The 236,606-nt window shown below is 49.9% G+C and overlaps 6 protein-coding genes across 12 annotated transcripts; 4 read left to right on the top strand and 2 right to left on the bottom strand.

Annotated features, from left to right (window-relative positions):
* The first annotated feature begins 15,089 nt into the window (after positions 1–15,089).
* On the top strand, positions 15,090–28,715 carry PRDM12 (PR/SET domain 12). Its single transcript, XM_045771019.1, has 5 exons — positions 15,090–15,312; positions 17,238–17,428; positions 18,891–19,046; positions 26,868–26,979; positions 28,306–28,715. Exons 1-5 carry the CDS (start codon positions 15,090–15,092, stop codon positions 28,713–28,715), a joined length of 1,092 nt encoding a protein of 363 aa, XP_045626975.1.
* Positions 28,716–32,838: 4,123 nt separating this feature from the next.
* Positions 32,839–46,922, top strand: EXOSC2 (exosome component 2). 6 transcript variants are annotated; one of them, XM_045771189.2, is made up of 9 exons: positions 32,839–32,960; positions 38,454–38,555; positions 40,219–40,264; positions 40,681–40,770; positions 41,796–41,861; positions 42,348–42,416; positions 43,761–43,937; positions 44,563–44,691; positions 45,639–46,922. In XM_045771189.2, the coding sequence occupies exons 1-9, from the start codon at positions 32,902–32,904 to the stop codon at positions 45,717–45,719; spliced, it is 819 nt and encodes a 272-aa protein (XP_045627145.1). In that variant the 5' UTR covers positions 32,839–32,901; the 3' UTR covers positions 45,720–46,922. The 6 variants fall into 6 exon arrangements, 4 of the variants coding, with proteins under 4 accessions (XP_045627145.1, XP_045627144.1, XP_045627146.1 ...); XR_015727275.1 differs by lacking the exon at positions 32,839–32,960 and adding an exon at positions 36,831–36,967 and having other exon boundaries at positions 44,055–44,691; positions 45,639–45,659; XR_015727276.1 differs by lacking the exons at positions 32,839–32,960; positions 45,639–46,922 and adding exons at positions 36,831–36,967; positions 44,055–44,383.
* Positions 46,923–50,716: 3,794 nt separating this feature from the next.
* LOC148108545 (uncharacterized) lies at positions 50,717–50,815 on the top strand. The gene has a single exon (XM_087869263.1). It carries the CDS (start codon positions 50,717–50,719, stop codon positions 50,813–50,815), a length of 99 nt encoding a protein of 32 aa, XP_087725389.1.
* A 604-nt stretch (positions 50,816–51,419) lies between these two features.
* ABL1 (ABL proto-oncogene 1, non-receptor tyrosine kinase) lies at positions 51,420–184,300 on the top strand. 2 transcript variants are annotated; one of them, XM_045771278.2, is made up of 11 exons: positions 51,420–51,555; positions 152,913–153,086; positions 153,671–153,966; positions 161,819–162,091; positions 169,739–169,823; positions 170,726–170,903; positions 172,673–172,857; positions 176,231–176,383; positions 177,925–178,014; positions 178,371–178,535; positions 180,566–184,300. In XM_045771278.2, exons 1-11 carry the CDS (start codon positions 51,420–51,422, stop codon positions 182,281–182,283), a joined length of 3,453 nt encoding a protein of 1,150 aa, XP_045627234.1. In that variant the 3' UTR covers positions 182,284–184,300. The 2 variants fall into 2 exon arrangements, with proteins under 2 accessions (XP_045627234.1, XP_045627235.1); XM_045771279.2 differs by lacking the exon at positions 51,420–51,555 and adding an exon at positions 137,208–137,367.
* Positions 184,301–190,022: 5,722 nt separating this feature from the next.
* QRFP (pyroglutamylated RFamide peptide) lies at positions 190,023–190,433 on the bottom strand. The gene has a single exon (XM_045771060.2). It carries the CDS (start codon positions 190,431–190,433, stop codon positions 190,023–190,025), a length of 411 nt encoding a protein of 136 aa, XP_045627016.2.
* Positions 190,434–200,299: 9,866 nt separating this feature from the next.
* Positions 200,300–231,637, bottom strand: FIBCD1 (fibrinogen C domain containing 1). Its single transcript, XM_045771283.2, has 7 exons — positions 231,566–231,637; positions 222,019–222,498; positions 217,872–218,031; positions 217,359–217,495; positions 205,655–205,751; positions 201,066–201,245; positions 200,300–200,559 (listed from the first exon to the last, which is right to left on the bottom strand). The coding sequence occupies exons 1-7, from the start codon at positions 231,635–231,637 to the stop codon at positions 200,300–200,302; spliced, it is 1,386 nt and encodes a 461-aa protein (XP_045627239.1).
* Between the last annotated feature and the right edge of the window lie 4,969 nt (positions 231,638–236,606).

The raw sequence follows: 236,606 nt of genomic DNA, 5'->3' as shown, positions 1-236,606 counted from the left end.
TCAGCAGTCTGGTGTCCTGAAGGCTAAAGTGCTCGAAATGTACCAGGTTCAGCGATTGTGTTCCATTAAGAAAGCTGCACGGTCATCACGGAAAGGCCGAGTCCGCGTGTGCGGAGGCGGGGGCGGGGCGGGCGCCCGGTCTGTCTGCGGAACTGGGCCCCCCGCGCCCACCCTCCAGCACGCATGCGCACTGCGGCGCTGCCCGCTGCCCGGGTCCGAGCTCTGGATTCGAGGACTGGGCTGGGCTGGTCCCATCCGACCCAAGAGTTTGGGCGGGGCGTGGGGGTGGGAGTGGGGGTGGGGGCTAGGACTCCAGCAGGCGTGCTCCATCCACATCCCTGTCCTCTCGTCGCGTGGGAGGTGCTGTCTTTTCCGTGTCCCCTCTAAGGGGTGGCCACCTGTGATGTCCTTCAGCCCCCACCCCACCCCCCGCAGGAAGGCTTGGCTGGGGCCCAGATGGCATGAGACAGGAGCTGGTCCACCAGGGCGTTTGGGCACCTCGGAGCCTCAGCTCCTAGCTGGCCGCAGTGGCTCGGGTTCCCAAGCCCCATTTCTGGTCCACCGGGGCCCAGCTGGGGTTTTTCAGACAGGCTAATGCAAATGGTCCTGATAGACTCTTAGAGATTAATGGCCAGAAAGTGGCTTGACACTCAGTTCCGAAGGGGGTGCTGGCCCGGGGTCCGTGCCTCGAGTGGGGTGGAAGGGGAAGTAAAGACGGCCCTCAGCAACCGACCGCTGAAACAACGGCGGGCCCTGCTGGCCTCTGTCCTGGGGGCCTTCTAGTAGCACCTAGCAGGGGACTTCTGGTCCTCGGCGGGCATCCCCTTTGCTGAGGGTCTGCACACGCTGGAGGGCAGACGGGACTGTTCCCCTTCCGCGGACGAGGGCTCAGAGTCAGAAGCTAAGCGACCTGCTCTCGTCCCGCGAGCGTGAGGGCTGGCTCTGGGCCAGCTTCCACGCAGGCTTCGTCTACAGCTTCATTCGAGGGCATGACGGCTGCCCACAGGGAGCTCCAGGTCGCGTTGGGGGACACTGCAGTCACCACCAAGCGAGGCAGTCCCTATGGGGGGGGAAATGGCCCTAAAACCTAGGGTTCAGCGCCAACCCTGGGCCGGCCCCGTAAATGCCTTACCGTCAATCATGGTCTTTGATTCCGTATTTACAAATTCACCCACTCGCTAAAATTTGTTTACAATCTTAAAACACATACCCCTGCTCTCCTGCAGTCATTCTCAGCAGAAAGTCTGAGCTGCCCGATGCGCCTTTTCTAGCCGAGGAAAACAAAGACAACCCCCCACCCCCACCGCCCGGCGTGTCACGGCTCTCGGGCCCGTAAGCAGGTGTCCGTCTTGCCGTCTATCTAGTGCCACGGTTTTGCAACGTCTGTGCTTGCTGTTGGTGACTTTGCTGCTTAAAATGACCCCAAGCCTCGTGCTGGGAGGCTGGCATTCCCACGTGCAAGTGCCTCACAGAGGAAACACGCGTGTCGCGTAGGCTGTGTTCAGCCACGAGTTACAGTGCGGCTGGCCGTGAGTTCGGTCTTCACGCATCAACAATGTGTATTAAGTAAGGTGTCTTTAAACAGAAACACACATAAAACACAGTTACATACTGATTGATGAAATGTTGTGGCCAGAGGCTGGAAGGACCCTAACCCTGCACCCCCCCCCATGCAAGGGTGCCATATTTGCCGATCCAGGTTCTTGAAGATGTCATAGAACATGACTACCGCAGACGAGGAGAAGCAGCTATCTCTGACTTTCCGTGGAGGGCCCCACTACTCTTGGGGTTCATGTTAGAGATGAGGAAACAGGTTTGAAGGGGTTCTTGCCAGAGTCAGACCATGGACCCGAGGTGGCAGAGCCCGGGCTCAGACCACAGTCCGACTGCAAAACCTGTCGGCGTGGCCCCTTTCGTGGACAGAAATGGCATGTGTGCCAAGGCCACCTAACTTGGTTCTAGAGGGACCTAGCAGGTTCAGCCCACCTGGGGCAGCAGAGTGTAGGGGACAAATGTGTGGACACTCAAGCTTGGGGGTTTTGTTTGTTTTGTTTTGTTTTTAAAGATTTTATTTATTTGAGAGAGAGAGAGAATGAGCATGTGAGCAGGGGGAGGGGCAGAGGGAGAGGAAGAGAGAGAATCTCAAGCAGACTCCATGCTAGCGTGGAGCCTGATGTGGGGCTCACCTCACGACCCCGAGGTCATGACCTGAGCCAAAACCAAGAGTCGGACACCTAATCAGCTGAGCACCCCGGGCGCCCTTCAAGCTTTGGGTTTGAGCACTGTCCCCACCAATCAAAAGCTATGACCCAAGGCAAATTATTTAACTTTCTATGCCTCAGTTTTTTCATCTGCAGTATGGGAATAAGAACTATCTACCTGGTCATGGGCTGAGTTAAGATTCAATGACAGATACGTAAAGCATTTGATACCCACCTCATAACGAGTGCTCAAAACATGGCCGCTCCTAGTAATAATTGAGCCCAGGCCTTCTGACTGCTCCCGTGGCTTTTTCTACTCCACGAGGAATGCCAGGGGCTGACTGTGTGGCTGAAAAAAGTATCAACCTCACCACTGACCCTCAAACTTCTTCTGGGCTCTCCTGGTCTCCCCAGGATTTTGTGACCCCAGGTCTAGTTCCTTGGTCCCCTGAAGCCACGGCAGCTAGGCCATTAGGAAAGAACAGCCTCCAAGGGCAGGTGGGGCGACTCTGGGAGAAGCCAGGACCCCCCCCACACACACACACATCGCTATGTGCTACAGCTGTGCGGGAGACTTTGTGTCTCCTCCTCTCGCAGCAGACTCTCTAATCTGGACTTCCCAGGAAGCCCTGACCCCTGCGAGGGGAACTGGGCCCCCAGCTGTCCCAGCTGCACTCGCTCTGAGGTCACACGACACTCCCGAAATCCATGTACCTTCAGTTTCCTGGGGCTTAGTCGGGTGCTCTCAGCTGTGTTTAAGAGAAGGATGACAATTGGGGCGCCTGGGTAGCGCAGTCGTTAAGCGTCTGCCTTCGGCTCAGGGCGTGATCCCGGCGTTACGGGATCGAGCCCCACATCGGGCTCCTCTGCTAGGAGCCTGCTTCTTCCTCTCCCACTCCCCCTGCTGTGTTCCGTCTCTCGCTGGCTGTCTGTCACATAAATAAATAAAATCTTAAAAAAAAAAAGAGAAGGATGACAATAAAGACCTGGTGGTGACAGGCCTGGGATTAACGGTTTCATTCTCGGGATTGATAACATCCCACTAGGCCAACCCGTCTGAGTGTATGCGTCAACAAGGTCTTCCCCAAACCTGTCTTTTCTTCAGTCAAAGGGAGCAAACAGCCACATGGAGAGTCCAAAGGCCTGGCTTTTGTTCCCTACTTGGACAGCTGACTTCCTCTGTGACTGGAACAGGTCACATCCCTCAGGGTCCCTTCCACTGGAATCAGACCACACCAGTGGTTTCCAAATTGTATTAGGGTGGGGTCAAATGTTCCACTGTTGTCGGATTCAAGTTCCTATAAAATATATTAAACGTATTTAACATTTTTGATCATAATTTTTTAAGCACACCGTGCATCCGAATGTTACAACTGCTTTCCCATTTGTTTTGACCTACGTGTCTATCGTTGAGCCAATGCAACGCCATCTCAGTTACTGTGCCTTTACAGTGAGTCCTTCAGCCCTGTTGCTCTTCAAGCTTGCCTTAGCTGTCCTCAGCCCTTTGCGTTTCCATGTAAATTTAGAATGTAGAATCCATTTATCGATCCCCTCTGCCCCACGAAAAATGTGTTCAAAGCTGCCAGGATTGTGATTGGCAGTACCTTGAACCCATGCATCAATCTGGGAAGAACCAACAACCCAACAATATTTGATCTTCCACTTCATGAACATGGTATAGCCCTTCTTTTGTTTAATTTTTTGATTTTTCTCTAGAATTCCAGGAGCTTTCAGTGGAGAGGTCTTGCACACTTTTCCTTCCATTTATTCCTGGGTTTTTGACGTTTTGCTGTTATTGAAAATGGTATTTTTTTAATTTCATTTTTCATTCCTTTGTCACTGGTTTTAGAAATATAATTTTTAAATATATGAACCAGGATTCCAATGACTTTAGTTGAATTCCTTAACAATTCTAACAGCTTGGGGGCGCCTGGTGGCTCAGTCGTTAAGCGTCTGCCTTCGGCGCAGGGCATGATCCTGGCGTTCTGGGATCAAGCCCCACATCAGGCTCCTCCGCTATGAGCCTGCTTCTTCCTCTTCCACTTCCCCTGCTTGTGTTCCCTCTCTCGCTGGCTGTCTCTGTCTCTGTCAAATCAATCAATCAATCAATCTTTAAAACAATTCCAACAGCTTGTAGATTCATTTGTATTTCTATGTTCTAAATCATCTCATTTATGAATAACAGTGGTGTTATTTTTTTTCCTTTCCAATCCTTATGCCATTTGTTTTTGTTTTTGTTGGTTGCCTTGTTGCCCTGTCCAAGGCCTCCAGTGCATTGTTCTCCAGAAGTAGTGACAGTGAGCATCCTGGCTGGTCTCCTCCATAGTCTCAGAAGGAACACTTTTAATAATTCACCATTAATTATGTTCGCAGCGCATTTGTTCTATGTACATGAGATCAGGTAATGAGGTTCTCTTCTGTTTCTCGTCAGCCAAAAGTTTTAGCCTGACTAGGTGCTAAATTTTTCAAGTGCTTTTTCTGCATCTCTAGAAATCATCACATGATTTGTCTCCTTTTTCATTTTAACATAATGAATTACTTTGATTGTCAAATTTTAAACCAGCCTTGCATTCCTAGAATAAACCTCACTTGGTCATAATATATTATCAATACTTCTTATATATCATTGGATTGAATTGCTCAGAGTTCTGTTTAGAATTTTTGCTTTCGTATTCATGAGGACAATCAGTCATAATTAAAATCATAATTTAACCCATTGAAGATCTGAAATATGTAGACTTGTGCTATTAGCTTCCTACTCATTTCCATCTGCAGATGCCACTATTGGTCACATTCCTGATGAGGAATGTTCTATCTCTGGACTGGTCTTTGGATTCAGGTCTCCAGCACAATTGTACCAAAAGGTTCATTACTGAGTTCCAAGCTCATTCAGATGCCAGGCAAGGCTCCAGCAAGCAGATCATCTCACTGTGGCCAGTGGTCACTGTGCAGGAATATTGCTGGAGTGATATTCCTGGAACAGATTAAATATCTGTAGTCATTAACAGTGGCTTGTTAGTGTGAAGCAGAGTCACACCCACACCATGCAACCAATTCACAAATAACACAGACGTTGAGGCTCAGCTGAAACCATCATCCCCTAACTTCTTTTGAATCATCAGCCTCACTGTGGCCGTTGACTGACCACCTGGCAAGCACAGACTGTCAGCGTGAACTTATCAATCTATTGCTACCTGATGCCACCTGTACCCGTTTCCTTTGCGTTTCTGCAGTTTGCGTATGTTACGCTGGAGTGTGGTATTTTCTGGGTATTGGGTTTTTGTTATTGGTTTTGTTTCTTTTTGTTTGTGTTATTTGGGGTGCCTTTTAATTTTTTTAGATTTTTTAAAGGTTTTATTTATTTGAGAGAGAGAGAATGAGAGAGAGAGCATGAGAGGTGGGAGGGTCGGAGGAAGAAGCAGACTCCCTGCTGAGAAGGGAGCCTGATGTGGGGCTCAGTCCTGGGACTTTAGGATCATGACCTGAGCCGAAGGCAGTCGCTTAACCAACTGCGCCACCCAGGCACCCTGGGGTGCTTTTTAAAAAGATTTTATTATTTATTTATTTGACAGAGAGAGAGAGGGAGAGAGAGAGAGAGAGCATAAGCAGGGGAAGCAGCAGGCAGAGGGAGAGGGAGAAGCGGGCTCCCCACTGAGCAGGGAGCCCAATACAGAGCTGGGTCCCAGGACCCTGAGATCATGACCCAAGCCGAAGCCAGACGCTCAACCGATGGAGCCACCCAGACACCCCTATTTTGGGTGCTTTTAAAAAATATATTATTATTTGTCTTGCTTAATGTTCTCTGAGCTTCCTGGATCTGTAGGTTGCTGCCTGTCAGTAATTCTTGAAAGTTCTCAGCCATTACCACTTCAAACATTTCTTCTGCCCCACCTCTCCTTGGGGGGGGGGCTGCAATTCTGAAATTGCAATTATGCATATGTTGTACCTTTTGGAATTATCCCACAGTTCTTGGCTATCCTGTCATTTCTTTCATTTCTTTTTTCTCTTTGCAGTTCAGTTTGGTACAGTTCCATCAACACGTGTTCAAGCTCACTGGTTCTTTCCCCAGCCCTGCCCAGCTTCCTGAGGAGCCCATCAAAGGCACTTTTCATTTCTGTTACAGTGTTTTTAATTTCCAGCACTCTCTTTCGATTCTTTCTTAGAGTTTCCATCTTTCTGCTTACATTGCCCATCTGTTCTTGCATGTTGCCCACTTTTACTTTTTCTTTTAGAAAGAGAGAGAGCGCACACGTGTGTGTCGGGAGAGGGCAGAGGGAGAGAGGGAGAATCTTAAGCAGGCTTCATGCCCAGCGTGGAGCCCAACGCAGCGCTCCATCTCACGACCCTGCGATCATGACCTGAGCTGAAATCAACAGTCGGATGCTTAACCAACTAAGCCACCCAGACGCCCCAGTTGCCCACTTTTTCTATTAGAGCCCTCAACATATTAACCATAGTTATTTTAAATTCCTTGTCTGACCATTCCAGTGTTGGTGTCATATTTGAGTCTGGTTCTGATCATTGTTTTTTTCTCCAGATTCTGTTTTTTCTCGCCTTTTGGCATGCCTTGTAATTTTTTGTTGAAAGCCGAACATGTTGTATCAGAGAATAGGCCCTGGGGCAAATAAATAGGCTTTTAGTATGAAAGCGTACGGGAGTCCCTAGGAGTGAGGCTGGTAATGTTTGCTGTAGTTGTGGGAGCCTGTGGCTTCAAATTCTCTCATGTCTTTTCTCACCTCTTCTCTTGACTTGTGGCTTCCCTGCATTCGCCTCCTCGGGTAGAATCTTGCAACTCTTTCAGCTGGGATCCACTCCCCCATATTCCAGGGCTCTGCTGGTGTGGCGGGAAGGGGCGGGACATGGGGAGCATGCTGTAGCCTCTCAATTATAAGTCAGCCTCTTAGTGGCTCTCAGGGCTGTTTCTCCAGTGGAAGAGCTTTTCCCCACCTGCCTCTTCCTCCCTTCTCTGGCTGCAGCCATCCCAAGCAAATTCCTGCAAGCCCTGTGTCCTGCTGACTTTGTTTGTTCATTTGCTTTTCCCTTAGGTGAGACAGGAAGTCCCAAATGGGCTGGAGGGAGAGGAGAGTTCCCTTCCCCAATTTGGGATAAGGCTCTGGGTGAATTTTACCAGGCTGTCTCTCCCTTCCCCATGCATGCCAGGGACACTAGCAAGTCTTCTCAGATCTTCTCCTGGAGAACCTGGTGGGGTTCCTGGAGGTAAAAAAAAAAAACCAAGAAAGTGTGCCTCCCCCCAAGACTGGAGACTCCAGGAGTTTCTCACTGTGATACTGTTCCACACATAGCCTCCAGCAATTTGTCAAAATTGCCATGAAGTGTTCCTACAAGTCTGTGGCCTCAGCAATCCTGCTCCGGGAACACAGGTCCTCCCTGGGGTCCTCCAGATCCCCCTGTCTCCCCAGATTGCAAGGTGACAGTTGGCCTTGCAAACTCAGTTCTCTGATGGGTCCTAGAAAAATTGCTGATTTTCAGAGCATCTAGCTTTTTCTTGTTGTAAGGACCAGAGTGATGACTTCCAAGTCCTCAACATGTTGGGGCTGGAGCTGGAAGTCCTCTCTTCATAAGAGTTCATCCGGAGAAAACCTTTCACTACTTGACACACATTTGAACATCTGAAGCCCCTCTCTGGGTGTAAGAGTGAGTCTCCCACTTCATGGTGGGAGGCATGGAGCTGGCACAGAAATGGGCACGGTGGGCCAGTGGCTCCTAGCACCCCCTTCACGAAAGCCCTAAGGAGCAAGAGGACATTCTGACCAGCTGGAGAGCCAGGATTTGCGGCTTGAATTCCATGACCCTGGCCAACATCTTGCAGTGTGGCCTGGGGTCTGTGGAGGGGCCCGCTTGCTTGGGAAAACATCAGCATCTCGAGGACAGATGCCAGATGGGTCCTCTTTGGCCTCTCAGTGCTCAGACGGGGCCAGCTCAGTGCAAGTTCTCAGTAGAGAACTGGTTGAACGAATTCACCTTTAACTAAAGTCTCCAGGGACCAGCTGCTGCCAGGGCTGGGCTGATATTACAACGTACAACCCGCTTTGTTCAATGCCCCAAACTCCAGGCCCAGCCTGGCCCATTGTGAGTGTGCATTATTTGCATAATTATTTGCATAATTAAAATAAATACATGATGATCGGAGAGTCTGGAGTGTCCAGAAGCCTCCAGAATAAATACGATTTGTGACTTACTGGACATTGGAAGCAGTACATTTCCCCTTCATTGTAACTACAACTTATTTAACCGGTCTTCAAATAAGTTTATCCTCCCTAACTGGCCCGAAGTCAGACTCTGGACAGAGAGGAAGGGAGAGGTGGGAGTGGGGGAAGGTGGGAGTAGTAGAGGTGGGAGTAGATAAATGCATCTCGTTTCATTTTTCAGGGTCCCATTGGCCATATTTGGTACCCACCGAGTATTTTCATATTTCCCCAATTTTCAAGCATGGCCCTATGTTAATTTTTCAACGTAATGAAGTTGCTAATATTTTCCATATATGAAGCACACTTTCTATCCTATGAGCTTTTCATGCATTATGTCTTTTATTCCACAGGACAGCCCTCCCACTCTATTATTATCCCCATTTTGCAGATGAAGAAACTGAGGTTCACGGAGGGGAAATTGGTGCCTTGGCTCCTGGTCAGTACCTGCCGGAGCCAGGATTGGACTCGCATCCTCAGGTCTCCAAGGCCTGGAGCATCTCCTGATGGCCCCAGAGTGTCCTAGTCAGGTTGGGTGGTGTTTGGAGCGGAGGCAGTAGTAGGAATGACAACCACAGACATCTCTTAAGTGGGAGCTCGCTCACGGGGCACGTCAGGCTTTGTGAGACAGACAGGGTTATTGTTCCCATTTTACAGATGAAATCTACTTGGACAAAGGTGTCAGAGCTACCAGAAGGGCTACCAGAACAGGCTGTCACCACCTCTAGCCCCACCAGGATGCACCCCACCACCACCACCCCTAGAAGCTGGTCTGAGAAAGCAAGGGCAGCGTCTGTCCTGGTCACCTGGGTGCCCCAGGGCCTCAGTAAATGTTTGTTGGACAAAGGAATGACCAGAGCCTTTGGGATCTCTGTGAGGCCGGATATGGTGTGGATGGCAGCCGGTAGGGCATGCAGGGCAGTAACATTAGGGCATAACTCTCTGCCCCAGCCCCCTCTGCTCTGGGGGCTTCCTAGGAGCAGGGTTAGAAAGTGCAAGGACTGGGAGGCAGGCAGCAGAGAAGTGGAGGCCAGGCGGGCTGGGTGCGTGTGGGCAGAGCCGCTGGAGAAGGACGGGGATGTGAGGGGTCTGGGCTTTCCTTCCGGGGCAGGGAAACGGGAGAGTTGAGGGGCCAGGCAAAGGGCCTGGAGACAGCCGGGCAGGGAGGGGCATGCCCTTCTCCTACCTTCCCCAGCCGGCCTCCTGCTCTCTTCATCCTGCCTGCCTGCTTCTCCCCCCCCACCCCCCACACCACCACCCCAAGTCTCTATCCCAAGCGCCCCCTCCTCCCTCTGCCTGCTTCCGGGCCACCTCTCTAGCTCTCAAAAGTCTCCGAAAGCCTCACGCACTTTTAGAATTTCTGCTCTGCCTCCTCTCATCTCTACCTATCTCTCTGTCTCCGCGCACCAGACTTTAATTTTCATCTGGGTCCTTCCATCTCGGCCTGTCTTTGCCTCAGTCTCCCTCCATCTCGGCCCCTCACTGCCCCCGTAAGCCTGTGCCCATCTCCCTCGCGGCCGCGCCTCTCCCGGATTTGCAGCTTCCCCTCACCCCGACTGTCCCTCCCCTCGGTCCCACTACACCCATCACTCATCGCTCGGACTTGGGCGCTGGCACCCGCGGGGCTGGGGGCCCGGGCGTGGGCGTTGGGTGGCGCCCCGGAGGCGCCGGGAAGGGGGGTCGCCGCCCTCAGCGCCCAGCGAGACTCGCGTGCCGGTCACCTGCGCCCCGGGGCGCGCCTTTGTCTCTCCGCGACCGGGGAGGCTAATTAGATTGAGGGGGGCGGGGGCGCCGTCCCTCTTCAAGGCGCTGCGGCCGCCACTCCGCGTGGCAGCCCCGGCCAGGCCCAGCCCGAGTCACGTCTAATGAAACCGTAGTCTCTGCGGCCCGCGCCGCCACCCCACCTCGGCAGCGCCTCGGGCCTAGGTAGGCGCCGGAAGGGGGGGGCGCCCAGGAGCCCTGAACCGTCCCGCGGGAACGGGGCCCGGGGCCACGCGGGCCCCACGAGAGGAAGCAATTTCCCTGGGCCACGGCGGGACTGGGACCCGAAAGACTGAGGCTGTGCACGGGAGAGAAATGGGAGGAGGAAGCCAAGGGGGTGTGAGATCGCCGGCGAGGGGGCCGGAGCGCGGGCGAAAGAGGAGAGCGCGCGGGGGAAGGCGAGAGACGCGGGCGGGGGAGCGCGGGGCGGCGGCTGCGAGCGGAGGAGGGGAGCCGCGGGAGTAGCCGGGCGCGCGGGGGAAGGGGGAACCCGGGGGGAGGGGGCGAGCCGCCGCGGGAGGGCGCCGGCCGCTGCGGACCGCGCGGGGGCCCCACTGCCGCCGCGGGGCTGGGGCGCGGGGGGCCAGGGGGAGCCGGGTGGGGGGTCGGGCGCGGCGCGACCGCATTCTTCGCCTTTTCTTCCTCGGGCTCATTCCGGCCGATCGATACCTGCGCGGGACCTGCCCCCGCCGCTAATATCTTTTTAATGAGTTCGCGGGGCTTAGAGCGAGCGCGATCTGCCCTCCAGGGTGGATTTTCCCCCGGCAGATGTTTCAGGAGGAGGAGGCGCGCGGGGCCCCCGGGAGGGGAGACAAATCTCTCCCTCCGAGGGGCGAGGGCAGAAGACTTTCTTCTAAAGTTCAAAAGAAAGACGGGCTTTCACTCGGCCCCCAAAAATGTATTTCCCGGCGGACAATGGGCTTCTTTCTGCGCCTCCGAGGGCCCGCGGGGCGGGAGGGGCGGGGACCCAGGCGCTCGGCCCCGCCTGACCGGCCCGCGCCCCCCTCCACCCGAGTCGGGGCAGCTGAGCGAGGGCGCGGGAGCCGGGAGCCCGGCTTCCCCTCGGAACGCCCCGCTGAAGCGCGCTGGCTGGACCCGGGCTGTCCGCGAGCTGAGCCCGGGCGTAGAGGCGAGAACGAAAGTGTCCTGCCGGCCGGGCTGCGGCGCCTGGGGAGCCCCGGGCCGCCCCACACCCGGAGTCCCGGGGTTCGAGGGTGCTGCCGCCGGCCCGGAGGGGCGCGCGCCGGTGCCTCGACAGGAGCTTGCGCGGTGGCCCCCGTTCTCTCCGCGCTCCGCTCTGTGCGGGGCAACAGGTAGAAATCAGCCAGTGTCGAGCGGCCGCGGGACTCTGAGTCCCTCTTCACCTGCTCTGCGCCTGTCACCCCTCCCGGGGCTCCCCGGCTCTTGCCCTCCCCCCAAGTGGCCCTCAGTCCGTGGGTCCGTCGGCCCGCCGCCGACTCGCTCTCTCCACTCCCGTGGGCTCCGGGAGAAGGGGGAGCCCGGGCCACGCGGATGACCTCCGAAGAGCCGCGGCCGATTGATTCGTTCCGCCCGGAGCCCGGGCAGCGTGAATGGGGGCCGGGGCGGCAGCGGCGGCGGCGGCGGCGACGGGGATAAAGATGTTCTCCCCGCAAGGGGGAGGGGACGCGGGGCGGGAAGCGGGGCCATTCACTCCTGGCCCGGCCCCTCGGGAAGCTGCGCCGAAGAAAGAGGGCCGGGGCCTATTCAAGCCCTACGAGCCGCCCACAATGGACCGATATACTGGGGGCCTCTCTATTAACGCCCATGAATATTAAAGAGATCTCGGAGCGGCGGCCCGCAGGCGCGAGGAGGGCGGCGCCTGCGAGCTCGGGCCGGGCCAGGGTAGGGTAGGGGGCTGCGGCGCGGCGCGGACACACTCCTCGCCTGGGCCCCGCGGAAAACGACACGGTTCAGCCGCGGAGAAACTCCGGAACGTGCAATATCTTCCTTCCCATCCTCAGCGCACGGGCCTTGCTCCCCAATTCCAATGCGCCCTGAGACTGGGGCGCTCCCAATAGGTTCCCTTTCCTTGGGGCGCGGTCCAGATGGGTCTGCCGCTAGACCAGAAGCACAAAACTTGAGCGCACAGTGGAGACGCCTGGGGTCGGCGGGCGCAGGAGCTGGAAGGCTCTCCCGAACTCTGCTTCCCTCTCGCCCCCAGCACCGCTGCCTGGGAGTTCGGGTCCGGGGAAAAGGAATAGGGCTCCCTAGCCGCGGTCCGAACCCTCGGTCCTTTCCCCTTCTGACCCCGAGCAGGGGTCCTGGTCCCAAATGCTGTGCCGGTGGTTGGAGGTTCTCACAGACCTGAGGGCTTTTCTCTGGGGTGTGGCCCGGGAATTGGCAAAATCCTCCCGGCTCTCAGAGGAAAGTGACCTGATCCAAAATGGGACAAGGTGGGAAGAAACCTCAGTTCACAAAGTCCAACTTTAAACCGTTGCGCAGACAGGGACACTGAGGCGCAGAGAGGAGGGCGGCCCCAAGGACGCACAGCAGTCCTCCTCCTCCTCTGATCTCCCGGAGGCCCTGAGGTTGGCTGCCGAGCTTGAGAACGGAGCTCGAAGCTCTGGGCGGGTGGTGCTGCCCGACGTAGTCTCCTCCACCTCGGTGCATTTTCCCCTCCACCAAGTCTTTGTAGAAGCCAAGGTCCAGGCGTGGGTGAGGCACCCAGGCTCGGACTCCGTGGGCCCCGTCCGACGGAACCCTCGGCTCAAGCCTGAGCTAGCGGTGATTTGCCCGTGGCATCTGGAAGGGACCTGAGGTTCCAGGACCCTAACCCGGGAGCTGCGCTGGCTCCTTTGCAGCGCTGCCCTCTGCTGGCGCCAGGCCCGACGGTCGTGCCTTATGCCCAGGGCAACCTCCTCTGGGCATCAGCCTCTGAACTCACTGGGGCCAGCGATTGCCGCCTTCCTTACTCTATGCCCCGATGCGGACAGCGGGATGGCAGAGACACTGGCCGGCGTTGGGCCTGGGAAGCTGGGGGTCCATGGCGGCCAGGTGTGAGGATGGCTTAGCAAAAGCCAAGACCCCCCATGGAAGGAGTTCTTTGCCAAGGGGCATGAGGACAGTGACTCCTTACTGGGAAGGCCAGGCCCCTGACCATCTGCCCAAGGCCCCGTGCTGTGCAGAAAGCCTGGAGAGTCTGACTCCTCCAGCTAACCCGTGAGCCCAACCCCTGCCCCGGGGGTCCAGAAAACTGGACTCCGCTAGCAGAATCTGAAGTTGCGGGCAGGGAGGGAGGGAGGTATCCCCATGAAGCCCCTCCAGTGTCTAGGGCTGGAATCGGGGGCTTAAGGCTAACCCAAGAAGTCGGCAACGGCTGCAGAAAGCAGTGGCCTTCCCTTCTAAGCTCCGGGATCAGCAGCTCCTTGTCACGGGAAAGCGACCCAGAGACACCGAGCTGGCGCCCCGGGGTCCCTTAGAACTTCTGCGTGGAAGGCATCCTGGTGGAATGGGGGTGGGGGGCAGTTGGGAGGAAGGGAGACAAGGGGGAGGCTAGAAGAGAAAAAACAAGAACTAGTAGGCAAGAAAGAAGGAGTGCAGAACGCAGAGGGCCCTCTTAGGTCGCAGCTGAGAGAAGGAGCTGGGAGGCCCGGCGCCTCAAGCCCCACACACACCGCAGGCCTGGGGCCGCCTGCAGTTTCCGAGATCGTTCGCTTTGGAGCACGGCTGCTCCCACTCAGGACTGTCCGGGGATCCCTTTCCATCCCCCCGTATCCATCAGAAAAGCCTATTCTGGGCAACCCACGGCCAATGCGGATTTCTGTCCCTAGCCCCCCGAGAGTCGGGAGTCGGTCACCCACGACGCCGTCTTGGGCAGCGCCCAGCCCTAACGTTCGCCGCAGCCCCTCCCCGCAGCCCTGCCGCCGGGAAGAGTTTCACACTCGGCGGTGAGCAGCGAACAGGATGGCTGAGCCGCGGCCCGTTTGAAGCGAAGCGCCCGGCTCTAGCAAGCGCCGTCTGCAGCAGGAGAGCCGCACGGCCTGCGTTCTGGGGCTTGGAGCTCCGGAGAGCCTGGGCCGGGCCCGGAGGACCAGGGAGCCGAGGGGAGGTGAACGCCGGCCGGGCCTGCCGGGATGTGGAGCGTAGATCCGGCCTAGGGCAGTGGGTGAGCGCCGGGCCGGCGGGGCCCGAGGCCAGGCGTCCCCTCCTGCTCAGTCTGGTCCCTGGAGTCCGAGCAAGCCTCGCCGCGCCCCCTCCCCTGCTCCGTCCCCTCCTCTCCTCGCCGCGGGCTGAGCCTCCCTCCCAGCCCGGCGCTTCCCACGGGGAGAGGAGGAGGAAGAGGAGGGGGGAGAGAGGAAGGGCCAGGGAGGGGCGGGAGGAGCGAAGAGGGACAATTCGGAGCGGCCCGCGCGCCCCCGCCCCTTGAGCTCTCGCGACGAGGGCTCTTCGAGCCCGGCCGGGTACAACAAGTCTGTCCGACGTCAGGGGGTCATTAATAACCAATTAGGAGGGTCACTGCGGCTCCTATAAAGGCGCTGAGATTTTGCCAAGGGGAAGACCGTCCGGGCCGGGTGTGCGAGAGGCGAGCGCGCGTCCGAGAGCCCCTCGCCGCCGTTTCTCTGCAGCCACCCGCCTCCCACCCGCCCCGCACCCCCCGCACCCGCCTCCGCCTCCACCCCCGTCTCTCCAGCCCTCCTCGCCGCCTCTGCCACCTCTGCTGATTTCTCCATCTCTCTCCCTCTCCGCCTCGCTCCCCCTCGTTCACTTTCCTCCCAGCCCGCCTCGCCTCCCGCTCCCTCCTACATCCTCCCCCTCCTCCTCGTCCTCGTCCTCCCCCTGCTCCTCTTCCTTCTCCTCCAGCACAGCCCTCTTCTCTCGCTACTCCGCTCCCTTCTAGCCCGCCACATCCCCGCGTCGGCCCGGCCGTCCTTCCCCGGCGCCGGCGAGCCCCGGACCGCCCATGATGGGCTCCGTGCTCCCGGCTGAGGCCCTGGTGCTCAAGACCGGGCTGAAGGCGCCGGGGCTGGCGCTGGCCGAGGTCATCACCTCCGACATCCTGCACAGCTTCCTGTACGGCCGCTGGCGCAACGTGCTGGGCGAGCAGCTCTTCGAGGACAAGAGCCACCACGCCAGCCCCAAGACAGCCTTCACCGCCGAGGTCCTGGCGCAGTCCTTCTCCGGCGGTGAGTCGCGCCGTCGAGGCCGGTCTCGCCCCCTCTTGCCGGCGGCGCCGGGTTCCCCGACCGGCGACGCCCGGGGCGCGGCAGGGACACGGCGCGTCGCGGCAGCTCGCCCCAACCAGGGCGTTGCAGCTGCTCGGTGGGCCTCAGTTTCCCGGGAGCCGAACCGGGGCGTGAGCAGCTAAAGCCCGGGCGGGGCGGGAAGCAGCTCCGAGCCCCGCGCGGCTCGGAGAAGGAATCGCCGCGTCCAGGCTGCCCCGGCCCTGCGGCCCCCGGCGCCCCCCTGCCCGCCCCTCACCCCTTTGAGTCGGCGGGTTCCCGGCATTTAAAGCCTTACTAGGCGTGTAATAGCAGTTGACTCAAAAAGAAGGGGTTTAAAATTCATTTAGTTAACTTGGGCTTGACCCGCGAAAGTTCCCACTTCAACCGAGAACTTTAAAAGGCAGGGGGCTGGGGAGGGGGTGGAGGGCGGGCAGGCCTGCAGAGAAAGCCGCGGAGGGAGCGAGGGAGAGAAAGAGAGAGCGAGAAAAGTTTCTTTTCTTTAAGATGTCTCAAGTTCTTATTCCTCATTCATCAACCTGCAAACAATATCTTTCCCCGGCGCTGGCATCTCTGCGCGTCGCCCTCTCTTCCCCCGGGACGATTTCTGTTCCTCTCTTAATTTACCGTGCAGACTAATTCCACTTCCATTCACGCTATGTCAACCATCTAATCCCCCCTTTTTGTAAGGGGAATTCCTCGGCCCCTTTTAAACAAGTCCCCTCCGCATTGAGCTACAATTTACTGCTACAGCATTCTTCCAGGGCTAATGAATTTAGAATTAGCAATTTCTTTCGAATGGAGCCGAATGAATGCTATCACTTTAACAGCGTGACAAATTGCCGGCCGCGCCGCAATGGACACCGTTTAACCCCCCCCTCCCCCTTTCTGCCGAGCCGCTCGCCGGCTATTTTCCCAGGTAGCTTAGAGGGGAACCTTGTAAGACACGGAGGCCGCCCCTGTGCGCCTCGCCGCCCCCGCTCCCGCTCCGGCTCCCGCTGCCAGGCCTGGCAGGGGGACCCCCCGGGGGGCTGGGGGCCGCCCGGCTCTTCCCGCCCTGAGAGGCGACTTCAGGGCTCACCCGGGTTCCCGGCGCCGCCCTTGCTGGCACCCCGGATCCTTGGCGCGGAGGGGGACCGAGGCCAGCCGGGGTCAGACGGAGAGCGCTGGAGGCGGCCCGCCGCAGCCCGCGTTCCTTTTGAGCTTCCACGGCTTCCCCCCACCCCCGCAGCCTGAGGTCTCTTCCCAGAGCTGTCGCCAGCTGGCCCCGAGGCGCAGGGCTTCCCGCACCCGCGAAAAGAGAGCTCTTGGCCGCATCCGGGGTCCTTCGACAGCGCCCTGTGTTCCGTGCAGGGAGGCGCAGAGAGCGCCGAGCGTCGCGCCGAAGGGAGGTCTCGGCTTGGCTATCACCTCCTTCTGGGAGCTGGCCTCAGTTTACCCATTTGTAAAACCACGCGCTGCGGTGGGCACAGTCGTTCTTCAACTCTTCCAGGGTGGAGGGCAAGAAGGTTGCGGATGCTTGGAGAATTAGTGGAGAGACAAAAAAAAAAAAAAAAAGAAAGAAAGAAAGAAAAAAAGAAAAAAAGAAAAGAAAGAAAGACCCAAACCCTAGAAATGAACTCCAAAGCACCTCTTGCTTCGGAGGGCACAGAGGGTCCCTGGGTTGCAAACCGAGAAGACTCCTGCGCTGAGCACCCCCAGCCCATCTCCCCCACACCGCGGCGGCGCGCCCTCACATACACACACCCCAGTGACTTCTCTGGAGTCGCTCCAGGGCGGGTTTGAGGTTGGTCTGGTGGGCAGGACCGGCCTGGGTGTCTGGCGGGAGGGGCCGGCCATCCTCTGCCTCAGGCTCTGACCCAGTCCCCCTGCCGCGGTGGCGATCACAGAGGTGCAGAAGCTGTCCAGCCTGGTGCTGCCCGCGGAGGTGATCATCGCGCAGAGTTCCATCCCTGGTGAGGGCCTCGGCATCTTCTCCAAGACGTGGATCAAGGCGGGCACCGAGATGGGCCCCTTCACTGGCCGGGTCATCGCCCCGGAGCACGTGGACATCTGCAAGAACAACAACCTCATGTGGGAGGTAGGTGAGGGCCGGGGAGAGGGATGCGGCGGACTTGCCCCAGGCAGCCGCCACTCCGTCCCTGTCGCTCCTGCGGGGAGCTTGGGGTGCTTGGGCCCCGTGCTCCCTGCGGTGGACCCTACCGCGGGATGCCTGGAGGTGCCTCCCCAAACCGTGCTGCTAAGGCCACTGTTCGGAAAATCCGACCCTCTTTCCTACCACCAACCCTAGGGACTGTTGTTGGTCCTACTTCACCAGGAGGCCCTGAGGCCCGGGGCAGCCATGTCACTTGCCCAGGGTTATGCGACAGCACAGAGGCCAACCCTGGTGGCGACCTCCCAGCCACCGGCATTCTTTTCTTCCAGAGGAGGCTACAAGGAAAGCCCCTTTGAGCCACCCTGGCCTGCGGGGGGGAGGGTGGCCAGCGGGGAGAATGGAAAGGGCTAGTGCTTCCAAGGAATGGGCTTCTCAGCCCAGGCAGCATAATGACAACTGGAAATGATGGGGGACAAATTGGCATTGAGTCAACTTTCTGAGTCAGTGGCCCGCATTCCACCAAATGATCTCAGCAGCCTGTGAATTATTATTCCCATTCTACAGAAGGAAACTGAAGCTCCGAGAGGCCTTCTGACCCTCCTCTCCTCTGACAGTGCCAGATGCCAGGGACGGCCACCCTTAGGACACCCTTAGGAGAAAGCCACTCCCAAAGCACTTCCTCCCCCTGGGGCTCTCGCCTTGCAGAGGCCAGGCTGTGCACCCTCTCCCTAATCTCATTTCCCTTCCCTCCTCTGTGTGGATCCCCACCACAGCCCCCACCTGACAGTCCCTGGAGGAGCCCAATGTGACAAATCTTGCCTCTGGTCACAGGCGCAGGAGGAATAGAACAGGGGGATGGTCCAGATGCCTCTCTGGACCTCACCTCCTCCCTCCCTCGAGGCGTGGGCCAGTAATTATCTTCTTCATTTGTTGCTAGGTTAGGAAGTTGGGGTCCAGTCTGATCTCTGAGTACTCTTGGTAGCTCCCACAAGGGGGCTTGGGCCAGACTAGGGTGCCACGGTGGGCCAGCCTACCATCTCCAAGCTCCTGTGTCCCCTTCTGAAGTCCTGGTCCATGCTCTCCGCTGCTTTGGGGAGCACCTCCCCAAAGGGAGTTAGCTGGATGCCACTTTGTCGACTCAGTGATCCCTTGGAGACCCTTTTCTTCTGGAGATGGCGAGTATGTGGCCACGGGAGCCTGTGGGGCCCTGGAGACTGACTCCCTGTCGGTCACGTCCAGCTGGCTGGCCTCAGGCAAGTCACTGCACTGCTCTGAGCCCCCTTTTCTCAGCTGGAAAACTGAGGTGATTACAGCTGCTCCCCCTCCCTGGGGCTGCCGTGAGGATAGAGAGAGCATATGTGGATATGCCTGCATGGGCCTGGCCTGGACACAGGTGACAGCTGTGACACAGCCTGCCTCACTCCGTCCCTCCTGTACCTGCATGCAGGTGTTCAACGAGGACGGCACGGTGCGTTACTTCATCGACGCCAGCCAGGAGGACCACCGAAGCTGGATGACCTACATCAAGTGTGCCCGCAACGAGCAGGAGCAGAACCTGGAGGTGGTCCAGATCGGCACCAGCATCTTCTACAAGGCCATCGAGGTCAGTGTGTGCTGTTGTGCTGTTGTGCACGACGCCGGGGGGCAGCCGGGAGAAGGGGTGCAGGCAGCCGTGTCCGGGGACGGCCTTGCGGGCCCTGCCCAGGCCGGCGGACTGGGGCCCAGGCATCCTGGTCTCTGGGAGCACGAGCTTCGTGGTTTTCTGGCTGTAGATCAGAAGGGACAGAACTGTTGACTTTACGTCATTGTGAATGTCATAAGCACCTCGACAGTGAGGTCCCCGGACAGCTGCTTAGGGTGTCCGGGGGTTCAGAAGCCAGGAGACGCAGAGAGCAAGACGTGGGGAAAGCATTTGGATGAGAGAGAGGGCATTGTGCCCGCAGCATTTTCCCTGTGTGTCGTTCCTTGTTCTGCATGCGGGGGATGCTGATATGTGGCTCATGATTCTTCAGTCTTGGCTGTGACACATCGATCACTCGCTGTCTAAGGCTTCTCCTAGACTTTGTGGATGCATTCTCCTTTAAAGTCCTTGTGTATTTGATCCACGAGGGAGGATTCCGCGATCATCCACCGTTTGCAGACAAGGAAGCTGGGGCTCTCTTGGTGGCAGAGGGACTCGGGGGCTCTCACCAGGCATTGGGGCGAAAGTTAGACTAATGCCTATGCCGGATGGAACTGCTTAGAGGCAAGGGAAAGGGAAAGAGAGCAGCAGCTAAATACCACATCCCATGGTTGCGAGTAGCTAAGCCATGCCCAGGTCATGGAAGGTTCAGGAAGATGGAAAAAGGAGGTGTTCCCGATAGGGAAACCTTGGGCAGAGGCAGAAAATCTCCCGAGGGCACAAAGCAGGCCAAGTGGTGGTAGCCATGGTGGGCCAGGCTGTCGAGACCCTCTGGACAGTGTCTCTTGGCAGGAAATATGCTTAGCATCTGGCCCAGGAGCGGGACAAGCTGCCCTCCTTCCCCGTGGCAGTTTGGTGGCGAGTGCTGTGTGGGGGTGGTGGGGATGTTCCCCCCACACACTTGTCTGGGCCTCCTGCTTCCACCCCCCTAGTGGAGAGAGGCACAGTGTCCTCGGGGTGGGGCTGGGTTCGGTTGAGTTTTGGAGAGGTCCAAAGGAGGTCTCCCAGGGCCAGAGAATGACTTCCCTATAGTCCCTGGAACTCAGAACCTCAAATCTTTCTAAGGCCCGAGGGGCACTGGGGCCTAGCATCTTCTGGAACTGGGGTCCAGTTGACCCTTAATAACCAGGCTCAAGGAAATCTCCCAGGGATGACAGCAGAATGGTCTTTGCCTGGATACTGGTGTGGCCAGGGAGTGGGTCCCAGCTGAGGGGCGAACTCTGGGAGGACAAGGAAGTGGAGGGTAAAGAAGGGTACCCAGTTTCTGGACTGGTGTTCAAGTGAGGTGGAACAGCATGGGGCTGTGTGAAGGTAGGACCGAAGGTGGCCCAGGCACCTAGGACAAAGGTCTAGGACAAAGGTGGCTCCGGTGACCATCTGGCTGGGTCACCACCCTGTAGGAACAAGGGCTCCCCACCAGACATCCCAGAATCAGCCTCAGGTGTGGCTGACCCTCACTTCTAGCAGAGAGCACGCTCCAGGATCTTCCCCCCTTCTCCCCTCCCCCCTCCCAGCCTCACACACAGATCCTCACATTCGTGCATGGCTTCCTGGCCATCCTGATACGGATGAGATGGGGGACACACCATCGTTCCATTCCTCCCCTCTAACACACGTGCACGCACACACGTCCACAAGCACAGATGCGCACGCGTGCACACGAGAGACCGTGGGAATGCTTGTATGATTCAGGCCGAAGGACTCCCAGCTGGGGCTGACTCGGGGGGCCTCAGGTCATCTCCCTGTGCAGATCACACTGGCTGAAGCCTCAACGGAGTCAGGAAACATTAATAGAAATTTCTACAGAAATACGGAGTCAGAGGACAGAGTGGCTGAAGAATATCTCTAGGGAGGAATCTGAATTTATAAGATTAAAAAAAAGTCATCTACATTTTATCAGGTTTGAAGTTAATAAAAGAGAATCAGGAAAAAGAAATTGTATCACATAGGGTACCGTGAGCGAGATACCGTGGCTTTGCAGTTAACGCTTGCCCGGAGGAGCAAGCCTATGAAGAAGGGACCGTTTGAGTGAGGGACAGGCAAACACAAAATATCACTTTATGGTCATTTTGCTTTTCATCAGCAAAGCTGGACACTTTTCTCGTGGTGGCAGTTTTTCTCAAATCATTGTGTGGCCGTGCCAGATTCCACTTACTGGAGCAGCGGCGTGTCTGGGCCGGTGTGACCACCCACCGTGCCACCGGGCAGAGGCCAGGGCGCACTGGCCCTTCTAGGCTCCACCGGAACAAACTGCTTCTCCCCCAGGCCATTCCCTGAAGTCTCTGGAGTACACGGGCTGTTTGTTCTGTGCCCGCGTGCGAGTTAGCCAAGGAGATGGGCCTTGGCGGTGATCTGTTTCCTTAGTCTTTCTGTTACTTAGAAGTGCCATTTATAGTCCATACGAAGAACCCGTTACTCACCCCAAAATGGGAAGGCCCATCTTTATTCAATAAGCAGAATGCACCGTTGCTCCTCTCCAATTTTCCACAAATACAAAATAATAGCCCTCCAAATGGAGATGGGGTTTCAAGGCCGGCCAGTCGGTGGAGAGCCCCCAGGCAGATTGGCCTCTGGCTGAATCTATGTCGTGCTGTTCCTGGGGCATTCTCCTTGACGATTCAACCGCAGAAGAATTCACTATAACGCGAGGTGCCTAAAATGACATTTCTAGAAAGCTCCCAGCACATAGCAAGTGACCATTCGGTGTTGAATGAATAAGTCTTTCTGCAGGTGATGGGGACTGGGTCGAAAGGGAACACACGGACCCCCGTTCTCCCAGGAAAACAAAACCAGCGACCCTGGGAGGCAAGACTTTTGATGCCAAAACTCAGCTCAAGGAAAGGATTTAGTAAGAAGTTATGAAAGCTTTGGACTCTGGAACTGGGAAGAAAATTCCCAGTCTTTCCCCTCCCTATGTCTTGGCAGATTACTGTGCCCTGAAGTGTGGGCTTTTCCTTCCTGCTACTTACCTTTTCATTTTAAGTGCTCGAGCCTTTTATCCGGCAGCCCCCGAGTCCCATGGCTGCTTTTCTTGGCACCATTTTCCTTTTGATGTTGCTCAGGGGTGGATGCAGTTAGGGCACCCTCATTATTAATAATAAGCATCATTAATAATGCCACCATTCATGGAGCATTTATCACCTGCTGATACCGCTCGGAGGGTCTCAGCAAATTTTTAAGAATCTAGTCCTCTCTCTCTGTGAGCTACTATCATTATCCCCATTTTAATGATGGTAAAACTGAGGTTCAAGGAGATCACAGGAGGTTGGTGAGCTGTGATATGAATCCAGGCCTGTCTGACCCCAGAGCAGAGCCCTTGGTCGCCATGCCGTGGGGCCTCCCCGGCCAATGTGTATTGCTGGAATTCTATTAATTGGTGTGTCAGGACATCTGTGGTACAATGGAAATTGATAGTGGTCCAGATGACACAGAGATCCTTCTGGACTAGGGTTTCTGCACCGCCCGGGGGGAAAAGGGAGGGTGTCAGTGCCTCCTGGGAGCCTGTTCAATAGTGTGACATACATTCATATTAAGAAAACAAACCAAAACCAGATCGGTTTCCATTTATAATACAAATTCAGGAAGGGGCAGGACAGAATGTCTGGGCTGGTAGGGAAGGTTAAGAAGCACAAGCTGAGAGGTTATGTGATTCGTCAAGGGAAGACTCAGGCCCCGATATTCTCCCAGGATCTCGGGGATGTGGATTATATGGTACAGGACTCGGTTTCTTGGGGGGAATTATTTGGTTTACTGTGTGTTCTGAATCAGTCCCTGCTGCCTGGAAAAGTGAACGAAGGACGTGATTCTGGTTCTCCCGGCCCCAAAGGAGAGTCCTGGCAGGGCCATGCCAGTGTTGGCTGTAAAGAAACGGCAGTAATTGAGGGACCGGGAAGCCCGGGAGGGAGACGGTGGCTGTTCTTTGCTCTTCGACAGTCAGCTGCCAGGACCCTGGGAGCCTGTGGACAATAGTGCCAGGATCTCCGGGAAGAGGCTCCTGGTCCTGAGGGTCTCCTGGTCTGGATCTCTGGGGTTATCGCATGAAGGGTACCCGCGAGCAAGCAGGGACCGGGCGTCCAGGTCAGGGGCTGCCGCTGCCTTCCCAGAGCTCCGAAGAGCCAAGAGACTCCACTTCCGGCCTTCCCCAGTGCTGGTAGCTTCTCGATATCTGTGCCGTTCTCAATTCCAGTAGATTCTTCCTAATAGATTTTTTTTTTAAAGTGGAGCCAACGTGGGGCTTGAACTCACCACCCTAAGATCAAGACCTGAGCCGAAATTTAGAGACGGACATTTAACCGACTGAGCCACCCAGGCGCCCCTCGATTTTCTTTCTTTAATATAGAGATAGTATAAAAGTAATATGTGCTCATTATTTTTTAAAAAATCAGATATCTCATGTAGAAAAATAGGAGCCACTCTGCCCGTCACGCTGTTCCCCATGAACCTTAAATCAGCACTTTTTAATAGTCTTGAAACGACAGACCCTTCTGGGGAAAGAAGCACAGAACACTGGTCACGGTGGCAGGGTGTCCAGAGTGCGAGAGAGATTCACTTTTCAGGTTACACCCCCTTTATGTGTTTATACCTGTTTGTCAATGAGTCTGCATCGTTGTTTTAATTTCTGAAATTAACTAGTAAGATTAATTTTAGTACATGTAAAAATTATGTTAGTAAATAATGATGCACTCTATGTTAAAAGTCACTACCGAAGCTCTTATTTAGAAAATCATATTCCAAATAACCATTTTGAACAATATTCAGGATTTGTGCATGCCCCTTGGCTTCTTCTCATTCAGCACCACTGTTCTTGTTGTATTTATTTTATATATATTTTTAATTTTTAAAAAAGATTTTATTGATTTATTTGAGAGAGAGAGAGAGAGCATGAGTGGGGGTGGGGAGGGGCAGAGGGAGAGGGAGCAGCAGACTCCCCGCTGGGCACAGAGCCCAACACAGGCCTCCATCCCAGGACCCCGAGATCATGACCCGAGCCAAAGTCAGTCCGTTAAGCGTCTGATTTGGGGTGCCAAAGTGGGTTGGGGAGCATTTAATAACAATTATTATTGTCAATTACAACGAGAAGGCTGGTGTTGATTTGGATATTTGATTCCTCCCGCCCAGAGATTGGAGGTGGAGGTGCGGCTCAGGGCTCCATCCGCTGGGAGCTTGCTCTTCCCGGGCTGTCCCCCGCCCCAGCCAAGCCAGAGGCAGTGGCCCAGCGGTGTGGGGCTCGGGTCCTTGGGACACCGGGGCCCAGCCTGTGTTGTTGTCCATCACCGAAAGCAAAGCCGCCAGTCACCCTGGGTTTTAACTGTGCTGGCGGCCCCGTGCCACACTGCAGGCTCCGTGGGGACCCCTGTGGGACTCGATGCCCCAGAGAGCGCTGCCAGCTTCCTGAGACGTTGGTGAGCTCAGGGAAAATTATAACACGCGCTCCTGCGTCCATCCACCCTGGAAAGTTTTCTGCATACGGCTCAGCTGAGCCCTGAGCGCGGGAGGCCTGAGCAGTGGCGCTGTCCCTGTTTTACAGTCCCAGACAGACACGGAGGCCGGCGCCAGAAGGCAACTTGCCCAAGGTCACACGCTCAGCAGGTGGGGAGCCCAGGTGGACCCTGACCTGTGTGACCTCTGCCAGCACTCTCTCGTGTTCAGACAAGTCTGATGGGGGGCTGGCTGCTTTGGAAAAACCCTGATTGTGAAAGCGGAAGCCAGGGGTCGGGACAGTGTCTGAGGTGACTTACAATCAGAGTCTCAAAGTTGGGGGAGCTCAGGGATCATGTTCCCCTACTCCCTCACCTGAGGATTCAAGCTTAGAGAGGATAAGTGCTTGCCTAGGGTCACCCAAGGGCCCGGTGGCCGAGGGTCCATCTGCAGCGTCACACAGAGGGCAGCGTCCTGCGCAACTAATTGATCTTAAATATTTTCCTTCCATCCTCCTCGGTCTTCTCCGTCCCCTTTCCAGCAGGGCCTCCAGCTCTGTCCCGCTGACCCCCGGGACGATGGCCATGACCATGAATGGCCTCAAGGACTTCTGCTGTGCTGCCAGATTCTAATCTGTCTGCTTTCTTTGAGGCACCACCTAATTTTCCTTGGGTTCCGGGACTGTACTTGTTTCTTCCATATTCGAGCCCTATGCCTCCAAGCTGGGCTGGCACTCCCTGCCTGGCTTCCGGTCACTCCCTGCCCCTGAGAGCATGACATGCCGCCCCACGGGCCGTGGGGGCGGGGACACGGTGGCCCCAGGCTGAGTTTCAGGAGGATGGCAGTGACTGGGCCCCCTCACGCTTCCCTTCCTCCGCCCCTCCTCTCCCACCCCTCTCCTATCAGGGTTGAGCAGAGCTGGCAGTGGTGGTCCGAGGGTCTTCCTGGCTCTGACCGGAAGAGGGGGCCTGTGTGTGGCAAGGTTCTGCAGGCCGGAGGTGGGGCCTTCTCTGTAACCAGGGAGCCCAAAAGAGGGGGGCTCTTCTTGCGTGATTGCAGATACTCTGAGATGGTATCTTTGGCGCTTCAACTCCTTCGAGGCGGGTGAGGACCCATTAGGAAGGCAAACCGGTTGCTGCCTGGGTGCGTCCAGCTTTCTCTGGGAAGCTCAGAGAGTGACCCCCAGGGTAGGTGTCAAAGCCAGCCATATGGGGGGCAGGCTTGGGAGGGTGGGGGCTGTCCCCTTTCAACCGTCTTTTTTTTTTTTTTAAAGATTTTATTTTTAAGTCATTCATACACACAACGTGGGGCTTGAACTCAGAACCCCGAGATCAAAAGTCACATGTTCCACCCACAGAGCCAGCCAGGCGCCCCATCTCTTTCATTTGTCTTAGCTGGCTGGGGCCCGAGGGTTCCCCACTTGGGAGGGCTAACTGGCTTTCACCAAAGGCCTGCAGGCCCCTTGGGACATCCTGGAGTGTGGGGTTTATGGTCAATGCCCCCTCAGGATCAGGCCTTCCACAGCCTCCCTGGACTGTCTTGGCAAACCCCTTCCTCCTGGTGGCCTTCACCATTTCCCTGGTGCAGGCCCTCCCCTGGGATTAGCAGAGAACTGTCGCCATCTGTGGAGTTCTCTCCTGTAGAAAAGGACTGTGTTTCGGGCTGTGTGCCCCAGGATTTCCTGCGGCGGAGGTGTTCCTCAGTCCGAATGTTGCTTTTTTAGTATTTGCCGTGTGCCGGGAGTCACACAGAGCCTGTGATCGGGAGAGAGGAAATGTGGGGTGGCGCTGCCTTGTGGGCGTTTCGCACGAGAGATGTTTCCAGAACATTATCAGACAGGATGTAACCAAGTACCATAGGGTGCCCTGCAACCCATGCTCCTTGGGAACATCTGGCTCAGCCCTGCAGACCGGAAGGCTGGCTGACTCAGGTTCCCCTCAGTAAGAAATGAAAAGTTTTCTAGCTTTCCTTCTTCTGTTACATCAGCTTACTGCAAGCCTTGCATTCTGCTGCTGTCAGTTTGGGGACTCTTACACGGCTGGGCGGCCACTCTGTTCCCAGCAGCAGGGATAGGACAGAAATGGCGAGAAGGTCTGGGCTGGGAGGGGGCAGTAGGGGGTGGGGGCAGAGTATCCCAGGGCCTTCTGTGTTTATGCAGCTTGCTAGGGATGGCTAGTGTGGCTTTCTCAGGGCTGAGACTGGATCCACGTCTCCATGGCAGGTGCAGGACACCTGCCTCCTGGAGGCAGGGGGATGTGCGGAGTCCCCGACTCTCACCCCTGGGACTGCTGCCTCCCTGATCTCATCTTGCTTTCTTCCTTGCAGATGATCCCTCCTGACCAGGAGCTGCTGGTGTGGTATGGAAACTCACACAACACCTTCCTGGGGATCCCTGGTGTGCCCGGGCTAGAGGAGGAGCAGAAAAAGAACAAACATGGTAGGTAGTCTCCTTGAGGCCACAATGACAAGGGTCGCCTGGAACTCAGAATGAGAGAGTGAGCATGTGCACGCATGTGTTTGTGGCAGGGAGGTTGCCGGTCTCCAGGGACCCTGCTTCAATCCCCAGCAGTATCGAGCCCATGAGGCTACTGGTTCAAGCAGGCTGATGCCCCCAGAGCTCCCACCACAGTCCGGACACGAACGGCACTGTTTTCTGGACAAAATAAATTGTCCGGGGGCAGGTTGGCTGGGGGTGAGGGGATAGCAGAGAGGCAGAGGGTGGGGCAGAAGGAGCAAGGGGCTGAGCAGTGGGAGCCTGGATTGAGTCCCGGTTTTGCTGCATGATCTTGGGAATGGCTCTGTGTCTCAGTTTCTCGATCTTTAAAGGCAAGATGTTGGGCGAGATGATCTTTAAAACCCCTTCCAGCTCTGACAATGTACATTTCCCTCTGTCCCTGGTGTAGGGCCTGGTGGAGGTGCTTGGTATAAACCTGTTGAATGAAGGTGGGGTGGAGTGTGCCTGTGTGTGTGTGTGTTGTGGGGGACACTGTCACCACGATAGACACCATCTGCTCAAGACCTAATTCATGCCAAGTATTGAGCTAAACCTTTTACAGCTATCACCCCACTTGGGTCCTCAAAAAACCCTTGTGAAATTTGGTTAGAGGAAGAACCGAGGCTCATGAACTATTTATCCAGCCTTTGATGTTTCACAAACAGTAATTTCTTGGATGCTTACAGCAGGCTTATGGGGGTAATGCTATTATTACCTCATCTCCAATGAGAAAGGTGAGGCGCAGTTCCCTGGTACATAGTAGTCACTCAGTAAGTATTTGTGGGATGAATAAATGAAAGGGTTTTTTTGGGGGGGGGCTTCTTATGGAAGTCTACCATTTACAGAAGGCTGCTTTGAGTACAGGCTAAGGGAGGTAAAGGGCAGCTTTTTATGATCATCTCCAGAAGGTGTGCATAGCCCCGTGAGGTCACAGTAGGTCCCCATTTTACAGATGAGGACGTTGAGGTTTGGAGGCGAAGTCACTAAGTCCCTGAGGTCTCACAGCACGGTCTGGAGTCCAACTCCTATTTGACCTCAAGCCAGTCTCCTGGATGCCCCTCTCATCTCTCAGGCGGCGCCGCTAACCAGGCGGCTCAGACCCCCACCCCCATCGATGCGGTCGATCCGAGGCGGGCCGGGCCCCGGGAGGAGCTCACGCGGTGGGGGGCTCGCGGGTGCTGGGCCCCGGCGGCGCGGGGTCATAACGAGGCTGCTCTCTCTCCCCCCCCCCCTCCCCGCTTGTCTCCCGGGCCCCGCCCGCGCGGCCAGAGGACTTCCACCCGGCGGACTCGGCGGCGGGCACAGCGGGCCGCATGCGCTGCGTCATCTGCCACCGGGGCTTCAACTCGCGCAGCAACCTGCGCTCGCACATGCGCATCCACACGCTGGACAAGCCCTTCGTGTGCCGCTTCTGCAACCGCCGCTTCAGCCAGTCGTCCACGCTGCGCAACCACGTGCGCCTGCACACGGGCGAGCGCCCCTACAAGTGCCAGGTGTGCCAGAGCGCCTACTCGCAGCTGGCCGGCCTGCGCGCCCACCAGAAGAGCGCGCGCCACCGGCCGCCCAGCGCCGCGCTACAGGCGCACTCGCCCGCGCTGCCCGCGCCGCACGCGCACGCGCCCGCGCTCGCCGCCGCCGCTGCCGCCGCCGCGCACCACCTACCGGCCATGGTGCTGTGAGCGCCGCGCACGCGCTCACCGCGCCCGCGCGCCCCGCCTCCTCGCGCCCGCGCGCCCCGCCTCCCGCCTCCAGCCCGCGGGGCGCGGGGCGCGGGCCTGAGCTGCTCTCTCCTGACTCGATCCCCCCCACCCCCGGCCGCAGATGGCCCGGCGCTGTAGGTGCGCTCCACGAGTGACCCCCTAGGCATACAGTCTTCGCTCCGTCTTGCAGGTGAGGACACCGAGGGACAGCGTCCCTTTGCAGGCCACCCAGCTGGTGCGGCTGCACGGCCGCCTCCTCCTCGGGGGTCCTCGCGCCCGGGGTCGGGGGCGCTCTGGCACACCTGTCGAGCCGGCCGCCGGGGCTGGCGTCCCTCGGGGGTAGCAGGGCCTCAGCTGGGGGGGGGGGGCGGGCCGGCGCGCGCACGGCCCCTCGGGCTGCCTCTTGGGACTGGTGCCCGGCAGTGACACGATCTTGAGAGTTGGGGGCTGGCGGGGCTCTGGGGCAGCCAGAAGAGACCCGAGACCTGCTCTTCCCTGGCAGGCGGGCCCTTCTCTGCTTCTGGCCACCTTGCTCCCAAAGCCGGCTCCCGGGGAGGGACGAGGCACGAACACTGTGCAGTGTGCCGAGCAGGCAGAGCGCGACGGCAAACGGAAGTCCACTGGGGTACCCGGGCAAGGCCCTGGCCCTCTTAGGGCCTCAGTTTACCCCTTCCCAATCCGTAAAATGAGAGTTGGAGCCACGCCTCCTCCCTTATCATCTCTGACTTCTTGCTTAGGGAAGAGAAGCTTCCCTTCCCCTCCTGGCCATACTCCTGCGGGAGGAGGGCAAGACTGGCTTCTCCGCGGGGAAAGCACTTCCTAGCAGTGCGGGATCCTGGGGGATTCCGCCCCGCCCACCCACACCCTTGTCGCCTCCCAAGTCTCCCCGAACTCTGGCCGTGGGCGCCCTCTGGTGTCGCCTGTCCCACCTTGCAGTCCTGTACCAGAATTCCGGTAGGCGTTTTGTAAAATAAAGAAACTATAATAATAATGAAAAGTATAAAATGTATAGAGTTTTCAAGAAACTGTGTTCTACTTCCAGAAAATGGTCACTTTAACTTTGTAAATATTTATCTAAAATGATATTTACGAAACTGTGATATATATTATTTGATTGTATATGTACAACTGTAAATACATTTGTACCTCTCTTGTATTCTAAAATAAAAATTACTTGGAACATTTATCACTTAGCCTCTGAAGGGATCGACACATTTATCTGCATGACAAGGAAATATGGAAAGTGCCTAGAAACTGGAGAGGGCATGGGAAGAGTTGTTTCACTGCTTTTGAAAGTCACCATTGTGCCCTCCCCAAGGAAACTTCTCTGTCACAGCTGGGATGTCAGCTCCTAAAGAGATGGCCACGATTCAAAGCAAGCGGAAATCTCTACAGGGGCTGGGTATATTCTTCATGCTTCCAGCTGATTCTCAAATATTGGTGTCACATTTTGTTACTTCCCCAAAATCTTTACTTACTTTTTTATTTTTCATTTTCATGAACAACTTAAGAAAATTCAAGCAGCCTTGGGGGTGGATGGAGATGGCCACCAAGTGCCCTCCCAATGCCTAGAATTTCCAGATGCTCTGGGTACCCATTTCCAGACCCTCCCTGAGGAAGAGGAAAAAACAGGATGGCCATCAATGCAGGGCCAGGCCCTGGCTCTCCTATCCAGCACCTCCTGGCCAGGGGGAGGTGAGCACACTAGGGAGTGTGAGTTCACACCTGTACTCCAGCCCATGCTGGTTGTGAGGGTCACCCTTCCAACCCACTGGCATCCCGCAGGCACACCTCTGTGCATCCTCATTTAGCCACGTGTGTGTGCACACAAGCACGCACACACACACACACACACGAAGACACTGGAACTCACACTTTTATATGCAGGCCATCCCCATTTGGAGCTTCGGGTACTTCCAAAGACCCCCATACTTTGGGGACTGGTCTTGTACCCCGGGCAGATGGGGGCACGGGTAGAGATGTACAACTTGATGGTTCATTTGCAAGTCCCGTCTGAGGTTTCCTCCTAGGGTAAGTGGGGAAAGTCACCCTTGGTACCCTTCCTCTCCCTGTCACCAACCTGGCCTCGCCTTTGAAACCTCACCACTAGGCTTCCGATGCCCAGTGGCGCCTGGTGTTACCTTCCCCCCACTGCGGGCCCCGCAGAGGCCTCTTCTTTCCCTAAACAAAGCTGAGTCTCCTTTCCTCTGGATGCTGACCAGTAGAGTTAAACACCTTCCTGACCCACATGCCGTGCGTCCCAGAGAGTAACGCCAGCGTTCTTCGGGAGTCAGACTTCAGAGAAGTCAGTAGGGCTCTTGATCAAAAATTTTCATGGCTTTCCGTAGGTAATTCCATTTTGGGAAGACCCTGTATAGAGCACAGGGTCCACAGCCCGGGCTCCAGAACCCACCTGGTGGCAGCAGGCTGTAATTGCAGGCTAAAGTGCGTCTGCGGCACCCGCGGCTGACCTACTCCAGCGTCCGCGCTGGAGATCCAAGGATGAGCAGAGAGGAATGCGGGTCCTGAAGAGCTGCACACTGGTGGGAGGCCTGATACCAAAGGCCTAAGCCTTTACCGTGCTTGCATTCCCAGCAGACGCCTCAGGCCCATTTCCACGGAGTGCACCCCCCCCCCACCAAAGGCATTTGAACACCACAGCAATTTCTGGCCTTAGGGATTTCAGTGCATTTATTCTGGGAATCCTCCCCACAAACCCATGAAGCTGATGCTCTTTTCTCCTCCCTGATGCACTATTAATATCCATTTGAAGTAGAAGAAAACCGAGTTAGAGGGTAAATCATTTGCCCATGTCACCCAGCCATGAGTCGCAGAGCAGTCTTCGCCATGGCTGCTGACCCTAGAAGCCACGCTCAGGACCAGTAGGCCAACCACATCCCAGTCAACCCACAGAGCCAGGGGTTTCTGCATATCCCACAGGGATGCAGTGTAGACCAGCCCCGTATTCTGACCTTGTATTCTTCAGCCTTGCAAAACTCGCTTACTCAATCTAGAAGCTTTTTTGTGGATTCCTTAGGACTTCAAGGTACAGGATCATGTTGCCTATGGATAGAGACAGTTTTACTTTTTTCTTTCCAATCAAGATGACTTTTCTTTCTTTTTCTCATTGCATGGTTCGGGAACTCCAGGAGTAGAGGATTCCAGATAGAGGCCACCCAGTCTGGGTTTGAAACCCTGCTCTGCCCTTCACTGGCTGTGTGACCTGAGGCAAGTCAATTAGCATCTCTGTGCCTCAGTTTCCTCAAATGGAAAAGAATGTTGTGAGGATTAAGTGGGATAATGTGTATAAACGGATAAAGCATATGACTTGGTGCCTGGCACAAAGTTAAGTGTTCAATAAATGGAAGCTATTGTTAATACAGGGATGCCTTTGGTGGTTGAGAAGGGTTGTAGCTTTTTCTACCCCCCCCCCCCCCACCCCGGCAGTCCCCCAGAGGGCATCTGAGGCAGCTGTCGACCTCCTCTTCTCCCACCCTTTGCTGTATCCATTATCCTTAGATCTCTTGAAATGGAGGAACAGATATCCCAAACTTTCAGCTTCCTTCCCACCTCAGAGCTGGCCTGCTGGGATATATGTCTGTGGCTGGTGGGGAAAGTTCTGGATGGTGGCTGATTAGCACCCATGCTGACTGCTTCCTGCAATGTGGCTGCCTCCGTGAAATCAGAAATCTTGCATATCGGCTCAGGGCTTCAAAGACAAGTGCTCCAAGAGAACCAGGTAGCAGCTGCGTGGTCTAGTCCCACCTAATCCCTGATGTCACATATTTCTTTTTTTCTTTTTAAGATTTTATTTATTTATTTGACAGATTTTATTTATTTATTTGACAGAGAGAGAGACAGCCAGCGAGAGAAGAAGCACAAGCAGGGGGAGTGGGAGAAGAAGCAGGCTCCCAGCAGAGGAACCTGATGTGGGGCTCGATCCCTTAACGCCAGGATCACGCCCTGAGCCGAAGGCAGACGCTTAACGACTGAGCCACCCAGGCTCCCCCTGATGTCACATATTTCAAAATGTCCTTGTTGGTTGCTTTAAGTGCCCCTGTCCCTCCAGCCTCCCCACTCCCCAGTGTCAACAGTTCCTTCTTTTCCAGGCTCCTGTGTCTATCCTCTGGGTCCCCCCACCCTGAACTCCTGCCTGAGCACCTCGATGGCTGGGGCAGCAAAGGAGACAGCTCTGTGGCCCCTGCGGTGCTGGTGGTTCGCTGAGTAAGTTTATTCGCTTCCTCACCAAGTATCTGTTGCGTGCTATTCTAAGGGTGTGCAGGACTTGTTTTCATCGGGTATGATAAGACAGGCAAATGTGGAAGTGACCGTCATGAAGGAAGAAGGTTGTTAGTCTCACAATTCCCCGGAAACAGGAGGCAGGGCAGGCCACGCAGGTGCCCACGGGGAAGCCCACAGCTTCCATCAGGAGACAGAGGGCGCAAGGAGAAAATGTGTGAAGGAGGCTTTACTATGGTTTCCAGGGGAAAGAACGGGTGAGGCCGGGTAAGCAGGTTTAGGGTTGGCTGATGGGGATAATTTCTGCGGGCTCTGAGGCATAGAGCCTGTCCCTGCTTGTCTGGTACCTGGCCGCGCAGTGGGATTAGGGCAGGTGGAGAGTGGCCCAGAGTGAGCTGGGTCTAGGAGGTGGTTGAGAGTGTGGGCTCTTGATTGGTTGGTTTGCATCTGAAAGGCACACCCCGGGGCCGGTTGTTAACTACCTCTAGGGAATGGTTAACCCTGGAAGGAGCCTCAGTTCCCAGCACGGATACACAATGAACAAAACAGAAAGTCCCTGGTTCTTGGAGTGCTGGCATTCTAGTGGAGGAAGTCCGCCCAAAATAAGCAAACACACACCAACATTCAGTGACAAGAAATGAGACAGGATCGAGTGATTAAAAAAAAAAAAAAAGGAACCGAGAATTATTCCAGCGAAGGTGGTCAGGGAAGGAAGGTGGTCAGGGAAGGCTTCTCTGAGGAGGTGGTAGTTGACCTGAGCTCTAAGTGAGGAGAACCAGCCAGCCCCACAAAGACCTAAGGGAAGAGAATTCCATGCTGAGAGCACCCCAAGTGCACCGATCTCTTGGGGTGGTGACCGGAGTGGTGTGTACGGAATGCAGGTGAGACCAGTGCATCTGGCTGCAGTGGAGGGAGTAAGGGGTCGGGTTAGGAGGAGAGCCAGCTCAGAGACAGTCAGGGCCCAGCGAAGATGAGTTTGGATTTTATTCTTGGTGTAAAGGGAAGCTGCCAGAAGTGTTCTAAGCAGTGATGTGGTTTAACCTGATGTGTTTCTAAAAGTTCACTCTGGCTGTGCATGGAGATTGGGTGGTAGGAGGGGCAAATGTAGAATCCCGGAGACCAGCCTGGAGGTGGTGCCCAGGTGAGAGATGACCGAGTGGCCTGAGGAAAGTGCACAGATAGGAGGTAGATGGATGTAGGGGGAGTTGATGAATGTTAGACCTGATAGGCCATTAAAATCACTGAGGGAGTTAAACACATGTTCATAGGCTTCCAAGACCCCACCTTGGTAGCACCTCAGTGCCCAAGTTTGGGCTCAGGAATACATATTCTTTTTTTTTTTTTTTTTTTTTTAAGATTTTACTTATTTATTTGACAGAGAGAGAGCACAAGCAGGGGGAGTGGCAGGCAGAGGAAGAAGCAGGCAGTCCACAGAGCGGGAAGCCTGATGCGGGGCTCGATCCCAGGACTCTGGTTCACGACCTGAGTCAAAGGCAGACGCTTAACCAACTGAGCCACCCAGGTGCCCCAAGGAATCCATATTCCTAATGAGTCCCTCTAGGATGTGCACTCTGTTTCCGGGTGGCCAGTTGTCCGTGCAGTATGAAGAGGCAAGTGTGATGCAGAGAGAGGAGCACTGGTGGGGAGTCTGGAGTCTTGGGTGTCAGTCCCAATTGCAGGTCTGTTGTGGGACTCAGAGACCCCCAAGGGACCGGCAGGAGTAGCAATTCCTACCTCCGGGCTGGGCCAACTTCGAGGAATAAGTAGCATGTGTTTGGGAAGCATCCGGCAAAGGACAAGGCCCTCGAGAAAGGTTTGCTAAATGATGCAGGCCTTGGGGTAAAGCAGGTGCAGTGGGAGGGAACACTGGCCCTGCCACCAACCACCCTGTGAATTTTAGTCCTTTTTGGCCCTTAGTTTCTTCCTCTATAAAAAAGTATCTGCAGTGGACTGAATGTGTCCCTCCTAAATTCATGTGTTGAAATCCTAATCCCTAAGTTAATGGTATAGGGGGTGGGACTTTTGGGAGGTGATTAGGTAGCAGGGTGGAGCCCTTGTAAACGGGATTAATGCCTTGTAAAAGAGACCCCAAAGACTCCCCTCACCCTTTCTGGGCCATACGAGGAAACAGTGAGAAGTCAGCTGTCTGTGAACCAGGAAGCCGGCTCTCAACAGAGACTGAATCCACCACTATACTAAGACAGTATTCATAACCTCACTGCTGTGACAGGCCCCGTAAATGTGGGTGCTCTGAGAATGGGAGGGGATGAGCTTATGTCTGTTCCTCCCGGGATGAAAGCGGATGATATTAAGAGTAGCCTACTCTTGGTCTAGGGGCACTCCCAGGCCTAGCTCCCTAACATACTGCGCTACCCTGGCTCAAAGGACACCACTGCCCTCTTATGGCAGAGGCCAGACTCAACAGATGGGCCCTTCTCAACACTTGGTAGCTCTAGCCCTTCCTCCAGGTAGGAGGGCCAGTGTCTGGCCTGCGGATACCCGGATACCCGTGGAGCCCTGGAATTTATATTGTTGACTGCCTTGCAGGATTGGCTTTCTTGACAAATGTAGTTGTGAGCTTTGCTTAGAAAGAAATGTTGTCCTTTTGGAGGTTTAGTAAACAATTGGTCTGATGGATCTTCAGGAGGCAGTGGACCTGATTTACTGAGCATAGTGTGTGAGGCTGATGCAAATTCTTTAATTCTCTTTAGGTTCCCTGTGCATAATCATCAGCTCCAATTCCCTGAGGCTGAAACGCAATTTGTCGTGGATGCTATAAACCATGTTGGGCTAGCGGGAGGGAGAGGGTAGGGGGAGGCAGGGAGAAGGGAGGAGGGAAATGCTCCTATTAAATAGGATGTGGAGGGCGTGCCTGGGTGGCTCAGTCTGTTAAGCATCTGCCTTCAGCTCAGGTCATGATCTTGGGGTCGTGGATTGAGCCCCACATCAGGCTCTCCGCTCAGCAGCGTGTCTTCTTCTCCCTCTCCCTCTGTGATCTCTCTCGCTTTTGCTCTCACTCAGATAAATAAATAAAATCTTAAAAAAAATAAACTGGACACGGAGATAAAACCATATATACATCTGTCTGTCCACCGTTGAATCCTTAGAATAGCTCCTGGCACCTGGAGACTCTCAATTTGTTGTATGAGTAAATATAAGCCAATATCTTTGTGTTATGTGTGCACCTGCCCTCCTTACAAAATAGGCCAGCTTTGCAAGGTCTGCATATTTTCTCAGGGAGTTTTCTTTTTAAGTTAGAGTAACTCAGCTTATTCAAAAGAAGTTATTAAGAAAGAACAGAATCAGCATCTGGAACACTGTTTGGGGGTAGAGGTGGCTGTTTGGTGCTGCACCAGCACCCACGAGGACGCAATAAAGTAGAATACTGGGGCTACGAGGAACAGTATGAAAAGGGCCTCTTTTTTCTTTCCAACTAGTATTTTCTGTAGATCCCACCTCCCCAACCTCCTGAGCTCTCTCACGCCAAAGAATCACATTTTAGCAACTTAGAGTTGGAAGGAAACTCACAGGCCCATTTCTCAATTATCCCTAACTCTGGTAACCCATAAATGGGATGATGATTACGAGAGATTTTTGGTAAAAAAACAAACAAACGCCATGCAACCTGAGATTTCAGTATTCCACAGGTGCAGCCTTGCCAATAGTAAAAATGGCAACTTGGCTCCCTCATTCCCTTCATGTTAGCCAAATGGTTGCCAATAGTCAACATGGCCGCCAGACTGTGCGTTCCCATTGGCGGCTGCTCTGAGGCCCGCCCTGCCCCGCCCCTCCGTGCGACGGCCGGGAATTGCGTAGACGGAAGTCGCGGTTCCTGGCCGGACTGCGCCTGCGCCATTGTTTGGCGCCAAGATGGCGGTGGAGATGAGGCTTCCCGTGGCTCGCAAGCTTCTTAGCGAGAGCGTGGGCCGCGATACTAAAAAACATCTGGTGGTTCCGGGGGACACAATCACCACGGACACGGGATTCATGCGGTACGTGGGGACTTGGGGACTCGGGGCCCCAAAGGGCGGTGGCTGGGCTGTCTGCACGTGGCCTCTGTTCCCTTGCATCTAAGTACCCGCGGGACGCAGGGCACAGCTGAGCATCCCAGCTCCCTTGTTTCCGAGTCCTCGGGCTTCTTACTCTATGCACCTTGTGTGTCCCCGTCTGCGTTTGCCTCAGTCCTTGGAAATCCTTCTCTCCTAACCTCTGGTGTCAAAGACTCCTGGGTTCTCTGCCTGAGGCCGTGATCTCTGAGCCTTCCTCGCCTTCTCCCTTGGAGACCTGCGAAACTGGGAAGGGTTAGGAGCAGGGGCCTCTTCCCAGTTTTCAGATGAGGGAACAGTGGGCATTCCTGACTTGACCTCTTCTCTCCGGGACATCTCTTAGCCAGGTGCTCGGTTTTGAAATGAGTAACTGTTTGGACTTAGGGCATACACAATATATTGTGCTACATGCACTCAAATCGACATTTTGAATCCGAAGGCAGTACAATACATGTAGTTAAGAGAGCAGGCTCTTGATCCAGGCAGTTGGGGTTTCAGCCCTGCGCCATCACAGTTTATAAGTTGTATTTCCTCTCCGAGGTCAGTTTCCTTATCTGTAAGATAGTGATAATAACAGTAACTATTTGGTAGGGAAGTGAGAATTAAATAAGGAAATAATTAAGAAAAAGAGGCGGGGCGCCTGGCTCAGTCAGTTAAGCGTCTGACTCTTGATTTTAGCTCAAGTGTGATCTCAGGGTCCTGACATCGAGCCCCCGCCCCCACCTCAGGCTCCACGGTGGGCGTGGAGACTGCTTGGGATTTTCTTCCTCTCTCTCTGCCTCCCCCCCCTCCGTTTTCTTTCTCTTAAAAAAAAAAAAAAGAAGAAGAAAAGCAAAACACCATTGTATCACTATCAGATAAACATTAGTGGTATTTCAGCCTTTTGGTGGTAGGAGGGTACAGCATTTACGACATTGCTCTTTAGCCTTTTAGTTTGAGGTTATTGGATCCTAAGGAATCTTAAGTGCCAGTCCTTCATTCATGAATTCAGCATATATTTGTATTATGTGCGGTTGGAGTGCAACTGTGATCAAAGTAGAAATCTCTGTCAGGGTGGAGTTTATATGTCAACAGAGAGAGACATAAACAATAAGCACAACAAACAAGTTAGTATGTTTGGTGATAAATTCAGTGGGGAAAATGCATAGTTGAGCAGGGTAAGTGGAATGTGGTTGGGAATATGGTGGGGTGGTGGCAGCAGGGTGGGTGACTGCTTTAAATGGGGTAGTCAAGGTAGGCCTGATGGAGAAAGTGACATTTGAGTAGACTTTGAGTAGGACAAGTGGAGATGTCTATGCAGCTCTCTCTCAGGGAGTGTTCGGGGCACAGAGAGAAGCCAGGCTATAAAGCAGGAGGAGCCTGTTAGGAATACATTGTTCTTGAAGGGAGAGGTCATCTCAAGAATTACCCTTGTATCCTACTCTCGAAACAGGGGCCATGGAACTTATATGGGGGAAGAGAAGCTCATTGCATCTGTGGCTGGCTCAGTGGAGAGGGTAAACAAGTTGATCTGTGTGAAAGCTTTGAAAACCAGGTGAGAACAAAAGGTGTGTATTCTCTTTCTTGTGTCATTTATGTTATACAGCCAGGTCTTTTCTGCTACAAAAGTCCCCCACCCTGCTTTATCATTCAGTAGGTCTGTGATTTTTAACATGAATATAGAAAGGGTATAGGTGCTTATAGGCAAGTGTGGGCTTTAGAAGTTTCCCCGCATTACCCAACCTTTCCAAACCTTGGTTACCTCCTCTGCAAAATGAGAATAATAGCATGATCCATCTTGTAGGATTCTCATTAGAATTCATTGAAATGGGACCTGTAAAGTACTTAGCACAGGACCTGCTACCTAGAAGGGCTCAATAAAGGTTAGCCCCAGAAAGGAAGCCGGTGGGACTGGAACAGAGTGAGCAAGGGGGAATGCAGGGGCAGATGCAGGTAGAGAGCCGAGGTGGGCAGCCTGCCTTGATAAGCATTTTGTCTTCCACTTTAAGTAGTCTAGGACGCCACTGGAAGGGGTGGAGCAGAGGAGGGACATGATCTGACTGCTGTCTTAATAAAATCACTCTGGCTGCTGAGAGAGATTGAGGGGGAGCAGGGGCAGGCTTAGGGAGCCGATTAATGGACTGTTTCCATCATCTGAAGTAATGGTGGCTTAGACTATGAGAGCAGAAGTGGGGAGTAATGGCTGATTTTGCATATATTTTGTGTTCTGAATTTTTTGTTTTGTTCTGTTTTTCACGTGAGGGTGTCGGATTTTGTATTCTTTGGGATTTCCATATATAGCACCATGTCTGTGAATAGACTTCTTCCTTTCCCAATTGGATGCCTTTTATTTCTGTGTGTATTTCAAAGGTAGGGCCAGTAGGATCAGGTGCTGGACTTGTCCCGGAGTGAGACAGAGAGAGAGAAATCAAGCGTTCCTCCAGAGCCTCCAGAGATTTTTGGCTTGAGCATCTAGAGGAATGGTGTTGCCATTTACTGAGATCCTGCCAGCTGGGAAAGGACCAGTTTGTGATGGGGGCTTGGGAGGGGGCTGCTGGAAAGCTTTGCTTTAGGTTGGTGACATTTGGAAATGCCTATCAGTCATGTAAATAGAGATGATAGGTAGCCAGCAATTGACTAGAGTCTGGAATTCCAGATGGCATCGTCATTAGTGGTGTTTAAAGCCTTTAGGTTGGGTGAGCTCAGCAAGAGGTGAGTGTGGGCCAACAGAGAAGAGGTCCATGGCTAGAGCCTTCAGCATGGAACACGTCATCATTAGGATTGGGATAAGAAATGAGCACAGGGGCTGGAGTCGAGCACCCTGTGGGTGGGGGAGACCATGAGTGGACTGGTTTGGGTGGGGTCCTGTCTCAGTCTCCTCCTCTGCTGATAGAGAAGCCATCTGTGTTCCAGAGCCCACCAGGAAATGGTCCATGCTTATCAGTGTCACGTAATTAACAAAACAGGGGCTTCAGGCTTAAGGAGCTACTTGGAATAAATGGTTTGTCCAGGGATAGTTAATGGGGACCTTATACATGGAGGAATGTTTAAAGTTACCGGTTCCTGGAGATCCGTCAGAAAGGCATCGTTATGTGAATTTACCATACTTCAGCATGGTGCCTAATCCAGGCCCTCGTCCTGTTGAACTTAAATCTCCAGTGATGCTTAGTCTTGTAATAAGGTCTGTTCACTGATGGATGACCTGTTTTATCTTTCAGATATAATGGTGAAGTAGGAGACATTGTGGTGGGGAGAATCACAGAGGTAAAGTCATAACACCTTGGTTTTTACAAAGTAAAAGCAAGCTGGTGATTGAATGAATGGGGTAGTCATTCTATCTGTAGTTATGCAAATGGAGCATACATTGCATTTGACTCTTATGTGCCCCTCCCTTGAAAGGTTTTATTTGAGAGGGAGAGAACACAAGTGGGGTCGGGGGAGGGGCAGAAGGAGGGGGAGAAGCAGACACCCCGCTGAGCATGAAGCCCCATGGGTCTCCATCCCAGGACCCTGGGATCATGATCTGAGCCGAAGGCAGATGAGCCACCCAGGTGCCCTTATGTGCTCTTTGATGTGCCCTTTGATGTAAACAGTTGGCTTGTTGTATCGGGGCTTATTGGTCACTGACGATGTGAGCTCTTGCCCCTGGAGTTTGTGTCCAACTGTGAAATTCTCTGTAGGTTCAACAGAAGAGATGGAAGGTGGAGACCAACTCTAGGCTGGATTCAGTCTTGCTTCTGTCATCCATGAACCTTCCTGGAGGAGAGCTGGTAAGGGTCTCCAGGCCAGTACTGTAGAGTTTGCTAGCAAAAGCTCTGGGGTCCGTTGCTCCACTGGAGAACTCTGTTTTATGCTGAGGTTGCGTCTTTTATTCTTGTTTGTCTGCTGTGAGATTTGCTTCTTGGATGTACACATAGGCTTTTCACTTGGCCCAGGCCTCCCAGCATAAGCAGCAGTTGCTATGTGGTAGGACCTGGAACGACCGTGGGGAGTGATCCCGAAAGAGAGTTGGAAGAGAAGCTCCCAGATGCTTGGTGCTGGTTTTCCTTTTCTGGGTGTATCAGCTTTGCACAGTGAAGGTGTCCTTTGAAAAGTTGTGTTTAGGTTAGCTTTTCGTCAGTTGAATGGCATTTGTTTATTCCAGAGAACTGCAGTACCTAAGGGGCGGCCTTTTGTAAAAAGCCGTGGTTTATCTTCAACCCAGCATGTCTGTACAGAGAGGCTCACTGCTAGGTTCTCTGGAGAATGCAAGATAATGGAGGCTTGGCTGAGTTCTGAAAGAGCACACAGATTAGCGGGGAAGCGAGATAACGGATCTAAATACCAGGCAGTCGAAGAATAAACAAGCATGTGATTGTACAGAAGGAGTGAGTGGTTTCACTGGGAGATGCTTGTAGGAAAGAGGGGCGTTAAAGTGGATCCCTGAAGAATGGATGGAATTTCACAGGGAATCGGAGATAATGGGAAATGTGTGAGTAAAGATAGAGTCAAGCCGTAGGTCGTCTGGTCCTGCTGCACCATGGAGGGCTGCCATGGACGGGGTGTGTGGAAAAGGAGGCTGGGCGTGATTGGGAGGGGTTTCAGTAGCACTAAGGAGTTGGAATACTACCCAGAGGAGGGAGGGAGAGGAGGAGCTGTGGGAAGGCCTGTAGGGGGGAAAGTGGCGGTGATCGCTCTGGTGTTCCTTGAGTGACACCGCTTACCTACTCTAGTGTCCTACTGAATACTGTGGCTGGTTCCAGAGATCTTTCTGCAGGATCTGACTTAAGTCACGTCATTGCTTTGTGTATTTCAGAGGAGAAGATCTGCAGAAGACGAGCTGGCTATGAGAGGTTTCTTGCAGGAAGGGGATCTTATCAGTGTATCCTGCACCTTGGATTACAGCATTTCTGTGCTTTATATGGAGCTGGGAAACGGGGCTTCGATCATATGTCTCCGCCTGGAGACATGGTCCTGGCAGGGATCTGGATCCTAGATCGAGTGTCACGGGCTCTGTAGCAGCCTTCCTCCATCTCCTTAGCCCAACCGAACTCTCCAGCCCTTGTTCAGACCTGCTGCCTCAGTCATTTCTTCAGGTTTTATCACTTACAGTGGCCCATGCTTTAAGCTAGACTCAAATTTTCTTAACCATGCTAACTTTTATGCAGGGAGTAGAAAAGGTGTTGTTCACGTCGAGATATTTGTGAGAACCAAGGGGGAGAAGTTAGGTTGCAGTGATGTCCTCTGGGTCTGTCTCAGGCTGCGAGTGGGACCGTTGGGGATGGGAGGAAAGGATGGAGAGGTGGGGCCAGGGCCCCAGGGAAGGCAGGTGCCGTGAGAGTGTGTGTTCCTTTATCACCCTGGCCAGGCGGAGGTGCAGGCAGTGTTCTCTGACGGAGCTGTGTCTCTGCACACGAGGAGTCTGAAATACGGCAAAGTAAGTTGGGCTCTCGCTATTCCTGGATTCTGACTGAGACTTCATATCCATTTCTGACATCCCCAGTGGTCTCTGGAATTCGGCCCTAAAGAACCCCAGAAGTTAAGCACGACGGGCTGGCGACCCACAAAGCTGGTTCACGTGGTCATGGGTCAGTAGCATTGTCACCAACGACACCTCTGTTCTCTTCTTACTGAGGAGGTGTTGTGGCAGAAGAGCTCCTGTGACCAGGGCCCCGCGGCCCTGCTGGCTCGGGTCACTCCCCAGAGGCGCTGCAGCTTGGAACTGGGGCCAATCCTGAGAGGCTGTACTAGGAGCCAAGAGAGGTCATATTGAAACCTGATGGCCTTGGCTCTAGACAAATGTCCAGTCAATAAAATGGACGTCATTACTAGGAAAGATTGGTTTGCCACTTGAGCCTTGAAATGAAATGTCACTGCTTTTCTTGTATGAAGTTACATTATTGAGGCTTCTACTGTTTAATGATAGCACATTTTTTTAAAGATTCACTTATCAAGAGAGTGCATGTGAGCAGGGGGAGGGGCCGAGGGAGAGAAGCAGACTCTCCGCTGAGCAGGGAGCTCATGTGGGGCTCTATCCCACAAACCCAATATTGTGACCCCAGCCTAAACCAAAAGCCGGGGGCCCAACCAACTGAGCCACCCTGGCACCCCATGCCAGCATACTTTCTAAAACAGATTATGATTGATTAGTCTCTTGGCTTTATCTGGGGGAACGTTTTCATTTTCAGAGGGGCACAGAAGCCTGTTCCCTTGGGGAGTGGCTCTAGTCAGCTATGCTCACAGCCTTGGAGCAGGAGTTGGAATAGCAGCTATACCCTGGGTGCTGACCTTCCTGGGCCTGGCTGCTGCAGACCCTCCGTCCGTGGGATGGGGACTCGGGGCTGCCCTCCCACGACCAGGGATGGATTTGCACCCAGCCCTTGGCCACTCGCCTGGCCCGGCAGCACACGTGTCCCGGGCAAGGTAGGTAGCTGGTGGAACAGAATCGTGCACCTTGGCCTGCAAGAGGCTCAGGCTTATGTCCTCATTAGCTCCAGCTTGCCTGATTTCCAGTGCACCAACCCCAGATTCGAATATAATGATGGGAATAGCAGGGGAATGAGAGAAGAGTATAGAAAGTCACCTTCTCGTGGGCTGTGTCAACAGTCTGGATCCAGAAGTGCCCTATGGGAGTAATTACCATGTGTACACACACAGGTGACTGCAGTCATTAACAGGAGTGGCCTTGACTCCACTGTAACGAGGGCGTGTATTCTGTGGTCTGCTTTTCACACACTTCACTCATGACCCTCCGGTGACTTTGGTTATGCTGTATTTCTAGCTAGGCCAGGGGGTGTTGGTCCAGGTTTCCCCGTCCCTGGTCAAACGGCAGAAGACTCACTTCCATGACTTGCCCTGTGGGGCCTCAGTGATTCTGGGTAACAATGGCTTCATCTGGATCTACCCAACACCTGAGCACAAAGAAGAGGACGCAGGGGGCTTCACTGCAAACCTGGAGGTGAGTAAACACCGCTGCTGCGGTCAGTGCGGAGTGGGACTGCGTCTTCGCTGTGCTCCTGAGGCAGGTGGAGCTGGCTGTTTTAATTTTTTTTTTTAATTTTTTTTTTCTTTAAAGATTTATGTATTTGAGAGAGAGCGTGCACGAGCAGGGGCGGGAGGTGGAGAGAGAGGGAGAATCTTAAGCAGACTCCGTGCTGAGCGCAGAGCCCAACTCGGGGCTCAATCCTGTGACCCTGAGATCGTGACCTGAGCCGAAACCAAGTTGGACGCTTAACCGACTGAGCCACCCAGGTGCCCCAAGAGCTGTCTGGTTTTAAACCGTGTGATTGCTGTAGTCTGGGGGAGTTCGAGTCTCTGTTGAAGTGTCTTCACAAACATCGTCTCATCTTCTCCTTTTCTGAAGAGAGGAAATGGAACTGGTTTGATCTCCATTTGGCAGGGATGGTAGGTTGCAGGGTCACAGTAGCCGAAGAGCCACCCTTTCTCGTCTCCCTTGGAGTTAGCAGTTGATTGGTTTGGAGTCTCGGGGTGATAGGATTAAAGTTATAAATGATTTCTGTGCTTTGCTGTGACTGTTCACTGACTTGGGTTCTGACTGTGTTTCCCACTGCCTCCGCTGGCAGCCTGTCTCCCTTGCCGACCGAGAGGTGATCTCCCGGCTCCGGAACTGCATCGTCTCGCTGGTCACCCAGAGGATGATGCTGTATGATACCAGCATCCTGTACTGCTACGAGGCATCCCTTCCACACCAGGTACTCACTCCAGCCACGCCTTCCCTCTTCCTCATCCATCTGTAAGCTGTGGGTTTATCGTCTGCTCCAGTGCTTCCTCAGGGATTGCAGGCACATCTCCCAGTACCTTCGCCATGTCCAGCGGTGGGGACTGATCTGCGGACAGCCCTTTCGAGTGTCGGTAGATCTTTCCCCGAGATACTTGTAAGATCCTCGGTGTCTAGTGTCAGTCGAAGGATTGAGGGGATGGAGGTGCTGGGGAGGACTAGTTTATGACAGCGACTCCGTGGACTTCATCTTCCCATCCCAAATTTTAGCTTTATCTATTTAGTGAATGCCAAGAATCATGTCTTTGTTCCTGTCAGCCGTAAACCAGAGAATCTTGGTGGTTCATTAAGCTGGTTCTAGCAGGTCACATCTTGAGATACTTAGCCTCCAGTAAAGGAATATAGAGGGGCGCCTGGGTGACTCATTCAGTTGAGTTTCCGACTCTTGATTTTGGCTCAGGTCATGATCTTGGGTTCATGGGATGGAGCCCCGTGTCAGGCTCCGCACTCAGCGCAGTCTGCTTGGAATTCTCTCTCCCTCTTTCTCTGCCTCTTCCTCCGCTCACGTGTTCTCTTGTGTTCTTTAAAATAAATCTTAGGGGTGCCTGGGTGGGTCAGTCAGTTAAGCGTCCGCCTTTGGCTCAGGTCATGATCCCAGGGTCCTGGGATCGAGCCCCACATTGGGCTCTCTGCTCAGCAGGGAGCCTGCTTCTCCCTCTCCCTCTAACTGCCTCTCCCCTTGCTCGTGCGCTTGTGTGCGCATGATCTCTCTCTCTCTCAAATAAATAAAATCTTTTAAAAAAATCCTTAAAAAAATGAAAGGCATCTAGTTTATGGCAGCCATACTTGGTTTCTGCATTTGGATGTCTGCTTATGGTTGGTCTCTTTTCTGAACAAATACCTTTTTCTTTTCTTTTTTAGATCAAAGACCTCTTAAAGCCAGAAATAATGGAGGAAGTAGTTATGGAAACGCGCCAGAGGCTTTTAGAACAGGAGGGGTGAAGAGAGATATCTGAAGGAAAGGACGGTGTGCACCTGACCGGAGCAGTTCTTGAAAGTGAAGAATCTGATTTGTGGTTCCATGTGCGGCTCCGTGGGGAACTGTGACACTCATCACCTGACCTGCGTCGGGCTACCTCTGGCCCAAAGACCTGCTTTCTCCTGTTTTAGGGCAGAACCTGGGGAAGTGCTGCCTGGCCCCTTGGGTTTCCTGCAGAGTCTGGCACCATGGGTAGTTTCAGGCCTTTATTATTTTTTTTAAATTTTTATTATTACTATTATTTTTTTTCTTTTTTTTCTTTTTTAAGTTTCAAGCCTTTAATTAAAAGCACACAGCAATTTTTCACCCAAGTGGACTCCCATTCTGGAATAATATGGAGAATCTTGTTCTATTCACCATCAATTCACAAGGCACAATCGCCCCATGAAATTGCCCCTGTAAAAAACACAGCCTCCCTGACCCGCAAATTGTCTATTCTGGCCTCTATTCCCACTTCTGTAGTGCAAGTAGGACATTGAAGACTATAGTTAGTACCTTTTTTTTTTTTTTTTTTTTGAGAGCGTGCTGCTTGTGTGGGGTGGGGGAGCGGGACTCTTAAGCAGCCTCCACGCCCAGTGCAGAGCCAATCAGGGCTCAGTCTCATGACCCTGAGATCATGATCTGAGCTGAAACCAAGAGCTGGACGCTTAACCGACTGAACGACCCAGGCGCCTGTATGGTTAGTAACATTAACCTGGCAGTCAACTGGAAGAATAAAGCTAACCAGGCAGCCTTCGCTTGGTTGGAATCTTATTTTCCACTGCATGTTCCTTCTAGTGATATATGAGGCTAGGCTGCTGTAATCTGTCCTGCCTTTAAGGGTGATTTGTCAGAAGCTGAATTATTGATAATAATGTTCAGTGTGCTCTGAGGAACATGAAAGCAGTAAAAGAAATGCAGATGGGAAAATAAAAGCTGGTTTCCTCCTGTGATTGAAGTAGTAATACATTCACTTTGGAATAATTCAGGGTTAAAAACAGGAGGTTGAAGTTCTCACTGAGGAATGCTAGAATTCCCATGCGTTGGTTTTCCTAATGACTGTCTAACAATGGTACTCTGATTCAGGTTTGGGGAAACATTTTTTTAAAGGCAGTCTATGACGTGCTATCTTATTTCACAATACATGAACTATTTTTTATATACTTATAAATGTGGCGTTGACATCACTGGTTCTGTCCCCGCGTCCTGTGTAATACTTGGGAGCAGAGTACGGTTGAAGGAGGGCTTTGCAGATACAAAATCGGACAGCGGCCTTAACTGCTCTCTGCTTGGATCATCCAGTAAAATGTAAACCTAGGATAGTTCAGTGGTCGTGACTTTGAACACTGCATTTGGCAGTTTTGAAATACAGCTTGGCTCTTTGTTACTGGCATATTTCTTGTCCTTAAAACATTACTCAAGAGGTATCATTTTACAGACAGCCGAATATTCCATAGGCTGTGGTGCAACTTTAGATTTCCTCACTTGGCGTATTTTTGAGAACACGTGCCCGGCCATATGCCTCCTAAGAGCAGGGAATGGAGAGGGTGGAAGGCGAAGTCCCGGATTTGGTTTACTTTTGCCTGGGATCATTTGTAAGCTCTTTGAAAGTTTGTTCTCCCTTGGTGTGGTCTTGCAAGCTGCCAGCCCATGCTGTTCATTCAGTATGTCCTGAATGGCGATTAATTACCTGCCCAATGGGAATGAATGATCCGGAGAACGGTCTGAAAGCACTTCTTGGGGATGATCTACTCTCCGTGGCCCACTAGAGGGCGCTCTTGTCGAGTGTTCATTCCAGTGGGTGTTTTTAAAAAAATGGAATAAGGGGTGATCTTTACACTGGTACTGAATCCTTGTAGCAACTTGTGATTGCTTTGCTTTATAAACGTGAGGACAAAATTAGACTGAACCGAGACTAGTGAGCTTAAAGGGATTTATTCCACATTTGGTAACATTGAATCCTGACCTTCAGGCATTTGCGGGGCTCTGCATTTTAGTTTTTTTAAGTCCTGAAGAGTATCATTCTACAGTGTTATACAGGAAGTAAAAGACTATAGTGTATCTCTAGAAAATATTGTAGTCTAGGCTTGGGGTTCACCTCTAATCAGAGGATGGTGAGTGGAAAGTGCAGATTGGGGATACACCTTTTTGATCAGGTGCAGGTGGCCTCTCTGCTGTCCCCTAAAGCATCATCTCAGTCTGGGGAAGACCAAACAAGATTTCATTTGATAGTCAGCAGATAGGACCCCCACTTAGAAATGAAGAAAGTGGTTCAGAGAAAGTGACTTGATGAAGCTCCTGCTGAGCATAAGTATGAGTCAGGAAGAGGTTTAAGCATTAGGTATCATAAAGCAACCCTTTGGAGAATGGGTTGGACTGATGGTGAAAGAATGTGGGTCCAGAAATTTTATTTCCAGCATTGAGACCAGTTCTTTGGGTTGTTACCATTTTGCTTATTGCTTCTCCCTCTATGTATGCTCCTCAGGACAAGGATGAGTGTCTCCCCACCCCTGTTGTATACCAGCACCTAGAACAACACTTGGCACACTGAGCTCAGTAAATGTTGAATTGGTTGTAGAAATGTATATTAGAGTTCTGATCCAATTGTCCAGTTTTAAGCTAAACTAGAGAATGATGATATGCAGGAAATGATGAAGACATGAATAGAAAGCAACATCCCTAAGAAGAAAAATCAGGACAAGATCGTGCATGAATGTGGGAACAAAGGTGTCGAATGTTTGAAGAATGAAGTATATCGTTCATATCAAGTCAGGACTAAGTTTGCCAGCCAGGTTATTTTTGTGAGAGAGCAAAGCTAAACCAGCTAACCTCTGAATTTGTAAGTTTGAGTTCTAAATTTGGGTACAAGTTTTCATATGCTTCACATTCAGTACGTCCACATGACTATTGTTGAAGCCACTATCTACAAAATCACTACCATTTCCCCGTCCAGCATTCCTAAAATACGTAACAATATAATAACTGGATTACAACACCTATAATGTGGCTGTGGTTTTCCCCTAACATCAGCAACTTCTGAAAAGTCAGTCGTCTAACGTGGTCAACAGTTAAACACTGAACAGTGCAGGGGAAAAAGCATGGGCTTTGCAGCAAGGTCAATCTCGCCTCAAATGGTGACTTTGTCACATACTAGCTAGGCAAGTGACCTTGAGTTAGTCACGTCTCCGACACACTTCTTTCCTCAGCTGTATAATGGGGAATATTACATGCCTCACTGGGCTACAGTGAGGATTAAATTAGATAATGTAGTTTATGAAAGCATAACACAAGTGGTGGGATGAGTGGATCTCTTGAAATGGGTATATCCCAGTCAGGTGCCCTGCTCTGGGGACACCTGGAGGGTGAAGAGAAAGGGGCCGGGGTGCTTTTTAGCTGGCAGGAGATGGCTCACGACAAGCATGGGTTTGGTGTGTCTGGATCGTTGGTTTGGCCTGCTAGCCGAACAATCGGCATTTTCTCGGCTAACGGTGTTTTCATGCGAATACATGTATATCTGTGAAATGAGGTCGTTTCATCTTAAAGGTTCTTTTGAGCTCAGACATCCATGATTGCGCCCGGTTTAGCCTCCGAGCGGTGCTATACACATGCTGTTTCTTTAATGAGAGCCTCCGGATAACCCAAAGAAACAATGAATTCGTTAGCAATATGTTGGATGCTTTCCACTCATTTATTTTTCGCTAGTTCTAATATTTACGCTTCTTGGGGAAAAAGTGAGGATTTGGGGAGGGAGGGTAAGGCACCAACTACCTTGGTTTCCAGGAGCGAGCCAAATTTTCTTCCCTAAAGAGGCTTAAGGAAGTAATCCAACTCCGGTTCTGAGACAATCCAATCCGCAGTTTTCCCCTTGCTTTGGCTCCTCGCCGGTCTTACTCCCCGCGCTGGAGAGACATTGGCCAGCCCTACGCGAGGCCGGCGAGAGTCCACCGGCTCCCAGGAGGGCGGGACCGAAGCTCGGGAGCCGGGAGCAGAGGGCAAGAAGTCTCGGGTGCGCGCGTGCAGGGGCGGGCGCCGCGGGACTACAACTCCCGGCGTGCCCTGCGGCCTACGCCGAATGCGGTTGGCTGGGGACTCTAGCCTCACTGCCCTTCCTGGCCAATGGGACGCAGGAAAGAGACCTGACCCGGATTCTCAGGGACCAATGGCCGTACAGGGGAGGCGGGGGCTTTCTTACCACTCACCTTGCGCTCGGAAAAAACACATTTAAAAGGTCGTGCGGGGCCAAGTTCTGGCGGGCTGGGAGATCAGAAGCAGAGGGCGCGGCGGCGTCCCCGAGAGCGGCGCCGGGAGAGCCCGGGTCCCCGCGAGGCGCGCGCAGGACGTCGCGAGGGGCGGGGTTAGGGGCGGGGCCTGGCCTCGTTGTGGAGCGGCTCCTAATCCATCATGGCGGCCGCGGGGGTCGGTGTCCGTCCCTGAGCAGCGCTGGAGCCGGAGCCGGTTCCCGGGTCCTGCGGCTGAGGAGCCCCTCCGCTGTCCACGGCTCCCACCTGCGGGGGGAGGCTGAGTCCCGCGGCGGAGTTCCGGGGATGTGACTGCCTGGCGGCGGCGGCTGTGGCAACGTCGGGAGCCGGGGGAGGGGGTGTCTCGGGCAGAGACCCTCGGGCTCGGGGTAGCTGAGGCGGCCGGGCCTCCTCCCCCCTCCGCCCGCCTCCCGCCTTCGGGGCCGCGAGGGTCCTTCGTCCCGTACAGCCCTGCCCCGACTCTGGGACACTGGGGGTGGTCTCTGTTTCCCTCAGACCTGGGACACCCCGTTTCCTGAGGCGTGGAGGAGCGACGCCCCCGAGTAAGCCGCCCGTGCCCCGCCCCGGCAGCCTCCCCCTAACTCCCGAGCCGCCCCTTGCTCCGTCTCCCGGCCCCCAGTTTGGCCACGGAGCCCCCCATTCATATCCCCTCCCTGCTGTCAAGTGGCCTCCCCATCCCCCCAGATTGCTCCCGGGAGCCTCCAATGCCCTGACTTCTTCCAATGTCACCTACGGCCCCCTTAGTCTCAGCCCAAACAAAAACTTTAATGCAAAGGAAAAGTCTGGACGGGTTTCACAGGCCTTTTAAAAAGCGGACTTAAAAGTTGCTGGCAATGCATTCCTTCTCGTCAGAGTCGAGGGCAAGCTCTCGCTGAAGTCTGGGTGACCCGTGTCCTTTTCCGGAGCGCACCGTAGAGAAGCAGGAGCGGCAGCTACTTGGGCAGGAAATTTGTCGGAAGATGAAGAAACTAAGATAGGGGGTGGGTGACTTCCACAGGAAAAGTTCTGGAGAAGCATCCAGAGACGGTCAACATTTCCTTTATGTGTGGGAATCGAAATGACTTTAGTGTTATTGACCCTTTTACAGCATCCCTGTGAATGTTTGTTTTTCTTCTTGAAAAGACAGAAACTTACTCAGCCAGTAAAAGACACTTAAACTCAAGAAACTTTTGGGTTGCACTGCAATTACATTACTTCAAATTGATAAACTGCAGAAGTAATCGGAACTCCTGTTTACATATGTCAACCTAAAAACTCTGCTTCCTTTTGTTACGGAAGATGTCTTTTTGTGATTGACCTCAATTACTGACTCGTGGAGATTCGGTGAATGTGAAATCCCACATATATACTGTTTCCTTCTAAGCCCACTGACCATTCTGGAAGATCTTGAACCCTCTTCTGGAAAGGGGTGCCTATCATTACTTTATGGGGCAGCAGCCTGGAAAAGTTCTTGGGGACCAGAGAAGGCCAAGTTTGCCTGCCCTGCACTTTATCAAAGGAGCAGGGAAGAAGGAATCATCAAGGCATGGGGGTCCACACTGCAATGTTTTTGTGGAACATGGTGAGTGCTTTTCAAGCTTTCCGGTCATATTTTTCCTTGTGTATTCAGCTTAGGAATGCATAAGGGACTTTGGAACAACAGCGCTTGTGTCCAGCTGTACTTAAACTTGCGTTACTATAGTTTTCTCTTAGTTCGTGGTGAAACTTTCTTTGTATAAGAAGTTACTTGGGGACTCTGGATGGCTTTATTCAAAATCTCTTTGAGTTGTTTATTTCTTGCCTAATTCCCCTTCTAACTCACTGTTGACCTTAGATAAGCCATTTTACTCTTCCAGTTTCCTGAGGAGATTGGACTTAAGTGGTTTCTCAGGATCAGAGTCCATGATCCTGCTCTGAACCTAAGACACGGGCTCTACTTGAGGTGCCTGGATCTTTCACTGCTTTATCCACAGAAAGCTTTTACCATATCCTCAGAGTGGCTTATGTTCCCCAAAAGGTTAAGAACCACAGATCCTAGTTGACACTAATATCCTTGACCTTTTCAGTCACAAGTGGGACTTGAAAATACACACTTTGGAGCTACGTGGGAAAAATTGAGTGGGGAAGCAACGTCCCCGGTGAATTGAGGATACCCACCTTCTGGTTATTTTACCTTACACAGGAGTAATCTTTCCCCAGGGATGGAGCTTTTATCCTCCTCTCTCCCTGTTTCGGATGACATTTGGGGTGAGAAAGGTTGTCTTTGACATTTTTATGAACATAGTTGGCATTTGATTGCAGACAGTGTGTGTTACACCGTACACTTCCCGTAATTCTATGTGAAGTTTTAAAGGAAAGGGTCAGCTTAAACTGATGCCCATATCGGGCCAGCCGTGAGCCAGTTAATTAGGGGCCTGTTTGTACTGTTGTAGCCTGACATTTTTCAAACTGTGTACTTTGTATGGAACTATCGATCCCACCCACTCTATAAGCAAATGTGAGATGAATGCAGGTAGCATATACTTTGAAATTTGATCTCAAATGCCTTTTAACAATGGGTGACCACAATAAATGAAGGTCTCTGTTGCATGAACTTGCACTTGACTGTTGAGGTTTTACTTTCTTACAGAAAAGTATTTACCTCGTCTAAATGATTTGAGTACTCGAATTGTATTTTTCCTTGAAATATTAGTTACATTTTAGCACTGGTTTTAGACAAGCAAATACGGAAATTTGTTACATTATGGTGCTTTCCCAATGCAGGATTTATAAAGTGAATTATTTACATTTTTAACTAGTGATGATCATGGGGCCTCAGATAATGAAAATTGGTACAGACTTTTTGGAGAGCTTTGGCCAAACTTGTCAGAATTTAAAATGCATATACCAATAACCCAGTAATCTCACTTCCAGGAAGCTCTTCTCGTACAGAACAGTCTAGTCCCCTAGGTGTCCCTGATACCCTTTCAGAGAGGGTTGACAGGTTAAAACAGTTTTCATATTAATGCAGTACCTAGATGTTATTTGTACTCTTTGCACGAATGGTGCGGAAGTCAGGCAGCGTCCTTAGCGTGACTCAAGGCTGTAGCACTACCCCTCATATACTAGTAGCCATTGTGTTCTTTGCCCTCATTATAAATAAATTGTGCCATGCACTCATTGTAAATAAATAAATACATAAAATAAAAATTCGTTTTTCACTTAAGAATGTCCGTGATGAAGCGGTAGGAAAGATTAATTTTATGAAGCATTGACCCTGGCGTATATGTTTTTTTATAGTACTCTGTAGGTTGAAGTGAGGAGTACATGTAAAGCACTTCTGCTGTGCACTGAGGGGTAATGGTCACCTCCAAGAAAAGCAGGTGGGCAGTTGTTTGAGTTGCAAGCTGTACTAGCTGCTTTTTTCGTGGAACTGCCATTTTTACTTGAACTACCACCGACAAACAATGGTTATTCAGGCTAAAAAAAGTATAAAGGAATCTTTCAAGGAAAACAACTGGTAGTATATGTTGCCAGTGATAAAATTTTAGCTTTTCAATGAAAATCAGGATTTTGGAAAACTCGTATCTCCTATTGTGTTGTAGAGATTGGTGGTGATATTTACAAATGTGATGTTTTGATATAATGAAATGTATTATTCAGAAAATCTACATACTTCAATGAACCAGTATTTTCCAAGTGATCAATACGTGATATTATAAAATCACACACAGGTAAAAGATTCATCCAAGGTGCAAGATGGACCAATGGATTTTAATGTAACGGAGAACAAAAGTTCCCTGATACAGTTTTAGATTCTATATCACAACTAACTTTTAAGAAACTACCACTTAAGGATATTTAGTGTAGCTTCAAAGAAGAAAATCTACAGTTATCTAAAAAGGCTACTTAATAAAAAAATGTTTTTAAATTAATAAATAATTTTAAAATTTCAGTTTAAAAATCTAATATGGTAAACATTGGTGAGATAGCCTATATAAGTAAGAGCTCATTGGGGGTCCTCAGTAATTCTCAAGAGTGTAAAGAGTCCCTGAGATAAAAAAAAGTTTGAGAACTGCTACTAGAGGGGGTCTGTCACAAAGGGGGTCTGTCACAAAGGCCCACAAGGCTGTTTATTGTGGGTGTACTCTGAAGTACTAACCCTGAAAGGCATCCAGGTAGTGGGTAAGTGGAAAAAAGCAATTTGGAGATCAGTCAGCATGGTATGGGAATTGGGATTTAGGTGGAATGGGAGAAAACTTGTACTTTTTCTTTGCATTTGTGACTTCTTTCTAGGACAAATTTGTATTATTTTATAATGCAAAAAATACAGAGATGTAAAAGCAGAATTGATGGCAGCCCAACCAGGTAGTCACTTTGCAGCAGCTTTTTATGAAAGAATTTGCCTAAGTCGTGTTTTACTGAAGACAAATCAATTTCTTGGACTTCGGGTGTTCTTTTTCTAGGGGAACACAGTCTTTGTGTTACAGATTGTTGTTGATCTTTTATAGGGTGATCTTTCTAAGAGTTGGTTAATATCCATATAGGTTGGATTAAAAAATTTGCAGTTATAGCATAGAGTGTTGGATCAGACGTGAATCTGGAAGCCAAGAATGCTGGTAGATGAGGGTGTCAGTGGTGAACCTGGAAGGAGAGGGCGGATGGCAGTTTTTTGCCAGGATCATTCAGGGTCAGAAGGGCTAGTCATGTGTACAGGGAGGAAAAAAAGGAAACCATGATATTATTTCATGCATTGTATGTTCCTTCCAAATTTCAGTGGCTTGACTAAAGAAGATTCACTTTCAGGAGAGTTAGTAAAAGAGGAATAAAGCATTCACTAGTAAACCTCTTTTCCTTAGCGATTCTTTCTTTCTTCCACAAATATTTATTGAGCACACACTATGTATCAGGTAGTGTTTTAGTCACTGGTGATACATTAGCAAACAAAAAACATCCCTGCCCTCTTGGAATTTACATTCTAGTGGGAGGAGACAGACCATAAATAAGCTAGGTAAGTGTAATATAAAGTATGTTAGATGGTAGCAGGCACTGGGGAGAAAAATAACACAGAAAAGGGGCTAGGGAATGCCGGGAGGTGTGATTTTAGTTAGGGAGGCCCCGCTAAGAAAGTGGGTTTGGGAGGGAGGTGAGGGAACAAGCCTTGGAAATAATCGGGTAAAAGCATTTCAGGCAGAGGGAATCAGGGTGCAAAAGCCCCTAGGCAGAACTTGTTTTAGCACGTTCTAGGAGCCCAGAGAAGCTGGAGCAGAGAGCAAAAGAGAGTTGGTAGGAGATGAAATGGGGGTGGGGAGAGAATGACTGGAGAAGAATGTCGCCTTGTTGACCATCTGAAGATTTTGACTTTGACTCATGTGGTTTGGGAAGGAGTAACAGGCCCTGACTTAGGTTTTATTAAAATGTCTCTGGCTGCTGTATTCTGAAGGAGAGCAAAGAGGAAGCAGGGCTTCCGCTGAGGGGTTGGCTGCACTCATCTGGATGCGAATGGTCATGGCTGGGACGGGGTGGCGGTGGCGGTGAAGGGTTCTGAGTCTGTGAATACCTGCAGGCCCAGCTGCCTGGATTCACCGTTGGGGTAGACATACGGTGGGGTGAGTAGTGAGACAAGTCAGGGGTGACTCCAAGGTTTTTGGAAAAATGGAGTCGTCTTTTACTGAAATGTAGACTGGAAGAGTGGGATTTGGGGAGGCGGGCTGCGGGGGGTGAAGATCAGGAGCTGCTTTTTGAGCGGGCTCCATTGGAGGTGCCCAGTAGTAGGCATCCATCACATGTGCGTTCGAGTCTACCAGCGTGAATTAGGGAAGCAGTCCAGGCTGGAGAGGGAACCTGGGAGTCATCGGGTTATAGGTGGTATTTAAAGCCGTGAGAAGGATGAGAAGCCCAAGGGAGAAATCTCCAAGTAAGAACCTTTCAGGTATGTAAGGTAACTTTCAGTGGTTTATGAAATTAAGACTTTACATTTTTGTGTAGGATTAATTGAATCTTTTTCAGGGGGTGGTGACGTTCACAGTTTGCATGGGAATGATTTTAACTCATTTTTAACTTTTGAATCCTGTTTCTCTGAGGATTTTTTTTTCTCCTAAATCAAAAAGTTGCAGATTTAACCAAAAAATGCACACAACTTTTCCTATTCTTGGTAGTGAGTGCTTTAAATATAAAATAACCATTTCAGTTTAAAAAGTTTTGTAGGCACACCTGGCTGGCTCAGTCAGTAGAGCGTGCGACTCTTGGTCTTGGGGTTGTGAGTTCGAGCCCCATGTTGGGGGTAGAGTTTACTTAAAAAAATAAATAACATTAAGTAAAATAAAAAATAATAAGTTTTTTAAAATGCTTTTCTAGTTAATGCTTTAAAAAATTGAAGTTTTTTTTTTTAATAAGTTATTTCTGGGTTTTCTAATTTTAAAGTTAGTACATCTATGCCCTTCAAGGTATTATTTAATTTGGTTATGTCACATGTTTTATTTATGAGCCTACCTGAAAACTGACTTTAAGAAATTGTTTACTCTCAGCTTAAAACTGTGCTATAGTTCTGAAATATAACTTTACTTAGGTGGGGGCACCTGGGTGGTGCAGTTGTTAAGCCTCTGACTCTTGGGTTCAGCTCAGGTTGCGATCTCAGGGTTGTGAGATCCGGCGCCATGTCGGGCTGTGCACCCAGTGTGGAGTCTGCTTGAGGTTCTCTCTCTCCCTCTCCCCCTCCTGTACACTCTCTCTCTCTCTCTCAAATAGATAATAAAATAAATCTTTAAAAAAAAACTTTATTCAAGGTAATAGAATAGGAATTTGATAGATCAACACTAATTCCCATCACTGTTAAATTGTACTCAGTATCCATATATATCTGAAGGTGGGAGACAGTGCAGCTATGGAGTCTTACAGGTACTGAAGTTAAATCAGTCATATTCTTAAAAAGGTTATTTAGAAAGATTATATTTATGTACTTATTGTTAGGGATTAAGTACTGAACTGTGAAAATGCGGAATGAATTGTGTATATGTACATTTTTAAAGACATCACGTTATTTCCCATAGGTGAATACATTTTATATGGCCCTCTTTTCATGAAACCTTATTGCCCATTTTAAGAAATATGCTTATAATATAGAAGAAAACAGTAATTTCAATTGTGGAATAAAGGAGGATAAAAAATGATTTAACCAAAAGAATTTTATCTTAATGAAGCATTCTATCAAAGAAAATAATAAAAATTGGAGAAAACATGAAATCATTTTCTGTTGGTTAAGGATTTCACTTGTGCTTCAGATCTCCATGTGATATACACTGGTGTGTTGTGACGCGTGTTGCAAATAATACATTTTTTGCATGGGGAATAGAGATGAGTTAACATGCTTGAGCTGAGAATTATACCCATAGGAGTATATCAAGCACATTATCTGGGTCTAGGGGGAAAAGGTTAAAATTGCTACTGAGAAGATGAACTGAGGTAGAAGGAAGCACTCCCTGCAGCGCTCCTACGCATATTCTGCCATCCCTACCTCCTTGCCTCTTTGGTGGTTGTACCCTGACATTACTTTTCTTTATGTTCACAACCTGCCTGCCTTTCAGAACTCTGCTCAGGTCCCACCTCTTCCTTGAACATAACTTCTGATGTGCTTTTTTATTTTATTACTATTATTTTTTAAAGTGAACTCTGTGCCCAACGTGGGGCTTGAATTTTATGACCCTGAGATCAAGAATCACATGTTCTACTGGTTGAGCCAGCCAGGCGCTCCTGATGTGTTGTTCCTGAAGTGTTTAATTCCCAGATACTTGGGGAGTCTAAATATCTTACTGATTTCTAGCTTAATTCCATTGTGCTCAGAGAATATCTTCTGTAAATTTCAGTCTTTTGACATTTACCGAGACTAATTTTCTGGCCCCACATGTGACCCATCTTACTGAATGTTCCATTTGTTCTTGAAAAGAATATATATTCCGCAGTTGTAATTTTCTGTGAATGTGAATTAGATCAAGTTGGTTGATAGTATTGTTTAAAATCTTCCACATCCTTACTTATTTTTTGTCTGCCTGTTTCATCTGTACCTTTGCCAAGTGTCTTTGGGGTCTCTTTTTTCACTGAAGGCAGGTATTAAAAATCAACAGCTGTGATGGTGGATTCTAACTCCCTTCCCTTTAATTCTATCAATTTTTTTAGCCTTGAAAGCAGTTATTAGGAAACAAGAAAGACTGGGGGGAAAATCCTAAGCATTTAACTCAAGAAGCTAGAAAGACAAAGTAGTCCACAGTACACAGACGTAAGAGAGTAGTAACAATGACAACAGACGTTAAGAAATGGAAATGTCAATAAAACCAAAAGCTGGGGTGCCTGGGTGGCACAGCGGTTAAGCGTCTGCCTTTGGCTCAGGGAGTGATCCCGGCCTTATGGGATCGAGCCCCACATCAGGCTCCTCCGCTATGAGCCTGCTTCTTCCTCTCCCACTCCCCCTGCTTGTGTTCCCTCTCTCGCTGGCTGTCTCTATCTCTGTCAAATAAATAAATAAAATCTTTAAAAAAAAACCAAAACCAAAAGCTAATGCGGGAAAGCATCTGTAAAATAGGCAACTTTCTAGCAGGAGTGATGAAGAAAAGGGCGAGGCAGGAGTGAACGGTACTTAGGACGGGAATGTAACTGCAAACATGCGGTCAGTTTGTTTTGTGTATTTGGAAGGTCTGTTCGGTCAGCAACACCGTGGTTTTTTTCTTTCTGTTGTTCAGTTTGCGTACTTTCTGTTGATCTCTTTTCAAGTTTGCTAACCCGTCTGCAGTTGTCGGTCTCTTTAACGATTCTCATTTCAGATGTGCTATTTTCAATTTTAAAATTTCATGCGGTTCTTTTTGATAGTTTGCATTTTCTACTGAGATTCATCATCTTCTCACTCATCAGGTCCATCTTTGCCTCCAATTTCTTTTCATTTTTTTAAAGATTTTATTTATTTGAGAGAGACAGAGACAGAGATAGCGAGAGAGAATGAGCGGGAAGGAGAGGGAGAAGCAGGCTCCCCACTGAGCATGGAGCCTGATGCAGGGCCCTGTCCCAGGACCCCGGGATCATGACCTGAGCTGAAGGCAGACGCTTAACCCGCTGAGCCACCCAGGCTCCCCTGCTTCCAAATTCTTAAAAGTATTTATAATAAAGAACTTGTCTGCTAACTTAAATATTTTGGTGATTTTGGCGTCTGTTTTTATGGATTGCTTTTTCCTCTACATTATGAATCAACATTTTCATTCTTCTTTGCGTGTTTACTAATTTTTTATTGTGTGTCAGATATGTGGATGTCACACAGTAGGGATTCTGGATCTTGTCTTTACAGAGGCTTTCATTTCTTTTTTTTCGTTTTCTTTCTTTTTTTTTTTTAAGATTTTATTTATTTATTTGACAGAGAGAGAGAGACAGCCAACGAGAGAGGGAACACAGGCATGGGGAGTGGGAGAGGAAGAAGCAGGCTCCCAGTGGAGGGGAGCCTGATGTGGGGCTCGATCCCAGGACTCTGGGATCACGCCCTGAGCTGAAGGCAGAGGCTTTACGACTGAGCCACCCAGGCGCCCCCAGAGGCTTTCATTTCTTTCTTTCTTTGTTTCTTTGTTTCTTCTTTTCCTTTTCCTTTTTTTTTTTTTTTTTTTTTTTTTGAGAGGCTTTCATTTCTTTCTAACAGGCAGTTCCTGGCCTGTTCTTTTGACCCTGTCAGGCTTGGTTTTATGCTTTGTTAGAAGTGAGTCTGTTTTGAATTTATCCTTAGTCCACAGACATGGCCCTTACTCTAGAGGGCGTTCTTTAGACTTAATGTTTGGCCTTTCTGGAATGTCAGCTAAAGAACAGAGGTGCTCAGCAGGTCTTCTCCACGCTGGATTGGCTGAAAGCTTCACTCTACAGTCACTGCTGTTTGTTAGGCCTTCCAGAATCTCACCTTGCACGTGTCTGCCCAGCCCTCTGCCAGGGATCCAAAGGGCACTGCCCTCCTTTTCTGCCCCCCATGCAACCCCTCCTCCCAGATATTCTGCCCTACACGTTCTAGCTGCCTCCGCAGCCTCCAGCCTTGAATCGCCGTCTCAGTCTGCTTCCTCAGTTCCAGGAGACTGCCACTCTTGGTTTGGGCTCCAACTCCCCGAATGGTGTCTGGGAAGGTGCCCCAAGGCAGGAAGTCAGAGGTGACAGGCTGCTCACCTTGTGTTTTTCTCTTCTCAGGGATCACGGTCCTGCTGAGCCTAGTTTTAACACCTGGAAACAGCTGTCTGGAATATTTCGCTTGGGGCAAAGGCTGTCTGATAGGAGAGTTCCAGTTGCTTTACATTCTTTACAAACTTTGATAAATTGTCAGTGTTTTCAATGCTAGCTTTTTGTGTGGTTGTGCAGTGGTAGCTCGTGGTTTTGATTCACTAGCTTCTTTGATGACTGCCTGAGATTAAGCACGTTTCCATATGCTCATCGGTCATTTGGATGTCTTTCATATATATTTTGTGTGTGTGTGTGTGTATTAGTGTGTATGTATGTGTGTGTGTGTGACCTGTCAGTTCACCTCTTTTGTCCATCTTTCTAGTTACGTTTCTTACTGATTTGCAGGAGTTATTTGTATATTCTCAGTACAGGTCTTTTGTTGAAATATTTGCTGCTAATACCTTATCATACTCTGTGGCTTGCCTTGTCACTTAAAAAAATCTTATTTATTCATTTGACAGAGAGAGAGAGCGAGCGCACAAGCAGGGGAGGCAGCAAGAAGAGGGAGAAGCAGGCTTCCCACTGAGCAGGGAGCCCCATGCAGGGCTCTATCCCAGGACCCTGGGATCATGACCCACACAGAAGGCAGATGCTTAACCGCCTGAGCCACCCAGGCCTTTTCACTCATAATGGTGACTTTGAGGAATCAGAGTTTTTAATTTTAATGTAGTTCAGTTTAACAAATTTCTTTCTTTAATGTTGGTGCTTTTTTACATCCAATGTAAGAAATCTTTGTCTACCCCAAGGTCATGAGGAAGTTCTTTTTTTTTTTTTTTTAATTAAGTTTTTATTTTAATTCCAGTGTAGTTAACATGCAGCGTTGTATTAATTTCAGGTTTCATGAGGAAATTTTATTTTATTATGTTTCATACACAGATCTACAGTTCACTTGGAATTGACTTTTCTGTGCCGGGATGATGGTTTACTTTTATTTTTTCCATATTGACCTAGTTCTTTAATTCAAGAGCATATTTGCTGCTGCATAAATCAGGTATCGATGTGTGTGTGCATATGTTTGGGAACTCCCTACTCTGTTCATTTGTTCTGTTTGTCTGTCCTTGCACCAGGGCCGGACTATCTTAAATACCCTAGCTTTAAAATGAGGCTCAACATCTGGTGGAGTCAGATCTCCAGTTTTGTTCTTCTAGATTGTCTGGGCTGTTCTTTCTCCTTTGTATTTACAAATACATTTTAGAATCAGTTTTATCAATTTTCTACCCAAACAAAAATATCTGTGGGGATTTTCTACTAGGATTACACTGAATCTATAGATTACTTTGATCCAAGGAATAAATAATGGAATATAAAGAGTTCTTACTAATGAAAGCAAAGCACTTCAGGAGACTTTTTTTTCTTGTTAATCATAAAGGCTGAGTGATTCCTATAAATTGTTGAAAATGTCAAAATATCTACTTATTCCAGATTCACCTTTCTTGTATGGTTGGTTTTTTTTTTTTTTTTTTATTCTGTTTTTCTTTGACACTTAGTGCTTGGTTCCTTGATGGTGGAGACTATGTTTGTAATCTCCATGGGTCCAGCATTATATTTTTTACAGACTAGATGCTCAGTAAATATGGAATTGAATATCATTGATTATCTCAGTGCCCACTCTGTATTATGCACCGTCAAGCTGGGGTAGTACAGCCAACCACCCTGGAACAAGGGGACAAGGTAGCCAGCCAACAGCAGGCCCTTTGTGTCGAGTTTACAATCCTAAGGACCACCATTGGCCATCTGCTTGGGAAAATGGTTGCTGCCTTTGAACCAATAGTGTGGGAGTGGGTCCAGCAAATGGGCCGGGGCAAGGGGCCGCTTGTTCAACTTGATCGTGGTTATTACATGGTGAGGAGATCCCTGGCCAGCAGTGCCTTTCATTTTAGTTATTATCTTTTTATGTCAAGGGCTGCTTGTGGCCACTAACTGAATCTGGAGATGCAGTACAGGAGTATAGCGCTAAACTACTCATTAGAACCTTCACTTCATGGATTTTATTTTTGGCTCTTGCACTTTTATGAAAGAAAGGCAGCCAATCCAGTTACAAGAATTTGGTCAAAACGAACAACTCCAGCATTTGCCCTAGTGATGCATGGATTCAACATAAACTTAAGTATTTTCTACTTCTGCAATATCATATAGTAATTCCTGGTTTTGTTGGTTCTGTAGCATCCCGAATTGCAGAGTGTCTGTCTCTTGTGGATGTGAAAGATTTAAGTATTTTTAAAGCACTTGTTTTTCGATTCACGATGCAGGTAGCATAGACATTATTACTGTTTTTCAGTAGAGAAAGCTGTGGTTCAGGATGGTAACAAAGTGTTTTTAGGATTATATTGCTGATTTGTTATAGAGCCGAGGTTGAAATCAAGTACTTTTTTTTTTTAAAGACTTTTGGATTTAAAATTTTTTTTGTATTTATTTATGGATGCCTGGGTGGCTCAGTTGGTTAAGCATCTGCCTTCAGCTCAGGTCATGATCCCGGAGTTCTGGGATCGAGTCCAGCATTGGGCTCCTTGCTCAGAGGGGAGTCTGCTTCTTCCTTTCCCTCTGCTTCTCCTCCTGTTTGTGCCCTCTCTCTCTTAAATAAAAAAATAAATAAAATCTTTTAAAAAAAGATTTTATTTGTTTAAAAATCTTTTAGATTTATTTATTTGAGAGGGAGAGAGAGAACGCACTTGTGAGTGGGTGAGGGGCAGAGGGAGAGAGAGAGAATCCTCAAGCAGACTCCTGCTGAGTGGGGAGCCGGACTTGGGGCTTGATCCCAAGACCCTGTGATCATGACCTGAGCCATAACCAAGAGCTGGCCACTCAATCGACCAAACCACCCAGGAGCCCTGAAATCAAGTACTTCTTGTTAGCTTGAGTATTTTTTCTACCAAAAACATTACTTTTTGAAGATGAACTAATCCTTTTGAAAATGTTCACAGCAGTGAAATGTGGGGGATTTAGAGTTAGAATTTATTTCAATAAAATTTTTATTTTTTCACCATTTTATGGGTTATGTTTTTGATACTGATTCTCATAATCAATGCACAGAAATACCCAGTCTAAGAGCCATGTCCTTGCACCTGGGATGCCCTTCAGTCTCAGGTCTGGAAAGGACCCGGAGGCTAGCTACTTCCCTGTGCTTAGGTAGGAGTCCGTATACGACATGAGTGGCTGCTCTGTTATGTGCGAGTGCTGTCCTGGCACCCACAGAAGGCACGTCAGCCTGCTGGTAGGAGGAGAGCAGGAATACCAGTCACCCCATAGGAGTGCGAGTTTTGGCCAAGACGTGTGGGTTCTACAGAAGAGTGCAAGACCTTGCCTGTCCTCAGATGCTTGCAATCGAGTATGGAGGAAAACAAGCAAAGTAAGAAACACGTGATGGAAAGGAAATTGGATGAGGGTCTAGGAGAAGGGACAAAGTGGGTTGGTTGGAATTGATGAGTGCACAGCTACTTGCCAGTGCATATCACAGTGCTGTGGGGGCTGTGGTATGTCTGCCCTAGACCGTCTCTGGCAGGAGGCTCCATGCCCTTCACAGACCAGTTGTCAAGAGAGGGGAACACAGCCATTTGCCCTATGGTCTTAGTCCTTTGTTGTGGTGTGGGGCTCATTCCGAGGCCTACCGAGGAGATGTGTCATGTATGTTTTCTGGTTGTCCCTGGTTTTGGCTAAACTCACAGGATGGCCGTTTGTGAAGAGTATTGGTACTTTTTACCACTTAACTTACATGCTCCAGCTGCAGTGGTTGTCATTTTAGGACGTGTGCTCAGCAGTGAGGCAGGTGGGACGCGCACAGGGCTTCTCAGCTACTCACCCAGCGCGGTGCACTCTCCTGACATACTTCTGAGAAGCACTGACGAGTACATTTCATGCTTTCTCTCCACTGGCCGGAATTTTCAACAAGAACACTTCCATCTCTTCTGAAGTGCATTAGAAAAACGGGAAGCTGTTACTTGGTTCACAGATGGTGGATTGCATATAAATAACCCATCTTAGATACCAAGTATTGTCATATATTCCTTACCTTTTATGGCTGCCACTTGCATGCTTTCTCTGTGCTAAGCACTGTGCAGAGCTCTTGACATATTATTTTTAAAAGTTACCAGATAATGCCAGGGCCCTTATTCTAAAATGCAGTCTGAGTTTGAGATTATGTAGCTTAGAACCCTCTGGTGGTTCCCATTACAGAGAGCAACAACCTCTGTTTTTGTAAACAATCATGTACCCTTCTCCCTACACATTTTCTGAGCAAACGTATCATTGGTGTATATATATTTGCCAAAGTTGTGTTTGACGTTGTGAAGTTGAATGTTTCTCAACTATTTGCTTCTCTGGAGTAAAGGTAGGGAGGTGAGAAAGGTACTGTCCCTTCCTTTTAATTGTCTAGTATGCAGGTAGTTTTATGCAGGTCTGCTGAATGGAGCCGAGCACCCAGTTGTTTTGATTTATAGTTTTCTGTAGAATGAAAAAGCCTCACGCAAACTATAGCAAAGCCCTTGAGACTTCCTTGTTTCTCCCTTCCTCCTTTCTGCCCACGTTGTCTGGCCTTTGATAGGAGATGACAGTGCCTGGAACAAGGGGAGAATGACTTTCACATTTAGGTTTCTTACTCCAAAGTCTTTTCCCCCATATTTCAGCCCGAATTGTTTTGATAACCCATCTCAGTTCTTGTTCTTTTGAAATGCATGTGGGAAAATGTTGATCAGTGTGAAAGTTTGTCATTTTTGATCTCATGAAATTCCACAGTTGTCTGATTATCAAACTCCTGCTTGTTTAGTTGTGGCTAAAATTCTGTGTTTAAAAGAGTAGAATTTGTTACTACTCCCAGCAAATTGAAGATCAGGTAAATAAATAAAGTAGGCTGGAAAAGTAAGCCTTGACAGTGTGGCATGTAAAGTAAGCCAGACCTTCCCAGAAATGAGAATACAGACTGTGGGATATATAGGAGTTTTATTGTACTTTGACAATTTCCTGCTTCTGTGCCTGTCTCTTAGTGAAATAGAGAGACAGATTTATCTGAATGCAGGTCCCAGCTTACCACTTACTAGCTGTGTGACTGTAGATACCAGCATGTACATTGGAGATATTAGTTGAGCACATCCTCTCTGTGTTGTGAGGTTGGGACAATAGCAGGTCTTTTTAACTAGGGTCTCTGGTTTTGGGTTTGCAAAGTCATTATTCTTACTTGATTTACTACTGATGAGCGAATGAAATGGGATAATAAATTAAAAATGTCTAATAGTTCCTGGCTTTTGATTAGGTCCTAACAAATAATAATTATTGCTGCTATTATTGTTTATAATTCTAAAATAGTATATCTTTCAGTAATAAGGAGCAGGCCCAAAAAGATAAACCAGAGGAAGATTAAGAAGTAAATTCTAGTGGTAATAATATTGTGATGAGCAGTTTGCCTTCAACAAGGTTGTACCATGTTGGTAATTAAGGATTATCTATGAAACCTGTGACTTATTTCTGACCATATGACCATACTGGAATGCAGTGCTTGAAGAAAATTCTAAAGGGGCGCCTGGGTGGGCATGGTCATTTAAGCGGCCAACTTTTGATTTTGGCTCAGGTCATGATCTTGGAGTGGTAAGATCAAGCCCCACGTCAGGCTCCACCCTCTTCGGGGAGATTGCTTGAGATTCTCTCCCTCTCCCCTTACCCCTCCCCCTGCTTGTATGCTTTCTGTCTCTAAAATAAATAAATCTTTTTTTTTTTTTTTTTAGATTTTATTTATTTATTTGACAGCACAAGCAGGGAGAGTGGCAGGCAGAGGAAGAGGGAGAAGCAGGCTCCCCACTGATCAGGGAGCCCGACTCGGGGCCCCATCCCAGGACCCTGGGATCATGACCTGATCTGAAGGCAGACGCTCAACAGACTGAGCCATCCAGACGCCCTAAATGAACAAATCTTTTTTAAAAAAAATTCTAGAGAAAACCCCTGTTTGTAAGCATTTTTAAAAAAGTATTCCTTAGTGTGGTTGGAGGATGTGCCCTGTAGAGATCTTTCTACCCATGCCACATGAAATCAGCACTTCTGGTGGTTTTCTCTGAGGATTTCCTTGGTGTCTGGGCCTTCCGTCCACTCCTGCTGTGAGAGGCAGCATCCTCTGACCAGACAGCTAGTCCTCCCTCCCTCATGTAACTTATGATTTCTCCAGGACAGAGCTACCTAACCCTTAAAGCTACTGCTTCTTGTTAGCACATTTCATTTCTTTGGCTTTTTTTCTCAGAGTCTCCATAGGTTTTATTTATGAACCTGGATGGGAGTTAGGTTGGTGAAACCCAGTTTGGTCTCTAATGCATTGTGGTTAGTTTGCTAGAGGTTAATGTCTGAGGTTTATAACTGTGCGTGGCTGTCACCCAACCTAGAATTACACAGTAAAACAAACAATTTTCCCTGGTGAGGAGGATTTATTGTATGGTAAAAGCCTAAGGAATTTACTCATCTATAGTATTTGCAGTTTTTCTTTATGTTGTTGTGATAGATAATTCTCTTCATGACTTTCTAGGAATCTGTCAACTTAAAGGAACTCACAGGAATTTAAAGTAAATCTTATGCTCTGTGTGCCTCACATGCCCACCGCAGGGCAAGCTCTGACCTGCTCTTGTCACTGTATTTTGTCTTTTTTGAGTATGTCCTATAAATGGAACCATCCAGTGTATAACTTTTTAAGACTGGCTTCTTTCACTGAGCCTAACACCTTTGAGATCCATCCAGGTGTTGCATATAACAATATTTTGTTCCTTTTCTTTCTTTTTTGGAGTTGAATATTTAATATTCTTATTTATTTATTATTTAAATTCAAGTTAACATACAGTGCAGTATTGGTTTCTGGAGTAGAATTCAGTGATTCATCACTTATATACAACACCCAGTGTTCATCATACCAAGTGCCCTCCTTAATACCCAACACCCATCAGCCCATCCCCCACCACCTCCTTCCATCAACCGCTAGTTTATTCTCTGTAGTTAAGAGTCTCTCATGATTTGTTTCCTCCCCTCTTTTCTGCCCTCCCATATGTTCATCCATTTTGTTTCTTAAATTCCATGTATAAGTGAGTTCATATGGTATTTGTCTTCCTCTGACTGACTTATTTCACTTACCATATACATTTTAGCTCTATCCACGTTGCTGTAAATGGCAAGATTTCATTTTTTGATGGCTGAGTAATATTCCATTGTATATATATACCACATCTTTATCCATTCATCAGTTGATGGACATTTGGGCTCTTTGCATAGTTTGGCTATTGGTTTTTTTTTAAGATTTTTTTTTTTAAGATTTTATTTATTTATTCGACAGAGATAGAGACAGCCAGCGAGAGAGGGAACACAAGCAGGGGGAGTGGGAGAGGAAGAAGCAGGCTCATAGTGGAAGAGCCTGATGTGGGGCTCGATCCCAGGACTCTGGGATCACGCCCTGAGCCAAAGGCAGACGCTTAATGCCTGAGCCACCCAGGCGCCCCATGGCTATTGTTGATAATGCTTATAAACATCAAGGTGCATGTATCCTTTTGAATCTGTATTTTTGTATCCTTTGGGTAAATACCTAGTAGTGCGTTGCTGGATCATAGGGTAGCTCTATTTGTAACTTTTTGAGGAACCTCCATACTGTTCTCCAGAGTGGCCGCACCAATTTACATTCCTATCAACAGTGCAAGAGGGTTCCCCTTTCTCTGCATCCTCATAACACCTGTTGTTTCCTGTGTTGTTGATTTTAGCCATTCTGACTGGTGTGAGGTGGTATCTCATGGTGCTTTTGATCTGTATTTCCCTGACGATGAGTGATGTTGAGCATCTTTTCATGTGTCTGTTAGCCATCTGGATGTCTTCTTCGGAAAAATGTCTATTCAAGCCTTTTGCCCGTTTTTTAACTGGGTTATTTGATAAATTCTTTGTAGATTTTAGATATTAACCGTTTATTAAATATGTCATTTAGAAATATCTTTTCCCATTCCATAGACTGCCTTTTAGTTTTGTTGATTGTTTCCTTTGCTGTGCAGACGCTTTGTATCTTGATGAAATCCCAAAAATTCATTTTTGATTTTGTTTCCCAGATTTTCATTGCTGAGTAGTAGCCCATTGTATGGATATGGATATACCGTAATTTATGAATTCATTCAGCTATTGAGAGACATTGGGTTGTTTCCAGTTATTGATGGTCGTGAATAGAGTTGTTATAAACTTCATGTACAGCTTTTGTAGAAACATGCATTTTCAGTGTATACTTAGCATATTAGTTTCCTAGGGCTTCTGTAACAAATTACCACACACTGGGGGACTTAAAACAACAGAGATTTCTTTCCACTGTTCTGGAAGCCAGAAATCTGAAATTGGTATTGCTTGGCCAAAGTCGTGGTGTCAGTAGGACCCCATAGCTCTAGAGACCCCGGGGAAGAACCGCTTCCTCCAGCTTCTGGAGGCCACTAGCATTCCCTGGCCTGTGGTCCCCTCCTCACATCCCTCCAGGCCCTCACTTCCATTATTACTCTCTTCCCCCTGTTTGGCAGTCAGATCTCCCTTGGCCCCCCTTTTAGAAGGACACTTGTGATTATATTTAGGGCCCATCAGGATAATCCCCCCATCCCAAGATCCTTAACTTAATCACATCTTCAAAGACGCTTTTTTGCCATGAAAGGTAACATAGGTTCTCAGGACTAGGCTGTGTATATTTTTTTAGAGGGCTTTTTTCTCAGCCTGCCACACTCTGGTAAAGATCTGGGCGTGGGTATTATGGGTCATGTGATAAGTGTATATTTAATTTTATTAGAAACTGCCAAGCTCCTCTGTGGAGTGGCTCTTATTTTACAACCCTCCAGCACTCTCACATGCTAGAATTCCTGGCATCCTTGCTGGAGCTTGGTATTACCAGTATTTTTTATGGGAGCCATTCGTGGGTACTCATTATGGTTTTAATTTGCATTTCCCTAGTGGCTAATGATGTTGAGCATCTTTTCATGTGAAAACTGCATTCTTTTTAATTTTCCTTTTCTGCTGCCTTCATAAGTATGAGGAAGAAAAGCGTGAACTGAAACAGCTAAAGGAAGGGAGAACATCACTGTCTTGCGGCAGAAGCTTGCTGAGCACCGTGTCCTATGGGAGAGTGCAGGGACACAGTACAGATCTCTTCCTTCCAGTTGCTCTTGCTGTTAAATTTCCTTAAAAAGGTTTGTCTGAGTTGATGATATGCTTGATTCTAATCTAGGAGGTGACTATTATCTAGCTTTATAATGAATAATAAAAAAATCTAACTGATGCTGATTCTCTACCAAATTATTATTTTTTTAATGAAAAATCTTTAACCAGCCACCCTACCACCATGGCCGCAGGCATCGTAGGGGCTTGTCTTTCTGCTGCTGTCCAGCTGCAGTCCACACTGACCGAGTGTTCCTGTAGATCACTCTTAGGGTCGGTAACCACCTTTTAGGCTAGATTTTAAACACTGACCATATACTTTCTTTTGAAGCAATGGCTTGTAGTAAAAAGTTGCGCTTTTTTGGTCCTTGGCTAAGTCTAACACTGTAGCTCCTGTCGCTTGAGTTCTTACAGAGTTATGAGGGGAAGTATATGAATCCTGGTGTCTGTTATCTAAGAATTAAAAACCTCAGTTCAGAAAGGCATAGCAGAATAGAATAAAGTGAACTGATGCAAACTACATGACATATCTTTATAGTATTTTTTAGTTTTTAAAAATTTTCTATTTTATTATTTTGAACTCATGACCCTGAGATCCAGACCTGAGCCGAGATGAAGAGTCAGATGCTTAACCAACTGAGCCACCCAGGCGCCCCGAGAGTATTTTGTTATTCTAATTGTGCTGCTTTTACTATGATATTTGGGTATCGGGTGATGTATGGAAGTGTTGAACCTAGTATAGTACTGTATGTTAACTACACTGGAATTTAAAGCAATAAAAAAAATGATCCCTTTCCCGTAAAAAAAAAAAAAAAAGACATTTGCAGTTAAATATAAATAAATGGTACCTAATTTCAATCTCTGGAAATTGCAGAGCCCATGATTTAAAATAGTCATGGCTCAGAAAACAGGATTACATGGCATTTCCTTGCTCACCTATGAGAATCCGCCCCCCCCCCCCCCCCCCCCCCGCCAAAGATTGTAGGGCTTTACATTTCTGGTGTGCTAAGTTGCTGTTAGCAGCATGAGCTTTAGAGTATGTCAGCTTGATCTAACATTTACTGTCTATAAATATTTGCTTCTTTTTTTTTTTTTTTAAGATTTTTTAAATTTATTTGACAGAGATAGAGACAGCCAGCGAGAGAGGGAACACAAGCAGGGGGAGTGGGAGAGGAAGAAGCAGGCTCATAGCAGAGGAGCCTGATGTGGGGCTCGATCCCACAACGCCGGGATCACGCCCTGAGCCGAAGGCAGACGCTTAACCGCTGTGCCACCCAGGCGCCCCTAAATATTTGCTTCTAGCTCTGGTGCTGATACTTCCAGCCATGTAATCTTGGAGAAGGAACTTAGCTGATGGGATAGACCTGAGCCCTGGTTTCTCCATCTCTTAGGTGGCACTGATGGTACACTCTGCTCCTTCCCAGGATGGTGGGAGACCCAGATGAGCTGATATCTGTGAAAGAGCATAGGAAACTGTAAAGTGCTTCATGAGTGTACACGATTATTATTATGATTTCATGAAATCATTCACTCATCTTCCTTTTTTTTTTTAAAGATTTTATTTATTTATTTATTTGACAGAGATAGAGACAGCCAGCGAGAGAGGGAACACAAGCAGGGGGAGTGGGAGAGGAAGAAGCAGGCCCATAGCAGAGGAGCCTGATGTGGGGCTCGATCCCATAACGCCGGGATCACGCCCTGAGCCGAAGGCAGACGCTTAACCGCTGTGCCACCCAGGTGCCCCCATTCACTCATCTTCCTAATTTGAGATACCAGATCTCTATTTGAATGCTAATGCTTGTGGAGGATTTTCTCACTTACTTAAAAAAAAAATATTGCCAAGTAAAATCAAATACTTAGAGGTTGGCTAGCAAAGGCTTTTTTGTTACTGACTTTTCAACTTATTTCTTCTGGGTTTCGACAATTGAAGAGTAGGGGTAAATTAAAGAAGGGAAAAACTGCCTATAACGTGTGCCTTTTTCTTGTAAGCTACTCTTTTGGTGGGATTGGGGTGATTGGGGGAAGTGTTGATAGAATAGGGAAGAGGTTTTATTCTTTGTTGAAATATGTTTAGAAACGTGCAAAATCCAGTTACATAATGTTTAAGAATATGTATGTGGTATCATTCTGTACACATCGTTTTGAAACTTGATTTTTTTTATTCAACATTGTATTTAAGATTTACCTGTGTTGATGCATATAGATCTAGGTCCTCATTTTAACAGCTCTATAGTATTCTATAATATGATTATGTCATAGTTTATCCCTTCTCCCACTTATGGCCAGTAAGGTTGTTTCCACCTTTTCCACAATGACAGGCGGTGATGCAATGAACATCTCTCTGTACATCTGCTTGTGCGTGTGTGTGAGTGTTTCTCAGAGCGGTGGATCAGGCTGGCAAGGCTAGGCTTTGCAATGGTAATAAACAACCATCTGATCCCAGTTGCTTAACCAGGAGGGTTATCTCTTGTGGGTATGGTTGAGGCTTGCTTTGCCCCACGTAGTTTCTGGGGGACCCAGATGATGGTGGCCTCAGCATCTTGTGCCTGCGTAACTAGAAAGTGCAGCATCCTGGATATTGAGATAATGCAAGTGAGCAGCGAGGACTGAGTTCTCTAGCCAGAAAGGGATGAGCGGTCGCTTTCGGTTACACCCCACGTGCAGAACTAGGTACAAGGTCTCACCTCACTGCGAGAGGCCTGGGAAATGTCGTCTTCGTGTGTTCAGGAAAGGGAAGGGTTACCAGTTGTTTGTGAGCACTAGTAATGTCAACCGAAGATAGATACCTAGAAGAGCAGCTGGACGCTATTTAATACTGTCTCTAACACATTACATACAACTGCTCCTTGAGCCCCCGAAGGGGCAACCAGTTCTTCCCCAAATTAGATAATTTTGGAGTTTTGAGTTTAGGAGCCCTTTAGTCTTAAATTACAGCTTGATTGTAGATCGTGGGCTTTTTTTTTTTTTTTTTAAACATTAATAAAGTCGAAATTGGAGACCAGAACCTATGTTTTGGGATTTGTAATTCAGTACAACAGCTACTTATTAAAAATCTAGAACAGGGATTTTCTGCTGGTCTGGGTTCAGTTACAGAGACAAGAACCCACAATAGCTCATTTTAATGGGGAGGATTTACTACAGAGTATTTTATAGCTAACAGAATTATTGGGAGAGCTGAAAAAGCAGGTTGTAGGTTGAGCTTGGTGAATGATGCCCAAAGTCACCGACTGCACAGACCTGGACCACCAAGGAAGCTGTAGCCTCTTTGGTCCTTGGAGAGTTGCCAGCTCTAGAACCACCACTATAATCAAGGACGTTATGCTCCTGGCTCCCATGCTGCTGCTTGACACCTGTGAAGTTAATGCCTGGACATGGGACCCCCAGTTCCGCCCCAGAAAACCAAATGGTTCCATAGCTGGGCTTGCCCCAGCAATAGTGGAAGCCGCAGGAGTGTGCTTGGCCCTGCATCTGCTCTCCAGATCTCATGTGAGGGTTATATGATTGGTAAAACCTAAATCATATTACAACCCTCACTGCAAGGAAGTCAGTGACGCTTCGATTTTAGCTCTCCAGCCTCTGTAGCACTATGTGGCGGAACAGTAGGGGAGGAAGGAACGGGTACTGAGCATCAGTCCACTCTATTGGCCCCAGCTTCTTACCCTGATTATTAAGATGTATACGTAGAATTATGGAGTCTCTGACCCCTGGGCTTTTATGCATACTTTTGTAAATGTACATAATAACGTTTTTGTTTGCATGGAGCCTAGGCTTTCATGAGATTCTCAAAGGGGATGATGACCAAACAAAGGGTAAGTACCAACTGACCAGATAGTGATTAAGCACCCAGATTCTGAAATCAGGCAACCTGGGTTTGAGTCCTGTCTCTGCTACTTGTTGATATGAGACCTTGAACATATCATTTCTCTTCTCTAAGCCTTCATTTTCTTCTCCTTAATATAAGGATATTAGGGGGCACCTGGGTGGCGCATTCAGTTAAGTGTCCGACTCTTGGTTTTGGCTCAGGTCATGATCTCAGGGTAGTGAGATTGAGCCCCATGTCAGGTGCCATGCTCAGCTTGGAGCCAGCTTGAGATTCTCTCTCCCTCTCCCTCTGCCCCTCTTTATCATGCTTTCTCATTCTCTTTCTCTCTCTCAAATAAATCAATGGAAAAAAATGGGAATATTAGGACTTATCTCCTAGGGTTGTTGTGAGGGTGTGGTATAGAAGCATGTATCATGGTGCCTAGTATATTACCCAGCCCAGAGTAACAACCAGTAACTGGTAGTTGCATGCATGTATGCATTCATTCATTCGTTCATTCCTCAGAAGAAGGTGGCCAACCCCAAAATTACAGTGTGTTGCTGTCTCTGTTAAGGGTCCCACTTGGTGACTCCTCTCTGTCGTGTCTCGGTATACCTAGATATCATTTCCTTTGTTCCCACTGCATCCCGTGTGTAGCACTCTGAGATTTATCACACTGTTTGATCATTGCTTCTCTGTCACTCCCTCCTACACATCTTCAGAGATTAGGTTGTAGTACCTATCCCATAGTAGGTGTTCAGTAAATGTTTATTAAATGAATGAATGAAAACTGAATGGTTAAAGTAACTGGGCAATTTTTTAGCTTGGAGGAGAGGAGACTCTGGGAAGACATGTTAGCTGCCTGAAAATATTTAAAGGACCATCACGTAAAAGGAAGTGGGTTTCACCTTGCACCACTTTGGAAGGCAGAGGTAGGAGTAGTGGATAGTAGTCACAAAATAAGGGGTGTTTGGGCTGTCATAGAAAGAGCTTTCAAACAGTGAGAGCAATCAAGCCTTAGGATGGGTGCTTTGGAAAGCAGTGATTAATCTCTCTCTGGGAATATTCAAGAGGGGGCAAGAGAAGTCTGTATGTGAATACTCTGGGACTCTTTGTTGGAACACTCTCAGGACACTTCCTTCTCTGAGTACTGTTATTGAACGCACTTTAATAATCTCAGACTTATCTAGGCAGGGAGGGAACGTATCTTCAGGTGGGAAAGGGCAGAGCATGTTAGGAATAATTGGGTTGGAATATTCGGGGGAGTATGTGGATTAAGGCAGGCAAGGCATGTTTGGGCTACTTCAGAGATGACCTTGAGTGCAAAGCCAGAGATTGCGGAAATATTTGGTGGGCAGTGGGAATTATAGATAGTTCCCAGTAGGATGTTAACACCATAAAAGTATACCCAGTACTTAGAGTAATGCTTGGCACATAGTAGTTGTTTAGTAAATATTTGTTGAAGGAACTTGTTAAAAGATCATAGCTGTGATTTAGAAAATCAATCTGAAACCTGAGTTTAGGTTGGGTGTGAAAGGGAGGCTACATAAATAAGAGGTAAGGAGTGCCTGAAGAGAGGGAGCTGACACCAAGAGCCGTCTTGGTTGTGGGGCTGACTGGGCTGGTCAAGTGGGCAGAGAGGGGAAGAGACAAAGATGATCCCATGAACTTCAGTCTGGTGGCCAGAAATGGGAGTGACATTCCCAGAAATGGGTGGTTCCTTATAGTTCTTACTTAAGCAGAAGAAGGTGAGGCTTTTGGTTCTGGACATGCTTCAAAAATGTGATTGGGTTCACAGTCTCCATCCGCTTTTCCCTACAGTGGTTTGTCCGTGTGTGTCACTCACTCGTCACTAATTTATAGGTCATTTGTGGTTTTCTCACCATGACTCGGAAGTCTGGGTCTCTGGAGAGAATCAACTGAAATGATCAGAACAACTGCCTCGTAGGACTTACTTCCTGTGGGTTCAGTATGACACATCCTTTCACATGGTCTCCCTGCTCACTCATCAGGTGTGTTTGGTGTGTTAGCTATAATAGTGTGTAAGTAAGGAGACCCTTTGGACCAGTCCTCCCTTTTTTTCCATCTTGGAAAAACCGAAGGTCTATTTTCTTGGGATGCCGCTCCTGGCCGTGCAGCTCCTTTCCCAGGCTTGCGGGGGGTGTGGAATAATGGTGGTGTGCGTAAACACCAGCGCGAGAGGCCTGGGCTTGCCTGCGGCCCTCCCCGGCCTCCCGAGATCTGCTCTGGGACCTGCCATCTGTGCAGTCTGCTCCGGCTGCCAGGGTGGTGACCGAGGAGGATGAGGACGCTCCCAGGACTTGTGCCTTTCCGGAGCTTCATTGTACAGATGTATCAGGGTAAGTTTTTGTCGGAGCAGAAAAGAGTTGATTGCACTTCTCATTTATTAAAAAACGACTTGTAAGCCTTGTCGTCTCCCATTCTGTAAGCCATGTGATTTTTCAAAGGAATCACTTTTCTGTGCGGAAAGGGGCAACCACTTTTCTTATAAAGAAGAGTGGGATTATAAATGCAGAGATCAACAAGTGGCTGTTGCTTCCCTGCCGCAGCCTACTTCAAATTTACACTGATTTAGAAAAGCAGCTGAATGTGGGAGGTTTTGTGTTTGTTCACTGCCCTTTTTCCTTGACTTTTGACAAACCAGCTTAGCACGGAAGCTTTCCCATTCCTTTCTTCTGGAGAGAGCTGCTTCTTGGGCTTTCTGGGTTTGGGTGGATATTTTAATTATTTGGTCAAATGAAAGATAAAACTTTACCTCAGATTTCCCACACATGAGTATAGCAATCTTTATTTATTTATTTAAAAGATTTTGTTTATTTATTTGACAGAGAGTGAGACAGCGAGAGAGGTAACACAAGCAGGCGGAGTGGGAGAGGGAGAAGCAGGCTTCACACTTAGCAAGGAGCCCGATGTGGGGCTTGATCCCAGGACCCCGGGATCATGACCCTAGCTGAAGGCAGACGCTTAACGACTGAGCCCCCCAGGCCCCAAGTACAGCAATCTTTAGATTTCAAATTGGCGAATCCAGTGGGTCACTTACTTCTTCACAACTTGAAACATTTTACATCTTGAAACACAACAAAGTTTGGTGCCTTTTTCAGCTATATTTCAGCATTGCTATAAATGGAAGTTTTTCTCTTTCAAGCTCTTCACCTTTGGGATTATCTTGACAGTGTCTAAGGCAGCCCCATTGCGTTTTGCTTAGAGAAGAACTTAGGGCTTGTGGGAGCTGAGGGGAAGGGGCTGTTTCTGTTGTTGCTACTTGCTGAATTATCTTCCAATGTGTAAAAGAAACTTCCGTACGCGCGGGGCCAGCCCGCCCTGGGCCCTTGGAGCGTCAGCTTCGGCTGTCTGCGCTCTGATGTGCGATAGCTGATCTGTAGCCACTCTGACTTCACTGTAAGGCAGTTTTGAGGTGTGTGCATCTGGGGGTGTTTTAAAATGAAATGAAAACAAAGATCTTTCTTGCCTTGTGCTCATGGTCGTGGAATTTGGGCATTCGGAATCCCCCAGGCTCTGGGCCTGGGCAGAGCTGGGCTCCCCACGGTGCTGTCTGCCACCTTCAGACAGAGTCGTATCTCAGGGGCTACCACTGAATGCTGGATGGAAAGGGGGACTCAGTTTTAAAAGGGCAGCTTGGGGCCCTTTTAGAAGCTTGCTTTTTAAATGAAGAAACTCAGGCCAGCCAGAACACATTCTCAGAACTCAGTGAGAACAGGTTGTTCTAAGACGGGCTCTGAGATCAGCCCACTTGGGAAGGGCTCATCGACTGGCGGAGAAAGCCAGATGGTGAGAAGTGTGGAGGCCCCGTTTTCCTGTTGAGAATCTAAATTTCATATTAAAAAACTGGAGGAGAGGGGGTGGGGGAGGGGGTAACCAGGTGATGGGTATTAAGGAGGGCACGTATTGTGATGTGCACTGGGTGTTGTATGTAACTAATGAATCATTGAACACTACATCAAAGACTAATGATGTACTATATACGGTGGCTAACTGAACATAATAAAAAAAAAAAACTAAAGGAGTTTGATGAAGATTCTAAGAAAGCTGAGAGGCCGTGGCCCCTCTGGGACACCCCAAACACTGTCTCTTCTCCCCTGGGAGTTTTACCTCAGGTCCCTTAACTGTAAAATGGGCCCCTCATACCTTCCTTTGGGGATGTTGTTACTATTACTTCGACGATTGGCTAAACTTACGTTGAGTACTTACCTTGAGCTGAGTGCTGTGCAGGCTGCTTGACACATTATCTCTGTTTCACTTGCAGAGTGGCTGAGAGTTTGGGCCCAGGAGTCAGACAGACCTGGGATGGAACTCTGACTGTGTGTTCACTAGTTAACAGATCTAGCTCTATTTCGGCCTAGATCTTACCTGTTTCATTACGTTACAGAGGTTGACTAAGAGAGGACACTATCTCATCTATCACAGTTGAGGGAGGCTTGATAATGCCTTCCAAAGGTTCTCCAGGGCTGTGGAGGCCTGGGGGCAACAGGTTGTAGGTTCACGTGGAGCCAGGGCTGAGTGTTTCCCAGGATACCAGCCATTTGTTGGAATAAGTGTTGAGCATATACTATATGTCTGGAACTCTCCTCGGTTGAAGCCCCTTAAAGGGTTTGTCTCAGTGGTGGAGCCAGGGGGCAGCCCCAGCTCCTGTCAGACTCGGAAGGCTCACCTCCAGGCCCCGTTGCAGTTGCTTAATTTTGTCAACATAACTGGGTTGAAATGCGGTCACCTTAAGCTTGGATCCTGGACCAATTGGGGTTAACTTTGCCCCTCTCCGGCCTGCAGATCCTGGTGCTGTTGGGAGGTCATTTTGCTGTACCAAGGATAAACAACAGTAGCTGTGTTTGGTCTCTTACCCCCTCCTTAAAGTCAGTCCTCAGTGGGGGGATTTACACTGTGAAGAGCTGGAACACTGTTATCAATTAGGATTCCTGTTCCTCTTGGGTTGGTAGTAGAAGCTACCGGCTGGTAACAAGAGATCTGTTGTTCCTGGATTTCTTTCTGTTCTCTTAGCATAGACCCTTCCAAGTCTCCCAAATGTCAGGGGTTCTTGAAAGCAGGAAATATCCTGATCTTTTCTAAGTGGCTGCATAACTTATCCTGGTAAAGAGACCTGAAAATATTAGAGGATGGCTTTTCTGCTTAAACCTTAAGATACTAAGTCCTTATACTGCTTCTCTATTTTTTAAGGAAGAAAACCACACTTATAAATTTTTTGGTGGCTAAATTAATTTTTTCCTCTTTCTGGTGACTACTCAGTCTTTGACATATCATTTACATCTGATTCACGTTGACTTGAGGAGGAGAAAGTGGCGTCTCCCTTTTCTCTGCCTGCCGCCCTTCCCTACCCCGAAGCCCCTCACAGCCTTCTTGCTTTCCTTTCGGAAGGAAAGGTCTTTATTTTGATGCAGTATTAGGACCAGGGGAACAAAAGCAAGAAATGCTGAAATATTCTGTTTTAATCAACTCTCTCCTTTTTTTTTTTTTTTTAAGTCATTGTTGGACATTAACAGTTAAGAAGCCATTCACCATTGTCAAGCATGGAGAGTAGCATCTCTTCGCGCCAGCTCACCAATGCTGCCATTTTGCTGCTGCAGTATCATGAGACTTCCCCAGTTAGCACTGTCTCTCCTCTGAAATGGTTCATATCTTCATTTAGTGGACTGTCCTTCAAATTTCTTTTCTTCCTTTCTTTCTTTAATTTTCTTTCTTTTTTTGTACATGGAAAAGTTAAAGTTTTTGTGTTTTTTTGTGTTTGTTTGTTTACAAATGAAAATGACTTTTTGGGGCGCCTTGGTGGCTCAGTCCTTAAGCGTCTGCCTTCGGCTCAGGTCATGATCCCAGGGTGGGATCGAGTTCCGCATCGGACTCCCTGCTCAGTGAGGAGTCTGCTTCTCCCTCTCCCACTCTCCCTGCTTGGATTCCCTCTCTTGCGTGTCTCTCTCTGTCAAATGAATAAAATCTTAAAAAAAAAAAATTATTTTCTGTTTATCTCTATAAAAGAAATGCCCATTATTTAAAACATTCAAAAGTGTAGAAAGGGTTAACAAAGAAAGCAAAACCCACCCATAATCCCACCACTGGAGATAGCCACTGTTTATTTTGTGGAAACCTTTCAGATGTATTTCTCTGCCCTCTTACGCAGGACGAGTCACAATATGCATGTGGTTTTTGTTCATTTGCTTTTAAAAAGACCTTACCAGTATATTGTAAGCATTTTTCCTTGCTGTTGAATATAGAACATGGCAATTTTAAATTCTGTGTTGTTGGCATGTGTGTGCACTTCCTAGTTTATAGTGATTGCGTATGTGTAGAGTGATTTTCAAACTGAGCATTTACAAAGAAAAGAAATCCCGGTTGTTGGGTGCATACAGTGTGCCAGGCATTGTGCTAAGCACTTTACAGGAATCGGCTCATCAGTCCATCCCTTCGTCTGGAGTTGCTCAATCGCCTTCTTACTGATGCTCTTGCTTTCAGTCTCTCTGTTTTACAACTTACTTTTCATACATCAACCTGAATAATCTTTCAGGAATGCAAATGAGATCATATTGCTCCTCTGCTAAAACCCTCTAGTAGCTTCTCATTTCACTTCAACTGAAAGCCAAACTGAGATCTGGCCTGTGTCCCCTCATCCCCCTCACAGCCACGTAGGCCCGTGTTCTGCTTAAACATGACTGATCTGTTTCAACCACAGGACCTTTGCACCAGGTTCTAGTTCCTCTGCCCTGGGACATTTGGATGATTGGCTTTCTTTTCTTTCAGGTTGGAGTTCAAATTGAATTCAGGTGAGGTGAACCGCATAATACATGTACATTGTACACATTTTTTAAAATTTAGCTAGGTCTCAAATAGAACATGTCACCTGTAATCCCACCATTGCCCTTTACATTTTTGTGATTCTTTTCATTTCAGTCACTCCATTCATTCATTCTTTTAACAAAATATCTGTGATATGCCAGTGTATTATACTGGTGTTTGGTAGGGTTACAGCATTAAGAAAGACACTTATGGCTCTCACCTCTGTGAAGTCTGTTGGGGCATTCATCCTTTTGTGGAGGAGGCTGCACGGTGTCATGGTTAAGAACTCAGGCTCTGGAGTCAGACTAGCAAGATTCAAACATTTGGTTGGACCACTTACAAGTTATCTAACTGTGAGCTGGTTACATTCTGAGCCTGTTTTCCCATTAGTATTGGTTATCTATTTCTGTATGACAAACCACCTCAAAGTGGGGTGGCTTAAAACAACAAATCTGTATTACCTGACCGTGTCTCAGGGCCAGGAATTCAGAAGCGGGTTCGCTGGAAGGTTCTGACCTGTGGCCTCTGCTGAGACTATGCTCTAGAGGTCGGCTGGGGCTCTAGCATCCGACAGATTGACTGGGGTGGAGGATCTGCTTCGAAGGCGGCCTGCTCACAGGGCTGGCAAGGTGGTGCTGACCAGCGGGAGGTCTCGGCTCCTCGCCACACAGACCTCTGCACAGGCTGCTTGCGTGTCCCCGGAGCAGGCAGTCCAAGACACTGCAAGGCAGAGGCCACAATGTCTTTTTTTTTTTTTTTTTAAGTTCATTTACTTATTTATTTTTTAAGTAATCTCTACACCCAATGTGGGGCTTAAACTCACAACCCCGAGATCAAGAGTTACATACTCTTCCGACTGAGCCAGCCAGGTACCCCTGCCACAATGTCTTTTATGACCTAGTTGCGGAAGTCCCGCTGTCATTTCTGCGGTATCCTATTGGTTACACAGGTCCGTCCTATTCAGTGAGGGAGGGGATGAAGCATGTGAGATGGGAGTCACTGGGGACCGTTTGGGGGGCTGGCTACTACATTGGCTGTAAAATGAGCATCATGGTGGCACCCACATCCTTGGTTTTATTAGGATTAAATTAAATAGCACATTGAAAGTGAGTGAAGAAAAGTCCTGATACATAGTAAGCACTCAAAAAATCTGAGTTGTGATTGTGTGCTGTCATTGCCACCACAGCTCCCTCTCCCACCTCTGTGAGGGTCGGGGGACTAAGGAGTGGGCTTTGGAGACGGAAGAACGTTGCCGGCAAAGGGGCAGCATGGTGCTGCATGGAGGGGGCGGAGGCTAGGATGTGGCATCACCGTGCCTTTTAAGGAGCTGTTTTCTCTAGGAGTGTGGATAGCTGAGCCTACCTAGAAACCAGCGGGGAAAATACGGGCCGGGCTTTCTGGAGTGCATCTATGCTGCGAAGTGAAGTTTTTGTGCACCACGCGTCTCCCCAGAGCTCTTCAAGTTGTTCTGTTTTATTACCTCTGGGGGGGAACATACATCTGGGTCTTCCGGGTCAGACCAAATTCTGTAACTGAACTTTTCCCATGTTAAAGGTTCTCTCCTCCCTTAGGGGGACTGCGCTTTTCTTGTTTCAACAGTGTACTTAGTTTTTTTAGCGAGATCAGATTCTTGTTCTGATGAATGCATCCAAAAACCTTGTACAGATTTCCCATTGCTCGTGGCACAATATTTCCTTGTGTTTGTTATATGTGAGGTCAAGGATATTGTGTTTTGTGTTCTTGATACCTCGGGTTTGGATTGATTTGATCAGTTCAGAGGCTACAAGTAGAGTTGGTGGTATGCTTGGTGCCTGCCTCATTAACCAGCCATTCCAAAGACTGAAGTTCCCCCACCTCTTTTTTTTAGATCAGAATTGTCCATATTCAGAATTTTTTGTCAAGGTGATTTTTTACTCTTAAATATGAATGATATGCATCTCTTTGCACTTTCTAGGCCTTCCTGAAATTATATGCAAATGTTTATGCATTCACATGATTTTTTTTTTTTTTTTTTGGTGAGGAAAAGCCCTTATCAACTTCTCTGGGGGGTTGTTGGAGGCTCAGGGCGAGGGTTTGGTGTGTGTATGGTTGCGGTACGGCACCCGGGGACACCTGGGTGCTGCTCACCTACTCTGCAGAGCTCTCACCGGAGGAGGGAACACTGTGCAAAAATACAGCGGTATGAGAAGCAGATGTATATGATAGATGGAGGTGCGCCATGACTTATTCTCCTAATCCTCTACTGCCGAGTACTTACGTTGTTGACAGTTTTTCTCCCCAGAATTTTCATGATTCATTTTTGTATGTTCTTATTATTTCCTTAGGATAAATTTCTGAAAGTGGGATTTCTAAATCTAAAGTATAGATTCTTTTAAAAGCTTTGGCACGCAATGTGAACTGTCCCTCTGGAAGGTGTATCTGGTAGATCAGTTTACCTGTCTGCTGACAGTAACATATGAATATTTATTTCTTTTCTTATAAGGGAGGAATCCAAGCCGTTGGATGGCACAGAGCCATCAGTTGACCTGATAGCCCCTCTGCTTTTAATCTCTCCTAAGCACCCCAGGAGCCCTTAGCTTTTTTCTTTATGCCACAGTTTTTGCCTCAGTTTTAATGCTTTAGCATTAAATGCCCAGTTTAAATGCTTTAGCAAATGCCCAAAGTTTGGAAAGTTACGTAAATCTAATGGGGCATGATAGTCTGGCAGGTTTTCCCAATCCTGGCACTGACCAAATGAATCAGTCGTACGTGTTGGCTTGGTGATTCGCCGGCAGAATTAGGTAAGGAAACTGCCACAAGGTCTGGGTTTGGGCTCCTTTTGAGTGCTTCCCTGAGGAGACAGAAGATAAAGCAAAGAATTGGGTGAATTCATCGGATTGTATTGCAGAATGGAGGTCAAGTGGGTGCAGGTCATCGCCCACAAGTTTCCCAGGGGCCTGGAGAGACTGCTGCCCAGGAGCTTCCGATTGTGAGGGCCCCGGGGCCATGGCGTGCGTTGGTGCACTCAGAAGAATGTGTTCTGGGGCATTCCACAGACACATACCAAGCACACTTGGCCTCCCCCAGTGCCCCCCACCAGCTAGCTCATGGTCATGCTGAATAAACAGAGCCACCCACATGACCACGGCATGGAAAGTGGGTCTGGCTGGGCAGGACAGACACCTCCCTCTCGGCTCAGGGGGAGGAACGAGGGTCACAGACAAACTTCTGAGAAGGACCATGAGCAAAGAATGGAAAACCTGCAGTGAGTGGAGGCCCCTTCCAAAGCTGGCTCTGACAGGAAATTGGAGAGCCGCATCAGCTCACACCCCGGGCGGCGGTGCCAGGTGTGGATCGTCAGGGTACAGACCAGAGTGTGCCCTGTGATTGTGAAGATGACCATGAGGAAACACAGGTGCTTTCAGGGACTTCTTCCGAGTCAGTGGGTTCTCACCAAACCTGGTCTTCACATTCCAGTCCTTTTTCAAAAATTTTACTTGAAGCGTTAGTTTCTGGTGGACAGTATAGTGATTCAGCATTTATATACATTACGAAGTGATCACTGCCATCAATCTAGCTGCCATCTGTCACCATACAAAGTTGTTACGATATCATTACAATATTATTGTCATATTGTGTAATATTGTAATATCACAACATTACGGTATCATTGCCTAGGCTGTATATTGCAAACTCGAGTCTTCCTTAAAGCTGGAAGTTTGTACCTTTTAATCACCTCCTGTCTTTTTTTTTTTGGTGGCTTAGGACATGAGGGAAGGGTAATCACCTGTGGCCACCATGGCATCATCTCCCCAGGTGCTCTGGGCCCACCACCCCCACGTGTCATCCTTGACTCCTCCCTTACCCCTACTGCCCACATCCAGTGCAGGAGCGAATGCTCCAGAATAAATCCCAAAGTAGATCACACCACCCTGCGCTGCACCACCACCAGCTCTGGCCTGAGAGATTTCCCAGTCTCCTAACCTGGTCTTATTCCCCATCTGTGTCTGTTCTTCTGCCATCAGAGACCTTTCCTCAGACATTTACGTCACGTCTTTCCACCACCCGGTTTTCTGTCCCCTGCTGGGTACACGTCTCCACAGCCTGTGGACCCGTATGGTCTGGGCCTGGTGTCCCTCTTGGATTTCCCTTCCTTTTACCCCCTTTGTTTACTAGGGTACTTTTCCCTGTGAGTGCCTGCCCCAGGCTCTATCCTTCCCTTCACAGGGGTGCTCTCACACCCGATCTGCTGGTGCCTGGCTCTTTTAAATCCTGTGCATCCCAGCTCACGTGGCACCTGCTGGGAAAGACTTCCCTGCCGACTCAGTCCAGGGTGCGCGTGCCAGCACCAGCTATCCTTCCTCTATCAATTTCTCGAAGCACACACCATTTGAAATCCGCTTGTTTATTTATTGTATGGTTTGATCTCCTGCTAGAAGGCCAAACGCCCTTTAGCGATCTCATTCTTCTAAAGGCTCACCTGGCCTCAGAATGCCCTGGGGAGTCTGGCCTCCTATGGGGATACCAAGTTTTAGTTCTGGAAGAGCTGCAGGTTGTATGAAAAAGAAACACATTTGATTCCTCAAACCAGCCATAGCACAGCCTTTAAAAAAAAAGTGCACGCAAGGGTGCCTGGATGGCTCAGTTGGTTAAGCGTCTGCCTTCGGCTCGGGTCATGATCCCAGGGTCCTGGGATCGAGTCCTACATCGGGCTCCCTACTTGGCGGAAAGCCTGCTTCTCCCTCTCCCTCTGCCTGCCACTCCCCCTGCTTGTGCTCTCTCTCTGTGTCAAATAAATAAATAAAAATCTTAAAAAAAAAAAAGAAAAAGTGCACGCACCCACAGAAATAGGGCATATCCTTTAAACAGAAGTAGTCACTTGCATTTGAGTAAAGAAAGTTTTCACACAGAAAGACACATTAAAATACACCTCCCAACATGTTAAACTCAGTCATCAAAATTTAGACTAAGGAGAACTCCATAGAACAAATGACCTATTTTAATTAGTGGGTAAATTGGAAGAAAAAAAATTAAGTGGAATCTGTAAAGGAGATATAATTGCAACACCTGGAGCTTATTAGGAACTGAATTTAAGCAAACTATAAAACTGGGGGGGAATCTGGGGCACCTGGCTGGCTCAGTCAGTGGAGCATGTGACTCTAGACCTCGGGATCATGAGTTCAAGACGCACATTGGGCATAGAGCTTACTTAAGAAATAATAATAATAGTAAATAAAAAATAAAAAATTGGGAATCTTGTGAGCTGAATGGGGAAGTTTGAACTCTGACTGGTGGAAGATATTAAAGATTTACTGTTAATTTTTAGGCATGATAACCAAAAGAACCGTTATGTTTAAAAATCAGTCTTTGGGTTGCCTGAGTGACTCAGTCAGGTGTTGGACTCTTGATTTCTGCTCAAGTCATGGTCACCAGGTCATGGTCTCCAGGTCGTGGGATTGAGCCCCTGCCTCGAGCCCTGCATCAGGCTCTGCTCTCAGGACAGAGTCTGCTTGGGATTCTTTCTCTCCCTCTCCCTCTCCCCCTTCCCTCACTCGTGCACATGTGTGCTTTCTCTCTCTCTCAAACAAATAAATAAATAAAACTTAAAAAAAAAATCAATCTTTGTCTTTCAGAGACATATGAAAATATTTATGAATGAAATCATGTAGTATCAGATACTTGCTTTAAAACAACCTGAGCAGGGGGAGTGGGTGGTGTCAATGAAAGCCAGGCAGCTATGGGTCGGGACTTGTTGCAGCCAGGTGGGTAGATAGGGGTGCCTGGGGGTTCTTAAACCATTCTCTCTACTTTGAGATACAGTTTTAAATTTCCATAATAATCTTTTTAACGAGGATCTTTTACTTCCCCAAACCCTGCATTTTCCCTTGCACCTCTGCTAGAGCTGACAGTCTGCTGCTCTTTTAAAGCTTCTTCTCTTCAAATGGGAGAGCCTTCCTCTGCACTTCACTCCTGGGTACAGCTGCCGGCCCCTGTAAGCATTAGAGCTGCAGCCTCTTCTTTTTCTTTGTCCTTCTTGATAGAAAGATTGGTTGATGGCAGGATTTACTTGGTTGCTACACTAGTGAGCATGTAAAATTAGTGGCACTCTGCAAAGTAGGTGCACAACTTCATGGGAAGCTTGGTGTGAAGGGGCGTTTAGCAGCAGTGTGGAGTTACAGAGGACTTTTATTGGCGAGAGCAGAGCCTCCCTAGGATAGAGCCAGTGATGACTCTCGTTGTGTATCCTCAGTCTGATGGGGATGGAGGCGAGGCAGCACCAAGTAGCAGAAGCAGGAAGCTTTCACCCTGTGACCAGCCTGCCCCACCTGGGCTGAGAGCCTCTCCACAGTCCCCAGAGCCCTCCTTATGTCAGCCCTGACTTGTACTGGTCAGGGGGATTGTTGCTTGTTACAGGGAGCAAAGAAGAAAGATAGTGCGTTTTATTATGGCCGAGACTGTCTGACCGTGTGTATTGTGTTCCTGGCACAGAGTAGTGTTTGTTGAAGGAAGGAATGAGTGCATCTTTTCAAGCCTTGGGGGACTTAATCTATAATAGGCCCACTCTGTAGGGTCATCGGGAGAGTTAAATTAGAAACTCTGTGAGGGGGGCGCCTGGGTAGCGCAGTCGTTAAGCGTCTGCCTTTGGCTCAGGGCGTGATCCTGGTGTTCCGGGATCGAGTCCCACATCGGGCTCCTCGGCTGGGAGCCTGCTTCTTCCTCTCCCACTCCCCCTGCTTGTGTTCCCTCTCTCGCTGGCTGTCTCTCTGTTACATAAATAAATAAAAAATCTTAAAAAAAAAAAAAAAACAACTCTGTGAGGAACCTAACTTAGAACAATTGGAAGCAGCCTAAATATTCATTAACAGGGAATGGCAAAATATATTTTGGCCATAGTTCTGTGTAGCACTGTGTGGCTGCTGAGATTGAGGTAGCTTTATGTGGTTTGATATGGAACCTGTTCAAAATGTTCAAGAGGAAAGCAAGTGTAGTAAATCCCATTCATACAGAGAAAATTGTGGGTCTGTAGGCGTGGAGAAAAAGGTTTTTTGATAGTGGTTATCTCTGGGGGGGGAATGGATGGGGGAGTATGGTGTGGAGAGGTGAGGGGGCATTCTCCACTCTTTATTTTACATATACCTGTAATTGAGATAGAAAATTAAATACTAAACTTAAAATAACAGAATAGTGCTCGTTACACAGTCAGTACTCAGTGAATTGTAAATATTATAAAGGGCAGTTATAATAATAAGGCCAGACATCTAAGTTGAGTAGGCTGGTTATAGAGAAAAAGTCAAAAAGTTTTTAACTTTTATAGAATACGACTTCTTTAGCTTCTGAAAACATAACAAATCTTTAGTTTGGAAGGCCAAACAATGGTCCTGAACTTTTATTATATTTTATATTATTATATTTTTAGTCAAGTTTATTTGAGGTATAATTTCTATAGAGTATAAAACTCTCTTTAGCATACAGTTCTGTGAACTTTGACAAGTGCATCCAGTTGTGAAATTACCGTCACATTTAAGATAGAGAACAGTGTCGTCACCTCCAGAATTCCCCTATGCTGTCCCTTTCCATCATCCCTTCCCCCAGCCCAGCTCCTGGCAACCACTCAGCTGTTTTCGGTCCTTACAGTTTTGCTTTTTCCAGAATGTCGTATAAAGGGAATCGCACAGTATATGGTCTCTTGAGTCTGGCTTCTTTCACTTAGCATAACACGTCGAGAGTCATCCCCGTTGTTGCTCATTATCAGTAGTTCCTCCCTTCTATCTCTGAGCAGTATCCCCTTGTATGGATATACCACAGTTTGTTTATCTAGTCACCAGCCGAAGAGTAGTGCTCCAGGCTTTTAGAGCACAGACCTCTGGCTTTGCTGTTGTCTATTATTCTACCAATTTTGCCTCTTTTTTTTTTTTTTTTAAAGATTTTATTTACTTATTTGACAGAGAGAGACAGCCAGCGAGAGAGGGAACACAGGCAGGGGGAGTGGGAGAGGAAGAAGCAGGCTCCCAGTGGAGGAGCCCAATGTGGGGCTCGATCCCAGGACTCTGGGATCACGCCCTGAGCCAAAGGCAAATGCTTAACGACTGAGCCGCCCAGGCGCCCCTGCCTCTTTCTTTTTTTAACCCTAGAAAATTATTGAGATTTATAATATAGGCTGTTTTTTTCAAAATCCTCATATGAGAAAAGCTGTATTGAATGTAAATTATTTGGTGATTTTAAGCTTGATTGGACACATAGAGTGCTTATTGTGTGTCTGCCACTGTTCTACATACTGCTTTATAAATATTTATGAAGTGCTTAGAACAGTTACAGGCACATAGTAAGTGCTATATACGTGTTTGTTAAATAAATAAGAAATTTAAAGTTGGCAAATCATTTTCGTTTCTTGTAGAAGACAGGCACTGTGGGATATTACAGAGAGGTGGGAGACCAGGGTGTAGACGGTAGCAGTGTCACTTCTCTACCTCACCCCTGCCCCTGATTACAGGCTTTGGGACCTTGGGTGATTAATTGACTTTTTCTGAGTTTCACTAACATGAAATGAGGAAGGATTGTAATCTGAATCCTCCTAAAGAGAACAGAAGATATCTGAACTCTAAGATTTTTTTTTTTAAGATTTTATTTTATTTAGTTGACAGAAACAGCCAGTGAGAGAGGGAACACAAGCAGGGGGTGTGGGAGAGGAAGAAGCAGGCTCCTAGCGGAGGAGCCTGATGTGGGGCTCGATCCCAGAACGCTGGGATCACGCCCTGAGCCGAAGGCAGACGCTTAACGACTGTACCACCCAGGCGCCCCTGAACTCTAAGATTTTAACTCTAAAGTTTGCTCATTGCAAAAGTAATCTGTTATAAAAATCTCCTATAAATGTGGCTCTATCTATTTTGTATTGGGCCTGGATAATTTGTTCCTTTCCCTTGATTCCAAGTATGATACAGTCCTATTGGTAGCGGTGTTAAAAGTGCACTAAAACCATTCACCACATGGTGGCACTCCCTTTAAAAAACGAAACAAAACAAAATGAAACGAGTTATGGGTCAACATTGAGTTTTAGGCATGGATTTGAGTAGAGGCAGCTGGAGTGCCAATTTTTGTTTAGTACATTTGTGCTTTGAGTTTTTGGGGACAAATAGGAATATAGGGTCCTGTCATTTTATTGGCTCAATAAGTTACAAAGATGTGAGAATATGGGAACATTTGTTCTTTCTTAAACACTGTGACATTTATTGTACATTAATTGATGTTATACTTTAAAAATTTTCCAGATTTCTTCACGCAGAAGCTTGTGTGCTTAACAGGAAAAAAAATTACATCTGTAAATAAAACATCATAAGTATTTCTCCTTCAAAAATTGGCATTTAAAAAATGTTTGCCTGGTAATTACTACAGGGGGTACAGTTAACATTTTGGTTGTGATTCTCTTGAAGCAGAGTGTATCTGCCTTAAAGATTTGAAATGGATACTTCTAAGCAGTCATTGCTGTCACTAGCTGGATTTAGGTTATTTACACCAGAACCTCAGGCTGGTTGGCCCTCATGCATCTTTGGGAGGGAGATGAGATCGCCCCCATCACAGTGATTTCCCTGAAGAATTTTCCCTCCTGCATATGTTCTTTGTTTGATTTGCCAGGTACTTACTGTTGTCCACACAGGCACAGGCATTGTGCTAGCACCGTGAGAGATTCAGATGGTCCTGATTTTCAGGAATCAAATAGACAAGATGAAACATTCAAACATTTAATTCAAATGCTAGGCATTATTTTGTTCACATTAATAATATAGGTAAGAAGAATTACAATGACTAAGAGGAGAGACTGCTCCTCACTAGGGTGACTGGTCAGGGAGAAATATGAGAACAGTATTTAGTGAGGGAAGATGAGAAGAGAGAGTATTTGGGTGTATGAAGAGGCCTGCAGTAATGAGGTAGAATTTCACCCCTGCCCAACTATAACTCCACCCCAAGTATGTACCCACCCAGGGCACAGGAAGGGCACACAGATTGTGGGCAGAGGGAGTGTTCTGAGAAAGAGCCTGAGGAAAGGAAAATACAAAGTCCAGAGGGATTAAATAGTGATCCAACTTTGTATGCTCTCCTGAGGGGTTTCTCTGTTGAAGGGTGTGGGGGAGGAAGACAGCTCAGTAGAACTTTAGGGTCACTTAGCATCACCCCAAACACAGATATGGGGGAGACTCCTGCAAGTGAAATGACAGATGAGGAATCCTAAAAATCCACCTAGACACGATGCCTAAAACGGAACAAACCTCTTATTAACAAATAGCAGAACTTGGAAGAAGGGGGGATGGCCTACACAGTAAAGGACGAGCTGAAAGTAAGATGAGCAGCCTTAAACTACAGCTGGCTTCCAGTCTGCTGATTTCAGGAACAAAAAGGCTGTCTTCCCTCCAGATTGTTTTATTGATACGTAATTGACAGACAATAAACTGCACATATTTAAAGTATATAATTTGATAAATTATGACATATCTACCTATGAAATCATCACCACAATTAAGAAAATATCAGTCATCCTCAAAAATTTCTGTTTAACCCTCTAAAATCCTTTCCTGGTCCACCCCCCTCAATTCCTAGTCAACCATTTACCTGTTTTTTGTCAGCATTAGTTAATTTTTATTTACTTAAAATTCTAGAAAATATAGTCATATGCTATATTATTTCTTTGTCTGACATAATTGTTTTGGGAGTCATCCGTGTTGTGTATATGGATGTTTTATTTCTTTCTATTGCTAAGTACCATTCCATTGTCTGGATATACCATAATTTGTTTATATATTCACCTACTGATGGGCATTTGGGTTGTTTACATTTTGGGGCTATTATAGATAAAGCCTCTGAACATTTGTGAACAAGGCTTTGTGTGAACATATGTTTTCAGTTCTTTCAGGTAACTAGCCAGGAATGGAATGTCTGGGTCATATGGTGGGTGTCTGTGAGACTTGGGACAAACAACCATGAATAAGAAGAGAGCAGAAGAAAAGAACAGTGGAGTTACAGTAGAGTTTTAGATTTTAAAATGATCAGTTTTGGAATATAAAATAATGGTTTAAAATATTTAAGGAGGTAAAGTGTGAAATAAAAAACAAGCAAAAGGTAAAATATGATGAAGAAAGAATCAGGAAAAATTGAAAAAGAACTGAAATATATCATCAGTGAGAGTCAAACCTGAATGGATGGGTTAAACAGGTTAGACACAGCTGAAGAGAGATTTAGTAAATTGGAAGATAAAGCTGAAGAAATTACACAGATCGCAACACAAAAAGACAGAGATGAAAAATATGAAAATCAAATCTAAAGAAGAAGAAAACAGAATGAGAGGGTATAACTTGTTGGCTTATGTGGCGAGGCAGAAGAAGATAATAGAGGTAACCAGGGAGAGGCAGTATAATGCCTCTGAGGCATTATATGAGGGAATAATGCCAAAATTTTCAAAAAATAATGAAAAACTTGAATCTTTAGACTTAGGAATCAGAGCAAATCCCAAGTAGAATTAAAAAAGAAAAAGCCAAAGCACCTTATCCAGACAAATTGGAGTATAATAGACACAAAAGACAAAAAGAGGGCCTTAAAAGCAAACAGAGAGAAACACATTATCTTCTAAGGAGCACTGTTGGACTGAAGGGAGACTTCCCTACAGCAGTCACGGCAACCAGAAGGCGGAATAGTGTCATAAAAGTGCTGAGAGAAAGCTATTGCCACCTAGAACATTAAGCTCTGCTAAAATGTACCTTAGTAATGAGGGAGTAATAGTGACATTTTCAGATGAACAAAACCTGAGTTTTACCTCCAAAAGACTCTCATAAAGGAACTTATACTTAAAAACAAACAAACAGGGGCACCTGGGTGGCTCAGTTGGTGAAGCGTCTGCCTTTGGCTCAGGTCATGATCTCAGGGTCCTGCGATCGAGCCTTGCATTGGGCTCCCTGCTCAGTGAGGAGTCAGCTTCTCCCTCCCCCTGCTCTGGCACTTGTACTCTCTCTCTCTCTCTCTCTCTCTCCCTCCCTCTCAAATAAATAAATAAATAAATAAATAAATAAATAAATAAAATCTTTAAAAAACAAAACAAACAGAAAAGGACTCGAAAAGGGGAATGTCTGCAGTGCAAGAGAGGGTATATGTGATGCACAGAAGGCTAGCTCAGGAACGATACAGGGACTCTGAGATAAAGGGGTTACAACTTGGGAGTCCTGTTTATCACTGTCGGTCTGGTCTAGGTGTCCTCTGTGAAGCTGAATTAAGTAAGCTTTAAGTTAACCTAAGTTAAGAAGTGGTAACGGATTTCTTCACGTTTTTGGAGGCTGTGCATTGGTGGCCAGGCAGATATGAAGGAGAAAGCCCTGGAGGGGCAAGGCAGAGTTTGCACGGATTGTGCCACAGCTCAAAAAGCAACGAAACAGGGTCATGTTGCTTGGAAAGGGCTCTGTGTTCATATTAATTTAATATTTTTACTCCTGGATCTTTCGTTGTTGTTTTTTTTTTTTTCCTAGGTTTTGGGAGATTTCCTTGATGATTTTTCATTCATTTTAAAATTTCTTTATTTTGGTAGCCCTATGTTTAACTACCAGAGCACTCTCTAATTTTAAAAATCTTTTTCATCGCATCACTTCTTGATTTCTGAGAATGTAATTTTTGTGAGTCACTCTGAGGGCATGAATTAGAGAAGAGTTGCTGGGTGGGGGTGTCAGTGTTTTTTAAAAATGTCTCCAGTTTCCTGAATTACCTTTTTTTCTTCAGGGTTCATCTATTTTCTTGGTCTTTTTCTGTGATGCTCTAGGGCTTCCCTCAAAGTCTGGTGACCCTAGTTGTCCATTTGTATTTAAAGTGGGGCTAGGAATTGTACAACTAGTACAACTGGGATTGTAGTACAACTAGTGATTGTAGATTGGCTAATTACATTTCTGGATTAGTGAGGAGAATCAAGAAACTCTTGCAGGGCTTACATGACATTGGGACATGAAAAGTGCAGTAGTGCTTTCCAGACTTTAAGGATCCATCCTGATGGGGAGGTAGCCGTCTGGGTGTGAAGAGGTGGGTTAGGTGTGTGTTTTGGCTGCCTGCCTTAGTTTGTACCCTCTGCCTCACTCCCCATTCCATTCGCCTTGCCATCTTCATGTTTGGGGTTCTTCCTGGTCGTTGGGCTCCCTCTATCCTCTACCCCTTCAAAACTCTCCTCGGCTGTGATTTCTTCTGCTCTGCTTTGCCAGGCAATGCGTACATATCCACTTTCAGATTTCCAGAATTCGTTGAAATTATTTGTATGATGACAACCCTCTTTCTGTTCTCTTCCTTATTGTGGGATTAGACTTTTTTTTAAATTCCTTTATTGTAATTTCAAGGGGTCACAGGCAGGAGAGAGGGGAAGCACATGTGCTCAGTCCACCAATTTGCCCCAGAAACCCAGAGTCATTATTTTAATACCTTTGATGATTATGGATTACTGCAGATAGGGAAAACATAGGTCATTAAGCCAAATATATATTAACTTTTAGGGTATTATCAAGAGCTTATTTAGAATTTTTTTAAAGTTCTCTGTATTTTGAAAACTTGTCATTTTCTCCTTGAAAAAAAAAATTGTGGTAAATAAGAGAGAATTAACTCTCTAGTTTATTAAGAATTTCGAGTAGGTGAGATTTAAATATTATCACATATGGATGACAACTATGACTTTTTTTTAAGAGATCTAAGAACTGATTTCTAATTACTTGTTCACCAATCAGCCCCCCGTGTGATGTGATAATGGCCTGAGCAGCTGCCAGGTGAATGACAGCTGAGCTAGAGTGGCCAGAGTAGCAGCGGAGACGTGTGTGCACTTTGTTCAGATGATTCAAATGGTAGTTATGGCAACAAAGATCAACAGAGGGAGAAAGAGAGAGATACTGGAAAAGCAGCAGGACATTTTAGTAAGTCATTATTCACGATGGCAAAGTTGTTCAGTATAAAAATTTTATCCTTCTTGGCCTCTTTGCTGTCCTCTACCATTTTTTTTTTTACTTTATGTTAAAACTTGCTGATTTATGGCATAATGCAGTTCAGGTTCACCTCTGAAATGAAGTCTGTAAAGTCTCAAGATACATCAAAGACCTTAGTGCCCAAGAGTAAATCGTGAAAGGATCTTAATCTGTTTAGTCCTTTATGCTTGGGGAGGGGGGCAGCTTATAAATGTGTAGAGAGAAATGGGTTGAGGTGGTGCCTGAGTTAGTGGAATGCTTTCAGCGAACATAGCCACTGCAAGAAAAACAATGTATTCACCCACCATATGAGTAATCTGTGACGTGGGGAGTTACCTTGGGTTTAAAACAGTGTCAGAGTCTTGCTGCTCTTAGGTGGCTAATATCTTGGTGAGGATAAAATAGAAATGTTGTGAAGTTGTATTTGATCTTTAGTTTGATTGCTAGAAGTTTTATTATTTACAGCTGCTAAGCTATCGTGTTAATAGAGCCCTCTCTGCTTTCTGGCACCACGGAGGCCTTTTATAATTTGAGTGTTCTCAAAAAGAACATTGTGTGAAAATGCTCAGCCCCAAATGTAAACTACTTTTAATCAAAGCAAACACATTTTACATTGGCTCATCCTCTGGTTTTTGGTTGTCTGTTTTAGGAAGGAAGCTGTATGGCCTTTTGGAAACGTGGTGAACCAGGTAATAGTGAGGCTCTCTGCTTATGGGCCGTGTGGATGTAGTCTTGTTTGCCTTTGTCGTATTGGTGGTGATCTTAGAGCTGTCGGTATCTGACCAGTCCCCAGGTGAAACCTCTTGCAGCTTCAGTTTTGGATTCTACTCACCTCCTAATGGTACTTGTATCAGCTCTTTCCTTGCCTCCGGTTTTTCTTCCGTATCTCACACTCTCCTCTCGGTAGCCAACACCGCTCAGCCTCCAGTCCCATGTCACGTGTCACTTTCAGGGAGCCTTCTGGTCTCAGTCAGATTCTCTAGTACCTGTATGAGTCCTTGTTGACACTTGCCATATTTACAATGAATCCCATTAGTATGGTAATTATTTAAAGCCTTCCTCCTTCACTGGACTGTAAACTCCATGCAGGGAAGGGCTGTGACTGTCTTGGGTCAGTCTGTTCTGTGTCCAGTGTCCGTGTCAAGCCTGGCACATGCCATGGGCTGATGCTGTTCAACCTGAATGGTCTGCCTTTGCCACTCCTGGCAGGTATTCACTTCCGCTCCCCATCCTCGGTGGGTGCACATGGGGACTGAGTTAGGAGTCTAGGTGAGCCGTTCAGTGTCGTCTCTATTAGGACTGGGAGAAATGCTGAGTTATGGTCAGCTCTCACTATTTCTAAAAATGGGTAGGAGAGTATGGATAATTGAAGTTGCTTCCCCCTCCCTATGGGGAGTTTTCTTTTTCATAGATAAAAAGATTAGAGGAGGCAACTCCAGATGTGTGCAGTACCCAGCACTGGAGAAAGCTGAGCTAGACTTCTTGTTCCCATTCTTTTCTTACCACATGACCAAGTAAGTCCAAGAAAGTAGACTGGACGCGGCATGGGCAGGGAAGGTAGAGATGAGGTCCCAAATTGGATGGACAAGTTAAGAAAAGATTTAGAAATAAATGGTCAAGCTGTTTTGTCAGTTGAAAAAAGCGATCAGACCATGATGAAATTGAAGATGAGGAGAAGAACACGCCCATCACCTGTCTGGTCCTTGCAGTTCTGTGAATAGGCGCCTGACCCTCCTGATGGCTCCAAAGGCAGCCTTTGCCTGGGTATATTCACAGTCTGTTTTGAAGTTGTGCAAAGAAGCTCGCTTGCGTCATCCTGAGATGCAGTGAGTCAACGCAGTCCCAAGGGAGCTGTAATGGCCTCAAACAGAAACTTGGAATGAAAAATAGCTCTGGATTTAAAGACAGAGTACTTTCTTCCTATGACTTCATTTGGTAATGGTAAGATTAATTCACAGAAAACCCTCCTTTAATGGTGGACCTTAAACACGTGTAGAATGATTGTTTTCCTTTGCTTTTCCCATTTGACCTTTAAAAGTAGGACCATGCAGTTAGGTGCTCGGTTTGGGGGGACTCTGTTGAGATAATTCTCCACCATTGACTTGCCATCCACACATCCCATCCTCCCCCAGCTGCTTTTGGATTTCTTGGGGAATGTCAGTAGAGTTTTCCTGGTCATTCTTGACCTTCAGTCATGTTGACATGCATTGGGATTTTTAATGGAGAAGAATCACCAGAGAAGAATCTTTTCACTTAATTTTAACCATTGGCCATATTTACGTATACTATTGCAGCCTGAATTTTAAATTGATATCTTTTAATAGAATTGCAGATAACATCTTACTATAATAAACATCAAGAGGATAATCCAGATTCCTACTTGAAAATGTCTTTTATATTAACAAATTTGCCAGCTGCACTATTATCTATTAGTGTGTACTAAAACTATATTATTTTGGCTTATTTTGAGATTAGAGAATTCCCAATGGCATGTTTCCCTTAACCATCTAAATCTGTATTGCTTTTTCTCTCTAGTCTCCTGAACAGTGAGGCTTGTGGGCAGGAAATGAAAGACGAGGAGGAGGAGGCAATATAGGATAATGCAATGGCTTCCAACCATGGGACCTGCAGGAGGAATACGTACTCTGCTGTGACTGTGTGTGTGTGTGAAGAAAGTCTGTGAATTAATAAATATCCTTATTATGGATCATAGTGATATTTTCTATTTTATTTAATTGTTTAAAAAATGCAGGCTATGACTTACTAACCGTTTTCATGACCAGGAGTGAGTCCTGACCCACACTGGGAGAGATTGGTAGTATAACGAATGTGGGCTTCAGAGTTTGTCTACCCAGGTGTAAATTCTGGATCTGCCCTAACTCGAGTAGGATCACACAGTGACTGGGTACCCCTCTAAAGCTTTGGCTCTGACTCCTGTGAGATACAAATGGTGGTAACACACACCCACCTCCCAGGGTTGCTGAGAGGATGAGAAGAAATGCATGCCGCTCTCAGCAAAGTGCCTGCACGCAGCCCTCAGTGGCATTACACTGCACTAGTGATCATGAGTGCCCTTGTTAAAACACTACAGCTGTACTGGCTTCATGGGAGGTTGTGGAATTTCCTTCCCTGAGGACATGGAGAAGGGTCGATTGTACTTGTCAAGAGCATTTGTTATTATTTTATTTTCTTATTTTTTTATTATGAAAAATTTCAAACCTATATAAAGTTGAGAGAACAGTGCAAAGAACCATCAATACATTCCTCATATAAGTTCATCAACCCTTAACACTGGCTACACTCTCTCCACATTTCTCTTTATATACAAACACTTTTTTTTTTTTTTACCAAACCACCCAGAAATTGGCTGTAGTCTCATAGTAGCCACAAACAAGAACATTCTCTTACAACAAACACAGCAGCATTGCCACACGAAGAAAATCAGCATTAATCCAAAAACATTATTCAACATGCACTCTATATTCAGAATTCTCCACATCTTGAGTGCCTGGCTGGGTGCCTCAGTCGGCTGAGCCCCTGACTCTTGATTTCAGCTCAGGTCATGATCTCGGGGTCATGAGGTGGAGCCCCCGCTTTGCTCTCTGTGCTGAACAGGGAGTCTGAGATTCTCTCCCTCCCTCCTCCTGCCCCTGCCCCCACTCGTGCCCACTCTCTTTCTCTCTCAAAAAAAAAAAAAACCTAAAAAAATATTCCCCACATCTCCGTAACATTTTTTTAAAATAAAGATTTATTTATTTATTTGAGAGAGAAAGTGTAAGCTCACACAAGCACGAGAGAGGGGAGAGGGAGAGGGAGAGAGAGAATCTTAAGCAGGCTCCATGCTCTGCTTAAGATCTTAAGCATGATCTTAAGACCCTGAGATCATGACCTGAGCTGAAACCAAGAGTCGGACACCTAACTGACTGAGCCACCCGGGCACCCCCTCAATAACATTTTAAATGTGAACCACTCCAGGAGTTTCAGATGAACCAGATGGCCTAAGGAATGCCTGATGGAGGGGCACCTGGGTGGCTCAGTCGGTTAAGTGTCTGCCTTCAGCTCAGGTCGTGATCTCAGGGTCTTGGGGTCGAGCCTTGTGTTGGGCTCCCTGCTCAGCTCAGAGCCTGCTTCTCCCTCTCCCTCTGCCCCACCCCCACCCCTGGCTTCTGCTAACTCCTGCGCTCGCTCGCTCTCAAATAAATACATTTTTTAAAAAAGAAAGGAATGCCTGATGGAGGTGGACTCCTGTGAAGTTGAAAATAACCACCCATGAGGCACTCTCACATGGAATATGAAATCGACTATGCCTCTTTCTGGCCTCCTTTGTGTGAACTCCCAAGAGCCGATGTAGGTGGTGGTTACATACCCTGTGTGGCGCAGTGAGCCTGGCAGTCACCACACCTGCTTTAGAGATTGTGTCCCTAACTTTACCAGTTCACACAGTGTGCTCTGGTAAGAAAATGGGGAGGGAGGACCAAAAATATACACCCTGAAATGCAAAGGGGTAGAGTAGTAGGTTACATCTGAATTTCAGTGGCTGTGAATTGGAATATTTGTTGGAATTAGAAGGTGTCTAGGTAGGAATTTAAGTTCTTCCCTCCAATTGAGAATGACAAGGTTGTCTTGTAAGGAGAGAACTTGAGATGAACGGTATGGATGTTTGAACATGTATGTTTTTAAGTCCACATATGAACAGTAGAAAATTAAAGCAACAAAAGAAGGCATTCAGTTAAAGGTCTTACCTTGCCAGTTTCTTCTGTATTTTTTCAGAGCTGCTTTAGTTCTAAAATGTACATTATTTCACATTTTTAAAAACATCTCTAAAACAGTATAGATCTTATAATCAATTTGATGCCAGGGTTTAATGGTTAGATTTGAAGAAGTATAATATTCTATGCATATACAAGTTTGTGTGTTCTTTTTCTTTTTTCCCTTTTTGAAGACATGTGGTAACATAGCAGGTTCATAGATTTATATACTACTACCCAGCTGTGCAGAGATATTATAGCCTTTAAAAAAAACACACCAATCTGTCTTCCTCATAAATTGCCATTCTGTAGTGGGGAAAAGTAAAGGAAAGCGTTTTAATTAGCCAACTAACAAAGTCTCACATTATTTTGGTTTAAACATTATCTTTTGGGTAAATTCTTAGTCTTTCACATTTCCTACTGTCCACTTGCTCATCCCCATTAACAAATGACATCTAGGTGCTTTAGGGGATGAAAAGATCTGTGGTGGTGAGGGAGGGCTCCTTGGCCATGCTTTCTTGATCTGGTTGGGTCTGGTCCCTGGGACCATTGTGCAGACGTTCGCTGAAGTATGATCGGTGACCTTGTGTTTTATTCTTCTGTCTTCCTCAGGTCCAGCCAGGGGCTGTCCTTGTCTGCCCTTCAGTATCGTCACTCTATGGCAGACGTCATGGCACTTGACTTGGTTTCTTCCCATAAGGTGGAAAAGAACTTGAGTTCATTTCTTACCACACAGAAACTGAGGAGGCGCCAATTCCTTCTCTGCCTTAGCCTGCCACACTCTGCCACCATTCTTAGTCTATGGCCATCCATATTGGCATCAATTGGAGGTTACGTCCTGCAGGGTGATCTTTTCCCAGAGTTTCAATTAGAAAGTGAGGCAAAGCCCATTTCCCTCTCAATCTAACTGCCATTCTGTAATCCATGCCCATTACCAATTTATTGCCTCTCGTGTCCAAATCCATTCTTCTTTGCCCTGCTTTGTGACATGGGATCTGGACTCTAAACATTTCTCCTTTGCTAGCTGGCTTAATGTTAAGCTTTGTCAGCAGAGGATGTTGAAGGGACATTGCAAGGTGGGAGGAGGGGCTTCCTTTCCTATTTCCTGTGTGCTGATTTTCAGTGAGGTGTGGTTTTCAGGGGACGGGTATGCAGGATGCCCAGTAACACTCAGCAGCTGTCACAGATGACCCAGCAGTCTGTACTGTAGATCAAGCAGACTCCCCGCTGAGCGGGGGAGTGGGGCTCAATGTGGGGCTCGATCCCAGAACCCTGGGATCATGACCTGAGCGGAAGGCAGATGTTTAACTGATGGGGACCCCCAGGTGCCCCTGGAGGTGGGGCTTTCTAAGCATTTCAGCACTTCTGTCCTCTGTGGCGCCCAAACTTTATACCTTTTATATGAGCGTCTGCGTATATGTGGCCGGGGAGGATCTTTGGTGGGATAGAATTTTCCATGTGCCCTCCTCCAACTTCTGCTTCATAGCAGACGTCTGCTTTGTATCAATGCAGGATCCAGCCAATGATGACTTTGCCTCTCCCACACTTCCAGAAGCAGTAGATCTTTGCCTAGATCCCAGGGACTGGGAGGGTTTCTTACCTTCCTCCTGTGGATTAAGGCTTTTACATTGTATGAGAGAAGGGTCTAAGGAATGGGCAAGATTTTATCCCAGTCCACTATTGAGAGGGGCTTTCTCCAGTCTCCTGCTCTGCTCCCAGTCTTTCTCAAGAGCATTTGGTAGAGGCCCCCATGGAAAAGAGCTTGCAAATGAGTTCAGACAGCACTTGTGTTTGGAACTCCCACGGATTTGATATATTATACTAGGCCACACTTGGCTTTATAAGAATTCAGTATAATTTAAGCTATTCTCCTCTTTCCTAATTTTATGGCAGCTACCTTTTCTTCTTGTGCTTTGTGAAAGGTCACATAGTTTGCGTGTCTGTCTCTCCTTGGAGGGACTTGTCACTCTTTAGAATTCAGTTCACTTGATTACCTTGTGACCTCAGCTTTCTGATTAGCTCGAGGAAAGTTATGATTTTATAGATTCTCTAGTTTTTTTCTTGTGAGCATGGGAGTGGTGTTCTCTATGGCTTTCTGTATCTTTTTTTTTTAAGATTTTATTTATTTATTTGATAGAGAGCAGGAAATCACAAGCAGGGGGAGCGGCAGAGGGAGAAGGAGAAGCAGGTTCCCCACTGAGCAGGGAGCCCGATGCGGGGCTCGATCCCAGGACCCTGGGATCATGACCTGAGCCGAAGGCAGTTGCTTAACCACCTGAGCCACCCAGGCGCCCCTGGCTATCTATATCTTAAGCAGGAGTAGAACTCTGTATTATTTCTTTGCCAGTCCCTCAGCAGGATTATATAGGTAAAATAGAGTTTTAGGTTCCTCACAGATCAATACAGTTTGCTAATGCAGGTACTCTGTATGTATTTATTCTGTTCACCATGTCTCCAGTTGGCTCTAGTTTGACCACCCCTTTTTTCACTTTGTATGTTTAAATAATTTCAAAACTTACAGAAAATTTACAAGAATAGTATAGAGAATTCCCACATGCCCTTTATTTAGGTTTATCAGTTTTTAACATTTTGCCATATTACGTTTGCTTTATCACTTTCCCTCTCCCGTTCCCCCCATCTCTTTGTCTCTGCCTCTCTCTTTCTCTCTCTCTCTGAATGTTGTGTGGATATAAAATTCATTTTTTGAGTCAATTGAGATTAGGTTGTAACATTTGTCCCTTTATCCCTTAGTGCTTCAAGTGTATTTACTTAAAACAAGGATATTCTCTTATTTAGCTACAATATAATGATCAATTTTAGGAAATTTAAGTTCGATAACAATATTCTTTTTTTTTTTTTTAAAGATTTATTTATTTGAGAGAGAGAGAGAGAAAATGTAGAAGGAGAGAGAGAATCCTTAAACAGACTGCCCGCTGAGCGTGGAGCCCAACGCAGAGCATCATCCCAGGACTCTGAGATCATGACCTGAACTGAAATCAAGAGCTGGCCACTTGGGGCGCCTGGGTGGCTCAGTCGTTAAGCGTCTGCTTTCTGCTCAGGGCGTGATCCCAACGTTATGGGATCGAGCCCCTCATCAGGCTCCTCCCCTGGGAGCCTGCTTCTTCCTCTCCCACTCCCCCTGCTTGTGTTCCCTCTCTCGCTGGCTGTCTCTCTCTCTCTGTCAAATAAATAAATAAAATCTTAAAAAAAAAAAAAAAGAGCTGGCCACTTAACCAGTGGAGCCACCCAGACGCCCCAACAATATTCTTACTTAATCTGTAGTCCATATTCCAGTTTTCTTGGTTGTCTGAATAATGACCTTTGTAGCATCCCCCCTCCCTCACAAGTTTAGGATCTAGTCCAGGGTCATGGATTGTGTTCATTTGTTATGTTCCTTAATCTCCTGTAATCTGGGACAGTTCCTCAGTATTTCTGTCTTGCTTAACATTGATATTTTAAAGAATATAGGTTAGTTATTTTATAGAATGTTTTTCAATTTTGGTTTGTTTGATGTTTCCTTATTATTAGATTCAAGTTACACACTCCTGGTTAGAAATATACAGAAGTAATGTTGTGTCTTTCTCATGGTATCACATCTGGGTACACACAGTGTCCTTCTCTCTGAAATTAGTGATATTAATTTTGATTATCTAGTCAAGGTATGTTCTGGTTCCTTCACTGGATCGTTGCTAGTTGTCCTTTTGCAACACAAAAGCAACCTATGGGGAAAAAGCATTCTGTGGCCATGTAAATAATCCGTTCCTTATAAAACCTTCCATTGATGATACCCTGGATGTATAGATCCTAATGACCTAGAACCTTGTTGGGGGTGAGAGAGGGCAGTAGTATACCTGTGACAGGCCTTCATCTCCTCTTCAGGTAGAGAAGTGGTCAGTAATCCAAGACCATTTCTTATAAAGCCAAGACTTCAGAGGGGCAGCAGTCTCAGAGAAGAGGTGGACTGGGGACTAGCGGCAAGGAAAATTGTTTCATCCGTGGCTTTGGGTGAAGGCAAAGAAAAGACAAGTGACATGAGAACTTGTGGCTACTGACCAGCTCCCACATGGGTTTGGAAACTGATTGTATACTATTTGTTTGACCTCCAGTAACTGCAAGTTGGAAATCTTGATTTAAAGTGGAAAGGTTTTTAGTCACCCTGGGCACTTGACAAAAGAAAATTGACACCTTCTCTGGACTCAGAGAGTTCCCATAGATCATTTTATGCCAATATGAACATACCAAAAAAGGAGATAGATAGACAGACAGACAGGCACACACACACACACACACACACACACACACACACACACACACACCAGAAATAAGATATGAGCCAGAGTCAGTAGAAATAATAGTAAACCCCTGACTTCTGAAGATTTCAGATATTAGAAATGTTGGATATAGAATATAAAATAAACTCATTTACTATTTGAGCAAACAAAAGAAGGAATTGAAAATATGAGTAAAGGAAAAGATACCATTAAAAACAGCTAAGTAGGGTGATGGGTATTAAAGAGGGCACGTGATGTCATGAGCGCTGTGTTATACACTGCTGATGAATCACTGAACTCTACCCCTGAAACTTAAAATGCACTATATGTTAATTAATTGAAGTTAAATTTAAAAAATATTAACATAGGACAGAGAAAAGTCTGAATTTTTAAAAAAAGCAAATTTATTTAAAAAACCAAACACAATATCCAGAAATAAAAAGCATAATTATTGAAATAAAACATTCAAAGAAGGGTTGAATACCAGAATAGCTAGAGCTGAAGAGAGAATTAGTGAACTGGAAGAGAAATCTGAAGTAGTACAAGCTGCAGTGTAGAGAGACAAAGAGATGGGAAATATGAGAGGTTACGCGAGACAATATATAGCGAAAAGTTCCAACTTGTGTTTAATTGGAGTTCCAGAAGAAGATGCTATGGGAAATGGCAGAGAGCAGCATTGAAAGAGATAACGGGTGAGAATTTTAATAATGCATTAGCATCAGGCCTTTCCCTGTCATCTCTGGGGGATAGTACAACAGTCTAAAGGAGGCCCACAAACCGAATGTCTAAATATGTACAAAAAGTTACCAGTGTAACAAACTGTTAAATAAAATCTGTTCTATATTTCTACCTTGACAAATATGCCTTCATAATAACCTAGAAAGCCAGGTTTAAATTTATACTTCTTGAGCTCCATAGAGTTTTGCACAGGCACGTAGCAGCATGAACTGAGCCAGACCCCAGCCTATAGCACAGCCTTCTCGCCTTCTTCCCCCAGCTTTATTCTGTACTGTGAGAGGCCTCATGCACATGTGCATGGATATTTCCACCTGCATATCTAACCTCTGTTCACACTCCTCACAGTTATGCCACTAGAGGACACCTCTGGCCTGTGCCCACACTGTTGGTACATTCTGCTTTCAGAGTAGAATGGGGAAGAGAACCAGGCAAGCCCTGAACGTGGGCTTGGAGCTGATAAGGTAGGGAATTCCGGGGTCCTAAAATATAGTAGTCAGGCTCTGTGTGGACACATCCCTGAGCCTTCGGACCTTTTACCCTGTGGGGTGAGCTGGAGTCTTTTAGTGGAGTCTGGGACAGAGGCCTCTTGACCTAGGTTCTAAGGGTGATAGACAAAAATTCTCAGGTTCTGGAAGCCCATCAAATTCCAAAGCAATCAAAAAGGAAAGCAAAGAAATTGTGACTGTATAGAAAATCAAAGACAAAAGATTCTGAAAATAGCTAGAGAGAAAAGACAGATTACCGACTAAGGAACAACAGTTGGTTGGAGTGACAGCTGGCTTTTCTACAGCAAGAATAAAGGCCCTGAAACAGTACAATAATATTTCTGGAGTAGGTGGAGAAAATAACTGTTAACCCAGAATTATACAGTTATGAAACTCTTTCAAGAATAAAGACATTTTCATGGAGCCCCTGGGTGGCTCAGTTATTTAAGCGTCTGCCTTCGGCTCAGGTCATGATCCCAGAGTCCTGAGATCGAGTCCCATGTCAGGCTCCAGGCTCAGCAGGGAAGTAGTCTGCTTCTCCTGCTGCTGCTTCCCCTGCTTGTTCCATCTCTCTCTCTGTCTCTCTCTCTCTCTGTCAAATAAATAAAATCTTTAAAAAAAAAGACATTTTCAGATGAATAAAAACAAAAGGAGTTGCCACTAAGAACCCATCACTAAGGGACTTTCTCAAGGATGTGTTTCAAGAAGGGAAGTCACCCAAAGAAAGAAGGTTTAAAATTCAAGAAGACATTGAATAGACCCAGAGAAGTAGATTAACTTGCCTAAAGATCCCAGTTGGTTTAGGTTCGAGCTTGGACTTCAGCCCAGATCATCTTTGAGGCAGACAGAATAGGAGTAAGAAATACAGTTGAAAACAGAACAGCATTTCTATTTAGGAAGTAGATAGAGGGTGCCTGGGGGTTCCCTTCTGAGGTAAGCCCTATACTTTTGGCCAGAACACAGCATCACTTAAGCTGAGTCTTCACAGCCTCTGGGAATTTGTTCTAAGTTCTCCATTGCTAACGCGTCCTTCTTCCTTCTCCGGACACTGAGGAGGTTGCTCAGACTGGGAACTTCAGTTTCTGACTTTCAAGAGGCCACATGGTATCCTAAGGCCACAAGTACTGGAAGCCTCTCCAGCTTGCCCGGGACATGACAGCTTGCATTTCTCTGCTTGTTCTCTTAATTCTCTCTTTTTTTTTTCCTCTCCACTTTCCATCAGCTCCTTCTGGCCCCTGTTGGTTCTCCAAGAGTTTCTTCATCTTCCCAGTCCTCCAGTTTTACCTCTTTCTCTGTGATAAGCAGTAGCCCTGTGAAACCCGATTTCCGATGTGGCTGCCCTGGACGGCACAAGGAGTGGCGTACTCAGCTCGCAGAGAGTTTAAGATGCGTGAAAAAGGTTGGGGTGCCTGGGTGGCTCAGTCGTTAAGCGTCTGCCTTCGGCTCAAGGCGTGATCCCAGTGTTCTGGGATCGAGCCCCGCATCAGGCTCCTCCACTGGGAGCCTGCTTCTTCCTCTCCCACTCCCCCTGCTTGTGTTCCCTCTCTCACTGGCTGTCTCTCTCTCTCTGTCAAATAAATAAAATCTTAAAAAAAAAAAAAAAGTGTGTGAAGAAGGTTGAGTAGGATATTTTAGGAGATGGTTCAGATAATATCGTACCTTCTGCTTACATAGTTGTACTCGGCAACAGTGGTGCTATTACGCCATCTCATTTGGTATCCTCTGAGATGGCAGGTACTATCCAGATGTGTGCGTAGGCAGTAGGGCATGGAGGGGCCGAGTGACTTGCCTCTGACGTGAAGGTCGAAAGTGGCAGAATCCCGGGATTGGGCCTCATGGCTTCTCTCTGCTTTCTCATCTGATGCTCTTCACTAATACCATCTTTCCTCTCCATAGTAATGGCTTACAAAGGGTGCTAAGGAACAGCACTGGGTTTTTTTGTTTTTTTTTTTTTGGTTGTAACGGACATAAGGAACAACACTTTCAATCAGCCACCAAGAATCACATGAAATTTGCTTATTTTTAGTATCCCTGTCCATACTGATGAATTTCTTCAAAAGCATGTTCCACAGATTTATTTTGTTGCATGTTTCCTGAATTCCTCCAGTTACTTAGCATCTACCCCCTTTCTTCTCTGTAATTATTGTGAAGTCTAACCTGGGCCCAGATGATCCTGAATTTTTAACCAGTTGTATCCATGCTAATCAGGATTTCTGTCGTTGGAATGTTCTTTATACTTTTCAAGACATTGTTGATATTACCCTCTCCACTCACTCTCGAAGTTTCTGACTGTTCTGAGAAACAGCTTGAGTCCATACAAGCTATGTTGTGAGGGCACACTTTGGCTTGAATTTTAGTACTGAGCTTTGCCTGCTTTTTAAAGAGGCAGGTGAACTCGGCGAATGAGGGCAGTTTCAAACCTACACCACCATTAGCCTACAGATGACATGGGAGGTCATGGTATGCTGCTATCTTGTTGATTTAAGTGCTCAGACTGCAAAGTTTGTGACTGCCCTTAGGTCATATATAGAGACTTTTCAAATTTTCTTTAATCTGTGAGCTTACATCCATAAAGTTAGCAGAATGTGTCCCAGATGAGTACATAAACTAGCTAATTTATTTTGTTCATTTAGCGAGCTTGGGAAGAAGCTTTTTTTTCTAGGACAAATTTAAGATACCTTAGACCATACAAATATGTCTATTTCCTGGCCTGTTCTGTCTTTTGAAGGCCAGACTTCATCAAAACAAATGAATCACTGTTTTTTCTTCCTTCATCATCCCCTAATTGGTTTCCAAAATAAAATGATTAAGGGCCACGTTTCTCAACGGCATTGTTTTGGTTACAGTCCTACTGGCTGTGCTGGTGGTACATTGGGAAACCAAACTGGTGATCCTTGCTGACCAGGTCACATGACTTCTCAGAGGGTTCTCTGCTAGGTTGCCACTAGAAGTCTTCAAAGGAGCAAGCTCTTTCTTACGCTTTTTGTTACAAGCTAAGAAGTTGATTTCAAGTCATGAAACCTTACCCATTATTATTCAGGCTCCATTTTCCTTGAGGTCTGTTTTGGTTTTCAGACAGGAAAAAAAGGGTGCATTTTAGAGTTTCCCAGAGCCTATATTTAATTAGTGAAGTTTTTTTGTTGTTGTTGTCAGTTTGCGGGAAAGCATCTACTGACCCTCTGGCAGAATATGCTGATTACTCCTGACTGTAGGCCCCTCTCTGGTGGCACCCCCAAAACAGGGGCTGCCTTCACATTTCCGCAGCGCTTTGTCTGATGAGTGGTGTGGAAGCAGAAAGCTGTGCACCAGCTAGCGGGACCCAGGGTTTCTGTGAGCACCCACCTGGACTTGCGGCGCCTTTTGTTCGGTGACGACCTGCTCCTTGCCAGGCTGCCCTATAGCTAGTTGGCCACCGAATATCTCATTTATAGCAACAGGAAGGAATAATTACTCTGATACTATGAAGTGCGTGGTTTTAGAATTCCACTTCAGATGGCATGGACCCTTAATGCAGCTGGTTTCACTTAATACGTTTTGTTTAAACAAACCCTGTTCCTGGAAATGATTTCAGAATAGTCTGTTCCTTGTAGCTGTTCCTTTGCTCTTATTTTTAAAAATGTTTTCCCGACGATATCATAAGTGTATGAGCATGACAGATTAGAACATTCTGCTTAAAGTTACTGCACTTATGAATAGAGTTGTGTTCAGGTGTGATACACTGATTACTGCATTCAGTAGCTTTAGGATTTAATCCAGTACCTTCATTTTGTAAAACTGACCAGATTCCTTTGTGGTTTAGTTATACTCTCCTTTAACGGACTCTGATGTTTAGAAATTTCAACTGACAAGACTAGACGAATTAGGGAATAAGTGTTTTTCACTTTGTAAACATGAAAAATTCTTAACAAGAAGCCAGAGCTGGACTAATTGAATAATCAGTATGTTAAGTAATCAGTATATTTTTAAGTGGGATAAAAATTTCTTTTTTAAGATTTATTTACTTATTTTTAGAGAGAGCAAGAGTGTATCAGTGGGGGAAGGGCAGAGGGAAAGAATCTTTTAAGCAGACTCCCCACTGAACGAGGAACCCCACGTAGGGCTCAATCCCACAACCCGTGAGACCGCGACCCCAGCTGAAAGCAAGAGTTGGATGCTTAATTGACTGAGCCACCCAGGTGCCCCAAGTGGGATATAAATTTCTATTTTAGCTATAATACAACTATATTAAAATCAAATTTTAAGAAAAACTTCACAGAAATACAAAATAAGATATCAGTAGTTTCAGCTCTGACTTTTCTAAAACAAGTTTGTCTTACGTTATTGAAAATATATTTAATAAGAGAATCTTTTAAAAATGGAATGTGTAAAACATACACTGCTTGTTAAGAACTTTTTTTAAAAAAAAAAGATTTTATTTATTGTGAGAGAGAGAGCGCAAGCAGGGGGAGCGGGAGAGGCAGAGGGAGAAGCAGACTCCCCACTGAGCAGGGAGCCCGATGTGGGGCTGTATCCCAGGACCCTGGGATCATGACCTGAGCCGAAGGCAGCCGCTTAACTGAGCCACCCAGGCACCCCTGCTCGTTAAGAACTTTTTATATATAAACTTTCATTTTTGTTATATTCTCCTATGGGATTTGTTCTTGTCTTTGAATAATGTATCTCAGCTTATAATTATACATTAATTAATGTGAAACTTTGTTCAGTGCCCTTCCCCTCCTGGACTGCAAGCTCCCTTAGCGTAGAGACCTTGCCCTTATTATGCTTTATCAAATCCTAGCATGCATCAGATTACCTTGCACATAGTAGGTGTTTAGTAGAAACTTACTGAATGGATGATTCAGTGAGACGCTTTTCACCTAAAGTGCAGTGTAATGATGATAATAGCAAACTTGCATTAGTCTTAACTGTATCAGGCACTGAGCTCAGTGCTTTACATACATTAAGTCCATATTTATTAAATATTAGGTGGTGACTGCATACAAAACATTCAACAACATGCTGGTTAACATTTAACTCTTTGTTGCCAAGTTCTTTATTGTTTACATTTGACAGTTATTCCAGGCATTTTCCATATAGGAATATTTTGGCAATAAAAGAACACAGGATATTCTTCCGCTCCCAGGACTGATGTGTTTGTGATTCCAGGTGCAGATGTCTGTTGCCAGGAACCAGGGGCCTGTTCTCAAGCCCAGACACTGCATCAGGAGTTTAGACCAGGTGCCTATTCCTTCTTTCCCTCTTTTCCCCCCTCTTTGATTTTAATTTCTTTAGCAGGGCAAAACTGATACAGCTTCCAGTAAACAAATGATTAGCTTTTAATTCTTATTCTGATGAATACTTTTTGGTTGTAGTTGGTTTTATTACAAAGGTAGGATTTGCTCATTATTTTAAAATAAGTAAACGTCTCTTTCTCTTGATCCTCCCTTCACGAGTAACCACTGCTGTTAGTTGAATATCTACCAGACCTTTTTCTCCTGGTTTCTTGAATATTTAAGGAGTCTCTTTCCAGGCTGCATTTTGAAAACATTTTATCCTACATCTGTATATCATAGTGGATGTTGTGCTTCTGAGAGTACAATTTAATTTCCTTTGTAGGCATCATTAATAAAAGGCAGAGAAGACATTGAACCCAGTATTAAGTGTGGGGCTTACAAAAGGTAGATGATGGGTACTAAGTCATTGCTTACAGTGGAATCTGTAACATTTGAACTTAAGTTCATCTAAAACTGCTAAGTATATTATTCCAGTCATCAGAAAAGGTAGATAAGTAACAAGGAGAGGGAGATTTATGCCCAAGTAAAAAAATAAATATGGATTTACAGTATCTAAGAATCCTTTGGCAAATGGAGAGTGATTGCCAAACTCTTCACTACTGAGAATGGTGAAAATACGCAGGAGGAATGCTATGAGATTGATTGGTATTGGTTAGCATGCTTTATCTATTTCTTGGAAATTCCACAGCACTCTGCCATGGTTTGTTATCTGGATGAAAGAAAGCACCTGCACCTTCAGCATTCTCTGCTAACTCTTCCTTGACTTTGTTCTCCAGGCGTCTTCCCACAGGAGCAATGAATTCTCTAAGATTATTAAGGGGGGTGGGGATAGAAGCAAGGTGGTTATACAAATTGTCTTTACACCCCATTCTGTGACGTACATGAATTCAGAGTGACCCCAAGGACCCCTCTTTGAACCCCATGCTTCATATTAAGAGAAATATGGATAAAACTGGAGAGTCATAAGACTGGGTTTAAGGCGCCACGGGGAAAGAAGGCTTCACCGTCACCAGTATTCGTAGCTGTGTTTGTCGCCCAGAGGTGTTCGTACCCATAAACAGTGCTCCGTAGTGAGGTTTAGGGTAAGTGAGCATAAGCTTTGCTTTTGCAAAGTGTGTGGAAGGTGTCTGAGGAAGGGCGTGGGAGAGAATTACTGGGAAGGCTGCAGGTGCATCCTCTCCGGCAGGTTAGGCATGGGGAGGTGTACACAAGGAGGTTGGGGTTTGGGAATTTATTTCCTTAATGTGGTCCATGTCCAACAACTTGTCAAGGAAGGAAAGCATGTAGTGGAGAAGACTGAACACTAACTTGACAGAGTCAGGGGAGGATGTTAATTTGTAGACTATTAGGGTTTGGGTTGGGTGATTTTTAAAGTAATTATTTAAAAATTAATATAGTATTTACATATAATAAAATCCACCCATTTGTAAGTGTGCGTTTTGATGAATTTTGGTATATAATCATGTAACCTCCATCACAGTTGAGATTATAGAACAGTTTCCTCACCACTAAAGGTTTTCCTGTGCCCTTTTCCAGTTGAATCCTTTCAACCACTGGCCCAAGACAACTACCCATAGGCTTTCTGTCTCTGTTGTTTAACTTTTTCAAGAAATTCATATAAATGGAATCATACAGAAACCATAGACTTTTGTGTTTGACTTCTTCCACTTAGCATAATCTTTTTGAGATTCATTCATGTTGTCATATGTACTAATATTTTCTTTCCTTTCTTTGCTAAGTAATGATATGGGTAAAGCACAATTTGCTTACCCATTTACCAGTGATTAACACGTGTTGCTTGCAGTTTGGGGACTATTATGAATAGTGCGGCCGTGAACATTTTGTACTCAAAATTAGCTTACATCACTCATGCTTTTATTTCTTTTTTAAAAAATTTTAGGGACGCCTGGGTGGTTCAATTGGTTAAGAGTCTACCTTCCGCTCAGGTCATGATCGCAGGGTCCTGGAATTGAGCCCCACATCGGGCTCCTTGCTGGGCGGGGAGCCTGCTTCTCCCTCTCCCTCTGCTGCTCCCCCTGCTTGTGTTCTCTCCCTCTCTCTCTGACAAATAAATAAATAAAATCCTTAAACATTTTTTTATTTATTTGAGAGAGAGAGCGCATGTGCATGAGTGTGGGGGGTGGGGCAGAGGGAGAGGGAGAAACAGACTCCTCCACTGAGCAGGGAACCTGAAGTGGGACTCAATCCTGGGACCCCGTGATCATGACTGAGGTGAAGGCAGCTGCTTAACCGACTGCGCCACCCAGGCACCCCTATATGTTCTTTTAGTGTAGGTCTGTTGTCCACTGATTCTCTTGGTTTTCTTTATCTGATAATATTTTGGTTTTCTCTTTATTCCTTAAGGATACTTTGGTGGATATAGGATTCTGGGTTGCCTGTTCTCTTCTTTCAGCACGTGAAAAGTTGTTCCATTCTCTTCTGGCCTCTGTAGTTTCTTTTCTTTTCTTAAAGATTGATTTATTTATTTCAGAGAGAGAGCGCGCACGTGTGCTTGCAGTGGGAAGGGGCAGAGGGAGAGGTAGAGAGAGAATCTCAAGCAGACTCTCTGCTGAGTATGGAGCCCAGTGCAGGGTTTCATCTCACCACCCTGAGGTCATGACCTGAGCCGAAATCAAGAGTCGAACACTTAACCCGACTGAGCCACCCAGACGCCCCTGGCCTCTGTAGTTTCTGATGAGAAATTTACTGTCATTCAAATTGTTTCCTCCCTATAGCTGAGTATCATTTCTCTCTCTTCATCTTCAAGACTTTTTTTTCTTTGTCTTTAGTTTTTAGAAGTTTGACTAGCATATGTGTTGGTACTGATTTCTTTGGGTTTATCCTTTTTGGGTTTTGCTCATGTAAATATGAACCTACATATGGACTCTTCTCTTCTATTGATATTTGTCTGTTCTTCTACCAGTGTCATACTGTCTTGGTTACTGTAGATTTATAATGTGTATTCAGGCAAGTCTTCCAATTGTATTGTTCTTTTCAAAATTGTTTGGCTATTCTAGGTCTTTGCCTATTCATATCAGTTTAAAATTAGCTTTTCAGTTTCTTCAGAAAAGCCTGTTAAGACTTTTATTGGGATTGCCTTACATTTATTGTCAGTCTGAGGGGATTGCCATATTAATATTGGCTTCATGGGGAATCAGTTTTCTACAGTCCATGAATGTAGTATGCCTCTCCATATATTTAGGTCTTTTCTAATTTTCCTTATAAATGTATTATAATTTTCAGTGTACAGGGCTTACACATCTTTCGTTAATGTATAACTAAGCATTTTTAATGATATTGTAAATAGAATTGGTTTTAAATTTATCTTTTTATTGCTAATGTTTAGAAATAAAAATGACTTTTGTCTACTGAACTTATATTCTGCAATTTGCTAAATTCACTTATCAGTTTTAGTAGTTTTTTTATGTGGCTTGCTTAGGGTTTTCTCCAAATACTTGGAATGTTGTTGTTGTTGTTGCTGCTGCTGTCTTTTTGGTACTGATTTCTAATTTGATTCCATTATACTTAAAGAACATACCTTGTATTATTTCAGTCTTATAAATGTATTGATCTTGTCTTATTTCTTAGGATATTTCTAATATACCATGCCCTTGAAGAGAACATATATTTTTTGTTCTTAAATAAAAGATTGTGCCATCCACAAAAAAGACAGTCATGCCTTTTATTTCTTTTTCTTACCTTATTGCATTACCTAGGACTTCTAGTACAATATTAAATAGAAGCCGTAAAAGTGGACATCCTTGCCTTCGTCTTGATTTTAGCTAGAAAGCATTGAGCCTTTCACTATTACATGTAAGGTTAGTGGTAGGGCTTTCATATATGCCCTTAATGAGGTTGAGGAAATTCTCTTCTCTTCTAGATTTACTGACAGGGGTTTTCTTTTTAATTTAAATTATAATTAGTTAACATATAGTGTATTATTAGGCTCAGAGTAGAGTTTAGTGATTCATCAGTTGCATATAACACCCCGTGTACATTGCATCACGTGTCCTCTTTACTTGCCATCACCCACTGATTTTGTTGTTACTTGTTTTCTCTGCTTTTTGTTTTTCTGGTCTTCCTTTCTACCCTTACTTGAAATATTTGAATGATTTTTAGACTTCTCTTTTAATTTTCCTTTTGGTTTTTTCAGCTTTGCTTCATTATCCTTTTTAGCTATTACCTTATGGATATACATTGTTAACTATCCCCAGTGATCTATAATTAATATTTTGCTATTTCATGTTAAATATAGAAATACTGCAATTTAGGGGCATCTGGGTGGCTCAGTCGTTAAGCGTCTGCCTTCGGCTCAGAGCATGATCCCAGGGTCCTGGGATCGAGCCCTGCATCGGGCTCCCCTGCTGGGAGCCTGCTTTTTCCTCTCACACTCCCCCTGCTTATGTTCCTTCTCTCACTGGCTGTCTCTCTGTCTATCAAATAAATAAATAAAATCTTGAAAAAAGAGAAAGAAATACTGAAATTTATACATTTCATTTCCTTCTTGTCCTTTAAGTTGTACTTATTACATGTGTTTCATCTACATGCATTAAAACACCACCCGTGTTATAGGAGTTGCTTTAAGGGGTACCTGGGGGGCTCAGTGGGTTGAGCATCTGACTCTTGATTTCTGCTTGGGTCATGATCTCAGGGTTGTGAGATCAAGCCCTGCGTAGGCGTCCACGCTGGGCGTGGAGCCTGCTTAGGATTCTCTCTCTCCCTCTCCCTCTGCCCCCCACCTTGAAAAAAAAAAGAGTTGCTTTAAAACAGTCATGTAGTTTAAAATTTTTTTAAAAGATATTTATTTATTTATTTGAGAGAGAGGGAGAGTGATCTGAGCTGGGGGAGGGACAGAAGAGGAGAGAGAGGGAAAGAATCCCAAGCAAACTCCCCGCCAAGCTCAGAGCCTGGCACGGGGCCTGCTCTCACAACCCTGAGACCACTACCTGAGCCAAAACCAAGAGCCGGACACTCAACTGACTGAGCCACCCAGGTGCCCCAAACAGCCTTGTAGTTTTAAATAAATTTGGAGGAAAAAGCCAAAAAGTTAAAAAAAGGAGTCTTTTGTATTTATCATTTCTTAAGCTCACCATTCTTTTCTTAGTATCTCAGTTTCCCTCTGATGTAATTGCCCTGCAGCATAAAGAACTTCTTTTAATATGTCTTCTAGCATGGGTCTGTTGGGGATGGATTTTCTTTCCTTTATCTAAAAATGTCTTTCTTCTGCCTTCATTCTTGAAGAATATTTTATCTAGATATAACTTCTGAGTTGAGAGGTGTTTGTTTCTTTTGACCCTTTTTAAGATGTTGTTCCCTTCTCTTTTGGCTAGGTCCTTGTTCCCCTCCATTCAGTATGTTTTTTTCTCTTGCTGTTTTCAAAATTTACTCTTTATTTTTGGTTTCAAGTGTTTGATTGTGACTTGCTGGCTACTTTGTTTCTCCTTGGTGTTCATTTAACATCTTGCATCTTCAAATTTCTGTAGTTCATGGGGCCCTTATTTCTTCAGTTTTTTTCCTACCCCATTCTCTATCTTCTGTCCTTTTGGTATTCCAGTTACACATGGTAGACCATTTGACTTATCTAACAAGTCTCCAGGTCTCTGTTCTTTCTCCCCCAATCTTTTCTGTTTTCCACCTCGGATAGTTTCTTTTTTTTAAAAAAAATATTTTATTTTTAAGTAATCTCTATACTCAACGTGGGGCTCAGACTCACAACAGCAAGATCAAGAGTCTCATGCTCTACCGACAGAGCCAGCCAGGTGCCCCCACCTTGGATAATTTCTGTTCATCTTTCTTGAAATTCACATACACTTCTTCTTCTTTGTCCATTCAGCTATTAAGTCATCCAGTGGATTTTTTTATTCCAACAATTGTATTTCTTCAGTTCTAGGATTTATATTTGATTTTTTTTGTTTCTGTTTTTCTATTGAGATTTTTTATTTCTTTGCTGAGTTTGTATTCATTGAAAGCATGTTTTATTGTACTTCACTGAGTTGTTTATAATAGCTTTTAAAAAAAATCTGTGTTTATTCCAACATATTGGTTCATCAACGGGGTAGGCTTGGGGTTGAATTAAAATGTGTTACATTCTCTTGATTCTTTGTGTTTTGAGTAATTTTGAATTGTATCCTGGATCTTATGAATGTCAACTTGTAGAAATCCTAGAATTTGTTATTTTTCTCCAATAATTGTTGTTTTCTTTCTTTTATCAGGTGATTTTCTTGACTGGGTTTGAACTACAAACTCATTTCTCAGGGGGCAGCTCCCATGTCTTAGATCTTTTGTCTTTAGCTGATCTGTTTTGGGTCTGTCCCATGCATGAGTGTGAGTAGTTCAAAGGTCAGTCAGAAATATGAGTGTAGGGAGCTTGGAGATCACCCCAGTTCTCTCTCTCTTCTAGGATTACCCACTCTCTTTGGCATTCAGTTTTCTGGATTCACTTTTCTGATTTACCAAGTCAAAAATACTGAGTTTTTTAATGCATGCTCCTACTCTGTCTGTATACGTGACATAAGTCATAGTATCCAAAAACAAGAAATTGCTAAAGACAATAATTTGGAAACATGCAACAGTAAATAAAACGAGTACAGGAACTTTAAAAAGGACTTTTTTCCAGAATGATTCCTGAGTGTGCCAGAAAATTCAGACAGTCAACATGATATTTTGATGATAAAAAGGAAAGGAATCTGTATCTGGCAGTGGAATAACTTGGTCACTTTACAGAAAGATAACCCAAATTTGCATTTTCTTTTTTGCCTGTTGTCCATCTAACTATTTTCAATAAGAGATATATAAGTCCTTTTTTTTATGAATAAATCTATTAACATTGAGCCAACATTGCCATGATTTTTTTTTTAAAGATTTTTTTTATTTTTATTTATTTGACAGAGATAGAGACAGCCAGCGAGAGAGAGAACACAAGCAGGGGGAGTGGGAGAGGAAGAAGCAGGCTCATAGCGGAGGAGCCTGATGTGGGGCTCGATCCCATAACGCCGCGATCACACCCTGAGCCGAAGGCAGACGCTTAACCGCTGTGCCACCCAGGCGCCCCTTTTGCCATGATTTTTAAATACAATTTATTATTTCCTTCAAATTCACCATCTATAGGCAGAGTTTGTTTTCCTCAGACCTTTATATTTACCATTAATAATTTACCCTTGAATTTGTCTTTTGTTATCTCTTATCACTTATTAACTTTTGATTTAATCAATATGCCTTCTTAGGTATGTGTCTAGATATTAGAAATAGATAACTCCGTGAATGATAAGAGTAAAGCTTTTAACTAGTTGTAAAATATAATTAATTGTATCAGCACATTAAATAAAATAATGCATAGATTATATTGATTTACCATCTTACTAACATTTTCCTTAATGAAAAAAATTAGACAAACCACATTTATTGTATTATACACATATTCTTGTTTCTTTGTAATCTTATATTAAGTATCAACTTTAAAGTTTTTAGACACGAGAAAGCTAGAAGACAGGAAATCAGGAATTGTCTAGCAATTTTTTTCCATGAGTATACATTTTATGTCACTTTAACAAATTTAAGATGGCAAAATAAGCATGGATCTAGCATCATTTAGAGAAATTTACACATCCAGTTAATCTGTAGGCATTTTATATATAAAAGTAAGGAGGAGGGGGCGCCTGGGTGGCTCAGTCAGTTAAGCATCTGACTCTTGCTTTCAGCTCAGGTCATGATCTTGGGGTTGTTGGATCAAGCCCTGAGTTAGGCTCTGCACTGGGCATGGACCTGCTTAAGAATCTTTCTCTCCCCTTCCCTTTGTCCCTCTCCCCGTACCCCCACACCTCTCTCTCTCCCTCTAAAAAAAATACAAATAAAAAAATAAGGAGGAGGGGCCACTGACTGGCTCAGTCAAGGGAGCAAATGACTCTTGATCTTGGGGTTGTGAATTCAAGCCCCACGTTGGGTATAGAGACTACTTAAAGATAAAATCTTAAAAAAAATAAGGAAGAAGGGTAATTTAAAACTATATGTGGTGCCCAGTGTTTGGATCTTTTCCTTTAGTTAAAAATTGTCCATATTTCCAAGGATTATTAATTAACTCAGTTTATTATTATTTTAAGAGTTCTTTAACTTGACCTAAACATCTGGAAATTAAAATTTAGGTCAACACATCAAATATTTATAATTTGAAACATAAGAATTTATGAGATTAAATAATTTTTAAAAGATATTACAAGTTCTTTTAATTAAATAAGTTCTGTAGTTTTGTAATTTCAAACAATTTGTGGGAACAGTGAGATCTTACTGAAACCTTAGAACTACTATTATTAATTTAGAAGGTTTAAAATCATGAGAAGTTAAACCTAAGTCTTGCGTTAATTATTGCAGAAACATTTTTATATCATAATAAAATCAGGAGGAAGCATGAAGTATTTTTAGCTAATTTAAACTTAACTCTTATATATAGTCCAAAGAATTATCTAAGTGTTGGGAATATAACATAAAATTTTAATATAAATAGGCCTATTATGGTCATATATCCAAAAAGATTTTTAAGACTCTTGGATATACCAAGCTCTAAGTATAGGAACCAAGACTGTTGCCCAAACTCACACTTAAACTTTTTCTTTTGAGTTAGTTCAGCAAGGGAAAAGCAGAAGCACAAATAGTTTAATTTTTTTCTCTTTCTTATGGAAATTCTGGACCGTTTATCTGTACTAGGTATTTCTTCAGTATGCACATGATGAAAATAATTATTTATGATTAATTAACTGATCTCCAAAGTTTCCCAAGGAAAGAGAAAAAAATGGGGCAGAAAGGAAGAAGTGAGGGGAAACTGGCTCACACAGGCACAAGTGGCTGGTTATCTTCTCCCTATAAGGAAGGGAAGAGACTTAGATGCAGGAAAACCTATCTGACATGCCCACTCAAACCCAAAGACCTAAAGTCAGTATATCTGGTTCACATAGTAATTCAGGTCCTTGACAGTCCTATTAAGCCATGTCCTTAAAAAGCCAGGATTTATTAATAAGGGGGAAAATAGGGAGGTCTCCTGGTTAAACAAAGTGATATGTCTTTTATTTTTTATTTTTATTATTTTTTTAAGATTTTATTTATTTATCAGAGAGAGAGAGTGTGTGCACAAGCAGGGGAAGCAGCAGGCAGAGGGAGAAGCAGGCTTCTCACTGAGCAAGGAGCCCAATGCGGGACTCCATCCCAGGACCCTGGGATCATGACCTGAACTGAAGGCAGACGCTTAACCAACTGAGCCACCCAGGTGTCCCAAAGTGATATGCCTTTTAGACAGGCAAGACAGAGAATCTCCTCATGAGGTTCCTTCCCTTTTTGTTCTGAATTTATGATGTCTCTTAGATGAACAGTCTTTTTCATAACAAAATTTTCTTTTTTTTTTTTTTTTTTAATTTTGTTTGTTCATTAGAGAGAGAGCAAGCACGAGTGGGGGGCAGAGGGAGAGGGAGAAGCAGGCTCCCAGGACCCTGGAATCACAACCTGAGCCCAAGGCAGACAATTACCTGACTGAGCCACCCAGGTGTTCCTTCATAACAAAATTTTCAAAGTGGCAACTGCAGTTTCAGATTGGTGGAATTATACCAGTTAGAAATGTATATGAGTGAAAATATGAAGAGAGCAGGTGTTTGACTCAGAAGGCCAGACTAAGAAGACCTCACAAGAATGAGGTCAATGAGGCTGGTACTTACGTAAATCTAGTATCTCCAGAATCTGGTCAAAGACTAAGCATCACGAAGTGGAGTCCCAGTGACCCCTCCAACAATACCTGTCTATTAGTATCCTTAGAGAACAGGGCTCATGGAACTTCCCTATAACACCATTTGCTTAACAGTAGAATTGGGTTATTAGTTCAGCCAACCTAACCAATCAATAATGAGTGGCTGATACAGGACTTGGCCCTAGGTGTACAAAGATGGATCAGACATAAGACATAGTTTCAGCCCCCAAGGAGCTCACAGCTTAGCTCTTTTTTTGAGCTAAATATTGCTTAATTTGTCTTCATGGTGGGATAAATCTGCCTTGGAATCAATCCAAAGTGATTTGATTACCATAAAATAGTTATACAAATAAGGCTTGAATTCCAAAGAACCCCATTTTAGATTCCAGCATTTTGCAGAATATTAGGATTCTCATTCTTATGTTAAGCCAGGCCAGACCTATTTTCTATGATGACTATTTAAAAAATAAAATAATATATTTCCTAGTTTAAAAATTAATATATATATAAAAACTAGTAGATTGAGAAGTTTTACTCTGGTCCTTGAACTTTTCTACCTGGTTATCCCATTCTCATTTCTTCCGTGAATTAACACTGTAATTAGTTTCTTATATATTTTTCCATTATTTCTTTGTGCAAATATAAGCAAATATAAATTTATGTATTTTTTAATCCCGTTCTTACAGAAAAGCTAGCTTACCAGTTTAAAGGCTGTCAGGCAGAAGGAATTCTTACTTGGGAGAGGATCAGCCCTTTTTTTCCTCCCCCTGGTCAGGCCTTCAACTGATTGGATGAGGCCCACCCACAGTAGGGAGGGCAGTCTTATCCAAAAACACCCTTATAGAAACACTGGGAATAACGCTTGACCAAATATCTGGGTGCCCTGTGGCCTAGTCAAGTTGACACATAAAATTAGCCATCACAAGTGTCTTGCCTCAATTAATTGTAGAATAAATGCTACAGTGGTCTCATCTAACACCATTTAAGAGCAAGACCCAAAAGGAAGACACTTTCCAGACTGTATCTCGGAACAAAATGAAGAGTATTTTTAGCAATACAAAAATATTTAGGACCCAACATTGTAAAATTCACATCTGCCATCCAATAAAAAATTACTAGGTGTGTGAAGAAGTGGGAAATACAACCAATAACTGACCAGAAATGGCAGAGAAGATGAAATTAGTAAATATGGACATTATAGTAATAATTATGATGTATTCCATGTGTTTAAGAAGCTAGTAGAGGGGCGTCTGGGTGGCTCAGTCGTTGAGTGTCTGCCTTCGGCTCAGGGCATGATCCCGGAGTTCTGGGATTGAGCCCCACGTCGGGCTTCTCTGCTGGGAGCCTGCTTCTTCCTCTCCCACTCCCCCTGCTTGTGTTCCCTCTCTCGCTGGCTATCTCTCTCTCTGTCAAATAAATAAATAAAATCTTTAAAAAAAAAAAAAAGAAGAAGAAGCTAGTAGAATGACTGTACTAAGTAGAGACATGGAAGATGAACTTCCAGAGAGGAGAACCAGCGGCTGAGATGAAGGCTACCCTGGATACAATTGATGTCAGAATAAATACTGTAGAAATAAAGATGACTGACTTTGAAGACTTTACAATGTAAACTCAGAAAGAAAAAAAAAAAAAAGCCTGGAAAAAAAAATAAATGAACAGAGCACCAGTGAAGTGTGGGACAACGTCAAGTGCACGTAATTGGAGCACCTGAAGGAGCAGTAATAGAAGAAACATGGCTGGAAAATCGCCAGAGTAATGAAAGCAGTAAATCCACAGATCCAAGAATCTCAGGGAACTCTAACTACAAGAAACATGAAGAAAGATGGTATCATATATTGCTTAAAACTAGTGATAGAGAAAAACATGAAAAGCAGCCAGAGTACACATTGATGAGGATTAGGAGGACCTCAGATTTGTTGTTGGAAACAGTGTAAGCCAGGAGACAATGGAGCAACATCTTTTTTTTTTTTAAGATTTTATTTATTTATTTGAGAGAGAGTGTGTACAAGCAGTGTGAGTGGCAGAGGGAGAGGGAGAAGCACGTTCCCTGCTGAGCAGGGAGCCCAATCTGGGGCTTAATCCCAGGACCCCAGGATCATGACCTGGGCCAAAGCAGACACTAAGCCACCCAAGTGTCCCGAACCAGCTTTTAATATAAAGATATAAATAGGTTAAAAGCAAAAGGGTGGAAAAGATGTACCATGTTAACATTAAAGGAAAACTTGAGTAGCTGTATCAGACAAAGTGGGTTTTAAAACAAAACATATTACCAAGGATAATGATGAAGGGGTTAATTCATTAAGAAGATATAATCCTAAATGTTTATGTATGTATTAACACAGATTCAAAATACATGAATCAAAAACTGATAGAACTGCAAGAAATGTACAATTATAACTGGAGATTTTAACACCTCTCAATAACTGGTAGAACAAGTAGACAGAAAATTAGTAAGGGTATAGGAGATTTGAACAGTGTAATCAACCAACGTGACTTAATTTATGTTTATGGAACACTCTCCCCCAGAACAGTGGAGCACCCATTCTTTTCAGGTGCACACGGAACTGTTACCAAGATAAACCATTTTCTGGGCCATTAAAAAAGTCTCAAAGTCTCAATATATGTAAGCTGGTTCAATTTATAGAAGGTGTGATCCCTGACCACAGTGGAATTCAGTGAGGAATCAGTGACAGGAAGATGTCAGGAAGATCTTTCAACTGCTTGGAAACTAGATAGCATTTTCAAATAAACTGTGAATCAAAGAATAAAAAATCGAAAGTAAAATTAGCAAGTATTTGGAACTGAACGTAGATGAAAATGTAACATAAAATTTGTGGGATGGAGCAAAAAGAAAACTTACGTAACACTAAATCCTTATATTAGAAAATTTAAAAAGGCTCAAATAAATGACCTTGGGTTTCTACCTTAAGAAACTAGAAAAATAAAGGCTTGTGAAACCCAAATTAACTAGAAAAAAAGACCAATGTAGAAATCAGTGAAATAGAAAATAAAAACCATAAAGAAATCTATGAAACCAAAAGCCAGTTCTTTGAGAAGAGCAATAAAATTGATAAACCTCTAGCCAGACTGATCAGGAAAATAAAGAGAATACAAAAATTGTAATATTAGGAACAAAAGAGGTAACATCACACAGATTCTACAGATATGAAAAGTATAATAAGGGGATTAATCATCAGCCTGGGAAAAACAGACCAATTCCTTGAAAGACACAAATGCCTAAAGCTCACTCAAGAAGAAACAGACAACCTGAATCACACCAAATATATTAAGGAAATTGAATTTGTAGTTTAAAATCTTCCCACGAAGAAAACTCCAGGCCCAGATGGCTTCACTGGTGAATTCTACCAACTATTTAAAGAGGAAATAATATGAATTCTCTGCAACCTTTCCAGAAAATAGAAAAAGAAGGAACAGACACTTCCCAAGCTCATTTGCCCCGAGGTCAGTGTTAGTCACTGGTATCCCTCGTAGTTGGCTTTCCCTGGTTCAGCCAGAGTAATCCCCTTTAAATGTAATCAGATTCCTGTCTCTCTGCCCCAAGCCTCTTGTGCCTTCCCAGTTCCTTCAGAGTAAAAGCTAAAGCCTCGACAGTCACCTTAGGCAGACAAGATCTTCCCATACCCCTGCAAACTCTGTCTAACTGCCTTTTACTCTCCTTCTTGCTGACTGTGTTCCATCCACATTGGCCTGTTTGCTCTTCCTTGAACCTTTCCCAGTCATCCTCCCTGCCCCAGTGCCTTTGTACTTGCTGTTCCCTATGCTAGGAAAGTGCTTTGCCCATAGTTTACTCTCCCTCCTTTGGGTCTTTGCTCAGTTTTTATCTTCAGCAGTGTTTTTTTCTGATCACTTTATTTAAAATTGCAATCCAGTTCCCACTCCCTGACCTCAGCATCCCTGTCCCTCTCACATGCTTTTTCTCCCTAGCAGTTTTACTTCTTATATATTTTGTAATTTACTCATTTATTTTGCTGTCTGTTTCCCCCTACTAGAATGTGAACTGTTGGAGGGAGGGATTTTTTTTTTCCAGTATTCTACCTGTTGTAACCCTAGAGCTTAGGACAGTACCTAGCTCTTAGTAGATACTCAGTAAACATTTGCAGAATGTTTAATGCTCATCTCTTAATGATGCTCCCTTTGCTTTGCTTTGAAAGAAAACTTCCCCTCTGAAGCCACGCATTCTCAGATTGACCCATAGTTTGGTGACCAGGAATTTTTAAACCTGTGGAGACTTATGAGAGGTGTTCTTCATTGTAAGGAAGGAAGGGGTAATTGTGAAAGCAGCACTAGGAAGGAGAACTGGCAGAAGTGTTCTCAGGCAGATCAGTTTTAGAAAAGATTGTGTATAAAATTGAGGATCTGAAATTTGATCCCTTTTAAATAAATACTTTCATACTTCTTGGAAAGCTTCATGTACCCCCATCCAGATGCACATGTACCCCATTCTGAAGGCTAAGATCAGAGTTTATTTAACTTAGTGATAGACACTTTCCTATTTAAACAGTGCTTCCATGAATATGTGTGCGTGTGTGTGTGTGTGTGTGTGTATTTATACTCAGTTGTGTGTGTATGTGTAGGTAAGTCTATAGAGTTAAATCCCCCAATATAGAATTGCTGGTCAAAGGGTAAATATATTTGCAATTTTGGTAGATACTGAATATTGTCAAATTCCCTCTCTGGGGCTTGTTGAGAACTGGGAATCAGACATGCAAACTCTAGGCAGAGTTAAGAGCTCGCATTCCCTTCATGATGTGCAACTATAGGACAGAGTTAAAGACAGTTCTGTCACCTACATAGTGGAAAGCTGAGGAATTAAGTGGTACCTTCCGTCCTTAGGAGACCATGTACAAGACTGATAAGCCCCGCACTCTTCATCTTTATACAACTCACTGGCAGGAAGTTGAACACCCAGGTCTCTGGACACTTTTCTGTTTATAAGGCTTTCTGGCTTGCTTGCTCTGGAAGTGTTGAGCTAGGAATTGATCCCAGCCAGCCAGGGCTGATTGTCCATATTCTTGATGTGGTTTGCCGAAGACCTGCCCCTCATCCACCTGGGAACCAAAGGCTCCTAAATCCATTTGTGAAGATTGTTTGGTTTGGGGCAGACTTCATAAGGGGAAGTCAGTCTTTGGGTACAGTGCTGGCATTTGTAAGGTAGCCGACTGCTCTTTCTAGTCAAAATTTCTGGTCATTTTTTTAAAGCCCTTGACAAGACGAAACAAAAATTTACCTTGGACCTTGAATCAGGTCGCAGACTGAGAGCCTTCAAAGATCATTATAGCTATCAGGTGAATGAGGCTCAGAGTGGGGCAAGTGCCTCCCCGGGCCCCGTACAGCCCCCTGGAACCCAGGGCCCCGCTTCCCTGCATGGCTTGTCCCCATGACCCACAGCTGCCTCTCCCCCATGGCCACCAGTGCTCTCCCATCCAGGGGCAGGGAGGATTGTGTTAGAGAAACACAACCCTTTCATGCATGGATTTCCACCACCTTGAAGTGACAGCACATAAAGGTACTTATTATTGCTGTTTGCACTTCTGATCCATGTCCCACTTTGGGTCCCGTAAGGCAGAAGGAGCAGAGAGGCAAAGCAACAAATGACGTAGAAGGTAGTGAGGGCCATGTGTTCCAGCGCCATGGTCTTTTTAGGTTCATAGCATAGAACCCAGCAGCCACACCTTTTGCATTTCTAATCCTTTGTCTCATCCTTTGTATGACATCCAGTTAGGGAGAAGGGTCAAAATCATAGAACACATCCTTTTTTTTCCTTTTTTTGTTAACAGTATTTTTTTGAGGTGTAAGTTATGTGCCATAAAATTTACCATTTTAGCGTACAATTCAGTGATTTCCAGTAAATTTACTGTGTACAGCCATTACCACAATCCAGTTCTAGAACATTTCCATCATGCCAGGAAGATTCCTGGTGCCCCTTTATAGTCGATCCCACCCCTCACCCTGGCAACCACTAATCTGCTCGCCGTCTCTATAGATTTGCCTTGTCTGCACGTGTCCTGTAAATGGGATCACACGATACATGGTCTTTCGTGATAGGCTTCTTCCGCTTCACAGCATATTTTTGAGGTTCATCTGTATTGCAACACGTAACAGCACATCATTCCTTTTTATTGTTGAGTATTCTGCCATTCTCTGGATTTAACAATTTGTTTATCCATCCACCAACTGAGGGACATTTGGATGGTTTCCAGGTCTCGGCCATGATGACTAATGCTGCTGTGAACACTCACAGACAAGTTGTTGTGCGGATACGTGTTTTCATGTCTCTGGGGTAGATTCCTAGGAGTAGAATTGCTGGGTCTTATAAAGTAAGTTTGCGCTGAACTTTTTAAGAAACTGCCAAGCTATTTTCTAGAGCGCCCCTACGGTTCTACATTCTCACCTGCAGTGTACGAGGGCTCCAGTTTCTCCACAACCTCACCAACACTTGGTTTTGTCTGTCTGTTTGATTCTAGAATCTCTTTGTGGTTTTAGTTTCCCTTTCTTTCTTTCTTTCTTTCTTTCTTTCTTTCTTTCTTTCTTTCTTTCTTTCTCTCTCTCTCTCTCTCTCTCTCTCTCTTTCTTTCTTTCTTTCCTTCTTTCTTTCAGATTTTATTTATTTGACAGAGAGAGAGAGACAGCCAGCGAGAGAGGAAACACAGGCAGGGGGAGTGGGAGAGGAAGAAGCAGGCCTCCAGCGGAGGAGTCTGATGTGGGTCTCCATCCCAGGACCCCGGGATCACGCCCTGAGCCAAAGGCAGCGGCCTAACAGCTAACTGAGCCACCCGGCGCCCCTAGTTTCCATTTGTTGAATGACCGGTGATTCTGAGCATCTTTTCATGTGCTTATTAGCCATTTGTATTTCTTCTTTGGTGACATCAATTAAAAAATCTTTTACATGTTTTTTAGTTGGTTTGTGTACTGTCTTATTGAGTGAGAAGAGTTCTCTGTATTCTGGATACAAGGTCTTTATCAGATGTATGATAGAACGTAGGAATTTTTTAATCTTCCTTACACCAGGACCAGAGATTGTGGAAGGGCGGGGGACCGCTAACTGTTATAATAATTAACGTGTGCTATTTGAATGCTCATTATGAGCTGGACACTGGGCTGTGTGTTTTATACCGATTATTTAAGTAAGACACTTTCTCATTTTCTGAAGGTTATGAGACTGTTTCAAATGCTTGCTTTCCAGTTAACAGTTTTTGATAAAGAAAAGAAATAGTTGATTTAGAAAATTCTTGATTTCCGGGGCGCCTGGGTGGCACAGCGGTTAAGCGTCTGCCTTCGGCTCAGGGCGTGATCCCGGCGTTATGGGATCGAGCCCCATATCAGGCTCCTCCGCTATGAGCCTGCTCTTCCTCTCCCACTCCCCCTGCTTGTGTTCCCTCTCTCGCTGGCTGTCTCTAACTCTGTCAAATAAATAAAATCTTTAAAAAAAAAAAGAAAGAAAAAATTCTTGATTTCTATGAGTTAGAATTGGTATTTTAATATTATTACCATAAAGATTACGTGGCTGTTATAAGAGATGCAGATAGCAGCAGCTTTAAACAAGCTCAGTGTTTACTTCCCTCTGTAATAGGCTGACGTCTGCAGTCCCGGCTGTATGTGGGCACTCCACAGGGCCAGGCACCTTCATCTTGTTACTCTTTAAAATGTGGATTCTACCTCAGTTCCCAGTGGCCACTCCAGCTGTCCTATTCTTGTGTGGGGAGTGGGAACTGGAAAGGAGAGGGGGGGCTGCCCATTCCTTTTAAGAAAGAGGCCCAGAAGTTGCATGTATCATTTCTGCTCACATACCTTTGGTTAAAATTTAGTGACATGGTAATGCTGAGGTACCAGAGAGACTAGGAAATGTAGTCTTTACTGTGGGGCCATGTGTCCATCTACAACTAAGGTTAAGGTCTAAAACTGAGGGGTTGAGAGAGAGGAGAACAGATGTTGGGGACTATTGTTGGCTTGGGGGTTCCTGTAACTAGTCTGTGTGGGATTCCCATTCATTTTTTCCTCAGAGAAAGTCTAGTTGAAACGTAGTTATTGGCCTAAACCTTATTGAGGAGTTAACTTTTCCTATTGTTTTAGAGTTGCATCGGAATGCTCTTCCTGCTGGAATTGCCATAAATATGAATTATTATTGCTTAGGAAATGTGAAAATTAACTTAGCGGTTCAATCCGGTTTTGGAGTTGCTTTACTGAACGTAGAGCTTATACACCGGCTGGGCTGGTCGATAGGGTGGCAGGCAGGCAGAGAGCTTTTGCCAGTCGACTGTGGAAGCAGAACTCTTGGTCTGTCATTTTCTTTTCAAGTGACTCTTTCCTCCTGACATCACCACAGTGCCACTCAATGAGCAGTTTCTCCAGTGTTATCTGTAGCTGTTCTTCTGTGGTTAAATATGTGGCTTTGGATTAATATGCCGTGTCTGGCGCTTTAGGAGGGAAAAGCGGTACCATTTCATTTAGAGATGCCATTGTTTCTCTGAGGACAGCAGTCATTTCTAACAAGTGTAGGGAGAAATCTTCTGGACCCATTTGTCCTTTGTGTGTGTTTCAAAACCTTGACAACAAAACAAATTGCTGCTCAATGTTTTGAAGAAACAAACATGAAACTCCTTTAGTGTTTCACTTCTAGGGTTTTAGTCCTCACTAACAATTACTGAGAAATGTGCCTTCCCCAGGCTCAGCTCCAGGCTGCTGAGAGGATCTTAATGCTGAGGGAGCCCAGCTAGCTAAGGCCGGTTCAGCTGCCCCAGAGATAACCTGGGTAAACACCGGCCCCTCTGCGAACCTCCTGATCCCTGCTGGGCCTTGCACTGTGGGGAGGTTCAGAGGACGTGTTTTCCTTCCCTACTGGCCCTTCTGTCTACACTCCCTCCAGCTGCCTGCCTCCCCCACCCCCAAGTAACGTGATCTCCTAGGCCTGCTCACTGCTGGCCAGATTCTTTTCAGTCTTAGAGAAAGAGAGGGAAAATTAACCACTGGTTTCCCAGGTCAAAGTGAATAAAACGATAAGAGCCAAAAGCAACATTTGAAAATAAAAGGAATCTTGCTTCTAAATAATCAGTGCTCAGGCTTTTCCTTTATCAGTGTTTCTGCATAAGTTTACTTTATTCTACAGATAGTAGACTGAAGTGGTTTGATTTCTGCAACATTGCTATTTTTGAATTGTTTTATAGATATTGTAATCTTTATTCAATATTCAGATTAAAGACAAACAAAAGTTTTAGGGATTTCAAATAAAATTCATTGGCATTCCTTTCAAAAGTTAACCAAAGTAAAGGGATGGAGACAATTCAGGAAAATGTTTGAAACCTCTTTGAGTTGAATTCAAGCACTTCATGTTTAATAGGAATTATCCCAAACTATTTTTTATTTAATAATATATCTGTTTCTGACTTAACTTGTAAGTGGATTTAACTGGGTTTAGGAATTCAGGATTTGGTTGTTTCTTCACCACCAGCAATATTATGATTTGAGACCTATAGTGTGCAACAAATTTTAAATAGTTTTACAGCCTCGTGTCCTAAAACTGGTCTGTCAGCTCTTGATTATGGGTACCTGCCTAGTGGGTGTGATATAATGGAAAAAAATCTAACAAGGGAGTTTGGAGATCTGGGTTCTTTTCCTGGCTCTGCCATACCTTGCTGTGAGACCTCGAGCAAGTTATTTAATCTGTCTGTGCCTCAGTTGTCTCATCTATAAAATGGGTGAAATAGATTCTGATGAAAAAATATTAAAGATGGAAAACCCGTTTTTATCTCCATTTGCTCTCCAAGCTCTACTGAAATGATAATAAAAAGATTTTTTCAAAGTGAAAATTCATAAGGGCAAAAAGGGTAAGTGGATAAGAAAGGTGAACACATTTTTGAAAATGGAAGGCAGTCAAAAGCAAACTGAAGCCTAACCTCTTCAGAGAGAGACATTAGAAGTAAGCCAGTGTGCTTGTAAGATCCGGAGAAAAAAATTGACATTAGAGGCGTTAGTACTACAGAAAGCAGGGAGTGGCGAGGCCTATAACTAAAATCGAGGGGAAAGTCGGTAAAAGAAGTGTTTAGATTCTTCATTCACACTGCTCCCCAACTCTGTACAGCAGATGACCACCTCTCCTTCCCACCTATTTGAGACTAGACATATTATATTGACAAATTGCCCTATAGAGGTTCTGGACTCAGGGGCCTTACCCCCACCATGGATACAAATAAGCCAAGGGGCTGAAGACAGCAGGATGAGCAAGAGCAGAATTTTTTTTTTTTTTAAGATTTATTTATTTGGCAGAGAGAGAGAGCGAGAAAGAGAGAGAAGAGCGGTAGGAAGAGTCAGAGGGGGGGAGAGAGAGAGAGAAGCAGACTTGGAGAGAGAGAAGTAGACTCCCTGCTGAGCAGGAAGCCTGATGCAAGGCTTGATCCCAGGACCTGGAGATCATGACCTGAGCCGAAGGCAGATGCTTAACTGACTGAGCCACCCAGGTGCCTCCCTTTTTTTTTTTTTTCTTTTCTGGGGGAAAAAGAAATTGAGTGGCCCTAGAAAAAATCCTACAGATACCAAATTTGGGGATTCTCTTGATGGAAAAGTGAGCTCACCACTTTCCTTCACTGAAGTCCACCAATTGTGTGCCTCCATGCATACGTTTTAGTTCCTCAATCAAATTTCTGTAAACATTAGAGAAGAGTCTCTAACAGTTAAAGGTAAAACATTCATAGAAAAAAAGAACTTGGTTGAAATAAAGACAATGCAGGAAACAGAAGAGACCAAAAAACTAGTCTTTGCTGTCCTCAGAGAGACATATTGCAAACATCAAGCAACAGTGTTAATAAAAATAACACAATAATAGAATAATGAGACTATCAGAATAATAATGAGCTCCTTAATATTGAGAACATTATAACCAAAACTTAAAATTCAACAGAAGACTTAGAATACAGCCTATTACAGGAAGCAGTACATAAAGAAAAGACATGGACAATGAGAGAGAACGGGTAAGAAAATTGGAGGCTCAGTCCCAGGGCTTCAGTGTCCATCTGATAGGAATTCTAGAAGTAGAGAGCCAAAAGAAAATGGAGGAGAATTTAGGAGATAGTATCAGGGAAAACCTCAGAGTGAGTGTTCTCCAGGGCTAAATGACTTACATCTTCGAATTGGATTATCTCCCGAGTGCCAGCATGATAAAAGACTCACTCCTAGCTGTATCATTGTGAAACTTCAGAACACCAAGAGTATTAGAAGATACTCCAGAGCTTCCAAAGAGAAAAACAGGTTCATATATAAAGGGTCAAGAATCAGAGTGGAATTGCATTTCTAAGCAATACTGGAAACTAGGAGCTAGTGGAGAAACATCTTCAAAATTAAGTGGGAAAAATTAATTTTAACCTAGAATTCTATACCCAGCCAAACTATCAGAGTAGGATCAAAGAAAGACATTTTTTGGAACGTACCCTCCCTTTTTTTTTCCAGGAAGCCACTGGACAGCGTATTCCAGCAAAACGAGGATGGAAGTCGTAAATAGAACTGAGGGGGCATCTGGGTGGCTCAGCTGGTTGAGCATACAACTCTTGGTTTCAGCTCAGATCATGATCTCGGAGTCATAGGATTGAATCCCATGTGGGGCTCCACACTCAGCGCATAGTCTGCTTGTCCCTCTTCCTTTGCTTCTCCCCCACTTGCATGCTCTCTTCTCTCTCAAATAAATGAATAAATAAAATCTTTTTAAAAAATAAAAATAAATAAAACTGAGAGGGGCGCCTGGGTGGCCCAGCGGTTAAGCGTCTGCCTTTGGCTCAGGGCGTGATCCCATCGTTATGGGATCGAGCCCCACATCAGGCTCCTCTGCTATGAGCCTGCTTCTTCCTCTCCCACTCCCCCTGCTTGTGCTCCCTCTCTCGCTGGCTGTCAAATAAATAAATAAAATCTTTAAAAATAAATAAATAAATAAATAAATAAATAAATAAATAAAACTGAGAATATTTTAAGTGTTTTAGTATTTGGAAAAAATACCACTAGGTGTTTGACAGATCTTTGCAATATTTGGGGGGGTAATAATAATAGATGTGTAGAAGATGAACTAAATGGAAAAAATCAAGGCAATTAATACGTCTAAGATAAAGGAAACATTCGTAATATATTATTGACAGAACAGTGGACAGTATTTATATAATCACAGGAATGTAAATGCTGACTATCGACTTAACCGAAAATTGTGATTTTACTCTTTAGGGAGATTGGGATACTACTACTATAATAAGTTAATATATAATGTGGAGAGCTGATGAATCTAGAAACAATATGAGGATATTAGTTAGAAATCGGAAGGAGGCTGTCTGCCTGTAGGGCAGCAGACTGGGGAATGGAGTCAGGAGATTGCTGTGTTTATTACAAAACTTCAGTACTATTTGATTTTTAACTTGTGTATAATACAAAAATTAAAATTAATAAAAAATAAAATGGGCATACCAATAATAAATTAGTTTCCTCTTAGAGAAAAATTACTGTTTAATAGTTATATTTGACTTGTTAATTATAAAAATGTAGTAGAGTCTTACTATAATGAGATTTGCTAGAAAGATTTACTCTAAGACAATTCAAGATTTGGCCTCCAGGGGCGCCTGGGTGGCACAGCGGTTAAGAGTCTGCCTTCGGCTCAGGGCGTGATCCCGGCATTAAGGGATTGAGCCCCACATCAGGCTCCTCCGCTATGAGCCTGCTGCTTCCTCTCCCACTCCCCCTGCTTGTGTTCCCTCTCTCGCTGGCTGTCTCTATCTCTGTCGAATAAATAAATAAAATCTTTAAAAAAAAAAAAAAAGATTTGGCCTCCAACTGAGAATTGTGGCTCTGGAAATACCAAGGCAAATAACGAAACAGTCAGCGTTACCTGAAAGACAGTCCTGAGTGCAGCTGGCTCATCAAGTCCTGGGCCTGAAATAGGCCCCCTTGTTAAAGGTGTGGGGTGTGGAGTTTGTGATTTGCCGCAGAGCTGTCATTGCAGTCCCTGGCTTTAGGATGAAAGGTAGGACTCCGTGACATTTCAATCGTAGTTGCTACTCCTACTCCATAGCTAGTGCTTCTTTCCTCTCATAAAATAAATGGATTCCTTGTCCCCTGGAAAACCTCCAGACTACTTTCACTCCCTCAGACTGTGCTTTCTGGAATCATTTTCACATATCACATTTGTTAATTTTAGCTCTTGACTTAGTCCCAGGAAGACTTAGGCAGGAACACAGACCATCATCTGAGCTGGTAAGAGGGCTCTTTTGGAAATAACAATAGCTACTGTTTATGGAGCTCCTTCCATACGTTGTTTCTAGTCTTCATAACTCTGCGAGATGGTTCCTCTCCCCCAGTGTTACAGTTGAGACAGTGGAGGCTCTGGGAGGTGAAGTCACTTGCCCAAGCCACCACAGTGGATAGCAGAGGTGCAGTTCAGAGCTGGGCTGTGTGATGTAGCTCATTCAGCCTCCACTGCGTTGCCTCCCCCAGTCCAGAGTCAACAGGCCTTTGTGACGCTCGACCCCCAGGTAGTGCGATCTCCCAGAAAACTTATGAGACAAAGAGGTGCCTATGTGTGCTTATACAGTGGCCAGAATGGATGTGACTGATAGGATCTGCTGAGCCACATTCTCCTTCAGTTGGACACACGCTGGACACACACACCTGGAGCACCCAGCAGGCTGTCACTGGAGAGTGTTTGCAGAGTCAGAGCAAGGGGGCTTTTTGGCAGGTGCTGAAAGAGCATGCACATGCCTCAAGATCTTTGCCGTCCACACCACCCCCAAAGTTATTGGCTGGGCTGGAAACAGTGGAGGGGTCAGTCACATTCGGGATCATTTGGTCGTAGAGGTTCCCAAACCAGGCCCCATGTCAGGCCTCCTGCCTCCTTCCCTTGACCCACTTCAGCCCCCCTTTTTAAATAGGACTGAACTCCAAACTTAAAAAGAAATTGTCTTTAGCCTAAAATCTTAAGAGAAGGGTCCTCTTTTGGTAACTTGTTCTGGAGTTATACATCTCCTAGATTCAAAAAAAATTGCCTTCAGGGGCGCGCCTGGGTGTCTTAGTCAGTTAAGCCTTCGGCTCAGGTCATGATCCCAGGGTCCTGGGATCGAACCCGGCATGGGGTTCCCTGCATAGTGGGGAGTCTGCTTCTCCCTCTCCCTCTGCCCCTTCGCTCATGCTTGCTCACTCACTCTTTCTCTCAAATAAGTAAAATCTTTAAAAAATATATAAAAATAAACAAAGTTGCCTTCAAAGGAAAAAAATTTAGAAATACCCATTACTGTTTGTCCTATTCCTGGTGAAAACAAGAAGCGTCCTATTCCTGGTGAAAACAAGAAGCAACTCTTCTCTCTTCTAAAACATAGTGGTTTTCAACCTTAAGTATGCACACAAATAATCAACAAGTTTGTTAAGATGTAGCCCATTGCATGTATTCTGATTCTAAAGGGCTAGAATGGAGACCAAGAGCCTGCATTTTATTTTATTTCTTTATTTTTGGGTAAAGATTTATTTATTTATTTATTTGAGAGAGACAGAGACAGAGACAGAGACAGAGACAGAGAGTGCGCCCATGCATGCATGAGCAAGGGGAGGGCAAAGGGTAAGGGAGAGGGAGAGAATCTCAAGCAGGCTCCAGCCCAGTGGGGAGCCTGAAGTGGGGCTCAATCCCGTGACCCTGAGGTCATGACTGAGCTGAAACCAAGAGTTAGACACTTAACCTGGCTAAGCCACCCAGGCACCCCCAAGAGTCTGCCTTTTAAGCAAGTGTCCCAGGCGATTCAAAATAGGTTGTCCGTAGGGGCACCATGAGATCAAGCCCCACCTCCGGCTCCATGTCCAGCATAGAGCCTGCTTGGGATATTCTCTCTCTCTGTCTCTCCCTCTGCCCCTTCCCTTGTTTGCCTGTGCACTCACTCACTCTTTACCCCCCTCTCTCTCTCAAAAGAAAAAAAAAAAAAAGTGCCCAGGAACTATATTTTCAGAAACACAGCTCAGATCACGTACTTTAATTAAGGACCTGAATTCTTTCTTAATTTTCTTAATACATTTTTAAATATTTTTAAATAGTTCTAATTCTCTGAATTGTTTTCTTTTAAAACATTTTCCCCAGCAGTTAATGATTCTTATTTCATCCTCTAGCTTTGCTCATATTATCCTTCCACTTAAATTGAAAATTATGTGCATTTTGTAAAGGTCAGGGGCTTTGGACCATACTACTTCCAGGCTGTGCAACCTTGGACAGAACCCTCTCCCGGCCCCCTCAAGTTTCCTTACCTGTGAAATGGAATTGTTGTGACCCTTGTGCCTGGCACATAGCAGGCATGTATTAAACGTCTGTTTCTTTCCCAAACTGAATGCAACAGAACAAACAAGTTAGTTCACAGTCTTTTTCATTTCTTTGCTTAAGTTAATGCCTCTGGGTTTAAGGTTGCTTAAGGGGAAGTTTTCTTGGGCCTTTTTTCATTCTAGGAAGAAGATTGAGGCTCTCCTTTATTTGCTTGTTAACAGTGCTTTTTGTATCTTGCAAATGAGTTTCAGAACCATCAAACCTGGATCTGGAAAGAATAGTCCAGTTTGATATGGTAGTGTACAGTTTGGCAAAATTTTCGGTATTCGTTGTTGCTAATTCAGAGTGTTTTGCCAGACCTGTTGATGCATGATTTTATAACTAAAATTTAAAAGATTTGGACAGAGTTTATAAGCATTACTCATTTTAAGAGGACTTAAGAGGATAAGGTCATTGTAGACTCAAGAAGAGAATATTAGTAATAGTCATTAGCTTTTAAAATAAACTTACATCCAATAGTACAGGAAAGGCAAACAAATATCTGGGCCTATATTAACTGATAGTATCCAAGGATATGGTTAGAACCACAAAAATATCTATTCATGTATAATTCTTGGCATTAAACCGCCAGTTTGGTTATAGCTTTTTAAATCTGTAGTGTTGTATCAATGACAGACTTTCTTATAGTTTGGTCCAAAGCCCTTGAACTTTCCAGAATGGCACCAAAACAGATACTGTATTTTTTAGTTTGTACTGGTAGCACCCTTTGAATTTTATTTTTGGCTTTACACTTGGAGTTTGAAAGTTTTAAGACAACACTAAACAAGTCAGCATCACTACCTGCGGGCTCTGTGGCAGAATGGCAGTGCCCCCGAGAACCTAGGTAGCATCCACAGTTAGAGCACTTGTCACTTGTGTCTCCAGGTGTGGGAACTGCGTGCTTACTTCCTGGCCCCTGTCTTCTTAGGTGCTCATGAGCCCTGAGCTGGTACTACAGCACTAACCATACACCGGTCCACTCAGCTGCAGGATAAACACATTTTGTACATTGATCAGAATTTGGTAGGACACTTCTGAAAAGTTGATGGTGCCCTGGCTGAGAGCCCCTGTGATACACACTAGTCACGTCCAGTCCAGTTTTTAATTTTTATGTGCTATATTTGGCAGACCTACATGAAGATTTGTTACTTAGCTATTCCAGGATACCCAGATTTTTGTTGTTACAGATAGGCTGGAAAGTATAACAAATGAGTCCAGCTTTGCCTTCTGGAGTTGACCACTCATAGCCAGGGTCTCTTAACCATCCACTTCCTCTGAGATATATGATGTTAGCTATTTAATCAAAGATACAGAAACCCAAGGTTTTAATCTACTTGGAATTTATCGTTGATGGGAGGGGGCTGTGTCATCCACTGGTCAGGAGCCTCATCCTTGGAACTGGGCAAAAGCAAGGTTGGTTTCCAACTATGGTGCCTTGGGCGGGGTGCTTGACTTCTCTGACCATCAGGTTTTTACCTGAAGAGTTGGGATAATGATTCTCTTTTCCTCACAGGATCATTGTGCAAATGCAGTTGTAGTGAATGCACCATGTTTCTCATAAGTGTCTGACATACAGTAAGGTGTCAGTACATATCCTCTCTCATTATTCATGTGTTCTAAGATGTGAGCTACATTAATTTTTCTCTCTGTTGCAGTTATCTGACACTTTATTAAACAAAATAAATTCCTTTTATTGTTACTGAAATATATCTGATTTTTATTAAATGATTTGGTATGATTGGGTTCCCTGTTATTTCCCACTGATCTAGATTTCTGGCTTTATACCAAGTAATACACTATTGTAATTATTGTTATTTTATGTTATAATAACTTATATTATCAATCCTAACCAGAGTTCTAAAGATTTCAACCCTATACAGCAATGAAATGGGTTTTAAATAATGGTACCCGTGGCACTTACCAAACAAGGAAAAAAGTTCCCTGTTGAAGAAAATAAAGCAAAGCAGGGACGCGGGCCCTGCCTCTGATGGGTTCTTATTGTGGAAGCGGAATTCCCTTTGCATATAATCAGAAATTATGTTTGAATTCGAACTTACCTCTCTTCCTTTTCCAGCCACCTCCTAGTGTGAATGTATGATTTGACAAATGTTTTGCATGCCTGTGAGGTTGTCATGTGGGTTCTAGCTCTCTGATTATTCATTCTTTATACACCCACTGAGTTAGCCTTAATCACTGTAAACTCAGTGAACATAAATGAGACCAGTATTGGTAACTGCGGAGGAATTTGCATTATTCACCAACATTTTGGCGACCCAGGGTTTGCCAGAGCCCCTCGCACCGGCGTGGTTCGGCTTTAAGCGGTGCAGGTTGGGGGCATCTCGCCATGGAGATGCTCGAGGTTCCAAAGGTGGTGCTGAGCAGGCCTGCGCTCCCGGCAGCCCGAGTAGCCGGTGTCTTTCTTGGGACGTTAGGATTTACCGACGTTGCGAACCACTCAGTGCTGCACATAAAAACAGCCCCCCTGTTGACTTAGAAGCCGGCCCCGGGTTGGTTTTGGATCGCGGCAGAGGGCCGGGGCCCGGGTGGGCCTGGCAATCGCGGGGAAGAGTGGGGCCGGCCCGTGGGCCGGCGCGGCGCCGAGAGGGTTAAGGTGGCGGCGGCAGCGGCGGGGGCGGGCCTCGCGGGCCGGGCTCGGGGCCCTTTGTTAACAGGCGCGTCCGAAGCGGAGACTGAAACGCGGCCGCGGCCATGGGCGGGCGCGCGGGGCGGCGGCGAGGCGGCGTGGCGGGGCCGCCGGGGCGCGGGAGGGCGCGCGGGGCCAGCGGGGCGCGCCGGGCCTGAGCGCGCGGCGCAGCGAGCGGGTGGGGCGGGGGTGCCGGCCCCTAGGCCGCCGGCGCGCGAAAATGTTGGAGATCTGCTTGAAGTTGGTGGGCTGCAAATCCAAGAAGGGGCTTTCTTCGTCGTCCAGCTGTTACCTGGAAGGTAAGCGCCGGCGCGGAGCGGGTCAGGGCGGCCGCGGGGCCGCGGGCCGGGCCTTCCCGGGCCGCGCCCGCCCGCGCGCGCTCCCTCCTCTCTCTCCCTAGCCCTCCCTTCCCTTTCCCTTTCTCTCCCTCCCTCGCTCTTTCTCTGTCTTTCCTGAGACCGCGCCTGGGAGCTGCAGGCGGAGCGGGAGGGTGCGGGGCTCCGGTCCCCGCGCCCTCACCCCGGGAGAGCCCACGCCGGGATGGCGGTGTCGCCGGGCCCCCAGCCGCGGGGCTCTCCCAAGAAAGTTTGAGAAAGCGAACTTTACAGGCCCGAACGGCCTTGTGAGCCCGCTTTGTGGAATTTCTACCGTTAATTGGAAATTATGTGTCAAAAAGGTCGACCCGTGTTCGTGAAACATGTGATTTTCATTAAGGATCGTGTACAAAGGAACACGGCTCTACCATTTATGGATACAGAATTTCGAGCGATCTTTCTACCCCGCACCCCACGCTGACAACCCCCAACCCAATGTTATCTGCAGACCACGAAGAGGTCTTAGGAATTCTCCCTTCTCTGGGGGGGGGAGGGAAGCGAAATTACAGATTTTAGGAAAGCATCGTCAGTGAGTCCGGAGAGTACTTGGCGGGGGAGGGGGAAACTCGTGTTAGGTTCGCTCTATAAAGCGCAGAGCCAGGAGCTTCTTACTTTTGCCTTCTTTCCGTTCTACTTTCCTTTTCTCACCCCTGTGTGCTTTCTTGTTGTCTTTCCTTTTCTGTGCTAGTAACAGCGGAAAAGTGAACTGGGGATGGTGCCTGGTCGTCGTCATTTTGTAGCTTCGAGTGGATGAAATCGATCTGATTTAGGAACTGGTCATCCCAGACGTAATCTTGCTGGCATTTCTCTGTCGTTTTCACTTAGGACTTAAAATAGGAATAGAAACGTAAATCTCATTTTAGAACAAGTAGGATTTTCGCTATAGTGCCATGAAGTTGGAATGTTTTACTTTTTTAAAATGAAGGAGAAATAAACGAAGCCCTCATAAATGGTCTAACCTTTCTTCCTTACAACTTTTTTTTTTTTTTAACACCCCACAACCCTTAGGGCACCTTTTTTTTCTTTTTGACTTGAGGGCCTGCCTGGAGTCACATAAACAGCTTAAACCTAAAGCACCAGTGCGGTAGGTGAGACCTGTTTGCCCTTGCTGCCACAGTATGTGTACATCCATCAGTCCCTTTCCCTGTTTGGGATTTTGGGCCTTGGAGCAGGCTCACAAAATCCAGCATTTGGAGGGAGGAGGAGGTTTATTTGTCCCTAAAAGTTGGCATCTGAAGCAGCCAAAATCATCTTCAGTTAATCCGTCGCTTATTTTCCAAGTTGCTCGAAATTCTGAACACATTCTCATTTACATCTGTATCGAGTTAGTGTTAGGCATTATCATCTCCATTTTGCAGATGGACGCCTTCGGCAGAGATGAACGGGCTTTTGTAGCTGCAGAGCTGCAGGAAAGTTTAGGTCACAGCAGGGCTGTGATATTGTTTTGTTTTCTCGGGGTAAACTGGAGATTTAGTGTGTACCTGGCTGCTTTAATTATTGGGGTTTGGAGGGGAGTCTAATCCTAAATGTCTTATTCCATCCTGTTTTGAAATAACGTAGCCTCCGGAGTCTCAAAAAACCCCCAGCTCTAGTACCACAGACTGTCTTGGGTCAAGGCTATGTCTAGGAAGGAGTCACTATAGGAATTCTCTCTTCTTACTGAGTTTCCCTTACTTTGCTGGTGTATTTAATGGGAGAAAGTAAGTGGAATTATTGTTTTGTAAGTGGAGAGAATTTAACAAACCTCAGTGACCGTTTCTTGAAGACTGGATGTGCTATTAGGCTCTTGGGAAAAACAGTTGCCAACATCTGGATAAGTAATCCAGCCTTTCCGTTTTTACTGACATCCTAAATCAATCAATCAGTGTTTATTGACACCCACTCGGGGCTCAGGCAGTTCAGGGCACAGAGAGAATTGAATATGGTCAAGTTTTCCATTCTGTCAAAGAGAGTTCAGCCATGAACACAACTTGATCACGCATCTACTTGGTACCCAGGCCTTGCTGTCAAAGAAACAATTAAATGTCAAGCTCTGTTTTGGCATTCTGTATAATTTAGTGTCCTTGTTTCTGATAATGGCCCTGTGGTTGTTTCCACTTTATAGGTGAAGATTCTAAGGCACCAAAAGATTAGGAAACTTGCCTGAGGTCACAGAGCTAGCAAGTGGTGGTGTGGGGATTTGAACCCATGCTGTCTGGCTCCAAAGAGCCCGGTTTTAGCTGGTCTGTGCTTTACTAACTGTGACTGTGACCTTTGGCACTCTCTGTGAACGTTCAAATAGTGTCTTCAAGAAACACTCGAATGCCTGAAATAGGGTATTTTTTTCTTTTCTGGAAAACTAATACTGATAAAAATGATTATCAGTAGAAGTAAAAATTTTAAACGTATATTAGAAGAGCTGTACATGATAAAATTGTAAGAGTATTTTGTGAAAAGTAATTGTGTCTCCTATCTAGTTTCCCTGTACCCAGAGGCAATCACTCAGAGTTTCTCGTGTATCCTTCTGGGAATACTCTATGCATATAATAAGTATTTATAACATTTGAGTTTTGTGTTCCAACTCTGTCAAAAATGTATGTTTTGCTAGCATCTTTCACCATGACCACATTTAGCTTTACAACCTAGGTTTACTTCAAACACTGAATTTTCTGATTATTTCTTCTCCCTAGAGATGTGGAAGAAGACATGAACACTAGCCATTTGAATTTGCTTTTTTCCCAGTGTTCTTTGTTCATGTTTGTACTTGTATACGTTGTGCGTGACTGTTGTACATGGATATGTAGTTCTGTAGTGTGGGATCAAAATTTAATGTCTTGTGAAGTGAACTCTTCTTGAACTTTGTAAATTTATTTTAAGGGCCCGCTTTTAAATGCTTCTTTTCAGCAGTTAACTTTCTGGCGAATGCTTTATGTGGTGCCAGCCACACAGATACACTGTTAGAACTTCTGCTTCAGAGCAGCTCATGCTCTCTTTCTAAATACTCTCTCCTGAGGTCATCACATGCTTCCCTTGTTTAGTAACAAAGAAAATGTGAGGCTTTTTCAGGAACCTAATAGAAAGCCAGCCAGTCCTCTCGTTTGAGGTTACATTAAAACTGTTGAGCATTTCTGCTGTGACAGGCCTGGGCACTAAGCACTTCCTACACATCCTCACTTCATTCTCACACTGACGCTGTGGGGTTTCTAGAAGAGGGGGGGAGGGGCCCCAGTTCACTTTGGTTGGAACTACTTCTGAATTTGGAGTCAGGAGATCCCAGTTTTTGATCCCTGGGCTTTTCTGCTTCCTTCCTTACCTCTGAGTCGGAAAGAGCAAACATCCTCTGTCCAGCCCACCTTAGTGGATTGTTTTGAGGATCTAGGAGATGATTCCAGTGATAGTTTTGAAACCAATAAAATGCTAAATATGTGTGTTTATGCTGACATGCAGTTCCTTTGAGCTGTCCCTTAGTCCAGATGGTTCTGTGGTAAGGGTATTGCGGAAGTCCCAGGCTCATGCGAGGCACGTGGCTGCAGAGCCAGGGGCCTGGGCCTGGTTGTCAGCCGTGCTTGCCTGCTGATCTGAGGCGTGTTGTTTTCTGAGCTTCAGTGTTCTCGTTTCTAAAATACAACACGTAGTAGTCCCTGCCTTGTAGAGTTGGGAGATTTGCGTGAGAGATTTCATTTAAATCGTTCAGCACAGAGCCTTGCACAGAGCAAGATGTCATAGCACGTTAGCTGTTATTTTAAACAAATATTTAGCAGTCTAAAATGCTGGCATTGTCAATTTCTCCATTGGCTGAAGTCATGATAGAAATGAGCTGAACCTACCTGTAGTTTTTCTTGTTAACAGAAGTTTGTTTCCAAGTTTGCTTTGATGCACAGAATTAATACTTCCTGTCATTGGTTTTAGGAAAAAGTATCTTCCCTTTCTCTAATCCTTTCTCTCTCTCTCTCTCTTTCTCTGTCTCTCTTTTTTGGTAAATTTCATTTACATAATCTCTACATCCAACATGGGGCTAGAACTCACAACCATGAGGTCAAGAGTCATATATGTTCTTCTCACTGAGCCAGCCAACCGTGCCCCCCCTCTGATCCTTTCTTATGACCATGGTGAATGTTTTAATTGTGGAAGAAGAAATCCCATTGGTTCATGATTGGCATCTTACTCTCTCCAGAGGCAGTATTTCCACAGCTCCAAATACGTGAAAACTGAACATCTCATACTACTCATTATCTTGTTCTAAAATCATCATAATTTTGCCAGTATAATCACTGATCTGAAATAGAAACCGGAAAAATTGTCTACGGATAAGCTTAAAAATATATAACAACGTCGTACAACATGATGACTGTAGTTAACTGTACTGTATTGTATATTTGAAAGTTGCTAAGAGAGGAGATCTTAAAAGTTGTCGTCATAAGGAAAAAATTTGCAACTCTGTGGTAATGGATGTTAACTTGTGGTAACTGATCATTTCACATTATTGGTATGTATCAAGTCATTATGTTGTACACCTAAAATTTATACAATGTTTTATGTCAATCATATCTCAATAAAACTGGAAAAGATAAAATAAAAAGATATATACAATAAGAACTAAAGATCAAATGGGATATTGGAAGAATTTCACTTTTCCTGTGTAATAGTGGATCATAACCAAACACACTGAAAGATTTATAAAATAATTTTTTTTAACTTTTTTTTTTAATGGAAAATTCTAAGTCTATAAAGAAAGCAGATAGCCCACTGAACTCCTTGTACCCATACCCAGCTGTAACAAAAACCAAATTATGGTCAATCTTAAATTGCTATCAGTGCAACTAACAGAGCATCACTCTCATAATCTGAAGGTCCTCAGTTCGAGCCTCCGAGAGGGCAGATTAAGTCACTTCTCATAGTCAGCTGGCCCAAGGTTACGTTGGTTAAAAAAAGAACACAAAGCACATTATGGTCAGTCTTGTTTTCTTGCCTAGTGAAGTTATAGGTCCAAAGACATTTGGGAAAACAGCTTGCTAATTATCGACATTTGAGAGTCTAACTTTGCCCTCGGATGATGAGAGTTGTTATTCTCTGAAGTTGGCTCTCAGATCCTTCTTTCTTAACCCACACCGTAGGTACTTTATTATACTGTGTTGGGTGGTGGGGACAGGGAAGACAGACAGACAGACAGATGAAGGAGACAGAGAAGCAGGTGGGAATTAAGGAGGAGAGGGAGGCAGAGAAAGGCTGAGACCAGAAAGAGAGAACACAGACGAGAAGGGGTGTGGGGGACAGGGGACAGAGGGAGGATGGCCGGAGGTAGGCAGAGGAAGAGACCCAGAGGGGAGAAAGGAAAAAAGCCAGATCCTGAAAGAGCAAGAAGTACAAGAGACTGAGTGGGAGCCACGCAGGCTGGTGGACAGACTGGGGCCTGGGAAGCTGAGGGAGAGGCGGAGGAGTAACCTCACCTCTGCTTCCACTGCCCGGCCTCTCAGACAGTCATGAGAGGGTCTGCTGAGTAGGCTCATGGGGGTTCAGGGCAGATGCAGTGCTTGGCACAGTCCTGGCACTCAGTAAGTGACCCATCAGTACCAGCTGTTATTCTATCACACGCAGTTCGTAAACTTGAACCTCATTGCTCTGAAATTCTCTTTAAAGACCTAATCATTATCAGTCTTACCAGTCCTTAAATGCAACCAGTAGCACTGTACATTGCATATCTTAAAATTGATTTTAAAGGTGGGCCGTGGATAGAATTAGCCATTGCATTTTGGAACTCAGATACCTTTTTTTGGTCACGTTCACTCACTGAGATTAGCAATAGGAATAGTAATGGCTAACGAGACTTCCTGGGGATATTACTTGCCATTGGGTAGCCCCTTTACTTCAGTGAGTTGGGCCTAAACTGACCCAGGAGTCCCGATGACCCTTTCAGGGAGAACAGGAAATGTGAAATGAGGGCTTTCAAACCATCCGAGGCCTGGCAGGCAGACGAGGAGGCTTCCAGTCTGCTGCAAATGGCCTGTGACAGAATAAAAATGCTTCTCTGGTGCTTCTCTGGTTAGCGGGCTCACTGCAGACAGTTCAAATCTGGGCCAGTGCAGGGATTTGGGGCACCGTTCCTCCCCCTCAGACAGAACGAACGTGTGTGGAGGTGCCGTCTGCCTGTTCCGGGTCTATAACCAATCCTGTTTCTTTTGAAAGCACAGAGCAATGGACTTTCATGTTGCACCTAGTTTTAGGATCTTGACCATGGTTTACATTCCATTAAAAAAATTAGCGCATTTCCGAGATCTTTACAAAAGCTTCCCTGGTGAAGTGCCTTTTCTTTTCATCCTGCTGTCTTTCTGCGGTTCTTACTGTGGGTTAACAGATAATTAAGGTGCACTGTTCCGTCATGACTTAGTATTTTACCTTGTTGCTGAAGACGAGTGCAGGGCGTTCTGTGCACCGGCTGGCTGGAAGAAACACCCCGTGGTGCCGTGTGCCCTGCCTTGCACTGCGCTCTGCCCCAGAGATCTCGTTATTGTGGGGACAATAAGAAATGAGGGGGTGCTTGCCCTGTAGTGCAGGGCCCGGAGGTCAGGTCCCACACTTGGCATTTGTGCAGATATTCTCTGCATGCAGTGTGCGTGGAGTCCTCCTGACAGCCCGGCTAGGTATATACCATTGTTGCCCTGTTGTGCAACTGGGAAACTGAGGCTGGGAAAGTGATGACTCCAAGACATGGTGGACTGAGATTTAAACAAGGCTTGTCCACCCTGGAGCCCAGGCTGACAGAACCTTCCCGATGAGATGAAGGGGAAGTAATCAATTGGGGGTGAGGCGGTAGGGAGGAGGAAGGACCAGTCAGGCTCAGTAGAGGTAGGTGAGGTCAGGAGGATGGGGAGTGGGAAGTAAAACCCACTTGTCAGGGTACATACAAGATGAGGCAGCCACAAGCTTTGTGTGGGGGAAGCCACCAGAGGTTTGGGGAGGTTGGAATGGGGAGCTAAGAGCTGTGGGAGAAGCTAGCCCCAGACCAGCCCCTGAAGGGCTTTCTGGGCCCGCTTCAAGAGCTCAGACTTCTCCTGCATTGGTAGTAGTAATGACAACCCCAACCATCTTTTGAGGGCCTGTTACCTGCTAGGAGCAGTGTCTTCCATGTTATCTGTACAACTGCCGATGACCCTGTAAGGCACCTGACCGCTCTGTTCTTTGTGTTGCCACAGGCAACCGTGCTGGTAAATAGCGGCCTACCAGGGACAGGCAGGGCCATCCTGGGCTTTCTCTTCTGCCCCTACCAGCAGCCGTCTCCATGGGATGTTAACAGGAGAGCCACTTGGTCAGACTTGCATTTTAGAAAGACCCCTCTGGTGGCAGTGTGGAGGCAGAATGGAGCGGGGCAGGTCGAAGCGGGGAAACCAGTCTGGGGTGTGGTGAGGCAAGGATAGGATTGGACCGGTCAGGGAGATTTAGCAGGAGAAGTGGCCACAGTGTGGGTGTAAACTTAGCTAGGATAAGGTGGGGGAGGGGTGAGCATCGTGTTTAGAGTGGTTTGAAGATGGTGGGGTGTCCTTTTATGTAGGTCGTTATTCTTCATCTCCAGAACTGTAGGCTTCTTTGACGACAGGATCTTAGAAGGTGATAGAGAGGGTTTGTTTTTATTTTATAAAAAATAGAAGGAGTGGACTGTACCTTTCAGAAAGGTTTAATATTTGGACTGCCGATAGAGACAGAGGTTAGCATGGAGAATTCTGTTTTCTAAACTTGACTGGCTAGGAACATTATAATGTAAACAGATTCCAGGGGAAATATTTAAACCTTGGTCTAATTTAAATAACTTTATTTTTTACTCTCTATTTTTTTTTTTAAAGATTTTATTTATTTATGTGACAGAGACACAGCCAGCGAGAGAGGGAACACAAGCAGGGGGAGTGGGAGAGGAAGAAGCAGGCTCCCAGCGGAGGAGCCTGATGTGGGGCTCGATCCCAGATCGCCGGGATCACGCCCTGAGCCGAAGGCAGACGCTTAACGACTGCGCTACCCAGGTGCCCCTACTCTCTATTTTTTTAAAGGAGGTTTCTCTGGAAACCTATTTAACTTATTGCCTATAATGCCCATAAGTGGGAAGTGATAAAACTGCATTTATTTAAAAAGAGAGTTGCATAATTTGGACTTCTCACTAATTTATAGCAGCCTCTTTTCTAGGCCCCTCTCCCTGTCAGATTACTGGGGTTCTATTGAACCACATCTGTAGTGTAGGAGTTGTTAACCTGGAAATCCCTTGGGGTCTGGGATAGAATTGGGCTCCATGTCCTTGGATGGGGAAATATTAGAACTTTATTTCACCAACCTCTAACTGAAAATTAGTGTTTCATTTTTTTAAGAATGTAGGTAACATAGCTCAGTAATATTAGCAGGTACTTGTGATTTTGTTACCGGTAGAAATCAGGCATTTTTGTCATCTAACAGTTGTGATTCTTGCTTACACATATCACTACTTTGAAATGACAGTAGTTGCTCCTAGATCTTGTCATTTAATGTGTAAATAAAGAAGCATGTATTTAATGTATAAATAAAGAGGCACTGTATCACAAATTAATTTTTCTTAAAGATTATGAGGACTGTTTCAGTGCAGTTATTCTCCTTTGCGATCTCAGCATTTGCAGACTTTCTTCCAAGGCATACCCAGACGTCACCAGAGGGCCCACAGCACAGCACAGATGAAGACCTCTCCCTTAGTAGCCTCAGTGTGTCCGGCTAGCCTTGGACCCCTGTCTTAGTCCTGCTTCCCTTGCTAAGCCAGGTCTTGTTCAGGATCCACATCCTTCCTGATGCCAGTGAGCTCGCCCCTTCACAACTCCTGGCCCTCAGCGTCTGTGTTCTTATAAATTAATCCACAGGGCAGTGCCTGTCTTCTATTTGACTTTTGCTGTTGAGGCCATGTACATTTTCATTAGCTGTGTTCTTCCCACAAGGAGCAGAGGCCATGTGGCGATTCTTTGCGTCATTGCCACCTTGCCTACCCCTGCTCCCCAGCAGCTAACGCTATGTTTGGGGTGCCGGGAAAATTTTGTTGAGTGTGAAGTTAAGGCCAAGGCTGTATTCAGCTAAGCTCGTTTCTTAAATAATTTTAACCTCTCTGGGTGAGGGTGTAAATTACAAAATAAAGGACCATGTAGAATGTAGATAAAATGATTTTCGTCAAGTTCAAATTTCGTCAAGCTCATATTATGAGAAGTTGTATGAGACTCTTGTATACTGACTTGAGAATAGTCTGCGCATGATCTCATCAGTTGGAACCGAGTCTGAAATAAAACACGAAGCCTTCCCTCTTTTTTGAGGGATCTGTTTTATAGATTTCTGAATTACAGAGATTCCTTGAACTGGAGGGTAACAGTGAAAGGCTCACAAAGGAAATAAGAAGAAAGCAGCAAGGGTTTAAATAATTGAAATCGAGCTAAAGTAAGGGGAATGTTTATCATGCCGGACAGGCCCTCTCCTCCTCCCCCACACCCCCACCCTGAAGGGCCCCGGGCACAGTGTGGGCTGCTCTGTACTAGGTGGGGACAGGGGGCCGGAGCACCTACAGGCGGGTGGGAAACTTCTCAGGGCTGTTTTTCCCAGAGGTGAAATCTCCCCTCCCCTTGGGACTGTGAAGTAGCCTCAAGGCCCCTGGAGTTCACAAACATTCTACCTCTCTTCCTGTTGGCCCGCAGAAGGGGTTCAGGGGCAGCCCCTGGAAGTCTAGACCAGATAGGCCATATTGGAGAATCTTTCGTGAACATTTCTGATCAGCGACACACAACTCTAAGAAAGGATTATTTTCATATAAAACTATCTTTAAATTGTACTTTAAGGACCCGAGCCATTTTTTAGACTACCGTTGAAGTAAGTTAAAGACACACAGGCCCAGTGAATTTTGTGGCAGCATTCTTACTGGATTTTTAAACAGTTTGATATTCTCATGGTTAAAGCCGTAGCTTTTTGGAGGCTATTTTATTTTATTTTATTTTATTTTTTAAAGATTTTATTTATTTATCCGACAGAGATAGAGACAGCCAGCGAGAGAGGAAACACAAGCAGGGGGAGTGGGAGAGGAAGAAGCAGGCTCCCAGTGGAGGAGCCTGATGTGGGGCTCGATCCCACAACGCCGGGATCACGCCCTGAGCCGAAGGCAGACGCTTAACCGCTGTGCCACCCAGGCGCCCCTATTTTATTTTTATTTATTTGAGAGGGGCAGGGAGAAACAGACTCCCTGCTGAGCAGAGAGCCCAACACAGATGGGGCTGACACGCGGCTCCACCCTGAGATCCTGACCTGAGCCTGAGATCCTGACCTGAGCCTAAGGCAGATGTTAACCGACTGAGCCACCCAGGCACCCCTGGCGGCTTTTTTTTTTTTTTTTTTTTAAAGCTATCACCATTCTTGGTGCTCAACTGGCTAATTAATAATGATGTTGCCTGAGTTTTATGGGTGAGTGGAAGCCTTTTCATGAACAGTATAGTGAAATAATAACAAAAGGGTCTCAAAAGGGGTGAGAGGCACTTTTGAAGATAGGAATCTTAAATAGATTTAAAATATGACTCAGAAAGGATGCGACAGAAAATGTTCATTGAAAAAAAGTAAGAATAATAGCAGATGCTGACATTTCTCTCCCAAGACTTAACAATAGCCAAAAGACCCACTGGAAGAACAGAAGAGGGGAGCTGTTTGGGGCATCTCTTTTGAATGAAGCCTCGGGGCTTCTTCAGGGGTCTAACTTCCTGACCTCGGGCCTGGCAGAAAGTCCCTGCGTGAAGCCAGGAAGGCTGAAGAACATTCTGCAGTTGGCCTTGTAAGCTGTGATCATTTTTAAGGTTGACGAGCATAGTTCACTATGAAATGAAGCAAGGAACTTGGCATTTATACATTGTGAGTCAATTTTGACATCAGCCTGGATTGGGACTTAACTGGAAGGTTTTGGTGTTGGGCTGTGGCTGCACTTCAGCGTCTCGATCCAGAGGCATGCATGAGCAATACTTCCCTTTGGGCTTTGGCCATTAATTTGTGGAATGGAGCAAGAACTGGAGAGGAAAATCGAGAGACTGCCTTGGATTTCCTGACCTCCTGTTGAATCAAAAAGCAGTGGGAGGCCCTTTCCTTCCTGACAGAGGGCTCATCCCCTCGCATGAAATTCCCAGCAGCGGTCTCCATGTTAGGGACAGTCCCTCCTCATCCCGACTTCAAATCCGCAGGCACCCCTGGGCGAGTATCGGCCTTCTGCCTAGTCCAGGTGTTTTCCAGGCCACTTCCCCTGATTATGTAACTTTGATCAAATCCAGATGCTGCAGAATGTTTGATAGAAGAGGTCAAATGGCACTGGAGAAGAAAAGCATTTCTGTATTCATGACTTTGGTTTAATTTCCTGTGTGGGCCGGGTCTGCCAGAGTTGTGTGCTCATGGCCGCGAGGTCGGGACTCCAGAGGGAAGCGCGCAAATGTTTTTTCAGGACAACTCGAGGAGATTCCTCCTCCCCCACAGTTCTTTTTCAGGTTAGATTATCAATTAGGGAAATGTCAGCTGGCTCCTGTTTATGATGGCAGTTTCTTTATTTTTGTAATTGTTTTCTGAATTATAAAAAACAATCCCCATTCATTGTGAGAAGTAGGCCATAATATAGAAGAGAATAAAGGAAATGTTTGTAATCCCACCACCCCGTGTTAACTACTCTTAATGGCACTCTTAACACACCACCCCATGTTCATAACTGCTGTTCACATTTTGGTGTGGTTCCTTCTGTACTCTTTTCAGTTTTTACAAAATTGGGATCATGCTGTATGTCACAGGTTGTAATATGAGCACTTAAACAATGCATTATTATGTGTATGTTCCCAAGCCAGTAGCTGTTTTTTCTAAAAATATTTTGGATGGTTTTATGGATATATTCTGTATTATGGATAGACCCCAAGCTAGCTTACCTTCTATTGATAGGTATTTTGTACTTTTCTTTTTCTGTGCTGCTATTTAAAAATCAGTATATAGAAATAATTGTGTGGCTCTCAGGATAATTCCTAGAAGTGGATCAAAGGTTATGAAATTATTTAAAGATTCAGTTGGTATTTCTGGTTGCCCTCCTAAAGCGTTATGGCAATTTCTACAGCAACCTCTGGTATTGTATGAGTTACATTTCACTGAAGTCTTACACGGACTTAGCTTCAAGAAAATGTACCTACCGGGGCTCCTGGGTAGTGCAGTCGTTAAGCATCTGCCTTCGGCTCAGGGCGTGATCCTGGCATTATGGGATGAGCCCCACATCAGGCTCCTCCGCTGGGAGCCTGCTTCTTCCTCTCCCACTCCCCCTGCTTGTGTTCCCTCTTTCTGTAGCTGTCTCTCTCATTGTCAAATAAATAAATAAATCTTTAGAGAGGAAGGAGGGAGGGAGGGAGGGAGGGAAGGAAGGAAGGAAGGAAGGAAGAAAGAGAAAGAAAGAAAAAGAAAAAATGTACCTGCCAATTTGATGAAGAATTTGCATTTCTTTGATTACAAGCCAGGGCTAATGTGCTTTCCAAGTTTAATGGTAATTTAAATTTTCTGTGAATTGCTTATTCATGGTTTTGGTTCATTTTTCCATAGTGGAGGGATTTATCTTTTCCTGTTGATATGCAAGAGTTCTTTTATGTTAAGAATCCTCAGGCTAATGGTGTTACTTAATATAATGACAATAGAAGTCTTTTGACTCACTTCCACTTAACCAACTTACTAGGTTGACCAGCATGCTTCACTTCCTGTAAAACCCCTGTAAAACCTGCCTACCGAGTGCCCAGGGCCCACTGCCCAAGGCCCACCGCCGTCCTCTGCCACTCACGGCTCCAGCCACACCACAAGCCAGTGAGCATTTCTTTCCAGATCTTCAGACACACTTGTTTCATTTACTCAGTTAATATGAAACCAGTGAAATGCAGGTGTAAAAAGAGAATTGTTTCTATAGTATTCAGATGGATGTCTTAGACTCAGTAAAAACATTGCTGCCAGACCAGGTGTGAGTAAGCCAGCTGTAAGCGTTTGGGAGGGACTGTTCTGGGGTCACAGAGATAAAAACCCAAGTCCTCCCTCGGCCTGCAGGGAACCGAGGCTGGAAGCCAGATGATGGGGACAAGCTCTGACTCTCATCACATACCCACCCCGGAGAGGGCAGGCCTTGTCCCTGCAGTCAAGGCCAGCAAACCAACGCACATTCAGGTGGGGGTGGTAGATCACACGTTTTAATAAAAAAAAAAATTCTCTGCCTTAACTGGCTTTATTTGGTTAATTGATCGATCCTTGATCACGATGGTGCTAGGCATGCTTTTAGATCCCATGTAAAATACTCAAAACAATGGGGCCTAACCCATCACTAAGGCTTTTCTACACTCTAGGAAGTGACAGTGTTACAGACCCTCTTCCTTGAATTTCTCTTTGTCCTTATGATTCATACAGTGAGATTACCAAACATAGTAATGACATAATTTGGGATTTACTCTTTCAGCAAAAATAATTCCTGAAGGTTTACTTCAGTCAGTAGTGTAAAAGCTAGAATTGAAAGACCCTTGTTAGGGTGCCTGGGTGGCTCAGTCGGTTAAGCATCTGGCTTTGGCTCAGGTCATGATCGCACGGTCCTGGGATCGAGCCCTGCATTGGGTTCCCTACTCAGTGGGGAGCCTGCTTCTCCCTCTCCCTCTGCCGCCCCCTCCCCATGCTCTCTCTAGCTCTATCTCAAATAAATAAAATCTTAACTATGTTGTATCAGTTTATTCCAAAGAGGTATTTTAAAGAAATCCAATTTCTGAAATTTTTCCATTCATGTTTCTGTAAGGTTAGCCTCATCCCTCAGATGTCTTAGGTGTCTCCAGTGGTTTGTTTTGTTTTGTTTGTTTTGGGAAGTGAATACTGCAGAATCAGGGCCATCCCTGAGATGGGTGTTATTGCCCAAGAAAAGATGTTTGGGGGTTCTCTAAATCCATAAAGAGTGAACATTTAAATAATTTTTAACATTATTTTTATTTTTTTAAAAAGATTTATTTATTTGAGAGAGAGAGATTGTAGCCGGGGGAGGGGCAACAGGAGAGGGAGAGAGAGAATCTCAAGCGGACTCCCTGCTGAGTGCAGAGCCTGAGGCGGGGCTTGGTCCCACAACCCTGAGATCATGACCTGAGCTGAAACCAAGAGTCTGACACTCAACCAACTGAGTCGTGCAGGCGCCCCTAAATAATTTTCTTACCATTTGGGTTTGGCTTACACATATGGCAAAATTAGAATTTTCCCCTTTCCCTCCTTTTATAAAGTTTGATTTCTCACTGTAGTTTCCTGAATAAATGAATATTCAGATTTCAATCCATAATATCCTATGACTGTTAAGACCTTCTTGCCGCCTTCTAAGACTCTGTCTCCTGCTCAGCATGGAGTCTGCTTGTCCCTCTCTGTTCCTCCTTCCACTTGTGTGAGCTCTCTCTCTCCCTCTCTCTCTCTGTCTCAAGTAAATAAATGAAAAAATAAATACATAAAATCTTACAGGAAAAAAGACCTACTTGGAGTACATTTGCTGGCTAAAAAGAACTCTTATGTATATCACAGAAATTCTAGTGAGGTTGAGCATAGTTCAAGAAAAAAAGGAAGAAGAAACTTCCAGAATGAACCATTTGACCCTGTAGTAAACAGTAGCCGTATGTTCTTAACATAAGAGATGTTGATTGGTGTTCAGCTTTTCCAATCTACTTATATGAAACATGAAGGACTTGATTATTACAGAGTAAAAGAAACTTACCAGTTTTCACAAAGTAAAAGAAATGTAAAGAAGGCCATATTTGAGAGTGGAGAGAGAGCTGGAAGAGTAGGATGTTAATATTCTTATCTTGGGAAGTAAATAGCTGAAAGACACTGTGTATAGCTGGAGAACAAGAAAGAAAGTGTGTACAAGTCTGTTAGATGCAAAGGTAACTGGTAGAGGTTGGCACAGGAGCCGTGGGGGGAGAGGCGCAGGGGTAAAGCAACCCAGCTTATCCTCAGAGAGACGGAGGGGTTGCCCAAAGCGCAGCTGTTGCCTCTGGGTGTAGAGGAGAGTGGGGTAGAAGGTGTTTGTCCTTCATCATAAGCCCTTCTGTCTTACTTGATTTTTAAATCATGTGCACATATTAACTTTGACGTGTTTTTAAATGTTTTAAAGAAACTTTCATTCTCTGTTATATATAAGCAATGGCAAAGACATATGAGGATGGACTGTTTCCAGTTTTAACTGAGTTCATTTTGTATTAATGAATTTAAAAAGCTAAAGCTATTTGGGAACAGTGATTGCCACCTTGGAATGAAAATACTCAATATTTTTCACAAGGTTTGGGAAGGGAAGAGTCCATTTTTATTTTACCACCTTTCTTAATACAAATTGCATGTAGATGTTAAGAAATGAAATAAATTTAGAAGTGTATAATGATGGAAACAGACTTTTTTTGCTCCTGAGAATAGAACTAATTTTTTCCCCAATTCTTCCTGTTTCTTGTTTCCCCTTTGTCTTCCAGAAGCCCTTCAGAGGCCAGTAGCATCCGACTTTGAGCCCCAAGGTCTTAGTGAAGCAGCTCGTTGGAACTCCAAGGAAAACCTTCTTGCTGGCCCCAGTGAAAATGACCCCAACCTTTTCGTTGCACTGTATGATTTCGTGGCCAGTGGGGACAACACCCTAAGTATAACTAAAGGTAAAAAGGCTGTGGACCGCTGCTGGTGCTTGCAAGAGACAGAAATCAGGGGAAACTGTGGCTTGACTGGCTACCCCTTTGCCTAGTGAAAGAGCAGCCTTAAAGTGTGGAATGCAGAGACATCAAAAAACAAAACAAAAGAAACAAACACCCAGCATTTTTATAAGAGAGCCACTTTTCCTTAGGGAGAAGAGTTCCTATACAGTAGTCCTTAGGAAAAACACAGCATCATAGTGAAAAGAACGCCTGAACCAAACACTGAAAACGCTTTTTCTTTTTTTAAAGAATAAGTATTTTTTCCCTAAGAAACTTCCTTATGTTGGGAACAGAACACTTGAGTAAACGTAATAAATTTATGAAAACTCAAGCTCTGTATTTCTCTTATATTCAGTACAAGCAGGAAGCTTCATATATAAATGTATACTCTTCTTATATATACTTATAAATGCATATATTTATGTGGATTTGTTAAAAGGGAAGTAGGTATTGAGGAATTTGGAGATTTTCAGTAATCCTGTAAGACCAAATGGGAATAAACAAAGCCAGCCTTTAAAAGCTGATGTCTGATTTGATTCTCTTCTAAGGTGAAAAGCTCCGGGTTTTAGGCTACAATCACAATGGGGAATGGTGTGAAGCCCAAACCAAAAATGGCCAAGGGTGGGTCCCAAGCAACTACATCACACCAGTCAACAGTCTGGAGAAACATTCCTGGTACCATGGGCCTGTGTCCCGCAACGCGGCCGAGTACCTGCTGAGCAGTGGGATCAACGGCAGCTTCTTGGTCCGAGAGAGCGAGAGCAGTCCTGGCCAGAGGTCCATCTCGCTGAGATACGAAGGGAGGGTGTACCACTACAGGATCAACACTGCTTCCGATGGCAAGGTAGGGAACGCCAGTCGGGGGAGCTGATGGGCTGGGGGGGTGTTAGCCTTTGGCGAGCTCCTGCTGCTGGGGTTGAGAAGTCATCACAACAAATCTCAACTGGGGGGGGCGCCTGGGTAGCGCAGTCGTTAAAGCGTCTGCCTTCGGCTCAGGGCGTGGTCCCGGCGTACCGGGATCGAGTCCCACATCGGGCTCCTCCGCTATGAGCCTGCTTCTTCCTCTCCCACTCCCCCTGCTTGTGTTCCCTCTCTCACTGGCTGTCTCTCTTGTCACATAAATAAATAAAATATTTAAAAAAAAAAAAACAAATCTCAACTGGGAAGGTGCTTGAAGGAAACATCTTCAAGTAAACAGCTGGCGTCAATCCGTTAGCCTAGGAAAGACACTCTGTTGAGGACCGATCATGTGGTGTTACAAGTCCAGGGGCCTGGTGTGGCTGTCCACCTGCCCTGCTGGAGTTTTGTTTTGTTGTTAGCTCTTTCATAAGGCCACGGTGGGAATACCTGCTAGGTATTCTACATTACATTAAAAATTCTCGTCTTGTGAGAGTAATTCATCTTCAGGGAGTAAACTTGCAATAATAGATGGATTTTTTTAAAGTAAAAGACCACCTTAATAGCACTTCCCCAAAATAATTCTGGTACATGGCGTTCTTCCCATAAATAAAGCCACATTTGTTTATGTGTGTCTGCATACGTTTACGTACATACAGTACACACAGTTTTTAAACACAAATGACGGGACGCCTGGGTGGCTCAGTCGTGAAGCGTCTGCCTTCGGCTCCCAGCGTGATCCCGGAGTGCTGCGATCAAGCCCCACATCGGGCTCCCTGCTCTGCTGGGAGCCTGCTTCTTCCTCTCCCACTCCCCCTACTAGTGTTCCCTCTGTCGCTGGCTGTCTCTCTCTCTCTCTCAAATAAATAAATAAAATCTTAAAAAAACAATAAAATAAAATAAACACAAATGAGATCACGTTGTACCAATAGATTTCCAAACCCAAACTGTAGTTTTATAGAAGATTTGATATATACAGTTTTGTGATCTTTATATGAACAATGCTTAAGAGTCCATGAAGTGAAGGGAGGGATTAACATTTTCCAGGTTCTTCCTGGTGGCCGGCACATTTTTCAGGCATCTTCTCATTTAAACCTCACTTTGGTCCTCAGGGCGGAGGTTGCTGTGATCTGCATTTTTGCATTAAGGAGTTGGGGATTTAAAAGGGTGGAGGTTTCTTGCCCCGGATCACCTAGCGTGTGATTGATGGAACCAGGCTTGGGCCCTGCCACCCACCCTGCTATAATTGCCATCATCCAGGGTGGAGATGGGTGGATTATTGGGCAGGGTCTAGATGGCGGATGAATTTTTTAATTAATATGTAATGTATGCACATGGTTTAAAAAAAAAAAAAAAGAGGAAGAACAAAATAGATTACGTTGAGAATTCTGTCTCCTAATTCCGCTTTCCTGCCCAGAGGCAACCCTTGAGACCAGTTTCTTTCAGAGTTCTCCGGTATATGTATATGCTTGTATATATATATTTTTATAAGATTTCATTTATTTACTTGTCAGAGAGAGAGAGAGCATGCGCAAGCAGGGAGAGCTTCAGGCAGAGCAGGCAGAGGGAGAAGCAGGCTCCCCACCAAGCAAGGAGCCTCATGCGGGACTCGTTCCCAGGACCCTGGGATCACAGCCTGAGCTTAAGGCAGATGCTTAACCGACTGAGCCACCCACGCGTCCCTGTACTTATGTATATATTTTAAAACACAGATGATGCAGACTCCACACTGTTCTGCGTCTTGCTTTTCCCACCTAATGATATTGTTTGAAGATTGCTTCGTGGTAGCACATTAGAGCCGCCTCGTTCTTATTCACGACTGCCTCGTGTGGCTGGACTGTCATTTATTTAAGCAGTTCCCTGCGTGTCAGCTTTTAGGTTGTTTCCCGTCTTTGGCTGTTACAAATAACGCTGCTCTGAGGGGGCTTTCAGACCTTAGAAAAAATAATCTCGGCACACTATACAAAAGCATTTACATCAGCACCCAGTACTCACACTGGTAATGAAAGGTTCTGGAAGCCCTGCTTACCCTCACTATATGTAATGCACTCTGATAGTTCATATTCCGTTCTGTTCTGTTTCATTTTTTAAAAAGTTTTGGTCAGAATCCACTAAATTTATTTCATAGACACATGTATGTGTACATATGTACACATTCCCATCATTATGTTTAATGTACATATGTCATGTGTGGAGGGATCCCTGTGCCATTTACTGAATTTATCTTTTCCTGTGTATTTGAAATACACCACATTTACGTGGGGTGGGTCATGGGCATATGTGGGTCATGACCTGCAGTTTGAATATATTGTATATCCTTTGCGTACAGTGTACGTGTATGCAAGATGAGTTGCTAGAACTGATTGAAGGTTGTGTGCGTTATAATTTGTGTAGATGTTGTCCAGTGTCCTCCTGTAGAAATTGTACGGATGTGTTTACTCGCCCTGGTGCTGGTGAGGAGTGGAGCCTCCAGGACAAACAGGGGTGCATGCTTCCCTCCACCGCAGCAGGGCACTGTCAGGCTTGTGAAAACATCTGCCCCTGCTGGGTAAACGTGGTCTCTCACTAGGTTTAATGTACCTGCGTCATGTTTTGAGGGATCCCTATGCTATTTACTGAATTTATCTTTTCCTGCATATTTTAAATGTACCAAATTTACGTATACATTTAGGTCTGTTGATCTACTCTCTGTACTCTTCCAGTATCAGACTTTAATTGTTAGGGCTGTATGATATGTTTGAATGTGCGGTAGGGCTAGTCCTCTTAACATTTTTATGGCTGTCCTCAAACATTCATTTGTACCACACAAGTGCACATATATTTCTCTTTTTAATGGTCTTCTCTTGTTTTTTCCACACGTTTCAAAGTCTTCTGGTCGAAGTCCTTATTACTAATATCTGGTGCTTTCCGTGATGGCAGAGGTCTTTGTACCCAGCATGGCCGCTTGCTGATGTGTGACTGGAGAGCAGCCTTTTCGGCTTGCCTTTCGGGTCCTCGTTCTTACCCCAGATGTGGAGCGAGGTCGTTCCATTCTGCAGGATGGGGGGCCCTTTGAAACCTTGCCTTCAGCCCACAAGGGTTCCTCTCCCGTGAATTAGAACACCAGAGCACACCGCCCATGAGGGAGGTGATTTCCTGGAGCTGACCGCTTGCGTCCCATCTGTGCTGTTTATCCAGGGCGAGCCGTGCTGTACCGCGGTGATCAGTTGAGGTTTGTACTGAACAGGGTAATAGTTTCTTTTCCCTGGAGTTTTTTAACCAGCATCCTAGGAACAGATTCAGGCAGGCATGATCTAGTTTGACAACTCATTAGCCGGGGGTTGGTCCAAAATACCGTTCAGAGGGAGAGAGCAGGGCCTGTGCGTGGGATGCCTGATTCACAGAATTCGAGAGTCGTCCGATGAGGACGCCAACCCCTCTGTCTAAAAGCTGGTACGTGCCAGGGGAGCACAGGGAACTCATTTGATCAGGCAGTATCCACCACTGGGCAACTCATCAAGTGTCCCAGGCCTCCTGCCTTCTTCCTTCCCTCCCTCCCTGGCAAAGACTCCGCCTTCAGCTGTCCGAGCACCTGGAGACGTCTTGGCCCACAGGGTTATCAGTTCCGGCCATCTGCAGAGGCGCCTCTCCATGAGGGCCGCACTTGAGGGGCTGTGTTGGGTGGGATCATATTCCTGGAATGAGTGTAACAGTATCAGAGGTATTGGGGGAGGTATTACAGCAGCGCGTGAGACAGTGTGGCTCGGCACTGAAAAAAAGCTCACATAGCAGAGCTTTGATGCAATCCTTTTTGGATTTCTAAGGGGAAAATTTAAGGTTGGTAGGAGGGACAGGCTGGGGTTGCATAAGCTTAATGCTTATTTTCAAATAGCTGGTCTTCAGAAAACAACTGAATTTAGAAGATTCTTCTCTTAAGGCCCCGAAAGATTTCTTTCTGCCTCCACCCTCTTGGCCCTGGCTTACCTCTGTTGTCATGTTTCTGAGCTTCAGCAGCCGTTGTGGCCGCTCAGTCAGCCCAGGGCTGGGGGAGCTTCGAGCAGGACTCTTGCAGGGGCCATACCAAACTGAGCCATGGCTGCGCCCAGGAGTCTCTATAGTCTTGAAAACCTCCACATCCCCTGGGACCTGACTGTCTTCTCAGTGCTTTCTCCCAAGTTCACAATCTCCTGCCAGCATAGTGGAATTAAAGGCTGATTTTTCTCCACCACCCGCTGCCTGAATCATTTTCAGTTCTTCTGGTTATTTGTGTCTACACTTTACTTTTGTGGGACGCCACTGTCAAGTTCCACAATTCCTTATAGCCCCTGATAGAGTCTTTCCTTTTCTTCAAAGAGGTTCCCAGGTGACGTTTATTTTCACGGTCTGCTGAAGTGACAGGTTCAGGTTGACAGGAATGGAATTTGGGCTTAAGCTTTAGCAGAGGTGGCAGGATAGGCCAACTGTATAACCTCTTGAATTTTATGATTTACCCACCCTGACAGTGGCTTGGCAGGTGCAGGCATCCCAATGAAAAGCCTGCTAAAATGTGGCCGACCTTCCCTTGTCGAGAAGACTTCAAGCATTATTAAGTACTGCTTAATTATTAAGTTCTGCCCTCCTGCTGGAATGTGGGACACTCTCAGGGTGATGTTGCTTCCTGGCCCAGCAGCCTGTAACCAGTAGTACATCCAGGGTGGGACTCTGGGGTCCGAGGCAGCTAAAGGGGGCACGGGTCTGAGCACTGATAAGCCGATAAGTCTGGCTGTCAGGAGGAAAGCTGTTTCTGGTGAGTTTCGTTGATAAGCCGTATCTTTGGGGTTCCTGCATGATCAGGAGGAAGCCCAGTCCTGGCTGAGCACCCAGAGTGTTTATGTAACCAGGTGCATAGCATAGTGACATGCCATTCATAATGCTAATTTCACTTTCTTCTCTGAACATGCCAGGAATTCCTGATGCAGATTACCCAGTTCACTAGCAAAATGCTCAAAACCCAGAACTAATCAGAAGGAAGCCAGCAGACTTGACTGTTGGAAGGTGGCTATGCGGAGCTTTGAGAAGGGAGAGTAGTTTTAATATTTAATAAGTGTTGGGATATAAATTTTATGTTGAAAGATGAACTAAGTCACAGGGTCTGTAAATTTAATTATTGAGAAGGATAAAGTAGGTCCATTCGGTGAAACCTCCCACAACTCTGAAATCTCTTAATAGGAGAGCTTGTGAAGGAATCCGATGAGACCAAGAACAAATTCTGCATAAACTAGGGCTTGGGGGAGCCAATAGCATTCTGTGCCATGGAAGGAACTTGATCCTAGGGTTGGAGAGCACTCTTTTCAAGCTGACGGGGAGAAGTAGGTAATGAGCCTTGCTCTCCCCGTGACCAACCCCAGGAGCCCAGCAAGTGAGCCGGACTCTTGGCGCCCTGCACTGGGCCAGTGATGTCCGAGGTGGGAGGGGTGCTGTCATTCCAGGCAGTGCTTTCTTGGATAGGCTCTTCTCTCTTCTCTACACTCCATGGTAGCGAATACACTGGCAGCTGAGCTGCCCCAAAAGAGGAGGGCTTGGAACACTTGGCACCCACAGTGAAGTAACTGGACGGCCCACAGATTTTTCCAGGCAGGGGCGGGATTAGGGGCTGTCCCCACATCCCACTGTGATGCCCACTGACAAGAGTGCTGTGGACATCAGTGTGGACATCAGGCTAAGTGCAGGCTCAGCGGTGCTGCCTTCTGCTCCCCACCTTCCCCCAGCACCTTTGTGCACTCATTCTGGGCCCTCAGCGTGACTCATGATGTGTCCCTAGAGCACTTCACTTAAACTAAGATTCTCCTTGGTGTTCCGAGGTGTAAGTAGGGCCTCCCGGTGGGCCCTCTCCTCACTCTGAAAGGTCCTGCCATTGAGGGGCACCATCTTACAGAGGGACAAGTTTCGCAGAGCTATGGGGTCTTTCTGGACAAATCTTGGGTTGCTCAGAATTTTATTTTAGGAGGATTGCAACCGGAAGATTGTAAATTACATGGGCGCCCGGGTGGCTCAGTTGGTTAAGCATCTGCCTTCGGCTCAGGTCATGATCTCAGGGTCCTGGTGCTCTCTCTCCCTCTCCCACTCCCCCTGCTTGTGTGCATGCACGTGCTGTCTCTCTCTCTCTCTCTCAAGTAAATAATCTTTAAAAAAAAAAGAAAGATTGTGAATTACAAATCTCTAAGTCGAAGTTTGCCATTGCCTTGCCTGAGTTTTTAAAAATCTTTTTATGCTATCTCCCCAGGCAAAAAATTAAAAAAAGAATTCTGTTTACCTTCTTGAGGGTTATAAATGGGATCAACTCATGTATTTGTTAATATTTTCTTCTTTTAAAATATTTTAATTATCTAATATTACCAGCGTACAGGAAGTGATGGAGCCTTCCATAACCAACCCTGTTGTGTGTTTCAGGCTTTTTCTTCCTTTCTCTGTTTTGAAGTAATAGAGATACTACAGCTAAAGCTGTAATACAACTGATCCTGTCCCTTTTTCTCCCTCCTGCCCCACGTGTCACCACTGTTCCAAACCCGTATTCCTCCTCTGTCTCAGTGGTCAGGGCAAGTCGTGATTTTTAATGTCCTCCCCGCCTTCCGCGATCGCTGGCTGCCCTTCACGAGCTAGTAGGTTCAGTTACCTTCTGTCTGCCTGGAGCCCGAAGTCCTGTGTCCCCTGTGGATTTTAATGTGGAATTGTTTTTTGCAAAAGAAGCATTCCCTCACCACCTCACTGAAAGGAACCAAAGAAGAAGAAAAAAGATAGCTGTCCTCATCCACACTTGCTTTCTGTCAGCCTGCTCCTTTCCCTTCCTCCTCTCCTGGTGCGTCCGACGAGAATGACACGCGCATGGGCTCCGCAGTAGGTTCGCGCCCACTGTAGATCTCAGAGAGAGGCTCGCGTGCGCTGGTGTCTGAAAGCCCCCCTCCTTCCCCACAGTAGAGGAGGCTGTACGGCCTTTGTGCAGCCCCCCAGTCCTCCCCCCCCCCCACACACACTCCATTCCTGGAGTGGCTGACAGGGGCATCCCACAGGGGCATCCAGCTGGGGTCGACAAGCCTGGGCCCCTGATGCTACTTAGCCCAAATTGAGGGTGTAAGAATAAGAAGAAGATTTATGTTTTGTTTAGTGATTTCCATCTGTGATTACTGTGTAGTTCTGGGTAATTATAAAATTACAAATAACAATGAGAGGTTTTAGGTAATAAGCATAATTATTTTTAAAAATTACTTTCTTTTCCAATCAGCAAATAGACACTAAGCTCTATTTGTTAATTTAATCAGTAACTTGTTTATTGAGTACCTATTATGTGTTGTGTATTTCTTATTCTCCGCCTCAGGGATACAGGATAAAACAGCTTAGGGCTCTGACCTCATGAAGCTGACCTTCTAGGAGGTGTTGACAGTAAGTAATCAAGCAACTAGGCAGGGCAAGTACAGTGCAGAGAAGTAAGAGAGGTGTTGACCGGGTCAGGTGACTGCAGTGACAGTGATGTTTAGGCCAGGCTCAGGATGGTAAGAGAGCACCAGGCATGTGGTGATTAGATGGCTGGAGGATTTCACGCGGAGGGAGCAGCAGATACAAAGGCCCTGAGGCATTTTGTTGCATCTTTCTGCTTTAGCAAGTAAATTACAGCACGTGTAGAGAAACACGACCCAGGTAGTGTTCTGCACACTCTGTCCCGTGTGGAGCGCCATTTATCTGAGGGTTTTGCTGTGCACCGACTTAGGCTCCGCAGAGCTGGCTTACGGGAGTTGTTTGGGTTTGTGCGTGCTCTGTGGGCTGAAGGCTGTCCCTGTCTCCCTCAGCTCTACGTCTCCTCAGAGAGCCGCTTCAACACTTTGGCTGAGCTGGTTCATCATCACTCGACTGTGGCGGACGGGCTCATCACCACTCTCCATTACCCGGCCCCCAAGCGCAACAAGCCCACCGTCTACGGCGTGTCCCCCAACTACGACAAGTGGGAGATGGAGCGCACGGACATCACCATGAAGCACAAGCTGGGAGGAGGCCAGTACGGGGAGGTGTACGAAGGCGTGTGGAAGAAATACAGCCTGACGGTGGCCGTGAAGACCTTGAAGGTAGGCCTGGGCCTGCCGCCGCTCACGGTGCCGCGGCTTGTACGGCCCGTCATTGCCGGGGCACGGTGACACTGCTCTCCGGGTGGCCTGCCCCAGCGCTCAGGTCTGAGGGGGTAACCAGCGCCCAGGAAGCGCCTCTTTGGGCCTCTGTGGTCCTTTTTTTCCAACGGGTTCAGTCCCTCTCCCCGACTTCGGTGCCTCCACGTACAGTGAGAGCCGAGAAGTGCTGTGGTTTTCTGGTGTAAAAAGACGAGTCATTTGGAGAAGTGTTTTCATTATGTGGAGGATTCTTTCAGAGCCGTGGGTTTCCGTTCCGTCTGTGTGGCATTTGGATCACTTCCTATTGAGAGTTAAGAGAAGGAGGAAAAACTAAGTCTTGAAAGAAGGGGATTTGACCAAAATGCATTTGACTCTAATGTGGATTTTTGTTGGCAGATTTGAAAGGCAAGTACACTGGGTGTTCCTAGCAGGTTCTGGTTCTGGAAATGGAGGTGTGAAAAGGCATGAAGGGAGCATCAGGGCTTCTTCCTAACTCAAGTACCGTCGGGTCATTCTTGTTAACTAGGACTTTTGCCCTCTCCACTCAAGCGTGGGGTTTGTAGTTTTCCAGCAGATTTGAAGTCCTTTGAAATGTTCAGGAGGCCAAGCAAGGTTTCCTTTGCAGCCCCCTCTGCCTTCCCGATGTGATCTGAGCTTTTATCTGTGGGCAGAGTGTCCCCTAGTGTTGACCTGTGCTGTTTTCACTTGCTTTAAAGGAACCGATTACACTGACACATGGACAGAGACTGAGAGGGGAGGCTCCCCGTAGCCACTCGATAAGAAAAAGAATGGAAACATCCACGACTGGGAGGAAGGGACCCAAGTGTGGGTCTCTGGAGTCCGTGGGGCACACGCTTGGAGACTCCTGAAGCCAGATCACTTGCCTTTTAGGGACTCTGTTACTTCCTTGCTGCCTTTACTCAGAGGCACAGGAAAGTGGAAATTATGGTTTCTGGCTGATGTAAAGTGACGCTTTAGGGAAAGGATCATGCTCTTTAGTTCTAGAAACCAAGAGTGGCTTCCTGATACTCCTGTTGATTGTGCCCCCTTAGATCAGTCCTTGGGGTGGGACTGACACTTGTGTGTTGGAGAGTGGGGGGTGATGTGGTTTGGGGTCACCTTGAGGACTCCTGGATATTTTCTAGACATGATTTTTTAAAAACACAGCAAGCATTTATTGAGTTCCTTGCTTCTGTTCGCTGGACCCTGGCTTAACCCTGGGATTGTGAAATAGACTTCTTTACTTCCGGCTAGTCTAGGTAGTAGAACAGCGTAGCTAAGGAGGAGAAATAGGCAGTAGGACGATAACCACAGTGTGGTGTGATAGGTGCCAGATTAGAGGCAGGCGTGTGGCACTCCGACACCGCATAGGAATGGGAGGGGGGGTACTGATAAGCTCTACTTGGCGGGGAGAAAGCACGAAGGGAACCACAGGTTGGTGCCGTAGGGGAGGACCAGGGTTGGCCAGGAGAGCAGAGGCCTGGACAGAGCGGAGGGTGAAGAGCCTGCACTAAGTCACACAGGGTTTGAACCGGCTAAGGAGCTGGGACGTTATCCTGGAGGTCGTGGGGGACACTGAAGGGTTTGATGCACAGATGATTGGATTAGGGCTTCATAAAGATGGCTGCGTGGGTGAGTCCTAGAAAAAACAAAACCGCCGTTGCCCCACCTCCGCCAGACCAGGCGAGGCCAGGGAGAGGCATGTGCTCGTGCTCCAGTGTCTCAGTTTGGCACAGAATGAAGAGCAGGCCCGGCTCTGGGTCTTGACGAGCTCGAGAAACTGTTAAAGGCCCAGGCAATACCTACACATTTGCCACTATTTGCAAAAATGAAACAAGGGAGAACAGAAGCACAAAATACCCTAGGTTTCCATCCAGGAAAGGCTTGTTTAAAAACTTCAGGAAGAGAGAGACTTTGCACAGCTTGAAATATGGGGAAAACACAGCCCAACAACTGATACCGTGGCACTGTTTCCTGAGCAACTGAAGGTGGGCATTCCAGAGGAGGGACCCCTCCTGGAGTTCAGCGGCAGTGGTGGCTTTCTTATACCAGGGAATCAGAATTATCTGGAGGTTGTATGCCTTTTAGAATATATTTCTCTAATGATTTATTATTAAACTTTTTATTATACTTTTAATGGTTTTCCCCAAGAGCTTTATTAACTTTATAGTCCCACAGTTGGTTAAAAAAAAAAAAAATTACAGAATCTAGTCGCATGGATTTCTGGGAGTCGTCACCCCCGCTGATAGCTAATTAGGGAAAAGGGAATGCATCATATTCTCGAGATGTGTGTCAACCCAAAATACAGTACTAAGCAACTGCTAAATAAATTATCCCTTCTTCCACCTCCCCTGCACAAAGCACATCTCTATAGTAGGTTTCCCACTTGTCAAATGAGATTAGTGTCACTATTTTGGGCATTTGTCTCCACTGGAGTAGTTAAGAACTTTGGGTTTTAAATGACAGTAATGGCTAATGTTTTTTGAGCTCTTGCTATGTGCCCGGCAGGGTCTGAGTGCTCCACCTGTAGCCTCTCATTTAATCCTTTCAACCACCCTAAGGGAAGGGTCCCTCCTGTCGCCCCCGTTTCAGGCTCGAGGAAACTGCAGTGGAGGGAGGCCGGGTAACAGGCCTGGCGTTAGCCAATGAGGAGCCGCAGGGCCAGGGTTCCGGCCCAGGCATCCTGCCTCAGAGCCCAGCTCCTTTCTTCTTTCCTTAATTGTCTCTCCGGTTCATTCCTCACACACCATGAAAAATACACAAACCACAGTTACAGGTCTTAGAAATCCCCTTCCCCTGGGGCGCCTGGGTAGCGCAGTCGTTAAGCGTCTGCTTTCGGCTCAGGGCGTGATCTTGCCATTCTGGGATCGAGCCCCACATCAGGCTCCTCCGCTGGGAGCCTGCTTCTTCCTCTCCCACTCCCCTGCTGTGTTCCCTCTCTCGCTGGCTGTCTCTCTGTCACATAAGTAAATAAAATCTTAAAAAAAAAAAAAAAGATTAAAAAGAAAAGAAATCCCCTTCCCCGCCCGTATTCACTTTGCCTCAGGCTGCAGCTGGATCTCCCTTTCTCTCCAGGACCCAGCTGGGCACCTGAGTCTCCGTCTGCTCCTTCCCCCCACCCCACCTGTTTTGTGTTGCTGGCCCCTCTTGAGGTGGCACAGGTGGCAAGACCCTGCTTTAACCCGGTCTCTCTGTTATCCACCACGCAGCATTGGGTCCTGTACCTTCGGGGCCTGAGACCAGAAGAGACGGGGAAACAGGAGTGCACCAGGGTGACCTCTATGGGCGGGAGACTGGGATTAAAGCAGAGGCCCACTGATGAGTACTGCTAGTTTGAGTTCTGACGTAATTCGGCAGGTTGTAGGCTTACCGTTACCTGTGTATTATCAGTGTTACAGGTGGGATGTGCCTGAGAGAACCAGCTGTCCACTACAAGAAAGCCCCACGTTTCAAATGAGCCGTAGTCCAAAAGTTTGTTTGTAAGTCCGTTTTTTTTCCATGAAACGGTTCTGTAAGTCGTAGAATTTGGGAAAGACTACTGTTGATCTAGTGTGGTGATAGGATTGACTCATAAGCTACTGACAGATTTACCATTAAAATAGTGGAAAATAACGTTGAAAAATGTGAAGACTTAAAATTGCACTCAGTTCTTTACCTGTTTTTCAAATAGGTAATGTATGTGCATAGCATCTTCTACCCTTGATTTTTGTGACTTTCCAGAAATAGTCCACGTGTGGGTATCTTTTTGAACCATACGGCCACGTGTTCTAGACACTTCACTGTGCCTTCTGGCGTCTGTGTATCCTGGCATTGTTCCTTGTTGGTATCCGTAAGGTGATCTGTTTTTGAATGGGTATATCTTAACACGTACCAGCCTTCAGTGGGCATTGGTGTTCTTTCCCGTACTTTGCTGTTACAGACCGTGCCACGCGGATTCTTCTTGTTGGACACGTGGAAACTGTCCTGCTGGTCAGCTCCCCAGAGTGCACAGATCGAGGAGCATGTACCAATTTGTCCTTGACCAGCGGTGCTGGCAAAGTGCCTTCATGACTCTGCCCTGGCCAACGTGGTCTGTTTGGGTTCGGGTTTTGTTTGTTGTCTTTTTCCCCAGGAAGTTGGTTCTGTTAGGGAGCTCCAGAAACGAGCAGAGAAGGAAGGGCTCCAGGATGGCACCGGACACTCACGTGCCCCGGCTCTCCGACTCCCCGAGGGGGCGTGCACAGGGAGAGAGGCGCCCACTGTTGCCGTGTTTCTTGCTCTTGCAGAGGGTTCTCTTCTGGCTGGGAGCTAGGTACACCGTGTGTTTGAGGACCAGGGCCACGCGGGTTCTGTGTGAGGTGGTTTCTCGTGCATCTGGTTGGTGAACACCTCCCTCGGCCTGGCTCAACGGCTCTGCCCATCTCTGCAGGCTGCCGGATGGCCCTTCACTATGGTGGTAACCGTGCTAACCCCACATTTGGTTGAGAACCAGCGACAGATGTGGAAACTGAGCTCTCTGTGGAGCCCGCTCCGGGGCCGTGGTCCCTGCTGAGACTCAGGGAGGCGTGAAGGGCACTCAGGGCTGTGCTGCAGCACCAGGGGGATGCTGAGCCATTTACACGAACGCTGTTCTTTGTTAAAGCCATAGAACGCCTGCGCCTGGGGGAGGCCAGTGAGCAGGAAGGGCGAAGCTGGATAGAAAGCACCCGTGAGATCCTGGGTCTGGAGAATCTGTGTCTGTGAGAAAGACGAAAACACAAAGCCACGCTAACTAAAGACCCAGCCCGTCTCTCTTACAAGCACTGTATTTAGCCTGCTTCCCAGGAATGGAGATCACCTGTCTTCGTTCCAGTAAAAGGGGGTCCCGCGGATGGAATCCTGCCCACGAGGCAGATGCAGCTCTTCTCCGCATTTGTGGACTAGAAGGGGACGTTCAGAGAAACGTCCCTTACCGGGCATGTGAGTAACTTCGTGCGGCCACGCAGTGGCAAGGCTTGGTCTGCGTAACTCAGAAGCCATTAACCTCCTCCTGTACCTGCCAGGCCTTCGTGCGCATCGAGGCCAGGCCGGTCAGTCCTGGTGAGGAGAGCTGGCTGACCCAGTGCCCTCCCAACAGACGAGGCCGACACTCAGCCTTCACCTTAATTGATCGGAGTGCGTTTTACTTTACTCTGGAAGACCTTTCAAAAAAAAAAAAAGATGGAAGGTTTTTATTTTATTTATATTATTTTTTAATATTTTATTTATTTGTCAGAGAGGGAGAGAGCACACCAGCAGGGGGAGCATCAGAGGGAGAGGGAGAAGCAGGCTCCCCACTGAGCAGGGAGCCAGATGCAGGACTTGACCCGAGGACCCTGGGGTCATGACCTGAGCTGAAGGCAGACGCTCAACCGACTGAGCCACCCAGGTGCCCCAGATGGAAGGTTTTTAGATCAAAGTCAAGGACTAGAGCAGGCTGGCATTGGGGGTGTCTCCGGTTTCATACAGCTGCAAAAGTCCAACACTGCTAGGAGTTTCCATTGTAAATTGAACCAGGCCTGAGTCCAGCAGGGGGAGACAAGTTCACGCCGATTGTCCTGAAAGAAAAAAAACAGGAATTATTTATACTGTGCGCACGTGTACGTGCGTGTGTATGAGTGAGGGGAGAGCGAGACAGAGAGAGGAGAGGGCTGCCTTTGAAAGCCCTATTGTTCCTTCTGCGCGTTCACGCCTCTCAAGATCCAGACATGGTTCTTTTAGAAAAGAGTCCGTAGCTATGAGAGCGCATGATCTTTCTGAAATGATTTCACTGTGGGTGGTTTATTATGTGGCACTTTAAAAAAGGAAAACTCCACTTGTCTAGAAAGCTTTATCTGAGAGCTGCATTTTGAACATATTGCTGGCCAGGCAAGGTTCTTGAAGCCCGTGGTCCTTACGTGAGCGGCATTGACTCGCCGACTCCGGCAGGCGCGTGCTCTCCCGCCTTGACATTAGCGTGTCACCCGGCGGATCAGAGCGCTCCACGCACAAGCGGCATGGTCTGCTGAGCATGTTAAGGAGCAGAGGACTCCGAAGAATTGAGCAGCCAGTGGGGCGGTGGCAGGGATGAGTTCTTGTCCCCCGTACAGCTTGATGTGATGTTTAATTGACATTAGAACGGCTGACCATTGTTAAAGAGCAATAAATTGTCTCTGAGTCTCAGCCTCGCAGAGCCCTAAGCTACGTGATAATGGGCAGACACGTGTCCTCAGCGGCCATGCTCCGCTAGTAAACATGACTGACCGCAGCAGGCACGCACGAGGTAGAGGATGACCTGTCCTCTGGAAGTCGTCCCCACGTGCGGGGGCAGGAATGGCGCAGCCACGGTGATGCTGCAGTAAGGACACCTGAGCTCGTTGTCTCCCGAAGGGGCAGATACAGTGTATAAGGTGCCACATTGAAAATAAGGTTGATAAAGGGGCCCCTGGGTGGCACAGTCGGTGCAGTGTCCGGCTCTTGGTTTCAGCTCGGGTCATGATCCCAGGGTCGTGGGATCGAACCCCATGTGGGCTCCGCACTCAGCAGGGAGTCTGCTAAGGTTTCTCTCTCCATCCGGCTCTCCCCGTGTGTGCGCGTGCTCCCTCTTGTTCTCTCAAATAAATAAATCAACCTTTTTTTCAAAAAAAAGGAAAACGTTGATAAAGTTTTCCTCTCGGGTGAGTCTAGTTTTCCAGATCACTTCCCATTCGCATTGCAGTCTTTCTCTCTGGACAAATTCAGACTCCGCGTTGAAACTTGGAGGGAGGTGTCCTGCTTCTCTCGCTGGCCCTTGTAGCCAGGCTGTCACGGCAGACAGACCAGGTGATTCGCCCCCCACCTGCTTCTTGTTGCGGTGGTTAGAGGACAGTCGGTTAAGTCCAAAGAGGTTTACCTTACACGAGCCACAGAAGGCTCCTGCGCAGTAGGGCCGGCCGCCGTGTGCGGGGCGAGGCGCCCAGCGCTCCAGGGGGAGCCTCAACCCGAAGCACGTGAGGAGGTGCGGAACTAGCATCATGTTTGCTCTGGGCGTTTGCTGGGATCTTTGTCTCCGCGTGGCATTTCCATACGGTGAACCTGCTAAAACATGACCTGGTGAATCTGTCATTAGGGGGCCGCTGCGGAGGCCTGTTTTAGAACCTGAGTCAGTCTGCCTGGTCGGTGGTGGTGATTGCTCCGTGACGCCGCGTTTCAGAATGCTCTGCAGTTGAGCCTCCTCGATCATATGTTGAGTTGCGGTTCTTCTTCGGTAGGATAGTATCTTCTTGTGTCCTCAGGGTGTCTTCCGTTAAATTGGGTATGTTTCTGATTCTTCAGGTGATTTTTGTTTTTTAATGGGAAGTGTTTTAGGGCTCCTTGGAAACCCGCTATTCCTTAGGGAAATACCGTCCACACAGCAGTCCCTGGAAGCAAGTTGCCGACATCTCTTTGTTGCCCTCGGTGAGAATTCACGAGTTCAGCACCAAAGGGGAAGATTCCCTGTGCTGCCAGGGCGACGATCGGGGAGCCCGTCCAGAGCCGTGTGGGCCAGCGTGGTTGTCAGTCGGAGCTCGGGTTTGTGTTAACCATTCAAGCTGTACCTTCCCGCTTAAACACTTTCCTTGCTGAAACAACTTCATCCCTTTGTTTCCACAGGAGGACACCATGGAGGTAGAAGAGTTCTTGAAAGAAGCTGCAGTAATGAAAGAGATCAAGCACCCCAATCTAGTGCAGTTGCTCGGTGAGTGCGCAGAGCTCTGGAGGGGGGCCTTTTCATCAGACCCTCTGGGTGGTGCAGGGGCTGGGAAGGAAGAGGTGGATGGTTTGCTGCATGAACGTCCCTGAGGGGGACATCTGTCCTCTGCCAGTCCTCAGCCCGTGGTAAAAAGGGGGCCGACGTGGGACGGGGTGTGTGTGTGTGTGTGTGTGTGTGTGTGTGTGTGTGTGAGAATATGTTATTACTTTCTTTTTTTCTTTCTTCTTTTCTTCTTTTTTTCTTTTTCTTCTTTTTAGAGGAGGAGAGGGGGCGGGGAGGCAGAGGGAGAGGGAGATAGAATCTTAAGCAGATTCACATCCAGCATGGAGCCCAATGAGGGGCTCAATCTCAGGACCCTGAGATCATGACCTGAGTCAAAACCTAGAGTCAGATGCTTAACCGACTGAGCCACCCAGGTGCCCCCTCCCCCCATTTCTTTTTTAAGGGGTTGGGGGAGGACGTTATTACTTTAAATCGATACCTAAAAGCAATCAAATGCAAATCTCAAATGGCTTCTGAAACAGGAATTTTCCAGAGTCCCTTCACTGCAGTTATTCTGTAGGCAGACATCACCGTGTGGGGGTGAACTGACAGTGGTGTAGGCTGTTTGGTGTGCGCCTGACCTTTGCCTCTCAACTCGGTGGCAGCCTCTTGTGTTGGAGTTCAAGGGCCCAAGAAGAAGAAAAGAGCACGGCCACGTCCCTCCCACAGGAACGTGATCACAAGCCACGAGTGCTTGGAACTGTGGTAGAGGTTGGACCCTAGACTTAGGGGCAGAGACAGAAGCCGTTTCAGGAGCCCTTCGGTATCGCGCGGGCCTTTCGGGGGTTGGTGCGCTCGGGAGCAGAGCAGCACACCAAAGCCCACGATGTCTTTCTTGTTGGCAGGGGTCTGCACCCGGGAACCCCCATTCTATATAATCACTGAGTTCATGACCTATGGGAACCTGTTGGATTACCTGAGAGAGTGTAACCGGCAGGAGGTGAACGCTGTGGTGCTGCTGTACATGGCCACTCAGATCTCGTCCGCCATGGAGTACCTGGAGAAGAAGAACTTCATCCACAGGTAGGAGCCTGGCCAGGCAGCCCTTGCCACAGAGCCGCGGGGCCGGCGTGCGGCCGGCAACCTTTTACAAAGCTCCAACCTGCAGGGTCTTAGGGCTCAGCTTCTCGCTTTAGTGCTGGCAATACGGCAGGCCTTGGGCCAAAGGCAGACGCTGGGTTCCTGACCTCGCTGGCTTCAGGCGTACGTCCAGGACCAAACTCAGCAGGCCTAGACCCTGGACCCGCCGAGCAGTGGAGCCCCACGGTAAGAACTGTTTCCCCTCAGCACCGTTTTGGGCCACGTGGAATACTAAGTGAAGTTCATCAGAGGCATCCTTCCTGATAATCAGCGCTCCCCAGGAAGCAGAGTGCGAGGCAGGTGCTCATCCGTAATGACCTCCTCCCCGGGGAGGCTGGCGTGGCGTCTGCACAGGCTCGCGGTCACAGCCGGTGCACGGGCTTTGTTTTTGCCGTTGCGTGTTTTCTCCCTCCTTTCTCTTTATTATCATTTCATTCTCCACTTAACTCGCTGTCCTCTGGTTCAGGGATGTTTCCACGATTGTCAGAACTGTGTATATGTAGTTCTAAATTTGCTGTTTTGAAGCCTGGAGTGTTTTGACCTTCAAGCGTGCACAATTATCTTCGTGTTCGCATTCCTTGCTGGTGGAAATGGCTTCCTAGCGAAGTGACGGCCTAAGCAGGACAGGGGCTGATGGGCCTTGCCGGTGACTTTTACACAAGATGTTCTCCACGCCGCTGCTGTGAACTTTCGTACCCAATTAGCTCAAGTATGAAGCCTGTACATGAGATTTCATAGTGAGGAATGGGAGCAGCATGTGTGGAAGGCTGGCCGCTCCCTGTAAGACAGATTTCCTGGGCCGCGTGAGAGCTGAGTCCCATGCTCCTGTTACTCAAGAAGGTGAACCCTCTGAGGCTGCAAATTGAGATTTCTTGACTTCTGGTTTGCTTTGCATGGCTAGATCCGTTCCCTCTTCATTTCACGAACTTAAAATGCTTTACCAAAATCCGATTAGGCACAAGTCTTCTGCATTTAGTTTCTCTCTGATTGCTGATAATCAGGCTGTCTTAGGCGTCCATCGCCCGAAGGTGCTGCCTCTTCTCACTCCTCCACTCCGTTTTGCCTTGCGATTTCATGGTTAACATCCATGAACCAGAGATTAGACTCCCACCTCCCTGGGACAAGCAGGAGGCGAGAGGAAGCTGATTATACAGGGGAGATTTTGTGGGATACGTTCGGATAAGCATCAGGAGGAAAGAGGAGAGTGCGAAACACAATTTGGGGGGAAGATGCTGTGAGCTTTGTTTTATTTTGTCCTTTCTCAAGTCTGGATAGGCCAAATGGAGGCTCCCTCTGATGGAAGTTGAGGACTGGCTGGTGCCTTTGTTCCCTGTGCCTGGCGTAGAGCTGTCCTGACCCGGCAGACCCTTAGGTGACCGTAGGTGTGCAGGCGTCAGTGGAAGCACTCTACGTATTAACTCGTGGCCGCTCACGACAGCCCTAAGAAGTAGGCGCTGCCATTATCAGCTTCATTGTGAGGATGAGGGTAGCGGAGGCCTAGGGTAGTGAACTTGCACCCCCTGCCGCCTCTCACCTTGGTGGGAGCTCAGGCGGATGCAAGGGACGAGCGCTGCTCCCGCTGGGGTATTCACACACGTTCCCCGGGGGACTGGACCCAGCTGTCGGGAGTGTGCCCTCACTCGCTGGTGGTGGATTCGTGAAGCCGGGAAAGCTGGTCACAACTCTCACAGATGAACGCTTTCTCTTCCCAGAGATCTCGCTGCCCGAAACTGCCTGGTCGGGGAGAACCACTTGGTGAAGGTGGCTGATTTCGGCCTGAGCAGGTTAATGACCGGGGATACCTACACGGCCCACGCTGGGGCCAAGTTCCCGATCAAGTGGACGGCGCCAGAGAGCCTGGCCTACAATAAGTTCTCCATCAAGTCCGACGTCTGGGGTAAGGGCTGCTGCTGCTCCTGGTGAGCCCTCGTCTGCCAGGGTGGGCTCCTTCTCCCATTTTCCTCACTCTCCGTGCCTTTTCACTGCCTCTTTCTTGCTCCTTCATTTATTACTTAATTCTTTTTTCTTATAATAATTTTTTATTATGTTTTGTTAGTCACCATACAGAATATCCTTAGTTTTTGATGCAATGTTCCATGATTCATTGTTTGCGTATAATACCCAGTGCTCCTTGCAATACGTGCCCTCCTTACTACCCATCACCGGCCTATCCCAGTTCCCCACCCCCTTCCCTCTGAAGCCCTCAGTTTGTTTCCCAGAGTCTACAGTCTCTCACGGTTCATTCCCCCTTCTTTTTACCCCCCCTTCATTCTTCCCTTCCTTCTCCTACCCATCTTCCTATTTCTTATGTTCCATAAATGAGTGAAACCATATGATAAGTGTCTTTCTCTGCTTGACTTATTTCACTTAGCATTATCTCCTCCAGTCCCATCCATGTTGCTGCAAATGTTGGGTAATCATTCTTTCTGATGGCTGAGTAATATTCCATTGTATATATGGACCCCATCTTCTTAATCCAATCATCTGTTGAAGGGCATCTCGGCTCCTTCCACGATTTAGCTATTGTGGACAATGCTGCTATGAACATTGGGGTGCATATGGCCCTTCTCTTCACTACATCTGTATCTTTGGGGTAAATACCCAGTAGTGCAATGGATGGATCATAGGGTAGCTCAATTTTTAACTTTATAAAGGACCTCCACACTGTTTTCCAAAGTGGCTGTACCGACTTGCGTTCCCACCAACAGTGTAAGAGGGATCCCCTTTCTCCACATCCTCTCCAACATTTGTGGTTTCCTCCCTTGTCAGTTTTTGCCATTCTAACTGGCGTAAGGTGGTATCTCAATGTCGTTTTGATTTGAATTTCCCTGATGGCAAATGATTTTAAACATTTTTTCATGGGTCTGTTAGCCATTTGTATGTCTTCATTGGAAAAGTGTCTGTTCATATCTTCTGCCCATTTTTTTGTTTCCCGTGTATTGCGTTTGAGAAGTTCTTTGTAGATCTTGGATACTAGTCTTTTATCTGTAGTGTCATTTGCAAATATCTTCTCCCATTCCGTGGGCTGCCTCTTAGTTTTTTTGACTGTTTCCTTGGCTGTGCAGAAGCTTTTTATCTTGATGAAGTCCCACAAGTTCATTTTTTCTTTTGTTTCTCTTTCTCCCTTTACAGTTTTTACTCCTGTTTTCTCTCCAAAATGAAATAAAAGCCAGCGTTTTCTTCCAAAATAATTTAGATTAACTTTTTTTCTTCCCCTCTAACTTACCACCTTCATCCACAGTGTGCTGCTTGGGTTTGTGGGGGCAGTTAACCAGCCCAGCAGGCACCCAGGGTCTCCTGAGCAGGGAATGCTATGTAGTTTGGTTTGGGCTTTAAGTAGGATATTGCCCTTGGAAGCTTCATGTGCCAGTATTTTTACCTTTTGTTGAAGAACTTCTTATTGTGGCAGGTGGTAAGCATACACCGAAGAAGGCGGAGTTGTGTCATGACCCCTGTGCACGTATCACCCGCCTTCCCCGGCCATCAGCTCGTGGTGCTCCTACACCCTCTGTCCTCCCTCCCGACTATTTTGAAGCAGATCCCAGAGAGCATGTGATTTTGTCCATAAATATTTTAGTATGAGTCTCTCAAAGATGGCTTTTTTATTCTTGTAACCACATTGCCCCTTCTCCCCAAATTGACAGTAATTTCTGAATATCACGATACAGTGTGTTCACATTTCCACTTGAGTCGTAAAAGTCCTACTTTTACGGTCTGTTTGAGTTGAGATCCAGGTACCGTTCACACAGGCGGGTGGTCGATGCGCCCTCAGTGCCGTCTGGTCTGTAAGCTCCTGCTCCATCGTTTCTCTGCCCTTGCTGTCTGTCTGTTGAAGAAACCCCTCACGTGTCCTTCCACATCTCCCACACTGCATCCCTGCACTGTGGTTTAGTGTGTTCCTCTGTCTTCGGTATTCCTAGTAAGTTTAGGGCAGGTGGGTCTGGGCCGCTGGGTCATCCTCGGCTTTGACTTCGTTCAGCAGGACGACGTCATGCACTGTGGTGTCCTGTTTCATCAACAACGCACGGGGCTCCGTTTCCCTCTCTCCTACGATTTTAGCAGCTCCTGGTACCCATTGCCCAGGTCCACTTTTTGATGAGGGGTTGCCAAATGGGGCTTCTCTAATTCTGTCACTCCTTATTTCCTCTTTAGCTCAGTACTTCTGTAAGAAGAAACCCTCCTCTGTTGGGTTACTCGGGGGTGCAGTTCATTTAGGAAAGGCAGCATCGTTGTTTGCTTCCTTGCCCTTGTTTCCCAGTGTTCACACAAACAAGTTGGTTTTTAATACCCTCCAGTGATGACCAAGTAGATTTTGGGGTTGTTTTCTTTTGTGACATTATTACGATAGCTACATACATAGCTACATAGATAGATAGATATGACATGTTTGATATATTTTAATCCGCTCTAGTTCTTTTCCTTATTGATACTCAGATCGTCTCTTATTTGGCCAGTGGGAACTTCAGATTGCTTCTGGTCCTTTTACAAGACCCTGGTAGTCTTCAGTAGCGTCTGTGCTGTCTAGAGCAATAAAGATATTCCAGGTTCATTCGCTGCCCTAGACCTGAATCACCCATTTCTCCAAGGAGTCCTGGTCCCTTTAATGAGATCTGGAATTTCAAGGCTATCATCTGGGCTTTCAAAACTTTCAAATATTTTTTTAAAGATTTTATTTATTTTGAGAGAGAGGGCACGTGCGTGCACATGCAGAGGGAAAGAATCTCAAGCGTACTCCATGCTGAGTGTGGAGCCCCATATGGGGCTCGATCTCATGACCCTGAGATTGTGACCTGAGCTGACAAGAGTTGTATATGTAACCAACTGAACCAGCCAGGCGCCCCGATTTTATGATTTTTATGAAATGTTTGGAGTTGGAAGGGCCCTTGGAGAGGATACTGTACACCAGAAAGAGGTGGCTTGTCTTAGACATTCAGCTACTTGCTCTCAGAGCTAGGAGTAGAAGTGGCCTCCTGACTTCCAGCGCTAGGTGCCCTCTACCATAAATCCCAGCAAGGTGGTCACATTACCTCAGACACAGTGGAGGGGCCGATCAGCCCAGTTTCTTCTCCCATTCAGCATATTTTGGATGGGGCGGGGTGTTAACATCTCATTCTGTCCTGGGCTGTTGGTCATTCAGAGCCTGGTAAGATGTGCCTGGCCTGCTTCTGAGGGTGTAACTTCGAATGTCCACTACATAGGTAACCAATTTTAAATGCAGTATGGTTAAGCTTCATGCATCTTGAACAAGCTGTCTCTCTTTTTGCTTGTAGCTTTTGGAGTATTGCTTTGGGAAATTGCTACCTATGGCATGTCGCCTTACCCAGGAATTGACCTGTCCCAGGTGTATGAGCTGCTAGAGAAGGACTACCGCATGGAGCGCCCAGAAGGCTGCCCGGAGAAGGTCTACGAACTCATGCGAGCATGTGAGCCTTCCCCAGCCAGTTGTAGAAATTCTGCGTGGGCACTGTGAGAAATTATCGTCCTGGACTGTATTCCCAGACTGAAATAGTGCTCCGCTTCCTTTCCGCACTCACAGTCTGCAGAAGCAGCCAGTGTAGCAGTTAGGTGCATACTCACGCACGACTTTTCTCAGTGTGTCCATACACATTGTACGTAGTCTTCATGTGTGAGGGGGTTTTGGGGTTTGTTTCTAATGCAAAAATGGGATTGATCGACACCAAACTTGGATTTCTTGTTAATAAATACAAATTACTGGGCCCTACCTCCAAATAGTCTGCTGCAGTAGGTAAATACTGCGGGTGATGTCTATCTCGTTGGCTTTATTATATATATTTATATTTACATATATAAAATCATTCCCTCAACTTTTTTGTGCACATAGCTGTATGACAGGCATATCTTTTCTGTCCATATTTCAAAGATCTCTCTCTCCCTCCCCACCCCCTTATTTTTATATAGCTGTTTAACTTCCCATTAAATGATTTATTAATTCATCCGGTCCCATTTTGGTGGACATTTGGTTTTACACATTTGTTTGGCTTTTGCCATTATAAACAAAGCAGGGATGAACACCCTTATACGTATACCTCTGTGCATTTTGCTGGTGTTTCTAAAAGTTGAACTCTTGGTTCCAAGGGCTATTTGCATTTTAGATTTTGATAGATTTTACCAAATTGTTTTTGAGGAAAGATGTACCAGTTTATACTCCCACCAGAGATGTAGGAGAGTAACTCTGCGTTCTCACAACACGGGGCTTCATCAGTCCTTAATCCTCACGTCAGTCTTGGGGCGCCTGGGTGGCTCAGTTGGTTAAGCATCCAGCTCATGATCTCAGCTCAGGTCTTGAAGTCAGGGTCCTGAGCTCCAGTCTGCATTGGGCTCCACACTGGGCATGGAGCCTACTTAAAAAAAAAAACCCTCATGTTAATCTTGTTTTAATTAACATCTCTTTACTGATGAGGATTTCAGACTTTGATAACCCAGAAGTAAGGGTAAAATAGAGTGCAAGCCATTTGACTCAGTGATTCTTGGCACTTGCTAGAGTGGGGCTGGGGAAAAGATTTGTAAATGTAGTTCTTGCTATCACGTTTCTCTGGGGGTTTACAATCCACATTCCTGCCGATACCTAAAGTCTTTTTGAATTCTTAATGTCTGTAATAGGACACAGTGACATTTGTCACTTTACCTTGTTACAGCAAAAGATGGTTAGCAGGATTGGGGTGCTTTTTTTTTTTTTTTTTAAGATTTTATTTGAGAGAGCACGAGTGGAGGGGGGCAAAGCGAGAGGGAGAAGCAGACTTCCCACTGAGCAGGGACCCTGACACAGGGCTTGATCCCAGGACCCGGAGATTGTGACCTGAGCTGAAGGCAGACGCTTAACCGACTGAGCCACCCAGGCGCCCCTGGGGTGCTTCTTCTATTACCAGACTTCCCTTGAGAATTGCTAGCCCCCCACTTATTAGCAGGGCCTTGTGCATGGTCTGACTGGGTTTCCTCTGTCCAGGTTGGCAATGGAATCCCTCTGACCGGCCCTCCTTTGCTGAAATCCACCAAGCCTTTGAGACAATGTTCCAGGAATCCAGCATATCAGATGGTAAAGTGCCCATTCCTGGGGGTGCCTGCAGTGGCGTGAGCGGTTGGGATGGAAGGGACAGCCAGGTGGGACTCCAGCCTTGGCCCTTTAGTTCACTTCCTGCGAGAAGAGCCCAGGCCAGCAAGTTCCTGAGACCAGAGAGCTGGGCAGAGGTGTTGAACATGGAGCTGTCTTATAGCCATGCACAACTCTGATGAGTACCGAGTGCGATTTTCTCAGCATCTGTATCTCTTTTCTGTAACTGTGCATGGGTGACCACTCCCACCTGAGGGAAAAAACAAAACAAAAAACACCAGCATACCAAACTGATACCATTACTGATGGCTGCTGATTTTTGGTTTTATTTTTGTTCGTAGAAGTGGAAAAGGAACTGGGGAAAAAAGGTGTGCGAGGGGTTGCAAGTACTTTGCTGCAGGCCCCAGAGCTGCCCACCAAGACAAGAACCTCCAGGAGAGCTGTGGAACACAAAGACCCCACTGATGTGCCTGAGACACCCCACTCCAAGGGCCCGGGAGAGACCGGTATGTCCCCCCGGCCCCACCAGACACCCAGAGGAATCCACACCCCCAGGGCCAGTCAGTACAGGCAGATGGGAAGCAGTGAGTGGACCTGCACAGAAGGGCAGGCAAATTCCTTGTTAGTGATCCAGCTTTGCAAAGAGAAAGGTTCTTCTCTCTGCACAGCATCCTGCCCCTCCTTCTGGGAATCATTAGGAACCATTGGCTTCAGCGGTTAGTTTGGTCGAGTAGGCACAGGTGCTTATGAAACCGAGGGAGAACAAACCCGCCTTTTCATGTATTATTCACAGCATTTGTGGTTGCTCTTGCAGGGCAGATAGAACAATAATAAATATTGAACCAAACCAAGAGCAGCTTGTTGTGAAAGCACTGATATGAGAAGCTCACTGGAACTGACAGAGCCAGGAGACACCCGCGGCACAGAGCTGGTGTCCACACGTGGTCTCTGAGGAAAGACTGTCGGCCACTGTTGCCTAGACGTGCGGGGGAGGTGGGAGTGGTGCACGGGGGTCTCAGGGAGTCAGGAGGAATAATACTGCCGACACTGCCCTAGTGCCTGCCCTGTGCCCTGCTGTCTCGGCAAAACCCCAGGAATCTGGGATTGTAGAGGCTCCCAGGGGATGCTGGGATGGACCACAGAGGAGTGAACCGGAAGGGGCAGAACAATGAGATGTTTAGCCATCACAGGATTCCCAAATTGTTTTTATTGTGTACCCATAGTGGTTAAAAAAGTCGCCCGTGCAGCCTAAGCATATACACGTACTACCGCACAGACATGTATATTATAAAATACACCAAAAACGTACACTTAGAAGGTTTACATTAAAAAGTCCAAATTATAATGCCTTCTTTCCACACCCCCCTGGATCGTCTTGCTCACCCGCTTTGGAGTTCCCGGCATGTAGACCATCCATCCAGAAGCTTGGACCTTTGTCCTTGTGTTAGTTGTCATGATTTCAGGTGGTTGAGCGGTGGAGATGGGGGAGGCCGCTGTGGGAACTTCAGGCTTATTAAAAGCCCAGTGATAAGCAGTCATGTTCATTTATGCCCGTCAGTATTCATCCGAGGGGTGTTTTGATATGTAATCTCATGGTGAGCCGGGAGTGTCAATTAGCTGTTCAGCACTGTGCATAATTCATTAGAAGTTCACGTTCTTCGACTTCTTCTGCTGGATTAAAGTTTTGGAGGTCCTCGGTCCTCTGAGTCAGGTGTCCTGCGTGCCACCTGGTGTTCTGACAGGTGCCGCCTTACACCTCTGCTCCAGTTACAGACGTCCTCTGTGCTGCTCTGGGTGGGACAGAAAGCCGCTCTCCTCACAGCTGCCCTCTGAGGGAGAAGTCTGTCATTCACTAGCCGGGAGCTTGGCAACACCAGAAAGATTCCTTAGGAGCTGTTATTCATATATAAAGAATGCCCATTTAAAAATTTGTGAAGGTCACTCCTTGTTTGCCAAGCATAATAAGTAGCCCGTTGTCACTGTGCTGCACAGCCCCTTCCCTTCGGACCTTACCTCCTAGGAGCCTCGATTGGCAGGTCCGAGAGGCACGGGGCCTGACCCTTTGCTCAGCCCTGTCGTGGTTTTTACGTGCTAGATCATGGTATTGGAGGACTCTGTGCTGTCAAGGAAGTCCCAGGGCAGGGATGAGGGGCCCGGCTTTCTGTGTTGCTGTCTTCAGGGAAAAGAGACCTACGCTTTTCCTAATAATATTAACAGTGGTGACAACAGTTAGTGAGAAATTATGTGCCGGTAGCTGGAACAAATGCTTTACACTCACTGCATTACGTTCACACCACAACACTACGGGTGCGTTTGTTCTCCTCCGTTTCATAGATGAGAGAGCTGAGGATGCACGCCAAGGCGTCCCTTGCCCAGGCCGCGACTGGGGAGTGGCAGAGCCGGTGCTCACATGCAGGCCTACCAGAGCCCAGACCCTTGACTGCTCCTCTGTAGAGAACAGGCGGCCCACCCCAGGTTCCTCCCACGAAGGAGCCTCCGGTCTGGAGTCGTTAAAACTCTTCCCACTGTGTTTCAGATCCTCTGGACCATGAGCCTCCTGTGTCTCCGCTGCTCCCTCGAAAAGAACGAGGTCCCCAGGATGGTGGCCTAAATGAAGATGAGCGCCTTCTCCCCAAAGACAAAAAGACCAACTTGTTCAGTGCCTTGATCAAGAAGAAGAAGAAAACAGCCCCAACCCCCCCAAAACGCAGCAGCTCCTTCCGGGAAATGGACGGCCAGCCCGAGCGCAAGGCGGCCAGTGAGGAAGAGGGCCGAGAAACCAGCAACGGGGGGCCAGCCCTCACACCCTCGGACACAACCGAGCCAGCCAAGTCCCCAAAGCCCAGCAGCGGGGCTGGTGTTCCCAATGGAGCCTTCCGGGAGACAGGGGGTGCAGGCTTCCGGTCTCCCCACCTGTGGAAAAAGTCCAGTACACTGACCAGCAGCCGCCTGGCAGCCAGTGAGGAAGAGAGCGGCAGCAGCTCCAGCAAGCGCTTCCTAAGGTCTTGCTCTGCCTCCTGCGTGCCCCACGGGGCCAGGGACACAGAGTGGAGGTCTGTCACACTGCCTCGGGATCTGCAGTCCACGGGGAGGCAATTCGACTCGTCCACGTTTGGAGGGCACAAAAGCGAGAAGCCAGCTCTGCCTCGAAAGCGAGCAAGTGAGAACAGATCTGACCAGGTGACCAGAGGCACAGTGACTCCCCCGCCTAGGCTGGTGAAAAAGACCGAGGATGCAGTGGACGAGGTCTTCCGAGACACGGGGGAGTCCAGCCCAGGCTCCAGCCCTCCCAGTCTGACTCCAAAACTCCTCCGCAGGCAGGTCGCGGGGACTCCTTCCTCGGGCCTTCCCCACAAGGATGAGGCTGGGAAGTCCGGTGCCTTGGGGACACCTGCCACAGCTGAGCCGGTGCCCCCCGCCAGCAGAGCAGGGCCAGGCGCGTCTGGAGGGGCCAGCAAGGCCTCCACCGAGGAGCCCAGAGCAAGGAGGCACAAGCCTTCCTCCGAGTCCCCAGGGAGAGACAAGGCGAAACTGTCCAAGCTCAAACCTGTCCCGCCGCCCCCGCCACCAGCCTCCGTTGGGAAAGCCGGGAAGCCCTCTCAGAACCTGAGCCAGGAAGCAGCTGGGGAGGCCGGCACTGGTGGGAAAGCCAAAGCCACGGCTGTGGTTGGGGATGCTGTGAACAGTGACACCATCAAGCCCGGTCCGCTGGGAGAGGGTGTCAAAAAGCCCGTGCTCCCGTCCATGCCAAAGCCACAGTCGTCCAGCAAGCCGGCGGGGACCCCAACCAGCCCAGCTCCCACCCCTTCCACCGTGCCGTCAGCATCCTCTGCCCTGGCCGGGGACCAGCCAGCCTCCACTGCCTTCATTCCTCTCATATCAACTCGTGTGTCTCTTCGGAAAACCCGCCAGCCTCCGGAGCGGATCGCCAGTGGCACCATCACCAAGGGCGTGGTCCTGGACGGCACGGAGGCCCTGTGCCTGGCCATCTCCAAGAACTCCGAGCAGATGGCCAGCCACAGCGCCGTGCTAGAAGCCGGCAAGAACCTCTGCACGTTCTGCGTGAGCTATGTGGATTCCATCCAGCAAATGAGGAACAAGTTCGCCTTCCGCGAGGCCATCAACAAACTGGAGAATAATCTCCGGGAGCTTCAGATTTGCCCAGCGACAGCAGGGAGTGGCCCGGCGGCCACTCAGGACTTCAGCAAGCTCCTCAGCTCCGTGAAAGAGATCAGTGACATCGTGCAGAGGTAGCAGAAGCCAGGCATCAGTAGAGCCGGAGCCGCGTGCCGTGCGTGAGGGCTTCCCCACACCTGCCACGGTGGCTGCCACGAGACCAGTGAGTTGGGACGTTGGCCCGGGAGCGCTGTGCCGGGCGGAGCCGAGGGTCGCTGTGGAACACAGCCCTACTACCTATGTTTTGCGCCAGCTGTCCTCCTGCACTTTGCCCTTCCCCAGCCCGGGCTCCCCTGAGCCGCCTCTTTCCCAAGTTCTATCTGTGGAGTTCCTGCTCTGTGGACTTCAGTTGGCCCGCCGGCCCCTTCCCCACATAGTGCTCCGAGCCTGAGCTCTTCGGGCCAGGTGGGAAAGCGGATGAGCATTTCTTCTTCGCTCTTCTTTCCAGAGACCCTCCTCTGGTTCTGCCTTCTCCTCCACCTCCCCCAGGGACGAGTGCCCTGGACAGGAGCCTTGTCACCAAGACCTAGGGACTGTCCTCTTCACTTACTCCATGGAGGGAGCCTGTGTACTCCTCCTCTTGTGCCTGCTGCACTGAAGACACGTTTCCAGAATGCCGTCCTGGAAAGTGCTGCCAGCTGGTCACTCTGCCCTCTGTTGCTGCCGGGGGCTGGTGCCCTCACATTTCCTCGTGTGAAGGACAGCTCTTGATTTGGGGGGTAAAACAGGGTGCTAAGACCAGCCGGCCTTCGGGTCCTGGGACAGGTGTGGGAAACTGTCCTTGTCATCCGTTCTCTCGGTTCCTTGCTGTCTTGTGACAGGCACGGCTCGTCCTGGATGGAAAGCTTGAGTCTTAAGGGAGCAGGGTCTCAGTCCAGCGTGCTGGGGCAGGGGAGGCAGGAGGGGTGGCTAGCTGGGTGAACAGCTCGTGCCCAGGTGGTCTGGGGCTGGGCCTGGGCCTGGGCTTAGGCACGTCTGCCTTGGGCCCAGGCACGTCTGCCTTGGGCCCGGGTCACCTTCCTTTCAGATTTCCAGGTGTCCAGAAAAGGTACTTTGTCTTGATTTCCGACTGATGTCCTTCTCCTCCTTCGTACGTCTGAGACAGAGTAGACTCATGCAGAGCTCTCTTCCCGTGTGGCAAGCCAGTCCTCAGTTTTCTGGAGTTCTTGAAGCATTTCGTGGCCCTGCCCTCAGCCCAGCCGCCTCTGGCACAGCAGGACCTGCCTTCGGCCACCAGCACACGGAAGAAAAGGGCTGTGGTAGCGCAGCCCCAGCCACTGTTGGCTGTGTGCTGAGGGACAGACGTCCTGTTGGATCGCCATGAGCAACACTTAGCCCCCCGTCTCTGTTGGGGTGTCAGGGACGAAGACGACCACCACCAAGGGAGGCCCCAGCACGTGTCTCAAAGAGCAGGTCTTTGTCTCCTCTCCCCAGGCAGCCCGGGACCAGGCTGGTGGGGCAGAGGCCCGGACCATCTTGAGCTTGACCTAGAAGCAGCTACCGAAGAGTGGGCAGGCACCTGCCTGGACCTCTTGGCAGGCCGAGGAGCAACCCTTGGAGAAACCAGTAGCAACCACCTTGCACCCCCACGCCTTCTCGTGCCGTGACCACGCACGGGCCCCGTCGTTATGCTCCTCACCTACACTTGTATTTTATTTCTCTGGTAGAGAGGGTTTCCCCTGGATCGATTTACGCTGTCCTCACGGCGCATCACCTCTTTGCCCCCCCAGACTGCTGTGCGACACAGACTGAGGGAGGTGCTCGAACACCGCCAGCGGCCTTGCAGACAAAGCAAAACAGACCCCACCCAGGTTCCCTCAGCTGCTTGGCTCTGTGACGTGCTGGTGTGTTTGTTCACCTGATGGCCCGCTATATTTTGCATTTATACCTTGGTATTACACTCTTTTATAGACTTGCTTTTTTATAAATGACATGTAAATAGTTTTCCACTATTCTCCCTTCTCAAATGCCTATGGTGTCTTTTTTTTTTTTTTCTTGGTCCAGTACATTTTGTTTCTGTATATGACTCTGTTTTTTGAATCCACATCTCTTCCGTAGTATTTTTTAAATAAATGTTTACAACATTAGAACTCGGGCACATCGCACTGGTCTGTACTTTCTCCCTGTTGTTCAGAGCTGTGGTGCGTGTGTGCTGGTGGGGGTCCCTGTTTCCCTGAAGGGGGGCTGGAGGCTCCGTGGCGGGGTTGCAACACAAATCCTCCATCTTCCTCAGCCTTCCAAAAGCAGTCTCCCCGTCCCGGCCTCAGGCCCTTCTTGTGTCCTTGCCACTGATTTTGCCGGCAGCACTGGGAGTGGGCTCTGCCACCGGAGGGGCCACATCTGACTGGTGTGGCAAAGGAGGAGGAGTTCAGGGGCTGTGTTAGCTGTCAGGCTGTCACAGCGTCACTGAAATGGGGAGGAGGTGTCCTGGACTCCACTGGCCTGGAAGTGTTAGTCCCTCCACGGGTGTGCTTTTCTCCTCTGCCTGTGACCCGCCCCAGCACCCCTCCCCCTCTGGCCCCCAAAGCATCCCTTTCTCACTGTGGTCCACACGCCCCATGTCTTATTTCTCTGTGTACAGGTGGAGGGGCGGGGGTGCTGGCCTCAGGGTGATGGAAAGGCCACCTGGCGGGCTATGGCTTCTCCCAGCCCCCCACCAAGGGGACCGAGGGGGGCACATGCGGCCGTTTCCTCATCTGGGCCTCCATTTAGCGCCAGCTGACAGCTTGGAAAGTGGAAGTCAGGGAAGTAAGTGGCGCTCTCTGATAATGATACTTATTACGCCTCAGACTTGTCAGCGGGTACAGATCCTGCTCACGAAAGCATGGTGAGCAGCACGGTTTGGTGCAGGCTCGGTGGTGGCTGTGCTGCATGTCAGGCGGTGGGGGTGCGGACATCGGCCCGAGGCGGGGGTGGCTGGGACCGCGGAGCGCACTCATGCCGAGGGGCTGCAAGACCTCCTCCCTCGTTTCACGGAGGCAGGAACGGAGGCCCCAGCCACACTCTGTCTGTGGTTGAACCATAACTAGACACCAGGTCTCCTGGGTCCGGGGCGTCTCCTCGAGTGGCAATTCTCGAGTCAGAAAGAAGACTGAGTGACTACAGTGACAGCCACCACCAATGGTTGCTCGTTCCATGCCAGACATGGGCTGGTCCCGGAGTCTTCACAGCCGCCTCTCCAGCAGAGCGCATTATCCCATTTTCTTGACGCCCAGCCGTGAGGTTACAGCTAGTCACAGCTCGCGCGTGGCGTCACGTGCCAGTCACCGTGGCAGCTGTGCCCGTGGGAAATACAGGTCTCAAGAATCCTGTGTGTGTCACCCAAGCTTCCGTTCTGGAACAGTGGTTCTTAACCTTTGTTAGGCCACAGAACCCCTTGAGAACTTGGCACACCTGGATCTAGCCCCAGGCGAATGCGCAGAGGTGCACACACCCAGATCCTTGCGAGGCCTGCCCTCGATGTCCAGAACCAGGGAGCAGGGTCAGGCCTGCCAGCAGGGCCAGCGGCTGCTGTCGCTGTCGTCAGAACGAAGTTCAAGCTGAAATGTCAAAATGTGGAAGAGCGCTGCATGGCGGTGTGCTATCAGAGCGGGACATGGGGCAGTGGGGACGAACAAACCTGTTGCAACGCGGTATACACGAGCCAAACGTCATGTTGAGCAGAAGCAGCCAGACAGCCAGCAGTGATGCCAGAAACTTCCATCTACTTAAAGCAGCAGGGCTGGTCTGTGGTTTGGTGTTAGAAGTTAGGACAGAGGGGGGCGCCTGGGTGGCGTAGTCGTTAAGCGTCTGCCTTCGGCTCAGGGCGTGATCCCGGCGTTGTGGGATCGAGTCCCACATCAGGCTCCTCCACTGGGAGCCTGCTTCTTCCTCTCCCACTCCCCATGCTTGTGTTCCCTCTCTTGCTGGCTGTTTCTCTCTGTCAAATAAATAAATAAAATCTTTAAAAAAAAAAAAAAAAAGGACGGAGGGTCAGGCCTGGTTGGGGTGCAGGGGAGCTCGGGGTGGGTGGCGCAGATAATGCCCTGTTTCCTAGTCTGGGTCATGCTGGCTAATGGGTGTGTCACTTGGGGACAGTTTATTGAACTGTACAGTCAGAACTGGAGCACATTCTCCACGTGTGTCAGATTTCAACGAGAGGGTTTTTTAAGATTTTATTTATTCATTTGAGAGAGAGCAAGAGCATGAGCAGGGGGAGGGAGGGGCAGAGGGAGAGGGAAAAGCAGCCTCCCCACTGAGCACGGAGCCCGACGCAGGACCCGATTCCAGGACCCCCAGATCATGACCTGAGCCAAAGGCAGACACTTCACCGACTGAGCCCCCCAGGTGCGCCTCAATGAGCATTTTCTTAAAATTACAGCTCACGTGGGTAAGTAAGTACGCTACAGATACGCTGTGTGGCCACGTGAAACTCTCACTGCTTAATGAGGGAGGTTCTGTCCCCGTCTTCATTTAACATGCGCGGAAGCTGAGGCTCAGAGATGTGAAGCCGCTTGGCCAAAGTCACACAGCACGTGCCACCGTCCACCTACTATGCTGGACTAACTTGTTGGCAGTGCAGATGGCCCCAGCACGACCAGCAGAGCGCCATGCTCCAGAGTCTGGCTCTTCCTCCTACCGTGGAGTAGAAGCAGTCAAGAATTAACCTGGCCCAGCTTCCCCGGTGTCAGGATATGTTACAGGAGGCATTCCCGAGTTGAGTGTCCTGGGGAATCGATTTTTGAATGGTCTCGGCACAGAAGGCATCAGGCGGGACAAGACTGACCAACACGGTGTCTGTCCATGCCTGCCCTCACCCCTGATGGCTCCCTGCTCGGAGGGTGACAGCATCTTTTCTAAGTTGGGGTCTTCAGTGGACTCTTGTCATTCAGTGTCTCTGGCTCTGGGACAAAGTGAGGACGAGGTGGCGGCTTGTTTACAGCAGCCGCCTGATGGCTCGCTGCCCCATGAGCCTCTTTCTTTCTTAAATGTTTTTATGAATATTGCAAACATAGGGGAAAATATAAGCAAAAATATTCCCCAGCCAGTTTAACAGCTAAATGCTTTTAGATCTGCACCCCAAGATGAAGGCTTTTTTTGTGTCTTGTATAAACACAGTGAGAGGATACAGACAGCTCCCAGGCGCCTGGGCTGGAGGGGACCGCATGGCTGCGCCAGGTGGAGTGAACCTGGACTGCTCAGGGGAGCTTCATCTGTGCTTGCGAAGTCCATGCTTTCCAAAGAGCCTCACCTTCACTAATCTGGAGAGTGATCTCCCCCACGGAGGAGGGCGCGGGGGTGGCGTGACAGGCCCCCAAACCTCAAGCAGGCCTCGCTGGGGTGGGGCGAGGGTTAAGGAGGAGATGTAGCCAGATAGGGCAGTGGATGTAACAGAGGGATGCCCTTAACAGTCGTTTAATCGTTTGCATTGTCAGGGTTATTGAGTGCGAATGTACAAGCAACTGGGAGGAATAACTTTGTTGTTGACTGCTGTTGAATGATGAAAGCCTAACCACAGGGTATCCACTCCTCTGAAGGCCCTCCCCCCTTTTCTTTATCTCTGATTTCTCTGAGGTTAATCTCATCCCACGAAATTAAAAACCAGCCAGTATAGTCCCAGAGTGTGTGTAAACACACGCAGGAGTTTCTCAGCCTCGGTGACCTCCAAGTTCTTGTAATTAGTGACCATGGAAGCGGCTCCTTTTATTCTAAGAATAGAAATTGGCAAGTGAGGCTCACCAGGGAACCTTGCTGGAGGGCGTTCCTCTGTCCTTGGCCTTTGGTGTGTCCTGTCTCACCTGGTCTTTCCACAAGCCGGTTCCCCGAACCGGCTTCTCTGTGTGTGAATGAGCGAAGAGAGGCGTGATCCAGCAAGCTGGCCCCAACCCCCACCCCTCCCTCCACAAAGTGGAAAGGAATGAGCACAGACTGGGGTGAGAGCCTGGGCTGGGATTACACTTCTGCACCTGGCCACCCTGTTGACATCTATTCTCAGAGCCAGAGCTGTCCTTTAGGGACACGCCGGGACTCATTTTCTTGAGGTTTGCCCTCTGTGGTTTGAGGGCTGAGTGTGTCCCGTTTTTACCAACAGACGAAGACCCCGGGATGTGTTCCCTGTCAGACTGTCCATTAGCAGGAGGCATCCGGGCTCATCCCTTCCCTGGACAGTGGTGGAGGCCAAAGAGAGTATGACATGCCTCCCAGACTCGGCATCACTGTCTGGCCCCTCTCCAGGTGGGGCCATGTGCCCAGGCATAGGGGAGAAGCTGTGAGGAGCTCCAGAAGGCAGCTCACTTTAACGTAAGGTGATGTTCTGATTCCTGTCTTCCTGGCCCATCCTGCCACCCAATTTCCGCACTCCCAGTCAGCTTGGCTCTTTTGTGGCTCAGATCTGTCACCCCTTAATAAAGTGGCTTTCTGGCTGGCGGGGATTGAGAGCTGCTACCGGGGAAAGTAAGTCACTAATAGAATGGAAAACACTGTGAAATGCTCCGAGGTGCCAAGCTGGGCCCAACCCAGTGTGGTTCTAAAAGGCTAATAAAAATCCACCAATTAATTGTGACAGCTCAATGGAAAATTATTCAATTGTGAACAGGGCCAAGCAGCAGCTGGAAAGGAGGAGGGGAGATGTTGCCATAGTAACATCAATCTAGGTTCTCATCTCAGCGGTCGAAGCCAGCCTGGGAGCGAGCAGCATCAGGCTGCCGTAGCTGACACGGGATGGGAGGCAGGACACAGCAGAGCGGCGTTTGAACGAGAAGCTCTGCCTCGCCCCGGGCCTGCAGCCACTCCGGGCTGAGCGCTGGCCTCCCCTGGGGGAGAGAACTTGTTTTCAGAATGCTCTTTGCTTTGAGAAAACCAGAGAAGGAGCAGTCAAGCGCAGGAGGAAAATACACCCTGTGTTGTGTTTCCCTCTACCTTCGACCGTGGGTATGTTACCAACTGCCAATTAAGGGGACGCTGGGACAGGTGTGGATACAGGCAACACGATTTCCATCTCCCCAGAGTTAAGGCACTGGCAGCTCAGGAAAACTGAACTCCTAGGGCACAGAGGACCTGTAGGCAAGAGTCAGGTGAGCTTTCCATTATGGTTTTGCAGTTACAACTTTTATTTCAAAAGATACACACAACACATTCATATTCCGAACATTTGAAAGGCAACCTTGCTCGAGCAAAAATGTATTCCTTCCTTGTTCATCTCCCACTAGGCTCCTGGCTTGGCAAACATTGTACCGCTGAGGACAGTTATCAGAAGGGAATGGTCAGCCGGTTCTGAATGACATCTCGACACGACAGCGGGGTTTTCTTGCCAGAGGGATCTCGTGTTAATGGGATGAGAACAAGATTTTTTTTCTTAAACTTTCAGAACCATCCTCTGTACCCGGTGGGACGTGCCCTCTCAGAGTCACACTTCGGATCTCAGCTACAGGTGTCCCTCTGGAGACTCAAAACTTTGATTACCCCACTGTCATCATCAGCCCACCTACCTACGCAGCCAGCCCTGCCTGTCCACATTCATGGCCCAACAGTGGACACGGCTGCCGGCCACGGCTGCGGACCACTGGGCCAGGGGACGTGGCTGGGACAGTTACAGCAGCACAGTGCTTTCTTCTTCTCCGGGAGGCAGCTTGCTTTGGGGCCACCTCCTTTTTAACGCCGTCCGGGTCTTCGCCTCGGCAAAGTTGGAAATCAAAAGCAAGCACCCACCTAAGTGACCCTACTGCTAAGAATTCATTATAATAACCCCCACACCTTCCTAGTATCCTGGTCTTTCAGGCTCAAGGAGAAGACAGGAGCAGGAGTGGTAGCAGGGAGGGTCCACGGATGCCCCGGCCCCCTCACCGCCGGCCGAAGCGGAAGCTGAAGCCACCTTTTTTCCTGCTGTAAGTGCTGAGCTCCTCGGCCAAGGTCCCTAACGGGCCACTGGCCTTCTCGCCATCCGCGGGTAAGAAGCTGGGAGCCTCGCTGCCATCATCCTGCCGCCCAATCCGGAACCTGAAGCCAGCGCGCCGTCTGCCCAACATCTGCAGCTCCTTGGCCATGACAAGCAGGCCATGTGGGTGTGGGGCTCTCAGCCACCGGGAGGAGCCCCGCGGGAGGGGGACGCGGTGTCCCCCGGGCAGATCAGCCCAGCTCATTCTGCCTCTGACACCTCCCATGGTGGCTATGGGCTCTTCTCTGTTCAGTGGAGGAAAGCAGGCACCCAGCGGCAGGAGGAGGAGGCAGGACAGGGCATGAGGGCTTATCATCTGGCCCAGAGGAAAGAGAGGAAGAAGTTACCGGTAGGCTGCACGCGTGGGCCTTGCATGACAACTTGTCAACAGTGCTTCCCAGGGCCTGGGCAGCCATCAAAGGCTGGTGGCTCCACGGAGCCCAACTTGCAGGCAGCTCGAAGAAGTGTCACTATGCTGGGGGACAGGCCTTTATTTTCCTAGCAGGCTCAGGAGCTGATTGTACCGATTAGGCTGATTCTCTCTCCTGCCGTCCCCTGCATCTGACGGCCCTGGCAGCTTAGCCCTCAAAGACCCCCACTGCTGGGACGGCTTACAGCCACGCTCCAGCGGCCCCCGAGTGCTGGGCAAATTTGGGCTCATTCTTTTTTTATTATAATTATTGACTCTTGGGCCGTATCGTCTCAGAGCCACAGGGTAGAAAATTCATAGCATCAATCTCTCTTAGTTTTCAACTTGATAATAAATGGGTCTGGCTAAGCTGTGTTGCTGGACACGCTGCTCATGTCTCTTTAACATGGAAACAAGTTGCTCCCGAAAGCAGGACACGGATTTGATGTTCCTGGCCTAACTCAGACACCCGCCTGGGGAGGAGCATGTGGGTATGGCCGGGCTGTCGGTAATCCCTACAGAGCGCCATCTGTGTGCACGGCCGTGTGGCCTCTTCACAATAAGCTTCATTTTAAGGCCCTGCTCGTCCCATGTTTTCAGGCAAGAAGACTGTCCGGAAGGCTGAGAGGTTGTGCCTGGGCCACACAGCTGGCAATGGAGGCCCTGGGATTCATGATTCTAATGGCCAGACAGCTTCCTGGCATGCCAGGCCGGTGGGCAGAGCTTCCCGGCCCTGTCCTGCACCGTCCTCACAGCCCTCCCGCAGGACGGTCTTAGCCCCCTCCACACGGGACGCCATGCACGAACAGGTGACTTGCCCAGGATCTCACAGCGTTACAAGTGACAGAGCTGGGATACAGGCCCAGGTCTAAGTGACTCAGAATCACTACTCTACCCCACGGATGGCGGTCCGGGGGCATTTGAAACAGAAATAGAGCTTCCCAAAATGCCCCTGCTCTGGCAATAATTGCTCATTCCCTCTTAAAGGAAGCCTTTTTGGTAATGACCATGGTGAGTCTGAGCGAACTGTTCCTCTGAGGAGTAGAACTGAGCCTAGAAGAAAGAGCTGGTTCTGGAGAAGAAGCATGGGCTCCCCAGAGCTCTTTCCAGAAATGGCTCCCTTGAAGACATTTCAAAGTGAACTCAGCCAGAGGGCTTTAAAAAAATCATAAAAGCAGCCCTCCTCCCTACCCAAATCCAGCCCTTCTAACTTCCATCATTTCATCCCCCGGGGCTGGAGCCAAGTCTGGCCTGTGTGGGGGAAGCCTCTCCATCAGGGCCCCAGGTGGGGGTGGAGTGGGGGGGCTTTCCACCTGGTGGATGACTGCACCTAGGGATGGCCTCTGGGTCTTGGGAAAGGATGCACTGATGAATAGAAGGAAGTGGCTCCTGTCCCCTTTTGGGGGGTCATGGACCCCTTCAAGAACATGGTGGAGGCTTGGGACACTCACCACCAAATATTGGGCCCCAGCATTCAGGACGTGGCAGGGGAAGCACAGGGTGGAAGACCAGGGCCAAGCCCTCGAGGCCAGCTGTGGCCAGTCTGGGCTGCAAGAGGAGCTGTTGGTCTCCACCTCTCGGGCCCACGCAGCTCCTGACCTGGAAGAGGGCCCCAGCGAGCAGGGCTCCTGCTAGGGATGGAGCGGCTGTACTCACCATGCTTCGGGCTGCTCCCCGGGAAGCCTGCTGGGCAGGGCGCCTCTGGGTTCTTGTCTGGGAGGTGTGGCTCCTGGGTTCTCCTGCTTTATATAGGCCCCCTGGGTGGACGGCCGCTCTGCGATCTGATTGCCGCACATTCCTGACCCTGGGATTCCATTGGGGACAGCGGTGGTGAAGGCTGGGGCAGCGCTGACTGCGCTGATAAAAGACCCGACACCAACAGGATGTGGTCTGATGAGCAGAGCAGAGGGAATGCCCTTTGCCCAGAGGCCTGCCTCATTTGGAGGAGAGCGGGCAGCATCAGTAACTATAAATCACAGGCACAGACCCTCAACCCCCTGGACGAGGCGTGGATGGCACACCCACCCTTCATCCTAGCGGTCCTGCCTTTGTTGGGTCTGCCTCACTCTTTGGAGAAGCGGGGGGCGGGGAGGCGGGGGGCAGTGTCCTCACCTTACCCGCCCATCTGCTCCCGTGGGCTCAGGAAGTCAGACACCTGTGAAGCCAGCGGTTGCCTCTCGTTCCCTCACTCCGGTCAGCTGGGAGTCATGTTAGGCGCCATGGTTCACCAGCTCTGGAGCCTCGCGGGGGCTGAGCCGGGCAGCAGGAGGGCTGCTTCCTCCGGGAGGGAACATGGAAAGGGTTCGGAGCCCCCGGCCTGGCCGAGCCCCTCTCAAGCCCATGTCCCCAGAACCACAGTCGATGTGTTCCTTAGAAGGGAAGCCTGGTATTTCCCACCACCACCACCCCAGTGTCTGTCTGGGTGCCTGACACCTGCTTGGGAAAGGAAGGACACGTCCGCAGACATTTTCAAAACTCGCCAGCTCTCCACCCGGTGGCTGACAGCGCCTCGCTCTCTGAACCTCAGCTGAGATGGCTCATGCCGCCTCTCGGCCATGGTGATGGGTCACGGAGAGAAGCTGTTCGCCCAGGGTGGGATTGGGGGGTCATGGCTCCAGTTCTTTCCACAGCTGGCGCCCACGCTGGAGGCCAGCAGCGCTCATCGATCCCCAGCCACTCAGTCCCGGGGGATTTCTCCCCAGGAGCGCTCGCACGCCGGCATGGGGAGTATCGCGCCCTGTCACCTGCACTGTCTGCCCGCGGTGGAGCCTGGCATTGGAGGGGCAGCCGTGGGCCCACAGTGCGTTTGTGCATGGCCCCCTCTGGTCCAGGCACGGCTACTGGCTGGGCATCTGTGCACATCTCAGGGTGCTCACCCCATAGTTACTCACTCTGCCTGCCCTGGGATCATGGAGCAACCCTGGGGTCTGCTACAGTTACGAGGGTCTGCACGGCTGAGCCCAGAAGAGGTGCCCGGTTGGGTCGAGTGCCCTGCAGAGTATTCTCCCAGCACTGGCCATGGTGGGAGGCAGGCGCCCATCACGGGGGAAAGCATCTGTCTGGGTACCAGCGCTCTGGCTGGTCCAGCAGCCTGCAGCCCCAGACGCCCCCTTCCCCTGCCTCTCCTGTCCTCCCATCCCGCTGCCCGTGCCTGGGGACCCAGCACTGTATCGGAGGAGCACCCGTGCGGAGACCAGCCCAGCCAGGCCCCCAGCCTCTACTCCTCGCTTGGCCTGGACTTGCCTCCACTGACAGCGAGCAGGGCAGCGAGGGCAGCAAGTGCTGCGTGAGGCTGCAGCCACTCTGGTGTCTGGAGGGAGCTGCTCAGGCGGGGCTGGGGACAAAGCACGGAGGGCTTCCCCAGTCTCCGGGGCCCTCACTAGATCACCTTTGCCTGTGCAGTGCTGGGTGTGGAGAGTCACCCCACCATTCACACAGGAATAGAGATGGACTCGTGGGCACTTCCTCGCCCTCGCAGACCTGCGATAGGGGCTAGAAGACATCCGTCTGCTGGAGGAGGGGGAGACTGAAGCTCAGAGGGTCTGAGCCCTTGGCTGTGCGGGAGCGGGCCCAGCCCCCGTCCCGCACCCTCTCCAGTCCCGTCCGCAGCAGGAAGCCTTGGTTTCCTTTGGTCTTGTCTGGAAAGAGCAGGGTCAAGAAAAGGCAGTGTGGATTGACGCTGGGCCTCTCCACGGGCGGGTGCGGCGGGGGGTGGGGGGTGCCCAAGTGCCAGCCAGAGCAGGTGAAGAGCCGGCTCCGTCCCTGGGGCAGGGCCGCAGACGGGGCTGGTGGTGTGCATGTGAGTGGGGAGGGGCAGGGCTGTTTCATCTCCCTCGTTCACGCTGGTTGCTGGTGACGCTAGGGGCTGATTATGATGGGGTGCGGCCTGCTGTGGGTCACCCCCATGCCTCCTCTGTGCTTCAGTGCCTGTGCTCTGTGCAATTTCCCAGGGAGCTGTGGAGAGTGGGGAGGGCAGGTGTGGGCTTAAACCCTCAGGGCCACCCCACATCCCCCAGGGAAAAGCTCCACTTGGCTCTTTGGCACACTGAGCTCCAAGAGAAGGTTCTGCTGTGAGACCCACCACTGACCCAGGTCCCGCTCAGGACTGCTGCCTGCTGCTCTGGGAAGAGGCTGCAGAAAGTCCTGAGTCGTGGGGCCTGGGCTGGGGGTGGGACAAGGTTGGGGGCGAGTAGCCCACAGATTCCTTAGCCCCAAGTCATCCTGGACCCTGCCAAGTGCCCCCCAGAACAGCCTGCCCAAAAGATTGTCAGGTTATTTTTTAAAAAGAGTTAGGTATTTATTCAGAGAGAGAGAGAGTGCACACATGCGCAGGGGGGAGGGGCAGAGGGAGGGGGAGAGAGAGAATCTCAAGCAGACACCATGCCCAGCAAGGGGCTCCATCTCACGACCCTGAGGTCATGATCTGAGCTGAAACCAAGAGTCGGACGCTGAGTCAACTGAGCCCCCGAGGCGCCCCCAAAAGATTGTTTTTAAGTGTACTTCCTGGGCTTCCTCTAGGGAATGAGAAGTGGGAGAGGGGGCGAGTCCGGGCCCCCAGAGCAGCGATGGGCAGGCTCTGGGCCCTGGGAAGGTCAGGGATGGCTCAGGCTGTGACAGTCAGCGGTAGGATCCATTCAGGTTCGGCTTCCCTCAACAGAGGCTTTTCACAGGGTCGGGGTAAATGGGGAAGGGGCTGCCGGGGGGTCCTGCTTCCTTACACCAAGAATGACGTTCCCTGGGAAACTGCCCTAAGCATCAGGGCCAAGTCCCGGGATGTCCCAGCAGACCAGCAGCCTCAGCTCCTCGAGACACCCCTGTCCTTGCTTCTCTGCATGGGGCTATGACGTTGCAAGGATGAGACCTGCTGGGGTGACACAGCCCGGCTGTGTGAAGCCCGCGTCCCTAACAGGGCTCTTGGACCCCCTGCCCTACACCTTTTAGCCTCACACCAGTGGTCTTGGGCAAGTCGCTTTCTGAGCCTCCGTGTCCCCACATGCCTGGGGACAGCTGCGGTGCCCACATCTCGGCGGGCGTTGTGAGCTGCGGGGTGACAGGTGGTCAGGTGTAGTACCCACTCCATCAGTGTTGGCAGCTCCCGTGTTCAAGGGAGCCCAGACGGTGCCGTCTTCATCTGCACGGGCCTCCCAGGGTCCCTTGTTCCCTGTGAGAGCTGCCGGTGGTGCCGGCTGAACGCCCCCTCCTGGGGCAACCTGTCCCCGTGCTGTGGGACACGCTGTTTATGGCTAAAACGCAAGCACCCTCGTCAGCTGTAAAAACCTGTGTGACCGAGTTCACGGAACCTTCCTAGTTGGTCCCGTGAGCTGAGGCAGAGCAGCTTCCTGCCCAGGGACCCCCCCATGGGGAAGCTTTAGTGGCTGTAGGAGAGGGGCCAAGTTGGGCACAGCCCGCTCCTGGAGCAGGTGTGGCCCCTGGTGGCCACGATCACCTCCATCACTTCCCGTGGGCCCCACACAGAGCTTTCATAGCCGGCAGGATGGCATGCTATTGGCCGGGGACACTGTGGAGGGGCGTGGCGTTCTGTGAACGGTCTGGAAGCTTCCAGACACCTGGACGGAGACCTCTGTCTACCCCATGGCTGGGCGCACAGACCCCCTCCAGCGGCCTCCCAGGTCTCTGACGTGGGCCCTCAAGAAATGTTGGATGCCACAAAGTAAACTCGGGGTTGTTCGGTCCTCCAGCTGCATGCTGCTTTTATGAATAAATAGCCATGAGGGGCTGTTGTTTTTAATAGTCTCAGCTCCTCAGGACTCCAGCCCCAGCCCCAAGAGAGAGCCCACAGGGCCAGTTGGTCACCCTGAGGACCCTGGGGGGATTCACAGTTTCAGCCCCTGAAGCCCGGCCCCAGGAGGCTCTCCCCGCAGGGTGCAGCTTGCGGGGGGCCAGGCCTCCCCTCCGCCGGCCTCGGCGGCCCAGCGGCTGGCAGGGTGTGCCTCTGCGTCTGATCGAGGTCTGGTGCGGCCCCTGGGGGGCACAGAGGTGCCCAGAGACATGTTTCTTCAATAGAAATCCAGACAGGAAAGGGGAGGGAGTCTGGGGAAATCGTGCGGGAGAGTCTTTGAAGGCGCTCCGGGGTCCGGCATGGGGCCCCAAGCGACGTTAGAGGCCGAGGCCCCAGCTGGGTCACCACGAGATTTTATTAGAGACAGGAACACACAGGATACCGACTGTGCACAGCCCGGACCGGCTTCTGTCCGACCCGCGGAGGCCCTCCAGAAGCTCCGCACACCCCCAGCCAGCCCCGCGTGGACGGTCAGGCCACCCGTCGGCACCGCCCAAGGCTCGCCCGCTCCCGCAACGTCTCCACGCCGTCCCACCACGGCCGACCTCTGCCGAATGGCTTTGCGGAGTCCTGCCGGCTGCTCGGCCCACTCGGGGTTTGGGGACAGCTCTCTGCCTGCAAGCAGGTGAAGACACGGTGGCCCTGGGGAGGCCCGGCCACTGGGACCAAAGCCTCACATCCTTTGTTCGAGGCTGAGCTCGTCCCCTGCGGGCACATTGCTCCTCCAGCCGCACAGGACAGATGTGGCCAACCACCCCGGTCCCCCTGTGTCCGCAGACACAGCATCTCTCCTGGTGTCGCGGATGCCTGAAGCTCCTGCCGACTGATGCTCCGCATGCTGGGTGACGGGGCTCTGGCCCTAGCCAGGCCTGTCAGAGGCCTGTGTGAACGAGGGTGGCCGACGGTGGGAGCCGGGGGACAAGGAAGAGGCGGGCCTGCGATACTGCTTCTGCCCCAAGACAAACATTTATCAAACCAATTTACATGCGGCTGCAGGGGGGAAATGCAATTTGGGACCTGTTCACAGCGCTGTCCGTATGTCCTGGCGGCCAAGGTGGGAGCCCGGGAACCATCCGTCCTCAGCAGCGAGCTCAGGCGGCCCAGGGTGGCCTCTGGTTTAACTCTCAGAGATGCGTCCGAAGTTTGGGGGCCGCGGAACGAGTGAGGCCACGGGCTGGTTCCACAGAACCTCCCTGTGCTGGTGGAGAGGAACCTCCAGAAGCTTGTGGGACCACAGGCACTGCCCCGAGGTCCCTGTGTAGAGACCCCCTCTTCTGCCTGGCTCGCTGTCTTCATCAAAGGAAGAAGGAAAGGGACAGGGGCCTCGGTCCATTCACATGTGATAGCGGGACCACAGGCCCCCACCGCCAAACCATCAACTCGGGCCCCTCGAGACGGTCGGGTGCGGTGAGCCTGGGTCCTTGGTGACAGTTTGCACACATCCGTCATCCGTCAGGTCCTGGGAGAGCTGCCTCTTGCGACTTGCTGTCCTAACACCCCCTTCTTCCTGCAGTCACTCCCACTCATGTGACAGCCGTTCGCACGGACATCACAGGGGGGCTCCTGGAGGCCAGGGCCAGAGCCTGTCTTGCTCACCACTGCCCCCCTGGCTCAGAGCAGGTGTGCGGGGCTAGCTGTGCCCTTTAGGGACTGGGGTGCTGTGGCCTTGGCTGTCCCCGCCAGACGGCTCTGTGCCCGTTCAGCCAGCGTTGGACCCGGCCCATGTCCCATGATGGTGCCAGTCCTGGGCTGGGCGTGGGGCTGGTGCTTTTGGGCAGGAAGGAACGGGTGTCTCCAGGTCGTCCGGATGCTCCCCCCACCCCCCACCAGGCCCGAGCCGCGATATGTCTGTTCTACAGCCAAGCCCTGGCAGGAGTGCCCCTGAGCTTCCTGGCACACACGCACATCTGTGAATCCATTTACACCACACTCACCAGGAGTTTGTTTGATGACAGATCAGAAAACGCCTGACACTTTCCAAACAGCGGCTGGCACCGCGAGGCTGGCAGCAGAAGCCGGCTCTAGCCTGGGGCTAGTGGGGGAGAAGGGGACTCCCTGGGATGAGGACTTGGGGTCCGATCCGGCCGCGGCACTGTGGCTGGGGTCTCAGCAGCTCGGATGGGCTGGCTCCCCTTCTAGAGGACGGAGAAGGGGGCTGGCAGGGGGCCTTCCCTTCAAGTCATATGGAGCCCCCCCAACAGCATCCTCACACTGCCCCAGCCCCCCTGCAGCTGGGCTGCCCCCCAGCATCGGGTCACACCGGGCCGCACTGCCCGTCTCTTGGCCATGTCTGCTTCAAGTCCAGTGCCGATAGGGCAGGGACTCGGTGCTGCCCGGCACCCGGGCAGCCCTCAGCCCACAGTGGATGTCTAGCGAAACTTGGCTGAATGCCATGACCGGGTGGTACTATGGCGGGGACCAGCCAGCTTGCACCGACAGTCGGCCACACTAGGAGCCCTTCCTGCTGCCCCCAGCCAACTCTGCTGCACGATTCGTGCAGCACAACTTTGGTGGGAGAGGAACAGAGAGCTGAACCCCACGCTCCCCTCTTTGCCTGTGTTCACCTACCTTCGGGCGTCCTACAAGGAAACACCCCCTCCCTCCTGCCTGAGGGGGCCACTGGTGCGCCCCACCCCCAAGCTGGCCTCTGAGAACCTCTCAGAGGCCCCCATCAAATCCCCACAGGGAGGAACTTAGAAAAACAGCCCCGTGCTTGGGGCTGAGGGCAAGGGCATCAGGGTCGCAGCGCTATCCATCAGGGGGGTAGGGGGGCTCTTCTGGGGCGCTGACCTTGGGAACCTGCAGTTCTTGTTGGGGGTAGAATGATAGGACACTGAGCATTGGGAGGATTCAATGACAGATTGTTTCGAGCGTCTGGTGGTGCCGCAGTTCCCCTATTTGCCCAGTGCGTCCCGCCCTTCCCCCCCAACCCGAGGTGGCAGCACCCATGATCACCAGCAGGGGGCGGCCTCCCCCCTGAGACCACATCTCGGAGCTAACGGGGAAACAGCCACTGGACCCCCTCCCCGTCCAGCCTCCACCCTGCAGGCCTGATGCCAGGAGGCCCTGAGACCCTGGAGTCCCTGGGAATTGGGGATTGTGGTTCAAGCCCATGGCAGCCCCAAAAATAAAGAGGTCCTCACTGGCCAGGCCCGGAGGGAGCAGGATGTGCCCCAGCCTCCCCAAGGCAAGAGGACAGGGTGGGGTGGGGCTCCAGCTGCCCCAGGAAGGCAGGAGGCTGGGCACAGCAGCCAAAGGGACTGAGGACCTTCCAGGCCTGCAGGAACACAGGGGTGGACGGGGGTGGGGTGGTAGCTACAGGGGTTGCATGGGGGTGGGGGGGAGCTCCAGGGACCTGGCCCTGGCCACCTTGGGCTGAGACCCCACAGACAGCTGCGCCCCAGCCTAGGTTCGGGAATGGTGGGATATGGTGGTTCAGCCCTGGCTGCAGGCAGCCCTCCATACCACCGCTCCCCACCGTCCTTAGGGCAGAGGTAGGATCCCCAGGCACCATGGAAGCGAAGGAGGGGGGCCAGGAGGGCCGGAGGAGGCTAGCCTCAGACCGGACTCAGAAAGATCCAAACAGCCCCTCTGTCTGCTCAAAGGGCTGCAGGGGTGCCACCTCCCCCTACTCTGTGCCCCCCAAGCACCAGGTGTTTGGACTGGCAAAGTAGAGGGGCGCCGGGGTGCTTGGCGGACTGCTGGCCAAGGGAAGTCAAGACGCGTAGCCCAGGAGCCAAAGTCTGGGCAGGGAGAATGTGGGGTTGTCCAGTGCGCCCTGCCCCACGTCAGCACAGGTAAAGTAGGGGGTGGGGACAGCACGGAGGTGCCCCCCCCCAACGCGAGAGCAGGTCACCGGTGGGCGGGCAAGTGGGCGTCGGAGGAGATGCAGGGTGGGGTCGGGGCCGGGGAGGGGGCATGTGGGGGGGCGGGGCGGGGGGCGGGGCGCGGACAGCGCGGACTGCGCGCCCGTCTAGCGGTCCTCACGGACCGGCCGGATCTTCATCTCCGAGAACTTGAGCGAGTACTGCCAGCCCGTCCAGGAGGACCATTCGATGCCGTCGGCGTAGGACGCGTGCGCGCCGCGCAGGTACTGCCCGTTGAGGTTGGACGTGTGGCAGTTGCGGTACCACCAGGCTCCGCGGTAGAAGGCGGCGCAGTTGTTCTCCGAGTGGTCGCCGTCGCGGTCCTTGGTGGTGAACCTCATGCCGCTGTGCTTCAGGAGGGAGTCCCCTGCAAGGCGCGCGCACAGTGTGTATCCCGGGGACTCCCCGGACGTGCGTGCACACACGGACACAACGCCCCCCACATATCCACGCACGGTGTCTGCGTGGCTCACATGCCCCCATGGGGCCACCTTGTGGTCCCCGGCTGTCCCTGGGTCCTGGCGGTCTCTGTCCCTCCTCCCACCTCTTTCATACACTCCCTTTCCTGATCCTGCCTCCACCTAAGAGAAACCCAGCCTAGAGGGGTGTGGCCACCACACTTTAGGGGTCCAGCAGAACCCAAGCCCCAGCTGTCCTGATTCCTGGCTCGGGGCTCACTTTGCTCATCTGCAGAATGGGTGAGCGATTCGGGTCCTGCTGTTTCATGCTGCTGGGATGAGGACCAGGTGGGACTCGAAGGTGGAGGCCGGGAGCACCAGACCTGGAGTTCCTCTGTCCTCCTGGGTGGGGACACTGGTGGGTGCCCACCCCCACCTCGCCCTTCCTTTTCCCTGCTGCGGCCCCAGGTCCTACCTGCCGTGCCCGAGTAGTCGGCCACGGTGAGTGGGTAGCCGTCTTCCTCGGGGTCCACGGAGAACAAGCCCACACCGAAGCTCCCGTAGCGGGCATAGGCTGTGCTGTTGTCAAAGTCCTCCAGATCCACGTGGAGCTCGTAGGTGGCCTGCGTGGTCAGGGCGTGGATCCTCCTGAGCCCTGGAGTGGGGGAGAGAACGGCCGAAGTCGGGTGGGGGGCTTACAAGGTGACCCCCCACAAGAGGGGACCAAGGAGACCCGAGAGCCAAGCTCACATGGTTGGTGACAGGAAGGTTTGCGCCGTCGGCCCTGGCAGGAAACAGGGCTGACGGTTTCTCGTGTTTGGTTTTCTCTGTTTGCTTTAAGTCAGGTTATGCTTTCTAAATGTTGGAGCGGAAGGTTAGTAGAAAGACTGCAGGAGTCAGAAGGAACCTGGAAAATCTGGGTGAGGGGTGACAGCCCCCCTTATCCTCTCTCCCACTCTGGGCTCCAGCTGGAAGGGGTCTAGCCTCTGAGTCTTCACGCATTGCTGTTCCCTCTGCCTGGGACACTTTTCCCTACTCCACCAGGTTAGGTTCTGTTCGTCTTCAGGTCTCCCCTCAGGAAGGCTGCCTGGCCTCCCGTCTGGGTTGAGGACGTCTGTCCACCTGGGGGCTCCCCCTCTCGGTGTTTCTCATTCTGTGTCCCTGCTCCCTGTTTTCTGTCTGCCCCCTAGCGTGGAAACTCACTGAGAGCAACTCAACTGAACCCCAGCATCTGAGTGTGACTCCGTATACAATAGGCACTCAATAAATTCCGGCTTAGTGGCTGAGCAGTGGAAGGCGGGGTCTGAGTCTCCTGCTGCCTCCGGGGCCTGGCCCCCGCGCCCCATCGTCCCTCGCCCTCCCTCCCTCTCAAACACACTCGCTTTCAAGGTGCTTCCCTGCCAGTTTGATTACCTCTTGATTAAGAGGGCGTTTAATTAAAATTACAAGTTATCAGCATCGAGTGACATTTCATCAGCCTCTCCCTCCTGAGCTCCAGACCCCCCCGCAGGAGGGTCAGGGCATAGTACAAGCTAAGGGGCGGGAAGACCGTGCGGCCCCTTCTGTGCCCAGGCCAGAGGGAAGCCTCGGGCCCATGGTCCACATGCAGCGCTGGGGAGACTCTGCCGAGAGCGGAGTAACAGCAGTGCCCGCGGCAGACCTCGCCCAGCATCTCCCTAAAGCTCCCCCACCCCCCCACCCCCGTCCTACTCTCCCAGGACCTGCCCGGGACCGGGCTTTGAGAGAAGGGTCTCGTCCCCCTGCCTCTCTCTGCTCCTCCCTGGGCTGGAGTTACAGAGCAAGCCACTCCCCCTCTGGGGGCCCCAGCTCGCACCCCAGCTTGTGCACCTGCGTCGCAGGCCTCCCGGGGCCGAGGTGAGGGGCCACGAGGGCTTCGCACGCTGTAAAGGGCAGGCGGTGGACACGATGACAACTGCCCACCAGCTGGACGGCCCTCGCAAATGCCAGGCACTGTTCCGAGCACTTCTTGTGGCTTAATGAATCCAGGAGAATTAGAATGAATCCAATTTAATTAAAGAATCCCTGTACAGCTCTTAGAACAGGGCCCGGCCTGCTGCACACATTATCCAGGTGTTCGCTGCGGCTGTCATGATCAACGAGGCAGGGGCCCTGTTATCGCTGCTCAATGGGTGAGGGTGCGGCACAGGGGGGTGAAGGGACCGGCCCAGGCCACGCAGCTGGGGAGTGGCCGAGCTGGGATTTGAACCCAGGCAGACCTGCCCGGACTCCTTGCTCTTACCCAGTTCTTGTCCAGGACAAACAACCTGATTCAGGGATAGGGCAAGAGGGACACCAGCCCAGCAGGGATGCTGGAAGATTCCAGATTCCTTTCCCCCACTGAGTGGCTGCTGGTGCCCCAGGGCCCACCATTAGCACGCCACTCCTCTGGGCGAAGCCATCCCCGTGCCCACGAGGGGCCCCTGGCACGGTGCCCTGGAGGAGGGGCAGGGTGGGGGCGCTGGGGGTCCTCCTCTTCACCCTTCTTGCTGTGAAGGCCACCTCTCTCCCTCGCTCTCCCTCTCTCCTCACTTTCTGCATCTTTCCAACCCCCATTTCGCTGGGCCCCTGGATGGTGGGCTGAGATTGGACCCCATCACCATCAGAGTTGGAGAAAGAGGGAGCTGGTGGGTTAAAATGGAGAGGAAAAATATTAGGCCCCCAAACCTCATACCATCACCCTGACAAACTCCCAGATGGATTCAAGATCTGTATCTAATACAAACACTCAAAAAACATTTTTAAAAAAGGAGACATTTTTGTAAAACCAGAAGGGAAAAGGAGGGCCTAAAGCCCAGAGGATATGAAGGAAAAGCATGGCAAGAATTGGCTACATAAAAGTTTTAAATGTCTAGGAAATAAGCAATAATTTTACAAAAAAAAAAAAAAAAGGCTGAAGGACAAACGACCGGGAGTAAATATATATCATGTGTACCTGACAAAGAATCAATAACCTTAATATATAAAGAGCTCCCATAACTCAATAGGAAAAGACAAAACACTGGATGAGAAGGTGGCAGGGGAGTGTGGAAAAGCAGAGGGAGGGAATGGCCAGGGGAGTTGAGGGCTGAGTTGACATTCTCCTCAGCGCTCCCGGTCTGCTAGGAGCTAATCAAGGCCCCGCTTAAATGCTTCCTCCCGCACTTTCCAGCACCTTCCGTGGCTGCTGATAGATTTCAATTAAGATGCGGTGAGTGGCGGAGTCACCAACACCGCTCCAAGGGGGCGGGCGGTGATGCGGAAACAGGGCCCCCACCTGGCCACCCTCTCCCTATCTTGACGCACCCACCCAGGTGGGGGGCGGGGGAAGGGTATTCCCACCTAGAAGCTCCTCTCCCCCGGCCCCTCCCCTGCTCTCACTCACACAGTTCAGTGTATAATGTAAAGCTTGGGAATCCTGCCCAGGCTTCCTCCACCCCAACACACACACACACACACACACACACACACACACACACACACCACTCATTCTGGGCCTCAGTTTCCCCACCCATAAAAGGGAAGGACAATGTCAGGGCCACCCACCCTCTGCGGGTGGGCGTGAGGTGTCAGGGCTGAAGTCTATAAAGTGGGCCGGGAGGTGCGAGCTAAGTAGAGACTTGGGGTAATAAAGTTCTGCGGCCGGTACCCGCCCCGTAACAGGGACACAGTGGAGGCCAGGACAGAGAGGGTTCTGCCCTCGTGGGTCCCAGGGTCGGGGAGACAGACATTAGGCAAATGACACTGCAGATCACCACCCAGGTGCCTCTGTGCCAGGGGCGAGGGGGCACCGACCCCGTCCCACCTCTGCAACTGACCCCGTCTTTCCCCCAGACGTTCCCCTGATACTCCTACAGGCCTGGGACCTTCCTGACCCCTACTTAGAGCCCGGCCCTCGGATGGCGCTCCCCACCAGCCACAAGCCTCACACCTTTGTTCTCACCTCCTTTCCCTCCTGCCCCAGCCCTGCTGGGGGGGCGTTCCCAGATACCCAGGCCCGGGGAAGCCAAAGTGGGGCCCGGGTATTGTGGGGTGCGTAAGGCCATTCCAACATGGTGGGTCAGTCCAACGCTGTGTGTTTTATTTTATTTTATAAGGTGTGTTTATTTAAGGCACACTCAACGTGGGCCTCGAACTCACGGCCCCGGGATCAAGAGCTCCTCCGACTGAGCCAGCCAGGCACCCCCATTTTAATATGTGTTAAAAATGTAAATGGGGGTGACTGCTAATGGGGGCACAGGGCTTCTGTTTGGGGGTAGAGAAGACATTCTGGAATTAGGTAGGGGCGAGGGTTACATAACTCTGTGAATATACTAAAAAAAACCCCGAATGGTGGACTTTAAAACGGTGAATCATATATACATGTAAAAAAACCCCAAGCTCACCTCAAGTCCCAGCTACCTCCCACATACATGTAGGACCTCAGACCTGCGGTTTTTATGGACGCATGCTTCAGAACGAACTCAGGCAAGATACTCAAATTGTAAAACCCCGAGTGGATTTCAAGATAAATAGTAAGTAAATAAGGGCAATGTGAACACAGGCTTCGGAGCCCGTGTGCAACAGCTGTGAGAAACGTGCAACGTGTCACAGGGCCTCAGGAACCCCGGCCTCTCTTTCGGGAGTTACGCCCTTGGTGCCCCAAGCGCACACTGGGCATCGGCTGACCCCTGAATGCAGGGTATTTTGGGGGTCCCGGGCATCGGCTGACCCCTGAATGCAGGGTATTTTGGGGGTGTCGTGACCCTCCCTGTACTTGAAACTGAGCCCTGTCCCTGCCCCCTAACTCACTGGATCCAGGACGGCGACCAGGTCCCAGGGCGTCCCAATGGGGAAAAGCACACACCTCCAAGGGACCCCCTCGCACTGCCCGCATGTCCTTTGGCTTCCGGCTCCTTGACCTCATTCCCGCTGAATGCACCGATCACCTTCCCGTGCGCCCCTGTGAGCTGGCTCAGGGGCGTGAGACCCGGGGGCCCTGACTACCCAGGCGGGGAGGGCGTGCTCCCTGGGGCTGGGGTGCATGGAGACAGAGCAGCCGTGCCGGGCAGGGGTCACGGCTCTCACCTAGCCAGTGCTCCCCCGTGAGCTTGCCGAAGCCGTCCCGGTAGGCGTCCCAGCCTCGGAAGAAGTTCACGGAGCCGTCCTCCCGGCGCTGAAACACCTGCAAAGGACAGAGAGGTGGCACCAACCACCCCAGGACCCCCAGCCCTGACGTGTGTTCCCTGCCCCACTCGGTCCCCGGGGCGGGCAGGGGCCTGGAGCAGAGCAGGGACTCAGGGGCCTCATGGTAGCCCCAGGTGGGATTGACCGAATGCCCCCAGGCCCCCCAAATGGCCCCCCAGGAAGGAATCTCGGTGGATGGGGCTGGAGAAAACGTGGCTTCCAGGCCCGCTTCTGCTGCCTTGCTGTGGGACCCTGGACTGGTCCCATCCTGGCTTGGGCCTCAGTTTCCCCACGGGTCCAATAAGAGGGGTGGGCAAGGGTCCTCATGTCTCTTCCCAGGTCAAAACAAAACTGAGCACAAATCCATTCTGGAGTTTTGAAGAACCCAGAGCACACACGCGCCCAGGCACAGCCTCCGTCTCTCAAAACCATTCTGAGTCACGCGCGCCCTCCCCCAGCATAAGAGGCCCCGGCGGGGATCAGTGGGGGCTTGGGGAACCAGAGCCCCAGCCACTTCCCGGGGAGTGGGGAGGAGTCCACAGCCCACAGGGGTGTGACCTGGGTACCAACAAGCAGCTGAGCGGCCCCTGTAACTCGTTTTAATAACATTCTTGAGTTGGGAGTCAGGAATCCCATCCGTTAAATTGCTTCGAAGTACCGCACGGGTCCAGGCCAGAGCTGCCGCGAGTATTCACAGGATCCGATGACAACCCTGTTCCTGGCTCCCCTCCCCCCCCCCCGCCAACTCTTTCTGCGTAACAAGCCTTTTCCTTGCTCACTTGCCGAGGCAGCACCCCCCCGCCCGCCTCCATCTGTACCCGCGTGTGGGGCGGTAGAGATTTGCTGCGGTGCCCGCGAGAGCCGCTGGTTTCATTACTAAGCAGCCTGATTTCAGTCGCCCGGAACCGCCCGGTGCATCGTCTGCGGTGAGCTTGGCCTCCCGCTCTGCATCTGTCCCCGGGGACCTGTCACTCACAGCCTTTGGGCAGCTCTGACGTCAGGGACTGGCAGGGGGATGACACTTCCTTCTTCTTGCCCCACTATGGCAAAGCTGGCCGGGCCCTGACAGGTGCCAGTGCTCAGAAGGGACTGGCTGGGGAAGGAAATTCGATCAGGCTCGGAGAGATCTGAGAGGTGGTGGGCCGCGGTATTGACGGCCGGATTGGGACCCTGAGCACGTGCCCTTTGAAAGGCTTAATCCTGGCAGAAGCTCAGATGCTCCCCCGAGAAGTCTCGAGAAGGCAGCGGGCAGCGGGAGCCTGTTTCTGCCGGAGGGGGAGAGAGTCAGGGGCCAGGTGGGGGGTGACGGTTAGGACCAGGGCCCTGCCGCTTAGAGGCCAGCCATTACTCTGCTTCTCTGAGCCTCAGCTTCCTCGTCTATACCTGGGGGTCCCAGCAGCACCTCCCCCATGGGCCCTGGCGGTCCACTGACAATATGCTCAGGGACTAGCATACAGCTGGTGCTCAATGCATGCCCGCTGCAGGAGAACGACAGCACTGAGCCCAGGCCTGGCCTTGGGTCTCCCCTCTGCCCCTCCCCCTCTGCCCCTCCCCCAGGAACACCCTGATGTTCCTTCCAGACTCAGGCCCGGAGACGTCCGGCAGCCCACCCCACTCCACCTTCATCCATTCAGATGTTCCACAGAGCATCTCCCTTAGGGCAGAGGGACACAGGGGACCCTCACCCAGATGGAACAGGACTGATCTAAGACGTGGGGAGAGTGGGTATGCCCAGCATAGCTAGCTTCTGGAAGGCAGTCCGGGTAGGGCCTAGAGGAAGGACAAGGTCCCTGCGACAGGTGCGGCCGTGTGGCCAGGGGACATCATCCCTCCCCTCTGGGCCTCGTGTATCCTCACCCACTGACAAGCCAGGCCGGCCTCCCAGGACTGCAGGGATGGGCAAAGGGCAGAGCTCTGGTCCTATTATCACCACCATTGTTAACTCTGCCTGTCACCATTGTTATGAAGTAGAATGGGGGTTGCGGTGCTGGGCTTCTGGGCGCGGGCAGGGCATAAGCCCTGGAAATGGAGGCGGACGGGCAGAGTGCCCAAGGTGGGCTGGTGTTGACAGCTGGCCACGGCAGATACTGGGGCTGAGTCCCTCCCTGAGCACCTTATTCACCGAATCCTTACCCTAACCCTCTTCTCTGTCCCCCTCGTCCTTACAGTGGACAGAAGCTCAGACACTGGCCAGAAGTCAGGGGGCCGTGAGCATGGAGTGGGCCGTCTGACCTCTCACGCCCTCAGCCAAAGGCCAGGCTGGACACCCACAGGCCAATGTTCTAACCCCCATGTCACTCTCATTTGCCACTGACCAGACCCGGGTGCCTCCCTGTCCCCCTGCCAGGCCTCTTATGCCGACAGCTGACCTCCAAACCCTGTTCTCAGCCCCTCTCTCCCCCTGCCCATAACAGTCAGGAGCCTGGCTGGGGCTCGGCCTGGGTGCACGATCCATGGGCTCGGGGGCCGCCGGGGCCTCCCTGCCTTTCTCTCCCCTCCGGGAAAGTACGCCTCAAGCACCCCCGTGTGGCAGACCCTCCCGATGAGACGGTTTCAATGTGCACCGGCCTAGAAGCCACGGCGACCGTGTGCTACGTGAGTGCTCTCCCCTGGGGCTCATGAACTGTGAGCCACGCCGTGAACGGCCCAGACACCTCCATGACAACACTTTGCAGAAGTGGCGTTTGGACTTGATGACCATGACCCCAGGAAAGGCAGGTGACATCAAAACACACACGCTCACGGGTGTTCGTATCGGAAACCCAAAACTTCCTAGAACGATACCTGCCCTTATGAAGACAGATGTGCTCGAATACTTTCTATCCTGTTCTACTCCATTCCACTCTGCTCGATTTAGAAAGCAACGTGGATCACAAGTCATTACACTGATTTCGCCACCGGCCAAGAGATAAGAGCTGCAGTTCGAGGCCCCTGCTCTGGATGTTGCTGGCCTTTGCCATGGGCTGTCCTGATCCCCGGGCTGAGTGACCGAGTGAGCCCGGCCCCGGCCAAGACCTCAGACTCAATACCCTAGCCTCGCCCTCACGCCGATCGCTGCTCAACGTGGCCAGCAAGTTCCAAGTGCCCTCGAGGCCACAGACTGGCTGCCGGGTCTCCAACGTTCCCAGGAGTTTGCTTCCTCTGACTCTGAGGTCCAGGCTGAGCTGCAGCTGGACTTTAGGGACGCTGGCTGGACGGATGTCACCAAGCAGAAGGCCTTCAATTACAGAGCAAGGATCAGCCAGACGGGAAGACACGAAAAGGGAGTGAGCAAAGGATGGATGTATCCACTTCCTGGCCATTTGTCCCAACAGAACATGAATCCCCACTTAGGCCAAAAAAAAAGGGCAGAAAAAAGTAGAGAAACAAAAGAATTCCTTTTGAGGCTGAAATCTTCATGGGTCCGGCTCCTGGGGCGTCTCCCTCGGGTCCCAGCTGCAAAGTGACCCGTGCAGAACGCGAGCCGCCGCCCGGCCTCTCAAGCAGGTGGCACGTAGGAAGACAGAGCATGTTTTCTTGATGCAGATTCTCAAAAGCCAGTGCCTGCCGCCCGGCCTGTCTTCCAAGTACGCTTGGGGGCTCTGCCAAGGCAAGGCCGGGCCCACATGGTCCTGCAGATGGTGTCGGGCGGTTCCAAGGGAAGGAGCGGCTGCGTTCGGGGCGGTGGCAAGCGGGAGGGGGGCAGGGGGGCAGCAGAGTGGCCTATGGTCCTGTTTTTCAGCTTGGCTCCAGGGGCCTGTCTTGTGCTCCACGAGGTCCCATCTCTGCCGGGACGCCTTCCTTGGATGGGCCCTGTCTGCCTGGCTCCTTGTCTGCCATGGTGCTAAGAGCCCGGGTCTTGTCCTGGGTGTCCTGGGTTCTGTGGTCTCCGCAGCACCGACTCCCAGGGAGGGAGGGCTTTGTGCTCCCATTGGCAGATAAGCAGGCCAAGGTGGCGAGGAGGGGCGACCTCTGCAGACGGGGCACCCCAAGGCTGAGGGGGCGTGCGTTGCTCCCCGGCCCTCAGCACGGCTGAGCTGGACCAGCCCCTCGGCTGGCATCCAGGACACCAAGTGCCACTGGGACTCCAGCCGAATGGCAGGGTGGACACCTAAGTCTGGGCTTCTTACTTTTGCGAAATGAAAAGCTTGTAGCTCCAGACGCCTGAGTGCCGTGCCTGGGCTCACGGGGTGACTCGAGCCCTCAGAAGGCTCATAGCCTCAGGAGAGGCGGACGCGTAAGCCAGCAGTCGCGGGGCTGGGCAGCTCCTTCTGTCCCTATGCCTGTTTCTTCATCTGTAAAACGGGGGTCGTAGCAGCTCCCACCCACATGGTAACGGTTCCAGACGCTGGCTGATACACGGTCGTCCGTGATGCTGACAATTGTTGGTACATTTGCTGGGAGCTCAGAGGATGTTGAGCCAGCTGCTGGGGTGGGCTCCAGGAGGGCTGCCCGGAAGAGGAGACGCTCAGCTGAACCGCATATTTAGCAGGGTCTTGGCAGGTGGTCAGAGAAGCCAAGAGATGGGGGCTGGGTGGGTCCAAACCCTGTGAGATGGGGAGGGGTGTCTCTGCCACTTTAGAAGGGTCCCAGGAGGCAGCATCTTGCACTTACCCTAGACTCTGAGGAAGCTGCCGCAGAAATCGTTTATCATTTGCAGGCAGGATCCTGTTGGTTGTGCAGTTTCGGGGTCCACCAGCCCCTCAGACCTCCTGGACAGGCAATTCTGGGAGTGGGGTGGGGGGTGCTGCGGCCGAGGCCGATTCTTGTTTCTAAGAAACGAAGAACTTGGACGTGGGACGTAGCCCTCCAAAGGCGGCCGTGGGGAAGCTCTGCCTGCTTTCCCGGGAGGCAGTAGCCTCCTTCCTGGCCAGCTCTGGGCCGTGCCCCGGGACGCTCCCCGGGCTCGCTGGCAAGAGCACAGCGACAGAATGCCCCAGCGTTCGAATCGCAGCTCTGCCTCTCACAGGCCATGTGACCTCAGACAAGCCACGGACACTTTCCAAGCCTCAGTTTCCCTCTCTGTAAAGAGGCACCAGCAGCGATCCCTTCGCTACCCCTGCAGGGCCGCAGGGGAAATGCGCAATGAAGGAAAAGCGTAAACGGGGCGCACACAGTAGGTCTAACCAACGTCCCCTCCCTCTCCTTTAGACCCAGCTGCCAAGCCCAGAAGGAAGCGGGCCTCCTCCTTGTTTTTGACTGAAAATGGTACCCCCGGGCTTGGCGCCCCGCCGCGCTTCCCAGGCTTGGCAGTCAGCGCCTGCCGGCTCCTGGCAAAGCTGCCGGAGCTGCCATTTATCAAACGCTGAGCTACTGGGCTGAGCGTCCACGTGTACTACCCCGTTTTACGTTAAAAGTTTACAAAATCCAAACTGCTCTGCACGGAGGCAAGCTTTCCCCGAGTGGGTCGGCGGAGGGGACGCGGGGCGGGTCACCTCGCTCATGTATTAGGGTGCGCGGCCCCTAAGGACTCCCCAGGGCAGTGGGGAGCCGGTGTCGAGCCGGGCTGAGGCTCGGGGACACCGTGGCCCACCGACGTCACGGCAGGTCCCCCTGCCACCACAGCCTGTGCGACAAGGACGGGCTGAAGCCTCAGCCCACGCAGGGAGGAGGGTCCCACAGCCCTGCTGTCCAGCCTTCCTGGCTGGGGCGGCCCAGGAAGCTTTTCATCTCTCCCCGAGCCTGATCCCACCGCCAGGCTGGGCTCTGCTTCGTGGTGGCTCCTTTGATGTTTTGCAAGTGAGGGAAGGGTTTTCCTCCCTGCCTGGGGAGCTCAGGTGGGGAGGGGACAGTTTCTCTCACAGCGAAGCCAATTAGCAGCATGTCTGAGCCGCTGACCTTGCACGACAGTAGAGCGCCTGGCAGAGCGCGGAACGGGGTTTGGGCCTCTCGGCTCGTGGCGCGGGGAGCAGGCAGCTGTGCGGTGAATCCCAGTGGGGCCGCAGAGCAGGATCGATCCTATCACGGTTCCTGCGGCAGGAGAAGTCGAGTTGGACCTGATTTCGGTGACCCTGGCGGTAATCATGCAAAGGCGAGGGAAGCGGTGGGCCAAGAGGCCTGGTGGCAGCAAGGCCATGGGCAGATGTCGGTGGGGGCAAGGCTGTGCCTCGGGGCAGAGAGGCAGGCAAGTTGTGGGGTGCGGGTCCGTCAGCTGATGCCCAGCCGGCCCTTCCTTCTGACCACCCAAAACCCACGCCAGGCCCTGGGCATGGCCACCCCATTTCCCAGGCCCTGCAAGGTGGCCAACCCAAGATACAAGGGCCACACTAGTGACTGGATGAGGAAGGAGGCCCCGCAAGAGGGGATGTGACCTCCCAGTCTCACACGGCCGGCGGGGAGGTGAGCCGGAAACAGCCCGCTCGCTCCCACGCATCGCCTTCCAAATGAGGAAACCTGGCCTCTGTTTTGAGGAGTCTTCCCTTTAAACGCAATGCTTGGCTGCAAGATCCAACAGGAACGAGCCAGGTGCCTCTGTTCGCAGGGACTCCCCAAGGCTCCGCGTGGACCGCTGCTCCCCCTGCGCCCCCCTCACTGGGGAAGAGCTTGCGAAGGATTCTGACTCTCTCCCCACATGAACGGTTCTCTGTCAGCCTCACCGAGCAGATGAAAAAGTGAGGCTCAGTGAGGTGACGTGTCATTGCCAAAAGGGCCAGTGGCCGCTCATGTGACAAGCGACAGCAGGTGGACAGGTAACTGCTTGGTCACACCTGTAACAAGGACGGAGCATGACGGCTGGGCCCTAGTGGTCAGAGAGGCCTCCCAAAGACATGGCAGCCAAGTCAGGCCCCTCACCCAGAATCACAGGTCAGCAGGACACGGTCCTTCCTTCCTGCCTTCCCTCCTCCTTTTCTGGGGCAGGGGTGGGGGCTGAGTGCCCGTGTCAAGGTTAGGAGTGGCCTTGACAATCAGCATGACCCTGTGTGGCCTGGGTCGCTGTGGGCTTTGGGGAGTGTGGAGAGAAGGCTTGGGTTCCGTCAAGGCCAGTGGCCCCATGCCACACCTGCCTCTGTGGCCTCCCCGCCCCAAGGAGCCACATGTGGCCTCTCTCCCTCCCAGCAGTCCCTACTCTCCACAGCCACAATTCAGGGCCCACAGAATTCACACTCCCCGAGCTACTCTCCCACAACCGCCATGCCCTTGGCTCCAAGTCTCTGGGTCACTCCTCACCTGGGGAAATCCTGAGGGCGGCAGGAGCCCGATTGGCCCTCAGGAACAAAGCCTGCCTTCTAATGTGCCCGCACAACCGCACCCGACCCAGCCCCTGGCGGCCTCCCTCCTCTCGTCCCGGCCCCTCACGCTCCCTGCACCAGCAGAGCAGAGTCCACGCGGTCCCAGGCCAAGCGCTGCCACGTCCCTGCGGACCTCTGCATGCCTGGAATGCTGTTCTCACCTCGTCCCCCAGCGCTTGGACTTCCCTGTCCAGAAGCTTCCATTGGCTACCCCAGGGTGGGTTAGGGGCTCTCCTCTGGGCTCCCCTACCTCCCCAGCCCTACAGTCTTCACACAAGTCAACTAATTTGCCAGCTCCCCACCAGGCCAGCCGCTTGCGGGTGGGTCCCCTGGCCTGGGTTGGAGCTCAGGCGTTGGATAATTAAGGGCCACGGTGTGACGGCCAGCTCCACAGACACGGGTGAGGCTGGGCCTCAGGAGGTCTGCGCGCTGCCCCAGGCGGGCTGCTTGGACACGTCTCTTCCTTCTCTGAGGGGGCTCTGCGGGGCTCCAGGGGTGGGAGGCATGCCGGGCGGGGCACCGGTATAGAAGCTGCCGAGCTCCCTCCAGGTGGCCAGGGCCGCTGAGCCCCGTCCTTGGCCGGTCTGGTCTCGCCAGGAAGCAGGCTCGGGCTGCGGCGTCCGGCCCCAGATGCCCTGTCCACCAGGGAGAGCCACCCGGTGTCGGCACTCGAGGCCTGGCAGCTCAGACACGGAGCCTAATGAGGATGGATGGTACCAGGGTTCAGAGAGGCGGCAGCGGGCTCCTTCCCAAACAACAATTGAGTTTCCGAGAGATTCCGTGTGGCAGGGAGGTGATCCTGACAGATGCCCAGAGGTATCTGGGCAAAGATTGCTTTTGACGGAAGACCAAATGGATATTAACGTTTATCGGCCTCGCAAGCACTTCTCAGCCAAGAGCGGCCTTCCTTCCACGGCCCCTGATCCAGGTATCTGAGCAGGAGGGCTGGGAGGTATGGGGGGGCTGCTGGCGTGCCTCATCGACTCCCCTGTAATGGCCCCTGAAGCCCTGGCCCTGGGTTATTACCCGCCTCCCGGCCCGAATCCTGATGGACTTCCCGGGAGATGGGCTCCAAGTTCCCCGGCGTGGGAGACGCAGAGCCCGGGCTGGTGCCTTGGTCTTTCATGAAGCCTGTCCTAACCCTTAACTCTGATTTCTGGGCTTTGGCTGCTACGTTGGCGCGGTTCTGCCTGCCGAGGGGTTTCCAGAGGCAAATGCCATAACTCAGATGTTCTGAGTTAGGAAAACAAAAGAGCTTTTAGCCCCAAGACGCGGATCCGGTACATTTAATGCTCTCCTCTGGAGCTTGAAGAGTTTGCGGGTCTGTCTGTCCCTGGGTCTTTGGGGGATTCTCAGCTGCTTTCACGTCGGCTCTGCCCTCTGAATGCACTCGCCTTCCTCCCCCCACCCTACCTGCCTCACTCGAGCCTCCCCGTCTCGCCCCCTGCTCGAGGAAGTCTCGCCCCCTGCTCGAGGAATGCCACCGCTTTCAAAGCCGATGCGGGCTGCCCACACCTCCATGTCCCACCATGCCTTCCCCGGGAGACGCCTCCCTCTCCCCCAGCCTGGCCGTCAACACACCAAAATCGCACCACGCTCCTTGGTGAGACATGGAGGAGAAATGCCAGCCTCTCCTCATGCCCCAAGTGTCAAGGGCAGAGACCTGGGGGCCTGCCCGGGCACCCCTGGAAAACAGCTGATCCCATAGCCTGCTTCAGGCCCCCATAACTGTCCCCTGGATGACGGCGGACGCCCTCTTGGCAATGAGTTCAGTAAGAGGCGGGGTCACACACATCCTGGTCATGCTGGGTGGCCAGGGCCTTGCATAGGGTGTGGCCCATTGTCCTAAATAGTGATCGGGCCACTGCCGGGCCTGTGCTGAATGCCCCACGAGCGTTCGGCGGAAGCCTTGGTCAGCCTGGCTGTCCTTCCTCATTTTCTGAGATCTGGGGACGGTCGTAGGCCTGTGGCCCAGGCCCCACCGATCAGAAGAGCCACTGGCTCAACGGCTGGGGAAGCAAAGAGGCAGGGACACAATGGATCTCTTTCAAGGAAATGGCAGACTGCACCCCAGGCCCACACCCATCTTGGGGGTGTCCGTGCCCAGGTGTAGCTGTGCCCAGAGGGTTCCGCGCCAGCAGCCCTGGGGCACTGGAGTTCCCGCCATGTCCTCACCCCTGGCCAGGACTGGGGGGCTCCTTTCCTGGCGGCATGGCCCTGAGCTGGTTTCTCCAGCCTCCCTGTCTCCCTCCGGACTTTTCCTTTTCTGCTTCAATCGGCAATTTTCTGCGGCTTGCAGTTAAGATCTCTCAATGAGGCAAGTGGGTAACCCCATTTTACAGCTGAGGAAACTGAGACTCAGAGAACTTCAGTCATTTCCTCAAAATCACAGCAGGACTGGGAGCCACCCCCACGTCCGTCTGCAGATGCTGGAGCCCAAGCTCCCTGCCGCTCTGGAAAAGGCTCGATCTCAGGCCTGTCTGCGGCGTGAGCGCGTGAGCGAACGGCCTCCTCCTCTACTCTCTCCCTGCTCTGCTCCAGGACGCACGGTCAGGTGACAGCTCCGGAAGCACACTTCTTACGCCCTCCGCCTCTCTCCAGCATCATCAGTAGCTCCCCAGTGCCTGCCCCAGCTCCGCAGCCTGGGATACCGACGCTAGTCTCAGCTCTTCACACGCCACCCACCCCAGTTGATTCTGTTCCCTGAAGAGGCCGAGTGCTTCTGCATCCCAGGCCCTTGTTAGGGTTGCTCCCTCTTTCTCGAACACCTGCTCTTTCCTTCCCACTTACTGCTCTCACCCACTTATCTGAAAAGCCCCCCTTCTCCAGGAAGCTCGTACAGAGCCTCCCCTACCTCCGCTTACCATGGCTTCCTCCACCCCAAATCCTCCCAGACTCCAAGTTCTCTGGGAGGACTGCGACAGGGACTTCCCAGTCTCTGTGCCTCCCCAGCACACAGTAGGTGCTCAAAATTGCCATTTTTGAAATTAAATGTGAAACTAAGGAACACTTAAAGAGTCCGTTTTACAAGCCCTGCTTTCCATTATCACTGGGCATCCCAACCACGGCCAACCTGGGGAGGCTGAGCAGCTTTCAGGGTAGCAGGCAGATGTCCAAGGACAGTGGTATAGGTTGTTCACTGCTCTAGGGCACCTGGCTCACATCTATTCTCCTTGCCAAGCCCAGTGCCCCAGGGGACCAAAGGGAAGGACATGCATTTTTAATTTACATGAAGTCACCCAATGGCCAGTTACAGCCCCGTTGAAGCCCAGCCCCCAAGGCTGAGCTTCAGGAGAGGGTTGGAAGGCCACTGACTTGAGGGGGGAGGGACACCAAGCTCACTTCCTACCCCAGCTCTAGAATGGGGGTCAGCAAACCACAGCCCACAGGACGACTCTTGCCTGCTGCCTCTTTTTAAATGGCTTGCGAGCCAAGAATGGTTGGACCATTTTTAAATGGTTTTTAAAAAGCTAAAGAAAAATATTTTAAAATATCTTTTGAATATTTGAAGAACGCACGAGCATTTTATGAAACTCACATTTCAGGGTCCACATGTGTCACTGAGATGCCACCAGGCCCGTGCATTTCCGTTCTGCCTGTGGCCCCGGCGCCCGCACAAAGGCAGAGTCCAGAAGTTGCCCCAGAGCCTGTGGCAGGCGGACACACCCCGCTCTAGAAGGGGCCTCTCTGCTGCTGGATCTGGAGACTCGCCGGGGAATCAAGCCAGGCGCCTCTCCCCACCGCCCCACCCCCTTCTCCTGGCTCCAGGGAGATTTCAGGGCCACCTGTGGCCACCCCACCCCGCCCTCCAATAGCCTTGGGGACATTTCGTCAGCCCCTACTTCCCACCCAGGCAGAACGTCACTGCAGCTCCTTGCTGGGAAGCCACTGGGTCTCTGCTCCCTGCAGGTGCCGTCTCCCCCCCTTTCCGCCTATGATCTCTTGCACACATGCCATATATTGGAGACCTTGAAAGCAGCGTCTACACACACTGGCCCTTGAGCTCACAACAGCAAGAGGTTCCTGGTGCAGTGTTCCATGCCACAACCCACCCCAACTTGCCCAGTGCTCCCGGGGAGCCACTGTGTTCCCAGAGGCTCAAGGCTCGGGCAGGAGGTGGCTCTACGGGCAGGAGACGGGGTCTAACATCTGCTCCCACGGGGGCCGGAGGGTCAGCCCACGGCCTCGGCTTGCCCTGGGCCGATTTCTGGGGATGAGGAGTTCTTGGGTGAGATGAGGGGCAGGAGTGCGGGGGCCAGAGGCAGGCCTGGCCAGGGGCAGAAGGCTGGGTGAGAGGCTGGCACCGCCCTCACGTGCGCTGCCTCCTGGGTCAGCCCGGCCTGCCTGGGCGTCTGCGGGGCCCCGAGGAAGCTGGCCGCGCCGCCCCGGAGACTCACCGTCCAGCCGCCGCCGTCTGTGCGCATGTCGCAGTAGACTTGGAAGCCGGCGGGGTAGTGTGTGGGGAAGACCGAGTAAATGCCATCTTCCTGCTGTCCGCTCAGGAGCACATCCAGACAGTCTCGTGGCGGAGCGCCTGAGTCAGGGCATGCTGTCAGGGCTGCACCTGGCTCCTGTGTCCCCACCCATCCCCCTCTGTCCCTGGGTCTCCCTGGCTCGTCTGGCCACCCTGCAGTGTCACATGGGCTCCAGGGCACCAGCCTTGGGGGCAGACCCTGGGTGAGTGAGCACCCTCTCTGAGCCTTGCTTTCCTCATCTGGAAAATGGGCACAACGGGCCAGGAGACGGCTCGACAGAAGGGTGCGGGGAGGGTGCTCAGTGCCTCCCGGCAGCAGGAAGTCCTCAGCAAACAGCAGCAGTGTGTCCTCATCAGAGGGGTGGGCGAAGGGCGATGGGGGTACACAGCTGGGCACCCAGGTCACCCAAGAAAGGCATCCCCCCACCCCACTCACCGTTGGTGCAGCCCCGGGGCCGCAATCCCCTGGCAGGTGCCCTCCGCAGATCGGCTTTGACGTGGGGCCGGCCAACGCCCCGGTCCCTCTGCAGGGCATCTAATACGTCACCGACCGAGTTCACCAGGTGAGCCATGTGGCCTTGACTCTCGGAGAGAAGCTGCGGGGCACAGGGGTGAGTGGAAGGGGCAGGGGCTCCGGCCAGCCAGCACCTGCCAGCACCCGCCAGCACGGGCCCTCCCCTCCTGCCCTGCTCGGGCCCTGATCCAAGGAGCTAAGGTGTCTGTGGATTCAGAGGATGGGGGCTTGGGTGGGAGGGCGGACAGAGGCTTCAGCAGAGACCTGTGCCCTGCTTCACCCCAGGCCCCGTCCTCATCCATCTCTGTGCCTCAGCCCAGGTGAGGGGACAACTCACCCACTTACCAGGTACACGTCAGGGGGTAAGTGACGTAACCAAGCCTGGAAGCCGGGCTGCCAGGGCCTCCCTGCCGCAATTGCCATGGGGACCAGTGACAACATGTGGGAGGGACCCAGCACAGGGTAGGACCCCAGCAGGGCACACAGGACTTGGCCCACCTCATTACTCGAATTCGTAAGGTATCTTGCAGATTACAAAACACCCTCACCCAAAGGAGTCTCTCCTGATGCCCAGCAAGGCCTCGAAGGCAGGGGTGACGGTTCTGCATGCAAACGGGGGGCCCTGGGATACTCCTCCCACCCCACCCAGCCCCCCTCCAAACTCTACATTCATGAGCCATGGCTCCGATGTCCACCACCTCACCTCACCTCCACGGCATTGCCAGGAGGGAGGGCTTGGCTTGCTGCCTCCTTGGTACAAATGGGGAAACTGAGGCCCAGAAGGAGAGGTCCCTGATCCAGAACAACCTGGAGCCGCTTCCCTGGGGTTGACTGGCAGGAAAGGAACCAAGGCTGCATCATTGTGCAGGGTGGGGGCAGGGCAAGCGGGGGGCATTGGTCTGGACCCAGGCTCTGGTGTCGATTCTGGGTTTTGACTCAGCCCCTCCTCCATTCACTGGGCAAGTGACCCTGGAACAGGCACTGAACCACCTTTGTGAACCAGAGTAAGGGCACCTGTCTTTCTGGGGTGGGTGTGTGGTTCACGAGAGCAGGTGTTTGGGGCCCAAGGGCTCAGCTCGCGTTCTGTGTCATTTCCGCCACTCGGCCATCCTTCTCAAGATCTGGGTCTGGAGGTTTGTAGCTGGGCCAGTGCCACACTGACCCCCTCTCCCCCTCCCCTCGGGGCCCTCTGGGCTGTGCCTGCTGCCTGAAGGGTCTGGGGTCTGTCACCTCCCCCACCCTGGGCTCTAGGAGGCTGCAGGACCACGAGGAGGGGAGGCAGGGTCGCGGGCGGACTACAGCCAGCCAGCCAGAAAATGCACGTGGAACCTGCTGGGTCTTCACACACTGAACCTGTCACTTGGCGCATAATAGCTTGTTGGAGGAAGGAAAATAGAAATATACAGTGCCGGCAGTTTACAAAATACGGTTCTCGGCTTGTCCAGAAGCAAGGGCCCGCAAGAGCTTTCAGTTTCCCTGTCAGCTTCTCCTCTGCAGGGAGGGCTGAGGCCCGAGGGGGAAGGGCACCGAGGTGGGCAGGGAGGACCCTGGGGCAAGGCAGCCGATCCCTCCCTGGGCTTTCACAGTAGGGTCCTGGAGACAGACCGTGTCGGGGGAGCCCCGTGGATCAGGCACACAGGCAGCCCCCCCACGGCGGGGGGTAGGGGGGCAAGGGGCAGGGGGCCACCTGCGGGGGTGGGGGGCGGGCGGCAGAGATCACCAGGCTCGTTGGCTAAGTCTCCAGGGTACTGCCCATCCTTCTGCGACGAGCAGACACACTCGAGAAACTCAGGCACAGCCCGCTCTTGCTGGCGGGCAGGGAAGACCTCAGTTTAAACCGGCAAATGATTAAAGTTGAAAATGTACATATAAACATGCTCCGAATTAATAGGGAGAGTCAGTCCCTGCTCGCTGAGCTGCACAGATGCGTTAAAGAGGACCTGGCAGCTTCTAGAGGCAGTGAAGTCAAAGTTGCTTCTGGCCCTGCTTAGTCGTGATTCGAAGCTTCCAGGGGGCACTCTGCCACTGTGAGCCTCCGTCTGCCCCTCTGTAGAATGGGGCAATGAGCTCCACCTCCCGGGACCGCTATGTTACAAAGCGCCCCAGTGTTTGCTATCATTACTCCCGCAAAAGAGATTTTCGGGGGTGGCTCCCCACTGGCCGAAACGTTAGTGTACAGATGATTTTATTTCCATAATAATAAGAGAAATGCTCCCCTCCCGAGTGTCAGAGGGAGCTCCCACACCCTCGTGGGTATGCCCTGCGCTATCCCGCTATCCCCCGTTTTTAGGTGAGGACACTCAGCCCAAGGAGGGCAACTGACGTGCCCAAGTCCCACAGCTGCTGCTGCTTGCGGGAGCCTGGTCTAGATCCCGGCACCGCCGTCCCGAACCCCGAAGGCAGAACCGCTCAGCTCTGCGGCTCCCGGGCCAGCGGGCCGTAGACGTTTCCGCCCCCGAGAGCCGCCCTGAGGCCTGTTTACCCCCGGGGACCGGGGGGTGTGCGATGAGGTTCAGAGAGGTGCCTTTGAGCAAAAGCAGCTCTGGCCCTTCTGACAGAGGGTGCCTGTGGGCAGTGCTTTGGGAAACCCAGGTCTGGGCTGATCGCCTGGGGGTCTGGGAAGCTTGGAGGAGCCAGGAGACACAGCGCCATAGCTCTGCAAGACACATGGTCTCTAAAATCACCCTGAGTCTGCGGGAAACGAGGCAAATTTAACATTCTTTTGAGAAGTAAATATATCAGGTGAGCCAAGGCACTACCGGGCCCCCCCAAAAGCTATTAGTCTTGTAGGAACAGCTCTAGGTCTCTGCGTAGGTGGGTGGGTGGGAGACCCTGAGGCCTCTCCCCGCGATTCCCCACCCCTGCCCTGACGGCCTGGCTAACCACCGGCTGAACCACGTGGAGAGCAAGGTGGGGGGCACACGTCACCCAGAAAATCTGGAGGTCTCTCGAAGCCCTGCTGATGGAGGGGGCAGCTGAACACCCCACCCTGGGAGGGGGAAGCGCCTTCCCATCAGTCACCCAGACAGGATGACGAGGGCTATAATTTCTCCAGCTGCAGCCTTCAGAGGAGGGAAAAGACCCATTGCTCATGAGCTGCTGGGTGACCGAGTGCCTGGTCATCCCCGGTGTCCGGAAGGGGCTGGGACCAATGGCAGGGTGGGGCTCACCTCCTAGTCCCTAAGGACCTGAGTCATAAGGGTGTTGGGGTACAAAGCCAGAGGGTGGGCAGGGCACTAGGAGGCCAGATGCCAGAGGCCACTGTACCCTGGACAAATCATTGTCCCTTTCTGGGCCTCAGTTTTTTCTTCTGGAAAATGGTGGAAAACCAACAAGATGACCCTAAATCCCTGATCCGATGTGGGGTGGGAATCGGGTGGGGGTGGGGGGCTGGGAGGAGTTCTCACGGGTGCTCCAGCAGTGGTCAACGTTGGAAACTCTTGCCCCAGATCTACCAGGTGCTTGCTAGGACCTGCCTTGGCTCAGGGGAAGGGAGGGGACCGGGGGAGATGGGGCAGAAGTGGTGAGGAGAGGCTAAGGGTCTGATTGGGCTCTCTCAGCTGGTCCCTCCTTCCCCAGAAAGCTGGGAGCATCGAATGGCAGAGAACAGGGAGAGAGAGCTGGGGAGGGCGTACAGCTCTCTCTGGCCATGTGGCACAGCTGGGGAGAGGGCCCACCACTGACCCACCACATGACCTTGAACCTCAAGTCACTACCGATGGAGGTCAGGTCTTGCCTCACCTGTACTGACACACCTGGGAAGCCCCTTGAGCCCTGGACTCGACCTGACGATGGGATGCCACGGGGTGCTCCACAAATACCCAGGGTCCCCAGGGTCCCCAGGACAGTGAGTAGGAAATGCTGCCACTAGCTCTGTCACCTTGGATGAGAGACTCACTTCTCTGAGGCTCACTGGCTCGACGGCGGATGGCAACAGCGACATCCCCTGGTCCTGGGGCCCTTGGGGATTAAGGGAAGCCGTGGACCTCAGGCGGCTAGCACAGGGCCGGACACGTCGGCAGCCACCGCCCCCCCCACCAAGACCCCAGATGCAGACCCAGCCCCTTACCTGGATGAGGCGGCCCTGCTCGCTCTGCAGGGCGCTGAGCCCTTGGCCCAGCGCGCCGAGGCCCTTCCGCAGCCCGGCGCACTCCGCCTGCAGCTCCGAGGCCCGGGCCAGCAGCCGGGGCAGCTGGTCGGCCAGCGTATCCAGCAGCTCCCGCTCCTGCTCGCCTGCCAGCCTCGGCTTGGCCCGGTGCTCGGCCAGCGCCTGCAGCACGGAGGCCTGGGCGCCCTCCAGGCGGGCGAAGCCGTCAGCGAGGTCGGGGCAGCGCGGGTCAATGAGGATGCTGAGGCGCGAGCTGTCGGCCCTCTCCACGGTGACCAGGGCGCTGTTGGCCCCTGCCGGCCCGGTGCTGACGACGGGCGGGGGCGCTGTGCCGGGCACGTGGGCGTGGTTCAGGAAGAGCACGGCGCCGGTGACAGCCACGGCCAGCAGCACCGCCAGGGAGAGCAGCACCGTGCACAGCACGTAGCCGCAGCTGGGCCACTGCGGGCCGGCCCCGCGCACACAGACACACAGAGGGACAGACAGACAGGAGAGAGAAGGGGCGGTGTCAGGGGAGGAGCTGGGCTTCCAGCCCTGCCCAGGGAGGGGGGCCAGGCAGCCTCAGGACGGGGCCTCTGGCCTTTGCGAGGTCTGGGCAAGACTCAGAGGGCCCCTTTCTTGGGGACAGGGGCAAGGGAGTCATACAGAGAGACAGAGATGAGAGACAGAAGCCCAGAGGGGAGACAGAGCTCAGGACCAATGATACAGCAAGACCGAGTGAGTGAGAGATGCAGGCAGCCAGAGACGGAGAGGATGAAAGGAGAAACTGAAGCAGAAAGGTGGGGAGACCTTGGGAGAGAGAGGCGCCCTCCCCTCCCTTCGCTGCCCCCTCCCTGTTCCTTGTGGCCTGCAGAGGGCAGGCACACCTCCTCCATGCAGCCCTCCTGGGTGGGTCAGGGCTGCAGGTGAAGGCTCCCACACTGCCATTTCTAGGGGTGGGAGGGAGACCGTGGGTGAGGGACCTCACCTCGCCGAGCCTTGGAGTCCTCACCTGTAAAATGGAGGCAATAATGACGCGCCCTGCCCCGCACGAGGGTGCCTGCCGTGCAGACTCAGGAAGAGAGAGCTGTAACGGTGACAGCAACCATGCTAAGAATTGTCACACTGTCACAGAGGAATGAGCGCCCGTCACTAAGGGTCCCTCTCTACCTGGAGCCCCCACAGCCCAAGTCCTGAAGCCTGGGCAGGCCCGCGAGGCTGCCACGCATGAGTCCCCGGGGCGCAGGGGGGCCACCGAGCACCTCCTCTCCTCTTTCCTCCCCTCTCCGCAGAACAGGCTAACGGGCAGAGCCCCACTGGGCACCCTGGAGAAAGGGACCTTCCTCCCTTGAAGGAGGTGAGGGCTGGGGCCACCGGGCAGCAGTGTCCCCCCCCCCCAGGCAAGAAAAGTCTGGGGAGGTAAAAACAGTTCAGGATCCCACGGGGGGGGGGAGCTACGGGCTAGAAACCAGAGGGGACAGCTTGTCGTTCAAGGAGGGGCCGTGATGCAGGAGCGCCCCTGGGCTCGCTGTACCCAATCACTCACAGCCCCAAGGGACCCTGCAGAGCGGCCACGGAGCGTGTGACACGTGGGGGATGTGAGGCCCAGGAGAGCCCAGGGCTTGCCCGGAGTCGCACAGCAGATGAGACGTGAGCTCAGACCCCTGCCTCCTCTCGGGGCGAGGTCCCTTCTCCGGCTGGCTTTCCCCCACATTTCCAACTTTCGGAACTGGAGACGCGTGTGCAGGGGGTCAGTATAGAACACACTTGGAGCCGTGCCCGGCGCATTGCACGCGGGCAGTAAATATTAGCAGCTTTTATTACCTCGTGATCAACGCACACAGAGCATCGGGAGGCGTTCGGTTCCTTGTTTTCCACCCGAAGGGTTACTTCTGTATGTCACCGATGCTGGGATGTACCTTTTCATTTTTCCACGTTTTAACGTCTCCTGGGGGGAGGGGGCTCCTACAGCTGTGACTGACCCTTTCTCTCTCAGCGATACATAAAATAGCCAACCGTCTTACACAATGCGTCTTACTACGGGAAAGTACAACCGAGCAAACAGCTTGTTTTGCATAAACTCAAATTCTCCAAGGAAGTCCTGCATCTCCTACTTGGCCCCAGAGGAAGACGGGGTCGGGCTGGGGTGCAGGTGGACAAGAAGACCCCTCAGGAAGGGTGCCGTGTCGTTGGCGTTGGCGAGATGAGGGAATTCCTTAGCCGGCCCCTGCAGTGATGGTGCCCCCCAGGACTCAGCGCTCCGCCCCTCCTCTCTCCATACCTTCCCCAAGCGGCCCATCCAGCCCAGGCTCCACACATCTAGAGCGCTTACTCCTGCCAGACCTGGACGCATCAGCTCCCTCACATCCGCTCTGCCTAGGCCGCTCCCTTAGCCTGAGGTGTCTGCTGCCGCTGCTCCTCTTCCTCATTCCCTCCCTTCCTTCAGGGCCCCGCTAGACGCCACCTCTTCCAGGAAGCCTTCCTAGACTGCTTCCCCAGCCCTCCCCACCCCAACCTAGTTTTGGAGAGGCTCCTCCTCCACGTTCCCATGGCTCTTGCTCCCCCCAAGGGGGCACTCATCAAGCCAGGCAGTCATCACCTCTGACTTCATTCACGTACTTGCTAAAAACATCCATTCAACGTTCACTGGGCGCCCCCATGAGCCAGGCTCCAGGCCAAGTCCCTGAGGAGGGAGTGGCAGGTGTCCTAGCCCTGCCCTGGGGGAGCTCACGTCCCATGCACTGTGATTCTTAGCCCATGCGGGGCGTGGATCTGGAAACCGGGCACACAAGGAAGACTACGCTGGCACGTCCCGGGCCCAGAAGACGTACCCTGGACCACGGGAGACCCCGAGGGCAGGGCCTGCTCGCCTGGCGCAGAGCAGCTGCTCGTTGGATGGATGGGAGGAAGAGCAGACGGACCAGGTCATTTCTCGGTGCCTGTGCTCGCATGGGGAGGAGGTGAAGGCCCCGCCACGGACTGTGCGTGGTAGGGCAGAGGCTCACGCCCTCCACGCTGAGCCCTGGACCCCAAGGCAAGGCCACCTCTAACCCCATGCCACCTCTGATGGCCTCGCACAGAATGAAGGCAGCCTCCAGGCTGCCCCAATTCCCCAGTTTCCTGCAGGTCAGAAGCTTCCAGAAGGGTGGGCACCACGTTATAGCCGCCATTCCTTGAACACATGCCCTGTTCCCGCCCCTGAAACCTCCAAACGACCCCCTGCTCTGCTTGGATCCATGGGGCAGATGGGAAAGCTGAAGCTCAGAGAGCAAAAGACCCCTTCCCAAGGTCTCACGGGAGGCACGCGGGAGGGCCGGCAATCGATCCCAGGGCCCGTGGCCGGAATCACACCCTCGGTGTCAAGGCTGCTTGCTTCCCACAATGTTCTTCCCTCTGTCTGGGGTGTGACTGGGGTTTGCGAGACAAAGCCCTGTGTCAGCAAGTAAGTCCCTGCCAGGCCCCTCCCGGAGCCCATCGGGTGACACCTTGCCCCGAGCAGCTCCGAGCGCCGTCTTCCAACCGAAGAACATTAAGGTCCCCAGCCGGCAAGGCACGGCGGCCAGCCACGTCCCCCAGTGTCTCCGGGACCCTCGCCCTCTCGCGCACCAGCTTCCACCCAAGCCCCTGGTCCCTGGAGGGAAGGCAGAGGCTGGAGAAAGCTGCAGGGGGTCCCCTGAGGGGCAGGGGGATGACGCAGTTGGAGCTGAGACAGTCCACTCAGCAGAGCAGAATTAGTCTTCTGAGATCACCTTAAACATGAAGTACTGTTCGCTTTTATAGGCTGCTGTTTACGTGTCTCGCAAAGGAATCTGCCCCAGATAATGGGGGGGGGGGCTCTGGGCCGTGGGGCCTGAGCCTATTCACGAGCCTTCGGCCCTGGTGGGGCCGGCTACGCACCCCAGGGGCTGCAGGAGGCTGCCAAGGCATGCGGGGCAAGGAGCGGGGACCCCAGGAAGCCATCCCCGGCAGTGGCCATGAGAGGAGCCAGGAGCCCCGGGTTCGAGGGCCACTCTGCCACCGACTGCTTGCGTGAGCCCCCAGCTGGAGGGACGCAGCTGCCTCCCCTGCGTAACCCCCCAGTGCCGGACCCCGGTCGGTGGCTTCTCAGGCCGCCCGGCCAAGGGGAGGACGAGATGGGCTCGTGCCAGGGGAGGCAGGAGGTAGGGAGCCCCAAAGGTGCCTCAGTGGAGGGGTGGCGTCTTTCCCAGCTGCCTCCTCTGTGTCCCCAGCCTCAGGGGTGGCCCTGGGGTCCGGCGGAGGACAGGAGTGCCCAGGAGGAAGGGACGCGCCACATCGATGCCCTGCTAGCCCCACACTAGCCCGCCCCATCTTCTTCCTTGTCTACTAGGGGAGCCAGGCGGCGGTAGCCCCGGGGTGGACCGAGACTCTACTCCTTGGAAGGAGAAAGTGTCCCTCTAGGGGGGGCCAGGCAAGGTCAGATCCAGATATAAACACGAGCAGCTCCGAGCCCATCTCTTAGGAGCACCCCAGCCGGAGGTAGGGTGGCCGTCCATCCTGACCAAACCTCCTAGGGCAGCTGTGGATTGGGAAACGGGGGTGGGGGCGGTGGGAGCGGTGCGGGCAGGGCTGGCAGGGAGGGGCTGTCAGGCTCAGAGCAGGGGGGGGTGGCCCAGAGCCCCTGGGGGAGTCCTTCCTCCTCACCTCCCGCCAGGACCCCACATCTTTCCCCACTGCTGGCAAACAGCTCCTACCTGGCTAAGTAGAGGCCCTGGCTCTGGCAGGACTGGGGGTGGGGGTCCCAGAGATCCCCTAAAGTGAGGGGCTGGTTGTTCGGCTCAGAATTCTGGGGTCCCAAAGACTTGGGAAAGGGGGCCTACTAGCTTGTTCTATGGGCTCTGAGGAAGAACCCCTGTCCTGCCAGGGCCTCCTTAAGGCACCCCATGCTGAGGGGCGGCTGAAGCCTCCGGCCACCTGGAAGGTCCTGGGGGAGGGGCTGAAGGGCACAAAGGGACAGGGCCTGGAGAGCTGCCCCAGTACCCCCCTCCTGGGGGCTCCAAGCTCCCCGAGCTCTGCCACTCCTCAGGAAGCACTCAGCTCGGGCCCACTGGGGGGGGGTGTCTCCATGTTTCCTGTGAGGGTCTTGTTCCCCCCCACCCCAGCTCCTGGCCTCCTGGATGGCCTCCCGGATGGCCTCCCAGCCCGCCGACACCAAACCAGGTTCTGTCCGCCCCTAACCCGAGCCCCCCGGAGAGTCCCACGAGGGGATGGCACCAACTTCACCACTGCCCCTCCAGGGCTGGTGCCTCCCTGCGCGCCCCCCTTCCCCCCACCGACACCCGGCCAGCCATCTGGCTCTGTCCTTGTGCCCCCAGGCCTGCCCTGGTCCAAGTCCCCTCGTCTGCCTCGAAATCACTGTGACCATCTCCCCACCGGCCTCCCGGCCACATCCCAGCCCTGACAACTCACTCCCCACACAGCAGCAAAGGACCCCTCCCGAAGGCCGAGACCCCTCGAGCTACGGAGGCCTCCTGCCCTCCAGAGCAGGTCCCTCGGGGCCCCTCAGCTTAGGGAACCTGCAGGCTCTGCCCCCACCCCTGCCCTGCTCTTTCCACCTGCCTGGCTCCTTTCCTGTCCCCTAACACACCTTGGTCTCCCTCCAGGACAGATCTGGCAAATGCTGTCCAGCTTAAACATCGCCTCCTCCGGGAAGCCGTCTCCTCCCCGCTCCCACCCGCCTTCGGTCACAGCCACCCCGCGAGACTGGGTGGTGAGCTCGGTGCCGCAGGGCCAGGCCAGGAGGAGGGCAAGGAAAAGTGACAGAAGGGAGTCCTTGGCTTGTCGTCCCTGTGGGCCTCTTCTTCCCTCCTTCTCTCCATCCCCCACCTAACCCGGCGACCTCCACCCAAACCCTAGGGAACGAGAGGACAGATGCTTTTCTTTATAGTGCCCTGTAGTAATACCTCACTTGTGGGTTTCTCTGTCCCTGTCATGAGCCTCTAAGCTTCCCGAGGCACAGTCCCCCAGCTGTATATCCCAGCTGAGGTCGGGACTCGAAAAAATAGTCACTGAGCGAATGCAATGCAGCGGGGTTTAGGTTAGACATCAGGAAGAACTTCCCAATGAGGATTTAGTTTTCCTTCCACAATGTTTTTAGAAGCTTTGAAAGGACCAAGAGACGCTGCCTGGGATTGCCAAGGTTGACCTCCCTGTGGGGTGGCGTGACTCAAGGACTGCTCAGAAGCGAGCCCCCACCCAGGAGGAGCCCGTTACAGGGTGACTTCCTGCCCCACGCTCCGGGAGAGAAGAACCGTGTCTATTTCTAGATCCTTTCATCTGAGCGACTCCAAACTGGCAAATATTCCACCATCATCTCCTGCCCCAAGGGTATGAGAGCCCCTTCGTTCTGCAGGGGAAGAAGGGACATTCTAACCAAGGCAGGAACTTGTCCAAGGTCAGCCAGCGAAGGAGGAGCTGAGGGGGGACGGGCCCAGGGCGGAGTGGCCTGAGGCGGTCCCCAGCAACAGCAACGCCGCCCAGACACTTGGTCCGCAGCGGGGGCGGTGAGCACCCCGGGAACCACGCAGCCCGAGCACCGGGGCGCTCCCCCTGGGATTACATCCTGCGGCTGAGCAGACTGACCGAGGGAGGGCCGGCCGCTCTTGCCTTCATCTGCCTGCCGAGGCTCTCCTGCTACCTGGGAGGACCGGGCTTCAGGTCCCGGCTCTGGCTCCCTTACCCTCAGTTTCCTCCTCTGTCAAATGGGTTGATCATCCCTGCTGCCAACCTCCCAGTGTGTTGTGGCCAAGAAAGGAGAGGTGCGGAGAGATAAGCCTGGCTGCTGCTCTGAGTGTGGGATGGGGAACTCCTCTCCCGGAGGAGGCGCCCCACTAAGGAGCCTCAGCCAGGCCCTTCTGGCGGGAGCTGGGTGGTCAGATCACTCTCCCTGGCGGGCACAGGCAACAGCAGGGCACGGACAGCCTGCAAAAGGGAACAGGCCACGGGGAGAACCGCCGTCCTCACAGGTGGGCAGTGCTTCACAGTTTGCAAAACACACCAGGATTTCACTTGACCCTCCGAGGCGCCCGTGTGAAGCCAGGAGGAAGCAGGGATCGCTGTTCTCATTTTGCAGGTGGTAAAGCCCCAACCCAGAGAGGGGGAGTACCCTCCCCAGAGTCACACAGCATGTCAATGGCCGAGACAAAACTAGGAACAAGGGAGGAGAGGAGGCCAGACCTGAGGGAGGAAGTCGAGAGGGACCCAGGGCAGCAAGGCTCTCTCTTGCGACAGTGAGCACAGGAAAGGCCCTGCCTCTTACTGAAGCTTCCAACGAGCCTGGAGCTGGCACAGGCTCTCTACATGCCAGGTCACCAAAGGAGTGGGAAGGGGAGGTGGTGTTTGATATTGGCCCCGGACACCTGGGGCCACAAGCCCTCAGCTGCCTCTGATGCCAAGGGGGCAGACAGCTGGGCTCGGGCTGGTGGCAGCTGGAATATGTGTCCCCAGGCAGCAGGAGAGGGAGGCCCTGAAGCCACGTTTCAAACAGATCCCCCCGAAGCCACCTCCCCTTGAGACCTAGCAGCACTTGCTGGCTCCACCCACAGCGCCTGGCTGAGGCTTCATGCAGTTCAATTCAGCCAGTATCCCGAAGCTCCCACCCTGAGCGGCATGGAAGGGCAGGAGCCTGAGCCCAGGAGGAGAACTAGAGACGGGGGCCCAGAAGGAGCATGGGTCCAAAGGGAGCTCCTGATAGTGGAGGGACCTGGGACAGGGGGACAAGGCAGTGAGAAAAAGGCAGCTGAGCAGCACAGGCTAAATGCTACCGGGACTTTGAGGCACAGCCCCAGAACATCAGGGGAGGCTTCCTGGAGGAGGTGGCATCTGGATAGGTTTTGAAGTACATGTAGGATTTCCCTGAGCAAAAGCAAAAGCGTGTGTGTGTGTGTGTGTGTGTGTGTGTGTGTGTGTGTGTGTGTTTGGAGATCTTGGTGGCAACAAGATGACATTGCAAAGGTCTGTAAATGGGCAGCCTAGTGGGGGACTGGGGTTTGGCAAATGACAAGCAGTCAGTCCCGGTAAGGGGGCTAGTGGGAAAGGAGAATGGGTCAGGCTGGGGATAGCCTTGACCAAATCTAGGAGGTGAGACTGCTCTGGCTAAGAGGGTAAAAAGTCAGATCTTAGCAGGAGAGGATTTTTTTATCTGGGATTGGCTTGGGTGTTGACCTGACAGAAACAAAGGAACAGACCACTTGGGAGGTAACGGGAGCCGCTGGGGTCAGACCTGGGTTCGAATCCGTGCTCTCCTGCTAACACGCTGGGTGACCTGAGCACATGCCTCAACCTCTCTGAGCCACATTACCCTGCGATGTGGGGATGAACATCCGTGCCTAGTCCCCAGGCTTCTGCAGGAAATGAGGCTGTGCAGATGGTAGGGAAGGAGCTTTGCAAACTGTAGAGGACTGGCCCCCCACACCACGCCCCTGTCCCTCCAGACAGAACGAGCAAGTTGTAGCCCTGGCGAGTGAGGGGCCATCAAGTCTCGTCCCTGCCGCCCCCTCCTGCCACTGCAAACTCAAATGGCTCTTTCCCCAATGACATCTGTCTGGGAGAAATTTGAAATTTAAAACGGGCAGCCCCATTATTTCCTCTCCTTGGCGAGCCGGCCTCCTCATCTTGCCTGCCTGCCCCAGTCTCTTGGCAGCCCGGCCTGGGGCAGCCCCAGGGCTGTCCCTCCACTCAGCTTCGCATCTCCAGCCCCCTCTCTGGCCGGCCCTGGAGCTCTGCCCTCACCGCCCCCCTTTCCAGTGCACAGCCCTGGGTACCCTCCAAGCCTGTCCCCTCCATGGCCCCAGAAGAGGCAGCAGGAAGGGTGGAATGAACAGACCTGGCACCACCGACCCAGGTTCAAATCACAGCAGAGCCTCATGGCCTCGGGCAGGAGCAACCCTCTCTGAGCCCCGCTTTTCTTGTCTTAAAGCTGGTGAATCATGATACCCAGGCTTCTCACATGAGACAAAAATTTATTGATCCTTTACTGGAAGAGTGGGGGCCCTGTTTCAAGTGTGAGGATTTAGAGGAGATCCAGGGGATCCGCACCCTGGTCCAGAAGCTCAGGTTACCATGCCAGGCACCCGGCACAGGGTGGTGCCCAGGGTGGATACTTAGCAAGTGATTAAGATGCCCATTGTAGAGGTGAGGAAGCACTCAGCGAGGGGTGTGGTTTGCGTGGTCGCACAGTTTACTAAAGGGCTGGTCACCCTGTGAACTAGAGGTCCCCTACTCCCTCTGCTCACGCCGGCACCAGGAGACTGCTGGAGGCGCAAGGGGGCCCTCTGCCACAGTGCCCGGCTCCTGCAGGGGTGCTGCCCCCCACCGCACCCCGAACCCCAAGTTCAAGCCTCTTCCGTTGGAGGAGGAGAGGAGGGCGCCGCCTCGCCCCAGGCCTCCCGAGCCTCGCGGGGTGCACCCCAAACTCCAGCCTCGCGCTGAGCGCCCACCCCGCCGGCCGGAGCGGCCACCACCTCGCCAACCGCGCGGGCCCCATGTCCCCACGCCCCGGGCCCACGTGTACCTGCGGCTTGTCACGCGGCCGGTCCTCAAGTTGGGAAGCGCCGCCCATGGTCTTCCACCGGTCGTTGACCATCTTCCGGCAGGACTGGCGGGGGCGCCCGGCGAGGCGCGCCGCTGCGGAGCGCAAAGACGCCGAGGTGGGCGCGGGCTCGGGCGCGGGGCGCGTTCTGCCCGCCAGATCCCCGCCTCGGTGCCCCGCGCCGGGTGACCCCGGCCAGCGGGCGGGCGTGTCCGGGGATGCGCGGGTGAGGACGGGGTGCGCGGGTGTGCGCGGGTGTAGCGGGAGCGGGAGCGCGAGAGCAGCCCGCCCGCCCGCCGCTCGCGCTGTGCGCCGTCCCCGCTCCCCGCTCCCGCGCCTCCCCCTGCGCGCTCCTCTCCCTCCTCCCTCCTTGCTTCTCAATCTCCGTGTCTTTTTTGTCTCGGACTCTCTTTGCCTTTTATCGCTCCCCCCGGCCTCCCTCCCTCTTTCTCTCTTTCTCTCTCTCACACACACACATACACACAGACACACACACAGACACACACCGCGGCCAACGATAGTTCAACTCCACCTCCGAAAAGGCCCAGATAAACGGGCAGAACCCGCCCCAGGCCCCCGGGGCCAGCCGGGAGGGCGGCAAACCGCCGCGGGCAGCCCGCCTCCTGCCGGCTCCCGGAGGAGCCAGGGAAACCCGGGCGGCGCCTCCTCACAACTTCCTCCCCGGCCGGACCCGTGCCAACTCACCGTGCGCGGGGGGCGCGGCGCCGGGCGGGCCCAGGGGGCGCCCCTGCCGGGCCGTCGGGCGTCTCGCGGGAGCGGCGCCGCGCTCCTCCCGCTCCCTCGGGGCTCAGGGCTCACCCCGAGACCGGGGCGGGGCAGGGGATGGGGGCCGGCCGGAGTGCGCCCCCTGTGGGTCTCCGAGGTCTCGCTCCGGACCCCGGGGCAGTGCGTCCCGTCCGGGAGTCACCAGCCGCTGGGACCTTCTCCTCCCGATCCCGACCAGCGAGGCTGGCCCTGGGGGCGCCCTGGCCACAGTCAGCGACCCTCGATCCTGGCGCTCGCGGGCCAGCAGCTGGCCCGACGCCTCCCTGCGCAGGCGGCTCGGGGGCCGAAGGGGGTCCCCGCCGCCGCGACAGCCGCGAGCGCCGCGGTCCAAAGTACGAGCCGCTCCGCGCTCTGCCCGCGCTCGCCGCCGACCGCCCGCGTTCCCCAGGCGCGCCCCGCACCGTCTTAGCCCCCGCCTCCTCCTCTGCCCGGGAGAGGAGGGATCTGTGCCGGAAGGGGGCTTCTTAGTCGCCCCCTCCCACCAGCAGCACTTTTAAAAGCATTTAATCCGCCTGGCGCGGCCTTCGGAGGTAATTGAGAAAGTCCTTAATCTGCGCCGTTAACGAGCTGCTATTGTGGCTTCTGACCGGGAGGCGCCCACACGGCCCGACGCCGCATTCTCGGCGGGCCGCCCCCTCTCCAGGCCGCCGCAGGAGCCGGGACGACGGCCCCTCCCCCGCCCCTTTCTTCGATCCCTTCTGCTCCCCCCAGCTTCAGAATAGACACCCCCATTTCCCGCCCCCCGCTTCTCCCCAAAGCTGTTTTCCGGCTCCCGGGGAGCCTTGGCCCGCCACGCTGTTCCCTGGCACCGTCTTCGTCTCTTCCCCACCGGCTGCCAGTCTGTCGCCCCATCTTCGTCCCTCTCCCGGCCCCTCTCCAAGCCCCACACAGACAATGCAGGCTGTCCGGGGGTGGGGGCCACGCCCAGCCTGCGAGGTCGCTGCGCCGAGCTGGGAAGGCCGGGGACCCCATGCCCCATGCCATCTGAGCGACTGTCACTCACCCACCAGCAGCTGGGTTCACAACACGCCAGCTGTTTGTCCCCAGCCTCCTCTTCCTTTCAGGGCTGCCGGCTGCCCCCCCTGCAGCCCCACCCTGTTTGCACCCCACAGGGAGGTTGCCTAGGTTGCTGGAGAGGATCCTACAGCCCTGGCTGGGAGGCAGGGGACCTGCATGGAGTTCAGGCTCTTTCCCAATGGCACCCTTCCCCTGGGGCCCCTTTCCTGTGGGTTCAAGGGATGGGCAGGTGACCTGGGGAAATGCCATCTGGCTTGGGCTGAGGGGTGTGGTGGAAAGCACAGAGCCCCGCCTGTGGGGCCTGGGGCAAGCTACTGCTCCTCTCTGAGCCTCAGTTTCCCCATGTGTACCAACAGGTTAACAGCACCTTCTTTGGAAGAGCTCTTGGAAGTTCTAAAAGAGGGTGCATTGAAGCACTCGAGCAGATTTCCAGCTTTCCTGCTATGACCTTGGGCAGATTTCCTGTCCTCTCTAGCCTCAGTTTCCTCATTGAAGAAGTCAGGACCTCCCCCTTTTTGATGGGGAGTTGCGAAGTTTATAGTCATGTGGCTGAGACTGCAAGTCTGTGATTCCAATTTGGGGAGAGGATGTAAACTCCAGACGTGTCTCTGTACAGACAAAAGATCAGCCTGGGGCGGAACCCTGAACTGAGAATCTGAGGGTGGGGTGGTGCTGAGGGTGGTGAACAGAGGTTCAGGGCACGTGCTCTGAGTGGGCAGGGAAAGCATCCTGAAGAAGCAGGGGCGTGAGCCGGGCCTGGAAGGCGGGATGTCTGGTTGCTGGGGAAGAAGGCGTTATGGCAAAGGCAGGGCATGGAGAGTGACAGACAGTGGGTTGTGCAGGCAGGTGCAAGCGGGAGGATGCTGGCTGGAGGATCTGCTCCCAGGCCAGCGTAAGGACAGCTGGACAGGTAAGCGGGGGCCACCTAGCGGCTTCTCCCGGCACTGCTTGCTGCAGGTTGTCTCACCTGCTGGGGCAGACCCCTCACTTTCCAGCCCTTGACGGGGTGCAGTGAGTACCTGTGTCAAGGACGATCTTCACCTGTCACTTCCTTGGCACCCCAAGAGAAGAATCAGCCCTGGTGCGGCTCTGCCATTTGCTCAGTGATTTACACACCGTATTCACCTGACACGCTTGGGGCATAGTCTCAGGGAGAGGGGAGAGGCACCCTCAGCTCACTGACCCTAAGATCTGTGGAAGAAAAATCACAGCTGGGGCGCCTGGGTGGCATAGCGGTTAAGCCTCTGCCTTTGGCTCAGGGCGTGATCCCAGCGTTGTGGGATCGAGCCCCACATCAGGCTCCTCCACTATGAGCCTTCTTCTTCCTCTCCCACTCCCCCTGCTTGTGTTCCCTCTCTCGCTGGCTGTCTCTATCTCTGTCGAATAAATAAATAAAATCTTAAAAAAAAAGAAAAAAAGAAAAATCGCAGCTGACCTCACAGAGGGGACAGTGCCCCCACCCTTCCCTCTTGACAAAGCTAGTGTCCTCAGAGCCCCAGGGAGGAACCCACGTGTGCTCAGCTGGCCAGGGAGGGATCAAGGTTATCTGGGGACCAGCCAGAACCTTGGGGGCACCGGAACTGAGGACCCCAGGTTGCATGGCATAGACCCGAGGCTGCCCCAGTGCCCCTGCACACTCTACGTGCATCCACTCACCGTCCTCCCTCGCCCGTCCGAGTCCACATTTCCTACTTTTCCTGCCCCTGGCCGCCTGGACATGATGCTGGCCCCACCAACAGAAAACTCCTATCTGGGACTTTTAGTTTAAATTCCAGAAAGACTGTGATCCATCCTGTTCATCCTTTGGAGCCAGGACGTCAACAGGCCAGTAACAACTGCCCTTGGTCAGGGGCCCCCCAGAGTCTGATGGAGGGCATGGCCGTGGGGGTCCTGGCGCACCGCCCTTAGCAGGGAGTGGGAACAGGGCAGCGTCATGGTCACAGAGTCATGCCAGCACTGGAGGGACGGAAGGGAAGAGAACCAGTGAAGGAGAGAAGAAAGTGGCCAGGGACATCGGGTGACGACATCCAGAGGGCTGATCCATCAATTGGCTGCCGTCTGTTGAGCATATCACCCTACACTCAGCTCTGTGCTAAGCACACTGCATCCTCCCTCGTAAATGGGAGCTCCCGTAATCCCCATTTTATGGATGGGAAAACTGACTCAGGTAAGTTACATGAAATGGTACAATGAACAGGGGCCATTCAGCATTTCCCGGGCGCTGAGTACCATTTGTTAGCGATATATCTTATTTCATGTAATCCTCACCAGAAACCTATACGCGTGACCATTTTACATCCCCATTTTATAGATGAGGCAACTGAAGGTCAGAGAGGTTAAGCAACTTGGTCGAGCTCACCCAGCAATGGATGCGGCCAGAATTGGAACTCGGGTCTCCATACTGCCACCCCTCTCTCTCTCACTGGCTTCTGTTCTCTTCGTCATCTGGAGCTGGCCTGAGACATGCAGCCGTGTCTCAGCAGCAGCTCCGCGAACGTGGGGCGAATGTCAAATGTGCTTGGCTCATGGGGCCTGGGGGCCCGCCCGGCCAGGAGGTCAGGACCCCTGGCTCTCGTCCATGCAGCCTCTGCCCCGCACCACCGAGGGCATTGGGCTCTTGCTGTAAAGCTGTTTCAACTTAACTCTGACAGTCACATTTATCATTAAAAATAAATTTATCTTGGCTTCCCGTGGCATGGAAAGCTACTGTGCAGTGATTCAATGGGCTTGTCACCCCTCACGGTTAGGCACGGGGAGCTGAACAACTGGATGGTCTCCAACACCAGCTCCTCATTTTCTGCGGCTGGAGCCAGAAATGTACAGTGGGCTGACATTTAATTTAGAATCCAACATACCTTGACATAAACCTATAATACAAAGACGGGGGCGGGGGTGGGGGCTGCCAAGCCCGGCAGGGGGTGGGGGGGTGGGGGGGAGTCCAAGTGACAGGGTGGATTTCTCTCTTTCTTTTTATTTTTTATTTTGCTTTGTCAACACTGAGTGGTGATGACAGTCTAGAGGCCGCCATCAAAGGCGAAAATTAGCATGGAGCGGGCGTGTGTGTGTGTGTGTGTGTGTGTGTGTGTGTGTGTGTGTGAGTGTGTGCTTTTGTACTGACGCACCGTGCGGGGGTGGTGAGGCTGCGCCCTGAGTCCGCTGGGGTGCCGTGCGTGGTGTCCTGTGGTGCGTCGGTCCCATGTAACTGGAGAAAAGTGAGCCG

Source organism: Ursus americanus, chromosome 18 (assembly GCF_024610735.1).
Source record: "Ursus americanus isolate L20-20 chromosome 18, mUrsAme1.1.p, whole genome shotgun sequence".
In the NCBI taxonomy this organism is placed as follows: domain Eukaryota; kingdom Metazoa; phylum Chordata; class Mammalia; order Carnivora; family Ursidae; genus Ursus; species Ursus americanus.
The sequence above is the reverse complement of the archived record's forward strand: the minus strand, read 5'-3'. Positions and strand labels throughout refer to the sequence as shown.

What these genes read in the sequence shown, in the direction of transcription:
- PRDM12 (XM_045771019.1), top strand. Translation starts at nt 15,090, where the DNA reads ATGATGGGCTCCGTGCTCCCGGCTGAGGCCCTGGTGCTCAAGACCGGG. An exon ending in ACAACAACCTCATGTGGGAG is followed by an intron (nt 17,429 to 18,890) that starts GTAGGTGAGGGC and finishes ACCTGCATGCAG; the next exon opens with GTGTTCAACGAGGACGGCAC. An exon ending in GCAGAAAAAGAACAAACATG is followed by an intron (nt 26,980 to 28,305) that starts GTAGGTAGTCTC and finishes CCGCGCGGCCAG; the next exon opens with AGGACTTCCACCCGGCGGAC.
- LOC148108545 (XM_087869263.1), top strand. Translation starts at nt 50,717, where the DNA reads ATGTCACCTACGGCCCCCTTAGTCTCAGCCCAAACAAAAACTTTAATG.
- FIBCD1 (XM_045771283.2), bottom strand. Translation starts at nt 231,637, where the DNA reads ATGGTCAACGACCGGTGGAAGACCATGGGCGGCGCTTCCCAACTTGAG. An exon ending in GGCCGCGTGACAAGCCGCAG is followed by an intron (nt 222,499 to 231,565) that starts GTACACGTGGGC and finishes GCCGGCCCGCAG; the next exon opens with TGGCCCAGCTGCGGCTACGT. An exon ending in CACGGGGGAGCACTGGCTAG is followed by an intron (nt 201,246 to 205,654) that starts GTGAGAGCCGTG and finishes CCCCCACTCCAG; the next exon opens with GGCTCAGGAGGATCCACGCC.
- QRFP (XM_045771060.2), bottom strand. Translation starts at nt 190,433, where the DNA reads ATGATAAGCCCTCATGCCCTGTCCTGCCTCCTCCTCCTGCCGCTGGGT.
- ABL1 (XM_045771278.2), top strand. Translation starts at nt 51,420, where the DNA reads ATGGGGCAGCAGCCTGGAAAAGTTCTTGGGGACCAGAGAAGGCCAAGT. An exon ending in ACACTGCTTCCGATGGCAAG is followed by an intron (nt 153,967 to 161,818) that starts GTAGGGAACGCC and finishes TGTCTCCCTCAG; the next exon opens with CTCTACGTCTCCTCAGAGAG. An exon ending in AAGAAGAACTTCATCCACAG is followed by an intron (nt 170,904 to 172,672) that starts GTAGGAGCCTGG and finishes TTCTCTTCCCAG; the next exon opens with AGATCTCGCTGCCCGAAACT.
- EXOSC2 (XM_045771188.2), top strand. Translation starts at nt 36,846, where the DNA reads ATGGCGGTGGAGATGAGGCTTCCCGTGGCTCGCAAGCTTCTTAGCGAG. An exon ending in TGGTGGGGAGAATCACAGAG is followed by an intron (nt 40,265 to 40,680) that starts GTAAAGTCATAA and finishes AATTCTCTGTAG; the next exon opens with GTTCAACAGAAGAGATGGAA. An exon ending in AGGAAGGGGATCTTATCAGT is followed by an intron (nt 41,862 to 42,347) that starts GTATCCTGCACC and finishes CACCCTGGCCAG; the next exon opens with GCGGAGGTGCAGGCAGTGTT.